This window comes from Myodes glareolus, chromosome 8, assembly GCF_982192425.1.
Source record: "Myodes glareolus chromosome 8, mMyoGla1.1, whole genome shotgun sequence".
Taxonomy (NCBI): domain Eukaryota; kingdom Metazoa; phylum Chordata; class Mammalia; order Rodentia; family Cricetidae; genus Myodes; species Myodes glareolus.
In genome coordinates, this window is record NC_142033.1 from 1832658 (window position 1) to 2108856 (window position 276199).

General features: G+C 43.5%; 6 protein-coding genes across 20 annotated transcripts; 1 reads left to right on the forward strand and 5 right to left on the reverse strand.

Moving 5' to 3' along the window:
- Positions 1-20299: 20299 nt before the first annotated feature.
- Positions 20300-86875, reverse strand: Rpap2 (RNA polymerase II associated protein 2). 7 transcript variants are annotated; one of them, XR_015002603.2, is made up of 15 exons: positions 86725-86875; positions 86029-86074; positions 83238-83352; positions 82133-82231; positions 81859-81924; positions 80243-80331; positions 69177-69212; positions 66608-67514; positions 63623-63717; positions 60973-61053; positions 52785-52853; positions 26981-27130; positions 26248-26298; positions 21573-21625; positions 20300-20650 (listed from the first exon to the last, which is right to left on the reverse strand). XR_015002603.2 is itself a non-coding variant. In XM_048447079.3 (13 exons), the coding sequence occupies exons 1-12, from the start codon at positions 86795-86797 to the stop codon at positions 26989-26991; spliced, it is 1818 nt and encodes a 605-aa protein (XP_048303036.3). In that variant the 5' UTR covers positions 86798-86875; the 3' UTR covers positions 20300-20650; positions 26981-26988. The 7 variants fall into 7 exon arrangements, 2 of the variants coding, with proteins under 2 accessions (XP_048303036.3, XP_048303038.3); XR_007234520.3 differs by having other exon boundaries at positions 21558-21625; XR_015002602.2 differs by lacking the exon at positions 26248-26298.
- A 155-nt stretch (positions 86876-87030) lies between these two features.
- Positions 87031-121168, forward strand: Glmn (glomulin, FKBP associated protein). Of its 6 annotated transcripts, none has more exons than XM_085691520.2 (19): positions 87031-87111; positions 87851-87926; positions 88905-89030; positions 96303-96419; positions 97213-97321; positions 98570-98804; positions 100483-100585; positions 102420-102607; positions 108567-108620; positions 109005-109035; positions 109331-109420; positions 110340-110381; positions 110482-110555; positions 112986-113070; positions 113527-113633; positions 114200-114290; positions 119770-119893; positions 120700-120782; positions 121006-121168. In XM_085691520.2, exons 2-19 carry the CDS (start codon positions 87888-87890, stop codon positions 121120-121122), a joined length of 1815 nt encoding a protein of 604 aa, XP_085547646.1. In that variant the 5' UTR covers positions 87031-87111; positions 87851-87887; the 3' UTR covers positions 121123-121168. The 6 variants fall into 6 exon arrangements, with proteins under 6 accessions (XP_085547646.1, XP_085547648.1, XP_048303040.2 ...); XM_085691522.2 differs by having other exon boundaries at positions 120703-120782; XM_048447083.3 differs by having other exon boundaries at positions 114200-114263.
- A 461-nt stretch (positions 121169-121629) lies between these two features.
- On the reverse strand, positions 121630-131895 carry C8H1orf146 (chromosome 8 C1orf146 homolog). Of its 3 annotated transcripts, none has more exons than XM_048447090.3 (7): positions 131829-131895; positions 129101-129188; positions 128823-128922; positions 125860-125953; positions 123744-123909; positions 123339-123417; positions 121630-121900 (listed from the first exon to the last, which is right to left on the reverse strand). In XM_048447090.3, the coding sequence occupies exons 2-7, from the start codon at positions 129136-129138 to the stop codon at positions 121757-121759; spliced, it is 621 nt and encodes a 206-aa protein (XP_048303047.3). In that variant the 5' UTR covers positions 129139-129188; positions 131829-131895; the 3' UTR covers positions 121630-121756. The 3 variants fall into 3 exon arrangements, 2 of the variants coding, with proteins under 2 accessions (XP_048303047.3, XP_087764887.1); XR_015738512.1 differs by having other exon boundaries at positions 121771-121900; positions 123194-123417; XM_087908761.1 differs by lacking the exon at positions 131829-131895 and having other exon boundaries at positions 129101-130916.
- Positions 131896-155221: 23326 nt separating this feature from the next.
- Btbd8 (BTB domain containing 8) lies at positions 155222-217736 on the reverse strand. 2 transcript variants are annotated; one of them, XM_048447092.3, is made up of 18 exons: positions 217532-217736; positions 209333-209527; positions 205329-205525; positions 195560-195677; positions 185254-185343; positions 178789-178869; positions 178098-178194; positions 174282-174370; positions 173122-173224; positions 169619-169801; positions 168797-168934; positions 167673-167802; positions 165389-165450; positions 162770-163433; positions 162161-162248; positions 161647-161786; positions 157309-159519; positions 155222-156071 (listed from the first exon to the last, which is right to left on the reverse strand). In XM_048447092.3, the coding sequence occupies exons 1-18, from the start codon at positions 217678-217680 to the stop codon at positions 155602-155604; spliced, it is 5205 nt and encodes a 1734-aa protein (XP_048303049.3). In that variant the 5' UTR covers positions 217681-217736; the 3' UTR covers positions 155222-155601. The 2 variants fall into 2 exon arrangements, with proteins under 2 accessions (XP_048303049.3, XP_048303050.3); XM_048447093.3 differs by lacking the exons at positions 185254-185343; positions 195560-195677; positions 205329-205525; positions 209333-209527; positions 217532-217736 and having other exon boundaries at positions 178098-178190; positions 178789-178855.
- Positions 217737-221443: 3707 nt separating this feature from the next.
- On the reverse strand, positions 221444-224455 carry LOC125408644 (lysophosphatidylcholine acyltransferase 2B-like). Its single transcript, XM_048447095.3, has 2 exons — positions 224400-224455; positions 221444-223279 (listed from the first exon to the last, which is right to left on the reverse strand). The coding sequence occupies exon 2, from the start codon at positions 223161-223163 to the stop codon at positions 221625-221627; it is 1539 nt and encodes a 512-aa protein (XP_048303052.1). The 5' UTR covers positions 223164-223279; positions 224400-224455; the 3' UTR covers positions 221444-221624.
- A 1638-nt stretch (positions 224456-226093) lies between these two features.
- On the reverse strand, positions 226094-258124 carry Ephx4 (epoxide hydrolase 4). Its single transcript, XM_048447097.3, has 7 exons — positions 257885-258124; positions 255779-255864; positions 244237-244394; positions 240721-240849; positions 234350-234453; positions 229431-229579; positions 226094-226730 (listed from the first exon to the last, which is right to left on the reverse strand). Exons 1-7 carry the CDS (start codon positions 258107-258109, stop codon positions 226502-226504), a joined length of 1080 nt encoding a protein of 359 aa, XP_048303054.1. The 5' UTR covers positions 258110-258124; the 3' UTR covers positions 226094-226501.
- Between the last annotated feature and the right edge of the window lie 18075 nt (positions 258125-276199).

Here is a 276199-nt window from a genome sequence, read left to right on the forward strand (position 1 = left end):
GCCAGATGGTTCAGGATGTAAGGGGCTTGCTCCTCACCCTAAGTTCCTGAGTTGGATTCTCAGAAACCACAATACGGAAGGAGAAAACTGACTCCCAAACACTGTCTTCTGGTGGTGGCGCACACCTTTAATCCCAGAACTCAGGAGGCAGAGGCAGGTGAATCTCTGTAAGTTTGAGGCCAGCCAGGTTTACAAAGTGAGTTCCAGGACAGCCAGGGTGATAACACAGAGAAACTCTGTCTCGAAACAAAAACAAAGTTGTCTCCTGATATACATACATACCCAATAACTAACTAAATAAATGGTTTTTAAAAAGTAAAGCAAAACAAAAACAATAACAAAACCCAATAAACCAATCAGGAGCTGAGGTTTATATGTAATATATGTATAATGCAAAATACATTATATATAATACAGTGGCAGTATTCATGGTTATTTGAGATGCATGGGAACCTGGGTTTTATCCCTAACATACAGAACAAAAATGTCAGGGGCTTCTTTCACAGTTATCATTACGTAGAAGAAGACTAGGCACAGATTACAGTTTATAAAGAACCTTAACTAGGACTGGGGAATTCTCTCTAGTGGAGATCAGCTGCTCAGTTTGCGTCCCATGAGTCTCTGTCCTAGTCAGAGTGGCACCCTCCCTTGAGGCCACACCCCTAATATGTCTTTTATTTATTTACTTTTTACAGGGAGGAATTGTTTGTTTTTGCTCATGCCTTGTGTTTTCTTTATGTTCGAAGAAAGTCATCAAACGGTGTATTTCCCTTTGGGGTTCTTCGGTTAAAGGTTTATGGAGTTGTGCTTGTTCTTAGTCTTCCCTGACAAGCAGCTTGTCTCAACCCTGTGGCCCATGACAGTCGATCAATGAAAAGCTCACCTTTACAGACAAACAAAACAGAATGGGCGGTAGCAGAGACCCGCGGCCCTCACCTGTAGTTCTCCACTGTAAACAGAGCTTTGAGCCCAGCTAGCCAGCGCGGGGCAGGGCCGCACAGTGGCAGGTCTGCAGGAAGGGACTCGTCAGTTTGCAAGAATTCTTTCTCCACTGGAGAAAGACAAACCCACGCCGCGGTGCCTGCACCACGGCTAATTGTTCTGAGAGTGTCTCTAAGAGCCTTTAAGGAAGATGTATATTTCCACATCTCTGATTTATGTAAAACAATCCGCCCCAAACCAAAACAGACCCTTTCCCGCCGCGGGTCTGGCCTGCGTCCCAGCTGTCGGCATTCTCCGGGATCGTTCGCAGCACCGGCTGCTCCACCGGCGCTGGCGCAAAGTCAACAGCTCCGCCAGGAAGGCGCCCCGCCCGCCATTTGATTTTCCTAAATCACTCCTTTGGCTAATATTTCAGGGACAGACACGCGACGCATCTGGCTTCGGCTAAATATTTTCAGTCGCTCGGATCCCAAGGTAAATATTTGCCAGGTCGATGGCAGCAACGTAGGCGAGCTCGAAGCGAGGGGGCCGGTCACCAGCTTTCAATCAAAAGGCCGGCAGGCGCAGCTGCCGCAGGGCCCCGCCCCCTTCCCGTGAACCCCGCGCGGCCCCGCCCCTCGTCGGCCCCGCCTCCTCAGGCCCCGCCCCTCGCTTCTGTTTGCTGCGCGTGGCCAGGTCAGGTGGCCCCGTTGCTCCTCCGGAAAGCTAGTGTTTGAACTTTTGTTTTCAGTTGTGTTTTTCAGCACAGACCGTCCTTGTTCTCCCCCAGCGAAGTGTGGTAGGCGTGGTGAGGAAGCTTCCAGAGAGAGTCGGGCGGGAGATGCTCCTGAGACCTGAGTGATTGCTGCATCACCAATGAGCAGACTGCCCTGGGCAGGACTTCCACTATGCCAGGCTTTGCCTACAGATATAGGCACATTTTTAGGAAGAATAAGAAAAGGAGCTTGAGACCTAGGGAAAGGTAGAGTAGACTGAGAATATATTAGGCATAGATTTATTTATTCTGTGGTAGGGTAGCCAGTCTTTCAGGAGTAATGGAAGGAGCCCATGTGGATACTCCTGTGTAGGTGGGTAGGTTCATGTGAGGAAACCTGCTGGTCTAGGTGTGGCATGCCCAAGACCTATCATTCTTTGAGCGTATACTTTAAGTGAATATTTAAATGTTACAGTATTTTAAACAGTCAGCTCCGCGACGATGGGCTTGGGTCTGTTACTTTAATTTTCTCCACCTCCACTGGATTGGAGGGTGGCACTCAGGTGAGAGAGTGGTTGTAAAAGTGTAGAGTCAGACGCTAGCTATCCTTGTAAATTTCGTATTTTGTTCACCGTGGAGCCTGTAAAACATTTAACGATGTACCTTCTACACCCAGCTAGGGAAGGGTATTCTCAAAACGTGTTTGCAAAAGTAAATAAATAAAACCTGTACAAGTTCTTTCGGAATTAGAAATCAGGTTGAATCCCAGGCATCCAGACTCCAGACTCTGCCTTTAACCAACACTGAGTGGGTGGACCTAGCTAGGCTCGGTACTGCAGCTAACACATTTACTGGCAACAATCTTAGGTCCTGCTCCTCAGTGGCCCCTGGATCCTTCCTGTTGTCCTTTGCCTTGTTGCTAATTCCTGAATCCACAAAGCAGCTACTGGAAACCTTTCTCCCCCTCCCTGCTATTGGTGGAACTAGTGGCAGGTGGTTTGTGTTGGTGACCAGGTCCCATTCCCCCCACCCCACCATCTTCACCTCATGCCCCTGGGCTTCATCCCCGGATTCCCCCACTTCCTTACCATCAGGTGTTTCCTCTTCCCTTCCCCTGTAAACACACTCAGATGGGCCTCACCCTGTAGAAGCTCCAACCATGTTTTCCTTGAAGCTAATAATTTTCTCCTTTCCTCACTGTCAAGCTCTTAAGGTTTTTTTCATTATACAGGTAATGCATATTTGTAGTAGGAGCCCAGGGAGATGGCTCGGTTAGTAAAGACCTCGCTGTGTAAGGTGGAGACCTGAGTTCAGATTCCCAGCACCCACATAAACAATTAGGTGTGGTGTCACAGGCCTGGAACTCTGGGGACAGAGAGGTCCCAGGGGCCTCGGTGTCTGGCCCTCCCAGCTGAAACAGTAAGCGCCATGTTTAGTGAGACCCTTGTCTAAAACAAACCAAACCGGGTGGAGGAACAATTGAAGAAGACAGACCAGTGTCAGCCTTCCGCCACACAAGTCCTCATGTTATGAATATGCACACATATACACACATCGGAAAAGTATTAACAAACATGTTTTATAGACAGAATTATACTTCTAGAATTGGCCACCAATATCAGTAGCAGCATGGCTTTCTATAAACCATAAGATGGTCACAGGCATGGTGGAGAGCTACATAGACCTTATTTTTCCCTGTGTATGAAGGCCAGGGGACAATTTCAGGTGTCATTTCTTAGGGGGTCTTCCATCTTATTTTTTGAGACAGCCTCACTAAACCTTGGGGCTCACTGGTTAGGGCTAGGCTGACTAAGCAGTGAGCTCCAGGGTCCACTTGTCTCTACCTTCTGAGCACTGGATCACAGGTGTGCGCCAGTACAGTAACTCGTGAATGTGGATTTTGGAGATGACCTGAACCATCTCTAAACTCTATTGTGAGCCCCTTTGTACTGTGTCTCTCATTAGAATGCTGGTCATGGAGGAGACGCCTTCATCTCCTTTGTTCTTTGCACGTAGCAGGAGACCTGAGGGAGTAATCACTACATGATTGAGTGATCAGGGCTCTTATTACTGCCTGATTCTCCCTCTCTGGAGTGCAAGAGCCCTGTGTTGCAAGCTCTTTTCACAAGATGGGACTTTGAGCTTCCTGATAGTTCAGCAACAGGAGACAAGATATATGTTGGACAAAATAAAGGACCCAACGGAAGAAAAGGAGCTGATGGCATGAGATGAAGGGAAGGAGCTAACATTTATGAAGAGTACACATATATCACTTTGCCCATTTTTCAGGTGAGAAGGTTGAGGATTAGGGATGTTCGATGTCTTGCTCAGTCACAGAGTGAGTGCTACAGCGGGCGTTCAAATACAGCACCATATAAGTTAACACACTAGGAGCTCTTGTGTCCTTTACACTTTGGTGATTAGGCAGATCTCATCTGGACACTGCCTAGAGTCTCTTAGAGCTTCAGGGACTCCTAGAAAGGGCCTGTGTCCAGCAATTTCTGAGCAGAGACACGTAATGACCTTTTGACATGAAGACAGTAAGTGACAGGCTGACATCGAAATCTTCTAACAGTGTGGACCTTCCAATGCCCTGAAGGGTACTGTCTCTAAACACTAGGAACGTGTCACCTGGGTATGAGGATCCACGCAGACTCTAAACACTAGGTACGTGTCACCTGGGTACGAGGATCCACGCAGACTCTAAACACTAGGAACATATCACCTGGGTATGAGGATCCACGCAGATTCCAAACACTAGGAACGTGTTACCTGGGTACGAGAATCCATGCAGACTCTAAACACTAGGAACGTGTCAACTGGGTATGAGGATCCACGCAGACTCTAAACACTAGGAACGTGTCACCTGGGTACGAGGATCCACACAGACTCTAAACACTAGGTATGTGTCACCTGGGTACGATTTCCACGCAGACTCTAAACACTAGGAACGTGTCACCAGGGTACAAAGATCCACACAGACTCCAAACACTAGGAACGTGTCACCTGGGTACGAGGATTCACACAGGCCTCTGGGGTCAGATTATTAAGAGAAGACCTTTGCTGTGGCCCTAGGAACAACTCACGCCATGAAGTAAGACTGTCGCCTTGTGTGTCAACTTTGGGATGGGCGCCGTGATCAGAGGCTACAGTAATTTCCAGAGAACTACACATGGAGCAGTTGTAGGCCATAAAATCTCCTCCTCCTTACACCCCACAAGCCCTCAGTGCCCTTCTTCTAAGGCACCCGGGAGCCCTGGCCCCTGAACAACCACCACCCACTCTCCATTGCCGGAGACAGCGCTAGTCTCACAACAGTGCCAAGAATTCTGCTCCTCTAACATTCATTTTGATTTAAAATCTTTCATGTTTGAGATAGACTTTTCTCTGTTGACAATGGACTGGGTTTGGCCCACTCCTTAGGTGTGGTGCTTCTGGCTTGTGGTAAATCCTGATTGGAATACAATATAAAGCTGTTTCCTGGTAAATGTATAAATGTATATGGATGTTGGCTGTTCTCTTCCCTGCCACTAGCATACCTTGAAGAAGTAGCAATTTAAAGCAATTCAGACATGCTCCGCATCTGGCCCTTATAAACGGGTGGGTGCGTCACGATTCTGACCAGCCTGTCTTGCTTATGGAGAGAGGTGAATCCACCCATTTGATTTGCTTCCTAGGTTGGCTACGAGCTCCTTCTTTCTTTATGACAGTCGTGTGATTTGTGCACAAAGAGACAGGCAAGTAAGAATTTTGGGAAGGGGAGCAAGGAAAAGAGGAGTGAGACCCAGTATTTCTATATCAAAGCAAAACTATCCGTTCTGAAGATCACAGATTTGCTTTGCTTTTGAGGAACAAGAGGGAAAAGCGGGATTGTAAAAAGCCCTCAGTACCTTTCTATCTGTGGGGGCCAATGACACAGGGATACCTCAGCTTGGACCACTCCTCCCATTAGTAGGCCAGTAATGGCTGCCACATCAAGTTGACAGAAAGGAGAACTCTTGTTTCAGACGACTGTTGAGTGCTGGCTCTAGGGTGAGCTCTATAAATGGGAAGATTACTTTAAACCAGACTCCATCTTACAGACCCGAGAGACTGAGTGTTCAGGGCACAAACCTGTTAGGACTCAACCCATATCTGCCAGGCTCCCAATCCTGATTCTCCCGTTATTCGGTGATGACATTGTTAACAAAGAATAGGCACGTGGTTTCCCCCTAATACACAAGATGACTTCACTACTCCAAGGCCAGCGGCATCCCTGTGTCCTTAGCTTCTACAGAAGGCTCAGCTAAGCTTCTATCGCTCTGCTAGGGGAGCAAGTAGGTTGTTAATCTGATAACCGGCTTCCTGCTGTTATGTGTGTGTGGTGGGCGGTAAATGTGTTGCTATGTTGCTCTGGCAAGGGGCATGTGGGAGACTCAGTGACTTTGCACACAAAAAGTACTCTAGGATGAGGTCAGTCAGCCCTGGGTGGCAGTTCTGGCTCTGCTTCTTGTTATCAATGGGACCTTAAATTATCTGAAGTTTAGCAGCTTCTTCACTTAAAGTGTGCATAAGAACATTTACTCTGAAGCGTAAGTTGTTTTGAATATTAGATGAGATACTGTGGGAAATTATACAGAACCAAGTTAAAGGCAATGTTTCTGTAGTGGTGTGGGAGTATGTCCAGGAAAGTTATTTTTTTTACACTTTTTAAATTGAATTTTATTGAGCTTTACATTTTTCTCTGGTCTCCTTCCCGCCTCTCCCCTCTCCTTCAGCCCTCTCTCAGGGTCCCTATGCTCCCAATTTACTCAGGAGATTTTTGTCTTTTTCTTCTTCTCATGTAGATTAGATCTATGTATGTCTCTTTTAGAGTCTTCATTGTTGTCTAGGTTCTCTGGGATTGTGATTTGTAGGCTGGTTTTCTTTATCTTATGTTTAAAAACCACTTATGCGTGAGAACATTTGACAATTCTCTTTCTGGGTCTGGGTTATCTCAAAATGATGTGTTTTTTTTATCTCCATCCATTTGCCTGCAAATTTCAAGATGTCATTATTTTTTTCTGCTGCGTAGTACTCCATCGTGTAAATGTATCACATTTTCCTTATCCATTCTTCAGTTGAGGGGCATTTAGGTTGTTTCCAGGTTCTGGCTGTGACAAACAATGTTGCTATGAACATTGTCAAGCACATGTCCTTGTGGCACGATTGAGCATCCGTTGGATATTGCTGGGTCTTGAGGAAGGTTGTTTCTTAATTTTCTGAGAAATTGCCACACTGATATCCAAAGGGGCTGTACCAGCTTGCACTCCCACCAGCAATGCAGGAGTATTCCCTTTATCCCACAACCTCTCCAGCATAAATTGTCATTAGTATTTTTGATTTTGGCCATTCTTACAGGTGTAAGATAGAATCTCAGAGTTGTTTTGATTTGCATTTCTCTGATTACTAAGGATGTTGAACATTCCCTTAAGTGTCTTTCAGCCATTTTAGATTCCTCTGTTGAAAGTTTTAGGTCTGTACTCCATTTTTTTTATTGGATTATTTGTTCTTTTGATGACCAATTTCTTGAGTTCTTTGTATATTTTGGAGATCAGACCTCTGCCTGAAGTGAAGATCCTTTCCCATTCTGTAGGCTGTCGTTTTGCCTTGTTGACTGTGTCCTTTGCTTTACAGAAGCTTTTCAGTTCAGGAGGTCCCATTTCTTGTTTCTCTCAGTGTCTGTGCTGCTGGGGTTATATTTAGGAAGTGGTCTCCTGTGCCAATGTTCACTTTCTCTTCTATGAGGTTCAGTGTGGCTGACTTTATGTTGAGGTCTTTGATTCATTTGGACTTGAGTTTTGTGCATGGTAATAGATATGGATCTATTTTCATTCTTCTACATGTTGATATCAGGGAAGCCATTTTAATATTAGGTAGTTTTTGAGCTCCATCTCCCAGATTCTCATCATGTTCAATCATTTATTCATTTTTTTCCATTAGATGTATTGCAAATATTCACCATACTTGCTGCTGGGCATAGCACTATGAGACAGTGTGTCTATTCTGTATCGATCAGCAGAAGTGGTGCAGAGAAAGCACTTGTGTCTGAGAAGGGCCTTAACATAGAAGCCTGACCACTTCAGTGGGGTCAGAGAGTCTGGCATTTAGGGGTCTGTATTCCGTCTAATACCTAACAGGCGCTCTTGTACGTAGTGGAGCATTCTTGGGCGTTGGGAAGCGGTAGGGCAGGTGGGGGCAGGGGGAAGGTGGCAGTGGAGTAGGAGAAAGAATGAGGAAGAAGAGGGTCAGCTGTTAGAGCTGCAGTCACAGCTTTCGGGTGGGTGATCAATCTATGATACGGATTTCCAACACTATTTGAAAATAAATATTTCTGAATATACGGCTGACAGTGTCAGCACTGAAGACCTGCTTAGAATGTTTTCACAAAAATGGGCTCAGAGAATTTCTCTCATTCTACCAGCTGTTAAAAAAAATAGTATCCTTCGTCCATGCAGAAACTTTAGAAGACAGAATTGGACGGTACACTTTCCAACTCAGTTTTGAGGCCAGATAAGATTTGTGAGAAAATTCACACAGTGATGCCTTTAGTGAACATGAGAAAAACTAGTGAACGAATGGTGAATGAACACAGCCGTCCACAAAGAGGGAAAGCACCGTGTGTCCATTCGGGTTATTCCAGGATGCAGGATTACACAAAGCATCTATAAGAATAGTTTTCAACATGAACAGAAATGAGGAAAAAGACTGCAGATGTATAAATAGCCTTTGATAAAATTCAACAGTCATCTAAGATTTAAAGATAAAATCTCTTCAGCAAACTATAAAAACTAGGAACGCTTCAAGTTTTTAAAGTCTTCCCCGCTCCCCTCCCTCCCTTCCATTTTGTTTTCTTTTGAGACAAGATCTCACTGTGCTGCCCTGACTGGCCTGGAACTCACAGAGAACCCCTTTGCCTCTTAAATTCTGGGACTAAAGGTGTGTAACACCACACTTAGCAGGATGAAAGATAGCTATGTGAAACTTACTGCTGACATCATGTTGAACAGTGAAAGGCTTTCCTCTGAGAAGTTCTAGTTATTGACTTATTTTTTCAAACTCTGAAAGCTTTCAAACAAAAATCAAGAGTCTCTGGGCTTCAGCTAACCCTCTATGCATTCTGACTCAGACCCAGACCTCTTTCACAAGCTCAGCCTTCCCTGAGGCCACACTCCTGGTGCAGGGGAGCAGAGGTAGGGAGGTATTCTCAGTTTAGCTCACCCAGACAGGATGGCTGCCCTGGTCCCCGGGGGCTTTGATTGAGAGAGTCCTGTTTTGAGCTTCTTCGTTTTCGAGTCTCATTGGGTTTTTATTTTTAAACTTATACATGAGAACCTAACATTTGTACATACTGATGGAGAACCATGTGATGTTTGATGCATAATATTTAAATTAGGTTTAACATAGCTATGTTTTCAAATAGTTTTCTTGCTATGAGTGAAAACAGGCTGTCTTGTAGCCTTTTGAGGTATACAGAAGGCAACTTATTCTTAATTACCACACTTATTCCTATCTTATTGTTACACTTCCTGACCCACCTTCCCCCAACCAGGCTCTCTAGACTCTGGTACTCACTATTCTATTCTCAGTGTCTGAGATCAATTTTTGAATATGCCATATATAGGTATGAGATTATGCAACCCTTGTCTTTCTGTACTCAATTCCCCTCACAAATCACAAGATTGGTTTTCCTTCCCTCCCTCCCCTCTACTCCCCTCTCCTCCCTTCCTCTCTTTCCCCTCTCCCCTTCTTCCCCCCCTTCTCAGACAGTGTGCTAGATAACATAGGCTTTCCTGGAACTTGCTACATAGTCCACGATGACCTTGAACTTCTGACCTGCTGTGCCTACCTCCCAGGTGCTGAGATCACACTTGGTTTATGTGGTCTTAAGGATCATACCTAGGGGTTCTTGCATGCTAGGCAGGCAGTTCCCCCAGTGGAGCTACGTCCCCAGTCTAGGAGTTCATTCTTTAAATGACTGAGTACTGTCATTTTCTTCCACTTTAAATGACGAATATTACATTTTCTTTGTCCACTCCTCAGTTATGGGCACTTTGGTTTTCTCCACTTCTTGGTTTGTTGTGAAGAGTTAGCAGTTGTGGGAGTGCGGGTGTCTCCTTGACAGCCACTGCATTTCCTTTTGACGTAGGTCTTGTAGAAGGACTTAGATCAAATGACCATTCGATTTTTATTTCCTTTGTTTTTGAGGACTGTCCACGTTGTTGTCCATAACGGCTGTTGTCCTTGTACCTTACCCCTTCTCTATATAATATCTGTTGTCTTTGGAGTGAGGGAGTACCTCGTTGTGGCCTTTCATGTGCCTGTTGGCCATTTGTGTGTGTAACTATTGCCCATTTTTTTAATGAGTGAGAAGAGAAATCATCGGCAAGCTCTCAGAGTTCCTCCTGTGTGCTGGGTGTGAACTTGCTGGGTTTGTCAGGGATGTAGTTGTAGACATTTTCTCCTGTTCTGTAGCTGTCTCTTTGCTGTTTGTTCTTCATATTACTTAGAGGGTAAGCCACAGAGAGGGAGTGTAAGAACTGATTTCTAGCAATTGCCTTCATGGAACTGGCCGACCTTGTGTCAGGTAAACCTCTCTTTTAGCTTTCTGCTCTTTTCCAGTGAAAGATTTAACTGGCTCAGCGACTTTCACTCTGTCATTAGCAGCACGACTCTGGACAAAGTGATGTTAGGTAGACATTGACCGTGGAAAGGGAGTTTAGAATTCTGGATAACCATGGCTGTGTGACCATAGTGAAAAAGGCTTTGTATAAAACACTGTGTGTTATTTCACCCTACCTGAAGATTGATACTGTGTTCACAGGGCAATGAGAGGAAAAAGGGTGTGTGTGTGTGGGGGGGGGGCTGCTACTATTTTTCCATATTAAAAAAATGAAGATTAAGGGTATTACAGACAAGATTAGCAGGTGTTTGCTCTGAAGAGCTAATAGTCATGAAATTGTGTGGTAGTTTGTGTGTTGATTTTAAGACATTTTTGTTATGTAGACTGGCTTAGCCTAGTGATCTCAGGAGTAAGAGCTCTCACTGCGGTCGAGTGCGTTTTGTTGTTATCTTATTCCCGCACAAGTCTTGTGAGGTTGGCTGACTCAGGTCAGGCAGAAAATAACTGGCTTCCACTTTCTTTACTTATGCAAACTAGAGGTGGGTGACTGAGAACTTGCTTTTGCTCTGCAAGATATGGGGGGTTTCGCAAGCCCTAAGGGAGTGCAGAATTTCCTGAAGATGTTGTAAGGTGGCTAGCTGACTTCTGAAATCAAGCAGTACTCTCTGCTTTGGTTATGACTGCAAAGGTACCAGGAGGCAAACTAAACACTAGTTACCTCCTTGAATTGGGATTCTCTCAGTGGGCCCCAGGATGAGGCTGGCTCATTGATGAGAAGTCTCTTGCCTCTGCTTTCACCCATAGTTCAATTGGCAATCAGTTTCCTAAAGCAAGCATTTTTCCTGGGGGAATGACAGGCATGGAGGGTTTTCCTAAGTTCCTGTTTTGCTAGCTTTGTTTGGAAAAAGAGCTTTATTGGAAATGTTTCACCAGGACATTTCTTGGGGAATCATTCTCTGTCCCCAGGCTGTACTGAGTGACCAGGATCCTTGCCTATGGGCTCTGCTTCCCAGCCAGGATGGCAGTTTTAATACTGACCTTAGACTTAGGCTTCTACGTACATTTTAGAGGAAAGTCACTTCTGCCCCTCCACCTGCCCTCTGGCTAGTACAGTGGTTCTCAACTTTCCTGACTCTGTGACCCTTTAATACAGTTCCTCATGTTATGGGGACCCCCCAACCATAAAATTATTTCGTTACCACCTCATAACTGTAATTTTGTTACTGTTATGAATTGTAATGTAAGTATCTGATATACAGGATATCTGATAGGAGTCCCCCAAAAAAGGTCATGACCCACAAGTTGAGAACTGCTGGCCTAGTAGCGATGTGGGCTTCTAGATACCCATAGTCTTCTTCTTCTTCTTTTTAAAAACAGGATTTATAACATGAGGCAAAGCTAAGAGTCAGGAAGGTGTCACTTTCCTTGGGCATGGGTGAATTGTTAGAGAAGTAACCCTGCCCCTGATGAGAACAGCAGCTGTGCTTGGCCATGGTTTACCCCAAGATTCCACTGAGTAGGTTAGGCCTGGGAGCATTGCTCTGTTTAAGAAAGGGTCGCATGTGTTAGTTTTGGGCTCTTTTCCTTGGTGCTTGGGATTGAGCCCATGAACTTTACATCCCAGGGAAGAACTCTCCTGAGCTCCAGCCTGCGTCTTGCTGTTTATATAACTATACTTAAGCTCCCCCAACCTCGTTTGTTGGAGTCCTGGGATTAAAGGCATGTAATCTTGGCTCCTAGAAGAGTTTTTAAATTTGAGAATATCACAAGAATGGGCATATTCAAGATTTCTTCAAAAAACCTCACTGTCTGGATATTAGCAGTGTGTACACTTAGTACCTAAAGCGTTTAGAAAGAAAGTGAAAATCACTGCCAAAACTACCCAGAATTCAAGACTTCTTCTCTGAAGAGCATGGGGTTTTCCTGAAACATTTTTCCCTGTTCTCTGCAATCTTGAATTCACAAGAAAAGCTAGAGGTTATGCTTGTTGAAGGCCACAATGCTTTAGCAGTGAATAATGCCACACTGGGATCCGGGTGTGGAGAGGAGACAACACAGGCTCCACGTCCGCGTGGCCGAATGACACTGGGTACCCACCCAGGACTCAGGAGCTGGCTGCTCAAACTTTGCCACGGTTGAGGTCTTAGCAGTGGCAGACTTAGTGTTAATGGGATCTCGTAATTCCTTTGGGAGTTGTAGGCTGGCTGAGTGGAGCGCGAATCAAAGTTCTAGGAAACTAGGAAACCTTATGGAGAGAATGTAGGGGGCAGGTTGGGTCTGGGGGGAACCAAGAAAGCTCATTACCCAGGTTTTATTTGTAGTTTCTTATAGTACCCTCTCCTACCATCTGCTTGAAAATGCCTTGCCTCCCGGAGAATTCTACCTGTTAGTCAGCTCCCACCACTAATTGGCCCCGCCTTCTTAATTGTGATTACTGCTGTCGTAGTTTTCTTCGACTCCAGACTCTTATATCTTGAAAAGAACAAACCCTGGTGACTCTGGAGAGTACTTGTGCCTGGGCTGACCGCTCTGTCCTGACTCCCATCTCATGACCTTTGACCTAACCACTCTGGCCTTTGAAAAAGTCCCTTGCCATCTCTTATCACCAGAGCCGTGCCTTTTAGGTGATGTGACTATATGGGCAGGTGTCCAAACCGGAATGCTCTCGGGAGTGATCTGGTAACAGGTGTGAATTAGGGCTGCTCTGGGTGGAGCAGGGGATGTGCCCTCTTAAGGGCGTTTACCCAGGTTCTGAGGACAGGGACCACTTCCCTCATCTTCGCGTCCAATGTCTGGGCCTGGCTTTTTTTTTTTTTTTTTTTTTTTTTGTATTTCGAGGCAAGGTTTCTCTGTAGCTTTTGGAGCCTGTCCTGGAAACTTGCTCTGTAGTCCAGGCTGTCCTTGAACTCACAGAGATCCACCTGCCTCTGCCTTCTGAGTGCTGGGATTAAAGGCGTGCGCTACCACTGCCCGGCTACATTTTTTGTTTTTTAAAACTGCTGTTTGCTGAAAGTTGCAAAACTGGACAAAGTCTTCAAGTTCCTTGCCAGTCTCCATCTCTAGCTTTGCACTTCTATCCTATCTGTCAGAACTGCCTGCATTTGCTTACTTTTATTTTAGAATTATGTGTACAAATATTTTGTGTGTGTGCATGTGTGTGTGTGTGTGTGTGTGTGTGTATGAGAGAGAGAGAGAGGTATGTGTATGTCTGTATGTATGTGCACACTGTGTGCATGCTTGGTGACTACAGAAAATGACATCAGATTCCCTGGAACTGAGTTACAAGATGGCTGTGAGCTACCATTGGGTGCTGGAAACTCCCCTCCTCTCTCCTCTCCTTTCCTTGGCTTCTTGCTATATAGCCCTGGTTGGCTTGAAACTCACTATGTAGATCAGACTGGCCTCAAATTCAGAGTTCCAATTGCCTGCCTCTGCCTCCCGAGTGGTTAAAGATGTGCTCCCTGCCTGTGGTGGTTTGAAAGAAAATGGCCCCTAAAGGGAGTGACCCTATTAGGAGGTATGTCTTTGTTGGAGCAGGAATGGCCTTGTTGGAGGAAGTGCGTCACTATGTGGGTGGGCTTTGAGGTCTCATATATGCTCAAGCTACATCCAGTGTCTTAGTTCACTTCTTGTTGCCCCTGGATTAAGACGTAGCTTCTTCTCCTCTCTCAGTGCCTTCTCCAGCACAATGTCTGCCTGCATGCCACCATGCTGCCCCATGATGAAAATGGAATAACCTTTGAAAATGTAAGCCACCCCATTACATGTTTTCCTTTATAAGTGTTTCTCTGGTCCTGGAATCTCTTCATGGCAATAGAAGCCCTAACTAAAACACTACCCTAGCTTACTATCATTTTAGTTGTACAAATCTTGAGCACATGTGATGACCTGACATGTGTGTACAGAATGCAGCTGTCACATAAGAGTGCAGAGTACCTTCCTGTATCAAAGGTGTTAACTCGTGGGTGAAGGCTCCATGTAGGCACCAGTTCATCTCCATGTTCAGTGAGTTTATAGGTGTTATCTTCAGCCACTGGACCTTGTAGTCAGTTTGTGGAGTGCAGCCCATAGTCTTGGCAACAGCCTGGATTTTGGGGGTTCCCACAGGACTCCTTTAGCCAATAATTCAATTAAATATAACCCAATTTTGGCACTGGAAACTTCCTCTGGTGGCAAGAGATGTCCAGCTGGGACTCTGTTTCCCCTGTTATTTGGTAATTTCATTGAGATCATACACACACACACACACACACACACACACACACACACACACACACACACACACACAGAGAGAGAGAGAGAGAGAGAGAGAGAGAGAGAGAAACTTCTACTGTATTAGATTTACGTACTATCCCTCAAATGGTCCTTAATTTTAGTTGCTCTTCCCGTAATCCCTCCCTTGCCCCCCTCTTCCCTCCCGCACTTAAATCATTCTGTTTTAGTTCCTCCAATCCATCCATAGCTACCTATTTTATTTCTCTTTCCTGGGAGACCTATTCCCACACCCATCTCTATCTCTGAACTCAACCTCTGTAGTTCTATGGGTTGTTATTCACTTAACAGCTAATACCCACATGTAAGTGAGCACATCCCATATTTGTCTTTCTGGCTCTGGGTTACATCACTCAGATTTTTTTAGTTGCAACAATTTATATATGAATTTCATTTTTTAAAAATGGCTGAGTAATATTCCATTGTGTGAATCTGCCACATTTTCTTTACCCATTAAGCTGTGAGGGACATGTAAGCTGTTTTCTTTCTGGTTATTATGAATAGAGCAGTAATGGACATAGTTGAGTGGGTGTCTTTGGGTATATGCTCAAGAGTGCTATCGCTGGGGCTGAGATAGATCAGTTTACATCTTCCTTAGGAACTGCACAAGTTTGCATCCATGCCAGCATGCATGAGTGTCCCCTTCACTCCATCTCCTCCGTGACATGAACTGTCACTTATTTTATTGATCTTAGCCATTCTGATGGGTGTAAGATGAAATCTCAGAGGAGTTTTGATATGCATTTCCCTAATGGCAGAGGATGTTCAACATTTCTTTTGTTTTTCAGTCATTTGAGTTTCCTCTTTTGAGAATTCTTTGTCCAGGCTTATACCCTATTTTTGAATTGGATTTATGTTTTCTTGATGTCTAGTTTTTTGAGTTCTTTATATATTTTGGATATTAGCCTTTTATCAGATGTGTAGTTGGTAAAAATCTTTTCCTGTTTAGAGGCTGTGGCTTTGTCCAGATGGTGATGTTCTCTGCCATATAGAAGCTTTTTGGTTTCATGAGGTCCCATTTGCTAATTGTAGATTTTAGCGGCTGTGCTAATGGTGTTCTGTTCAGAGAAGCTTCTCCTGTGCCAATGAGTTCAGCAATATTCCCCACTTCTATCAGGTTCAGTGTGTCTTATTTTATGTTGAGGCTTTGGTCCATATGGAGTTGAGTTTTATACAGGGTGATAAGTATGGAACTATTCGTTTTCCTATATGCAGACATCCAGTTTGACTAGCACCATTTATCGAAGATGTTGTCTTTTTGTTCATTATGTATTTCTGTCATCTTTATCAAATATCAGATGTCCATAGGTATATGGATTTATGTCTGGATCTTCAAGTCGATTCCATTGATTAATCTGTCTGTTTTTGTGCCAGCATCATGTGGTTTTTATTACCATAACTGTAGTAAAGTTGAGCACAGGGATGGTGATAGCTCCAGCAGTTCTTTTATTGGTTAAGATTATTTCAGTTGTCATGGTTTGTGTGTTTGTGTGTGTGCGCGCGTGCGTGCATATGTACGTGTTTTCCTATGAACCTGAAAATTGTTCTTTCAAAATCTGTGAAGAATTGTGCTGGAATTTTGATGGGGAATGAATTGACTCTGTAGATTGCTTTTGGTAGAATGGCCCTTTTTTTTTTTTTTCCGAGACAAGGTTTCTTTGTGTAGCCTTGTTCTGGATCTAGCTCTGTAGATCAGGCTGGCCTCAACCTCATAGAGATCCACATGCCTCGGCCTCCTAAGTGCTGAGATTAAAGGTGTGTGCCATCACCACCTGGCTAGGATGGCCATTTTTACTGTTAATCCTACCAATCCATGAGCATGGGAGATCTTTCTGTCTTTTGCTAGCTTCTTAATTTCTTTCTCCAATGTCTTACAGTCTTTATTATTCAAGTGTTCACTTGCTTGATTAGAGTTGCCCCAAGATATATTATTTGTGGTTGCTGTGAAAGGTGTTGTTTCTGATTCTTGCTCAGTCCATTTGTCCTTTGTAAATAGGAGGGCTGCTGATGTTTTGTGAGTTAATTTCGTATCCGGCTGGTTTGCTCAAAGTGTTAAGAGCTGTAGGAATGACCTGGTGGAAATTTTAGGGTCACTCAGGTCTACTATCATATCATCTACAAATAATGATACTTTGACTTCTTCCTTTCTGATTCGTATCCCCTTGATCTCCTTCAATTGTCTTATTGCGCTAAGACTTCAAGAACTTCAATTCCATAGTATTTAAGAACTATGGAAAGAGTGGACAAACTTGTCTTGTTCCTGATTTTCGTGAATTTGCTTTGAGTTTCTCCCCATTTAAGTTTACCTGGTTATTTATGAGCCTGCTGTAAATTGCCTTAATTATGTTGAGATATTTCCCTTGTATTCTGAATACATTTAGGACTTTTATCTTGTTGAATTTTGTTGAATTTGTCACAGGCCTTTTCTGCCTCTATTGAGATGATCACATGATTTTTGTCTTTCAGTCTGTTTATATGGTGGATGATATTTATCAGTTTATGTGTTGAGCCACCCTTGCATTTCTGGGATGAAGCCTACTTCATCATGGTGGATGATCTTTTTGATATGTTCTTGGATTCAATTTGAAATTATTTTATTGAATATTTTTTTATCTATGTTCATAAGGGAAATGGGTCTGTAATTCTCTTTCTTTGTTTGGTCTTTGTGTAGTTTAGGTATCAGCATAACTGTGGCCACATAAAATGAATTGGGCAGTGTTCCTTCTGTTTCTATTTTGTGGAATTATTTAAAGAGTACTGGGGTTAACGCTTCTTTGAAAGTTTGGTAGAATTCTGCACTAAAATCATCTGGCCCTGGGCTGTTTTTGGTTGATAGACTTTAAATGACTGCTTCTATTTCAGTAGGGATTATGGATCTGTTTAAATTGTTTATCTGGTCTTGATTTAACTTTGCCAAGAAGAATATATCAAGAAAAAAAATCCCTTTCTTTTAGATTTTCCAGTCTTGTAGAGAAAGGGTTTTTAAAGTACGTCCTTAGGATTCTCTGATTTCCTGGTGTGTGTTGTTACACTGCCTTCTGCCTCTAATTTTGTTAGTTTCGATCTTCTCTCCACCTTTTAGTTACTTTGGCTAAGGGTTTTACCAATCTTACTGATTATCTTAAAGAACCAAATTCTGTATAAACCAAATGGACATAATAGATATTTACAATTCATTCTGATGTTCCTCTGATTATCGTTTTGTCCAGGTGACCTGTCTATTGGAGAAAGTAAGGTATTGAAATCACCTGCTATCATGGATTGAAATCAATCTTTAAATCCAGTGTTAGATTTTTTTTTTTTTAAAAAAAATTGGGAGCACCGCTGTTTGGTGCATACATGTTTAGGGTAGTAATGTCTTTTTTTTTTTTTCAAGAGAGGGTTTCTCTGTAGCTTTGGAGCCTGTCCTGGAACTAGCTCTTATAGACCAGGCTGGCCTCAAACTCACAGAGATCCACCTGCCTCTGCCTCCCAAGTGCTGGGATTAAAGATGTGCATCACCACCACCAGGCTGGTAGTAATGTCTTCTTGGTTAGTCTTCTGATGAGTTCAGTTGAAGTCTTATTTCAATATGTACCAGGACAGCCATGCCTGATTGCTTACTGGTCTCATGTGATGGGAGTACTTTTGTCCATCCTTTTACTCTAAGGCAGTGCCTGTCTTTGAAAAGAAATGTGTTTCTTGTAGGCAACAGATGGATAAATCTTGCTTCTTGTTGTATTCTCAGTGGTAATTTGTCTCTGTATTTCTTTCTATGGTCTCTCTGTTATGCTCAGTCCCCTCTCTTCAGCATGAAATAACAATTCCTGTATTTTCCTTAGATTTGGTTTGTTGAACATAAAATATTTTAGGCAGTTTACATCATGGCAGGGTTTCTATCTCCTTCAGTCAGAACAGATAGTTTTGCTGGGTATATTAGTCCAGTTTGTCCATCATAGTCTTTAGGATTTGGACTAAGTTGCTCCATGGAATGCGTTGCTCCAGGCTCTTCTGGCTTTCAGAGTTTCCACTGAGAATCAGCTGTTATTCTGATGCATTTTCCTTTATATGCGACTTGATATTTTTTTCTGTAGCTTTCAATACTTTCTTTGTTTTGTATACTTAATGTTTTAATTATAATTTGTCTGTAGGGATTTTCTTTTCTGGTCTTATTTGGTGTTCTGTGTGCTTTTTATATCTGTGTCTTTGCTTAGTTTGGGAAATTTTCTTCTATAATGTTAAGATCTGGTCTATGCCATTAACCTGGGATTCTTCTCCCTCTTCTGTGGCTGTATTTCGAAGGTTTGTTTTATCATAACGTTCCACATATCCTGTGTGTTCATGTGTTTAATTTTTTCATATGCCTTGCTTATTTAGTCTAGATTTTCTACTTTTTTGAGTCCTGATATTTGATCTTCTGCTTGATTCATCCTACTTGTGAGGCTTTCCTTTGAGTTTCCCAGTTGAGCCTCTGAATTTTTAAATTCACTTTCATTGAACCAGTTCTGGCCAATGTTTTTATCTCTTGATTGAATTTCATTCTCAAGTCTTGGATTGTCTTAGTCATTCCCATTAGCCTTATGTTTGTGTTTTCTTGGACATCATTCTGCATTTATTCTCCTTAATTTCATTGAACTGTTTCTTTGTGTCTTCTTTAAACTCTTGAATCCTTTGATAAAGGTTATGGTTTTCTTTCTTTTTTTTTTTTAATGTCTGTGTCCTAGAGTTCATCTAGGTAATTCTTATGGGCAAACATCTGTACAGGACTAGTAGGATTTGGAGAGGTGATACTGGTTTGATTTTTCAGATTGTTGATATTCTTGAGATGAGATCTGGAATGTAGATTTCTTTTGTTCTTATTTCGTTATGGACAGAACAAGTTGGGGCAAAAAGGAGGAAGTGCAGGTGGGTTGGGTTTCTAGGTTGAAAATGGGTGAAGTCAGGTGGGGAGAGGGTTTCAGGCTGGCATACAGGGTGCGTTCGCTTTTCCAAGCATGGAAGGCTACGGGTAGATTTGGCTGTGTTGAAAGGTTGGATACAGCCTGGGAAAGTCCTGTGGTTTGAGAGATAGGTAAGGAAGGTCCTAGCCCAAGCTCAATGCTCCTTTGCAGTGTAGGCAAGGAAAATAGGACTAGGCTGGCACTATGGTTGTGGGAGCCAGGCAAGATTTGGCCAGTTGTAGAAAAAGAAAAGATGGGAGTCGGGGGAAGTCACCTGGTTAGAACCTGGGAGAAGAATGTGGGAAGTCTGGGTACCAAGTCGGATGCTGCTCAGGAAGGTTCTGTGGGTGGCTGCAGGTTGGAGCAAGTATAAAAGTTGGCTATGGCACAGACAGGGCATGGGATGTGGGACGTAGGCTAGTCCTTGGAGGAAATTTGAGGAGTCTGGTTACCAAGTAGCGTGGCTGGAAGCTATGCAGACGGGATCTGTGGGTGGTTGCAGGTGGGGCAGGCTGTAGTGCAAGCCCTGGCTGCATTACACGTGGAACCCTATGGAAGCCAAGAGATTAGCTTATGTGCGGGTGGGGTGGTCACACTGGGCTGGGCACTGGTTGTGGGACTCTGACCAGATATGGCAGGTTGGGGAAAAGGTGCGAATTGGGAGCTATAGGGCACTTACCAGGCTAACCATGGAGAACATGGCATGTTTCAGTACTATTGGGTTGGTAGAGGCATCGCAGGAGGGTTCTGGTGAGAGCTTGGCTGCAGGGCAAGTGGGGTGGTCAGCATGCTCAGCTTTTGAAAAAGTGACCAGACTTGTAAAGGACTTCATTGAAGGTCGCATTTAGAGCACATTTATTGACTTAACTTTTGCTGTTATTTGTATGATAGAGTTTATAACCAGCCAAAATTAAAATTTTCTGTCAGTAATCAGCCAGAGGAAGATAAAGGTAATTGCATTTTCTTGAATATTCATTCAAGTTTCAATTTATTTTTCCTTTTCAAGTAAAGATCCTGTGTTTTGAAGTTCTGGTAGTAAGGGCTTGCTTCTTCCCGTTGGGGTCACGGCTCTTCTGTGCCTGAGGAAGTTATGCACTTAGACAGCGGTCACTCAGTGCCCCTCAGTGGCTAAAATTCCAGGTATGTTGAGTAGAATTCATCTTCTGTCTTCTTGAATTATATCTGGGAAACAAAAGAGCCTGAATAAAACACCTAAAATTGTATATAGATGTAAAACTGCACGTTAGAAGAGGACATCAGATCCCACTATACATGGCTGTGAGCCACCACGTGGGTGCTGGGAACTGAACTCAGGACCTCTGGAAGAACTGCCGGTGCTCTTAATCTCTGAGGTCCCTCCAGCCACTTATTTATTTATTTTTAAATAAATTTATTTATTTTATATCCTGGCTGCAGTTTCCTCTCTCTCCTCTCCTCCCAGTCCCTCCCCCCATCCACTCCTCCATTTCTATTCAGTAAAGGGCAGGTCTCCCATGGATATCAAACAAAGTATGGCATATCAAAGTTGCAGTAAGCAGGCTGGGCAAGGCAACCCAGTATAAGGAACAGGGTTCCAAAAGCCAGTAAAAGGGTCAGAGACAGCCCCTGCTCCCACTGTTAGGGTCTCAGAAGAATACCAAGCTACACGACCATAATACATGTGCAGAGTGCCTAGCTCAGTCCTATGCAGGCTCCCTGGTTGTTGGCTCAGTCTCTGGGTCCCTATGAGCCCTGTATTTTCTTATAGTATCCTTGACCTCTGTGATTCCTACAATCCTTTCTCCTCCCCTCTTCTGCAGGATTCCCCATATTCTGCCTAGTGTTTGACTGTGGGTCAGCATCTGCTTCCATCAGTTGCTGGATGAAGCCTCTCTGATGACAGCTGGGCTAGGCACCAATCTGGTCACAGGAGATAGCCAGTTCAGGCTATGTATCTGCTATTGCTAGAAGTCTAAGCTGGGGTCAGTCTTGTAGATTCCTGGGAGATTCCCTTGCGCCAGGTTTTTACCTGACCCCAAAATGTCCCCCCTTCCAGTAATCTCTTTCAATACTCTCCAACCTGATCTCTCATGTTCTTATCCCTACTCACCCTCAGTCCACTCACAAAATCTCTTCTATTTCCCCTTCCTTGGGAGATCTGGGTGTCTCCTCATGAACCTTGACAAAGAAACCAAAATTATATGGTGTGGGAGGTCCTTCTGTCTATGTGTTGCTTTTATTGGTTAATGAATAAAGAAACTGGCTTGGCCTATAGCAAGGTAGAAGGAAGGTGGAGTCAGGGAGAAGCCATGGAGCCACCATAGGAGACAGATGCTGGGAACTTTACCTGGTAAGCCACAGCCATGTGGCGATACACAGATTATTAGAAATGAGTTAAATTAATATGTAAGAATTAGCTGATAAGAAGCTACAGCTAATGGGCCAAGCAGTGATTTAGTTAATACAGTTTCTGTGTGATTATTTCTGGGTTAAGCGGCCGGGAATAAACTAATGGCCTCCTTGAAACAATTATACATTTGAAGAAAAGCATCTTCAACAAATGGTGCTGGTCTAACTGGATATAGAAGAATGCAAATAGATCCATATCTATTACCCCGCACAAAACTCAAGTCCAAGTGGATCAAAGACCTCATTATAAATCTAGATACACTGACCCTGACAGAAGAGAAAATGGGAAATAATCTTTAATGTATTGAAAAAAGAGACAACTTCCTGAACAGAACAGTAGCAGACACCGAGAGTGACAATTAATAAATGGGACCTCCTGAAACTGAAATGCTTCTGTAAGGCAAAGGACACAGTCAACAAGACAAAGCAGCAGCCTACCGAATGGGAAAAAGATCTTTACTAACCCCATTTCTGACAAAAGGCTGATTTCCAAAATATTTAAAGAACCCAATAAACTAGACATTAACAATCCAATTAAAAATGGGGTACAGATCTAAATAGAAAATTTTCAACAGAATAATCTCCAATGGCCAAGAAATACTTGAGTTGTCAACATCCTTGAACATCAGGGTAATGCAAATCAAAACGACTCTGAGATTCCATTTTACACTTTTCAGAATGGCTGAGATAGAAAACACAAGTGGCAGCTTACGCTGGAGAGGATGTGGAGCAAGGGAACCATTCCACTGCTGGTGGAAGTGCAAACTTGTGCAGCCACTTTGGAGGTCAGTCTCGCAGTTTCTCAGAACTGTTTTGTTTTTAAAAAGCACAGGAAATGAACACTGGAAAACCATCACAAAACCAAACCTTTCAAATTATAGGTATAGATGAGGAAGGAACAGCCTAGGCCAACACAGGGACCAGATGGTCAAGATCATAGAAAACTTCTTCAAATAAGGAAAGACATACCAACACTGATTCAAGAAGTACACAGAATACCAAGTAATAAACTCTTCATGGCATATCATAGTTAAAACACTAATATGCAGAACAAAGAAAAATATTGAAAATTGAAAGAGGGGAAAAAACCCCAAGCAACTGCAGTGGCATTTCACTTGTATTTAATAAATAAAACTTGCCTGAGGATCAGAAAAGTAAAACAGCCATATTGGCCAGCTTTATAAACCAGGCAGCAATAGCACACACCTTTAATCCCAGTAAATACACTAGCTTGCCATAGAAACCAGGCAGTAGTGGTACATGCCTTTAATTCCAGGAGAGAGGATTATAAAATGGGAGGGAACAGCTCTCAGACACAGTCTCATTCTGAGATTCCTGGAGGCAGGATCGACATTTTGGACTGAGGTAGAAGTAAGAGCCAGTGGCTGGCTGTTTTGCTTTTTTGACCTTCAGGCTGAACTCCAATATCTGTCTCTGGGTTTTTATTAATTGTGCTACACATCATGATAATTGACATCATATATCAAATGGACTTAGCAGATATCTATAGAATATTCTACTCAAACACTATAGAATATAGATTCTACTCAGCAACCTACTCAGCATATTTATAATAGACCACCTCCTGGGGTATCAAACAAATTTTAACAAATCTAGAAAGGTTGAAAGCACACCTTGCACCCTGACCATTGTGCAGTAAAACTTAAAATCAGACAAATTCATGGAGATTAAAGCGCTCACTAGTGATGAATGGTTCAGAAGAAACCAAAAAACAAAATTACTGTAGCTAAATGAAAATACAACAGAACCTTTGGGACACATTGAAAGCAGTCCTATGAGGAAAATGTATAGTTCTGAGTAGAAAAAAAATTTCTGAACATGCATAAATGACTTAATGATGCAACTCAAAAATTAGGAAAAGCAGGAACAAACCAACCTAACAACCCATATATGGGAAGAAATAAAAGACATGATGGAAGGGCTAACTTGACAGCGTCAGAAATCACAGGGACACATGACAACAGACACAAGGAGATCCAGGATGCTGACCTGCACTCCTGCCAGGTGTGGCTCGGGATCGCTGAAATCAAGGCCAGCCTGGTACACAGAGTTCCAGGACAGCCAGGGCTACACAACTCTGTCTCAAAAAACTAAAAACCAAAAAACCCGTACTCCCAAACGTCCATCTAGGAAGCTAGTATTACCCTAATACTAAAACCAAGACCAGGTAAAGACGTAACAACAGGAAAGAAAATTGTAGGCCAATATCCCTGACAAACATCAATTCAAAAGTGGATAACATTTAAAAGGATTATCCACAATGACCAACCTGGCTTTGTCCAGGAGATGTAGAGCAAGTTCAACATATATACATCAATAAATGGAAATCACATTGGTCATCTTAGTAGATGCAGAAAAATTGTTTTTACAGTACTGAAAGCCCAGCTGCAGCAGTAAGTCAGGATAAGAAAATTACAGGGATACAAGTAAGGAAGGAGGTCAACCCATCCCCATAGCAGATGAGCCATTGGAAATGACCCAGAGTCAATGTGCACAAAATCACAGCCTTTCCATATACCACACAAAAACATGAAGATAACAGTCTGAAAGGAACTGTCCAGGAATAAACTAAATCAAAGAGATAAAAGACCTCTACGATGAAAACTTTAAACTTTGATAGAATTAACAGTGAAAGTTACCATTCTACCAAATGCTATTTACTGATTCAGTGCAATCCCAATCAAAGCCCCCATCTCATTCTTCACAGTAATAGGAAAAAAAAAAATCCTAAAATTCATATGGAACCACACAAGACCCTGGATAGCTAAAACAATCGTGATCATAAAGAACAGTACTGTATGGATGACCATTCCCAATTTCAAGATATATTTTAGAGCCATGGTGATAATATGGTACAGGCACAAAACACGTGTAGACCAGTGTAACAAAAATCATGAGTACATGGGCCTCTAGGCACTTAATATTTGACAGAGGTGGCCGAAAGACACTGGAAACAAAAGCATCTTCCACAGATGGTGCTGGGCAAACTGGATGTCCACGTACAAGGATAAAATTAGGCCCATATCTATCATCTCATACAAAAAATTCCAAACGGATCAAAGACCTAAGCATGAAACCTGAAACTGTTGAGAAAACACAGGCAGTGCCCGAATATCCAGGTGTGGAAAGCACTTCCTAGGGCTCCATCTGCATGATTCAGGTGTAGGAAAGCCCTTCCTGACTAGGGCTCTGTCTGCCCAGGGATTAAGGTAAAATTGACAAGTCAGTCTCGATAAAACTGAAAAGCTCTCATGGTGCTGGGAGGGGAGCCATCCTGTGCTGCTCAGTCGTGGAGCCTACTATGATCTACAACAACCACTCGCAGGCCAGGTTGTCTCTAAGGGGGCAATATAGCTTGGAGCCTGTCTGGAACTCACGCTGTAGACCAGGCTGGCCTCGAACTTATAGAGAACCTGCCTGTGCCTCCCGAGTGCTGGGATTAAAGGCATGCACCACCACCACCCAGCTAATAGTGGCACTCTTATTTTAGAGGTAGCCAGCAGCTGTCTAATTAGATTTAAGGTCCATTCAGCAGGAAGGAAATCAAAATCATGCCTGATACACGAAACTACCCAGGGTTAGTGAGGTCACAAATCTTAAAAGGAGAACCTATTACTGCTATTTTTAAACCAACATAATCCTTAAACACATTCTAAATACTTCTACTCACAGGTAAGTATAGCTTCTCAATCTTCACCAAAGAAACTTTTCTTAGCTGTAGATGAAGACTATCACAGAAAACCACACCTGCTCAAAATACAGTAAACAGTGGATCATGGGGTGCCCAGCCCCAACAGATACACAACATCTGTTGTATACAACACAACTCCTGCACTAAGGCTCAGGCAACATCTTGGAAGAGGGCATGAGAAGACTAAGAACTGGAGGAACAGGAGGGAAATGAGAAAGAAGCTTTACCCACGACACCTCAACAATATGGCGGCCAGAACAAGAGACATGCCAACATGGAAGGGGAAATACTCCATGGGGTCCCACCTTTAGACAAAGAACAAAGGAGAGAGAGAGAGAGAGAGAGAGAGAGAGAGAGAGAGAGAGAGAGAGAGAATGAATTAGTTTTCCTTACCTCCAATAGCCAAAGCAGAGGTAAGGAAGACTTTCTTATCTATAAGCTTACTTCTGCGTTGCTTGGTTTTTATACTAAAGAGAATCTTGAATTAAGACTATTTCCCAAGATGTTTTTTGATTTTCATATTAAATGAGAAGGCAAAAAACGGTGTAGTTAAGGGACATTCTGATGGTCAACTTGCAAGAGACAAAGACTATTTTATTTGTGTTTTAATAAATAAAGCTTGCCTGAAGATCATAGTGTAGAGCTGAGCCATTAGAGGCCAGGGAGTAGTGGCACACACCTTTAATCCCGGAATTCAAGGCTGCCCTGGGCTCCAGGAGAGTGAATCTGTCTAAAGAGAAACAGAGCTCACACTAATCCCAGCACCAGAGAGGAGTCCCATGCAGTCTGGGTGCAGTCTGAGGTCTGGTGGCGAGCACTGCAGTCTGCAGTCACGTGAGAACAGGATCGCCCCTTTGTCTGAGCCTTGGTAGAGGTAAGAACTCTCTAGCGGCTGCTTTGCTTTTCTGATCTTCGGCTTGAACCCCAACATCTGTCTCTGGGTTTTTATAATCCGTACGACAGACTTGAGCTGTGTCTCTAGAAGCAGGTATAAAATTCAACAAACCCAGGCATGCAAATTTACCTGCTTATCTGCACTGAGGTAACTAAGATGCTGGCTAGAAAGAGGTCAGCTCCACTCTCGGGGCAGCAGAATGAGAAGACTCACGATGGGCCACTGCAGTGAACTGGTGCTTTATGGGAGGAAACTGGATCAGGGGGGACAGCGGGATGGCCTGGGGACATCCTAGATGTCAGACCCAGAACTGCTGTCTTCACAGGAAGATTTGCAGCATGGGCAGCACAAATTAGAAGTGGACAGGAGGCAGCAGACAGCTGAGTCTTTAGCAAGCTGCAGTGTGCTTGAGATCTGTGCCTGCTTTTTAAACTTGTGGTTGGGGCATTGATAGCGAGAGAACACTGGCTGAGCACTTTCAGAAGCTCACACAGGTAACAAATAGAATCCAACTCACCACGCTTCTTAGCAGCTCGTTCTAAATACAGTGGTTAAGTTTTCAAGATCTTCACATTTTAAATGCAGTTCTGTCAGCAGGGTGGCTATAAACTGTGTAAATACCACGTTTTTCGGAGAATGCTTCTGAATGCCAAGAATCGGCGTCAATCTGAAATCAATAATAGTAAAAGCACGTGAGGAAGTAAGAAGGACCGGAGGATGCATCTTCAATTTTCCATGGTGGGTCTCCTGTGGAGGAAAAGCTTTCTCTGAAATAACAAAATTCGTAGAGAAAAGTTTTTACTAAGTTGGAATCTCAGAAGACTTAAAAGACCAACAAACACTGTTCAATAAGGAAAGATGTCTACCGTACCTATTAACATGCCCAGTAAGCCAGCAAAAATTCTTTGGATAAAAGCAAAATGCATAAAATTTTCCTTTGTAGAATGGAGAAGATGGGGGAGCTTTGGAAACAATCTATATAAAGTATTTGGCTTATACCCACCCCAAAAGATAACAAAAAGCAAGATTACCTACTGGTAATCTTACATTTTAATTTTTAAAACATTAATATACCATAAGGCATTTAATACCAAATCCAAGTTTTTTCTTCAAACTACTTCTGACAAATCTCTAAAGACTGACTACATGTAATGTTCTCAATGAAATGTAATCAATAAGCAAGCCTTTTATTAGTAAACGGTTTCCTTTTTAATGTGCTGTGGACTGAACTCAAAGCTTTGCACATGCAAGACAAGCTACATTCCAGGCACTGAGATTTTAATAAAGTAGGCAATCAGAAAACCCAAGATCACCGAGCAGACCGCTGCTGGCATTCAACCCCTCTCCCACAGAAAACCAACGTAATTGGTATATGTATATACTGAAGTGAAGGATTGTGGGAGAACAGAGGAAATCACTAAGATTCAAACTCGGAGAATCCAGATAGCTGGAACAAGAGAGCACAGTGAGGGCGCATATAAGTTCTCTTGTACTTGCTACCACAGCTTCACAGACGGGAGGAAGGAGTTTCTGCAGGAGTAAGGATCAAAGTGTTCCAGCAAACTAGCCATGAGGATGCTGGCAGTTCTAGCTACTGGGAACTATATCACGTTACTACTAGCAACCCACTGGATGAGTAATCCAAAATATGCATGGTAGAGTCTCATACCACCTCCCCCAGATGCATTCATGGTGCCATGCCAAGGGCCATTCTGAGAAGTGAGATGGGAGTTTGGGTTTCAGGGATGCCTGCTCTTCTCGTGTCTGGGCTTCCATAGACTTTCTGTAGAACTGTATAGGGTTTAGTTGCCTGGACCATTCCGCTTGGCTCAGCAGGGTAACTGTACTGTGGAAGATAGGTATGGTGACCTGCAGAACTGGAGGTGCTATCTTTGAGAACCAGTCTATCAGGGTGCCTGTCCTAAGATCAAAGACATATGTGGGCTTGTGCTTCTTCCAGGACTGAAGGCCAACGCCCACTCTGTGTCAAAGCTATGTGCCTGTTACTGTCAGGACAGGGAAAACCGACATCGTCAGCCTGGGTGTCATGAGGGTCCCAGTTGTTGCCCCAAAGCAGATAATGGGCATCAGAGGAGAACACTGCCCAGCTCTGTCTCTCAGCCCTGCTCTCAGACACTGCACTGGAGCAGCGAGTAAACAGATGTGCTGCTGTCCTCAGCAGCTCTCTCTACCGCTCCACCCTCTCGGCAGCTCTCTCTATCCCCTACCTTCTCGGCAGCTCTCTCTACCACGCTACTCTCCGTCTCGTCTGAGCTGCTGTCCAGCTCCATGAGGGCCACGAAGGACTGAACCCTCTGAGTGCTTCTCTCTTTGGTGTGGGTTGGCGATCGACTGTTCCAGACACCACTGCTGTAGAGGGCATTATGCCCACTGTGGGAGCAGTGACACACTGGATGGCCCCCACACACCCAGTGTTCTGCACACGTGGCCTGTACAGACAGTGGTCTTCCGGGCTCTGTAACAGTATTCACTGTGCCCAAAGTCACTAATCACAGTTAAAGAAACTATAGTGAAATGACAGTATGGAGTCCAGCCAGACGCAAAACCACCAATGACAGTGGCAGCCTAAGACATGTTTCCAAGAGACAGCTTCTTAAGCACTTTATAAAGTGGTAGAGAGCTGGGTGGTGGTGGTGCACACCTTTAATCCAAGCACTTGGGAGGCAGAAGCAGGTGGATCTCTGTGAGTTTGAGATCAGCCTGGTCTACAGAGCGAGTTCCAGGACAGGCCTCAAAGCTACAGAGAAACCCTGTCTCAAAAAACCAAAAACAAACAAACAAACAAACAAACCAAAACACCAAAAAAAAAAAAAGTGGCACATACCCCAAGGTGACACAATGGCTCCAAAGGAACTTTTTTTTGTAACTTTTTAATTTAAATTTTGTATTATTCTTATTGTGTGTACATGCATATACATGGTATGTGTGTTTGGGAGCATGTTCCATGCATGCATGCATGCATGTGAAAGACAGTACAGGATATGCACTAGAACACTGCAAAAAGAAATTTTGGGAAAAAAAATCAAATTTTGGAAATGGAGAGCTGACTAATGAAGAGCTCACTAAGTGAGAACAAAGCACACCCAACAGCAGCCAACTACCCCAAACCAGCTAAGAAGACCCCAGAGCTGACCATATAAAAACGGAAACAAGAACACGCATTTGAAGGCAAAAGGCACAGTATGGTTTTGACAAGTTACACAGTAACAAAGATGCAACCCTGAAAATTTGACTTAATGTATAACTTTATAATGAGTCAAGAGAACTATGACTTGTCTTTCCAAAGTAACTCACATCTAGAAGGCAAATGGACCAATACATTGAATTTACATGTGTTAACAATTCCTTCTCTTATCACCTTGAACATGTGTTATTAATAACTCACACCTCCAGTCTGTCAGGCACAGTCTAAATTCTCCAGTTATCTTTAGCAGGAGGCTCTGTGTGTTCTTTGGATGAATCGGTCAGGACTGGACTGTCTTAGCAGATTGAGAAGGGTGAGAAGTGCCGAGAAGCTGTGGGTTCTCAGACTCGACTGGAGAACCTATGTGGGGGGTACCGTGCTGAAGCCGAGACAAGGTTCTATCCAGGGTCGTCTTCTGTGAACAACATGGACTGAGGAACACAGAGCCTGCGTGCATATGGCTGACCAGGCTCTGGACAAAGGCTGACAACTGGAGCTGTTGAGTCCCCAGTCAACAACTGTCTTCCTCAGTCTCCTTCTGGCTGAGTGTGCTGCAGGTGACGGCATTGTCTTTTTCTCTAGAATTCTCCTTTGGGTTTTTGAGACCCTCTGATTCTTTATTCTCTCCTGTTGATTTTTCTTTTCTCAGCAGCTCATTAGTCATAACTCAAGTCTCATCCTGGTCCTTTTCTCTACCACACTGAGTCACATGGCTCTGACTACCCATCATTAAAACCTGGGATTTTTCTCCTGTAGGCTGCCCTAGAGTACACAAATGCATCACGATTAAACCAGAACTTCTCATTTCTTCCACCACAACATTCTGGTACCAGAAAACCCAGTCCTCTCTTTGAAGGGAGAGAGGGGCCAGGGCACTGACCTCAGGGCTCTGCACACACCGACTACAGCTGTCCTGACTGCTCCGTCTGCAGTGCTGGGGACCGAACCCAGGGCATCACGTGTGCTAGACAGGCGCCCAAAGACTGAGCCACACGCTCCTTCCTCCTCAGCTACCCTCAACTCTTACCCTAAACATCCTAGATCCTATGAGATGCCATCCTGTGGAGCCTGAAGTGTGATTAAGTCAGCTTCATCCACTCCCTCTCACCGTCTCAGCTCACTTCAGGCAGGGCCCCCCTGCCTGGGCTACTGCTGCGTCCATGTCAGTCAGTCACTTCCACACCGTGGGCACCACATCCTCTCAGGTCTGAGTGCACTACTCCCTTCAGCAGCAACTGTACGAGGATTCTAACGCCTTTGGACCATTTTTCATTGTTTTACCACACGAATATATATCAACTTATGTGGAAGAATGTGCTGTTAGCTATGAAGTTTGCTAAGTCACCAGGCCAGGGAAAAGCAAACGTCCCATTTTTCCTCACCCATCTTCTCATTCTCCACAGGCTTGTTCTCTTAATTTGGCAATTATTGCTGGGCGGTGGTAGCACATGCCTTTAATCCCAGCACTTAGGAGGCAGAGACAGGTGGATCTCTGTGAGTTTGAAGCCAGCCTGGTCTACAAAGTGAGTTCCAGGACACCCAGGGCTACACAAAGAAACCCTGTCTTAAAAAAATAAAAGAAAAGGCAGTGACTATCTCAGAACTGAGATCGCTGTCCCCCACAGTACCATCTCTCGATATACGAGGAGAGGCTCAGGGACAAGCTGGGACCCATGGGCTTAATTCAACTTCCTACTTATTTTTGTAATTGAAGTTTGATTAGCCTATAGATTTACAGCAAATGGCTACTTCTGTGTTACGACAGCAAAGCTGAGTGGCTGGGACTTCAGTAAAGACAAAAATATTTACCATCTGGCCCTGAACAAATATTGGTCAGTCTTTACTTTTCTCACGGAGCCCAGCTGGTCTGCAACTCACCATGTAGCTGAGGCTTCTTTGAACTCCTGATCCTTCTGCCTCCACCTCTGGAACGCTGGGATTACAAACACGAACCACTACAGTCAGCCCCTATGCTAATTAAAACAAGTAACTTCATTATTAATATACTGTTTACGGCTCTACTGACTATTGCCAGTAACAAGAGAAATCCAAATAAGCCATCTGGCTTTAGGTTATTTGAAGTCTGGTCTGGGAAAGATGTCTTACAAGTAAAAATGATCTCATAAAACCTTCCTCTTGGATCAGAATTTTCCTGGGCTCACTGCATTTCATCTGTACTGACCAATCTTGCCTCTGCACCAAGATGGTCCCATCTTGGGGGATTCTTCTCCCAGATCTCTGCACAATGGGCTCGTTCCTGTGACTCCATTTGGTTTAAATGCCTTCCTCCTTGCAATCTATCCTCACCTTCATCCTACCTCTTTACTCTGCTTTATTCTTCTCCATTGTCCTTACTGCTTCTTCTCTTCCTTCTGTTATGCGTTTACTTGTCCACCTCCATTCCCAGAAGCATCCCTGGGTGGTGACCTCCTTTATCTTCACTGCATCTTCGGCATCTGTCACACTGTTGCTGATCAATAACTATGGGTAAAGGTGGCTTACCAGGCCATTTTGTTGTTTGCAATGTTTTTCTCCTTACCAGAACATTCCCCCAGTTTTCTTTTTTAGAGGAAATGATGGAGGGAAATATTTTGATCCTTCCTTTTGCCTGCATACAGTTGCATCTTCCTGCCAGAATATTCCAGAGCAAACTCAGGGATTTTAAGGGGCTTTAAATGCATCAGGCGAACCAAGTACTACACAGGAACTTCCAGCTACTCCTGCACTTCCCCTCTCACGTCTGGTCATCTTGGGATTAATTCTGTGTTAGGAGAGTTGTCAGGGTCAGAGCCTGGGCCCCGGCAGCCCTGCAGGGGTGGCTCTCATCCCATCTTCTACAGGCCACTTAAACAAAGATTCGTGAAGTGAGGGAAAGGAAATGTACTCAATGTGGTCACTGGGAAGAGGAGCAAATAAACAATCTAGTTACACTTCTGGCCCCCTAAGTCCTGACATGAAGTTTAAATTTGAACACAAGGCAAGAAGTATGCACAACTAGGCAATCCTGGTGTAACCTGCCACGACCCATGTATTTCCTTCAAGATGTGGGTCTAGCAAAAGTTGTCAAAACTATGTGAGATCTCTTTCCAGGAGATCCTCCTCTGGTTGGCACTAGGGTTAAGCCTTTTTACTTTTCCCAGGGTAAAGTTCTTTGCAAACAAAGAGAGGAGGACAACTGCTTCTTGAATACCTTTGTTCTTGCCAGGACAGTTGCATGGGAAGAATGGATTTTGCCAAGAGGAAACAGTGCCAAGTGTCACTGGGCAGGCTTAATCTGTAGCTTTTAACTTATTTCCTGTCCTAAAACCAGTCAACCAAGCAACCAGCTGGCTCCAACAAGAACAACAGCCATGAACTGACTATGTTGCTCAGGCTAGACCCAAACTCCCAGGCTCAAATGATTCTCTTGCCTGTACAACTGAGCTGGGACTGTGGGGCGTAGACGACGACCACTGTGCTGGAATTCTAAGTCTCTTTCTCTCTTCCTTTCAAACACTTTTCAGAAACATTCTTCTGGGTGCTAGAGAGATGGCTCAATGGCTGAAAGCACGTGTTCCTGCAGAGGGCCCGGGTTTGTTCCCGGAGCCCGCATGGTGATTCACAGACATTTGTCACTCTGGTTTCAGAGCTCTTATGTCTTCTGACATTCGAGGGCACACCGATACTCTTGTTTTTGTGGGTTTGTGGGTTAAGCACGGGACTTCACTTATCCTAGACAAACACTCTACCATTATCTATCCCTAGCATAGGCCCTTTTGCCCCCTGCCCCCTTCCTTTTTCAATACAGGATTTCACCATGTAGCCCTGGCTGCTCTGGAAGTCACTCTGTAGACCAGGCTGGCTTTGAACTCACAGAGATCCACCTGCCTCTGCCTCCTGTGTGCTGGGATGCTGTGTAACTACTCGTTATAACCCATGCTCTTTCCTGTGATCCCATCAAATTTCTTATTGTGGAGAGATAGAGTGCCTCAGAATACAATACTGTCTAAATCTATTACTGCAAAAACATAACAAACCCAAAGACTACACTATGAAATGAAATCTTTCACTTCTAAGTTATCTCTGAAGCACACCTGCAGGATCTTACCAAATACTTAACCCCTTTCGTAAAACCTGACTGACGTAAACGTTGCCATTGGCTCTGTTGCCCAGGCTGGTTTTGAACCCAAGGCTTATGATCTTCTGTCAGCCTTCCCAGGGCGAGATTACAGGCGTGTGCTCTATCCTCAGCTCATTATCCTGTTCAGCCTTTTTATTAAAAACAACCCACCGTACACTGAAAGGGACAAGTCTCTATTTTACTCCTTAAACTTTCAGTAGTGACTACCAAGGAAGACAATGGACTGAATCACTTCTACTTAATTAAGAAACAGCAACACACCAGAGTTGATATTTGACAATGTGTTTCTCTAGGAAATATCTTTAAAATCATTGGTAGATAATATGGATGGTAGTGAATATTTAAAAATTAATGCTTAAATCTGTCTAAGCATAAATGAGGGCAGAGGTGGCTATGAGGACTGCTTTGCACAATACTATCCTAGAGGGTAACAGTCTGCAAAAATAGCTAATAAAAACTTGTAACATAAAATCACAAAGGAGAAGAAACTCCAGGGATTCAATTCTCAATTCTGGAAACACAGAGGCCCCGGCAGCCAGTTCTTCCCAGTGACAACAAAAGCAAAGCCAAGTGTCAAACAGCATCTTATTGATAAGCCCTTAGCCCACTGCTCCACATCTGTCACATCAAAAGGAGAGCACACGCCAGGCTGGAACAGGACTCTCCGCTTGTTAGGACAGCATCTGGTTAACAGGGACTCTGAGGAGTAGGAAGGGCTTCCAGTCTGAGCACGTCAACGGAGGGCTTCTAATAAAACAAACTCAAGGACCGGAGCTCTGAAAACTGCTGATTAGGCCTCAGAAGTTACCCACAGGTCTTGGGTTTGTATCCTGTCACCAGAGAGAGCCATATACAGAGTTCAAATCTTGGTTTATCTGACAAATAGGACTAAAAAACAGATTCAATGCTGTATAATCCATCTGTAGGGCGATGAACTTGGAGTTTTCAGTCACTTTCCCCATTCTGGTCCCTCCTGCCTCAGTCACTGTGCCAGGTTAAAGCACTGGGACCTCCACTCAGGAGCTCTGAGGACACCAAGCACCCAGCATCCTGAATTAGCACATCTCAGGTATCTATAGGCACCTGCATTGTGGATTTCCCAGGACCACACCCTCAGCACTGAGCTGAAGCAGGAGCACTCTCCTGGGGCGGGCTCTGAGGCAGGCTGTTCTAAAACATTCTAAATGGCACTGGACGGCACATCTCCCTCACACAGAAGAGAGCCGTGAGGAGGTCTGTCTGAGTAAATGTCACCAGAGAACACAACGCTGTATGGTTTACGGGTGGAGGAAGGGACAGGAAGCAAAAAGCCACACTGTTTTACCTATCAGATTTGAGAAATTACTGAGTTCATACAGAGTTCTGTTGCAGGGAGGGAGCCCACTCTGTGGCTCACCATGCATAAAGGCCATGGATGCAGTGACTGTTAAAAGATAACACTGTCTTTTTTCAAGAAAAACTCCAAACCCTCGCCCCTCTTATTTTCTGTAAGTCAGAGCCAGGAAGGAGAGGCACGAGGGAATTTCCTACCAAAGAGAAATACCGTCAGGGTTTGCATACACTGTGTTTATCATGTCAGCAATGTAAAAGACAGCGGAGCCTGGAGCGGAGGCTCACAGCCATAATCCCAGCACTTCTGAGGCTGGGGTATGAGGACAACCACAAGTTCTAAGCTAGCCTGGGCTATAGGATGGGACCCTATTTTAAAGTACCAAATAACAAACATAATACCTGATGTCTATGGGATTAGAGTCAAACAAGAGCAAAACCTGCTGGGATAGAAGAGACAATTCTGTTTTTCATAGGTTTATATACATTTTAAGATGAGATAGGGTCTCACTATGAAGCCCAGTCTCTTGCTTCAGTCTCTTGTGGGCTGGGGTTGCAGGCATGCACCATCACACTCGGCTGAAGTACTTCATTAAGAATGGTGCAGGTGAAAATACAACAGACGTTTAACTGTAGTATTTATGAGGTTATACCACCTAATTTTCTCAGTGGGATTCAGTATCAGTCTTACATGTATTTAATTTTATATGCATTGGTGTGAGGCTGTCAGATTCCCTGGAACTGAGTCACAGACAGTTGTGAGCTGCCACGTGGGTGCTGGGACTTGAACCTGGTCCTCTGGAAGGGCAGCCAGAGCTCTTAACTGCTGAGCCATCTCTCCAGCCCCAGTATCAGGCTATCTTGCTGTTCTATATACTGAGCTAGGATTTACCCTTCTTTCCAGAAGAACTAAATGACAAGAGGATTAACCAGAACGCCTCTGTCTTTACTACCCTGCGCTCACACTTAGAAATGAAACACTGGCAAGCTGTGACTGTAACACAAAAGCTCACGATGCTGTCGGAAAGTCGAGGGCTCACACACACCCTAGGTATTATGTGAAATGTCTTTTTCAGAAATGAGAAAAAGGGTATATATTTTCAAAAGGACTTCTGCCTGTATATTTAAGGGCTCTTCAGGATGCAAATAATTAGAATTTCAAATTTCAAGTTTCATATTTAACATGAACTTACTTTACCCCATGGTTTCTTGGACAGAAGACAAAAAGTCCAACTCTAAGGGGCAGCTACGAACATTCGTCTAGCCTATGGATCTGATTTCTTACCCACAATAAAACAATAATCAGTTGAGTTAAAAGTTCAAAAAGTCAGCAGGCTGCAGAGCCTTCCTTTTCTATAAGATAGCACAGGCTAGGCCATGTGCTGTGGGACAACTTTACACTTTTTTTCTGTTTTGTTGACCCGACAGGAAAGTAAATGCCGAGAGACGGGAGCTGAGTTTCACGTTCAGACACCCCAGCCCTTGAGCCTGCTTGGCCCCCTTGTGGGGGGATCCAAACATAAGTCAGTGATTTAACTTTCTACAAAGATTTTTTTATGAGACAACTTGGTCTTTCTGTGAGGTTGCAGCAGGTGTTAACTCCAAGATGAGGCCAAGCGACTCTATGAAGGTCACGTAAGTCAGTAGCCCCAGGAGCACCTCACAGTCTGCACTCCTAACCGCGAGACCACAGCAGTTCACACATCTGATTCATTTTAAGAACTGAGCAGGTCTCATGATTTTCAGAGGCCACTGTGTATGCTCTTCAAGTACAGCATGAGGGAGGTCTGCCGTTACAGAGTAAACATGCCAACGCAAGTGGGCAAGCCTGCTGCTACCCCCCCCCCCCACTTCTTCTGTGTGCCTGTGCCTAAGCAAGCCTGTTGGACACAGCTCAGGCAACTGAGGAGGCACCTTTCTACTCAGCACCCCGATAAACCCTGAGTTTGGTTCTTGGTTCTCTATGTACAATTAGCCCCTTAGGAAACTAAAAACAAAACTTCTATTTAAGTCTTACAAAGATCAGCAAATCAAAACTTGTGAATCAGTCATTAGTAAATACATTTTTTAAAGTTCCTAATGTGATTCTAATGGACAGCCAAGATAGAGAAAGAACAATTCATAGTTCCCCTAGTTGATAAGAACTGGATCTTGGGTGTTGTCCGGGCTGGCGTTGAACTCTCAGGCTTGCGGAGTGCTCTGGTCTTGGCCTGAGTAGCTGAACTGTAGCGTGTATGTTCAGATCCTACCTTTCTGAACTGAATAAGCAGGTTAAATGCAATCACGTTGAAGCTGCGGGCTAAGTGCTGAGAGAAACTGAGTAGCAAAGACAATCTTTCAGCAGGTCTTTCCATAGGTGACGGCAGTGACAGATACAGCTTTCACAGACAAGTCTGATCATAAGCCACAGTGCCGCCAGATGCTTGCAAGGAGAGACAACCTGTGGACACGACAGCCCCAGGAGAGACATGTCAGGCACGAGGCAACATCGCAAGTTATGTGGGAAGCTGGGATCTCACTAAATACTTTCAAAAAATTAATTTGTTCTTAGAAAATTTTGTACATATACACAGTGCACGCTGCTCCCTCTCACCCCCACTTCCTGACTACTCTGCCTCCCCCATCCTTACTCCACCTCCCCCATCCTTCCCACAGCCCCTCTCATGTTCATGGACGTAATCTGTTTAGGAAGGCAGTCTAGGCCGGTGTGCTTCAGTAACAGTGGAAATGGAGAAAACATCACAGAAAACAACTAGCTGGGCGTGGGAGTGCATACCTTTTAATCTCAGCATCTGGGAGGCAGAGGTAAGTGGCTATCTGTGAGTCTGAGGCCAGTTTGGTCTGTACAGCAAGTTCCATATCAACCAGGGTTGCACAGTGACACACTGACTCAAACCAAAACTGAAAGGCAGAGTAATCAACTATGAGAAGTAAAGGGCAAGTGTATTATAGGGAGGAACAGAACTTATAGAATCTATCTATCTATCTATCTATCTATCTATCTATCTATCTATCTATCTATCTATCTATCTACGGGATTTATTGGAATGGCTTACAAGTGTAGTGATATTTCATTTGTATTTTAAAAAATAAAGCTTGCCTGAAGATCAGAGAGTAAAACAGCCACATTGGTAAGTCATACAGACCAGGCAGTGGTGGCACAGACCTTTAATCCCAGTAGCCACACTAGTTAGCCATAGAGGCCGGGTGGTGGTGGTACATACCTTTAATCCCAACACTAGGGAGGATTATAAAATGGGAGGAGATAGTTCTCAGACACAGTCTCATTCTGAGATTCCTGGAGGCAGGATCGCCATTTCAGTCTGAGGTAGAGGTAAGAGCCAGTGGCTGGCTGCTTTGCTTTTCTGAGTCTCAGGTTGATCCCCAATATCTGTCTCTGGGTTTTTATTATTTGTGCTACATACAGGCTAGTCCAACAATGGCTGTCTACCAACATAAGGCCCAAGAATCCAGTCATTTTTCAGTCCATGAGGCGGGATGTCTCATCCGGTCTCTAGTATACTTTGGAAATCCAGAGAAGCAGGCTCTGAAGACAGTGAATAGATGGAATTGCTGGAGAGAGTGAGGGCAAGCAGGCAAAAATGCAAAACTTCCTTCTTCCAAGTCTTTACACAGGCTGCTAGCAGAAGTTGTGGCCCAGATTAATGATGGATCTTTCCACCTCATACAATCGATTAAAGGTGTTTCTTCCCAGCTGGGAGATGGTGGCACATGCCTTTGATCCCAGAACTGGGAAGGCAGAGGCAGGCAGATCTCTTGAATTTAAGGTCAGCCTGTTATACAGAGTGAGTTTCAGGACAGCCAAGGCTATATACAAAGAAACCCTGCCTCAAAAAAAACAAAAAAACAACAAACAGACAAACAGGATGGGTATTCACACTTCAAATGATTTAACTAAGAAAAATCCTTTACAGTGTACCCAGTCACTTGGGTTGGGTTTTAGTTCATTCCAGACGAAGTCAAATTGTTGGCCAAGAATAGCTAACATAAAAAGAGCACCCACCTCCCCAGGCTTTTTAGGTAAGGTCTCACTGTCGTCAGGCAGGCTTTGCACTCTGAGCAATTCCTCTGCCTCAGCCTCTCTAGTTCTAGGGTTAAACTTAGACCACTGTGCATGGCTGACAAAGTCAGTTTTCAATGCTGGGTAATCAGGAAGACACCAAAGGAACAGGACTCATCCGAAAGAAAAGATATGTTGGATCTCAATTCTGAGTCTGATCAACAAAAGGAATCTCATCTGGGAGAGCAGCAGGAGACACAGTCTGGGGAAGAGGACATTGAAATACGTGGCTGAGAAGACCAGCTTTGTCCCTGAAGTAATTCCACCCAAAATATTTGCTGTAGCTCTTTGTGTGTGCACGTGTATATGCATGTGTGTGAGTGTGTGTGCACTCGCGTGCCTGAGAGCGCATGTACAATGTGTGTGTGAATGTAGTGCTCACCAAGTGTCTAAGGGCAACCCCAGGAGCTGGTCCGCACGTCCCATCTTGCTTTGAACAAAGTGTTTCTTTGTTCTCTCACCGAGTATGCTGGCTGGCCTGCGAGTTCCCAGGAATTCTGTCTCCACCTCCCAAATCTTGTAGGAACATTGGCAGTACAGACACATTTTAAATCCAGCTTTTTATGTGGGTTCTAGAGATTCAAACTCAGGTCCTGATGCTCACACAGAAATGCTTTTACCCATGGAGTCATCTCCCCAGTTCCTTGGTCTCTTTCTGGATTCAGTCTCTTGATATTACCTTCTGAATCTTTGTCCCCTGTCTTAGCTATCCTACCCAGCAAGACTGCAATCCAAGATCAGTGCTTTCTCCCCCACACCACAGGGCGACAGTAGGGTAGGGTTTAGGAGTGAGGGCTGGGGAGAAAGAAACTCTGGCTGACAGCACTACAAATCCATGATCTTTGGTCTCATCAGGATAATACATGTTAATCTTCTGTTGTTCGTGGTCAGCTCCTTTTCTGGACCACGAGGACCACTGTTACTACATGCCATCCAGAACTCCACCTCAACAGCTGCAGAGTGCCTGCCTCCTCTCACCCCACCTCCTTGAAAACAGATGTCCTTTTGAAAATCTCTCTCTTCTGTGTATGGACTGTGTGCCACACTGCTCTTCACTGGTTCCTCCCTGACTATACTCAAGCTGCCTCTCTGCTTATGGCCATGATCCATTTCTTTCTGCCTTTGAGACGATCGTCCACCATGTATACCGGCTCTCAGCTTAAATGACTAACTTTTAATGGTTCCTTCCCCCATACCCTTAATTAACAAAATTAATCCAAGTCTTCCTAAAACTGTTACTATTAAGTCTCTCCTACTCTGCCTTTTAGTATAAATGTATTTAGTGTGTGTGTGTGCACGCGTGAGCACGCATGTATATGTGTGTGCATTTCCAATCCAAAATGACAGCAGTCAACTCCCAAACTTGCATTTCAGACAGACAGTGGAACGGTACTAACAGAAGAGAGAAAAGCAAAGGATTCTCAGTCCTGTTCCTCCCTCTGGCTCTTAAATGCTCTAGAATTCTGTGGACATCTATAAAGAGGAACAGAATGGGATATTTGTATTTCAGGTCCAAGAAAAGCAAGATTTTACTGTCACCTAGATAAAGTGTTAAGTCTCCATAATACACAAAATGAATAGATTCTAAAGTTAACAAAGGAAAACTTTGGCAAGCACTCTACATTTAGGAATAATCTTTCTTTTTATAACTTCATTTAAATACTGAATAAAATGGATTTCACAAAACTAGCTAAAGGGAGCTTTTGTGCTAAAATGAACATTTCTACCAGGACCTATTAATGTTTGATAAACACCTTCATGCCAGTCATCCTGTGCCTGCTGTGACTGTCGGCGTGCTGGGCTGGACAAGTCTTCGAGTATTTTACCTGTTGGTATTTGCCACTGAACTTAAAGAATTTACTAAGGCTAGCTGTGGTGGGGCGTATCTACAACCCCAACAATTGTGAGCCCAAGGCAGTAGACTCTAAAACTGAGGCCAACCTGGGCTGTATAAAAACAATCAGCTCTCTAGAACTGTGTTCGCTTATTTTGAAATCATGATAACAAACAAACAAAGCCCAGGGCTGGTGAGGTCGATGGCTCAGTGTTAGAAAGGAGCTTGCTGCTGGGCCTGATGACCTGAGTCCAGTTCCTGGAACCCGAAGGTGTAAGGAGAGAACTGACTCCCAAGCTGCCTGAGCACCGCAGGTCTCTGAAACAGCTTTAGCTGCTCAGCAATTTATGACATGGTTCACAAAAAACAAACAAAACCTCTAGATGTATGGGGATGTGTCTTTTGCTTTTAAATTATAATTTATTGATGCATTTAGTGTTGGGGTGTGTGGCATATTTGTGCCAAGCCATGATGGTGCAGGTCCGACAACGTGCAGGAGTTCTATCCGTTCATTTGGTTTATTCGAGGAACATTCCCGGAGTTAGCCAGTGATGAGACAGTAGCAAACCACATGGGAACTCCACAGACCGGAGTTTTTATAAGTACAGTTTCAAACTCACAGCACTGACTGTGGACAATTTTCCTGATTTAGCACTATTTACACATTGCCAAAACACAATATTTAAATAAATGGAAACACTCTTATTGTTACAGAGATTTATACTTATATATATACATTTTGGGGGGATGGGTGAACTACATGTTTATGTCCTGAAGAGTGATTTTTAGGGCATGGAAACAGAAGAACATGGAAGGTAAAAGTCGTAACTATGAGAGAAAAGTCATACACTAGGTGTACATACAAACAGCTGCAGAGGCCCAGCCTCAGACCGCTGCCTTAATTCTCCTTATGGCAAATCACTGGTCTGGAGCAGGAGAACAAATCAGAACCACTAAAGAAGTAAGTGTAAAACAGTGTTTGGAAGCAGAAATACAGTTTATCATATTTTTAATCGAATGAGTGTGAGTGTGTATGTGTGTGTGTGTGTATACGAGTATGTGTGTGAGTGTGTGTATGACTGTGTGAGAGTGCATGTGTGTGTGTGTGTGTATGACTATGTGTGAGAGTGCATGTGGTGTATGAATGTGTGAGTGTGTGAGAATACGTGTGTATGTGAGTGTGTGTATGACTACGTGTGAGAGTGCATGTGTGAGTATGTGTGTATATGAGTGTGTGTGTGTGTGTGTGTGTGTGTGTGTGTGTGCACTACTACACCCAAACCCAGCGCTGTGTATCCAAGGCCAACACCCGATTCCACTAGTCCAGTTCTCCATTTCTGAAATGAAGAGATGAGTAAACCTTTACCAAGTAACAGTGAATTCAAGTCAGAGAGAGAAGTGTGCGGGAGAGATTGGGAAGGAGGCAGGCTAAGGGATGAAGAGGAAAGGAGAAAGGCAAATATCCCTTTGGTGACATCCCTTTCGGACATGTCGGCCATCTTTTCAAAGTATGGCTTTCCTCTGGTGAACACCACCGACTCACAGAATTCTGCTCACCTCAACCCTCCCTCTCCTCGCTTTTGGTTGGATGCCAGGGCATGTCCCTGCTGCTGGTGAGACAGGTGCCACCTCAGCTAAAACCTGAATTCAGTTAAGTCCCACACTTAACTGAAAATAACACCCAATGAGAGGGAGTCGTCTGTGCAAAGCTCATTCCAGGGCTTCGAGAGACTCTTGTTCAAGTGTTGTCTCTAGAAATAAGGCTCACTAAAAGCCAATCATGTAAATTAAAATACTATGAATTCTATGGTAGGTAAGCTGGACATGGTGGTGCCCTCATGTAATCCTAGTACCTGGGAGACTGAGGGGGACCGTTGTCAGTAGTGGTCAGCAAGGAAGCCTGGGCCACAAGGAGGTTATCTCAAAAACCAAACTGCACACAAAAATTGACCTTAGGTACAAAGATAAAGTCACCAAATGGAAGACTCTAATAGGTATGTATGGCTAGTCCTGTGACAGCGTTCTAGGAGACCAGAGACGGCAGATAAGAAAGCGCACCACACAGGGGCATGCCTTCATGGGCTTTCCACTTCAGAGCCATTATCTGGGAAGTGGAGATAAAAGCTTTGATTATAGAAGACCACGGCAGCCAAATAAAATAAAATGTTTTTCTTCTAACAGATGGCTCCTGCCCTGATGATGTTTGCATTTAAGGGTTTAGGATTACCTATTAATAAGGAAGCAGGGATGCTTTCCACTGATATTTCTAATTCAAAAGAAACAAGTCCTTTGTAAATCACTGTGGAGTGATATAGTATACGTGTGTTTGTTTAAGGGGCTGGGGTGGAGTAACTTTAAAACTTTATATCTAAATCCTGTTTGTGGTAGGTCCATATAGCAGCTGCAGGTGAGCCCTAGACAGCGTTTCTTCGTAATTCCTACTCCTGGGCAACGTTCTCCTTGCCGAGGCTGTGTGACTCAGTGAAATCAAGCAGGGGACCCCACAGTGATCACCACACTCTTCTTTCTAGGGGCAAGCACCAAGGCTGGGGTAACACTACCAGCATATTTGGGGAGCTTGGTCAGATATGCAGACGGCATTAGGAAAACAGGGACTGGCTGCTGAAGCTGAGGCTGTGATTGGTCAGGACCATCAGCCTTAACCACTGCCTCCCTTGGAGCTACTGGTGCCTGGGATGGGGATCTGGAGGACCCATCTTTTTAGTTTGTTTTACTGAGGAATCTTTGTTTTTTGTTTTTTGTTTTTTTTTTTTTGTTTTTGCCAGGGAGAGAACACAAGGGCCTCAAACACAAGTAATTTTTTATCATGGATTAAGACATCCGGTTTGGGGATGCTCAGTAATTATGGATGAACAAAAGACTATATAAAATTGCTAGAGATAGAGAAAATCCTGAAAAAAACTCTCTGTAGAAAGTAGGTTTTGATCAGGAATTTTTTAAAGTGCTATTGTCTTTTGGACAGTACCTGAATTTTGAGGTTAAGGAAAGAGCTGAGTGGGTAGAATTCTCAAGTTCAAGCCTGATGTCTGAGTCAGGGCCACAGAGCCCACAGTAGGACACGGGTGCAAATCTGTAAATCCTGGCACTCCTACTCGAGACAGCGGCAGAGACAGGCGGTGGCCCGCGCCAGGCCTGCAGGTCGGGTAGTCCCAGTTGTCCTGTCTTCCTGAACCCTGTGATAGGAGCATGCCCCGGATGAGCTTCTGCGTGCCTCTCTGCTGGCTAAGAGGAGCACTTCAGTTAAAAACAGAAGTGCCCCAAACTGGTTCTGATGAGTTATAAAATGTTTTTTAAAAAGGACACAAAGTTGGTAGGTAGGGAAGTAGGGACATGGGAAGAGTTGGTGCAGGTGAATGAATATGATAAATATGGTACAAAACTACACACACACACACACACACACACACACCCCAATCCACCCTCCACACACATACACACCACACCCCCCACACACACACTCCACACACTCCACACACACACACACCACACAGTGGTGATTTGAATGAGAATGTGCCCCCAAAGAGTTAGATGTTTCAATAACTGGTTCCCAGTTGGTGGTATTTGGGTTTGTTGGGGAGAATGGCCTTCTTGGAGGAAGTACATCACTGGGGGCAGAGTCTGAGGTTTCAAAGTTACACACCTTTCCCAGTTCACTCTCTCCTTCCACTCAAGAGTCTGCTGCCTGCTGCCACAATAGACTCTACCCCTCTAGAACTGGAAGTTCAAATAAACCCTTCCTTTTATATGTTGTCCTGGTCATAGGGTCTCATCACGGCAACAGAAAAGCTAGCTGACCCTCCCCTACTCTTTCCAGACTCACCTTCCAACTTTGTCTCCCTTTTAAAAACTTTTTTTTAAAAAAACTGATCAAAACCAATTTGTGGTACTTACATTCTTGAAAGAAGTACCTTCCTCTTAGCCAGCAGAGTTAGGGTTACTGCGTGTGTGTGTTTGTGTACATGTTTATATGCTCACACCAGGTATGGTGGCTGCTGCTGGTAACCCAGTACTTTGAGAGGAGAAGCAAAGAGGGTTGCTGCTGTAAGTTCAAAGCCAGCCTATGGGGACACAGATGGTTCAGGTTAGCCTGAGCTAGCGTTTATTAAGCCCCATCTCATCAAAATCAATCTCTCTCTCTCTCTCTCTCTCTCTCTCTCTCTCTCTATGTACCTGCATAACTATCTAAAAATATGCATTTCTTGTACAAACTCTCAGCAATTACTATGGAAGATATAGAAAGAATCTCACTTTTGTTCAGACAGGAAAATAGTTCATCTTCAGAATGTTGAAAGCAATAATAAACATAGTAAGATAAATAAACCTAGGATTTGTATAGGCAAGCAAATTAACCAGGACAAAAGGTATTTATGTACTCTAAGGACAAAGGAAATATAACTATTTAATGTGTCTACATTACTTATATGGCCTTGAACACTATTTCTATTCCCCCCCTTTTTGCTCATCTGGGTATTCCTAGAAGATGAGAAATTACCATTACAAATCTGTGTAAGTCTAATAATGAGCAAAGAGTACAGATATTTCAGCTTTTGATAAAGTGTTACTGTGCACAACCATCCAAAACACCCGATGGAGTCTGCTGTGCTCACAGTTTCAGTCCATTGCACAAGGGTGAACACAACACCTCTTCCATGTGGTTATCCCAACAAAAGGATGTACAAAAAATCAGACACAAACACAACAGGGACAAGATTCTCCAAAGAATGCATTTCTGTGTCCTACTTCCTCTGATGAGTTCCACTTCCTGAAGTTACAGCAACAGCAGCTAGAGACCCCGTATACACCACGTGAGCCTGTGGGGATGCTGCACAATGCAGACAGCGACGTTCAATCTCCTGATCCCCAGGGCTCAGGCCACCTCATAACATAAAACGCATCTGGCCTCCCTCCAAGAGCCCTCAAAGTCTCAACAATTCCAACACTGTCCAAAAGTCCAAGTATAAAGTATCTTTTGAGACTAAAAGTACACTCCTAATTGTGAGTACCCCCAGAATAAAAAATGTTACATATATCCAACAGTACAGGGCAGACTTCTCACCCCTCAAGTGAAATGGTACTTATTGGGAAAGGAGGAACGGGGCCAAAATGAGACGAAAATCCAGCAAGGCAAACAGGAAATTCTACAGCTCTGTGTCCAGCATCTGGGGCACTGATGGGGAGCTGTGAGCTCCAACAGGCCTGGCCTGTACCCCCTGCCCCCCATGCCTTGTTGGGTGGGGCTTATAACAGCTGCCCAAAGTTTTCCTGTCCGGATACCGCTACAGGGGAGCAGGGGAGCAGGGGAGCAGGGGAGCAGGGGAGCAGGGGAGCAGGGGAGCAGGGGAGCAGGGTCGCTGAGGATGAACTTTGTGCAAAATCAGTTTCAAGTCCCACCTCCTGTGTCTTGGGAACACACTAATTTTTTTAAATTAATTAATTAATTAATTTTGGTTTTTCGAGACGGAGTTTCTCTGTAGCTCTGGAGCCTGTCCTGAAACTAGCTCCTGTAGACCAAGCTGGTCTCGAACTCACAGAGATTCGCCTGCCAGGCCACCATGGTCTGGGTTCACACTAATTTTGCAAGTGAAAAGCCATGGTGAGTACTGAGTGAGGGAAGCATAGGCCCCTCTTAAAGTCTTGAACACCAATTGAAAGGCAGCTACAGATTAGACCAAAGGCGGAGTGGAGGGAGCCCACCACCAAAAAGGTTACATTCCCCTGGTAAAGTAAAGCTATTTTTATAGCTTCATTTATTTCTTTAATTCTTTTTAAATTTGCTCTGATACTAATTTTTGCTTAAAATAATGACATCTGAGTTCCACCACTGGACCTAGGCAGACATGACATCTAAATTACCCAAAAAAGCCCAAGGTGGATTTCTGGTAAAGAACAGAGCTACAATTTAACTCAAGCAGACTTGTCAATCACCTACACAGGAAAAGGCCCAGCGTAAGAGCCCTCTTGGCAGGGTAGGCAACAGTCCCACTTCTCCGGGGTCAGCGTTCTGGGTTGTTTTCTCCTATGCAGTTGCTACAAAAATGCCTGACAGAACAATTAAATGAAGGGATTACTTTTTCCTTCACAGTTTTAGAGAGTTGATTCCATTATGACAGAGCAATAGAGTTCTGGTGGCTGGGAAGCAGGAGACAAGACAACCCTGAGTCTCTCCACCCTTACTGACCCACCGTCAGCTACCACTCCTGAAGCTTCCTTCCCCTCCCCAAACAGCGTCTTCAGCTGGGACCAGCATATGACATACAAGGGGCTGTGGGCACTGCCCATTTGAGCAGGATGCTGACTGGCTGTGAGGACGAGAACTCGGAAGATCAGCTCTGAAATGCCCGCCCACTGCACACTGCCAGTGACAGCCTAGCCGCAGAAACGTCTGGCAGTTTCTCAGAAGGTTAAACATAATTAGCAATTCAACTGCAATGTGTACAATGTATCCAACCAAGGAACTGAGACCATGTCCACAGGAGAGCACGCTCCTGGATGTTTACGGCACCATCATTGTACAAATGAGCCCCAGAGCAGAAACAAGAGTGATGACTATCACTGGACAACCGGGCAAAGGCGTGCAGTACATCCGCAGCACGGCACGTTATTTGACCACACACAAAATGCTGTTATATGCTACTACATGGACAAAACCTTTAAAAACATGTTAAATGAAAATAAGCCAGATACAACCATGTCTTATATGACTGCACTGATTTGAAATACTCACAACAGGTAAATAGATAAGTGGCTATTTGATAGGAAGAGATAAGAGGTTGTCGGAAGGAGAAGTCAAGGCTGAAGTCATGTGAGATTTCTGTCTGGGGTGACAAAACTGTTCTATTAGACAGTACTGACCATGGTCTAATATAGCAAATATACTAACATGTAGAACTATAGAAACATTAAAATGGGAATTTCCTGTGTGCATTTTATCTCAAGAAAGTCAATTACAAAATTCCATAATTATAAAATATAGAAAAAATATTTCCAGTAGTCTTTAACTATGGTCTCAGATATCAAAGTGATCTGGAATGGTGAGGGAGATCCGGGACTGAGGAACACTTCTAAAAACCGACACATCGCTAATGAACCAGCTCTTTTTTCAAGGTGCATGCACAGATTTTACGAGGAAACTAAGTGGCAGGCAAGCTTTAAGAGACAGTCGGGTGAGGGTAAAAAGCTTTACTCACATCTTTCCACTCGTGCCCAGCAGCCCCAGGGAAGTGGCTCTCCAGAGTACCCGTCTGTGAGGACCCCTTAAAGTGACTGCCGAGTCCTGACGGCTTTCCTTTAGAGATCATGGTCAAGCTGAGCTTGTTTAAAATACCATTTTCTAGGACTTACATGCTACTCCCCCAACGATGGGAATACTCAAAGCTTTTAGAGGGATAAACTATCGAATGGTCTCTGACTACAAACAGGCCACAGTTCACTGGAAACAGCCAGTTCGGATAAATACAATGAAAGCAGACACTTCTGGTGATGGCCCTGAAAGCTTCCATTAGAGAAACCGAGGGCGCCAAAGCAGGACAGCCTGTGTCTACCCAAGGTGAGCGAGAGTGAGCAGTCGCCTCCTCCCTGGACAGCCCAAGTCTCAAGGAACCTGGCACACTTTCCATTGAGGAAACTCAATCCCCGCTCCCAGAACAGGGACTCGGCCCAGTGGATTTGTTCTGGACGCCTTTCCTTTGACTCCCAGTTTTGGTCAGAACCTTCTCCTAGATTTCTCACCAGCATTGGCTCAGTCCTATTCTGTGTTATAAACTAGAATTTAATGACAGTGGTTCAATCCAAGAAAACCAAAGGCAAAGGAAGAGCACAGGAGTGGTGGGCAGCGGACAGAAGTGACCTGTGTGTCTTCTAAGACACTCAGTACCATGAGCGCGAGGAAGATGACTGCCAACCTCTCCTCTGAGTGAGACGGGTCATGAAGAAAGGGAAAGAAGTGCAGGGAGGAGCGTGCAGAAGATGCACTTTGATGCAAGCTTTTTCCTAATTTGATTGACAAACAAAATTATATAAATGCATTAATAGGTTTTATCTAATAGAATATATACGTTCTAAAATGCAGAAAAGCTAATTTATACACATTTTTGTTTAAAGACAAACATCAAAGACTAGTATCTTATTTGGGCTTATTTATTTGGGAAAAACCCAAGCTGTATTATTCCAATATGCAGAACAGAATCTAATGTGATAATAAAGTTTGGTTATGTTTAACTGTACAAAATTATTACTAAGGGTCCAGATGATAAATATCAGTAATTACTCATTTTATTGCATTTTCAATCAGTTTTTATTAAAATAGGTCAATCAATTATCAGCATTTGAGTTTTTGAAAATCTTTAACACATTTTAAGCAAAATGCAAAGACATATTTAAGTTTTATTCCTAATATGCTTAGTGATATGTATTCCAAAAGTGATGAAGACAGAGCTGTAAATGAAAGGGCCCTCAGCTAAGCACAGGTTCTGTAGGATTAAATGTGAAAGTCAAGGGGGCTTCTGAAAAAAAAGTAAGAAAGAAAGAAACATGTACTGAGATGGAAGTTTTTGCAGAGAGCTAGTGAGGAGGACAGAGAGGCCCCCAACCCCTGAGGCTGCAGAGAACTGTCAAGGAGACCTGTGGCAAAAACACAACTACCAGGTACCTTGTGACACGGGATCCACAGTGGCCAAGAGTTTGAAAGAAGCCAGAGGACTTGCTCTGGAAACGGTTAAGCTGTCCACACATCAAAAGGACTTGCTCTAGAAAGGGTTAAACTGTCCACACATGAAGGATTTGCTCTAGAAAGGGTTAAACTGTCCACACACCCAAGGACTTGCTCTGGTTAAACTGTTCACACACTGAAGGACTTGCTCTAGAAAGAGTTAAACTGTCCACACACCAAAGGACTTGCTCTAGAAATGGTTAAGCTGTCCACATACTGAAGGACTTGCTCTAGAAACGGTCAAGCTGTCCTCACACCGAAGGACTTGCTCTAGAAACGGTCAAGCTGTCCACACACTGAAGGACTTGCTCTGGAAAGAGTCAAGCTGTCTACACACCGAAAGGACCAGTGGTTGGGGGAAGGCTGAGTCAAGCTGCAGAGATGAGGGAATGAGAACAGTGACAGAGGACAAAAAGTATGCTTCTAGCTACAATTTTAAGATTGCATATGAGAAACTTAATACACATAAAAAGTGTACAGCTGAATCCACTGAAGTTACTTTTCCGAAGGGCTGTTATACCTAAGCCCAGAGGTCAAATGGCACAGAAAAGAACGAGCTAATGTTGTCAATATTTTTGTCACGTAGTGCCTATATTAAAAACAAACAGGTTTCCTTAAAAAAATTAGGTTTTAAATTTTTGTGTGTGTATATTTAAGGTGTATAGGCTTGTTTGGAGGCATGTACATGTTCATGCTGGTAAGCATGTCCATACATGTGTGCAGAGGTCAGAACTTGATTTTAGCTGCCTTCCTTAACTGCTCTCCACTTTATTTCTTGAGGCAGGTAAGCGAGTACATCAGCGAGCTGGGGTCTGCTCGTCTCCCCCCACTCACACGTGCATCAGTGAGCTCGGGTCTGCTCGTCTCCCCCCACTCACTCGTGCATCAGTGAGCTGGGGTCTGCTCCTCTCCCCCCACTCACTCTGCATCAGTGAGCTCGGGTCTGCTCCTCTCCCCCCACTCACTCGTGCATCAGTGAGCTCGGGTCTGCTCGTCTCCCCCCACTCACACGTGCATCAGTGAGCTCAGGGTCTGTTCGTCTCCCCCCACTCACACGTGCATCAGTGAGCTGGGGTCTGCTCCTCTCCCCCCACTCACACGTGCATCAGTGAGCTCAGGGTCTGTTCGTCTCCCCCCACTCACACGTGCATCAGTGAGCTCAGGGTCTGCTCCTCTCCCCCCACTCACACGTGCATCAGTGAGCTGGGGTCTGCTCCTCTCCCCCCACTCACACGTGCATCAGTGAGCTCAGGGTCTGTTCGTCTCCCCCCACTCACACGTGCATCAGTGAGCTGGGGTCTGCTCCTCTCCCCCCACTCACACGTGCATCAGTGAGCTCGGGGTCTGCTCGTCTCCCCCCACTCACACATGCATCAGTGAGCTCGGGTCTGCTCGTCTCCCCCCACTCACACGTGCATCAGTGAGCTCGGGTCTGCTCCTCTCCCCCCACTCACACGTGCATCAGTGAGCTCGGGGTCTGCTCCTCTCCCGCCACTCACACATTGGAGGGACAGATGCTGCCACACTGGCTTCTACATGGTGCTAGGTCTAAACCCAGGTCCTTACGGTAGCTCAGCAGGCATCTGGCTGACTGAAGCAGCTTTCCAGCCCGGAGCTTTGTTTTTACATGGAATAATTATATGAATTTTAATAGTAGATTTTATTATTGTGTTTCTCATGCTTCTCTTTATTCCTTGCTAAACATTTTGGAGATGTGGCAGTAGTACAGGACCTACTATGTCTTCAGTTGTATAAGCAAGGTTCTGAGATTACTGTTCATCCTCTAACATGTCAGTCCAAACACTCTTCCCTCTTGGCATAATAAATTACAAAAGTACAATTAATTGTCTATGAGCGCTTATTACCAGACATATGATACTGTGGGTAAGCACTGTTACTGATATTTTCCCTGTCAGTGACCAAAGTATTTACACATTTAATAAAGTAGAAAAACGTTTTAAAAATTAATAAGATATTTTTCACAAACTGCCAATTCAACTGGAACACTGAATAGTAGAAATAACAAAAGATTTGTTCTTAGGGTTGATTAAAAATTTATATCAGAGCATTCAAGTAAAGTTATTTTCTGTGTTCTGATTTAATGAATCATATGAGTTGTATCTGGTTGGGTGACACAGATTCAGGCTCACTGAAGCCTACCTAATCCTTCCCACACACCTGGGGACGGGAAAAGCACATGTCAGACCAAACTCAAACAGGGGGAGAGTGTGGGGCTGGAGACGCCCTGATCTGAGCTGTGAGCATCCCTAAGTCAAGTGCCGTGGGCTTCAGTGACCCAACACGCACCAGCAGCGACAGAGATGCAATCATAATGATCTCAAAAATTTCTTCCAATTCATGCTGAAAAACACTACACCTAATGCCTTTAACCTTCTGAAAAAGAGCCTGGAAACCACCAGCGGTGTCTTAAACGGCGAGTGGGTTTGAGTGTTTACTTTAGCTCCTTTAACTGTTAGATTCTAAAATGTACATTTAGAAAATAAAATGTAGGGGCTGGAGAGATGGCTCAGCGGTTAAGAGCATTGTCTGCTCTTCCAAAGGTCCTGAGTTCAATTCCCAGCAACTACATGATGGTTCACAACCATCTGTAATGAGGTCTGGTGCCCTCTTCTGGCCTGCAGGGATACATGCAGGCAGAATACTGAGACTACTGTATACATAAGAAATAAATAAATCTTAAAAAAAGAAAAGAAAATGTATCTACCATTAAAGACAAACTGTCAAAAAATGACATATAGGTAAAAACACAGACAGGAGACAGGGGTGCTCATTCAGTTTTAGAACAGACATGAACAATGAAGTGCAAGAGACTGGGGCATAACCTCACATACGGGATGTTCTCTAACAAAAGATAAACAACATTTATGGGGACGGTTTTCTTAAGATGGTAGAAATACAAAGAAACAAATACAGCATCCAAAAAACATGGAAATCACATTCTCCAAGACAGTGTGCAAGCCTTTGACTGTTCATGCAGAGATAGAATCTGAAAGAGTTACTTACAATGTCAGCAACACCACAGCGATCAAAGTCCATTCCACGGGCTTGTGGATAATGTTTCGGTTTGATAATCTGAAAGACATCAAGATTTACCTTCAAATTTTAGTTCTTGATAAGAATTATGATTTAATGTGTCACAGAGGTAGTTCTTTATTTTATTTTGGTTTTTCAACGCAGGGTTTCTCAGTGTAACAGTCCTGGCTGTCCTGGAACTCGCTCTATAGACCAGGCCGGCCTCAAACTCAAGAGATCCACTTGCCTCTGCCTCCCCAGAGCTGGGATTAAAGGTGTGCACTGCCACCGCCCACTAAGAGACAGTTCTAAACACCTGCTCTGTTCCACAGGGCAGTCAGTGGTGCAATAATGCGCTATTATTAAGGGCTTGGTTCCCGGCTCTGAGAGTCCAGCTGCAGAGAGGAGCAGTCTCCACAAGAAGCACTCAGCTGCGCTCTTACACACTACAGCATGGGTGGTATTAAAACAGGATCATGAGACTCACGAGGAAAGTGAGACCACAGATACAGATGTCCACGGCCCGCATCAGCACCCGCTGAAGCTAACAAGGGAAGCTGCTCTGACCCTAGCTTTACCCAATACTCTAGCATTGTGACCCGTGCTTGATTGGCAGTAGGCAACAGGGATGCCATAATTACAGAAAATGAATGCTAGCTCACCAGATTCAAATCTGGGATATGTATATGTGAGTACCTTATATCTAGATACAAAGGCTTAAAGTATTTTCATTTATGTATAATGACCTATGGAAACCTTTAACAAAATATTGCTCAGAATAGAGGGAAATAAATTGCAGCATACTTAGAGTATTGAACAACCATTAATATGAATGGTCTAGACTTACGCATGCTGGAAAATCACTTTGAATGAAGCCAAATATGGCTGGCACCATTTGCATCAGTCAAGAATGGGCAAGACTAAGCACTGTGTGGACACGGCACACGGCACAGAAGTGAAAACCAAGACCAGATGGACACACACACTTCACAGTACAGGTGCTCAGGTCTTCCTCAAAGTGCCTCTCTGGAGACAGATGTCCCTGCCCCGCTCTGCTCAGCGGACGTCCATGTCTTTTTCACACCCATATTACCTCTTTCCCCTGCCTGAGAGGAAGCCCCAGCGCTCTCCACTCCAGGTGCCAGAACAGGTGCTTTACAGCCTTTACCATGAGTGAAACTTTAGAAAATTTAAAACCTATCAGTTTGTTTATCAATCTGGATTTTCTCTATAGTTTAGAACGTTTTTCAAAATTACTTAAAAGTCTAGCTATAAAAAGGCAGTACAGTATAACAGTCCGCTAATGTGGCTATTAGCCCAGCTCTGTCACTTAATGGTGTTACAGACTCCAATACCTACTAATAATATAAAATATTAAGTAGTACACACCTTTAATACCAACACTGGAGAGGCAGAGCCCAGGGAATCTCTGTACGTTTGGGGTTAGCCTGATCTATAGAGCCATTACAAGTCCAGTACATACACACACATAGTCCTTGTCTCAAAAACAACAAAAATAAACTGAACCAAACTTTGAAGAACTGGTACAGAAAGCTCCACAGAACTTCCCTCACAGGCTTTTACAAAGATCCCTCTCCCTTCACCCACCAGTGGGCTCCCACACAGCTGAGCAGAGCGATCCCTCTGCTCAGTTTCCCTTTCCCTCCCTGCATCACCCCAAACCTCCTAACCTGGGTTGCTTGGCTCCTCTCTGCAGACACTTCCTTCTGGTGATTCTATCCCGTCTTACAACACCAAGACAACTAGGGCTCCAACCTTCTGCTCTAATCTGGACCTCATTCCTGAATTCCAGTTTCTGCTTCTGGTCTACTCGGCACATGTGACACACGCACATACATTCCTCGCGCTCTGGCAGGGGCAGGCTTTCCTAGTCTTGGCACATGTGACACGCACACCCACACACTCCTCGCGCTCTGGCAGGGGCAGGCTTTCCTAGTCTTGGCACATGTGACACGCACACACACACACTCCTCGCGCTCTGGCAGGGGCAGGCTTTCCTAGTCCCGGCACATGTGACACGCACACACACACACTCCTCGCGCTCTGGCAGGGGCAGGCTTTCCTAGTCCCGCCCCCCCCCTTCATGGCTCTTTACACAGATTTTTTTCCGCTGGCCATTGCTCACTTCCCCAGATTTACCAGCATCCTAAACGTTCAACGACTACGTCAGGCTCACTCTTGTTCACACGTTTCACAGAGGCAAGAGGGGGGCATCTGGTCCCTAGGAACTGGAGTTCAGATAGCTGTGAGGCACCAGACGGCATTAAGAATTGAACTCAGGTCCTCCAGAAGGGCAGTTGGTGCTCTTAACCACTGAGCCAACTCTCCAGCCCCATTTCCAGGCTTCTTAATTTTTTTATTCTTTAGTGTATGCCACGGTGCACATATAGCGGTCAGAGTACAACTCCCTGGAGTTGGTTCACTTCTTCCAGCTCTGTGTGGGTTTAGGGGATCAGACTCTGTCCACAGGCCCGCGCACCAAGTCCTTCCACCTGCTGAGTTCTGTCAGATGATTTCAGACAGTAACAGCTCCCGACCTTACTCAGATGCGCCTCTCACTGCTGCCCATGAACTAAAATGGAAACTTTCTCAGTCTTCAGTACCACTTCAACTCTGCTCCCACTTCTTGGAAGAAATGGAGAATATACTGGAAACTGAGAAGAGTGTACGGCTACATACTAATACATTACACCAAGACATGCATACGACCCTCTGACAGGAGACATGGGCTTTTCTGTTCACTGTCGTCCTGCACGAAATAAAATGAAACCCAGCACATAACCATGAAGAGCTGAAATTCCGAGAACAGTGCGATACAGCTCCGCTACTCTTTTGGATGGGTCTCACTATACAGCCCTGAGCTAGCCTGGAGCTTACATAGATTAGCAGGCCACTGTCTCTGCCTCTGAGTACTTGGATTAAGATGTGCACCATCAGGCCTAAAATTCTGTTTTTTGTTGTTGTTAAACCTCTCGGTTTAAGGTTTCATGAGTTCCTTTTGTCATTCAGGAAAAGCAAATGTAGCACGTGTGTGATTTCTAACACTGTCCCAGGTACCAGGGAAGCACAGTAGGAGGCCGTCTTAGTCACTTTCCTATTGCCATGACCAAGGCAACTCACATGAAGTTCATGGGGGCTCACAATTTCAGAGGGCGAGGCCATGGCCACCACGGCAGCGAGCAGTCAGCAGGCACCCAAGGCACTGAAGCAGCAGCTGAGAACGACATCTGATCCCCAAGTGGGGGAGACAGGGAGTCAACCAAGAATGGCCTGAGCCCACCGCAGAGACACACCTCCTCCAGCAAGGCTACACCTCCTAATTCTTCCTAAACAGTTCCACCAACTAGAGACCAATACTCTAACATATGAGTCTGTGTTCTCATTCAAACCACCAGAAATCCTGCTTTTAGCTCGCAGTATTTCTACTACATTAGCAGACCAGCAAAGTTCTACTTGCTTTCATATTGCTGATCCACAGCCATCTCTAACTCCAGTTCCAGGGGATCAATGCCCTCTTCTGGCCCTGGGTATTAAGCACATGTTAATTTAAATTTATACACGTTTAGAAAAAAGTCTTGATTCATCACAGATAAAATTTAAAGAGGATTTTTAATGGCAGAATAGAATAGGATTTTAATTCATATCTGCTCAGACAAGCATCTTGACCAGCTTGGTTGGAGCCTTTCTGTGCTGTGACAGACACAGCCCAACTCGGGTCACAGAGCAAGTGGAGTGGTGGACAGCTCTCTACTGAGGCACGAAAGGCTCCACTCTGCATGCTGGAATCACCTAGGGGGCTTTTAAGCTATCCTACTGTCTGAGTAGAACCCTAACTAATCAGAGGACTGGTCTCCAAGGACCTCAGCATGCATTTATAGCTGTTAAAGGCTTCAGAATGACTGTTCTGCAGCTTCCTAGCACTGGCGGTCACCCGAAGAGAAAGACGCAGGAATTATGTCACCTTTTCCTACCCTCAGTGTTCACTGAGAGGAGCTCTCCACGCTCCACTGCCAGCAAGAGGGCATCTTCAGAGAAGGAATCAGACTACAGAGCCACACTTTCTCCCTGGGAGCCCCTGACATTTCCTTGAAGGCAGGGAGGAAACTTAGAGTTACAGACTCCAACCCACAGGCTTTAGAGGGTAGACAATTAAAAATAACTTACTTGACATCAAGTTTGTCTTGGAAGCAGAATTCTACAGAATTCTACCAAGATAATGTTTACTCTGGGGCTTGTTTTTCACAGATGTTGTTATTAAATTTCAAGCATCTATAAAGGCAGAGAAAGCAAAACTGAAGCTCTTGTACACTACTTCTTTTCCTGACAACAGCTACCTCCCGACCAGCCAGGTTTCACTTTCACGGCCTCACATTACTACCACCCCTACTAACCAGGGTAATTCTGAAGTCAACAGCATCAGTTCCTCACGTCTTTAGCTTATGTGAATAAGGAAAAAAGGAACTGGCAGGGATCTGGCTGCAAACAGGGATGAGAGGGAAAGTGACTAAGTTTGTACATTAAATGGACAGCACATACCCGCAGCCTGCTCGCTAGGGCTGTCAGAAGAACGTGGCTCGATGGGTAAGGGAGTTACATGGTAGATCCACACCAAATCGTCCTCAGTAATCCTACTGGGCTCTTGTACTAGTTCTAAATCGAATACCTTTGGAAGTACTCAAGTATACCCCAGCTGCTCCTCTGATATGCGTGTGAGGAAACCAGACTGACTTGGACAGGATACCAGTAAAGCTGCCAGTTCAGGGAATGGAAGCTATAATACAATTCAAATGACTTAAGGGGGTTTTTGTGTGTGTTCTTAGAAGTCAAACCTGGGCCCCATGTATACCAACCACACACTCTACCACTGAACCACACCCCCAGTCCACAAAGCAGACTTCTATCTATATTTCAGCTTTAATATCAGTTCTTCATGAGGGTGTTCCTGAAATAGCATCCTCTCCCACAAACTTGCAGAACTACCTCTGAGGTCGTTTCCTCAGAACTACCTCTGAGGTCGTTTCCTCAGGTTTACTACATGTGTAATGATTTCCAGCTTCACTGAGGGATGGTGGATAAAATCATATGTAAGTGACTACATATATTTACCAGAAGAAATCTGGGTGATCAGCACACTCTCACCTTGTACAGTTTCCTTTGTGTGTGCATAGCAGTAGCAGGACCTACTCTTAGCAAACTCTGAGCCCATGATGGAACACATGGGCTTATGCATCTGAATGCCTGTTCAGGGCCTAAACACAGAACAGACAGACATTGTTGAGCAAAGTATCTGCCTGGGGAAGAGTTAAGCTACAGGAAGAGGTGAATAAGGAAAAAAGGCAAGGCAAGTAGAGGGAAACACCACCTGAGAACAGACTGGCCTGACTCTTAAGTTCCATTAGGGAGCTCGCAGTCTAGCTCCATCTAGTGAATCAATCAGATACACCATGACATCACTGCATTAGTCCCTCAAGCTCAACTAAAATAAGTTGCCTTGTTCCTCTGCCGTTGTTAAGATTTGCTGAGAGCCAATTCATGTTTATGGAAAAGAGAGACATATCAAAACATTTAAGATATGGTAAAACGGAAGAATAGAGAGGGTGAGGACCCCGACCCGGCAGTGCGGATCCGACCCCGCAGTGAGGACCCCGACCCGGCAGTGCGGATCCTGACCCCTGCAGTGAGGACCCCGACCCGGCAGTGCAGACCCCAACCCCGCAGTGAGGACCCCGACCCGGCAGTGCAGACCCCAACCCCGCAGTGAGGACCCCAACCCCGCAGTGCAGACCTCGACACAGCAGTGCCTCAGACAATAAAACTGGAAGTTTTTGTCAAAGATTGCAGAGAAGACGGAGATGCAGTTTAGTGCTAGAGCATATATGTTCACCATATGTCAGGCATTGGGTTCCACTCCCATATCCCCCACAAACATGTGCACACACACGCACACACATCTGTTAAGTATGGGCATATATACCTATCCTATTGCTAATTTCTTGTTGTGGGGATTGAACCCACGACCTTGTACACATTAGATAACCCTGAGCTACACCCCAGCCCCAAAAGAAGTTTTCACTGTCTAATTCAGAAGTAAAGGGCCAGACAGAAAATCAAGTACTATGGTCACTGACCTAAAGCAAACAAGGACTCTTGTCAGAACCATGGACAGACTGCCTTAAAACCTGTGGGCCCCGCTCTTTATGATCTATGACCCTCCCTCTGCCGAGAGGCTTGAGATCAAAACCAAATGGCTAGTTTTATGAGCTGAGAGCGGCTGTTTTACTTCTTACCTGCCACCGAGAAACGACAGCACCATTGCTTTCAGAAATTAGGTTCTTGGCAAAGCCCGGCATGTGATGAGAACTGACTTCATGGGCTGACAGCCATATTACCAGCGCTGCTTCCAGAGACCAGCAGTGGTTTCCAACACCAAACACCCACGTTCCCATGGATGTACAGTGGTTATGGAGCAATCCTACAGTTACTTTAAAATTACAATTTGAATGACATCAGTAGCCCCACAGGAGTCAGACAACACACAATGACTAAGGCATCATGTTTCATTATTTAACTGAAATGCCAACCTTGGACGCAGAGGGAAAAGCAGTGTTTGGTAGTGTTTGAGTTGGAACCCAGCGTCTCATTCATGCTGGGTGTGCACTACAAGGTTCCCTGAGAGGACATATTCCTAGAGCTCTCTTCATGTGACATCACCAGTTAGACGCCCACTGCCTGAAGGACATGCAGGGCAGATCCTCACGAACCAGCGAGACTGTTACTATGACACTCCCTGAGAGGCCGGAACAAATCCTCAATCCCAGCATTCACACACCACGGACTTGTATCCAAACTCACCACCCTTACACAAAGTTCTGTTTCCCCTCTTGGATGTACGGTTCTATTAAAAACATAAGATGCAAAGTGTATGTTTCCATCATAAACAGGGATTTTAAAAAAAAAAAACCAAAACAAAACCCTGAGTTTTGTGATATTTGGCCTGGAGCCTCTTTTTCACAAAGCATTTATTCAAAATGTTTATGCCAATCTGAAGACCATTCTCACATCCCTGAAGTTTTGTGATCAATGATCTTTAAGTTGTATTGTCTCTGAGACAATGGTAATTAGAGAAATCACATTATCCAGGTTTATTTTTAGACATTCACATATGGACATCCCGCTAAGACTGTTCTCGTGTACATGTTTTACCAGTCAGAACTCTCACCTGCTCCTCCTTCCACAGAGGAAATCTCTGTCCCCTCTCTGTAGCTCTAGTGCTCCAAGGTCTCCCACGACCCAGTGTTAAATCACGCACTACCCGCCCCGTGTGCTCGCAGGCGAGCGTCCTGGAGGACCAGCTGGCCTCCGTGTAGCCACAGGGCCAGTCTCCACCTGAGAACGTGCCAAGTGGCATGGACCAGCAGCCGCAGGGCCAGTCTCCACCTCCTCAGTGCAGAGACTATTCACGCACACAACTTCGCTAGCCTTTTCATTTTTAAAAAAATTTGGCTTTTGGGGACTTGTTGTGGTTTGAATAGGAATGACCTTCATAGACTCAATGTGTTTGAAGGCTTGGACCACAGGGAATGACACTATTAGGAGATGTGGCCTTGTTAAAGGAAGTGTGTCACGTGGAGGTGGCAGTCTTGGACAGTCTCTTTCTGCTGTCTGGGGATCAAGATCTCACTCTCCTCTCTAGCACCGTGTCTGCCTGCATGCGCCATGTGGACCGCCATGACCTCTAAACTATGAGCCAGCCCCAGTTAAATGTTTTCCTTTATAAGAGTTGCCTGTGGGCTCTTCCCAGCAATGGAAGCTGTAATTAAGACAGCAGTGAACTCAGGTCACTGTGCCGCCAAGGCCAGCACTCTACAGACAGCAGCATCTCCCCATCCTGTACGTCTTCCTCTTAAACGCAGTTTACTTTACAAGCAAGCTAGCCAAAGAAAAACTGGTCAAAAATTGAGCCAATAAGGATCTGTATCCAATAGGAAACACAAGTACTGTCCAGAGGAGGAGAGAATAGCACTGAGTGCTCATCGGGGCAGATGTGGGTCCACAAAGGCAGAGCACAGACTTTCCTGCCTTAGCCTCCCCATGGACTGCACAGGAGTCAATGCAGCTAAAATAACAGAGCAGGAAAAATGACAACATTCACATTTACCTGAAAGTCTGAACAAGACTTTTAAGTTCAGAGTAAATATCGCCTATTGTAATCTGAAGAGGACCCAAAAGTCCAGGCAATCTGAAACAAATAAACAAAAAAAATTACACATTATATAAAGCTAGAACACATATTGGTTGGATAATCCTGCCTCTGGCTTCCCATGGCCACAAGCGACACTCAGGTAGAAGCAGGGGTAAGCTACATCTAACCAGTGAGATGTCAAAGGAGCATTATTCTAACTCCAGCCGTGTGTCTGCGCTAAAGCGTGCAAAGCCCCGACACGCAAACCCTCTCTGGCTGCAGCTCAGGACCCCAAGGGCAGGCCAGTACAGATGCCTGAATACCACCGCCTGTACCTCTTTCTGTGCCTAGTTTCTTACCAAAGAGCAACCTGTCCTCACCTTTAGTTCCATGGTTTTATCACTAAAGCATTACCCTCTGAATAATGATATAAACACTATTCCAACAAACATGAGAAGAAGGCTGTATACACATTTTAGTGAAAACTTGGAGATAAACTTATCATTAGGTGATTTATATGATACATTTAGTAACCCCCTTTTAAAAAAAAACTTTTAAAATAGCACAGACTGTTTTTGAAAATGTAAAATGATAAATGTTAGATGAAAAATGCATACACCATATAACACATTTGAAATAAAAGTACACAATGCTTATTATATACAAATATACTTCATTCCTTCTAAAGTTATTTTTTATTATAACAGGAAAGCAAAGGAATACACACACACACACGAGACAGAATAAGACACATATGCAGAGCCTAACATATGGACATGCTCAATCTATATTAACTTAAACATTTATTCAAAATGTAAATTTCAGAGTAGTTCTTCTTCATGGTCAATTTTTTTTAGACTGAACCAAATCAAGATACAATGTCACATCAGGCATGGCGGCACTCCCTCAATCCCGGCACTCGGGGGCAGAGACAGAGATAAGAAGATCTCTCTGAGTTAGATGGTTGCCTGGTACATACATAGTGAGTTTCAGGCCAACGATAGTGAGACTGTTTCCAAAAGACCATTAACCAAACCAACAAACTGGCCAACTAAAGATCCCAATGCTAATCAGAAAGGAGTCCAGGTGTAGCTTAGAGATATGCATCTTAAAGACAGCTGTATTTCCCATTGTTGCACCAGTAAGACAGCTGTACTTCCCATTACGTCACCAGTAAAACAGCTGTACTTCCCATTACATCACCAGTAAGACAGCTGTACTTCCCATTACATCACCAGTAAGACAGCTGTACTTCCCATTACATCACCAGTAAGACAGCTGTACTTCCCATTACATCACCAGTAAAACAGCTGTACTTCCCACTATAGCACCAGTAGTGTTTTATATCTTGGCTGCTCAAAAATATTATGCTTCCAGAAAATGTTTTTCCTCTTTTCAAAATACTGCAAAAGCGAGACTTCTCTGTACACAACTGGTGTGGGAGAATTGTCTGTATTCTGTCAATCATGTATTTTAATAAAACGCTGATTGGCCAGGCAGGCAGTATAGGCGGGAAAGCCAGACAGGAAGTAGGGGTGGAGCAAAGAGCCTGGGAATATTCTAGGACGCAGGAAGCTCCCTCTCCATTCCTGCCCAGGCCACCGAAGAGGCAACATGTGAGCTGCCACGCTGAGAAAGGTACTGAGCCATGCGGCTAACATAGATAATGATAATGGATTAATATAAGTTACAAGGACTAATAAGAAGCCTGACCTAATGGGCCAATCAGTTTATAACCTTATGGAGTCTTGTGTGTGATTTTCCTTGGTAATTGCCGGCTGTGGGGTACCGGGTGGGACAGATACCCCAACAAGCCGGCCCTCATGTTACACACAACTCCTTACACAGTGGTGGAAACAGTCCGTGTTTTCTTGCTAGAAGAAGGAAATGCAGGTTTAAAAGTCCAAGGTGAACCTTCTACCTCTGGAGAAAAGACCTAGAAACTCTTTGATTGATTGACTGATTCACTGATCTATTTTTTTTTTATTTGTTTTTGGTGCAAGGTTTCTCTGTAGCTTTGGAGCTTATCCTGGAACTCACTCTAGACCAGGCTGGGCTCAAGCTCACAGAGATCCACGTGCCTCAGCCTCTCGAATGCTGGGATTAAATGAGTGTGCCACCACTTCCTGGCTACTTTTTTATTTTAAAAAACAAAAACAAGAGCAACTTTTAAGTGTTATCTGTGACTGGGGTAATTTAAGAACAATCCTTTCCTTCACAGGATGCTTCAAGCCAAAGTGCAGGTCGAGCGCAGTTCCGCGCTGTGGCGGACGGGCGCTGTGGCGGACGGGCGCTGTGGCGTCGCGCAGCTCCTGACTGCTCCCCCGGAGCTGGGGTTCCTAGGCTTCAACAGCTCTCACTCGTTGCTGGCATAGGAAGGAGTGGGGTATTTTGTCTTTCTACTCTACAGTCTCAGTTTCTAAACCCTTTATGATAGTCCTGTGTCATCTACAAAAAGAATTTAGTACCGAAAAATATCTGGAAAGACACAATCTTAAAACGGGAATTTTCAAGTGAGGAAACTCATGGAAGTTTTTCACATTATCTTTAAAACAATTATAAACTCACGAAAACATTCAGTTAATTTAAATCTTTTACCAAGCCAGAATGACACATCCATACTTACACTTTGCTCAATTTTTCAAGAACAATCCGTCTTCTAATCTGGTTCTGGGAGCTTGAATCAATCAGTGGGAAGCTGGTATCACGCTGAAACCCATTCTTAAACAAAGCAAACAGAAAAATAACCAGGTATTGTTTTCTTTCTATGAGTAGAGCAATAACATTAAGCATAAAAGCTGACTCCTTTACTATAGAAACAGTCTTAAGGATTTAAACATTTAAACCTGAGCATCAGCTGAGTCACTATCAGGTTGATGAACCTGCCTGGCCCACCCACCCTCTATTGTCTCCTCTGTAAAATGCTGAATAATAAAAATGTACATAATAAATGTACACTTGAGGATTAACATCAACAATTGCTTAGAACTTGAGGGAAAGTCATGTTTTCAGAAATGATCATCCAAATGAACTAGCAATGAGAAAGTAGAAAAGAAAAACAAAAGGAAGCAAACCCACTTTGTGTCTGTTTGAATGCACGGCAGAACTAGCGAGGTAGTGAAGAATTTGGGTTGAGCCCCTGGAGAGGTAGCTCAGGAGAGCACACAGACGAACCCTGGAAGAGGTGATTTTTTTTCCCTAACAAATACCTGAGCAGAGTTTTTCTAACAGAAATGACAGTTCAGGGCATGCCAAAAAAGGAGGGTTATGGGTAATACTCTCCAAATGGGGGTCAAGACTTAGCAGGCGCACACTCTAGGAGTAAGGCAGAAGAGAAGACTGACTGACTCCTAAGGGCTGTTGCCGTCACCTAGTCAGCTCCACTCCAGATAAGGTTATGGTGATGTGGGACTGAAGAAATCTCATGAGAATGAACAGATCCGTCCTAGGAGATAATAATATCCTGTATCTCAGGTGATTGGCTCAGACTCATGATCCTGCCTTAGCCTTCCAAACACTGAGATTACAGGCATGTATCACTACACCCGGTTTGCAATATTTTAATATACAATTTTGATTGATAAAATATGACAATATAAATATAAAATATATATATATAATTATTATATATAATATAAATATAATAAAAATCAGGAGCATTAGCCCATTGAAGCCAAACTCTCAGGGATTCAGATAATGAAATTATATTACTGTTAAGAGATGTATTGTATAAGCTATATAAAGTTATCATCTTCAAAGGAAAATAACAGCTGAAAATTCTAGCAGACAACTGGAACTATAAAGAGCCAATGGATGGTCCAGAACTGAGCAACACACCATTGGAAAGCACTCACTCGCCAGACGGGACAGCAGAGCCACATGCTCCCAGGCGACTTCATAACCAGTGTCCATATGAAGTGCATGAGGGGGCTAGCGTCAGGGCCACTGCGCCTCTGACATCTCTCCTGGGAGGCCTACACCGGAGATTCAAGCCACTACTCCCTCCGGCCTCCTAGCGGCATGTGGCCTTGGTGCTAGAGCTCATGAGAGATAGCAGGCAGGCTAGCGCTGGGAGCAGCTGCAGTAACCCCCAGTGCGGACAGATGGACTTCCGCCTTACAAAGCCGGACCTGGAGGGACTTTCCTTGGATTGCTGGTCCCTGTTCTTTTCCCTCAGGAAAGGCACACACAGCTCATGGGACACAGCCCTGGGTACTCGGGGACCACACTACTTATGCAATGGGCACACTCCTGGGTAATGAAAGAATGAGCCACAGTGACACACAACAGCACCAACACATAAAAACAAGCCAATCAGTGTTCTGTGAAACATGGACAGCAAAGAGTATAGACTGCTCAAAACTGGCAAAAGTAATCTATTTAACAGTAATTCTGAAGAGGCAGTGCTGGGAGCAGACACTAATGGTATCCAGTTTCCTTATACGGAAGCACTTCCTGGTCTGGGTAGCGATGTCATGGGGTGCTCACAGTAAACATTAACCATCTGTACACTTGCTGCTGAATGCCAATGCAAACGCCACATTCAGTTCCACACTGGGGCCAGACTTCGGACACCGGTTTTTCCTTCGTAAGGAAAACTGAAGCGATGCTAGCATTTATGCAGTCGCTGGAGGAGACAGAGTTCCTCCGAGCTTAATGTAAGTTTTGGATACTGTCTAGTGTTGATACTGTGATTGCAAGGATGGGGAAGGGTTTGGCACAAGTCTGTAAAGATCCGAGAAATTCCTATATCATTCTATTTCTACCTTCCCTCCCCAAATCTCCAACTGAGTTTTCAATCTTAGGGCAACATCACTGACACCTCTTTCAATAACAGAGTTTTATGCTAAATCAAGACTGTTACCCACTCCTCTCCACGCTATGTGACTTCCCAGATAGCACATGTGAATCACAACTACACAACGGGAACATTACAAGGTCCTCCCTACACCTCAGCCTCCACAGGTAACGACTCTGTACACAGCTACTCTATGTCACACACTCTGAACAAATGTCAACGGAAGCTATGGAAAGTCCCATATACAGAGCAGCAGACGGCCAAGTGGATCTCTATCCATTACTTCCCAGTGAGTCCCTTTACACAGCATTCTCATCAGTGACATTCCATCTGTGTGTTTGTGAGGTGTGTTTTATGTGTGTGCATTCAGGGGCACGTGGAGGCCAGAGGTCAATGCTGCATGTGTACTCTAGCACGGTTTCCCACCTTAGTTTCTAGAGAGCCTCTAACTGAACGTGGAGATGTTTCCTCTAGACTGGCTGATCAGGGCACCTGGAGTCCCCCTGACTCCGTTCCTTCGCTTGCCTGGCAGTGGGTAGCAGATGCACACCACTGCGCCTAGAGTATGGGTGCTGGGGGTCTGAACTCAGGTTCTGAGGCTTGGGAAGCAAGCACCTTCTCCCATGAGCCAACTCCCCAGTCACGTCTGTAACATTTCACACAGACACGCTAACGGAACAGTACCTCGGAAAGCATTTGACTACCTAAGCAACCAATCTACCCTACAGCAAATAGCATGAGCCATGCACCCAGATTTGCTTTGCTGAGTTCTCCAAATGTGAGCAGCCTACAAACATCCATCAGAAGACATACCTCTCCTGGGTCCTGCGACTTGGTAGCTTCCTCATTTAAAACGTAGCGTCCTCTGTAGAACTCCCTGACCCTCAGATTCAGCATTTCCGTTTCTTTTTTCAAGTTCTCGTAACTTGGCAGTGGCTTAGTGGCCGTGTCTGAGCCTCTAAAGGGTAGTGTCTCATCTAAGCTGTTCTGGGGTTGGCTCACGGCAGGACCACCACTAGCTGGTTCACAACTCAGGTCATCTTCATCGAGTTCTTCATCGGGTACGGGGGCTGAAGGTGGTTTTGGGCACGTGGAGGCATGATCTGGGCCATACAAAAACTTCAACGTTTCTTCTGTCTTCCATTCAGTCAAGGTGTCCTTCAGAACTCGAAGTAAGCTTGCCTTTGCGACCTCAGGACCCTGCCCTAGGCCAGGGGCTGACCCAGACCCTTGGTTAGATTTGGCAAATTTGACCCTGAAATGCTCAGCACTTTTCTTGCTTATCCCTACAAGAGTGACTTCTGACACACTGTGTCTACTGTCGGAAACTGCTGAAGGGCCAGGTGAGGGAATCTGAGGATTTTCTTTCTTGGAAGGAAGTTCACAAGCAGCCACTTTCTCCTGACCACCCAATCTGCAGTTACCCAGCCGCTCAGTGACATCCGCCACTGTCTGCTCTTTGTGCCTGGAGGTCACTTTCTGACCAGCGTTCTTCTTCCTTACACTGCTCTCTCTGTGCGGCTGTGGCCTCGTGTCTGCTGCCCTTGGTCCGTGTCCTGGGAGAAGCGAAGAGACGAAGTCTTGCTCGTCATCTGTGGTGTGATCACACCAAGCGCTGGGAGCCGTGGCTTCACACTGGGCTTCACGAGCACCAGGACCATCAATGTCTGCTGCTGTGACGGCGTCACTGAAGAACTGGACGACTTCTCCAGAACGGCCACTGTAAAGGAAAGACAAGCAAAACCAATTACAACGGGATTTCCCCAGTTACATTCCGGAATTTCCATCCCTTAGACATAGCCTTACTTATACTCTCTCACATAAACTTCAGAAGGCTATAATTTCTCCAAACCTAATACATGTTTGCTACAATTCTTTTCCAGATTTCCTTTGTCTGTTTTGAAACATTTCACAGTTCTTTTGTTTGTTTGTTTTTCAAGATGGGGTTTCTCTGTGTACAGCCCTAGCTGTCCTGGAACTCACTCTGTAGACCAGGCTGACCTCTGCCTCCCTCAGTGCTGAGATTAAAGGCGTGCACCATCACCACCGGGCCAGCCCCATTTTATAATTCTTAAAGCAGTGCAGCAAACAAACACTATTACATTTTAAGGACACGATCCTGTTCAATGATTTTGATTTTTGCTTGAAAAAAAATGAAGATTATTTTCTAGCTCCCGCTGACCATTATACAGAAAATTCCATGGAATAAAAAACACAAAGGTCAAAACAGAAGATGAAGTTGGTATATCAATATTATTCAACGAAAGATATTTAAATTTGAAAACTCAGGAGTAACAGCAGAATGCAAACAAGTATGGATAACATCTGTGAATTATGGATAACACCTCTGATTCTATCTTTCACTTTTCAGATTCAATTGAAATAGGATTAAGAATTCTGAAGGAGTGAAGGCAAATATGCGGAGACAAACGAGAGTGCTGAGCGGCTGTTCTCAAGCACCTGTCAGAGCTCTCCTGTGGGGAAGCAGCACAGTGTGGGGAGGAGGGAGGCAAAGAGCTAAAAGTGAGGTCCTACTGGAAATCTGAAAGACTCCAGCATCTGTAACCTGCACCGCCAGGCAAGTGACTGCTGGGTGAGAAGAAAGCAAGCAGCGTAGGTTCAGGAAACAAGACTGCGGGCTGAGAAGTGGCTCAGCGGTTAAGACCACTTGCGCTGAACTTGGATTCCAGTCCCAGGACCCACAAGTGGCTCATAATTGCCCAGAACTTCAGTTCTAGGGAATCCAATGCCCTCTCATGGCCTTCCTGGGCAGACACTTAAACATACAAAAAAGTGAAACAAATAAAAATACAGTTAGAATGAAACTGGTAGTTTATGTCTCATTATTTCTCTTGAGGTTTTACGGCGTTCACTTTACACTAGGTTAAAACCATAAAGGTGTCCACCAATTAACAAGAGTCTCTTCTCTGTGACTGAGAACCAGGGACGTTTAATTGAGAGCAAGAAGGATCTGCTCTGAGCAATGACTGCTGTTGAGCTTTGCGGTGGGGTTAGGAAAGACAAACCTACAACCTGCGTTTACACTGATGCTCTAGATATTTTTTTCAAATAACTAAGCAACACATTAATATCTTAAAATCCTGTGAGACCACAAAACCCTTTCTCAAATACAATGTGCACCGCCTCACCAACAAAGGGACCACATGAGATGGAGGCTGTATTTGTGTCTGTTTCAACAGGTTCAATTAGACGTCCTCCCTGGGACAGCTGGGTAATAAATCAGACAGATTAAACAAATCGTCTTTCCCTCACAAAAGAAGACGCTGAACATGTCACACGTTCTCTGTGCCACAGCCGCACAGGACGTCCAGGAGCCCACGCCACCTGGCCACTCAGGCCGGTGAAGCTGATTCGAACGAACCTTTGTCCTTCCTTCAGCAGCTGGAACTCAGGGGGCCTGGAACAAACCAGAGAGAGGAGACTGAAGGTGACACATCAAACACAGTCAAGGGTTTGCTGCAACCGTACTGCACAGGAAATATTACTGAAGGAGTAATAAATGAAGATTTTTTTTTTAAGAAAAAAAATAAAGGGCAAAGTACTAAAAATACACGCAAAAAAAATCTGGATTCAATTGTTTTGTTTTTTACCTAAAAGTTAGTCATTTTCAGAATTAAGCTCAAATTCCATGCACCTGTATAAGCAGACCACTCTCTTCTCTAAATCCCTGTCACTGTCAGTTCTGGTTAATCAACTATTTTGTTTCTTATTGTCAGAACGGTTATGAAAATGTTTTATTGAGCATATGTTTAAGTTACACTAATCCCCCAGATCCTTGAAGAGGCAGAGACTATGCAATTCTTATCCAATCAACCTAACTTCTGAGGTAGCAATCATTTTGTACTATGACTTTTTTTTTTTTTGAGATGGTCTTACTATATATCCCAAAGCTGGGACTAATGGTGCCACCATACCAAACATGAGTGTTTGTGCAACCTGTGTGTGCAGTGCCTGGAGAAGGCAGAAGAGGGTGTCAGGAAAGTTAGAGGTGGAGTTACAGACAGTCGTGAGCTGCCGTGTAGTTGTTGGGAACCAGTCCTCTGTGAGAGCAGCAAAGTGCTCTTCCCCACTGAGCCACCTCTCCAGTCCCTGTACAAATCAAGTAAGTTAAACTTAATTCCATGAATAATTTGGTATATAATATCAGAAATCACATTTGAGGGCGGGTTTCCCTTTCGTACCTTAGCCAATTGAAACAGGTCATTCCCCAGCATCTCAACTCTTGTAGCTCCCCCTGCCTTCTACTCACCGACTCCTCAGCTACAGACAGACTGTTGTTCCATTGCTACTGACTGTGTCTCTACCCTCTCCTACTCTTCCCACCTATGCCCTCACTCATGTATCCAGATATAGATATGTCACTCTAATATATATCACACCAATGACATATCATACTAATATAGCAATATATCACTCACAAAGGCATATCACATATATGCATATATCACACACATGTACATATCACACACATGAAATATCACTCACACATAAATATGCACAAATTTCATAGTAATTTTTTGTCAAACAGATTTCTGTTATAAAAAATCAGACTCATCATAATTCAAAAGAACATGTTAAATATATGAGAGATACATGAACAGGAAATCAGAAATGATGTTGAGCCAATCAAGAAAAGATCGAAAGGAATGATCTCATCTGGTCTATGTACACAGTTTATAGCTAAAGACATTTGAAGTTAAACCTATGAACCTCACTCTTTATACCTGCCTTTCTTTTCTAAAACAGGAAGCCATGCTTAAACCCGCCCTCTGAACATGCAAACACACTGTCCTTCAGGAGTCCACTTCGCTAACATCTTTGTTGTATGCTTCCTTTAAAGAAGTCTGTACTTGAGCTGGAGAGAGGGCTTTGAGGGAAGAGCACTGCCTGCCCTTCCAGAGGACCTGGGTGTGATGCCAGCACCGATGAGAGGGCTCACAGCCATCTGTAACTCTAGTCCCAAGGAACCTGTGTGCTTTCTGGACTTGATGGGCACTGCATGCACATGGTACATAAACATACATGTAGACAGAACACCCAAACACATAAAGTCTGCACTCATTTTCGGCTCCATATCTGCCACCCAGTTATCAACTTCTGTCTCCTGGAATCTACACCCATTACTTGTCTTAAATGGCTCTTCATGGCAACCATTTTTTTTTATTGTTGTTTTTCTTTTTTAAAGTAGAGGGAAGAGAACCATTCTAAAAGCAAGAAGAGTGGACTAAACCATAGAGGCAGGCAGGGAGAAAGAGAGAAAAATTATAACAAAGAGCAGACCATTGCATTTGCAGTGAAGAGAAAGAACTGAGAGCATGGGAAGAAACCAACGCTAACAGGGAGACCAACAAGCTCACGTGTTCGAGCAAAGTGGGTTAAACGTACTGGAGGTTGGAGGTTGGGATTGATGTTGAAAGCAAGTAGAAAGACCTGAGTGGATTAGATAACACAACTGGGAAAATGAGGAGCAGTTGTGATTAGGGCCAATGGAATGCCGGACATACGGCTTTGGTTCCAGATGGACACGGGCGGGTGGGTATTAAGGTATATGTGTATTTATGTATCTATCTATTTTTGAGTTTCGCTATGTTTCAGGCTAGCCTGGAACCATTACAAAATTCAGCTAGCCTGAAATCTACCCTTCTCCTGCCTCAGCCTCTCAAATGCTAATATTACATATGCGAGCCAGCATGTCTCCTCCATACCTGCATTACAACCCCAGCCCTTTTGTGCAAGTCTATTACTGCATGTTTAAGTTCCACGGTTCCTAAAGTACGTAGTTTAACAACCCCAGACAACCAAAATGTTATTGGTCTTGAAAACTTTCTCAGTAACATTCAGCAATCCAAGTACAGGGGGAAAATGACTGGACCTTGGGAGGTGGAAAGAGCAGGAAGTTAGACAAGAAAGAATTTGGAATTCTTCGAGGGCAAGGCTGTAGCTGCCGAATGTGGAGTCTGAGAACAAATATGCTAAGAGTCTGTCAGCCCAGAAGAGCAGAGCCAGAGAGGGTCAGGAGGAGGTCGCAGCCGGCTGAGGGCTGCAGACAAGATCAAAGCTGTGGTCAGTCAGCTAGCGCCACTGTGTCTAGTCAGGAAGCAGAGAGCAATGGATGCATGCTGCAGCCATACAGCTTGTCTTCTCCATCATCCCAACCAAGGAAGGTGCAGTTCACAGTGGGTGCATCTCACCACCTCTCTTAAGGTAAACTAATCCCAGCCCCCAGGGGAGTATGCAGAGAAGCCCCCGCCCAGGTGATTCTAGATTCTCCTAAGCTGAGAGTTAACTCTAACCACCACAACAGGTTTCTAAAACTGCGGTAAAGGGGCTGATGATGCAACTTGGAGGTGGAGCCATTTAGAAATGCCAGGCCTTGGGCTTAAGGGGTAGCAGTGAATTATGAAGGGCGGCACAGTCGGATGTGGAGAACAAGAAGTCATCATTTAAGGGATGTTCTGTGCTGTTCAGTACATTTCTACAGCTGCTCAGCTGTCACCACTGCTGTGGCTGTAGTGTGTCACCATTACAGACCGTCTCCACGGTTCACATACTATTTCAAACGATCCTCCAACTGCCAGCTGTTTTCACAGGTAAGGAAAGGGGAACCTTGGATCACAGAGCCGAGAGTCAATGGAGATTAGAATTTAGGTCTTACTTCAAGTTCAGCTCTTTCCACGGCATGCTGCTCTAGTGTCAGGAAAACAACAAGCCCCCTGCCTCCGCCTCCCAAAAATACCTGAGGAAAACTTGGTTTGCTCCTCTTGGCTGTGTCTGACAAATCTTACTGTCCTTGCTTCTGTTCCCTCTGACTTTACAGACAGACTTAGTCAACCTTGTTACTGGGAGACTGTTTGGTTTTTGGTTTGGTTTTGTTTTTCAAGATAGGGTTTCTTTGAGCAATAGCTCTGGGTGTCCTGGAACTATCTCTGTAGACAAGGCTGGCCTCGAATGCTGGGATTGTAGGTATGCATCACCACACTGGGTTTATTAGGTAGTATTTTAAGTGACTTTAGTGCCTTTGTTGGTCCCTAACCTATAAATTGAGTAATGGTAGCACACTGCGACCAACAAGATGTTTATTACTGTTGTGTGCACTTTTATAGAGAATGAGACAGGATACACTGCCTTTTCTATCCTTTCTTAGATGAAGTTAAAATTATTTGTGCATGTTAAAATTGTTATTTCTCTTCATGCTAAGTATTTTCTTCATAATTTATGTTGCCCTGGTGATCGTTCTGGAAGCTCAATTAGAAAACACAAAACTAGTAACTACTCTACTTAAGACATGTTTTCAAAATGATTATTCATAAATTTTTTTTTTATCTAGAAAGACCATGCTTGCACCTAGTACCCAGGTTAAGCCCACCCTACAAACCACCAACACTTCCTCAGAGCCTGCCCAGCCTACCCAACAGCTCCCTGTCTCCTCAGTATCCTATTCCAGCCCACAACTCATATTACAAGATGGAGAGATCTCCCATGATCATGGATTGATAGGATTAACATAGCAAAAATGGCCATCATACCAAAAGCAATCTACAGATAATGCAAGTCCTATCAAAATTCCAACACAATTCTTTACAGACCATGAAAGGTCAACTCTCATCTTCATATGAGAAAACAAAAAACCAGAATAGCTGAAACAATCATGTACAATAAACGAACATCCAGAGGCATCATCATCCCTGATTTCAAACTTTACTACAGAGCTATAGTAATAAAAATCACATGGTTTTGGCAAAAAAAGGACAGGTTGATCAATGAAATGGAACTGAAGACCCAGAAATAAATCCACACAGCTATGGGTACCTGATTTTTTTGATAAAGAAGCCAGAAATACACAATTGGAAAAAAGAAAGCATCTTCAACAAATGGTGCTGATTTAACTGGATGCCAGCATGTAGAAGAATGCAAATAGATCCATATCTACCACCCTGCACAAAACTCAAGTCCAAACGGATCAAAGACATAAAACTAGACACACTAACAGCCTTGAATGCATTGGCACTGGAGACAACTTCCTGCACAGAACACCAATAGCATAGGCACTAAGAACATCAATAAATGGGACCCCATGAAACTGAAAAGCTTCTGTAAGGCAAAGGATATCGTCAATAGGACAAAAAGTCACCTACAGACTGAGAAAAGATTTTCACCAATTCTACATCCAGTGAAGGGCTAATATATAATATAAAAAAACACAAAAAACTGAATATCAACAATTCAAATAATTAAGTTAAAAAATGGGGTTACAGATCTAAACAGAGAATTCTCAGCAGAGGAATCTCAAATGGTTGAGAAGCACTTAAAGAAATGTTCAACATTCTTAGCCATCAGGGAAATGCAAAGCTAAATGACTCTGAGATTCAATCTTACACCTGTTAGAATGACTAAGATCAAAAACACAAGCAACAGTTCATGCTGGAGCAAAAGGAACACTGCTCCATTGCTGGTGGGTATGTACACTTGTACAGCCACTATGGAAATCACTGACGGTTTCTCAGAAAACTGGGACCCAATCTACCAAGATCCAGCTTTACCACTCCTGGGCACAGACCAAAGGGCACTGCATCCTACCTCAGGCTCACCTGCTCAGTCATGTTCCCTGCAGGTTTGCTCATAACAGTCAGAATCTGGGAGCAACCTAGATGCTCCCCAATGGAAGAACAAATAAAGAAAATGTGGTTCCTTTAAACAATGGAGTACTGCTCAGATGTTAAAAACAATGACATCATAAAATTTGCAGGCAAATGGGTTGAGCTAGAAAAAAATCATCCTGAGTGAGGTAACCCAGACCTATAAAGTAAAACATGTATGTACTCACTTATATATGGACATTAGCTGTTAAATAAAGGATAATTACACTATAATCCACAGACCCAGAGAATCTAACTTGTTAGGAGGGCTCAAGAGCGGACACACAGATCTCCCTTGGAAGGGGATAAATTTTACAGGTAGACCGGGGGCAGATGGGGATGGGAACAAGAGAGATCAGGTAGGGGTGGGGTGGTGGGAGAGAGTACTGGAGAGATGACTGAAATCTGGGGCATGGAAGGGGCTGATATAGAAACCTAGTGCAGTGGAAACTCCCTGGACTCTGCAAGAGTGACCCTAGAGAAGTCTCGTAGTCGTGGAGACTGAACTGGCCATCTTCCATAACCAGGCAAAGTTTCCAGCAGGGGGGCTGGGACATCAACCCAGGATTGCCTGCAAGATACACTGGTCCCACTTGAGACCCATGCCCTGAGAAGAAGTCCACCCCTGACACTGCTGAAGGGCCAAAATCAGAGGCTGGACAGCCTAGAGACTCAGGATAAGAACAATCAGGGCTGGAAAAAAAAAAAGGAGCCAATGAAATGATTCCTAATGTTACTCTGCTATACTCACAGATTGATGTCCAGCCCAACTCATCAGAGAAGCAGCATCCAGCAACTGATGGAAACAGACGCAGACACCCACAGCCAAATACTAGGCAGAGCCAGGCAAACCCTGCACAAGACAGGGAGGAAAGACGGTGGGAGCCAGAGGAGTTGAGAACACAGCCTACAGAGTCAACTAAGCAGGGTTCCTAGGGGATCACAGGGGCTGAAGTGACTATTGCAGGCCCTATATGTGTCTGAGCTTGGTATTTTGTGGGGCTCCTTAAGAGTGGGAGTGGGGGATGTCTCTGACTCTTTTGCCTGCTCTTGGGACCCTTTTCCCCCTACTGGGCTGCCTTGTCCAGCCTTGACATGAGGGCTTGTATCTAGACTTAAGGTTTATGCTGTGTTTCGTTGACATCTCTGGGAGGCTGCTCTTTTTGTTTTTTTTTTTAAGGAAAATGAAGGAGGAGTGGATCTGGAGGAGAGAGGAGGTGGGGAGGTGTTGAACTACAGTTGGGATGTAATGTATGAGAGAATAAAGATTTTATAAATAATTTATCCTATTTTCACTAAAGTCAAGCTAGGTGACTAATATAATTATTTTCATATTTTGGCTTTTCGAGACATGATTTAGTCTCAAACTCACAGGTAGTGGAGAATGACCTTCAATTCCTGATCCCTCTGCTGAAACCTTAGAAATGCTGGGCTCACAGGTATGCCACTGCACCTGGCTCAAGAGCAGTGGTTCTCAGCCTTCCTAATGCTGTGACCTTCAGTGCCGTTCCTCACGTTGGTGACCCCCACCATAAAATTATGTTCACTGCTACTTGATAACTGTAATTTTTCACTGTTATAAGTCATAATGTAAATATCTGGTATGAAGGATATGTGATCCCTGTGAAAAGGCCGTTTGCCCCTCCCCACATACAGATATGTATGTGTATGTGTGTGCATCACTTGAAAAGTATCTATTATATTACAGCTGGTTGCCAACAGTCCTCCCTGTGGGGGCCTCAAAGCTCCTCAGACACAGTGAAATCTTTTCAGAAGGAGTTCATTCTGATCTCTGAGCAGAGGTGGCTGCTCAGGAAGAGGTTATAAAAGTTGCTCTGCAGAGGTTTTTGGCTTCCTCCCCTCAGATTATGCATGATTATTGCTGAGAACTGATATGTAAAAATCCCCAGCTCTAGGCCACATGATGCGTTTAGCTCTGTCAGCATTAACCATTCACCCAGATGCGATATTTAAAGACAAAATCAGCTGCTCAACACTTGTCCTTCCTTTTTAGATTTTAACTCATAATTCTAGAAAGTCTTGCCCCAAGCTCTGCCAAACTCTACTTGTAAAAACCATACGGGATCATAAATTCAAGCTCAGACTGTGTAGAAGCACACTGTTTCGGCACCAGAACTGTATGTGGTTGGTTTCTGAGCACAAGCTGGGTGAGCAACTCCTCAGTCACACTGCGGACGTCACGCAGATGGACACCGCAAGACCTCGTGGTCTGTCTCGGGCAGACTACCGGGACATGCCGCCGAGAAGCACTCAGGATGAGTTTTAATTTTAGATAATTTTTCACTATAATTAATGACTTCCTAACTCTAATACATTGATCAGGGAAGTAGTAAACTTATTGAGGCACAAAGTTAGGGAATTATATAACAAATTCATCCTAGGATTCACAGTGATGCATGAGAGACCAAATAGGGTCAACTTTATTATTCTGTTTCCCCGACATGCCAGGGCTCAGACACATTCTAAAACACCTCTGGCTTTCCTTCTCATCTAAACTTTGACCCAGTCTTCTCTCAGCCTTCCTCTTTACAAAGAACAGCAAGCTGGTTCGCCTAAACACCTATCAGACAGCGCCTGTGACAAGGCAGCTCAAGACTCAGGACGGGCGAACACAGATGTAGACTTCTGCTTCCACAAGGGAGGAACAGTGGTCTAGAGCTTACATACGGCTGTGTGGTACTAAAACAACTAAAAACCCAAACTAGAGTGAACAAAACAGAGCTCTTCAAACTGCGGGTGACAAACCACACAGGTCATCGGCATGTCATAAAAGTGGTAGAAAATAACGAGACATTTAATGACTGTTCTTAAAGGCAAATGCATGTATTAGACTATAATGCAAGATATATTAGTTAAAAAGTTTATAATTAATTGTATAGATATTAATTACGTGAATGGATTAAAAATTTGTATTTTAAATTGACCATTAAATTGCTATAGTAAAATTTAGGTTTATTATTTAAAATAAAAATCTCAGCATTAAACAATGAAGATGGCTGTTCTAAAATGCAACACATTGGAAAAACCATTCTCAGTGACAACAGTGACCTCTAGTGGATTCATTAAACTACAGCACAGCCACAGGCCCAAGAGTTCAGAGATTAAACTCACAGTGAAGCTTCTAGCGTGAGAAACTAGGATGTGGCTGTGCCACAGACAAGAGTTAGACACAGTGGGGGCTCTGGTTAGACAATGGGCAACGGGAAGATTTATGGTTAGAGCTAGCTGTCACTAATGCCTGTCAGTCAGCGGAGCACAGTAGGGAGAAGCCTGACCTCAGACAGGGTCTATCATTAGCTCACGGGATAGGCTCCACTTTGAAAGGACGCTCAACAAAGGAACTGGATTGACTCTACAGATCTTTTAGGCTTTTGAGAATCTTTCTTTTTTAATTCATCTCATAGACAAATACCATATCAAGGTCTGCTCAAAAGACCTTGTGTACTAGGTATATTTGTTAAACTCTTGATTAGCATGTGAAAGGCCCCAGGCTCAACCCCAAAAGTGAGGACACAGAGGCCTGACACTATAGACACCTGACCCTCCCCAGCACCTGAAAATGCACCAGATTCTACCTGGCTCTTCTTCCTATTGTGATCTGTTTTTCCACGGCATACAGCAGTGCCCTCTAACCCATGAGGCCTAAAATCATGGCCTGACATACACTCTACACAGTGTGACCACACAGGGAAAAAGGATGATCCATGCATGCCATGGGCAAGGAGGAACATGGTGTGAGATTTTACTGTGCTATTCAGAAGGATTTATAATTCAGAATTTATGAATTATTTCTGGAATCTTCCATCTACTATTTTTAGATTATAGTTAATGCTGGTAACTGAAAGGATGTAAAGTGGACCACTGGCCAAGAGAGGGTCCCTGTAGCAGCCAATGTCCAATCCCCAAACTACACCCTTGAGTTTTTCTCTTCTGTTTACAATTTGTCATTAGGTGATGTCACAAAATTTGTATCATACATCCTCAGCAAAGTTATTAAATAATTTCACTCACGTATTTATTCTCTTAATTACCATTAAATTCAAGGCTGAGATTTATGAAATATGCATGTGCATCTGTGTGCCTTGCCATGTGCATGTATGTGTCTAGTCAGGCACTAAGTACACAGTGCATACTCTGGAAATTAGGGGCATTTGTCTAGATTAGGGGAATAAAAGGCTATTTTCATCTTTTTTCCTACACTAAAATTTAAAAAAGATTATATAAATAAGATGAAGCTCAATAACCAAAAGTGACACAGATCAAGGCTTCAAGTTATGAGGAAAAGTAGACATTCTGAAGAGAGAGGGATGAGACTGAGGAAAAGGCCAGCGAAGAGTTACTGAGTCAGAGGAAAACAGCTGGTAGGAAAATTTGTTTGGTGAACTCCCTCCCTCCCTCCCACAGTGTCTCATGTGGACCAGGCTGGCCTGGGGTTTACTATGTAGATAAGGAGGGTCTTAGCTCTGGGTCATCCTGCCTCCTCAGAATTTGGGGATTCCAGGCATGTACAGTCATGTCTGGCTTGGTAAATGGTTTTGAAGTAGTTATAAGGATATGACAGACGGCTGAATTTAACAAGCAGAGAATATGTCTTTGGAAATAAAAGGCAAAGACAACTTAAGCCAACTGTTGTTATTCAGGGGGAGAGGAGTGCTGCTGGTGTTGGATCAACCATCGACGGTGGTGGTTCTGATGAAGAGTGTGGGTGTCCATTTACCTTGGACGATGGTGCCTTAAATGCTCTAACAAGAAAGCTTACAGCTAGTGACGAAATGACCGATTTTGTCTTTATGACGTTCGGTTTAAGGCCACAGGGTGGCAGGCAGGCTTTGCATAGGAAGGGATTACAGAGGAACATGCCACCAAGGGTCTGTCACTGCTGCCAAGGAACCAGCAGAACTTACAGAGGTATCCTACCATCTCTCTCAGGGACAGAATGCCAAGGAACCAGCAGAACTTAGAGAGGTATCCTACCATCTTTCTCGGGGACAGAATGCCAAGGAACCAGCAGAACTTAGAGCGGTATCCTACCATCTTTCTCAGGGACAAAATTTAAGGTTTCGTCTGTTTGTCTTAAAGCAAAGCTCTTGCATCATTGCATCTCTTTACATCTGAGTCGTTGTATTAACTTAGCATCTCTCTTCCCTGTCTGGCCACAAACAACAGGGCTTGTGCCATCTCTTCAAACATGCGTCATCTAGGATACTAATGTCACCAAGTCTTTGTCTGGAGTTTCTATACAGTTTAGTTGGATAATGGTAACAACTGTTGCTTTTACTAATAAATTTCTTTAAATTCTGCATCAGTAAAATACTGCAAGCACTTGATTATTTCCCGAAGCAAAAGCCTTCAAACTTTTTAACAAAAAGGTCCTTTTATATTGGCTTTTTTAAAGCTCAGGGTACTGCAGTCATTGTAACAAAGCCCGTTATCTTAGCAGTAAAGTGTGTTCAGCCAGATTCCCAAAAGCTGAAAAAAGTTACTATTTTAATTCAGGATTGTTACAGGAGCAGGATTCACCCTGGGCAAAGCAAGGACTAGAATGCAAGCTCCAGTTTTGTGATTAAAATTACAACATTTGAGAAAAACATTTGCACGTAAGGTTTCCCATAAAAATCCTTAGTAACTATGCTTAAGATACAGCCACTTCCCAGAGCTAAGCTGTGTGAACGGTGACCCTCTGCTGAGAACTCAGCCTGCTCTCGGCCAGCGACAAAAGCAGGAAGGTGACCCAATCACTGGCGCAAACAAGACAAGAAGATTCAATTACCTCTCTTCCTCTCGAACCCACACTGGAGTTTTCGGAATTTGTGTTTCAAAAAATTTAGATGCTCTGTAACAAAAATTGCTGCAGAAAGACTGGAAAGGAACATTTAAAATTAGCTCATTACCTTCTATTTACAAGCACAGCCTACAAAGAACATGAATGAGAAGAGCAAAGAATAAAACGAAACACTGAGAATAAAGAACCGTATAAATGGGTTATACTGTATTTGTCCTTTTGTGTTGGTTTATTTCACTTAATAATGTCTTCAAAGTTCCTGTGTCATTTACTTTCTTTTTAAAATTAGAATATTATTCCACTATATGTCTATACTATATTATATAGCTACGCATACTTTTATACATATACCCCGGTACACATGGCCCAGGAATTTCTTCACGGCATATAACAGAATAAAAAGGCTTGGTAACAAAGACTGTGAGACGCTTCTGGGCTTGTGGCTTTACTTAGCATTAAGGAGCCTCTCTACCATGTAAGAGGTTCTGGTTCTGAGTCCCAGTCTTCCCCACTTCCTGGTGTTCTGAGACCCAGCCTTCCCCACTTCCTGGTGCACTGAGATTCCAAAAAGGGCCTTCAACGTGGCTGTAACATCATCTGTTCCCACCAGCTCCTTTGTGAGCTGTACAACCAACTCCCCTACTCACACTGGCTTTTTCTCAAGCATGTTTTCATATGTTCACTAGCCATTTACACTTGGCATATGGAGGTCTCCCTTTTGTTTGCCTTCTTTTCTCTTAGACTACATGTTCTGGTCATGAATCCATAGAAAATATAATGTCACACTTTTCACTTGTTTTCTCCTCTCTTTCTCTTTATTTATTTATTTTTTAAATTTTTTTTGTGGATTTTCAAGACAGAGTTTCTTTGCAGAGCCCTGGCTGTCCTGGAAGTCGCTCTGTAGAACAGGCTAGCTCTAACTCACAGAGATCCGCCTACCTCTGCTTTCCCTGGGATTAAAGGTGTGAGCTACCACACCTGGCTTTGTTTTTCTCACTTTTTAATGAACAAAAGTTCTAGATTTTAAAAAGGAAAGTTTTTCAGATTTTCATACTTTCCTAATTTTCTGTCCAAGTTTATACTCTCCCATCCTGTCTTGAGAGAGGCCTGCTTTTTGGACACACGTCTATCCACCCACTTTGTATATGGACTGGGATGAGTCAGTTCTCACGTTTGGACAACTGTGCCACCTCCAGCTCCTGAAAGACCCACCCTTTCTCTGCTCACCTACAAGCTCCTGTCACAATAAACTGAGGGCTCACAGATGTGATGAATCTGCCCCGGCTCATCCTTCTTACCCTGGTTTACTTGCCCGTGTTTATACCAACATGCACTTTCTGTTTTCAAATGTTCAGATCTTTTTTAGGGGAGGGAGGTAGCCCAGAGAAGCCTTGAACCTGCTGCACAGCTCAGAATGACTAGACTCCCCAGCTCCCGTGCTTAGTTAAAGCTCAAGCAAGAAATGTTCTTAGTACCTTAGTTTCAGATAGAAACAATCTATTACTGTAGTTATTGTCTAACAGACAAATTTTAAAGCAAAATTTAGAATTCTATTTAATGTCATTTAAAAATTAACTGCCACATTAAACACCTTTTGATCTTACCTTTCTTTCAGTAATATCGTAGACTTTATTGGTTTTAGTAGAAATTTTATATTTCTGTTTCGGTATCTAAAGAAAAATAAAGTATAATTTACTAAAGAATTTAAGTGAGGAACACAAACTTTATGTCACAGAGAATTAAGTCATCTATGGTTAATACTTTTGGCCAATCCAAGTTATTAGTTCATGACCTCAGGCTTTCCTTCCCGTTGGTTCTACAACATGTCTTGTACAGACTAATCATACTAACACACACACTTAGGGGAAGACTACTCACGGCTCCCAACTTCTTCCGACACAAAGGATAGCCACAGAGTTTGATAATGGCCCGCTCGTCCACGACATCGCTGTAGTGAGCCGGTGTGATAAACATCCCCTGGAGCAGAAATAAGGGGTGTTCCCCAACAGATTATGGAACACCTGTGAAGTCAGAATTAGAGGGGCCCACGAAGGAAAAATGCTTCCGTGAGTGTCGGACACACGATGACACTCAAGAGGAAGGCTGTTATAATATGTCTGGGCGGACGAGATGACCCAGAGGGAAAACATTCCTGCTGTCCAGCATGACAGCCCGAGTTTCTCCTCTGGGACCCACATGGCAGGACAGAACTGAATGCACACAGATGCTGTGGCATGTACAGGTCAAGGCATGTGCGCCCACCCCACTAGTAATAAAGTAAATTTAATCATACGTTATAACTACAAATGTTGTATGTATTTAATCATACGTTGTAACTACAACCATCTCAGTACTTTTTATTAATTCATTTTAAAGTCATTATAAAGCAAGAACTATTATCAGAGTTGATAATTTTAAAACACAGATCATCCATTCTGGATCTAAGAACTGAAATAAAATTTAAAGGTTCCAATAGTGCAGGGAAGTCTCATAGACTGAGACACGCTAGACTTGGGGACTGGAGATGGCTCAGTGGTTAGAAACGCTTACAGCTCTGCCGGACGACCTAAGTTTGGTTCCCAACCATCCGTGTCAGGTTGTTCATAAACGCTGGCAACACCAGCTCCAGAGGAACTGATGCCCTCTTTTGGACTCCACAGGTAACTAAACATACGTGAAATGCATTCACACATACATACATACACATTTTTTTTAAAATGATGGTGCTGGAGAGACAGTTCAGTGGTTTAGAGTATTTGTTGCCCTTGCCGAGGTTTTGAGTTTGGTTCTGCACTGGGTAGATTACAATCACCTATAACAGCAGTTCCAAGGGATCTGACAACCACTTCTGGACTCTGGGCACGGCACACTCATAGTGCACACACATACACTAACATATGTACAAGACATTCACACACATAGATAAGTCCTTAAAGATAGATGTCATATTTAAAATCTGGTAATTTGTCAACTTCATACATACACACTCCTTTAGGAATTCCTCTGTGATGTTTTCCTCCAGAAGCTGCTCGACAATGCGCACGGCCTTCCTCTCACACTCCACTTTCCTCTGCACTGCGGCTTCTAGTTCTGCTCGCCTGAAATGCCAGTGAGAAAGTGAGTCCCTTAGAAGACCTCTATCTGCAGCACTCCACGCTTCAAAAGCCACCACTAATCTATTATTTTGCCAATAAAATCTGTAGTTTTTAACCCTGCCACTTCTGATCCAATACCTTCCAAAAAGTAAGCAAACTACCCATTACAGCGTGCAGATGGAAGCTGGCCATGAGGATTAATCCCAGGCTCAGAGCACAAGAAGGCACTGAAAGACACCCACAGAAAAGGAGGACAGATGTGGTGGCCCATGTCCACGATCATGGCACCTGGGAGGTGGAGGCAGGAAGACTCGGGGTTCAAGGCTAGTGTGGACTGCGTAGAAAGAACCTGTATCTTAAAAGTCAGTATGTGTTTCTTTCTTTATTACAAAGTCTCACTTAGTAACTATATGGATATGAGGAAGCCTTATTCCAGTGAGCAGTGGGATCCTGTCTGTCCTTTGTGGCTCTGCATACATGGAACTAACGGTAAGGCCATCTCGATAAACGATCCCGGGACAGTACAACTGTGAGAGCTGTTTTAAGACAGCCCAGGTCCCACCAGAGGCTCCCTAAACGAGAACGGACAGTCACTGCTGTCATGAGCGTCCTGGAGAGACACCTCTGTAGTCCCCAGTGCTTCTCCCTCCCTCTCACACCTGGACCTGGGGATCTTCTCATGTGTCCTTCCTACTTTCATTAACTTTTGAGACTTTAGACTCCTATACTTTGCCTAGAGCAATGTGTTCCCACCCTAAGTTGGAAGTCCGGGACAGTTTTGCCAACAATTCTTATTTTAAGATGCATACATTAAAGGGGGCATTCTGAAACTAAACACCTATTTTTTTTCCTACCACTTCATCAAGATCATCTTATTGCTGTTTTGAGATCCTAACGATGGTGATCAGGGCCTCGTCTGTGCTAAGCAAGCACTCACTAACTCCAGCTCCATACAAGACCACTCTTGTATCAGATACAAAAGATATAAACACAGATTACAGTTCTTTATAGTAAATATGAAAAGCTTCATGAAAAACTATTTTTCTCATTTTGCACTTACCCATCAATAAAAGTCTTATCAGCTTGCTGGCTCAAATTATCAACCACACTGACCTGAGCCATTGTCTTCCTAACTGACAGATACCTACAGCTGCCTCCCATGGGTCAATGTTGTTCCTTCTGTCCTGAATGATGACCATCAGTATGGTTGTGTTGGAAGTTTTGTGTCACCCTGACATAAGCTACAGTCACGTGAGAGAAGGAGCCTCAATTAAGAAAGTGCCTCTGTAAGACTGGGCTGCATGCTGGCCTGTAGGGCATTTTCTAAATTAGTGATTGATGGGGAAGAGTACAGCCCACTGTGGGTGGCTCCACCCCTGGGTTTATGATCCTACATTCTTTAAGAAAGCAGGCTGAGCAAGCCATGGGGAACCCATCAGTAAGTAAGCAGCACCCTCCATGGCCTCTACATAGCCCCTGCCTCAGGGTTCCTGCCCTGTCTGAGTTCATGCCCTGACTTCCTTTAATGATGAGCAGTGCTGTGGAAGTATAAGCCAAATAAACCCTTTCCTCCTAAGTTGCTTTAGGGCATGGAGTTTCATCACGGCAATGGTAACCCTAACTAAGACAGGGGGGTATGGAGCAGGTCTCAGACATTCTGGTCTTGGATTCCGTTACAGTCTTAAAATTAAAGTTTGCTGTTCTGCACTTTACAAACTAAGTTTCTCACTGTGACATGCTGGGTACTGCATGAACAGAATTCTGCCTCCTTCCTCCCCTCTTGGAAAGTCATATACCATCCCACCTCAGGGTCCCCATCCATATTGTCACCCCTCGCTGCTAGTATCTCATCTCTACTGTCTGCTTTACACAGTCTGAAGACTTTTAGAAAACCCACAGGTCTACGATCTAAGTCACTGGCCCCTCCTCCATCGTCAGCCTTTTTCTTACAGTACCAAAGGCAATTTGTGATGATATACGGATATTTCTCATAACCCAAATACAGCCATCTCGTATTTGGAAAATATTTGGAAGAACTAGTGAATCTTGAAATGAAAAGTCACAGACACGTTTAATGTCTCCACAGATAACTCCTGAGATCTTCTGGGATATGAGAGACCCTGATGTTTTAGAAGCCCCCAACAGTAAAGATGGTTTGTACCTGAAAAGAAGGAAAAGGACTACTTGGTTAATTCAGGAATGGTGTTACAGCCTGAGCCTCCAGTTTGCTTTCTTAAAGGTGGAGGATGTAACAGCTGTGAGAATTAATAGTGCTTCCTATGTCTTCTCGTAAGTATGTTCTCCAAATCAGGTATCTATGATCGTTTTAACTGTTTGGGTTGAACGCAGCACAGTACAGAGTGCTTTTTTTTAACACGTATGAAGCCTGAGCAAAGCTCAAATCCCAAGCCCAGAAAATAAAACATCAGGACCAAAAACATCTATTCGATTAGTGATATAAAAAGAGTGAAATGCCGGGCAGTGGTGGCACACGCCTTTAATCCCAGCACTCGGAAGGCAGAGGCATGCGGATCTCTGTGAGTTAGAGGCCAGCCTGGTCTGCAAGAGCTAGTTCCAGGACAGGCACCAAAAACTACAGAGAAACCCTGTCTCAAAAAAAAAAAAAAAAAAAAAAAAAGAGAGAGAGAGAGAGTGAACGCAGTTGTCCACGTGGTCTACCTTCTGGAAGCATCTTCTGGCTTGAGGGGCCTTGTCTGTTTGGTACCTGCAATGGAAAAGACCAGTGAGGGTGAACACACATTTGGTGCAGCAGTCTTACCCAAGTGACACCCTGTAGACCGCGTTTCCTTTTCTCTCACACATCTCATTTCCAACTCCAACTTGCAAAAAGGGGTAAACAGGAAGGAAATTTCACAGTTTCTGTAAATTACATTTCAATTTTTCTTGACTAAAATCTATCCCTTTGGGGACTGGTTGTTTTCATGTAACGTATCTTATTTAATCAAGTGCTTCAAAACAAAAAACAAAAGCAAAAACAAAAAAACCTAAACTGGATACCTTTACGATAAATTTCTAGGTCTCCCAAATGGACAGTTTGCCTAAGAAGAGGAGTCTGAAATCTCAGAGACCCGGTACCAAAGCAGTCCAAGAGGACGTCTAAGGTTCAAAGCTGTCTGGGCCACTTGTTCCCTAGGGGTCCCCAGCCCAGCCCACGCAGGGAGAGATCCTGAAATACTTGCGTAAGAGTGTGGGATTCTTGCGGGATTCTTTCCCCGACCGCACCAGGGAAGCGGTGGGAGCCACCCGCCACCCGGAGCCCTCCCTCCAGGGGATGGCTTCGGCCAGCACTCCGCGCGTGCGTAGTACTCAAACCAGGGCCTCAGGGTCCACACCTGAAGAGGCTCGCGTTCCTACCTGCAGCCTTCCGGTGGGTGCTGGAGGCCCGGGCACTCGGGCCCAAACAGTGAGGAGCAGCAGAGGCAGCCATGGGAAACGGGGTCAGAAGGCAAGGGGAGGGTTTGCGCGGCGAGAGCGAGGCTCCGCCTCCGCGCGTTGCCCGGACGCTGGGGGCGGGCCCATGGAGAGCGGAGCGAGAGCCAGAGGGGACAGGCCAAGGGAGGGCGGAGCGAGAGCCGGAGGGGGCGGGCCAACGGGGCGGAGCGAGCGCCGGAGGGAGCCGATCTGGGGAGGGCGGGGCGAGCGCCGGAGGGGGCGGGCCCAGTCCAGGGCGGGGCCAGGAGTGCGGCCTGCGCTGGCCGAGGTGGTGGAGGAAGGAGGTGGAGAGAGCGCGCGGTCTGGCGGGTAGGTGGACGTGCTGGGTTGGGCTGGTCCGGGCTTTCTGACCAGGATCCGCGCAGCACGCTGCTTGCCTGCTAGGCCCCTTGAGGTGTTGGAGCCTGGACGCTCTGCCCAGCAGGAACAGGGAGACAGGGACAAATGGCTTCCCCTAGGCTCAGCCCACAGGCGCGGTAGGGTGTGATTTTCCTGTCCTCTCCCGCGGGGCAGAGATTCCAGCCCCCTGCGGCAGAGTCCTGGTCACCACCGATGCCCTTGGCTTCGGGGATCTCACTGACTGGATTGGTTGATTATTCTGGGGAGGGCAGGTCCTCTAGAGAAGGGGTGGAGGGCATCGCAGTCTTCAACTTCTTTGGGTGACTTAATTGTGTTGGATTTCAGTTTTTGTCAATGGGACATTTAAAAAATTCCCTAATGATTAGAATTTTTGTCCCAGGTCTACGGTTTGGATTTTTTTTTTCATGAAAGGAATACTTTCCCCTTTTGAAAAAAAGGTTCTTCTAGGAAGTTCTCTCTAGGGTTCTCTTTCTTTATTCTCTTTTCATTCTTTCAGAGTTATGCTTTTTAGACAATACAGTAGGGGCTTTAAAAATGCTTTATTAGGCTAGCACACTAACGCTCAGTAATAGCATTTAAGCTGTAAAACTTGACATTGTGTTCACTGTATTTTCTAATAATTCAGAATGAAACAGTTTATGAAACTTAATTTTCATGATATCACACAATTAACTGTGTTTTTTATTAGTTCATTTCAGCATCAAAACTAGGAAAAGTAATTAGGAATGGCTGTGGAGGAACTTCAGAGCATAATAAAAAGATGTGTAAGTAATTACCTGAAAACACCTTTAAAAATATGGGAAGTGCATATATTATCTTTAATTACATTGTGGTCACTCATATTATTTACCTTATCTAATTCCTGCTTTTTTGGACGTGTAAATAAACAGCATAGGATCAGGAAGGTAGACTGGATTTTTTTAAATTATTTTTTATTTTTGTACATGTGGCCTTTAATCCCAGTAATTAAGAAACAAAGGCAAGGGTGTCTCTGTGAATTTGAGGGTGATCTGATCTACGTAGTGATTTCCAAGACTGCCAGGGCTATGTAGAGAGACCCTGTCTCATAAAAGAGGAGGGCTAGATAGATTGCTCAGTTGTTTTCACAGAGGACCTAGGTTTATTACCCAACACTCAGACCCTCTTCTGGCTTCCATGGGCACCAGGCACACACCTACTGTAGGCAAACACTCATATATATAAAATAAAAGGAAATCCTAAACTCAGCATATATATATATATATATATTAAAAAGAAATCCTCAACTCTCTTATGGAAGCCCGAGGTATCAGATCCACCTGGAGCTGTAGTTACAGGTGGTTGTGAGCCACCTGACCTGGGTGTTGGGAACTGAACTCAGGTGCTCTGTAAGAGCAGTATATGCTCTTATCCACCAAGCTATTTCTCTAGCCCCAATATCCATTAATTTTAGACCTATGATTGTTTTCATAGGTTTCTTTGATACAGTAGGTTCAAGATCATTCATTGAGCCATACTGATTCATGCTTATAACCAGTATTCGGAGGCTGGGGCAAGAGGATCTGAAGTTTCCAGGTCAGCTTAAACTTCATCATGAGAACCTGTTTCAAAAGCCAAAATAAAGTCAATTGTTAAAACATTTATGTATTCATGCGCACTTTCTCTATAATTTAAGATTTCCTTTTCTTCCTAGAGAGACAAAATCAGGAACTCATTCATACTGAATCTTTATTTGCATCTGTACTTCTTTTCTTTTTTAACAGCAAATCCTAGAGGAGCATGATTTTAAAGAAGAGGATTTTGGCCTCTTCCAGTTAGCAGGCCAAAGATGCATCGAGGATGGGCATGTAGACCAGCTGCTGCAAATTGTTCAAGACGAAAAGAACAAGGTGAGCACACTTTGTGTCTACTCTTCAGTCTCTAGCTGGGAAGGGAACGATACATTGTTGTTACTCATTTATCCTCTTAGTTATCTTTAGCTTCTTAGTTACTTCTCTACGGCTGTGATGAGACACCATGACCAAGGCATTTTAGATTCCCTGGTCTCTGAGACTGGGTGCCTCAACAGTCAGCATAGTCCCACAGTGGCTGTCCCCTGCTAAGTGCCTCAGCAGTCCCGTCTGGCCCCAGAAGCCAGAAAGGGCTGCTGGTCCTAGGTCACGGTGAAAGCTTAGGGAATTGGGTTCTGATGGTAGGGAAGGAAGCCGCAGCAGCAACAGCAGCAGCAGCAGCTAACCACGTACACGTTAGAGGAGAAAAAGGCCAAGGGGCAAAAGCTGTGACCTTCCTTCTGTGTCCTTCTTGTCTGTGCACTTAGGACACCCCTGCATGTGAGGCTCCCTGTTGAGACTGTAATCAACTATAACATACTTTTAGAGTCACCTACACAATTTTGTGAGGTTTTGTTTTTGAGACACTCTTTAGCCCATGCTGTCTTAGTGTTCTTAAAACTCACTGTGGTTTTTGTTTGTGTGAGTGCCTGTCAAGGTTAGAAGTTGACATTGAGTGCTGTCTCCATCACTTCCCATCTTTTGAAACAATGTTTCTCACTGAACCTGGAGCTCATAGCCTCGTCTAGGCTGGGTGGCCAAAAAACTCCAGAGATCTGCCTCTTTACTTCCCCATTGTTTGGATGACCAGGGTTTATCTAGCTTTCCCTAATGCTTGGATTACCAACCCATGCCCATGTGCATCACTTCCCCAGTGCTTAGATTACCAGTGCATGCCCGTGTCCCTAGCTTTTTGTGGGGGTTCTGGGGATCTGAACACAGGTTCTCATTTGTGCAGCAGATATTTTTTGGACTGAGCCATCTCTCTGGTCCCTCACTCTGTATTTTTAAGTTTTCTTGATTTTCCCAATCACATTATCAAAGGAAAACTTCTGACAGAACTCTTAGTTGCCATCAGTCCTGAGTCACTAATCTTTAAGTTTATGCCAGATGTTTTCCATATGCTCCTTATGGAGCCGCTCCAGCATCTCACAAGATAGGCACGGCTGTTAAACTTGTCTTGTAACACCTACACCCCTGAGCTACTACAAGACTGAGGGGAGAACTACTTGAGCACACAAGTTCCAGACCACCTGGGCAATATGATAAAAGAAAAAACAATCACCATGTAGATAAGAAGCAGTCACTGAAAGATCCCTCAGCTTTTATGTGACATCCACAATTGAGATTTTTGGAGCTCTGGACTCCTGTGCTGGACTTGGACTTACAAGGAAGTTTTGTTTTTTATTTTTTATTTTTATTTTTTTGAGACAGGATGGCCTCAAATTGGCTACGTAGTTGAGGGTGACCTTGAACTCATTATTCTCCTACTTCAACCTGGGATTACAGATGTGTGCCACAACATCTGGCTTTCATGGTGCTGGGGACTGAGCCCAGAGCTTTGGACATGCTAGGCAAGCCCTCTCCCGCCTAAGCTGTGGCCCCAGACTTACAAGAAAGTTGTGATAGAATGAAAGAGATGTTGATTATGGGGATGAGAACAGGTGAGCCATAAAGAATGACTGACTGTTTTGTTTGAGGGTTTGTTTGTTTTTCTGTGTGTTTTTATTGTTTGGTATTTGTATCTGCAATACAGGCTATGACCTCAGTTAAAAAAAAAAAGGCAGCTCAAGTTGAAGAGAAAGCTTGTAAGATGCAAGGAAGTTGCCCTTGAGAATTTTTATCTTTTAAGACAGCAGATATTCAGATGTAGATTTGTATGCGACTCTAAGATTAGGTCATTAAAGCATAAAGGGCAGGAGAAATTTTGAGTTCACAAGAGACAGAAAAGAGGCCTAGGATCTTGTCTTTTAAAAAGTTTTGGGTAAGAGTATGATGTGCATGTGTGTGTATCCATGTTTGTACACGTGAGTGTGGGCATAGGCTTGTGGTGAGAGTATGATATGCATGTGTGTGTATCCATGCTTGTACACGTGGGTGTGGGCATAGGCATAGTATGATGTGCATGCGTGTGTATCCATGTTTGTACATGTGAGTGTGGGCATAGGCATGCCGTGGTGAGAGTATGATGTGCATGTGTGTGTATCCATGTTTGTACACATGAGTGTGGGCATAGGCATGTTGTGGTGAGAGTATGATGTGCATGCATGTGTATCCATGTTTGTACACGTGAGTGTGGGCATAGGCTTGTTGTGGTGAGAGTATGATGTGCATGTGTGTGTATCCATGTTTGTACACATGAGTGTGGGCATAGGAAGCCGTGGTGCATATCAGAGGTCAGAGATGTGACTTCATCTTGGGTCCCTTTGTTGCTCTAGCTGTATAAGCTGGCCCTTGAGCGCCCCCAGATTTCCGTCTTTGCTCCCATCTTACAGTAGCGGCACTGGGCCACATGCACACTGCCACGCCAGCGTTTACTAGGGTTCTGGGAACGGAACTCAGGTCCTCAGGCTTGCTTATAAACACTGTCCCCCCTGAGCCATTGCCTAGTCCAGCGGCCATCTTAGCTGAGCATACGCCTGTCGAGATGTCAGCGAGGCAGAGGAGGAAGGAGAGCATAGCACATTGGTCCTCAGGTATTTTGTGGCTGAGTAGTTTATTTTTAGTATGTTTCTAAATAGTTAATGGGATAGATTTAAAGATAGTGAGGTTTAGGCTTAGTCTTGAAAATCACCTTTGTACTTTATAATCTGAAAACAACAGGGTTCAGTTTCAATACAACATTGAACACTTGTGGGGGAGGGTGCTTGTTCATTTCCTGGCCACCCAGACTCCCGAAATAGTCACACAGAAACTGTATCATTTGCAATACTGTTTGGCCAATAGCTTAGACATATTTCTAACTAGCTCTTATATCCTAAACTAACCCATCTCTATTAATCTGTGTGTCACCATAAGGTTGCGGCCTACCGACAAAGTTTTAGCGGGCTCCGGCAGAGGCATCTGTCTCCTATGGCAGCTACATGGCTTCTCTCTGACTCCACTTTCTCTCTATATATATCTCTTTCAGCCTGGCTTTACTCTGTTAAGCTACTGGCCAAAAACAGCTTCTTTATTAACCAATGGCAATAAAACATATTCACAGCATACATCAAACATTGATTACAATTTGATTTTCTTGTCAGATGACAGTTTCAGAATTGGTCCTGATTTACTATTAATCTGTCTGTGTTAGTGTTTTTAAAAGCCATATGGAGATGGACTTATCTTAAGACCCTGTAATGTAGACGTTACCACCTGCTTATATCCTGGCCAGGGCCACTGTCCTGTGCAGTGTAGGACTTTCAGTAGCTCTGGCCTCTACCTATTGTACCAATAGCACCCTCTCTACTAACACCAATCAAAAGTCTTTAGACCTTGCCGAGTATCCCCTGGGAATTTAAGAGCAAAACTGCCCCCAGTAAAAAGCGACTGGAATGTGGACAAGCCATGGGCTTGGAGCTGGAGAGATGTAAGCTCTGGCTCTGCCACCGTCTCATGTAAGGAGGGGACAGTTGTGTTGCTCAGTGCCAAAGCATAGCAGAAGGCACGTCGGGTAGGACTCGGGAGGCAGGTGGATCTCTGAGTTCGATGCCAGCCTGGTTTTTAAGTCTGTATCTAATTCTTCCTGTGTACTGATTTATTCTTTCCCTCCCTAACAAAGACCATGAGATAGTTAACACTAGAGTCTATAAATTCCAAGACATCACTCTACAGTGCCTGGTAAACTTGCAGCTGAGTTTATAAAATGTTTAGCTAAAACTCTTAGGATAGGCAAGATGGCTGATGGGTAAAATCACTTACCACCAAGTGTAGCAATCTGAGTTTGATCCCTGAGATTCACATGGCTAAGAGATCAACCACCTCAGACTTGTCCTCTGACCTCCACACACATGCCGCTTCATATGTGCAAACACACACACTACATACATATTTAAACAGTTCTTTAACTCAGAAACAGATCTTTCCTCTTAAGAATTTGGCTGGTTATTTTTCAGAGGATCACTTGAAGGAAATAGAGCTGGCAAGGTATTGCACACAGGAACTAAGGCTGTTTTGTTTTTTAAGCTTAAGGATAATTGAATTAGAGTTTAAGAGAAAACCTTTCTAGGCCAGGCAGGCTATAATCTCAGCAGCTGCCCAGAGAATAGAAAAGAAACAAAAGCCTGGGCTTAAGTTAAGCTGGCATAGAGGTCAGCCATGTGGTAGCAGGCAGCCATATGGCGAGAAGTGGCACTGTAGAGAAAGCAAAGAAGCCCACAGTACCAGAAACAGTATGTCAGGGTTCTGACCAGCATCGGAAAGAAAGAGAAGAAAGAGGAGGAAAGATGTTAAGCTCCATGGAGGACTGTGCAGGGGCCAGGGGTTCTGGGAATGGAAAGTAGGGTGTCATTAAGGAAATAATTATCCTGCCTATATCTAGTAGCCAAATTTTAAAAAGTGAATTTACTCCAATTCAATAATTCAGAGCTGGGAAATGGTGGTACATGCCTTTAATCCTAGCACTTGGGACGCACGGGCAAGTGGATCTCTGTGAGTTCAAGGCTAGCCTAGTGTCCTAGTCTACAGAGTGAGTTCCAGGACAGACAGGGCTGTTAAACAGAGAAACTCTGTCTCAAAAAAAAAAAAAAAAAAGAAAGAAAGAAAGAAAAACTTAAAAAAGAGTATTTAATATTTAAAATAATATTTAAAAACTTAGTTACTAATTTATAATATGAATTCTTGACTAGTAAAAGTCAAGCTGTGCAAAAAAATAATAGAGACAAACAGAACATCAAAGCAGGATAATTCACTATACTTCAAAGTTAGCAGACATTATCTAACCTTTATTGTATACCTCCTTTGTTCACTATCTTGGTCAACAAGACCCGCTTTATTACTTTGTAACAGGTTCTATGCTTGCTGCTGGCACTAGATACAGCAATGAACAAAATATTCTGTTCTGTTTGTAACAGGCTTCTCTATATAGTCCTACCATCCTGGAGCTCCTATGTAGATCAAGCTGGCCTCGAACTCACAGAAATCCTCCTTCCTTTGCCTCCTAAATTATGGGTTTAAAGGCATGTGCGGCCACACCTGGCTTACAATATGACATTCTAACATACACTCTTAGAAAAGTATAGAGTGGAAGTGTAATATATAGAGAGGAAACAAATCCACGGTGAGAGAGATGGACCGTGTGAAGAGCTCTGAAAGAAGTAGGGGTGTGAGTTACAGAGCTCTGACATACAAGTGCTGGGCAGAAGCATAGCTAGCACTGGGAGACTATTCAGTGAGATACGGGCAGGGAGATGGCTCATGGGCCAAAACACCTGATGACCATGGCCTGGGTTCAAGTTCTGGAATCCATGTAAAGGTGGAAGCAAGGGACAGATTCCACAGGGTTGTTCTTGGAGTTCTACATGTGGTCTATGGCATATCATACACACAGACACACAGAGAGTAATAATAATAATAATAATAACGTGTGTGTGTGTGTGTGTGTGTGTGTGTGTGTGTGTGTGTGTGGTATTTGGGGATTTTTTGTTTTTTCGAGACAGAGTTTCTCTGTAGCTTTGGAGCGTGTCCTGGAACTAGCAATTAACTCTTGTAGATCAGACTGGCCTCGAACTCACAGAGATCCGCCTGCCTCTGCCTCCCGAGTGCTGGGATTAAAGGTGTGAGCCAACAGTACCCAGCCTAATAATGAATATTTTTATTGATAATTGAATTCTTCGATTTTGTTCATTAAAATTTGTACTTCATTTTCTACCACATTCTAAGCATCAATTTCATTGAATGAAAAGAGAAAGGTGAATTTTTAAAAACTGACATGGCTATAGATCTCTAATGTACTTCAATCCAGACCTTAAGACAGTAAAAGATAGACCAGCTGCCTTTCATCCAAGTCAGTGAATTTGGATGTTTCTATTACAATGTTGGAAGCCTATGAAAGCACATTGGCATGACCCTTTAGCCCAAGCCACTGTGGTAGCCGACTGGGGAGAACCACTCGAGTCTAGGAATGTAAGACCAGCCTGGGAGCATCTTAAGACCTTGTCTCAAAACAAGAACAACCAAAGCAGATAATTATTTGTCAGAAAGGCAACCTTAATGTTTATGCTGCAGCTTGATAAAAACACCCACGTGTCTGACTGATCCAAGCAAAGCTGATGGTACTTCCTCTCTGTGAGGGGTCTTTACAGCTTAATAAAGCTCCTTGAACTTCTTTAAGGCTTGGGGTTCCTCACATACATATACTGCTGTTTGAGAGCCTTGGTTGGTAGGGATCCTCACACACACATATAAGATTTTTCTCAGATGTGTTAGAACCTAGCATATTAGATGGTATGTGTGTGGTATGTATTAATAACTTGAGAGAAAAAGACAGAGGGCTGAGATATATTGCTAATTTTGAAAATCTGGTTTTGATATGCATGTGAACCATTAATTGTAAAGATAAACTTTTGTGTGGAAAGCATTTGAAATGTGTTTGAAAAGAGAAGAAAATTGCTTGGCAGTGGTGGTGCATGTCTTTATTCCCAGCATTCAGGAGGCAGAAGCAGGCAGATTTCTGTGAGTTTGAGTCCAGCCTGGTCTACAGAGTGAGTTCGAGGACATCCAGGGCTACACAGAGAAGCCCTGTCTCAAGAAGAAAGAAAGAAAGAAAGAAAGAAAGAAAGAAAGAAAGAAAGAAAGAAAGAAAGAAAGAAAGAAAGAAAGAAAGAAAGAAAGAAGAGAAAGTTTTGTGTGGGAGAGAATAAAAATGAAGTCACATATCTATCTAGTAGGTAGGTAGGTAGATGGATGGATGGATAGATAGATAGATAATGTGACTTCATTTTTCTTCATTTAGATAGACAGACAGACAGATAGATAGAATTTTATTTAGAGATTGTTCAAAGAACTGCAAACAGTTTACAGGCATTGATAGTCTAGTCTTCCTTTTGAATCAAGAGAAGCAAATTCTCTGTGGATGCTAAGTACCTGCTTGTCCTGAGCAAATCAACTATCTCATCAGAAGTGACGAAACTGTTTAGGTCCTAGGAAGATGTAGTTACTGAGTGAAAGTGGAGGTTGTTCTGTCTCCTTTGGTGAAAATATTAAAAGCGTTTCAGCACGGTGATGGCTGCTGTGAGCCCGGAAGGACAGTGGACATGTGAGCCTCACCTGCCTGGTCTCTGCTCCCTTAGTCAGGCAGCACCAAGAGTTCTGTAGATGACTGTGTTTGTGTTACTCCACCATGCTTTGCAGACCGTCATTAAGTCCATGGGCTGGAATCTTGTTGGTCCTATTGTTCGGTGTCTCCTGAGGAATGGTGAAGAGGATGAAAGGAAAGACTGTTTTCTGGTGTTTGATTTACTAGTGAAGGTGAGTCAGGAAAGCCTGGTTCGGTCCGTCAGAGCAGCAGCCCTGCACTGCCCTGCATGCCAGGTTCTGTTAGATTACTCTTCTACAACGCCCAGTCGTGCTTGGCTGGATGTGGGCAATGCCATCTTGCATTTTCCAAAGTTTCCGGATGTAAGAATTATCCAGTCTGAAACCCCTGTAAAGGGCTATAAGCCTCTAATTTAACAAGTGTTCTTATACAGTAAATATTATTAGTAAGTTTTAAAGAGCTGTTTGATGCCGTGCTGACCCTTGTGCACATTAGACCCAGTATCAGAGTCTAGTGCTGCTTGAGACATGCAAGCTGAAAGGAGATTATCAGGGGTGTGAGGGAGGGGAGTGGGGAGGGGGAAGGAGGTGTGGGGGTCAACAATAGAAAGTTTGTTTGAAAATCCCGTGGTGAGACCTAATATGGAAACTAGAGATTGGAGGAGCATACACAAATGATTGTTAGGGAAGAGACACTTCTTTCAGATAATGGGTGTTGGTTCCGAGGATTCTCAAAAGCAAGGCGGTGAAGTGGCTGTCAGGGTGCACCACAAATCACCTGTCCAGAAAGAACCAAAGGGGGCCCTTCGTCTACAGCAGCCAACAGAAGGCATGGTCAAGATCAGAAGAAGCCTGCTCTCTGAAGATCCTTTTTAACAATTTATAGGGCATTTTACAGTTAAGCAAATATAACTGTATTTTCTCAGTATGTCTTCTTTAAAATAGTAATCATGTGGCTTTAAATACAACTTGTATTAAACAGGTTCAATTGTGAATATTTTTATAGTTATGTAACCCAAAGGAATTGTTGTTGGGTTTGCTTGAACTCATTGAAGAGCCCTCTGGAAAACAGATTTCCCAAACTATTCTTCTTTTACTTCAACCACTACAGACAGGTAATGACCATTTTGATATCCAAATATTTCTTATTGTATTTGCATACGTACCTTGATGTTTGCCCCTAAATGTGGACAGTCACTGAGTCCCTGCCCTTAGGCTACTCCAGCAGAGCCATGGGAACCCTGTGAGGTGCCTGGAAGGTGATGCTCAGTCAATACTTTGTTATAGAACTTTTTAGTTAGCTTTCATTTTTTAATTAAAAAATTTTTTACATGTATGAGTGAATGTATATCTGTACACTACTTGCGTGCCTGGTGTCCTTTAAGGCCAGAAATGGGTATCAGATCCCCTGAACTGGAGTTCCAGTAGCTTGTGAGCCACCACATGGGTGCTGGGAACCGAACCCAGCTCCTCTAGAAAAGTAGCCAGTGCTCTTAACCACTAAGCCGTCTCTGTAGGTCCCTGGCTAGCTCTCTTATCTACAGTTTATAGTTAGGATTTTCCCTCTAAGATATTTAGTGGTCAGCTGTGACCTGTAGCATACAGTCTGGGATAGGAGCAGGGTGTTGCTCAGCTTCCGGTTTGGGAGGTTGGAGTGGAAAGGTCTGTCTAGAGAGTGAAAGAAGGCATGGAGAACGAGAAAGCTTTGTGGCTTGGTACTGGCCAATAGTACGCCTCAGCGGCCTCAGCGGCCTCAGCGGCCAAGACAGACATTTTCTCATGAAAGGAGTTATTTTCACTGTAGAATGTGGACCTAGACATCAGAATAAATTCATTTAAATCTGATTATCAACCAACCTTATACTTCTCAAATATTTCAAATCTTCTAAGGGCACAAAAATAGTGCTGTGTAATTTTCCATTCATATTTTGTGCTTATAATCAAAAATAAAAAAAATAACCAGTTATAAAAACACTTTATTAGTTGATTTTCTTAATGCTCTGCCAAAGTGCCTGGCACCTGGCAGTCTGAGGAAGAACTGTTGATGTAGGTTAGGGATGCAGTGGGGAGCCTGCCTCCAGTGAGACAGTCCATCGTGGTGGTGGGGGGCGTGGTGGCAGGAGAGGAAGAATGTTGATCTGGTTAGGGGTACAGTCCATCATGGTGGGGAGACACGGTGGCAGTAGTGAGAAGGGCCTGGTCATACTGCAGTAACGAGAGAGTAGTGAGCTCAGGCTACACCACCTCAGAGCCTCCAGTGATACTTCTTTCAGCAAGGCTCTGCCTGCTAAAGATCCAGAACCTTCTAAATGCTGACTTCCTCTTGTCCTGTGTGCAGCTGCTGACGCTTGTTTCTGTTGCAGTTATTCAGAAGCTCCCCAACAAGGTGTACTCAGTTGGACTGGCACTGTCCACCCTTTGGAGTCAACTGTCTCTTCTCCCTGTGCCGTGCTCTAAGGAACAAATACAGACAGATGACTATGGCCTTTGCCAGTGCTGCAAGGCCTTGACAGAGTTCATGAGACCCTTCGTGGAAGAAGCGACTGATAACAAAGAAAACAAGGAAAATGAAAAGTTAAAAGATGAATTACTGAAATTGTAAGTCTATTTTGAAGGACATCTCACTGGAGTGAGTAATTGGTAGCTCAGTTACCCTGTGTTTCTTATTGGTACACAGAAATCTTGTTTCAGATTTTGAATTTCAGACAGACATAATGTTGACCTGATGTATCATGGATGTTTAGTGAGGGACTGACAGTATCAAACCAAACCTTTCACTAATTTCCTTCCACTCATCACAGCCAGCAAATGCTGAGAGTGGGAGCAGTAAGGATAGATTTAACTCAGAGAGTTTATTCTGTCTGGGAAATGTGTCAGAAAACAGCAGAGGACCCCCAGAGTGTTGAGCATCCATCCTGACCTCAGATTCAGCCACATGCTCACCTACGTCTCTCACCATGGGTTCTGACTAAACAGCTCCCATCGGTTGGCATAGGGATGGTCCAAATGAGGGTGTGCTGTCAGCATAGAATCGCCTCCAGACTTGAAGACGGGCAGTTATAAAAGAGACATAGCTGGATAAGGTGGCGCTCACCTGTCATTCCAGCCCTCAGGAGCTGAGGCAGGAGGATGGCAAGATCAAAACCAGAGCCGTGGTTACAGAATAACCTGTCTCAAAAAAATCAAATCCAAACAAAACCTCCAAGACAAATAACAGACACCATAAGAAGAAAGAAAAGGCAAAAATTCCTAAGTAATCTTTGCATACTTGTGACCTATCAAAGTATTTCAGTTATATTGAGCTAATTGGGAAAATTATTTCTCACAACTTTTCTCATGTGACTTCTGAGAAATCTTAAATTGTAAATTATGCATGGAATTTGTATTTAAACATATTTTGGACATATCTTTTTCTAGTTTGGGAAATTAATGCTATTATTACTTTTCTATTTTGCAGTATTAGGGCATTTAAGGTTGGTTTTTATGAGGCAGTTTGTCATTAAAGAAACTTTTTTAAAAGGCTGTTTTAAAGAACTAGAAAAGACTTAGTCACGGAATAAAGTTAGGTTTAAGATAAAGTAACTGGGCAGTGGTGGCGCACACCTTTCATCCCAGCATTTGGGAGGCAGAGGCAGGGGGATGTCTGAGAAATGGGATTGAATCTCAGCATATGGAGCCCACCAAGGCACTTTCGTGTTTTCCCCATTACTGTTACTAATGAGAAAGGATTCATGCTTTTTTTAAAGAGGTATATTTTTTATTTTTTTAGATTTATTTATTTATTATGTACAACATTATGCCTGCAGGCCAGAAGAGGGCACCAGGTCTCATTACAGGTGGCTGTGAGCCATCAAGTGGTTGCTGAGAATTGAACTAGTGCTTTGGAAAAGCGGCTAGTGCTCTTAACTCCTGAGCCCTCTCTCCAGCCCAGGATTCATGTTTTAGACACATTATTATTGGTCCTTGCCTTAGGCCATTTGTGCTACTATAATAAAACATGAGTTGATTTATAACAGTAGCACAGTTCTAGACTAGGAAGTTTAACATGGGGTGCTAGGACCTGGGGAAAAGTAGGGATTCCAGTAAGCTGAGCTCCTCTTCCGAAAACAGCACAGTCCTCCCATGAGGTCCCACTTCTTAATACTGTGACAGTGACAATGAGATTTCAGCCTGAGCTTAGGGGATGAGTAAGTCACGCAGGGCTTATCTTGTAAAGCTAGCCCTGAATGCTGTGTTTGAGATGTTGATCCATAGTTACCTATTTCTTATGCCTTAGCTGTTGCAAATGCTTGAAATGCCCTTTGCTGACAGCTCAGTTCCTTGAACAGTCTGAAGAAGGTGGAGATGACCCTTTCTGGATTTTTGCATATGAAATAATAGTAAGTACAGCCAGTCTAATCTGCTATAATACTTGCTGTAATCTTAAATTTTATCCTTCTATATATTTTGATCTATTTCATATGAGCACGTAAATTGATAATTTACTAATAGGGTAATGTGTAACTTTTTAAAAACACAGATAAACAAGATGGCAATTAAATAGTAACTCGTTATCCAAAGCCTTGCAAATGTTTCTACTTAGAATGTTAATAGGAAGACCATATATATATGGTCTTGAATGATTATATCATATATACACCTGTGTATTTTTTTCTCTTAATATTATAATATAAATCATTGTTATTGATTTAACAGTATTTTTTAAAAATTATGTGTGTGTGTGTGTGTGTGTGTGTGTTTGCCTGAATGTGTCTGTATACCACATGCATGTAGGACCTGTGGAAGCCAGAAGAGGGTATCAGGGTTTGGTTGTTAGCTAGCACATGGGTGCTGGGAGTTGAACCTGGATCCTCCAGAAGAGCACCCCGACCCCATCTCAGTGCAGCATTGAGATTATGCAGTTACCACCGTCACCTCCAGAGCATGGCTGTCCCCGTGAAGGTCTGCACTGTGAAGCGCTCCCCTCTCACCCTCTGCCCTACCATTACCCAGCATCCACTGCTCTCTCTGAAGCACTTACATTTTTTTCATGTTGAAATGGTTTCTGTCTTTCTCTCTTTTTATTTTTAGTTTTTTTGGAGACAGGGTCTCACTATATAACTCTGGCTATCCTAGAACTCTCCCCTTGGACCAGGCTGACCTTGAACTCAGAGATCCACCTGTCTCTGTCTCCAAGCGCTGGCATTAAAGGTGTGCACCACCATGCCCAGCTTCTTTTGTGTTCTAAATTTACTCATTTTATTTTATCCCAAAGTGTATGTCTTTTTTATGTGCACCACATGTGTGCAGTAGCCAAGGAGGCCAGAAGAGAGTACTGGGTCTCTTGGAACTGCAGCCAGTGCTCTTCACTGCTAAACCATCTCCAGCCCCTGGGATGGTTTGCTTTAGCTCACTCTAAAGCTCTCTGTGTAGCAATTGGACAGTTTGGCTGCCAACAAAACTCATTTGTGTGTATACCTTTAGTTATTTTTAGTCTCAAAATTTATTTTGATGTTTCACAATAAATATGTAAATAAGTAAATAAAACGAAACAAAACAAAAAAGCTGTCTGAATATGTCAGGCCCATCCAGGCAATCTTTTGAATAACTCAGAGTCAACTGATCTGAGACCAACAGACTTCCTCCCTGTCTTAGTCAGTCTTCACTGCCGTGAAGAGACACCATGGCAGTGCGTAGGAGAAGGCATTTACTGGGGCTTGCTTACAGTTTTAGAGGTTTAGTGCGTTATCCTTATTGTGGAAGCATGGCAAAATGCTGGCAGACACGGTGCTGGAAAAAGAGCTGAGAGTTTTACATTCAGACATACAGACAGCGGGAAGAAAGAGACACAACTAGACCTGCTTTGGGGTTTTGAAACCTCAAAGCCCACCTCCGCTGACACATTCCCTCCAATAAGACCACACCTACTTAAACAAGGCCACACTTCCTATTCCTTCTCAAGTGGTGCCACTCCTTGGTGACTCAGCATTCAAATGTGTGAGCCTATGGGGCCATTCTTATTCAAACCACCACACTCACTGAAGTAACATTGGTGTTTGAGACAATCTAATCATGGGACTGATCGTTAAAGCAAGTATCACAATTCTATAAGGAAGTATCACAATTCTATACACCTTCAAAGATAAGGGATTATATAGGGTGTGGTTATAGAAGAAGGGCTGATAATATAGTTAATTTGCCAATAGCTTACTTTTTTTAAAACCCATTTCACAGGAATTTTTATCACAAATTGGACACCCTGTCCCCCAAATTATTCTTAATCATGGAAGGAAAAAAAGGACATGGGGTTGCCTTGAGTTGGAGGAAGAAGAAGACAGACAATTGGCAGACTCCGTGGCCTCTCTGACATACCTAGTATTTGTTCAGGGCATCGGTGTTGATCAGCTTCCAATGGTCTTAAGGTAAGAGTCAATGTCAAACTCTTGACTTACTCAGTATCCAGTACATGTGTCCTAACACACTGTACACAGAAAGATGGCAGATTAGAGATGCTGGAGTTTCCAGTGTGTCTCCACATATTGGGTGTCTCCAGTGTGAGAAAAGACAACAAGTTAGTGTGTGGCCTGCAGGGAGGTGTGGGGGGCATGAAAGGCATGGAGACAGACAGGTGAAATCCAGCCATACTGAAATTGGGGTTATAAAGGAAACAGAACACCCCAACATTGAGTGCTAGGTGAAATGCCTGGGATGGGGAGACTCCCACAGTGGAGAGCTGTAAGAGAAGAGGGGGGGCCTTGTGAGCCCCACAGGCACAGGCTACAGTGTTCTATGTCTGGAGGTCTGTGAGCTACACAGCACACAGCCAGAGAAGGGGGCATGAGGCCTCCTACCTTGCTCACTTTAGGGGACCTTGAGCGATCTTGTTCACAGACTTCTCAGCTGGGGGAAGCAGAAGACCCAGAATTACTAAACCTCTACTGATAAAGGCTTACTCTCTCTGCTGACTAAGGGAACAACCGCTCTGTGTAGTAGGAGGCCACTTGTTTGTCACTGGCTGCTCAGCCCCAAAATAACCACACAGAAACTGTATTAATTAAATCTCTGCTTGACCCATTAGCTCTTGCTTCTTAATTGGCTAACTCTTACATATTAATTTAACCCATTTCTATTAATCTGTGTATTGCCTCGAGGCTGTGGCTTACCAGCTAAAGTTCTGGCATTTGTCTCTAGCAGGGTTACTTGACTTCTCCAAACTCCACCTTCCTTCTCCCAGCATTCAATTTAGTTTTCCCCACCTAGCTCTACTCTACCCTATCACAGGCCTAAGACAGTTTCTTTATTAACCAGTGGTATTCAGAACATACAGGGGAGAATCCCACATCACCTCCCTTTTCTTGTTTAAATAAAAAGAAAGGTTTTAACTTTAACATAGTAAAATTACATATAACAAATCAGGTATCAAGTAAGATCTACTTTATCTTTTATCATAACTAAGGAAAACTATAACTACCTATTGTTCAACTCCATCAAAGACTCTAGAAGGATATAATATTACCGAAGTAAACAGGAAGTACATTGTAAGCAACTTCCAAAACTCTAGAATTGACAAAGGCATCTCGCTGCCTGGACAGTCACCCAAAGTTCTTCTGTAACGTTGTGGGCATCCAATCTTCAGCCTGCAGGCCTATAGTATATGGCAAACTTTTCCATGAAGCAGGAAATTTCAAGGACAGTTCTGCCTATATTTGCAGTTTGTCAGTAACTTTTTCTGTGTCCTGCTGAATGTCTGGCAGACTCTTTCATGAAGCAGGAACTCTGAAGGACTGTTTTCACCTGCTTTAGGCAAGTTCAGGAGTCATTTCTCTGTGGGTCCTGCATGTCCAGTTCATACAGCATAACATCAGGCAGTTCAGGCAAGAGCAGTTTCCTGCCCAAATGGCTAACAAACTCCATAAGGAGGCTCTTCAATGCCCATCTTCCTCTTGACGTAATTGGTGCTGCCAGGAGCAGACGTGTCTCATTGTCATGAAAATCTAAGTTCTTAAACATTTTAAATGCCATATTCTGAAGGTCTCTGAAAGGTTTGAAGCATACCTATCTAACTGAAATATATCTCTATATATCTAGAAAACCTAACTGACATGACTACAAACTTGACTATTATAGATGATTATCTATTAACCTGTATTTCTTAATTATACATTATATTATAAATGAGCTGTACAAGCATAATACCTTAATCAAGAACAGAAATACATATATACAATATAACAAAATTGATCTTACATTTGTATCAATAGACCAAAATCCATACCAATTCAAATATCCATCTCAATAGCATATCCCCCTTTAAATGTAAACAAACACTTATAAACAATATTTGGGAATATGAAAGTAGTTCTTTCCAAACTGCTTTCTGCTTTCTGTTGGGTGAAGTATTTGGGGGTGTGTTCACAGCGACCTTTGGGGGGGGGGGTTGGTTCATCAAACCAAATTAGTCTGGAAGGATTCCACAGGTTCTCAACTTCTGTGGAAACAAAAGAACAACCTCTTTTCCACAGCAACATATCCTTAGACCCAAATTCTGAAGTCAAGATACGTTTAAAATATATATGCTGGTTTAGCTTGGCAGACCATACCATGAAATGTCTTTCTGTATTTAGCTCCTTCACAGTCAAAAAATTCAAAGAAAACACAATAATATACATAATCCAGACTCTCTGTGTATATTTCATCTTTCTGTGGCTCATTTGTTTTTACTCTATTCCTTTTTCATATTTATTTTGTTATCTTTACTCCTTTAACTGTATTCTGTCTCTTTAAAGACTTTGCTTTATTCTTTTTATAAACCATTTACTTGTTTTTATAGCCCTCTATACGCTTGTTCTTTTTCTCCCAAGCACATTAGGCAATCTCAGCACAGAGAAGGAAGTGACAGCCACAGCAGCGTGGGGGGAATAAGTCAGAAGAAAACAGTGCCTTAGTCAGGAAAACAGCGGGAATTTGCCACACACCTCTCAGTAATAACCCCGAATGCAAACTCTTAATCCTCCTATTAAAATATGCAGATCAAGTGATTGGATTAAAATGATATCCAAATAGTTTCTATCATTTTAAAACATTTTACATTGTGTATATGTGTGCGTGTGAGCTTATGAGTGCGGGTGTGCAAGGAGGCCAGAGTTACTAGATCCCCCTAGAGATGGAGCAACAGGCGGTCCTGGGAACCTGCTGAGCCATCTCTCCAGCCCCAGACCATTTTCTATCTTTAAGAAACACTCAGCACATGGGAGGCAGAAATAGGCAAATCTCCGTGAGTTCAAGCCCATCCACAGTAAGTCCTAGGCTTATGAGGGCTACACAGTAAAACCCTGAATCAAAGAAAAAGAGATAGACAGACAGAGGAAGAGAAACTGTTGAATCCCACACAGACTTAAAGTATGGAAAATAATATTCATTATTATTAAATATATTAAATTTAATATTAAAATATATTTTAATATTTAAAAATATTTAAAAAATGGAATCAGGAAGTAGGCTGAACTGGCTGTTCTTGTGTCTGACAACATAGACCCCCCAAGCCAAAGTAAATGAGCAAGCCATTAAGAAGATTATATATATGACAGTGATACACATAATTTCATAAAACAGACAGGTAGTGTAAGCAAAGGTAAGTCCAAATTCAGGTCAGCACAGTTTGATCTGTAGGTAGGTCACTCAGAGAAGACCTAGCAGGAAGGTGAGGGAAGCCATATCATAGGTCAGAGCTACTTATTAGACCACTGCAGAGTATTTCCCTCGGTATCTTCAGAATATACATTCTCAGCAGCCGTGAAACTTCCTCTAAAAAGAAATCACATTCTAAGTTGTAAAACATGTCTAACCAAATTTAAAAAACAAGAACATCTTTTCTCAGACTGTAAGGTGATAAAATTAAAAATCAATAGCAGAACAAAGTACAGAAAATAGCAAACACCTGGAGATTGGCTACACAGCGCACTTTCGACCGATCGATGAATCATTTGAGGAAACTGGAATGATTTAAAACTTCTAGAACCAACTGAAAAACAAAACAAAAAACACCTGCCAGGAACTTGGGAAGACAGCCAAACTTAAAAATAGTAGGGGCAGAAAGCTGGCTCAGTATTCAAAGAGCTTGCTGCGCTTTAGACCAGTGGTTCTGATCCTAGCACCCATGTCAGGTCACCCAGCAGATTTTAATTCCAGCCCCAGGGCATCTTATGTCATCTTCTGGCCTCTGTGGGCACAGACACATGTACATACATATCAATATGTATATGAATAAAATAAATCTTTAATATGGGGGATCTCAGATTTATTTATAACTTCATGATGTATTTGAAGGTCTTAGGCAAACAGAACTAGTTCAAAATAAATTTAGTAGATGAAACTACTTACCAGTGTAGAAAGAAATGACGTGCAGTCAAAGAACAGTACAAGAGGTTGATGAAGCAACTGGTTCTTTGAAAAGGCAAATAAATTCACAGATATTTAACCAAACCAACAATGAGATGATGAAATTGAGATACAAATAGTACAAAAGAGCGATATTACCACTAAAATCCAGAGGATCACTATGAATTGTTTTGAAAACATATATTCTAATAAATTGGGAAAAATCTAGAAGTCAATACATTTCTAGACATCTATGACCTACCAACATTGAACTAAGGCCATCCCAGAAGCTACACAGATGAGTAACCAGCATCTCCCCGTGAAGAAAAGCCCAGGCTGTGCAGATCCACTCTGATCCTCCCGATGCTCAAAGAACTAACAGGAGTCATCCTTAACCTATCCATAAATAAAAGGGAAGGAGTGCTTCTAGTTCATTCTTCCAAGATAATATCCTGATGCCAAAACCAGGTAAGAATGCTGTAGAAAAAGATAAGTACCTAGGTGTGGCAATACACAGAATTGTGGAGGCTGAGGCAGGAGGATCTTGAATTGTCGGTCAGGCTGGGTTACATAGTAAATTCTAGGAAGTCTGAACTAAATATCAAAATTGAGATTAAAAACAACAAAATAGCTGGGTGTGGTTATGCACACTTTTAATCCCAGCCCTAGGCAGAGGCAGGGGGATCTCTGTGAGTTCATGGCCAACCAGATCTACCAGCAAGTTCCAGGAGAGCCCTTGTTATCTAGGCCTGAAGTTCCTAGAAACAGAGCTGACTCCAAAAGGTCCTTTGTATTCATGTCAGTGTCTAACATGCTTGTGACGGTGCAGACCTGCACACAAACACATTTTAAAATCCCCCAGAGACAACAACAGAATAACAACACAAAGTCAGAAAACAACCCAGTTTCCTTGCTTAGTTTGGTTCCATAAATACTCAGCAAAATGTATTTAAAATCAATAGGGTGTTATTACAAAATTCTGTGACAGTGAAGAAACATCACCCTAGCTCTAGAGGCTGGATGTGTGTGGTTAAGTCCCAGAAGGCTGCTTCCTTTGGAGGGTTGGGTTCTAGTTTGCTTTCTGTTACCATGCTAAACACCATGAGCAAAAGCAACTTGGAGAAGAAAGGGTTTATTTGGCTTACATTTCCCATCATAATCCATCTTCGAAGGAAGTCAGGACAAGAACACAATGCAGGAGTTTGAAGCAGGAGCCCTGCTTGCTTTAAGGCTGTCCAGCTCGCTTCCTCGCTCACGGTCAGCTTTCTGACACAGCCCCAACCCGTGTACCTAGGAACTGGTGCTCCGCACAGTGGGCCACGGCCCTCTCCACATCAAACAAAGTAATCTCTGAGACACAGTCTGACCAGGGCACTCTTGACATGAAATTCCCTCTTCCCCAGGTGACAGCTTGGGAGATTGCATCTCTGGCGTGTGGGTCTTTAATGGTCTTTGCCTTCGCGTTCCTACATCATCCTCCCTGTGTGCAACTCTCTAAATTTCCTTTAAAAAGGTTTAATTATATCTGTTTATGTATGTTAATTATGTCTGTGTGTGGATATGTGAGTATGTGAGGTGCCTGCAGGAGGCTGACGTGGGTCCTAGGAACTGAACCCGGGTCCCCTGCAAAGGCAGCATAACCCAGCTACTACACCATTTCTCCAGCCCTGAGCTTCCTTTCTAATAGGCATGAGACACTGAATTAGAACTCACCCAAAGACCTCACTTTATTTTAACTCTATAAAAACCTTAACTCCAGTAATCTGAGTTCTGGAGTTAAGGTTTTTATAGAGTTTTATAGACCTAATGTGTTTTCTGGGGAGAATAGAATTCAAATAGTATGTGTATAAATTTCTAAATGTGTGTGTGTGTGCGATGTTTGGGGCTGTGATTGGAGGTCAGTGTTGAGTTCTTATCTGGCATGTGGTCTCTCATTGATTTGTCAGTGGTTAGGAAAGGAAATTACCGATTCTAAACCTCTTTTTTAATTCTTTCCCATTTTAGTCCATTGCACCTTTTGCAGCTGAACATGGAACACATTGAAGTGCTTCTGCAGAGGTAAGATGAAATCTCAGGATCGGACGGTAACACTGAACAGTCCTCGGGGAGCGAGAACAGGGTTCAGGTTCATCCTTAGCAACATGCAGTGTGCAGTGCTGAGGCCAGGGCGTGCGCTCCGAGACCTTGTGGCAAAAAGCAACAGCAACAGAATTTCTCCTTAACATACATATCATTTAGTTAGTTAATCTCAGAACAGTCTCGTGATGAACATGGGTAGTGTCCAATGCTTCAGCCTCCCGAGTGCTAGTGTGACGGGTGTGCACCTGTCGGTACAGCTGTAAAAAGACCTTGTATTTCAGTATTCATTTGCTTCTCCTAAAGTAAGGAACCATTCTAAAAAAAAAGAAAACCATAGTGATAACTTTTAATGTTTTCTTTCAGAACAGAACAGTCTGTTTTCTCAAAAGGATTGGTAAGATTCATTTGCTACCATTTTGTGTGTGTGTGTGTGAGAGAGAGAGAGAGAGAGAGAGAGAGAGAGAGAGAGAACACATGCACGTGCATTTGTGGAGGTCAGAGGTCAGAGGACAACCTGCAGGAGCCGGTTCTCTCCGTTGTATGTGTTCTGGGGACCTCAGGTCATTAGGCTTGGGTAAGCCCTTTTCTCTGTTGAGCCATCCTTCCAGCTGGTCTGCTAGCATTATAAATATTAAAAATAATGCAACTGTCAACTTCACCTTGAATGTCTGTGTGTATTTCATCTGTAGGAACTTCTGGAGAACAGCTTACTGAGGTTAGAAGACAACAGCCTACTCCATCGGTACTTAGAAATCAAGAGTTTTCTCGCTGTGCCTCAGGTAAGCAGAATATAGACTCAGCTCTAAAACAGCTCCCTGCCTGTTCTGAACTCTGCCAAGGTAACGTACACCTGCAGTTCCCTTCCTTCTCAGCCTCTGCAGGCGCTGCTGTTGCTTCCGGTTGAGTTTTTGTGCTGATGGAAGTGGTCTGCCATCTGTGCCAAAAGCCAGACTAGATGGCCAGCAAGACTACCGAACTGAGTTTTAAATTCTATCTTGGTTAATTTATACTTTAAAATAATTTTATTCTTTTTGAGTTTCCCCCAGCTCCTAAACAGCTATTGGCGACCATCCTAGCTGAGGGCATAACGGGAGGCTCCGGGAGGCGAAGCCCCAACCTTCTCCTGATTTGCACTCCCCGCCTGCGTCCATCCCGTCTCCGCCTGTGCTATGCCTGCCTGTGATCTTTGTTCGCTGTGTCATTTTAGCTCTGAGTGCAGAAAATTCTTAGTATTTAAATAGGAAAGAATGTCTTTTGCTACTACATAAGCTTGGTTACATTTAATGAGTGTATTAAACTTCTGCATATTTGATTTCCTTTTCTTTCTATTCTATGCATAATTGAAAATCACCATTGCCTTTAGAACCACACCTAGTCACACCTTGCTTTGTGCTGTGTGAAGAGCTGACTGCAGTTAGTTTGCCATAGACGTAGCAGTGAAGCCAGAGGAGTCATCTCCTTAACTCAGATGCCTTTCTCTGCCCTCTTTTCTCTCAACTTTTAGTTTGTATCTAGTGATAATTTAACTTTTTTTTTTTTTTTGATTTTTGAGACAGGGTTTCTCTGTAGTTTTTGGTGCCTGTCCTGGAACTAGCTCTTGTAGACCAGGCTGGCCTCGAACTCACAGAGATCGATAATTTAACTTTCATTGTGGTCAAAATGTATATATGAATTTGAAATTTTTTTCTTTATTTCTAGGGCTTAGTCAAAGTAATGACACTTTGCCCCATTGAGACACTGGTATGTATGATTGGGGACTAGCTGTGAGTCACAGTGAGAAATGTTAATAAATAACTAGATTTAAATGTTTCGTGTAATAGTATCGTTTGTTTAATTCCAGAGGAAAAAAGGCTTGGCTCTGCTCCAGCTGTACATTGACAAGTTGGATTTACAAGGCAAACACACATTATTTAGGTATGTATCAAGCTGGCGAGCTAGGCAAAATAATTGAGACAACAACTTAGGGAGAAAGGTTTGTTTGGGTTCAGTGTGTCGTCCGTGGCTTGCCAGCTCCTGTGCTGTGTCCTGTGGTAAGACAGAGCTCCTGGAGGAGGTATGTGGAGGTCATGATGGAAGGGCCAAGGACAAGAGCCACCCTGTCAGGCCTTTGGAGACCTTTCTCCTGCCTGAGGCTCTGCTTCCTCTTTCCCACCTCTCAGCAGGACCATTCTGTTATGACTCAATCAAGGGTTGATCTGTTGATTGATTTGAGCCCTCAACAGCTAATCGGTCACTTCACAGAAGTCTGTCAGCTGCACCCAGTCTTTAACACATGAGCTTTTAAGAGACATTTTAAAACATAGCCCATGGATAATAACCTAGTGTGTGACTGATTGAAACCTACTAATGCCATGTAATTATTAAAGGTACAATATTTGTACAGTGTAGTTCAGTATCTGTAAGAGCTAAAGAATCAGCTTATTGAGTATTTTGGAAACATAATGTCTATTATGTGAGTAGCAGTGTATAATTTTTAGTTTAATTGAAATATTGTAAACTTACCCTAAGAGAGACAAACATGGATCTGAATAGGAAGGAGAAAAAGACAAGATCTCCTGAGTAAACTAGGAGTGTGGGGGTCATGGGGGAGGGCAGAAGGGGAGGGGAGGGGAGGGGAATGGAGAAAAATGTATAGCAATAAAAACAATTAAAAAAAAACTCCAAGCAGTCTTAAAAGAATAACAGAGATTGATAATGCTCCTGCTAGATAGAACCTTAGAGTTCAATAATCTCCATTGTTTATAACTGAACTGAGGGTGTCACGGAGTCTGTAACTTTGACAGGCCAGTCACTCCGTTACTCTGAGTTCTTACCAGTAGAGTTTTTAGTAGAGTTTTAGGCAATAAGTTAAATGTTAGAAAACTATATAATAAATAGAGGCTTTATAAGGCCATTGTACAGTGTACGTGGAGATTCCACTCTTCTTCCACCAGGAGGCGGGTGTATTCCAACAACACTGACAGTCAGCCCACAATCTTAGCCCATTTCACCCTGGGCTGGGTCCTAAGAATGAGGTGCAAACTGATTAAAGCAATATTGAGATGTAGGGTGTGTAGAGATCTGGCATCGCAGGGCTGGTGCTAGTCTCCTCTGACAGCAGAGTCAGCCCTCAGATCTCATGCCATGCTCTTCTGAGAGACCCCGTTCTCGTAGTAGCTTCCCATTATGGGCTTGGGGCCTCAGTCTGTGCAGTTGGCTCTGTAGCTTTAGGGCTGCAGAAGGGCCACTCACCTCGCCGTGGCCAGGAGCACAGGCACAGATGGGTAGAAAGGGTTAGAGTCCCGGTCCCTTCTTCAAGCGCAAGCCTCTAGGGACCTAGTTTCCTTCCATGAGGCCCCACTTCCTAAAGATGCCACCACCACCGAGTGAGAACCAGGACTCGTGCACATGAACCTTTGGGGACACTGGAGACCTAAGCCATTAACAGTGCCGTCAGGTTTCCCTCGGCGAGTAAGCCAGCGGCAGCCTTTCACAGGGAACACCTCTGGAAGCTTTGAGGTTATACCGGTGCTCATTCTCAGCATGTTAAATTATATGCATGAAAAGATGCAAATTTGGTTTAGTAGATATTTCTTGTTTGAGGGCTGAGGAGGTGGCCCAGTGGTAAGAACCACCTTCTTCACAAGCTTGGGGGCCTGTGTTCAAATCTCCCAAATCAACACAAAAACTGGGCAGGTAGCCAGCCAGTGGTGGTGCTGCCTTTAGTCCTTGCACTGGGGAGGTGGAGACAGGAGGCCTTGACCAGCCTGGTTCTCAAAGCGAGTTCCAGGAAAGCCAGGGCTACACAGAGAAACCATGGCGGGGGGGGGGGGGGGGCGGGGGATAAGAATAACAAACTGATCATGACTGTATGCACCGTTAACTCCAGTGCTGGGTGGAAGGTCAGAGGACGCAGAAAACAAGAGGATTGCTGGGACTTGCTGTGCCAGCCTAGCTTCAGGTTCAGTGAGAGACCGTGTCTCAAAAGAATAAGGAGACAAATAGAAGAAGACACGCACTGTTCTCTGGCCTACACACACACACACACACATAAAAGAACAGGACAAAAAAAAAAAAAAAAGACCAGGACATTCACCCTTCTCTGGCCTACACACACCCCAACTGACAGAACAATACACCCATTCTCTGACCTATGCACATATCAGTTGTACGTGAGATTTACCAGGTAGTGAAAGCACAAGCTGTTAGGAGAGCTTTGCAGGTCACTGGCCACGCTGATAATTGTTCTCACTGTGAAGTTTATAATCTTAGAAGTTACGTGAGGCCCAATTGAATTGCAAACTTTTTTATCACTATTATATTGTAATTTAATATAATTTTATGTGCTATAATTTTGCTTTAAAGGTGCTTATTAAATACAAGTAATCACTCAGGTGTGGAAGGCTTCGTAATTCAAAATATCAAAAATCAGATCGATGCATCATTTAAGGTAAGAATACAAACCCAGGTGGGGGGGGTCAGTTACTGATTTATTCACGTGTGGCACATGCCAGTGTTGGTTCACCCACAGGATTTTTCTGTCTATAATATTAAAGTATAATTCCCTGTTTAAAAAGAAAACTCCACCTCTGCCCCCCCCCCCCCCGAATTTTGTTAACTATAAATTTAAACTATATTATTTCTTTTGGCTGATAATATAAGTTGTGCTGTATACTTCAGAAAAATACAAATTTGAGTCTCATATGTATGTGACCATGCATAACCCCACACAGAAGAAGATCCCAGTGTTCTCAGGCTGGCAAGGCCTTCACTAGGTCTGGAAAGTGAATGGCACACAGAAATGAAAGTTAAAGAATCTGTAACTTTTTGAGTTCTCATTGTTACAATATGCAACATTTATCATACTATTACATGAACTCTTCATAATCTTCCTCTTGCTTTTCAGAAAACATCTAACAAATGGTTTAGAGGTCCTCAGCTGATTGCACTGTTGGATTTGGTGCTGTCCCTCCCCGAGGGTGCCGAGACAGACTTACTGCAGAACTCAGATAGGTGAGGTGACCGGCACCAGGATTCCTAGTTAAGTTACTCAGTGACTCACATAGAAACAAAACCTCTTCTTTCCAGGACAGTGACTGATTTTCTATCTCAGCATTATACAGAGATTTGAAACCACAGCATTTCTGAATAAAACTTAAGAATCTCACAAAAACAGTGTATTAAGGGATTAAATATTTGGACTTTGTTTTTCAGGTCTATTTTTTTTTTACCATGTAGAGTATAAACTTTCACTTTTGGTGTATTTGAATGGATGTGGAGAATTGCTTGTATTTACAAACAAAGAAAATCTTGAAATCTGGGAAGCAAGAAATGATCTTGAGGACAGCCAGGCTGTCTCTGGGGCGAAGGGGAAATAATGCTCACCTGGTCTTGTGAGCACACAGCGGGACAGCAGGACAGCGATAAGCTGCTGCCACTCCACAGAGGGGTGGGGATAGTGTCTAAGGGCAGATGTGCTGACAGCAGTATTTCCGAGCTTTTAACTTGCTTTATATATTTCAGCTGTTGATTACATAAATGTATACTGAAGATAATAAGTTATTTTTTTTAATTAACAGGATTATGGCTTCATTAAATTTATTGAGGTATTTGGTTATCAAAGATAATGAAAATGAAAATCAAGTAAGTGAATCATTTGGAAACGAACTTGTGAGTATATTAAGAATGCATGAGCAGTTCTTCAGCTTTTCTTGACCACTGTCCTAAGTCAGCCTTTATTACTTTTACCCAGCTGTAAAACTTGGGTACCAATTCTGACACCTCCTGTCGGCTCCCAGGCACACTTAGCTTTTCACATCTGACCTGTTTTTCCTGCTCTGTCTCCACTCTTTTGTAGGAAGTCTTTTAGGCCCTTGTCTTAGCTAGGGTTTCTATTGCTGTGAAGGACACCGTGACCACAGCAACTCCTAGAAAGGAAAACATTTAATGGGGTGGCTTACAGTTCAGAGGTTTAGTCCTTTATCATCGTGGAGGGAAACATGGAGGCATGCAGGATGCAGGCAGCCATGGTGCTGGAGAAGGAGCTGAGAGTTCTACATCTTTGAACTGCAGACAACAGGAGGTGAACTGAGACACTGGGCATGGTTGAGCATATGTGAGACCTCAAAGCCCGCCTCCACAGTGACACACTTCCTCCAACAAAGCCACACCTCCCAGTGTGCCACTCCCTGTGAACTTACGGGGGGGGGGGGAGCAAACTCATGAACCCATTGCTCAGTCTCTTCTGCTTGTATATAGTTCAGGATTTTAATCAGAGTTATATGAAATAAAATTATCTTGTATCACCTCATCAGACATGACAAACTGAAACATATTTAGTCCCAAAACTGAGTTTGTTAACAGTGCTTTTGAATGGTGTGTAGGCAGTTGGATTTTTTTTTAAATAGCACTTCATTAGAAGTATTCAATAAATAGAAATCTACTTGAGGGAGATTTGTCATGCAGTAAAATCACATTTCCTTTTAGGCTCCTTTCTGCCTACTCCATTCTAATAACTGCTCCCTGTTACCTGTAACCACATGAGTCATGCCAATCTGGGCTTTTTTAAAGTGATAGGCAGAATGAAAGTAATTAAGTTTCACATAAAAGTGCCAGCTGTTTTGCCAGCGTTTTTTATTACTCGGGTAAGTCACACCTTGGGATGTGAAGTCCGAGGAGCAGCAGGACCTTCAGGGGACCTAGCGGACTCGGACGCTTGGCCTGTGTTATTCACTCTGGCTTCATCTGCACTAGATGATTTTTTATTGTGAAAAACGTTGAAATGTCCAGCAAAGAGGGAAGAACCTTACAGCAGCCATTTACCTGCAGGTCACCCTCCTGCTCCACTTCCTTTCTATCTCTCCCTGCCCTATCAGTTTTTTCATTGTTTTCTGGAGGTGGGTGGGTTGGTTTTTTCAAGACAGGGTATCTCAGTGTAGCCTTGACTGCTCTGGAACCAGCTTTGTAGACCAGGTGGCCTTGAGCTCTCAGATGCCCACCCATCTGCCTCCCTAGTTGGGATTAAAGGTGTGCGCCACCACTGCCCGGCTCTCATTGTTGTAATTTTTGGTGCATTTCAACATTAATTGTAGCTATCAATATATTTTGTCCCAAATATTTCAGCATATATTTCATAAGGCAGAGTTAAATATATGTCAGCATTTTTCTTGAAAGTAAAATTTACATAAATGAAGTGCACAGATTTTAAATGTATAGTTATTGAGTTTTAATAGATGTGTAATCTGTTTTATCCAACTGTATATCCAATTCACCATCACCACAGACATTCCCATATGTCCTTCTCACTGGCCACCCATTCACTGACGGAGGTGACCGCTGTCCTGGCAGGTGCTGTGTGCCATTCTTCACAATGCTGGAGGAAAAGTACTCTTTGTTTGCCTTCTCATTAATCCTTCTCTCACAGGAAAGATCAATCATTGACTCAGATGTGGATGTCTAGGAAGTAATAAAAGGTGGCTATGACTCCTTGTAGAACTTTTGAAATTAAACTAACCTCTGACTCCTAAAGGGGCTATGGCAAAAACAAACAAACAAACAAACAAACAAAAAAGTACAAAATAAATTGAGCAGCCCTGGGTCTTGGGCCTCAGCAGGTGTCCTTAGGGAAGCTGTGAGTGTAGCCTTGCAGTAGTCAGGAAGGCTGAACATACACGAGAGATGATGGGATTTGCTTGACACAGGGAATCTCACTGACTAGGAATGGCAGATGTACTCTCCAGAGTACAGCCTAATGCAGGGTCCAAAGTCTCTGCTGTCTATCCTGACACCCATAGATAATGCCTTGCTACACCTTAGTGTGGACATTTTATAATGCAGGAAAGAATATGACCAACTGAGAGGGCTGCCTTATTAATGGTTTCTTTTTTCCCCCTAGGAACCAAATACTGGTTTGTTTGTTGTTTGGGTTTTTTTTTTTTGCATGCCACCATAAGCATTTTCATACCAGGGAATTATTAGTAGAAGTCCTAGTCTAACTTGCCAAATTGATGCCATATAGCCTGTCTGTAATGGAAACATTCCTAACAATAGTTACAAGGAAAAGCAAATTTAGCCACTGTGGTTAGCAAGTAAATGACAACTTCCGTCCAGGTGTGATTTCACTGACAGGGAGGGCTGAGGAAGGATACTTGGAGGAACCCCTACCGGTTCCAATTTTTCCGTTTAATTGTGCTAAGAGATGAAAAACTAAAAGTTCAGAAAGGCACACAGGAAGAAATCCATTCCGATATAAAGTGATTCATGAGGAGTGATAATCTCTCTTTTCTGACCAACTTGAGTTGGAGCCAACCTTGACTTTCCTATGTCCTCCCACTCTGGGCTCCCTGTGCATTTTCAGCGCTTTCTCCCACACTTAGTTTCCTGTCATTTTTACTCTTATAGATGAATAGCTCCCATCTCTAACTTTTATAGCTCACATTCTCTACTGTTGGGTTTCTTCAGATAGTGGTTACTTGTTTTGAATTGCAAGTTCATTCTAAAATAGAGCCATAGTTGTGCTGTTGCTTAGCTTGTCCTCTTCACTCAGATCCTTTCTAATGTCTGTTTATTCAAAATTAAAATGTGCCAGGAGTGACGTTGTAGCTCAGTGGCAGAATAACTGCCTGTTGTGAGGTCCTGGGTTCAGTCCTTAGCACACAGTGAAAAGGCGAGATGAGATGGACATCCCCGGTGCGTGCTCTGCATTGGGGTGAGGGAGGGAACAACCCTGGTGTGTACTCTGGCGGGGGGGGGGGGGGGGGACATCCCCGGTGCCTGCTCTGCGGGGCCGTGGCTGATGGTGGAGGGGCAAAGTTCTGTGACACCATTTCATAAGTAAGGTATATGTTAGGAGAAAGGGGCCAAGGGGGGGCACATGGCCATGCCCTTCTCCATTTCTTCTTTTATTATGGTTGACTCTGTCTTTGCAAGATTCCCACCTGTTCCAGAACCTACTTCACTGTGGTGTAAAAATGTCTAGTGGGGTTGGGTAGGCTGCAGTGAATTGTTTTGTTTTTTTCCTAGACAAGGTTTCTCTGTTGCTTTGGAGGCTGTTCTGGAACTACCTCTTGTAGACCAGGCTGGCCTCGAACTCACAGAGATCCGCCTGCCTCTGCCTCCCAAGTGCTGGGGTTAAAGGTGTGTGCTATCACCGCCCGGCTGCATGAAGTTTTAATGCATAGTTAAGACAGAACTCAAAAGGTTTCAGAACTGTTAAGTCAGTGACTTGGATATGAAATGAAAGGCAGACAATCGTGAGGACTTCAAAAGTTCAATCCTTGTAAAACACTGTAAAAATCTTGTTACTTTTTTAGCATCAAAGATGAAAGAAATCTTAAGCCTTTTTCTTTTGTGTTTTAAAAAAGATCTGGTAACTTTCATGTAAGACAAAGAGTATATTTTTACCTCCATAGCGTCTTTACGCCCACATGCTTCCAAAAGCAGTACAGTTCATTATAGGAAAGACTGGAATTATGCTCAACAGCATTGAAAGAAATTTTCTTTAGCCTAATTTTGAAGGGTGTTTTTATTAGTTAATGTTTTAATGTTATGGATTACAAATTAAAATAAATTATTGCCCTTAGCTCGATGCCATGGCTCATGCCTGTAATTACAGCCCTTGGGAGGTGAGGGTGCCACATTTTTCTTTCTTAAGTAAGAATGAAGTCATGCTATATAAAGTGGTTTCTTCCATTCAATATTTATTCTAGAAAAAAATGTCTATGTAGTTTTCCATTATGTGGATATACCACAACTTACTGTTTTCCTACTAGGAAACATATTCTTGCACTCTTCTTCATTGGACATTGTTTTTAAAGGCACCTCTGCAGTGCAATCATCATAAAGTGCATCTCTGTTTGTTTTCCCAGGATAAGTCCATAGATGTTGAATGCACTGATAGGTGTAAGCTTGAGTTCCTGTCTAGTTTCTCTTTAGACCTCTGCATTTCCCAGCAGCATAAGAGAAGTGTTTTAAAAGATGGGTTTTTTGAAAGTCTTTTTACTAGCATATATTATTTGGTCAAATAATGCATTTCATTATGACACTTTCACAGGTGCACATAAAATACGTCTGTCATCGTGAACCCCCTTTCACACTCTTGCCTCCTCCCGCTCTCCCCCTAGTTCTTCTCTCAAGTAGTCCCTCTTCTGTTTTCATGTCTTTTTCTTTAAAAAAGCTGGATTCTGCATATGAGATCTGAGTATCTTATTTCACATCAGATTAACTTCACACTTTGACCATGGTAACTGATACTCCATTGTGTACACACGATATACTCCATTCTATACACACGACTTTCTCCTTTCTGTCCTCTGTTGATGGGCACCTAGCATGGATGTAACCTGGGTGTGTGAGAATCGCTACATGTGCTGGCTTTGATTCATGTTCTATTTGTAGTTTTTTGAGGAACCTTGACACCAATTTCTGTAGTGACTGGACAGATTAACATTCCTGCCAGCAATGCATGAATGCTCCAGAGATTCAGGGAAAGACGTGTGGAGTCATCATTATTAGTTGTTACACAGGCTCCCCATAAGCTCATTATAAAGTGTACCACCTCATTGTTATGGTTATGGATAACTGAATTCCCTTTGTAAACTCTATTTTCTGGTGTAAAGAGTACCCGGAGTCTTAGACCACAATATCTTGTATTTATCTCTGTTCTTTAAAAAAAGAAAGTTCAGTTAAAACTTCATTACTGTCCCTTTTTTGTACCACAGTTGTAAATGATCTTGACATATAAACTTCTTATATGACAAAATAATGCTAAAGTAACCATCTACCTTGGTCAAATTATTTCGGTTTTAAAAGTCTCCATCAGTAGGAAGGAGAACAAATCCCTAGAATGTGACCCGTGGCCAAGCACACTGCTAAGTCCAGTGAGGAGGCCTACTTAAAGAAAGATGTGGAGATGGACGTCAGCAGTCCACTCTGGTACAGAGCTCAGAACCAGTAGCTATGTAAGCGGCGCAGTGGTGAGCAGTGTGCTGCACATGTCAACTGTCGTGGGCACTTCTGACCGACACCATCACTGATGTGATAGTGGCTTAAAGAGCAGCCTGGGAGTCTCCCAGCTGCGCATGCGCATCAACAGAAGGCGTCCTCTGTGCTGAACCAAGTAACTAATTTGTTCATTAAATCTTCTCAACAGACTGGATTATGGACAGAACTTGGAAAGATTGAAAATAATTTTTTAAAGCCACTTCATATAGGACTTAATATGTCAAAAGCACATTATGAAGCAGAAATTAAAAACAGCCAACAAAACAGCCAAGGTAAGTAGCATGTAGTTTTATTTTCCATTAAGTCTAAAATTCAAATTCTGAAATGGTCATATTTTAAAAATTATTTTATGTGTGTGTGCATTTATGTGTACCATAAGTGTGTATGAGCCCATGGAAGTCAGAAGAGGGTGTTGGATCACTTGGAAATAGAGCAGGTGCTTCTGAACCTCCATGTGGGTGCTGGGAAACACCCTGGTTCTGTCAGAACCTGCTAAGTGCTCTCAGCCCCAAACTATCACATTTCAGTAATGCTCATTTTATGTAAAAGGGAGAGGCCATGGAAGCTTTATTTGTGTAGTTAAAATGACTCTTAGCCAATAAAGCTGTTTTCTAAAGAATCAGTTCACATTGCACAATTCTAGTGTTTAATTTTATTTGTTGATAACAAATATTCTGTAAGGTGTTACCTCATTGACACAATTTAAAATTCTCAATGATTAGCTTGTAAATGTGTTATTAAAATCTGAAAGGTGCCAAGATGACCCAGTAGGTGTTTGCCATTTGTCAAGCCCTAAGCCTCAGTTAAATCTTTGGGATCCAAGTGGTAGAAGAGAACCAACTCCTCCTAGTTGTCCTGTGTTGTCCTCCTAGTTGTCCCCCCCCCCACAGGTACTATGCCACACATATATACACACACAAAATTCATAGATACATGTAATAAAATCTGGAAGTTGGAGCTGGGGATCAGCTTGGCAGTAAAGCATTTGCCCAGTATGTTTAGGACCCTGGGTTTGCATGTTGAGACTTTGAGGGCTGTTGTGGTGGCTACATGTGAAATGTTCTTTCTTCCCTCACAGCAGCCTCGACGTGTAAAAGCGTTTGTTCTGTGACTGTAGGTGGAGAAGAAATCCCTGCTATGCCTCCTGAAATGCAGCTTAAGGTAACTCCCAAAATTTTAAGCTACATCCAGTCTGAGGTCTGTTCTATGCTTTGTTTTAGAAACAACATTAACAACACAAATTTCTGCTGGGTTTGGGGACGTGGGCCTGGAACCTGTTGACACAGGAAGATTGCAAGTTGGAGGCCAGTCTGGGCTCCTTCACAAGACCCTCTCCCAAAGAGACTAGTAATGACCACAGTACTGCTCTTTTCTTGGCATTCAGGTCCTGCATTCAGCTCTTTTCACGTTTGACTTGATTGAAAGTGTTCTAGCCCGAGTAGAAGAACTCATTGAAATCAGAACAAAGTCTACCTCTGAAGAAAATGTTGGAATAAAATAAAAATTCTGCTTCGTAAATAAAAATCAATAAGATGATGTTTCCAGTATGTTTTACAATGTCAAAAAATTATTTGCAGGAACACAGAAACTTACTTCTAGAAAAACACAGTTGGGGGCTTGTCAGTTTCTGAAATAAAGATGAGCAGTACATAGCCTTCACCTTACAGAGCCTGGAGAAATGGCTCCCAGAGGATGTGACCTCCATGGGCACCAGGCACCCATATGACACACAGACACACACACACACACACACACACATATGCAGGCAAAACATCCATACACATAAAATAATTTTTTTTAAAAAGTACTTCTTTAGAAGATTCAATACAAACTAATTTGTTTTATAACATCAAAAAAATGTAGTCAAAATGCTTTATTCACCCACATACTGTACCAATTATTTTCTCTTTGTTTTTCCAGTGTTTATAGCAAGGGCCTATATCTGCCCAAGTTGCACTGTCCCACACAACTACACTCCAAAACATTAAAGGAATCACTCAACCAAACACCCAAAATAAAATCATGTTTAATTGTATACATATGATTTTAAATATAAATGGTCTTAAATAGACATTTGGACATTATAATTTAATACATTTAATTATTTCGATATTTTTCTAAAAGAACACTTATAATCAAAACTCTGAATTTGGACTAATTGAATCAGTACTCAGTTTTATCTTTTGGAGTGTTCTCCAAACAGGGCTTTGCTCTATGATGTAAGCTTTGGTTGTTACCATTCTATAGCAGATGCTGTCTAAGGCTGGCTTGGAGGTAGTCTGGAAGGAGAGGTAAACACGTAACAGCAGTTACAGAAACAGCCTTTCTGAAGGATCATATATTTAAAAATTCATTCTACTGGAATGGTGGCATGCCGTAGATCCTCTCACTTGGGCTGCCAATGCTTGCAAGAGCCATAAACAATCTAAACAAAAACCCCATTACTCGGCATGAGAAGTCCTCTTTTGAGTTGCTGGGCAGGGTTGTCCAAGAGACTCCCAAACATTACAGGCTATGGCTGTTGCCCTTGGCTGCCCCACATGTGGAAGGTAAGTCCCTATTGCTGAAAGCTCTACACACTTCAGACACAGGGCATTGAGGCCCAGAGCTAGAGTGGACCTGACAGCTTTCTAGGAACTAGCTTTCATGATACCAGAAGATGCCATGCAAGCTTCCAAATGACGGAAGCAACCAACAGTCCTCCCCAGCTATGCCGCCTGTGAGCCACAGTGACCAGCATGAACTTGACAACACAAGGTGCGGTAGTAGCACTCATATCTTAGCAGGAACCAGTAACTACCTGGACTTAAGACCTGGTCAACAGGAGGGAGGTCATTCGCTACTAGGAACCTGGCCAACTCCCTGGGACTAGTGAAGTCGTGAACTTGGAGAACCCACAGCCACCACTTCTCTAAACCAGCACAATCCCTAAGTGCACTTTAAACATTTGTCCTGTAGACAGGTAAGTTTGGTCCTCGCCCCTCATCCAGGAAAGTTCTCTTTGCAAGAGCTCACAGAAAACACTCGATGAGGACGCAGGGCTGAGGGCCGAGTACTAAGTGACAGGGTGGCTTCTGCACCTAGGCTCAGTCATTGCAGAAAGGGTCCCAAAGAGTTTTAAAGAGACAGTGGGAGTTTGCTGTGAAACTATGTCTCCTAGAATTGTCAGAAGCTACACCTATGAATCTTGCCAGTAGATGAGCTAGCACGGAAGGGGGAGAGCATGAGACGCCAAGTCAGGGCGAGCACTACAGGCAGCTCGGGGTGCACAGCCTCCAGGGGAGTCCCACACTGGTTATAGAGGACTAAGTGGTCAGCCTGAAATCCTACACATACAGGTAACATTAAAGGGACTGCACAGGCTATATTATATATTTAGGAACACATACATGTAACAACTAAAGAAAAAGGCCATAAACTTGAAAGAGAATTGGGGTGCATGGGAGGGCTTTAAGGGAGCAAGGGGAGGAAGAAATGGAGTAATTGTCTCAAAAATTTATTTAAAAACAAAACCTTAAAATCTCTGTCCAACGTGTATGTTTGTGTATGAGTATCTTCCCCAGGTGACTTACCTTAGCTACAGTGCACATGAGGTCAGCGGCACTTACTGTGTTGTGTATGAGTATCTTCCCCAGGTGACTTACCTTAGCTACAGTGCACATGAGGTCAGCGGCATTCACTGTGTTGTGTATGAGTATCTTCCCCCAGGTGACTTACCTTAGCTACAGTGCACATGAGGTCAGCGGCATTCACTGTGTTGTGCACAGGAAGAACCCGTAAGTTACTGCCCAAGAACCTGAAAAGAAGTGGGGGGTCACATTTACTGTTGACAGCAGGACACGGAGGGACTGCCAAGCCCTGCATTGTCCTTACAGGTCTGAGGTGGCTGTGTGACCAGAATTCAGAGCTCACTTTGGCTTGCTTTTGTAGAATAGGCCTATCAACTCTAGTCACCCAAACCTAAGGAACAGCTTGTCTGCCTGTTTGGTTATAAATGGCAGGTTATAAAGTTTGTCTTCTAGCAGAACAAAACTCAACTGCCTACAAGCGTTAGGAACTGAAGTAAACAAAGCAGTGTAAACAAAACAAACAAAAACCCTGGGCTGTGCTCTGCGTCCATACCTCTGATGAATCCTGAACATGAGATTCCATTCTTCAGGCCCATGCAGTGGGGCAAACAGAACCAAAAAACTATTTTGGTGAATGTTAATAAACTTCTCAATTTTGGTTAGAAATATTTCCTCAGCTGATATACATTCCTTAGCATCCATCAATAAAAATGCAACTCCTAGAAAAGATGAATATAATAAAAGGTGGTCATATAAAGTGAATTTCATAAGCTCAATAAGCTCAGGGACCCCAAACTCATTTACATATTCATATAAATTTGTTGTTATAATTCTTATATAACAAGGTGGTTTAAGCCTTTCTTTGCCATGCTCTTTATAGCAGAGTGACCGTTCTAAGTATTTAAAGGGAAAACACTGCCCAGTAATTTTTTTTCTACCTAAGGCACTGGGCACATAAAAGTGATGCCTAGTTTTAATTAAAAAGTGGTCTCTTTTAAAAGCTAACCTTCTAATCCAGGTGTGATAGTGCATGCCTACAATCTCAGCATAGGGAACATTGGAACAGGAGAATTGTTGTGAGTTCAAAACCATCCTGTGCTATAGAACCAGCCAGGACTATATAATAAGAACTTTTCTGTTTCTCTCTCTCTCTCCCTCTCCCTCTCTCTCTCTCTCTCTCTCTCTCTCTCTCTCTCTCTCTCTCTTGGTTTTTTGAGATACGGTTTCTCTGTGTAGCTTTAGAGCCTGTCCTGGAACTCAATCTGTAGACCAGGCTGGCCTTGAACTCACAGAGATTCACTTGCCTCTGCCTTCTGAGTGCTGGGAGTAAAGGTGTGCACTACCACTGCCTGGTTAGAACTTGTCTCAAAATATATTTCATACTAAAGTACTTTTGAAAACATTTACTGTCTTATTAGAAAGGCTATTCCAAAGGACACAAACAGCCAGGGACAGGCATCCAGGAAGGAGCCCTGCCCTCCCTACACCCACTACCGTGTAAGCACTCATGTGTTAACCCTTCTGCAACTCAGAAGATCCTGTGTTGACTTTCAAAAGCTAAAAATCAATGAGATAGGTAGTTTAAAGCAAATCTTCAAAACTTTTGTTGGAAACCTTCCTAGAAGCTCAGGAATCATGTAAATGAACACAGATACCTGGTGTCCGGGATGGGGCCAGTTGATTCCAGTGGTCTGGGGGAGACCTGGGTTAGCTGTGGCGTGAATGTGCAGATAAGACACTAGACAGCGGTGTGTGATCACAGTGACTGAATGCATGTGTGCACTTTACACGACCTCTCTGATCCTCACTGTCCTCCAGGACATGGAGAGAGTAGTTCTTTGTGGGACATGTCAGAGGGTTAAACATACAAGTGATAACTAAAACATCAAGTCACCAAGAATACTTGACTTCTTTCTCTCGGGAGTGTTTTCTATTCAGCCAAGAGGAAGATTTTGGACCCAGGTAATTTTCAGCATGAAGGTCTTTCTGGATGACTCAGAAAGCACTTGCCATCCAAAGTCTCTGCTAGAGTGGTAAACCTCCTAATAGAATCTTCTCTTTCTTTCTTATTTTGAGATGGTCTCACTGTGTGGTCCAGCCTGGCCTTGGACAGCCTGCACTGCGGCCAGACACAGACGGAGACAGCTCCCTTCCTCCACCCCCTTGTGACATCTCTTACTTCCCAAGCACAGATGGAGCTACACCTCAATATTCCCAGCACCTTCTTAGCCTAATTTAGTCCTGTACTTTGCCCATGACTCACCCACAATTTTAGAATTTCAGAACGTTTATTTGTTCCCACAAAGTTTTCCAATGATTTTTTTTCCCCAGCAAATAAAACTAATGGGAAAACATCATATATTGGTTTGGGTATGTAAATTTGGCCAAGGTCTACTGCTGGCCTCTGTTAACAATTTACATATATGTATTTTGAGACAAGGGGACTTTTCTATTTTTGCCTCAGTTCCAAACAAGTACTTTCCCATCCTCTACCAGACCCCACGTAACCAAAGGGACGTCCTACAGTTGGCAGCAAAGGCAAAATGCAGCCCGTATACTCCTCTAAAAGATAACATATTAAGCTATTATATTGCTACTGAATTTCAAAAATTAACATGTACATCCACATATTTAAAAGGAAGTAAAGGCAATTAGCACATATACCATACCAGACAGAGAGAATACAATCGATCCTCTTTCCAGTGTATCCGAGTACCGAACCTTGTGGCTTCGATTTTCTAGGGCAGTTGCAATTTCATAACTCTTGAAAGAATTTTCAGAAACACAAACATATAAGACATGCCTTAAATGATTTTTATTACAGCTGGTACAAAATTAAAAGTGTTTAATGGTTTGTCTGTCACTGTTTCTCTTAAAGATTCATCATCAGACACAGAGAAGTGAGACCATTCCTGACAGAGATGAAGTCAGGGAGCGGTCTTACAGAGCCAAAAACTAAGAGAACCAGAGAAAACTCTTTTTTTTCTTTCTTTCTTCTGTTTTTCAAGACAGTGTTTCTTTGTGTAGCTGTGGCTGTCCTGGAACTCTCTGTAGACCATGCTGACCACAGAAAGCTGCCTGCCTCTACCCCTCACCTCAAGTGCTGGAATTAAAGGCATGTGCCAGCTGAGTGATGGTGCACACATAACATCCTCCTCTGGCCTCTGCAAGGTGTGTACAGGCATTTGCATCCACATACATGTATAAATACATGACACACATGTGCATGCACACACACACACCTTACCTAAACTGACTTTACATTTTCCTTTGGAAAAATATAATTTAAGTGCATAGTCTAAAATATATGCTACTTTCTTTCCTAACTAGAGTATTTTATGTTACTGAGGCTTTGTCCTGGAGTTAAACCATGGCCCTTTCTTGTGTGGTTTTTAAATTGTGCACTGCTTCCAGCAACAGCAGATTCAGTAATTTAGGTCAACTCTCCTGAAGAAACTTGAAAATGACAGTTTGAAAACAAATCTGTACAAATGCATCAAAGAGCTAGCAGGAGAGCGAGAAATTATAAGGCCAAGATCTATACAGAAATTCAAAGATATGACCCCAGCATCTAGGCCATTTCTTCCCCAAGGGCACCTGCCAATTGGAGATGGGCAGAGGGAAAGCTGGGTAGAGCTGTTGACAAAAGTAGAGCAGATCTCACAGGGACACAGCCAGCTCCAAACCTCTGCAGTCCGGGAGCTGGATTAAAGTGACGCTCAACTGCTAGTACTCCAGCGCCTTGGAGAAGCATTTCTCAATCAGGGCACAGAAGAAAACAGAGTGCCTGCTTTCCCTGTTCTCCCGTAATTAGTACCATTCTAGATACACAGAAGGTTAACTAATAATGTATGGCTTGGTTTGCCAAATTTAGCAAATAAACAGCACTCAGTTAAATTTGAATTATAAATGTAAAATTTGTTTTCAGTGCTGGAAATAAAATCAGGAGCTTTGCACAGGTGCTCTGCCACTGACCAGTTTGGTAAGGCAATTTTTAAAAGTCTTATGTAATATTTAGGACTTCTATTAATGCATTATTCATCTAAAATGAAGTTTTCTGTTTTGCCTGACAAACAGCATCAATTTAATTCTATTATAGAATTAAGGCCTTTGTAGAAGAGCATACTCTTCTAAATATATTAAAGACTTCAAATTACTTGTATAATTTTTAAAATATAAATTATAATACACAGACACACACACCAGCCAGATATATAGAAGTAAATTTACATGAAAGAGAACTACCATAAGCAATAGCTAATAAAAATGGGTCCACAGGGGATCTGTACAGTTGGGCTAACAGATCCTTAAAATAGGAATGCTTTCTATCTTCAAGGAGATGAAATATGTTGAAATTTTTAGCAAAGAACTGAAAAAATATGGAAGAATGCAGTAGGTAAGTAAGAGCCAAACTGCCTGAGATGCTCATCACATCTTTAAAATTAAAAAAGGAGTATATCAGCCAGGCAGTGATGGTGTAGACTTTAATCCCAGTATTCAGGAGGCAGAGGCAGGAGGATCTCTGTGAGTTCGAGGTCAGCTTGGTCTACAGAGTGAGTTCCAGGACAGCTGGAGCTACACAGAGAAACCCTGTCTCAAAACACTCCCCCCACAAACAACAACAACAACAAAAAAGCTTGTTTCATTTTGTTTATACATCACAAATAAAAAATATAACCTTTCTAAAAGTACAACAGCTAGCAATATTCTTTTTTTTTTTTACTTTTTTTCATCTTTGTAATTATTTACTGGCTGGCAATAGCCTTGATTTCTAAGCTACACATGCATATAAGAACTACAGGGCTAGGGTGGACTACAAAAGACAACCACTCAGTTCTGCAAAAATACAAAAGAGAAAACCATGGCCCAATCTTTAGTATATAATGAGTCAAAAAAAATGTTTGCAGGTGAAAATTTAAGAAAATAATAAGAAAAGTCTACAGTAACCAACTCTTTTAGCAAAAAACCACAAAGATCTCTTACTTAGGATCTTTTTGGCAAATAACACCAAAAAGCACATTTGAAACATTGAACATCTTTGGATGCGATGAGATGATCAGACATGGGGCTCTGATCTAATGAGTATCAGAATACACTGCATGACACGCAGCACACGCCTGTATCCCCAGCACCTGGGATGTAGCCAGGAGGACCAGGACATCAGGTGCTGAAGGTCGTCTCAGTTATAGAAGCTGGATGTTAGGATCACTACATGAGACTCTGTCTCAGAAAAATAAATGAAGTAAGCACAGAAGTAAAAATAAACAAATAAATAATCAGACATTTAAAAAAAGAGGCACTAAGGAAATATAAAAGAGCCCTGGGCCGGGACAGCAGCACACACCCGTAATCACTGCGCAGTACACAGTCGAAGGACGGCCCAGGTAGGAGGATTAAAACTCCGTGTCTTCAGCTCCATAGCAAGTTTGAGGCCTGAGCTAATGAGACCCTACCTAAAAGACACCAGAACATTCCCAACTTTCAAACGTTTAGGAAGTAGGGTTGTGAATGTGATGGCAGAACATACATAACTTACATTTAGCATATTACTTCCTGTTCCTGTAACTGGATACTGTCTTAAACGAGGCGCTGCAAGCGTTGTCATTGAAGACCATGGTCAGTGCCCCCTTACCTTAAGAGATGAGCTGATAATAATGGTGGTTGTCCACTTCGTCTTTTCCTTTCCCCCACGCGCATCCATCGGCCTGCCGCTGGGTGAGCCCAGAGTCCGACTGCGGCACAATCCGAGGAAATGAAGAAATGTTTGATGAGAGAATAAATGTAAGACTAAATAGCAAAGTCAGAAAAGGAAGTGTCTGGCTGCACATTTGGCTTCTCTCATCCTATGTTTTACTAATTGTGTTTTTTAAAATCAGGGTCCCCCACAGCCTAGGTTGGTCTCAAACTCACTGATCTTCCAAGTAGAGATCACAGGTGTGAATCACCATGTCTGCTCTTAAGAGTTCTTGAAATACTTAGAGGCAATTGCTCCAGAGCACTAACATAAAGAGAAGATGACTCGGGTCAACAACCGTTTTATCCGATTTGTAAACCAAAGAGTTAGCCTGCCAATATCAGGATACAAATAGAAGATGAAAACTCAGAAAAAAGGAGTTTTTACCCTTTTTTTTTTTCCCACAGTATTAACACCAGAACATCTTTGGCATTAGTATTTTCTGGCAACAGTTCTTAAGTCCATACTCATAGGGTCACGGGACAAAGGCCAGTTTGTGATGGGAGGGGACCAGTGTATAGGAGTCCTTAACTTTTTATAAGAAATTCTGAATTTCCATCTTCTTTGAAACATACATATCTAGCAACCAAACTAGTTGTTATAGAATTCTCCATTAAAAGAAACTAGGTTCTTTGGAGAAATAGCTGACTGCAGGACATAGGCAGGAAATATGAAAGAGGAGCCAGGATTCTGTATTGCCCAGAAGTAAGGACAGGTTTAAAAACAAACCTCACTGACGGGCATTTCGGCAGAGGAGGCCAATGAAATGGGCAAAGGTGAGCAGAACAGTTTGAGTGGAAAAACAAACTGTGGTGGTTTGAATAAAATGGGTCCCTATAGGCTCACAGCAAGGTGTGGCCTTGTTACAGTACCCTGCGGCTTTGTTGGAGGAAGTGCTCACTAGGGGCAGGCTTTGAGGTCTCAGACATTCAAGCACGCCATTCTCATTGAAACCACTACATCGGGCATACTCTGCATTATTTATAACTTATGTAAATCTGAATGTTCTAAAGATAGCTTACTCAGGACTGAAGAGGTGGCTCAACAGTTGAAAGCAGTCTTGTAGAGGACCTGAGTTTGAGTCACCAAAGTCACAGCAGTAGCTACAAACCAATTATGACTTGTCTCTAAGAGGATCTGATGCCTCTGGTCTCTTTGGCACCAGCCTTCACAAGCTCACACCTGCACAGACTCACACCATATGCAAAATGGAAAATGATCTTTTAAAAAGACTTGTTTTATTTTATGTGTATGGGTATTTTGCCTGTATGAATGATTACGTACCAAAGGTGTGCCTAGTGGCCGCAGAGGCCAGAAGAGGGTGTCAGACCTCCTGGAACTGGAGTTACAGATGGTTGTGAACTGCCATGTGGGTGCTTGGGATTGAACAAAGGTTCATTGGGAAAGTGGCCAGTGCTCTTAACTGCTGAGCCATCTCTCCAGCCTCCAAATAATAAATCTTTAGAATAATAAACAAGGGTCAGCTTCTCCTTCAAAGCTCCTTAAAAATCCTGTCTACTCCAAAACAAACAAACAAACAAACAAACAAACCCTCCAAGCGAAATGAGCCTTGTTCAGAATTTGCCTTCCTCGATTGAACACTTAGTGTATTTTCTCAACAAGATTTCTTAGAGGTGTATTTTATTTCAACAGCTAAACCATACATGTCTATATGTCGACTAAATTTGCCTTCTGCGTGTTACCTAATATGGAAGTAGTTCAAAGCAAAATTTAGAAAGCGACTTATGCAAATGAAAGTCACTTTGGGTGACGGTGAGTTAGCAGCTCCCAAGACAGCGTCTCCTACTAAAACAGCTCTGGTAATTAACAAGTTCCTCCTGCTGAGTTAGAACCAGCCGCTCCAGAATGCCCTCGTTTATTGCATGAATGAATGAATGACAAACTAGCTCTCCGCGGGCAAAGACTTTTTCGGGCGTACCTAACCCAGCTCTTGATACACGGTGAAGAAGGGAAACTCACCTCCCTGCCCCCACCACACACAATGCAATGTGGCCAATGGCCCCTCATCGGTAACACACCCACACAGTGCATACAACACGGTAATGTTTGTAGTTAGATTCTGAGCTCTGACTGATGTGTGTATATCAGTAACAGCCACATTGTTTAACCCTTCGCACCCCTTTCTTAGTTTTGAAAAGACAAAATGGGAAATGGGAAGTGATTTTGAGCACCGACAGCGGGAAGAGAATCGGGGTCTGTACTTTCCCAAAGAGGCACTGTTGAGGATTAGAAACTAGGGCTAGGAAAGCAACATTTCCTTGGTATTTCCACGGGAAAAAGTAGGCTAGCAGGCAAGACAAGAACCCATTCACTCCGGAGCTACTTAACTTTGGCCGAATCACCTAACCTCGAGTTGGCCTACTTCCTTTTCTGAAAATGAAACTTGGACCCATGGGGCTAGAGGGATGGAGGGGGCTTCAATTCCCAGCACGTGGTGCTCACATACACGAAGGCAGAGTTCCCATGCACACAAGATAAAAAAGTAGACTCAATGTCCCCTAGGCCTGGGCTTTTGCTGCTCCTGTTTTGTTTTGTTTTTCCCAAGATTGAGAATGTTCTTCAATTTAACTCCGTTTAAGGTTGCACATTAACTTCCGGCAAATCACCTTCCCAGCTCTTGGGACCCACGGGATCCTCACGGACTCTCCTATTCCTTATTCTTTAGATAAGGAAGACAAAGAGATAAAACATAAATGCGCAGGGCTCGGGCAGGCCCGAGAAGCAAGCACAAGGAGGCAGCCCTTTCCCACCAGGCCTCCCCAGGGAAGGAAGGGCGGGTTCCCCCCTTTGCCGCCCAGCCCGAGGGATCCCGAGGAAGCAGCACAGCCGGAGGGACAGCCGGACAGACAGACAGACGGGTCTCCGGCGCCCTCCCGAACACACCTGACCCCCGGGCCGGCTGCGCTCCTCCTGGGCTACACTGAGCTTCACCAGGCTCCAGGGCCGCCCCCGCCGCGGTGCATGTTGGGCTTTGGCTTTTGCGCAGCCGCAGACCCCACTTTGCGCCAAAGGTTAAGAGGGCGTGCTGACCCCGTGCCTCCAGCCACAGCCGAGGCAGGCAGAATTCTGGGAGTTTGTGTACTTTGATTAGCAACAACAACAACGCTAAGTGACCCGCATTTTGTCCAAATTGTGAAAAAGGCCTAGATGTTCACTAATGGCTCTGTATGTAAAAATATTCATTCTTTTTTGGAGCCCCGTTTTCAGACCTAAATGAGGCTTAATAAGTTGTTTAATCGTTGTTGCTCAGAGTGATAAGTATTTTTAAAAGGAGGGGAAAAATTTAGATTTGATTAATATTCCAGGGGCTGGAGAAAGAGTTCAGAGGTTAAGAGCATTGTATTGCATCTGCGGTGATTGTGTAAATGCAGCCATTTACACAATGGTATCAACCATCCACGCATAGATTCCGGATTTCCACTTTGGTCCCCTGTCCTCCTTACACCCACCAGGCATGTTCTGATGAAGGGCTCCTGCGTCAGCTTTTCTGTCCAAAGCTTGCTCTCCAGATGGCAACAGAGCTTATGATCTTGTCTCGTCTTCAAATCCTAGTTCAAGTATACTGTTTACAATAAGACCTACCGCAGCGCCCGACCCTCTTAGAATCATCTGTTCATCCTTAGCAGCTGTCACTTCTGACATGCTCCATAAGTCATGTGTGCTACTTACTGTTTATAACTTGGCACATCTCAGTAGAAGGTAAAAACCCACCCAAGAGGAAGGATGATTTTGCTTTTCCAGACAGGGTTTCTCTGTGTAATAACTGTCAGGGGCCAGTCTCGACAAAAATACCTCTCGCCAGGGTAAGGGCGTGGGGATTTAGAAATATAGTAAAGACTATGAAGACGTGAATGAAAATAATAAAATGGAGAAACGTATAGGATAGTATCAGGAGGGAATTCCGGTGAGTACTGAAATTCACCCGCATTTAATTTCCACCTGCTTAAAATACCTCTGACCCCAAAAGGTAGAAGTAAGACAAAAGACTGCATTAACATGATACAAGGAAATGACATACCAATTGAAGGTCGCGGGCTACATTCCTGGTTAAGCATTCTGGTTTTTTGCTTTGTTTTGTTTTTCGACACAGGGTTTCTAGAACAAAACAAGTCACGGGCACACTCTAGGCCAAACATTCTGTAGGCAAACCACTCCCTAGGTGGAATCAAAAGTTCCTTCATTTGGAACATCCTTCATTAAGGAATTGGACCCCTCGTCGGATCCTTAGACTTTTGAGGTAGAAACACATCTACTTCTCTTCCTGAAATTCAAGGGCTGATTATTAGCCACAGCTGTTGACAATAACCTTGAGAGAGCAGAACTCTCTGGTCTCCACCTGAGTGGGACCTTTGTTAAAGGTAGAAGCACAGCAATAACCTTGAAGGCACATGGGGTCATTCCTTCAAGGGAAGGAATGCATAACCTGCTTTTTAAAATTTGTTTGTTGTTTTTTGTTTTGTTTTGATTTTTATGTTCAAAAACCCTGTTACACAGGGTTTCTCTGTGTAACAGTCCTGGTTGTCCTGGAACTCTCTTTGTAGGCCAGGTTGGCTGTGAATTCACTGAGATCCACCTGCCTCTGCCTCCCAAGTGCTGGGATTAAAGGCTTGTGCTACCACTACCCAGTGTATAATTTGTTATCTACCCAGAAGGCTGGGAGCAGAGGTGTTTCCTAGCCTAGTGACCTTTGCACTATCTGTGTGGCAGAGATCACACTGGATTCTCCACCCACACCCTGATCAAAGCTCCTTTTCCTCAGTCAATCTGCAGGACCTGTCTTGATGGAAGGTGTCACACATACTTTCATAGAGTTTCAATGTAGTCATTCCAATCTTTATTTAGGTTACTTTGTTCCTTAAAGAGACTTATGTATGCTTTTATTATGCACACGAGATTGAATTAATTGAGAAAAGGTTTTACCAAATTGCACTGTGTTTAAATATGCCTAAAATAAACTACTTGGGGTCCGACTCCAGAGGTTGAAACACACAGACTACTTAAGTCATCTTGAAACAAATTGTCTTCTTGCCTCGAGCCATCACACTGCTGGCCGTGGAGTCTGCAGAGACTGCTGCAAAAGATGAGAGGAGAGAGAACTCCAGCATGGTCCTCTGACCTCCACATACACACTGACCCTCAAACTCAAGAGATCCTCCTGCCTCTGCCTCCTGAGGGCTGGGATTAAAGGGATGTACCACCAAATGCCTGCCAAGAACAAGGATTTTTATCAGCCCGGGTTGCTGAGGCCTCTCCAGAAAGGTCTCTGGTGTTGTGCTGCACCAGCAGAGGGCACAAGGTCATCATGCTCACAGACAAGCACTAAGGAAACCTGGAATGTTAAACACGCAGGGTTGTCTCCCCCATAGAGACGGATACCTGTTTTCCACCCAGAAGCCTGGGAGTGGGTGTAGTTACAGCCTGGTGATCCGTGCCACACCTGAATCCCGCAGACTCCTCCTCCCTAGACCTCTCTCTTGAGCACTGGACCAGATCCACCCCCTAGACCCTTAAGCTATAGAACCCCTTCTTTTATGGAAGAGGTCACTAGTAATTTGCGAAAGAGGTTCAGTGTGGTCATGCCTTAGCTCTATTGTGCACACGGAACTGAGATAGCTGTTACCAGGAAAGTTTTTTTTTTTTCCCCTAAAATTGTACTGTACTGAAATAAAAAATAAACTGCCCAGAGTCGGGATCTGGAACTGACACTGGTAACTAAGTCGTGTTGAATCAAATTTCCTTCCTGCCTCATGCAGAATGCTCCTCTGCCAGCCCTGGTGTTTGCAGAGACTCCACAATATATTGATTACTGAAGCAATGGTGATGGGCCTCTCAGCCTACTGCACACAGTGTGTACGAGACTCTCCTGAACGGCAGCTGGAAGACACACAGTGGGGCTTCACTTTTATTACAATTCTCAGTTCTACTACTTTTAGGCTTTGGTCTTTATTTCAAGCTTTGGTCTTCTGGGTTCAGGTTAATTAGTCTGTCTGAGAGTATTTTCTAGAAATGTTCCACAGCTCACTTCTCTAAATAGGCTTTTACCCAGGATGTGTGTGTGTGTGTGTGTGTTGCTATGATTCATTAATTCCCAGAACATGGTTGTTGAATTGTGCTCTTACAGGTGTTCATATACTTTAACCTCTAATATGTTGCGATTAAACACAAGAATATATTTGAAAACTCTGTAATGGCCCAACTCTCTGATTCATTATTTCCTAGCATTTCTAGGTAGAAATATGGTTGGTTTACATTTCTGCTTAGAGTCAGAACACTCCTAGTTAAGAAGCTGGTAAGAAAGTCATACTGAGAAATTCCACAAACTAGGTTCTCAGATTGAAAATACATACCTCAGCTTGAAAGCATAAAATCGATAAAAAGTGATTGTGCGTTTCACAAGCCTTTCATGTTAGTTCCAGAATGACAGACTGTTGTGAGATGCAGAGAATAACTTGGTGTTGGGAGATGCCTCTGTTGCACACACAGCAGCAGACTCTCTTCCCTACCTTGCTTGACTGTTTCAGTGCTTCTGTGATAGTGTGCTTATCTCAATAATCCTGTTGCTTGGTTGCAGACATTAGCAGAACTCTTATTTTGAAGGTCCATTGCATGGTGTGTGTGTGTGTGTGTGTGTGTGTGTGTGTGTGTGTGTATGTGTGTGTGTGTGTGTTTACTGCTTTATCTTTGATGTCCTTTTGGTTTTATTTTTGAGGCAGGGTCCCACTATGTCAACCTGGTAGCCTTAAACTCACAGAGATCCGTCTGCCTCTGTCTCCCAAGTTCTGGGATTAAAGGTGTGCACCACCAGGGCTTCCATCCCCTATTCCTGATATTTTTTTAAATTCATGTTATAATTCAAAAGAATGCATAACACACATACACATGCGTGCGCGTACGTGCACAAAGATGAACCAACTGTGCAAAGAATCTGAGGAAAGCCTTGCAGCTGTTTCCAACATCTCTCGCTTGTTTGTCTAAATATAAACACTAATACAGTTGCTATCGGCTCTCTCTCTCTCTCTCTCTCTCTCTCTCTCTCTCTCTCTCTCTCTCTTTCTCCGTCTCTGTGTGTGTGTGTGTATGTGTGTGTGTGTGTTAGCTTTCTGTTTTATAGCTAAATCCCAAGACAGCCGACTTGTATGAAGGAAGTTTGTTTTGGCTCAGTTTCAGTCCACATTCATGTGACCCTGTGCTTTGGGCCTATGACAACGCGTTATATCATGTTGGTTGTGTGTGTAGACGTGTGTGTGTGTGTGTGTGTGTGTGTGTGTATCACATGTCATTTGAGAAGCAGAGAAACAGGAAAGAACCTGGGGTCCAAATCCCCCTCAAGGGCACCTTTGATGGCCTAACCTACTCCCATTCGGCCCCCACTCTTTCCAAAATTACACCACCTCACAGTAGCACCATTGCCTAGGGACCAAGCCTTCAGGATACAAGATACAAACTCTATCAGTATATAAATTCTCATATTAAAATTAGACTAAAATGACTTACTATGTTGAAAGCAGCAGGCTTGGTTTAATGAAGCTGTTATTATTTAATAACAGCTGGTTGTTGGACCTGAGCAGCAGTTCTATTTTCTCATAAGTTTGAATATGTCCGACTATGGCTTGGACAAAGAAAGAAGTTAGTTTTCCACTGAAGCGCTCGCGAAGACTTTCTGCCCTTTCCTACCTTCTTGGCTGTTTGTCCTCTTTGACTCAACTCTCTCCTGGTTCTAGCTGACTCAGGAGAATCCATGGTTTCAGCTTCAGCTGGAATAACAGATCACTGAGGCTAGTTCTAAATTCAGTTGTGAGTTCCTGAACGTTTAGACATTCTTCTAGATTCTTAAGTTTGTCCAAGGAAACTACCTTCAGCCAGTCCCTGGTCACACACTAAAACCACAATGAAAACAACACATCGACAGTCTGTCAACAAAAACTTTGAAATGGGTGGGACATTGAACTAGATTAGCAACCTACCGGGGTCTCCCTTCAAGATCCACAGGCTTTGTGTAGGAATCGGCCACTGGGAATGGAGTAAGTAAGGTCTCTCTCTTTCCCCTGCCTTGGAAAAGGGGTCTGTGCAAACTCGAAACCTGGTGTTGTAATCTGCTGGCCTGGGCTGTCACCTGGGTACCCTGTCCTTTTAAGAGACGAGCCCCGCCCACTCCCACCCCCCACTTCAGCTAAGTGGACCTCCCGCCTCCTTTCCATCCCCTCCTCCCTTCTATCTCTATCTCTTTCTGTCTGCCCTACTTCTGGAGAGGCAGCTTCTCCCCTTCTCCTTCCGTTTTTTTTCCTCCATAACCCACTAAATAAACTCTGTACCCCAGCTCTCTCTGCGTAACGTCTCTGTCTGTCTCTGGCCTAGGCCTCGGTCCCCCACCATGGGACCCGCTGATGCCTCTCGTGGGACCGGTCCCCACCATCTCTTTTATAAATGATAACACCTTATGATCATCATTTTCCTGGTCGTCTGTGCTTGCTGAGGCAGCTGGAGTTCTATCAGAGTTTCTTCTTTCTCCTCTGACTTTTGAGAAGTGTGGTGTAGGATGTTAGGTAGGAGTAGGCAGAGGGTAGGTTTCTGACCGGGAATTATCATTTACTGCCTGCTTCATTAATTCACAGTAACATGTAGGCAAATATAGCCAAGCAAGAGTGCAGCGAATGGTGCCTGGTGCGCATGCGGGCGGGCAGGGAGCGGACCGAGGGAGGCAGTCTCTGCTGACAAACTCTTTCTTATGGAAAAGCTGAATAAAGCACACACACGCGCGCGCGCACACACACACACACACACACACCACAAAACACACACAAAAAACCCCCAAAAAACCAACATGGAGCCTGTGAAGCAGCTGTGGACAAGGTAAAGGAAACGCCATCGCAATGAGGAAATAAAGCAGAGACACCATTGAGAGACAAATTACTCTGCTTCTGCTGGAGCTGGAGCTACTGAGTGAGCCACACACCAGACCTGTTCGATTTACTTATTTGTCGTGAGACACGGTCTCCTTATGTGCCTCATCTTGAGCTCCCAGGCTCAGGCCATCCTCTTGTCTTATTTTCCTGAGTATCTGGGACAATGACCGTGAGCCACGACGCATACACCTTGCTACTTTCAGCCTTAGTGAGTTTCGTTAGCTGCCATGCAAGTTCTACAGATGTATATCTGTAAGGTGCAAGAAGAAAAGCTACCAACACATGGAGGAATGGAACTCCATGGGGGCTCTGAAATGGGAAAGATACTTCAAGCTCTGGACCTAAGCTAGCAGTTTCTTTTTAAAAATAAATTATTGCTGGTATGTGTGTGTGTGTGTGTGTGTGAGAGAGAGAGAGAGAGAGAGTGTCTGTGTGTGTGTGTGTGTGTATATGAGTGTGTGTGAGTATGTTGTGTGTGTGTGTATGTGTGCGTATGAGTGTGTATGTGTGCATGAGTATGTGTGTGTGAGTGTGTGAGTGTATGTTGTGTGTGTGAGTATGTATGAGTGAGTGTGTGTATGTGTGTGTATGAGTGTGTACATGTGTGCGTGTGAGTGTATGTTGTGTGTGAGTGTGTATGAGTGTATGTGTGTGTGAGTGAGTGTGTATGTGCGTAAGTGTGTGAGTGTGTACATGCCTCAGTGTGTATGTGGAGGTCAGAGGACCATGCTGGAGTTCTCTCTCCTCTCATCTTTTGCAGCAGTCTCTGCAGACTCCACGGCCAGCAGTGTGATGGCTCGAGGCAAGAAGACAATTTGTTTCAAGATGACTTAAGTAGTCTGTGTGTTTCAACCTCTGGAGTCGGACCCCAAGTAGTTTATTTTAGGCATATTTAAACACAGTGCAATTTGGTAAAACCTTTTCTCAATTAACTCAATCTCGTGTGCATAATAAAAGCATACATAAGTCTCTTTAAGGAACAAAGTAACCTAAATAAAGATTGGAATGACTACATTGAAACTCTATGAAAGTATGTGTGACACCTTCCATCAAGATAGGTCCTGCAGATTGACTGAGGAAAAGGAGCTTTGATCAGGGTGTGGGTGGAGAATCCAGTGTGATCTCTGCCACACAGATAGTGCAAAGGTCACTAGGCTAGGAAACACCTCTGCTCCCAGCCTTCTGGGTAGATAACAAATTATACACTGGGTAGTGGTAGCGCAAGCCTTTAATCCCAGCACTTGGGAGGCAGAGGCAGGTGGATCTCAGTGAATTCACAGCCAGCTTGATCTACAGAGTGAGTTCCAGGTCAGCCAGGACTGTTACACAGAGAAACCTTATATCGGGGGGAGGGGGGGACCAACATAAAAATCAAAACAAAACAAAAACAACGAACGAATTTTAAAAAGCAGGTTATGCATTCCTTCCCTTGAAGGAATGACCCCATGTGTTTAACCAAAGGCTCCCCTCCATGCCTCCTACAACCGTTATAGCATCCTGGGGACTGAACTCTAGTCTCCAGGCTTGGTCAGTAAGTGCAGTTACCTTTGAGCCACCTTACCAGCCTAAGAAAGGACTTTTCAAATAGGATTTTAGTTATTCAGCGAATTCTCAAAATATTAATTTAAAATATTACATTTAAGGACAATAATAAGAATAAATCAACTCAGTCAATAGGATGTGACCAGCACCCAGTCTTCTCAGATTTCCCCACAAAGACGATGCCAACAAATAAGCAGGAAGTAGTCTTGAGAATCCGCAGCCCCAATTCCTTTGACTTGTGGTACCTAACCTCCTGCCTTTTTATTATAAAAAAAAGAGATGGGAATGTAATGATCTGTTCTGTCCTTTTAAGAGACAATCCCCGCCCACTCCCCCCATCTGCTGAGGCAGGCAGATCTTCATTCCTGCTTACAGCCTGTGTCCTTTCCTTTTCTGTCTCCTTCTTGAAGAGGCTGTCTCCGTCTCTCCGTCTCTCCATCTCTCCGTCTCTCCTCTCTCTCTCTCTCTCTCTCTCTCTCTCTCTCCCTCCCTCCCTCCCTCCCTCTCTGCTCTTCTCCCCTTCTCCCTTCCCTTCCATAACCCACTAAATAAATATCCATCCTCATTCTTCATGGCGTGCCTATCCATGTCTCATCTCATGTCTGCCACTCCCTGTGCAGGACCAGCTGCCTTCGGAGACCTGCTGCATGGTCTCATGGCATGCCCATCATCTGACTGTCTCTCCTCATGGCCCACTGCAGCCACTAACCTGCGCTGTCCCTGCTGGGGACTGGCTGCTTTCGGGACCCCTGCTCACTGCTGCCGCTTGGGGACCTGCAGCATTTCTGCCGCAGCCACCGGGGATCATGAAGCATTTTTAATTAATTAATCCATTACACTAATGAAACATGCAGTTCACAAAGAATGGAGTAGAAGCAGCCAATAAACACGAATACTAAGTATTTATTACCAGTCATGACGAGAACTCGGCCGAACCACAATGAGATTCCCTCCCACTGCAGTCAGCAGTGGTCATTAATGAACAACGGTACATGTTGGCGAGGGTGTGGACAGAAGGAGCAATTACGTACGCTGGTAAGAGCATAAACTCGTCCAGCCATCATAGACGTCCCTGGGGAAGTTCCTCAGAACACTACTGTGGATCCAGCTGTTTCATTCCTGAGTATTTTCCCAAAGCATTGCAAGTCAACATATCCCAGAGATCCCTGTGTATCCCTGTTCCTTACTAAGCTCTAGGGTCAGTCTAGGCCATAGGGGAGCAGGGATTGAAAATGTGGTGGACATGCATAGCAAAAATTATTTTCAGCCATAATAAGAACTAAGTTACGCCAGGAAGAAATATGTGGCTGAAGATGGTCATGTGACACTGAGCCAGTCTGCTCAGAAAGAAAAATACTGACTGTTTTCTCTCATTTATAGTCATAGATTTTATACAGACACATAAAGTCATGTGTATAGACATGAAAGCAGAAACAAAACTGTTATCAGAACAAGGAAACTAATAAAAGGGGAAGGGAGAGAAAGGAAATGGAGTATTTATAGAAGGAAATACGCTCGAAGTACATATATATTTCTAAAGAGAGGGTGGCCTGGAGACGAGGCTCAGCAGCTAAGAACTCATGCTGCTCCTGCAAAGGACCAGAGTTCAGTTCCCAGCATTCATTGCGGCGCACTACCACTGGTATTTCAGCCTCAGAGGATCCAATATCCTCTTCCAACCTCTCAGACACCTGTACACATGCACCTACCCACCCCCACAAAGACACGCATATATACACATAGTTAAAAATAATGATGACTTGGGGCTGGAGGGATGGTTTAGCAGTTAAGAGCCCTGGCTGCTCTTCCAGAGGACCCACGTTCAATTCCTAGCAACCACGTGGCAACTCACAACTGTCTGTAACTCTAGCTCCAAGAGGATCCAATACCCTCACACAGACATACATATAGGCAAAATACCAATGTCCATAGAATAAAAATAAATAATTAAAAAATTAGTTGGGTGGTGGTGGTGGTGGTGCACGCCTTTAATCCCAGAACTCAGGAGGCAGAGGCAGGAGGATCTCTGAGTTTGAGGCCAACCTGGCCTACAGAAAGAGTTTCAGGACAGCCAGGACTACACAGAGAAATCCTGTCTAAATAATAAATAAATAAATAAATAAATAAATAAATAAATAAATAAAGTCCATTTGTAAGTTAGTACTATGAATATTTACTAATTGGAATTTTTCTAAAGAAATGTTAGAGGATGGTAAGAGGGCTTAACAAATAACAGCACTTGGCCTCCAAGCCCGACAACCTGAGCTCGGTGCTGGGACCCAGATGGTAGAAGGAAAGAACAGACTCTCACAAAGTTGTTCTCTAACATCCTTATGCACCATGGCAGCACACATGCACACACGCACATGCACACACGCACATACATGCATACCTATGTAACAAATGATAATTATAAAATGAAACCCCCAAAATAGAATACAATGTTACAAATAAACCATACTTTAACAGTATAAAATGCAGCCAGAGAATTCCATCCTCATTGACATTGGAAAAGAGTTGATGCTGGGAGGTTAAATTGGTAGTGAGGATTTACATGAGAAACTCCACAATGGAGAGAGAAGAGATAACGGTGCTCACGAACTAGAGGACCTGATGAAGGAAAAGAGCAGATTCACAATGTAAAGGACACTGTAGGCGAGCAAAAGACCCACACGTGCGCACAGAAAGGAACTCTTGGCAGAATAAATGACCGGAATCTTACATCTGTACGGGGCCTGACACTGCTTTGAAATTACAAAGTTGATTTAGGTGACCTACAAAAGAAAGAAAAGATGTTACCTAAAAAGAGCAAAAGTATCACAACTAGCCCCAGGCTTCTCTTGTTGCCCCACTAAATTAAAGGAGATGATTCTTCAAAGTCATTTTTCTGCCAGTTGAGATGTGAGAAGAACTGGCAATCAACATTAAAGTGAAATAAAGATACACCCTTCTTGTGTGCAGCAACTCTGCCAGCCTCACCACATCCCAGTCCAGCACTTTATTTTTTTTAAATATTTATTTTTTTAAATTTATTATATATCCAATATTCTTTCTTCATGTGTGCCTGAAGGCCAGAAGAGGGCACCAGACCTCATTACAGATGGTTGTGAGCCACCATGTGGTTGCTGGGAATTGAACTCAGGAACTTCGGAAGAGCAGGCAATGCTCTTACCCGCTGAGCCATCTCTCCAGCCCCCCCAATCCAGCACTTTAAAACATTTGGTATGGCTCATGAGTGTATTTCTAATTGTTGACTAAATTTTTAAGAGTGAGACTACCATGTTGATTGTAACAGTTTTAAGGCCCACATTCTATTGCCAAAGGGAGTAGACAGAGTGTAGCTGTCTACATTTGTATAATATGAATTTGAGGGCAATTTTACTAAACTCTAGTCAACCTTAGATTTTATAATTTTATCTTTGTTAATAATGAATGTTTGCTTTACAGTTCTTTCATAACTAGTACATAAACTGTTTTACTGCTCACTGTATTTTTGATCATTTCTATTTCTTGTTCTGATAACTTTGTTATTTCTTTGATCTAATATTTCTTATTTAGCTGTTAGCATGCTTCTGATTGATATGTAGAAGATACTTAAATATTAAGAATACAAATACACGTCCTAGCCCTTAGAAATATTACTCATTTCCTTTCCTATGTTTTCATATTAGAAATATTTTAGTATTGATAGTTAAGTCAAAGAATGTATATATACTTCGACATTTTACTAGAACTAGTAGTCAAAATGAATAAAGATATAATTGTGGTGGCAATTAAAATAAAATAAATCAAAATATAAAGATTTTATCTGATATTTTCAGACAAGGATGCATCACCTCACGTAAATCATGCCCATGTCAAGGACTCCAAACTGCAGCCTCATGGGATGACACAGATCCCCACCCTCCACCCAGGGAGGCTCAGAGATGGCAAAATCTTCCTAGGGAATCTGAGTGTAATGTCGACAGAATATGCAGAATATGTCTCCATAGCTATCTCCAGCTGGAAATATATGATCTGAAGACAGCTCCCTACAGAAACAGCTCCTACTGAGATTATCTAATCCCACCTCCCTGTTTATCTGTATGTAATAACCACCTCCCTGTTTATCTGTATGTGATAACCACTTCCTTGTTTATCTGTGTGTAATAACCACCTCCCTGTTTATCTGTGTGTAATAACCACCTCCCTGTTTATCTGTATGTAATAACCACCTCCCTGTTTATCTGTGTGTAATAACCACCTCCCTGTTTATCTGTGTGTAATAACCACCTCCCTGTTTATCTGTGTGTAATAACCACCTCCCTGTTTATCTGTGTGTAATAATCACCTCCCTGTTTATCTGTGTGTAATAATCACCTCCCTGTTTATCTGTGTGTAATAATCACCTCCCTGGTTATCTGTGTAATAACCACCTCCTTGTTTATCTGTGTGTAATAATCACCTCCCTGTTTATCTATGTAATAACCACCTCCTTGTTTATCTGTGTGTAATAATAACCCCACCTTCCTGTTTATCTGTGTGAAACAACCCCACCTCCCTGTTTATCTGTGTGTAATAATAACCCCACCTCCTTGTTTATCTGTGTAATAACCACCTCCCTGTTTATCTGTGTGTAATAACCACCTCCCTGTTTATCTGTGTGTAATAACCACCTCCCTGTTTATCTGTGTGTAATAACCACCTCCTTGTTTATCTGTGTGTAATAATAACCCCACCTCCCTGTTTATCTGTGTGTAATAACCATCTCCTTGTTTATCTGTGTGTAATAACCACCTCCCTGTTTATCTGTGTGTAATAACCACCTCCCTGTTTATCTGTGTGTAATAATAACCCCACCTCCCTGTTTATCTGTGTGTAATAACCACCTCCTTGTTTATCTGTGTGTAATAACCACTTCCCTGTTTATCTGTGTGTAATAACCACTTCCCTGTTTATCTGTGTGTAATAACCACCTCCCTGTTTATCTGTGTGTAATAACCACCTCCCTGTTTATCTGTGTGTAATAACCACCTCCCTGTTTATCTGTGTGTAATAACCACCTCCCTGTTTATCTGTGTGTAATAACCACCTCCCTGTTTATCTATGTGTAACAACCACCTCCCTGTTTATCTGTGTGTAATAATAACCCCACCTCCCTCTTTATCTATGTAATAACTACCTCCTTGTTTATCTGTGTGTAATAACCACCTCCCTGTTTATCTGTGTGTAATAACCCCACCTCTTTGTTTATCTGTGTGTAATAACCTTCTCTCCCTCCCTTATTCTTTCTTGGGGCTAGGACTTGAATTTAGGTCCTCTGGAAGGGACTCCAGAGTTCTAGAGTGATTGATTGCTTCAGTCTGATTTTTACATAATTCTTGAAAGGGAGCTCAGACTCAGTGCAATTTCTATCAAATTCCCAAGAAATAGAAAAGATAGTGCTAAAATATGCATATGGCTATAAAATATCCCCAAAAGCCAAAGTTATCTTGAGCAAAAACAATATAGTTGGAGCAACACAAATCACACTACAAAGCTATAATATTTAAAGCAGTGTGGCACTACCACAAAAATAGACCTTATAGCCAGAGAGCTCAGAACTATGTCTGTACATGTATAGTCATCAATTTTCATTAAAGGCATCAGGAACACAGGATGAGAACAGGGCAATCTCTTCCATAAACAGTGCTGAGAAACTGACTAAGTCACATGTGGAAGAATGAAATTGGGCCTCTGCTTCATTTCATTTACAATAATCAATGTACAATCTGCTAAAGTCTTAAATGTAAGATATGAAACTTCTTGATGAAAATGGGGCAGAAAAGCTTCTTTCTATTGGTATAAGAAATAGTTTATACTTTGTGTGTGTGTGTGTGTGTGTGTGTGTGTGTAGGCCGTTGTGAGCTGTCCAGTATGGGTGCTGAGAACTGATATCATGCATTTTCCACTGAGCCATCTCTCTTGCTCACAGGCAATAGTTTTTTTTTAAATATGCAGTTCCCCCAGCATCAAAACAAAAATGAGACATGGGATTGCTTCTAACTAAAAGTTTCTGCATAACAAACCAAACAATGGAGCAGCTTGTCATGGAGCACTGAAGAGTCAACCTCTGGAGTGGAAGGATATATTTGAAAACCAGATATTCGATAAGTAAAAATCCAAAGTACATACAGAACTCGGCTAAATGGGAAAAAAACAACCTGATTATAAAGTGTGCAAAAGATCTGAATAGCTATACCTCAATATTGAATAAAAGAACTATGGGGCTGTATCCTAATGGTGGACTCTTAGCCTAACATGAACAAATAAAGCCTTGGGTCCAACTCTGAGCTCTCCAGAAGAAATGGGGGTGATGTGGGATGCCCCTCTGTATGCTGTGAATATGATTGGTTAATGAATAAAGAAACCGTCTTGGGCCTGTGCAGGGAATAGAGGTAGGCGGGGAAAACTAAATTGAATGCTGGGAGAAAGAGAGGTGGAATCAGAGAGAAGCCATGTAGCCCCGCCAGAGACAGACACTAGTGTGGAGGGCCGCAACCACATTCTCCATTGCTTCAAGGGACAAAGGTAGAGATTGACCTCTGTGACCTCAAGGTGTGGTGGTACATGCCTTTAGTCCTGATGCCTGGGAGGCAGAGGCAGATTGACCTCTGTGACCTCAAGGTGTGGTAGTACACGCCTTTGGTCCCAATGCCTGGGAGGCAGAGACAGGCAGATCTCTGTGAGTTCAAGGTGTTGTAGCACACGCCTTTAATCCCAGCACATGTGCTTGGTAACTCTCTACTGCTGCATCCCTGCCTACTTCCGAGGCATCATCTGGGATAATGGGCAGCGGACCAATCCAAGAGTGACACGTCAGAAGCGAGGACTGTTTCCTTTATAAGGGCTGGGTTCCCCTCATTCTGGGTCTCCACCATGTAAGCTTATGCTCTCCCTCTCAAGACGCATTAAAGCTTTGCTGCAGAAGGATCCTAAGTGCCCCGCGTCGTTCTTGCAGGCAAGACGGTAGTGCGGGACACACTAGAACTTTAGTCAGTAAGCCACAGCCATGAGGCAATACACAGATGAATAGAAATGGGTTAAAATAAGATGTAAGAGTTAGCCAATAAGAAGCTAGAGTTAATGGGCCAAGCAGTGATTTGATTAATACAGTTTCTGTGTGGTTATTTTGGTCCTGGGCAGCTGGGACAAACAAGCGGCCTCCCTACAACATGAGAGGAGGAGGTTTTATATGGAAAAAAATTGCTCAAAATCACTATGATGAAGAAATGCAAATTAAAACAATGAGACACAACTCCTTATTATCAAAGACAAAAGGCAAGTGTTAATTAGGATGTGGGGAAGACAGTGTATTCAGTGGTGGCACATGCCACCAGGTAACTCTAGTTTTTAGGAGGCAGAAGCGGGGGAACATGAGTCTAAGGCCTGCCTGTGCTACATGGAGCATCACAGGTCAGACTGAGGTGAATAGCAATACCCAGCCTCAAAAACAAAGAGAACTCAAAATTAGAAATCAGGCCTAGTGATGTAGACCTGTAATTACAGTTACCTAAAGAAGCTGAGACAGAATGATCAGAAGTTCAAGGCTAGTCGGTGCTGAATGATGAGTTCAAGGTTAGCCCGAGCAACTTAGTGAGGTCCTGTCTCACAATAAAAAGATATCAGACAGTGATAACGGTCTTGATAAAGGTCAGGCCTAGCATGCATGAGCTCCTATACTGTGGAATATGAGATGTGTTACGTTCATTTATGCTGTGGAATATTTGTTTAATGACGCAAAGGCATGTTGCATTTGCTTAACTCTGTAAAGCTGTGTTGCTTTGCCTGCCTAAAACACTGAATTGACCTAATAGAGAACTGAAGAGTCAATAGCTAGGCAGGAGAGAGAAACAGATGGGGCTGGCAGGCAGAGAACAAACAGGAGGGGAATTCTAGGCTAGAGAGGAAGGGGAAGAGGGAGGAGTGAGAAAAGGAGAGGAGGACACCAGGGGTCAGCCACCCAGCCACACAACCAGCCATGGATAAGAAGGAAAGAAAGGTATAGAATAGAGAAAGGAAAAATTCCAGAAACCAAAGGTAGATGGGATAAATTTTTTTTGTTGTTGTTGGTTTTTCAAGACAGAGTTTCTCTGTGTCTTTGGAGCCTGTCCTGGAACTAGCTCTTGTAGAGAGCAGGCTGGCCTCGAACTCACAGAGATCCGCCTGCCTCTGCCTCCCGAGTGCTGGGATTATAGGCGTGTGCCACCACCGCCTGGCTGGAATATTTTTTTAAAAGCAGGCTAGAAATAAGCCAAGGCCAGGCATTCATAAGTAAGAATAAGTCCCCGTGTGTTTGTTTTGGAGCTGGGTGGTGGGTCCCCAAAGAGTAAGAGTTAAAAAACAAAACAAAACAAAAACGAACTATAGTCCTAATTCAATCTCAGTAATGAAAATCCTCCCAAATCTTTTGTGCATCTAAAGGTAGTGAACTCTTGCCTTTACACTGTAATTCACAATAGCCAAGACAGAGCAAACCTAAGTGTCTACTCCTTTGGAGAAATATTTTCTCCTGGAAGAAGCTCAGAAAGTTACAAGACTTACAAGGCCCCTGAGGGGACTGCAGACAGGACAAGGCTTGTTGCAACAAGATGTGGAGGGAGCTCCAGGATGCAGCTTTTGTGAGTCATTACTGGCATGTGTGTGTAGGGGGGCGTTGCTGGTGATGCAGCTAGACTTGGGTGGAATTATTTCTTTGGTTTGCCATTGGTACCCTGTCTGGGCGAAGAGGAATTTGTTCAGGTCTCCCCACGGAAAAAATCATGCAATACAATTGGTACCTGGGCAGGGACGGACAGAACCAAGGATGAGCTGGGAGAAAGGTTGGCCTGGCTCCTGTAACCAGCTGACTGAGGCTGATCTGAGGGCAGATGTCTGTGGAGTAACCCATACAATCCTTACCCCTGTGGCATGGCATGGCATGCCTCCTTGCTCTCCAAGTGGTTGCATACTCCCACTACGGGTGATAGAACATGCCGCCAAAGCTGAGCTGTCTGAGAGTGAACCATCCTTTGAGGTCGTGCCAAGGTGGCTGCCTTCCCTACATGGTATGCGCTGTATGCATCCATGTTGAAAGGGGTCCGTTTTACAACTATCTCCCAAACAGCTGAGGAATTAGAGAATACCTTGCCCAGGGCTGAACACACAGGACAGGATTCTGAGCAAGCCATGATGGCTGCTGTGTGGCCTTTGCTGTGGCCAGTAAGGAATGCAGTTAAAGCGATGCTGTTTACCGCAACAAGCTTGCCAGTGGAAGGGAGGAATCACAACAGGAAAATAGCGGCTGCTTTCCTTTCTGCCTTGGCCTCTGATTTGGCAGGGAAGGTGGGAAGAGGGAGAATGGAGAGGAAGAAGTGCTAGCTTGTCATTTCATACAGCTGGTAGGATGCCAGGGAACCAGTACAAGCTAGATCTGAAGAATGCTTCCTGATCCTGAAACCTGGAACCCAGGGAAGGAACCAGGCGGTGAAGAGGGAGCAGTGAGGTGGAAGATACCCTCAGAGCCAAGCTTTATCAGAGAGGGAGGGAAAATCCGTGACTCAAGCATGCAGATGGGGGAATCCATGATCATCAGGAAATACTCTGCATTTAAGCTCCTTTAGCTGGGGGGAAACCAAAGAATGAAAAGCCTCGCACAAGATGGCTTACGAAGCAGTGGCATATGAGGACAGATGGGGTTGGTCTGTAACAGAGCACACAGCCTGAAGCAATATGAGAGAAAAGGCTCAAAGGAGCCCTCAGGCACCTAGTTGTCACTGGTTGAGGTCTCTATAATTATCGGCGAATGGAAGACGATATAGAAATAGGCAGTAGTAAGCAAACTGGGCACGAGAGAAGATGTTTGAATGCCACGATGTTCACAGGCGAGCTCGAGAGGCTGAGTCAGCAGGTAACTTGACGGCACGGGTGAAGATGGAAGCTGCATCTCTGGAGCTCCCTTTATGGCAGGACACAATCTCCATGAGGCAGGAGAGGTCTCGGTGAATCTAAATGACTTAGACTGGTACATACGTTTATTGTGTGCGCCACGCCACTAAAACCCCTGGGATAGGAGGGAAGGGCAAAGCAGTCTGTCCAGGTCACTTGAAGGCACATGTGACATGCTAAGTACTGAGTTGGAGTTCCTTGCAGAGCCTAAGTGCTAAAATAGTGAAGGTGAAAAGTTTAAGCTGACCCAAGGATGGGCGGCCACGCTCCCAGAGAATGCAGTTTATGTTTCTCCTGTGCAAGAACGTGGGGAGTGAAGGCTGGGCATGGCTGATGGAAAAGAAACCTATCGGAACCAGGGAGCTGGCCCCAGGGGCAGGCACGGCGGGCACAGCAGGCACAGCAGGCTGAAGATCAACTTTGCCTTTCCTTGGCCCTGAGCTGGGTCAGAAGCACAGTGGTGGCGCACACCTTTAATCCCAGCACTCAGGAGGGAGAGGCAGGCGGATCTCTATGAATTTGAGGCCAGTGTGGTCTACAGAGCAAGTTCCAGGACAGACAAGGGCACACAGAGAAACACTGTCTTGAAAAAAGAAAAAAACAAACAAACAAAAACGACAGAGGGACTAGCACGGGGTGGGAAGTGGAGATGTGCAGGGGCTCCATGGTGACAAGAGAGCCGCAGGATGAGGAAGCTGGACGGTTCACATCAAATGACATGGAGGGAGGGGCTGGAGGGTAAAGTCGCCGTCCACGCACCCCACACTGCTCCTGTGACGGGACAATGGATACAGGTGATGGGATTGTTTCATGCACGCAGACTGATTCTTAAATAACCCCTTAACCATCTGAGACACTCTCACTTGTCATGGGTGATGGGAGGCCTCTGGATGAACGCCCTGCCACCTTCTGTAGCACTTCTGTATTCACTATATAATATTAACCTCTGAGATTCTGATTTAAAAGATTTAAAAAGAGCGGCTGTAAGGACTGTAAAAATAGTACTTAAGGAGATGAGAAAGGCACTCCCAGGAGCTATAAGGTCATTGAATAGAAATTCCCAGTATCAAGGATGGTTTGTCTCCCTTTGAGTTGCTGGTGGGGGAGGCTTCAAAAACTACAAAGCCTATTTGCCACAGTTGTGGATTGCACACCGAAGTCAGAACACCCTCTGGTTCCAGATATGGAGAAATCAAGAAAGCCAGTGGCTATTACTGCAGCACAAAGGGCTGTTACTGGAAAGAAGAAAGTAATCACACATCTATAACATCCCCTCCGAGGCTCAGACAACTTTGTGAAAGAGAAGGTGAAGAACTTAAGACCAGAGGAATGAACTGTTGTGTGGGCATTTCTCCCCATTGAAATCTCTGCAGTGAAGACAGAAGCACATGCAACTTCCCAGGCTCATGAAGCTGTCATGGGATGTGTAAGTTGCTCACCACAGAAGTGGTTAATGTCTCCAGCACAGTGAGCAGCCTGCAGCTGTGAAGGGAGCTCCAGGGGTGCAGGCCCGTGAGTCTTCACTCAACTATGATGGGCGTTTCTGTGATGAAGTTGTACACCCACGCTCCTGATCCACTCAGGTAGACTGGGGCAGAACTGTTTCTTTGGTACGTGTCCTAGCTAGGGTGAAGGAGCATTTGCCTACCAGAAAAAGCCTTGCAACATTAGACAATGGATAGAAAAATGCAATATTAAACAGCCCCTGAAAAGAAGTCCTGTGATTTGTGGTGTTTATGTGCTGTCGCATTAAGTGAAGCAAATCGGTACAGAAAGACACACACTGCATGGTCCCAGTTAAGAGTGGAATCTGTAAGTGTGAAACTCCCGGAAGCAAAGGAGTTGGTTCTCCTGTTCTACCATGCAGGTACTCGGGACTCAACACAGGTCACCTGGCTTCGCAGCAAGCTCCTCCACCTGCTCGGCCATCTCATCAGCCCTACTTAGCTAGTTAAGTCTAGCTCAATACACATTTTTTTAGACAAGCCTTTGTTTGAGATTATTTTACTCTACTGAATAAGAGTAAGAGATTATTCTACTTTACTGAATTATAGCCAGGGTCTTACTATGTAGCTCAGGATGGTTCTGAATTGTGATCTTCCTGCTTCTTCTAAGTGCTGGGATTTCACGCACACCACCACAAAGGCTTTCAAATTCTTTACTCTTAATGGCAGATCCCAACAGGGGGCGGGGGGTACAGGTTGGGTCTGAAGTTATGAACACTTTTGATGTAGACTTGCCTAATCATTTACCAGAAAGGTAAGTTGTACTCCTAAAATGACGTAAGGACCTCAACACCGTTCTCTTGCCAACATCGCCTTTACAAGAGAAAAAGGTGCCAAAGATCCTAGTGGGTTGTGGGTCTGAGATGGAAGTAGGAGCCTTTCCTGACATACATACTTCCTCTCATTAGCGGCAAGACTACATGACATCGCTCTTCTTCAGGACGACTTCCTACTTCCGAGTGTCCCTTTTTTCAGTCTCCTCGGGATTCTTTTTTCTTGAGTGTTCAGCAGTATTTTTGTGCCCAGCTCCCTGAATGTTCCCCAGGTGTCCCAAACTCAGCATATCCTCAGTTAAATCTATCTTCTCTCCTACACCATTTCAGCTTTGGTTGATCAACCACCTAGGCCAATCCAGTCAGAAACCTCAATCTTCTTGACTTCTCATTTCTGTCCCTAGTTAGTAGTTGGCTCAGCTCTATCTTAGATGGTTCCAATACACACTCGCTTGTCTCTCAGCCCTTTCCTGACATAGCATTGTCAAGGTTTTTAGATTTGAGATGCTACACAGCACAGGCTGGCCATGAACTTGTAAACACATGCACACACATACAGGACAATGGAGGGGATGGCTGGCAAGAAGAGGTCAGCAGCGGTGTGGAGAAGACAGTAACAGGAGGCGACTGAGATCACAGTTATTACACATGTCCATCAAGGTAGACGTTCTAAACGTGGAAGTGGTGACGGCTCCAGAATACACCACACTAAAAATCAGTGAGCTGTATAAATGGGCAAATTGTTTGTTACAATTATTGTTCGTCAATAAATACTTTATTTAAAAATGTTGATAGAATACCCAGTGTGAGTTGCAGGTAGATAGTTTCCTGCAAACATAGACTTTGTCTACTGAGAGTTAAACATAAATAAATGAATGTATAACGAAAACTTAGAAATTGTAAGTTTGCAGATACCCAGTATCCTTCAGAATCCAGGTCCAGCTCACCTCCTTTTTCCGTGTACACCACCTCCCCCGGGCCTGGCCCGGACACCTCCCCTCAGTGCTGCTGTGACAAGCTCACCCAGTCACCAAGTGAAGTCCAACTCATCCTTAAAGTAGCATCAGATGTTATGTGGCTGCTTCAAGAAAGAAATTGAAGAGATATAAATCGTCTCTAAATAGCTTCTCATTCTCCCAGACAACTCACATCAAAATAAAAATACTTGGATATTTTAAAGACATTTTCTTGATTAGAATTTTACAATCTCATGAAACTACGAATTAAAAAGTTTGTACCCCTAATGGTTTGCAGCAAACTACATAAAACGACATACCTGTTACGTGCAGCACCAGGTCCACAGCCATGGCACAGACGGCAGACTCCAGCCTCAGCTTAGCTGGTATACCCACAAGTTCTGACCTTTGACCTCTTCCTGGATCTCCTAACTGAATCCGTCCAACTGAGATTTACCACATGATTGCTTCTTTTGTTCCTTACATTATGTCAGATCATCCAGAATAAGGGAAAAATGCAGAATATTTTAAAGTTTCTGTGACCAACGCAACAGATAAAGGTGCTTGTGAGCAAGTCCAACCTGAATTTGGCCCCCAGCACCCACGTGGAAGAGAACTGACTCCTGAACGTTTTCCTCTGACCCTCACTGACCCCCACACTGTTATAAGGATGCTCTCTCCCTCGCGGTGAATATTAAAAAAATTAAAAAGTTCTTTTCCTATGCGTAAAATTGAATACGCGTTTTACAGACGTGCTGTGACAGTCAAGTGTGTTGGTGTGTGTTGCACTCGACAGTCTCTAACAGGACTAATGGCGACAGATATGAGCAGTGCGTGTGTATCTGTGCCTGGGCATGGCTTCAACACCTGCTGCAGCAATGGCAAATGCATGCTCACAAAGCAGCTACAGAAATGCAACATGTGCGCAGATTCCCTAAACGGTCGCCACATAGGGAAAATGCGTCTCCAGTGATGTCTGTAGAAGTGGTGTAATTGTGTTTTAAGTCTGAATAATTTAAGGTAAAAGTCTTAAGATCTGAGGATGGAAAAGAAATGCAACTTCAGTTATAAATGTCTAAACTTTGGGGAGGTTTATTATTAAAGAGGAACATGTAAAACAACTTCAAATTCGGGAAAAACCCCACAAAAATCTCGGGAATGAAGCGTGCTTCCTTAGCACATAAGACCTTCCCATGCTACCCACTATTGGTAAATGTTTGTTCCCAGTGTGGTAAGGAAATGAAGTGTTTTGTGTGGTAGAAATAACAGCAAAGTGGAACTAAGAAATAGTGGATTCGAGCCCACATGTTAGCTGCAGGACCTTCTAAGTCTTCTGATCGAAAGAGCCTTCCTTTACCGTTTAGAGACATCAGTCTAATCTTTAAGTTCCCATTGCAGCTTCCAAGTATACAGCGTGTGGACATATTAAAATGTTTCTCCACCTTCTCCTGCCCTTAGATAGGAACTGTTTACTTCAGTCACCTTCATACTTGAGGGCTTACGTTCAATGCCTGTTTCTCTCCCCTAAACAACCGAGTCAACAGTTACAAAGTAACCTGTACAGAGTGTCTTCTGAAAAGGGTGTAAAACTGGGGATGGAGGGATGGCTCAGCCTGTACTGGCATCCGAGTCCAATCCCTGGGACTCACGTGGTGGAAGGAGAGAGCTGACTCTCAGAAGCTGTCCTGTCACCTCCACATGTGTGCTGTGACATGGGTGCATGTCTACCCACGTAAACACACACAAAGTACATGTAAAAAAAACCCTAAAACCTTTTTTAAGGCATGAAAAAATTCTTGCTGCAGAGATGGCTCAGAGGTTAAGGGTGCTGGCTGCTCTCCCAGAGGTCCTGAGTTCCATTCCCAGCACCCACATGGTACCTCACAGCTGTCTGGAACTCCAGTTTCAGGGAATCTGATATCATTACACAGACATATATATGCAGGCAAATGTATAGGAAAAAAAGGAATAAAGTTTGTGGTATAATAGATTAGCGCTTAAAATGAAAACATAATTGTTATTTTAGAACAAGTAGTTCTATTTGAGCTGGTTGTTATGTTCAATATGTGGATACATCCCATGTCATTTAGAAAATTTTGCTAATTAAAAAAATTTTAACTTAAAAGATTCCCTTACTTCTGATATATTCTAGAGAAACACGAGATAGCTACAAGACACAAGAGTTTGAAATCCCATGTCCTTAAAGAACCACAGTCAGCGGCATCTAGGATCCACATGTTTGCTCTCTGGTATGTTTCCCACAGAACTACAGACTGAGGGAAGTCTGACCACAAAGAAGGATCTAAGCAGACACCAGGAAGCCCATGCCCGTGGAAGATCAGGACTAGCTGCCTCCCTCACCACCCATCTCGATTAATACGTGGTGCTAACTCAGTGCAGGGCACTTCCAAAGTATTCTTATCATGACATATAAAATAAAAGTGACTGCTAGGGTTCACAGAGTCAAGATAGTTTCCAGTGCCTGCCCTGGATATATCTAGAAAGTCCCACTCCTCCTAGCTTATTAAAAATATGGTTGAATCTTAGTGTATGATCATGTCTCAATGTCCTGGTCCTGATGCTGAGGAAGCTGCGGGGGCCTCTGTCTCCCCAACCCCAGCACCCAGCCTGAGTCTGAATGCCATTCATAGATTAATTTTATATAATGCACACTCACACAGTAAGTTTATTGTTAAATTACTATGGTACCATATGCAGAATCAAAAGTAAGGAGTTGATATCCTTGTGCACTGACATGGAAATTCTTAAATAAATGAATAAATTATCAGCTGGGAAAGAAAAGTAGAGCAAAGATTTTTCTACAATTCTCCTAATCCCTGTAATAGTTATGAAAAACATGCTCAAAATTTAGAAAAAAACATTTTTAACATGAGACATTCTATTAATAAATAAGCTATATTTACCTCAATAAATTGAAGAAATTAATTCTGGCTAATAAAATTATAAATATAATGTAGGCATCAAAAATACAGGGTGGCATAGTTTAAACTTTTCCCGAGTGCTGAAAACTCTCAATGCTGGGTTTCCAGTTCCAGGATTGTCCACTCCCCTAGAGGCGAACAATCTTCGGAGGAAACACTCGCCATGGTGTCCCCTGCCGAGGAGTCACCCAGTGGAGACGACAGTTCACTCCGCCTGTTCCACGTGTCGGTGTGTGCTGAGCCCTGAGGTTTTGAGCTGTCTCGAGCTAAAAGGAGTGTCTGGTTGATTAAATACTGCGCTAAGCTTAGGTCTTCAGGAAGAGAATTTGTGACATTTAAGTCTGCGTCCTGTTCAGAGAGCAGCTGCTTCAGCAGAGTCCAGTCCTGCTGTGCAAAGTGCTGGTCATCCTCAGAGTCCCTGTCTACGACACGGGCTTCTGACTCCACTCTCTGCTCAAACGCTTCTGCTATCTCCATCTCACATATTGGAGAGAGGGTTTTTGGAGGTCGGTGGTCATACATGCAGGTTTGTGCCAGTGTGTCACAAGCATCTATGTCTCCTGCAATAATTCATAATACTACACAATGTAAAAATTGCACATCGATCCCCTCAGAGTCTTGTAGAACAGTATTAACACAAGTAACAGCATTAGCTCCTCAGAAAAACAACATGGAAAAAAATAACATTTTTACAAAATTGACAAAATTTTTGAGGCATTTATTTTTCTGTTAAAAAATTCAAGGGTACTGTTTAGCAGCAAAATCAACAAAGGTAACTAAGAATAATTTTCCACATTTTAATTTGAAAACTTAGAATACAGAAAATAACATAAATTATTTAAACAAAACATAAAAGTACACACAAATCTACTTCACTACAATAGAAACTCAAGGAGGAAAAAAAGACAGTCATTTGGAGGTGTCTTAAAAATAACCTGGTTTCAGGGTGTGGGGGATAAATACACTGAACCTAAAGGCTGATCTGTATATTGCACACGCGAAGGAGGATGTGAGCCAGGACAAACAGAAAATACAACTTTGGAAGATCTCCTATTCTTATCAGTTTACTGAATAGGAATTTCTGGTCAATACTTTTCTTAATTAGGATACACAATAGTTACTCAACCAGCTACTATTGCATATTTTAAGTCATTAGTCTGAACTAATAAATAAGAAAGACATAAACACAAAACAATTAGACAAGAAAGAATCTCGGCATGTGAAATAAGACTGGGCCTTTTCCTATATTATCATCGCGTCTAAATATAATCTCTTTTAGAAACTTAATCTTTCTGCTTGAAAAATTTAGAATTATAGTGATTCTGAAGAAAGTCTTAGTTTCTGTAAAATGCATATAAATTATAATAATTAATCTAGTTAAAATAGTTTAGTGCTTTACAGCATACATTACTATAGTTATTGCACAGCCCTCTTAGATCTATATAGAAAATCCATAAACATACCCAATGTAAAATAAAACTTCCAACAGTGAAGAAACACGACAACTGCAATGACACAAAGTAAGTTCCTTTTTCTATGTAAGATCTAGAATGTTACCTGTGTCCAGGAAACAAGGTTTCCAACTACATATTAATTATTCACTAAGATTGTAAGCAAACAATAAATAATGGACAGCTAGCTCATTTTCATATTATTAATAAATTTAAATTCTGATTTAAAAGTTAAAATTGTAGCTTAAATATTCTAATTAAAATATAACATTCAGGCTACAGACAACTTCAGACGTCTATGAACTTATTTTCCTATGCATTTAGCATGTTTACTTCTGTACATTACCTGAAAACACAGCGTTATTAGCTTTCCTGGGAGCTGTGGAATGGCTCTCTCTCACTTGACCTTCCTGAGGCAGGACGTGGCTCGCATGGGAGTCTAGAGATTTTGCTGAGCTGATCTTTGGTATGCTGGAGCTGAGTTCTCTCTGATGAAGCTCCAAGTGACACGGTCGTTCTTGAGATTTCATGTCACCATCCAGGAATGTGCTGTGGTGCTGAAAGTCATTGGCCACCTCACTTCTGTGATTTGTTTCTTCATCTTCTGGAAAAGGCTGTTGGCTTCCTTTGGATGGGATATCTAACCTGTTCTTGTGGTCTGTTGAGACACTCTGTTTATCTTTTCTTGAAGAGTCTTTGCTACTAGTACCCAGGAGAATGCTTTCGTTTTTATAAACACTGTTGTCTTTATCATTGTGTTTACAATGTACAGAAGTATCTTCGCTTTCTTCTGAAAATCTGGAGTGGCCTGTCCTTCCATGGCGCTCATAAGAAACACCATCAAAAACATCAGAAGGTGAAAGAGAATCCATAGACGGTTGGCAGGGGGTGTGAACTTCCCCTTCATCAGACCCCACTTCTTCACACTCATCTACGGAGAGCAACACTGACCTTCTAAATCTTTTAGTTGCAGAAAACTCGTGACTTTCATGTTCAGTTCCATCTTCGAAAGCCAAGTTAATTATTCCCTGAACGTGCTGAGTACCTGAGTTGGACAGGGAGGAATTTTCCCCAACATTTTCCGCTTCGGATCTTTCGTCTTCTGTTTCATCTGCTGACGAAGAAACCTGGTCCATTTCCTGAGCAAATGGGACACTGCCTCGTGGAATACTTTCTTTCTCCCTGGGATGGATCACTGTAGATCGAGACCACATTTCTGGCCTTTTCCGAGGCGCCTCGTCATCACTGGCTGAGGTGATCTGGAAGAGGTCGCTCCCGCTCTGCCTCTTCACTTTGACCTCAATTCTCAGGTTGGTGTCATACACTTTCAGCTCCTCGGGGGTGCTGGTGTCACTGCTGCTCCTCCCAAGGAAGTCATGGCACAGCATGGTGCCACACTTGGAGACGCCTCTGTCGTTTGAGCCCTCGTCATCCTGAGACCCTCCGGCATCGTAGTCTTCGGAGCGGGGCTTTATGTCATCCGAGGACGTGGTGGCGCTGCCACTGTCAGATTCTGGGCTCTCTCTCTGCTGTGTGGCCCTGCTGCTCAGACCCCAGTGACCCACAAATGGAGCTTCATGGCTCTCTGGGGTTTCTGATGTTTCCATGTTTTTATAATTTTTTTCTGATGGTTGTCCCAAAAGACACCTGGAAGGAACAGCTGAGCTGACTGGAGCAGAGCCACTGGGTAGGAGGCTCTGAACTGATGCTTTCCTTCCGTCTTGGACAGAGTCTAGGACACTACTTACCTCCCCAGGAGCGCACAGAACTTCTTTCACTGTACTTGGTTTCGTGTCTGTGTCTTTCCTTCCTATTTGATTCTCTCTACCTGACAGTACACAGAGTTGCTCTGTGTTTGTTGTGCCTGAAACACAAACTGGGTTAGAGTTTATGGAGTTTTCATTTGGATTTGAAATCATGGATTTCAGAGCAGTGACGTTACCACAATTCGAGTTTGCATTGAGATGATTCGCATCTTTGTAAGCGGATGTGTTACTCTGATCTACGCCAGTTAGTTTTGACTTCAGTTCATGTTTTATTGATTCATCCACCTTTGATCTATTTTGGCCTTCTAGCTCTGGGTTCTTTTTGTCCTGACTGTCCGATAGCTGTTGTGGGTGAGGTCTGCACAGTGACTGGGGTGTATCTGCACCACTCGTCTCAGAGGCAAGATGAACCAGGGACCCGTGAGGCCTCTGTTTAGAAACATGGCTCTTGTCACTCACACTGGGGAGCATGCATTTCTGGGTGGAGGCTGCTTCAGTTTTGGAAGGTTTTTGAGGAGCTTGAGTTTGCAGCATAACTTCTCCAGGAATCACTTTCTGTTTCGAACCTTTATTATTCAAAATTCCACCTTTTTTGGACTGACTTGGGTTTTTAGGCATTGGTACCACTTTTGCATTAACCTTCTGTGAAGTTCCATGTCCTTGCTTGGCAACTTTTCTCTTAGGCACTTGCCTATCTGCAGCTGTGCTGCGCCTCAGCCTTGCCACACTTTCATCAGACTGCCTTGAAGACACTGGAGGTTTTACAGAGTGTGGCGCTTCTCCACGCGGGTCTAAGGAAGTAAAGAGATTCAAAGTACTCTCAAATTCTGAGTGGAACTTATGTTTTCAAATCACTTTAGAGTTAAATAAAATCAATAAAGTAACCAAAAGGAAACATCTAATATTGACAGACAAGGCATAATGAACAATTATAAAGTAAAAACCTTTTCTATTAATATTTAAAATATAGAGGGACTATTCTGGGATCTTAGTAAAAAACCCTTGTAGTAGGATCTTCATCAAGTCATTGCTGTCCCTAAAATAGATTTGTATAAATGTGTTTGAGCAGAAAATCTGATTTTCTTTAATCAAAGCATCAAGAAAGGCCCTCTCTTTGAAGTGTATTTCTGGGGGAAACACAGCTGAAAATAAGACCTGACCTAAAATAAAATGTAAATTTCTGGAAATTGTTAGTTTTTCTTCAAACTGGAATAACCTTATACTAGAGGATTATAATTGTTGTTTATCAGGGCTAACAACCCAGATCTGAAAGGAAAACAAGACTGTGGGCTACAGAAAAATGTAGAATAAAGTTTATTAATTATTTATTAAAAATTCAATTTATGCATTCTGGTTAAAGTCTTAGAAACGAAATTTGGGGCACTCAAATCTGCCAACCCCAATTATCAGTTTTACTTCCATGTGTGTATGAGGGTGGGGTGGGGGCCTAGAGACTAACCAGGGACATGTGAAGGGTGTCCCTTCTGCACTGAGCTCCCCTGTGTGTGTGAGGGTGGGTGGTGACCTAGACACTGACCAGGGACATGTGAAGGGTGTCCCTTCTGCACTGAGCTCCCCTGTGTGTGCGAGGGTGGGTGGTGACCTAGACACTGACTAGGGACGTGTGAAGGGTGTCCCTTCTGCACTGAGCTCCCCTGTGTGTGTGAGGGTGGGTGGTGACCTAGACACTGACTAGGGACGTGTGAAGGGTGTCCCTTCTGCACTGAGCTCCCCTGTGTGTGCGAGGGTGGGTGGTGACCTAGACACTGACTAGGGACGTGTGAAGGGTGTCCCTTCTGCACTGAGCTCCCCTGTGTGTGTGAGGGTGGGTGGTGACCTAGACACTGACTAGGGACGTGTGAAGGGTGTCCCTTCTGCACTGAGCTCCCCCAGTCCTGCAGAGCCATTAATGTCTAAATTTCTAGCTGTTACTAGAATATGAATAATTTTATCTCCTTTAGTTTTCAACTGACTTTTAGTATTAATTCATTATGCAAATACAGATTATTTTTCAGATTATAGAAACTGGTCTTACAAATGAGTGCTTAATACATAAAAAGTAACTGGTATGTGTGTATGTGTGTGTGTGTGTGTGTGTGTGTGTGTGTGTTAGACTATGTGTGCACATGCACACCAGAAGCCAGTCTCAGTGGTTACTCCCCAGCAACCAAGAGACACAGCCTCTTACCAGCACTTGGGCTTAGTTTCAGCTGGCTGAGATTTTACATGTGCTTCAGTACACTTGGCTTTCCCTCTAAGCTTTATGAACCGCAATATCCCCTCAGCCCCTTCCTCTTCCCTCCCTCCCTTCCTTCCCTTCTGTTTAAGATAGTGTCTCATGTAGTCCAGGCTGGTTTTGAACTCACTATATTGGTCAAGGATGACTTCAGCTTTATCTCCCTGATAGAATGACTACAAGCATGTACCACCAGGCCCAGAAAAAAAGTAATATTTAAAACTGGTTGCCATGTGCAAGTTATATGACCTAATCAGTATTCTTTCTGAGAAACAACAGCATGGTGACAGGTTCTGAAGGAACTCCCCCTTCACACACATTTGCCCAGCTCCTGCTGTTCCTTCAGAACTCTTCAGTGCTGGCTCATAAGCAGAATTCCTCTTGTCACCAAGGAAACTTTCAAGAAACCTAGGCATGCTCCACAAAAGGGCCAGAAATACAGATGAGTCAATGACCCCTTTAAGTTCCTCTCCATGGAGGACAGGAAAACCATAATTAATCCTCTGACACTAAAATATTTATATAAAAGCCATAAAGCTTTAACTCAGCAGTATTGGACAAGTGGACGGTAATAAAGCCATGCCCCATTTTGTCTGTCTGTAACTGCAGGTCCGGCCAGAGCTTTGCTTGTCCGACTAACATAGGACTGCACCCAGAATCTGCAGGGCCACTGCAGCTTTACCTTGAATTTGAGCCAGGGTGGGAGGGGCGCTCTTGGTCCGTGGCTGGGCTGCTATAAATCCATTGCTGCCTCCTCTTTTCTTCAGGGCTGCCTGCGGTGCTGGATCACCAAGCCCTTTGCCACTCACCCTTTTGATTATGCTGAGGAAAATGATTGCAGTTAGCATTACAGTGATCCTCCAAAACAGGAACTGATCAACACCGTGTGCGACCACAGCCATATATGACCACACAGTTTTTGTCAAAAACAGAAATATTATATGTTCTGAAAATATATAAACCTATATTCATAAACCTTTAAGTTTTGAAAGATCAGACCACATATAAGACAATACATAACTTTGCATGCCATTAAGCATAGCTAAGAAACTTTTACTACACTGAACCATTTTATATAAATATGAAATAAAGTTTAAAATGTCATTTCATAAATACATTTAAATGAAGAAAAATCTTTAAAACCACTCAGTTAGAAGTTTGTTTACAGCAGAGACGTCAGGTGAAGAGAGTCTTACCTGCTGCTATTGTTAGAGTCTTGATCATGAAGGCTTCTTTTATTGGAAACTCCATTTGGAACTCTTGAAACTGATCGAGATTTTACAGCTATAAATTAGAGATATCAGCCATGAGGAAAAGAACATTAAAAATAGTAACAAGCTGGATAAACATACAGGCTAGACACGGGAAAGACCATATTCTCTCTTTTTGCACATATGCATAAAAACACACGTTAGCATTTAGCAGTGATTAAAGCATTCCAGGACCATGCTTTCTAGGAGCCACTAAAATGAGGACTTCAGGGTAGGGTATGTATCTGAGTTAGCGGAGTGCTTGGCTAGTGTATGTGAAGCACTGGGCTTCGCCTCCAGCACAGCATAAACCAGGCATGAGACACAGCTGAATCTTAGGGCCTAGGAGGCAGAGACAGGAGGCCCAGAAGTCCAAGAGTATCATCAATTACACAGAAAGTTCGAGGCCAGCATGGGCTAGTAGGGAGAACCTATCTCAAAAAAATTTTTTTGGAGCATCGAACTGGTGATGTAGATTGTTTGTCTACCATATATAAGGTACGGGAGCTTGCTCGCTCCCTCTCCTCACACTCACATGCATGCGCGCTAACCTACCTCCAGTTGACACTACTCCGTTATTCAACGCCTGTCCTGGAGAGTCACTCAAGGGCAGCTTCTCGTCAGACGACCTGTCTCCTACTGATCCGTTTTCTTTCGTGTCATCCACACATCCAGTGGGAGTCAAAAGCTCCATACTTGAATTTGTGGATCTACTAGAGGGTCCTGCAGAGGTGGAGCGTGAAGCATCTTTTCCTGTCCGTGTTTTCAAAGGCTTGGCTCTGGCTTGCACATTCAGGTTTGCAGTGAGTACCTTGGGCCTGGCCCCTGTAGTCTGCGCTTCTTGGTTCCTTATTCCTTTTCCAGGCACTGAATCCTCCTGTCCAGTGGCTGCCACCCTTGCTGATCTTCCCACGACTTTGGAGAGATCTTCCGGCCTGGCGTTAGCATTGCCCTCTGTCTGAGGCTTTGCTGCAGTTTTAGACTTGCCAGAAGCAGTTCTCCCCGCAGCTCTCACTTCCTTTGTGACTTTGGGGACTTTCGTGCTGTCATTATGCTTGAACGCTTTATTTACACTTCTGCTCGTGCTGGACGGACATCCAGATGCTCCTAACCCATCAGATTTCATGTTCTGAGTAGCAGAGAGAGATGTCCGACACACTTTTTTATCTTCTGTCCGAGGTTTTGTTTTTATAACAGCATCAAAGCCTTGTCTCCTTTGCTAAAGAGAGAGAGAGAGAGAGAAGAGAAAAATCTTATAAATTGACAAGTCTTTGATATAGAACACTTTATGTTTCAAGAAAATTTTGGTTTAGCTTTTTATCACTGTCATTTATTGAGACAGTGTCTCACTACGTAGCTCGATTAGGCTGGCCTGGAACTCACAGAAACCTGCCTGCCTCTGCCTCCCCATGCTGGGACTAAGGTGTGCGCCGTGACACCTGGCTTCAGTTTTAGAAGGCACACTTAAGAAAGCTCATGCTATCCCAGAAGAGTGCTCTCCCATGGAATGACACAGCCCTCGCTTTTACATTCATATTATAATTTAGGATCACATAAAACCATATTTTTTATCATTTTAAAAATCATTTTCATAAAAACTTTGGGTTTCTAACTTTATTATCTTAATCAAATCTGAAACACAGTATTATTATTTAATTAATTAATAATTAATCATAAGTAATGTTAATTAATTGTATGATTATAGTAGAATCCCCGAAGATTCAGGCTATCCAAGTACCTAACACTGGAGATTCCAGAAGCCCACTCTCAGGATCCGTGCTAACATCTGACCCATCAGTACTTTATCCATATAAGGTAACCCTATGAAATAGCTCCTATGCCTACCTTCATTTGCTGGATAAGAAACTGGGCATTAAAGCAGACATGACTGACCCACAGCCACATGCCTGGAAAGGACAGAACTGGGCTTGAGCTCATGATGCATTGCTTTAAGGATGTCAGCTGAATGGTAAAACCTGAGGGACATTGTAAAATTTTTCACCAAAAAGTCTTCAACTCAAATGCCAGAAATTTTATCATTAAGCTTTTAATCCTCTGTACTAAGAATAGTTTACTTTTGGGAGTCCTCATTAAAACAAAAAGACACAGTCAGGGCAGGTTGTGGGATCGCAGGGCACACTTACAGGGCCAAGGGGGGACAGGGTTCCCACACTCACATCACGGGAATTAGGGGAGAAGGAAGTCAGAAGTGTTTCTGGTTGTCTTTTTTTTTTTTTTTTTTAAGACAGGTTTTCACTAGCTGAGATGGCTTCCAACTACTTCCACTTCCCAGGGCTGGGGCTGCAGGCATGCACCAACACTCTCAGCCAGGGGGGCTGTGTGATTCTCAAACTATTAGATGCTAGGGCTCAGGGATGGAGCACAGCAGACCACGACACACACTCCAGAAAGCAATCCCAGGACACTTGCTGACAAACTCTCCATGGTCCCAGTTTCCAGCCAGAGATACGTGGGGCCTGCTCGAAGCCAACAGGGTATTTCATGGCTGCAGACGTTCCTAATTAGTAGGTTATAAGGAAGAAAACAAGACTCCCTGTCTAATTTCAAGGACAATATGTTTTTATATTCTGAATCAGAGCGCTGAATAAATGAGTCCATATTTTCATCAGAATATGCATAGTATAATCTTGTACTTAGATATTTTCCTGAGTGCATAAATATCTGTATAATAACATCTGTAAGGAAGAAAAATACATTTCAGGCTATAATAAAATCAAATAGTTTCTTTTAAAAAGGAAAAAGAACAAATTTGCCATTTTAATGTTTTTTTAGAACAGAGTACAGTCCCGTTTCTCTGACTTTATTAGACAGTGAATCTCGAGAATCTTGTGTTATATTCACTGGAAGGCAGTCTGAGAGCAGACATCACACAGGATTGTAGATGCCTAGACAGTTCCTGGCTTACTGGAACAGATCCAATATGTTATATGCCAAAAAACAATTTCAAGGAAATGAAAAGGGAATATATTTCATATACCAAATGAATATAAGAAATTTACATCATTTAAAATGTATATATGTAAAAATGTTGATTTTTAAGGCTCAAAATTATTTCCTCTTAAAAATAGCTTTAATTAATAAAAGATTTACTTTGAAATATAAAATAAACTTAAGTAGCACTCTCCCCGGGACCTGGAAAACGCTGCTGTTTACCTGGGAGCTTGTGAGCACAGGCTTCCTGCCAAGTCTTCGGTCATCACCTTTGTCAAATGCAGCTGTGAAAAAATAAAACCAAGTAAATTATTTTTTATCAGAAACATTATTATTACCACAGAAACCCAGAAAAAATAGAATGCCAGCAGAAAATGTTAGATTTTGATAGATATTAAAAAAAAAACAACAAACCTCTAACTTGGAAGCAAACCAGTACACAAAACAATTTATCATTACATTTCAGAATAAAGAACCTATTTTTCAATCTTATTCTCTGGTTCAGAAAATTTTGTTTTTAAAGCTAATGAATAAAAATGTAAAATCACATACATTTACTTAAAAATCCAGACTTTTCACAAGCTATAAATTTTTAAATAACTGGTTTTATTTAGTTTCTAAAGTTAAAACTATGTTTTATACATAATTTGAGAGAATATCAAATACTCCAAAAATACTCCACTGAAATTAAAACTATTTTCTGGCTTTACAGATTGATGATAATGGTGGAAAGAGAAGATACAGACGCAGTTCTCCCGAGAGCACAGCAGGAGACGACCCTGAAGTTCTTCCCGTTCTCACTGGGGCTACAGAGCTCACTTTATGGGTTAGTTTGTGTGGAATTACTGGGAGACTCATGCTCATTCTTAAGAACTAGAACGGCACCAGGAAAACACAGAAACAGTGCGATAAGGGGCAGAGTCCAGTGCAGATTGTCAAGGTTTACAGAGCTCGAGATTTTACTTTGAAGGCTATTATCGACACCTGTAATTTCTCAAATGTTTTATTTTTAGTAAAATGGCTGTCAAGCATTTTCTACAATTCCTATTCCATAGGACGCATGCTACAAGTCAGAGCAAAGACTGACTTGCAGCAATCAAATGACCGCACAATAACACACAGAGATTAACAAAATTCTCCTCCAATCAGTAGCTCAGCAAGAACTAAGAACGTCAGAGCAAGGCTGACCCAAAACAGTGACCACGCACAGGTCAGGACTCACTACAACAGACCCCATCTAAAAGTCAGATTACCCTGATGCAACGTGACAAAACGAGAGGCTCGTACGGTAACTAACTGCATTATCACTGACAATGGTCTGGGCAACATATATGAGATGTGTAAACTCACACAGATTCTTAATTAGTGCCACAAAAGATTAAAGAACACTGAACTTCAGCTTAGCTGTGAATCCTCTAAAAAGAGAAAAACAAAGTTTGCTACCACTCAGAAGTGAGCTCGAAGGACCCACGGAAGCGAGGCAGCCCCTGCTCCCGCACACTGCAGACTGTGGAGGAAAAGCTGGTCTGAAATCCGGCATAGAAAAGTCACACGGAGAAAGTGTGCAATTTCTAAAGGTTTGATGATTTTCATTACACAAAAAATAAATACCTGTGAAAATTGCTCTTTAAATTACATCCAGTTGCTTCAGTGAGCAGGTCTCACTGTAAATATATCACTTAAGAATTTATATAGCTGAGATACACTTTAGCATACATGGCTTCCATGTTTCATAGAACTAAATGTCTGTTCCATAAAATACAGTCTTTTAGCTTTAATGTCAAAGAAGAAAAAAAGTGGAGCTGCTGAGCACGGCAGGAGCTGCCGCCACGGCAGTGTTATTTCGGAGGCACCTGCCTTAACCTAAAAATAGTCACGAAGCCATTTTAGCTCCACACCCTCAGAATTCTATTTCCATATTTTTACCACACACACTTTCCGATAGATATACATCTTTTGTTGAATACTGATGTTTCAAACAGAGCCCAGGAAATGTCAGACATCACTGTGCGACTCCCGAGGGACCCTCCGCAGTAGCGCACACCGCATCCCTGAACCAATCACTCGTGAAATAAAGCCATCTGATCTCGGCAAAACCACAAGGAAAGGTTCTTGTGAAAGAGACGGCGAGCCTTCCAGTGAAGTATGTTTCCACGGGGGAGAGAGCTTGCTTGGTGATCTGGCTGGACAGACTCGTCCTTTTACACAGCTCTTCACAAGGATTTTTTTTTTGTTTTTAGCAAGTTTGGCTAGAATATTGTAGCTAATATAGATAAGGATCAAATATTGCTAATTCCATACAAAGAAAATGAGTTTCATTTTCTAAGAACGTCAGAGAAAGCACGATTTGTCCAAGCAGCCTAACACATCCCCACTAGTTTTGGGTAGTGCTCCGTTACCGAACAGAAGCTCTCAGATGCTAATTAACCAGAATTCAGAACGCCTTAAAAATATCTGCTCTCACAAAGACCACACACGAGAATAAAAACTCGAAAGAATAACATACCTGCTTGGATTTTCTGCTGGTCATCCACGTGCACCCGCTGCCAGCCTTCCGTGTGACGGACGGCGTAGAAAGACTGAACCAGGAAGGCCCACAGCTTGTCACGTACAGCTTGGACCTTGCACGTAAAGCCCTGTGTTCCAGCAACAAATCAGCAGCTGGTGAGAGCCACATTGTCATAGCAACCAGTCATTATTCCTTCCCGAATCTACTTACTCCTAAGCTACATCAGTGATGTCATCAGTTACATTTCTAAGATTATCGAGCACATGCTATTTATGAAGGCTTACTCATTAACAAGATGTTATAGTGAACATGAAGCTAAATGCTACTCTTTAAACAGGATTTTAAAACAGCAATGCATTTTATATGAATACCTTCCGCAACCTCTCATATCAACTATGACATGACAAGGTCAAATACTCTAGGTAATAATAATAAATTTGATGAACTATTTTATGGACCTGGAGGGAGGGGGAGGGAGCTGGAGCTTCCCACAGGGCAGGAAACCCTGACTGCCCTGGGGGACGGAGGGGAAGGAGGGGGGAGTGGGGGGAGTGGGAGGGTGTTGGGAGGGGGGGCGGAAATGGAAACTTTTATAATTTAATAAAATTTACTAAAAAAAAATGACAAAGATTCTTATTGTCACCAATTAATTGCATTTAAAAATAAGTGACATTTAAATTTTTATTTTTCCTACTCAATTTAATTTAAAAATAAAATTTGTTTTGAGAAAAAAGAATTACTAATACCATAAAATAAAAGGCATTAGTGATAAAAAATACCAAAATATACATATATATATACAAAATATATATATTTATTGTAATTATCAGAGAAAAATACCAAAGTCACATTGTGCCAGATAACTGCTAAGTCCCAAGCTGTGCTCAGAGTTAAGGGGCCAAACTGCTGATTCTTAAGTTTTATAAAAAGTTAATTTGAAAATGAACATAATTGAAAAAAAATTAGGAATTATTTCAAATAGATATAAGAAACTACGAAGTCCCAAGGTGTCCAGTACCTAACTACAATGGGCTGTGCAATATTCAAGCTGCACGTGCAACTTAAAATCTCAAATTATTTACAATATTACATATTTCAGTGAATTTTATTACATTCAGTACCATTTCCTTTGTACTTTCGGAATTCAGTAACGTGTCCAGAGTCATAAGGAGGGAGCAGCTATTTTCAGTGGTAATGTTATCTTCAATTGCTTTAAAAATTTTGTCCAACAGATGAGCTGTGCTGCTCATGGCTTGTGACTATAAAACACAGAATTTGACATTTAATGAAGTGCATGTAAAATATACAATAAATGTTAAAGTCTAGTTAATAGCAGTACAACTGTCATGCCTGGATACATAGCATCATCAAAATACGTCTTTTCTGTTCAAAGACTCCATGAGCATGCCCCTCCATGCAATACCGACACACTCACAATACATGCACAAACACAAATACATAAAAAGACATGTGCACAGACACACCCATACACATGTGCATGTCCTTAAACACACACACACACACACACACACACACAAACTTTTCAGGAGCTGATATAGCCTAATAATATAACCTAGAGATAAAGACCACATCATTATTCAGTGACTAATTTTAGAGCAAGCAGTTCCTTATGAAAATGAGTTTTAGAGACCCATCATCTTTACAACTTGAGTCTCTAAAATGTGGCCATGGTGACAGGAAAAGAGCTGGCCCAAGTAACAATAAGCCTTGCCAGGGCACTCAAACCTGTCCCTTCTGCTTTCTCATCTGTGAGCCAAAGTAAATCCTGTCCACTACTGCTCCAAATCTGTTGCAAACATGCCATCTGCTATGGAATTTACTCAACAGAGTATTGTAATCAAAGGCAACCTGACTTAAAAGCGCTTGTGCAATTAAAATCAGAACCAAGAAGACACATGTAGAAAACACAGTAGACACAGTACCTGTAAGAGCAGAGTGAAATTTTCACTCTTGATGATGCTTGAGAAGTTCTCTACAATAAATGTCACACACTCTTCTTGCAGCCGAGACGCCATCGACAACGCTGCCTCTGTCCACTTTACTCTAGGTAAACCCATGATGAGCCGGTCGCTCTCCATCAGAAGGAAGGCAGCATTCTTATGATTCTAGAATTGTAAAAGCATTTGGAAAAGTTAGGCAGCATTACAATAACTTTGTAGGCAAGTCAAATCCTTTTGATTTCTTGGGATTCTTGGATTGCAGGAAGCGATTTGTTATCTTTGCTTCATCTATGGAGACTAGGAGGAGTGGCCCAGTGGCAGCTCAGCCAACAGCTCCTGCTGGCAATGGGAGCCATCCTAGAGAATATCCGCAAAGGGTCAACCCCCACCATTTTAGAAATAACAAATCTAGTTTTCAGCCATTTCCTGTGGGATGGGTTTCTTACACAGCAATGCAATGGAAGACGGAGTACTTAGCATGGATGCTGGACATTCTTTAATTACTAAGAACTCAATCAAAGCAATGTCTTCCCCGATCCTTACACCGTTATCACATTCCTTCCGCACATACTATCAGAGAACCTATCCTTTTCCTATAAAGCATTTAATTCAGATAAAATTATTTGAATATGAACATAACAACATTTGGCTTGCTCACCGCTGTCCTGAAGGGCCTACTACAGAACTGGTCAGCACAGAAACCCCATGTGTATCAGCTTTCACTATTCTCAGCCCTCAACCGGATGCTCCAATCACCCACTCCCAGGCTCAGGGCGCATCATGGAAGAGGCAAAGAACGAAAGAGCTGCACGGCATGGTCATGGTTCTCATAAATCCACAGCCTGTAGAAAAGTCAGCACAAAGCTGGACCCTTAAATATTCAGTCATAGATGAGGGTGGGGCTCATGGGGCCCAACCTGCCCTGGAGCAACTGGCAGTGCAAGGCTGCTGGAAGAGAGGCCATCAGTCTTCAGTGAGTTAACCACGCTTCAGGACGTGCAACTCTGGGCAAACCCAGCAGGTTTCCAGGTAAAACAAAACAAAGGGGCGTGAATCTGGGATGAGGACCTGGTGAGGAGGAAAAATGGGGAGGAAATCTGAACAGAGATATAGAGAGAGAGTAGGCAGAATCAAGGAGATGCCATGTAGCTGCCAAAGGAGTAACAAGCCCACACTGGTAAGACGCAGCTTAGTGGAAATACACGGATGAATAGAAATGGGTTAATTCAAGATGTAAGAGCTAGCTAGAAACATGCCTGAGTCATTGGCAGAACAGTTTTGTAATTAACATAGTTTCTGTGTGATTATTCGGGTGTGGGAGGCCAGGAAAGCAAGCACAGCTTCCATTTATACCATTACCTGCCTTTACCACATCTCCTCTCTAAATCTCACTCCATGCTGCTGGCTCAGGCTAGTTTCATGTCAGCCAGATACAGGCTAGCATCACTCTGGAAAGGAAACCTCAGTGAAGAAAACTCTCAGACCAGACAGGGCTGGTGTACATTTTGTTGATTGATAATTGTGTGGGAGGGGCCATCCCTGGGCTGCTTGTCCTGGTGCTACAGGAAAGCAGGCTGAGCAAGCCATGGAGAGCAAGCCAGGAAGCAGCACCCTCCATGGCCTCTGCATCAGTTCCTGCCTTGAGTTCCTGCCCCGACTTTCCTCAGCGACAGACTGCTGTCTAGACAGGGTCTCCCTAAGCTGTTTTACCACAGCAATAGAAAAGTAACTAAAATTCCAATTTTGTGGCCACTCTAACTGGATACAGACCCAGAAGGAAATTGAGGATGTAGCCTTTATCACGGCCAGGCAAATGTTACGATGATGTCACAGACCCAACCCCTGTCAACTTGGCACCTGATGTAACTCTATGAGCTGAACTTTCTCCTTGGTGGAAGAAGTAAGTTATGTTTCCTAAAATGACACAGGTATCCTTCACTGTACAACATGTTAATAAATAGAAAGCCTGTGTTTACACTGTGTGTGATACACGGCCCTCTTCAAACAGCCTCGTTCTCAGGGTCTATGAACAGATATGGAGGCACAGAGTGAACTGGCCCCAGCATGTCTTAGACCTAGGGCAATGAGGCAATGAGTGAACATTAGAATATTTGACGTAATTAGATGAACAAAGGGCCGTGAATACTGCACATATGCCCTAAGGATGCTCATTTCTGTAACTGACATGGTCTTATTTTTATAGGATGTTTTTATAATCACCTCCTCCACTCCCGACTCCACGTTCCTTTGGATTTCAGCAGCTGCCTCTGCTGTTTGTGGCTCCTAATCTGGCAGAATAGGCCAGATTTCCATTGCTAACAACCCTGGGCCCTTATTGTCACAGCGCATACACTGCTGCTGTTTCCTAATGAGTCTACGCACAGAACCTGGGTGCACTGCATCCAGATGTGTTAGATGTAGCCTTCTTTACCCACATGGAGAGGGCGGCTCAGTCTCCCCTCAACAGCCAAGCTCCTTCTACTTCTTTACACATGGATTTACAGGCCAGCTAGAGAGGGTTGTCTCAACTGCCAGCTCAGTAGAGTCCTTGCTGTATGTATTCCTGACAGAAGCATCCTTCTCTCTGGTACTAAGGTCTCTACATCAGCAGAGTCCAAAGTTGCAGAGAAGAGAGACAAAATTTTGCTAATGGGTCACAGGAGAAATTTTGAGGGGACATTCCCGCCTCCCCAGCTTGACTTCTGGATACATGAATTTTGACTACAAGATAAACAGCGCCTTAAATTCAGAGCTGTGGAGTAGATACTGTACCTTAGAGACACAACCTCAACCTGGTACGGCACTGCCACCTAGCTGGCACTGCCACACACCTTCTAAAGGTCTCCTCTCTTCTATCAGACTAGCAGCTTCAGGATAACAGGGAAAGTTGTAAGTTCAATGAACTTCACATGCCTGAGACCACAGCTTTTCATTTCTGTGATGTGAATTTCTTAGTCATTGCTGTACTGTGTAGAACACAAATATGACAGACAAGGAAGTCTAAACATTCACGGAGAGCACTTTTAGCAGGCACACAGTGAGTTAGGAACATAAATCCAGGTCTGGGATAAGCATCTATTCCAGTAACAACAAATGTATCTTTTCCATGAGGGAAGCAGCCTAATGTAACCAACTAACTTGCCCCCAGGTGAAGTGAATCCCTGGGAAAATTAAGCCACTGAGAAAGAAGGTCAGGTGTTGTGTGCAGAATCTCCCTGTACTGCTGGACCAATGCACGATCTCTATGTCTGGAGCCCTAAGGTTAATGAACATCTAGCTCACAGCGGTGCAGCCTGTCTGAGCACTTGAGAGTGGCTTCAGAAGAACAGGATCTCAGGGCTGGGATCTCCACTTTGGTCCTGAGTTATCTGAACTGTGACTCTCACCTTGCTTCTACAGAAACATTAACATTCCATTTCTGCATTGGAATCATTGAATAAACTTTCGAATGGCTCACATAAAGCATTTGTTAAGGTTATACTCACTAAGGACTGGATCAGCATGTTGAGACAAGTTTTCTGAATTTCAGGAGGAACATTTGCAAAGCTTCTTTCTGACCAAAACCTCGCAAAATGGTCTATGATCCAGCTGTTAAAATCAAACAATCCAAGTTAGAGCAAGGAAAAAAGTTAAAAGTCAGTAATTTTGTTTTCAATCATACACACACATAAACCAACTATTATGATTGAGCCTCACTTAATCTTTCGGGCTCTAAGATGGGCTTAACTACGTTCACTTTCAGAAACAAAGTGGGCACGAGGTCATCACAGGTAAACACTGGAGAAACCAGGAATGTTAATCACGCAGAGCAGTCTCTTCAGAGGAAGAAATAAACTGGGAGTGGATGCTGTTAATGACCTGGTGACCTTCGCTCTGTGTGGAGCCAGACCTCCCCAACCAGAAGGTCTACCCCAGACTCTCCCTCCTTCCTTAGACCTTTATCTCTGTCTCCTTGCTAACAGAACCCACCCTGAGGGGTGTCACAGTACTTTATAGCCTGCTGACCTCTCCGCTACCTTGGTCAGAGACCACACCAGATCCTAGACCCTTCAGCTGTAGAACCCACCCTGGTGGTCACGTGCACTCTGTACAGAGTTTCCAGGTAGTCACACCGTAGGCTTCACTGTGCACCTGGAACTGGAATGATGGCTGCCTGGAAACTCTTTTCCAAACTGTACTGCATTTAAATAAGCTTACGATAAACTGTGTGGGGCTTGACTCCCTAAGTTTGGTCCATTGACTAAATGAGGCTGACGGGTATCTTCATTCTCACCTCTTTGTGGGTCATTCCTCTGCCTGCCATGATGCGTAAAGGGAACCCCCACAGAAACACATACTTAAACCCATGCTGGTTATGTGTACATTTCACACAGCCCTGGCTCGTCTTCAGTGAAACTGACCCCATACACCTTAGGTAACATCTAAACCCACACTTCTTCTCAACTGGTACAACTAGTTAAGCACCTGAACTGTGTTGAAAAAAAAAAAAAAGACCAAGACTAAAACTGCCCACAAATGTTGGAGAGTAAGAGTATATATTATGTATACATATATAAAGGACACACAATAATAGAGTAAGAGTATATATTATGTATACATATATAAAGGACACACAATAACAGCGGCACTGCATAAGGTAACTTACTTCATGCAGTCAGCAAAAAGACTTTCCACTCCAACTGAATGAGCAATAATTAGGCATTCTAGAATCGATGCCAATGTTCTGGGAACAGGCTAAAATTGACAGAAAATATCACATTCAGTCTTTTTAATTTACAGAGGCTGAAAGTATTTGGTTCATAAAAAATTTGATTTATATACTTAAACTATAGAATAAATGCATACAATTTAAAATTTGATAGAAATTTGAAATTTCACTTTCAGGAGATCATTATGTGAAATTAAACAATTCAGACTCAGAACAGTAAGTAATACACGTTTTCTCTCACATGCAGATGTAATTTCAAAGTCATTTACATATGTGAGTGAGTGAGTGTGCAAGTGTGTGCATACGCGTGTTTCTGTAGGACGTCAGAATAGAAAGGGACCACGAGAAAGGATGAAGAGGTGTGAAGGAGAGGCAGCGAGAAACGAGCCCCATAATGGGACATGTATGGCATCAGTACTGACATCAAGGCTCCTTGGTCCCTCCTGGCCCCTATTAACATGCACACACATCCAAGCTACCAGGCCTCTCCAGCATGCAGACCACACCACCCCTCCACTGCTACCCTAACCATCCAGGCTGTTCCAGTTCACCGCTTTCTCCTGGCCGGAGCCGCCTTTATAACTGGATGCTCTCCGTGCCTTTCTGCTCCACACCCCCTGTCCCACGGCAGCCAAGATGGCTTTGGACTCCCCCTAACGACAGGGCCACACAGCAGTTTCACATTCCCACAAACCTGTCTTCTTACCCAGTCTAGTTAGGTGGTTTCACTGAGCCTTGCTTACACCTAACAATCTGAGAAAACCAGCACTCATCTGTTAGCTGCAACTGTGAGTGTACAGAACACCAGAGACGATCAACAGCCTATCAGTACAGCACACTTTCAACTGTGAGTGCACAGAACACCAGAGACGATCAACAGCCTGTCAGTACAGCGTACTTTCAACTGTGAGTGTACAGAACACCAGAGACGATCAACAGCCTATCAGTACAGCGTACTTTCAACTGTGAGTGTACAGAACACTAGAGACGATCAACAGCCTATCAGTACAGCGTACTTTCAACTGTGAGTGTACAGAACACCAGAGACGATCAACAGCCTGTCAGTACAGCGTACTTTCAACTGTGAGTGTACAGAACACCAGAGACGATCAACAGCCTATCAGTACAGCGTACTTTCAAACGCGTAACAAACATTTCCTCTCATCAGGGCAGCAATTTCAAGCTTTTAAATATGAACTGCTATTAGCTTGATTTTTCAAGTGTTAAAGTATTACATTAGTACTTAAGAACTAAATGCAGGGCTTGGTGTGTAGCTCAGCTGGTAGAGAGCTTGTCTAAAATGCATGAAGCCGTGGGTTCAAACCCTAGCACTGCATAAGCCAGGCCTGCTAGTGTATGCCTGTAAATCCAGCACCGAGGAGGGGAAGGTAAGCGCTTACTCCTAGCCTCACAGTGGGTTTGAGGCCAGCGCAGGCTACATGAGAGCCTGTCTCAAAAACTAAGAAAGATAAATAACTGAATGTAATATTATGCTCTGCCCATTGATGTTTTTGTTTTTACATTTTATTTGTTCTTTTATCTTCTTGTGTATGGGTGTCTTGCCAGTGGAGGTCAGAAGAGGGTGCCAGATCCCCTGGAACTGGAGTTACAGGTGGTTATGAACTGCCACATGGTGCTGGGAATTGAACCCGGGTCCTCTGGAAGAGCAGCCAGTGCTCTTAACCACCCAGTCATCTCTCCAGCCCCTTAATGTTTTTCTTAAACACAATCCCTTTAAGGTAACTGATACTCTAGGTTTTCCTAAAATTAGAAATTACATCATTGTATATATTATGTAGTGGTAATTCCATGAAATGAAATGACCTGGCTTTCTGATCCACCTCATAAAGGACAGAAGGAACTTGATGCACATACTTAACACCCTAAAAGCACCAGACGTCTGAGAAACCATAAAGCATCACAGGAATTAAAAAAAAAAATCTAAGTCCAACGTTATTTAGGAACAACCAAGCCCTATATAACACAAAACATACCATTTAATGTATAGCAAGAGCAATTTCTATTGAAGTGATTAACCAGAAACGATGTGCTGATGACGAGTGTTTTCAGAGGCAAACGACAGGTCTCCAGCCATTCTCAGAACCTGTCTGTGGGGTCTGGGAAGGCATACTGAGATTACTGATTACAATGTATTTTAGTTGTATGAGAAAAATCAAAATGAAAAGCCTACCACAACCTACTAAGGAAGTCCAAATATGTCCAACTATACAGAATGCTGGATAGCAAATTACTGAAAAGACTAAGCCCAGGTTTAGGAGATCTGGGCCAGATGTCCACCACACGTGTCCACATGTGCCCGACGGGGATGTGTTAGTAGAGGTTTATGAGATTTAAACTGTGATGCATCAATGAAGACTGAAGTTAAAAGTGGTAACATTCAAAACTTCATTACAAAAATACTAAGGTCTACAAAAGCAGCCATGTTTAGGAATCATCCCATACTCAATCACAGCAGCAGGCTCCAGGAGGGTGTTCCACAGAATGCATACGAATAAACAGACTTCAAGGAAAGAAAACACACCCTTTGTTTCAGACATTTAAGTGCTAACCTTTTTGTGGCTCTTAGTGTGAGGACTGGGTTCTCGCACCACTGTGTGCGTGTGCTGCCCTCAAACCCGTTAGTGTCAGCAAACGATCCGTCAAATTAAAAGAAATACTAAGTGGATTACTGAAATATAATACAAGAAGCTGCACTTAACTCATATACTCGTGAACATATTAAGAGGCAACTGTGTGCAAAGATTACTTAGAGAAGAGACTTTCACAAGGTAGTTCAGCTCAGAATGGAAACTAACACAAAGCGGTTTTTCCCAGCTATTACTTTAAACCGTATCTGCCAAATCTGCTGCTTTAATGTCACCATAATGCCTGCTTCCAGCCTTTCCCTCTCTCATGGACTAAAACTGGCGGAATGAAGAAGGAATGGTTCAGTCTTCCGTTCTTCCGTTCTCTGGGTCTGATTCCTTCAGAGGGGGCCTGGCATAGCTACGACCACCTTCTGAGATCAAACTGGTCGAACCTAAGATGGGAGGGAACGGTTCTTGGCTTTGGTTCAGGGAGATAGGAAAAGTCCTGCCCAACATAAAAACTGATTTAAATGTTATTAAAATAACCACATTAGAAGTCAGACAATGGGTAATATTGCATCAAGTATCTAATGAGCAAAAATAAATTTTTAAGAGATGTTTTTGTTCATTATTAAATAAATACATGCTCAATGAATTATAGAAAATGTACAAATTAAGAAAAGCATAAATATGTGGATTAACTTACATTCACAAAGTCTATTAAAGAAACGAAGCCTAAAGCACAAAGTGGGTTTGAAATGCACAGCACAGGATCTCCCTTTAGACACTCAACTCGTGAGAACCAAAACATGTTCACACCCCTGTAGAAATCAATCCAGGGAAACGCTCAGACGTGACAGAGGGAAGGGAAAGAACCAATGAAGCTCTGTGGCCCTGTGAAAGAGACAGAAACGGCTCTCCTTCTCCTGTGCCAGGAGTCCTGTATATCTATCCCTGAGTCACACAGGATCCTGTATGTTCTGTCAATAGATCCGCACATCGACCTAACTTTGCTTAAAACGATTATACAGTTATTTTCTCATTTTCACAGGCACAGCTCATGTTATTTCTCAACAAGAGTGTGCGTTAGTTAGGCGGTGGCATTTTTAAGCACAATTGTGTTCAGAGTCCCATGACGACTGGGTGAAGTTAGATTTAACATTACCTTCTGAAAGAAGTTACAGTAGTCTCTTCTCAGGACATAGATGGCTACTTCTCTTAATCCTTCCAGGCCATACATGTCAGCCACGTTCAGTATCTGACTGAAGTAAACAGATGTCAGCTGATAATTCTCAAATGTAAAATCAAAGTATAATATACAATAATTTCTCAATAATATAGAATGTCCAGAAAAAAGATCTAAATTATAACTCAACTTTTTGCTTTATGCACATAGGTCAAAACTGTCGGCACTGACACAGGATTTGCTTTGTTAAGGAAGGAGGAAAGATTTGGAGATGTTTCGAATCCCCTCACACCTCAGTAACACACAGAATAAAAGTGCTGAAGGCTATACACTTTTTAAAAAGTCTTGTTTTTTGTATGTGAGTGTTTTGCCTGCATGTGTATCTGTATACCACAGGCATGCCTGATGCCTTTGGAGCCAGAAGAGGGCACAGGGTCTTCTGGACCCAGGCTGCAGATGGCTGTGAGTCTCTGCAAGATCAGCAAGTACTCTTAGCACAGAGACATCTTTCCAGCTCACACTTAATGTAGTTTCAGATATTCCTCCAAACAAATCAAAATAGACAATAAAAGTGAAGCTTCTATTTCATCGACTCTCTGCAAAATAGTTCAACAAAATAGAACCCATATAGCTTTTATGTTTAAACTTCCTTTTAAAAAGTAATACATACCCAACATTAGCGTTGTCCGGAAAGTCCAGAGTCCCCCCGTATATGAAATGCATCACAACATTCATCTCTCCCTGGGCTATGCTGCAAGAGGAAACAACACTCAAATCCACAAACAGGTAAGGATTAATTAATATCAATGATATATTCCATTTTCCCATAAATGTGAAGTTCTAACCGCTAGGCTAGGCATGCTAGTGCATACCTTTAAACCCAGTAGTTGGGAGGAAAAGGCGGAGAGATCTCTGAGTTCAAGACAATCTATATAGCAGGTTTTTAATCGGCCAGGACTACACAGTGAAACCCTAAATCCAAAAACGAAACAAAGGTTGGAGAGTTGGTTCAGTGGTCAAGAGTACTGTTGCCCCTGCAGAGGGCCTGGCTCAGTTCCCAGTGTTTACATGTGGGCTCACAACCATCCTTAGCTCCAATTCTAGGGGATCCGACATCCTCTCCTGATCCACAGGCACCAGAACACACATGGTATACACATATACATATACCCATACATGTACATACACACATATACATATACAAGTATACACAATATACATATATACAAATATGTACATATAGAAAACATTCATCTACATAAAATAAAATAAATCTAAAAAAACTTAAACCAATGAAGACATCCCTAGCAGCTATGGATTTTTACATAAGTTTAAATTGTTATATGTTTTTGAGGTTTTTATCTTAGTCTTTGAGGATTTCATATAGTATATTTTATTTTTTATCATATTCTGTTGCATTTACCCAACTCCTCCCAAATCCTCCCCAATTTCATGTTCTTTTTCCTCTTAAAACAACAACAAAAACGTAAGAGAAAAACCACTGAAAACCATGATTTATGTTGGTAAGCTCTCCTGGAGCACGGCAGATATGCCCAGGGTCACTCCACTGAAGAAAATGGACCGCCCTTCTCCCAGCAGCTGTCGCTCGTGAACAGTTTCTTGGGTGGGGTGGGACTCTGTGTCCACTGCCTCTTTTCCTAGGGTTCTGTCTGGCCAGAGCCTGTGTGTGCCTTGTGCATGTTGTCATAGTCTGAGAGTCTGGGTGGGCACCTGCTCTGCTGTCTAGGAAATGCTGTGTCCTTGAAGTCACAAATCACTCTGGCCCTTAAAATCTTTCTGCCCCTCTCCTGAAGAGATGAGGGGTGTGGTAAGGACACTCCATTCAGGGCCGAGTATCCCTAAGTCTCTCACTCTCTGCACGTTGCCCAGTGGTGAGTCTCTGTAAATCACCACCTACTGCAAGAGCAAGCCTCTCTGATGAGGGCCGAGCAATGCACCAACCCACAGGTACAGCAGCAGTATGCCATAGGACTCATTTCATTGCTGTGTTAATTTAGCACAATAAAAGCAGGCTCTTCAGCGCCATAACTTGTCTAGTTCCAGGCTCATTAACAATATCAGGTATGAGTTCTTCCTCATGGAGTGTGTCTTAAATTAAATTTTAAACGTGGTTGGTTACTCCCGTAGCACCGGTAGACGATCTTCCGGGCAGGTTCACAGCTGGGTGAGAACGAGGCTTGTTTTCTCCCCTGGCTGTAGGTTTAGCATCTTCTAGCACCACAGTTAGCCAATGGAGGTGGAGCTTCCAGCTGAGCACTAGCTCCATCCCATGTCTGTGCTTAGTGTGCGGTGTCTTCAGCAATAAGGCTTGACTATCACGTCACAGGGGAACCAGGCTGGGGAGAGTCTAAGGGACGCCTGTGGTCAAAGACTCAAAAAAGTGTAACCCACTCATGAAACTGTGATTTTTATTTGGAATCATTTGATACCTAGTTGGGATACTGTCTTCTTCATTAAACGATGAGCCGTTAATAATCCTTTTATATATGTATATATATTAGGAAGCTTCTACAGTAGTAGGTATGGTTTTGTTTTGTTTTTCTGGGGGGAGGGGGTTGAGACAGGGCTTCTCTGCAGCTTTGGAGCCTGTCCTGGAACTAGCTCTTGTAGACCAGGCTGGCCTCGAACTCACAGAAATTCACCTGCCTCTCCTCCTGAGTGCTGGGATTAAAGGCATGAGCCACCACCACCCAGCTACAGTGGTAGGTTTTCTTTTGGCTTTTTCAAAGGCCTTTGGTGTCAGCTATCCCTCCCCATATTTCCAAGTGCACCCTGTCCTCCCTACCCTTTTAATTCCCTTGTTCTAATTTCCCTGTCATCTCTTTCACAACACCGTATTCTACATCCCCTTAAACCCCTTTTTTCCCCTGGTCCCTTCCTAGCTACCTAACCTCTGTGGGTACTCTAAATGAAGCACACACATTCTAAAGAGAAAACATACATGTTTGTCTCTCTGGGTCTGGGTTAACCCACTCAGGATGACTGCTTCTCATTCCATCCATTTGCCTGTAAATTTCATTTCAACGGCTGAGCAATGTCCCACTGTGTAAATGGACGACATTTTCATCACCCACTCATCGGTTGGACATCTCGGCCGTTTCAATTTCTGACCACTATGAGGAAAGCAGCAACGAACCTGGATGGGCAAGGGTCTCTACGGTAAGATGCAGAGCTCCTTGGGTGTATGCCCAAGAGTTGTGTGGCTGGATCTTTCAGATTTGTTTTAGCTTTCTGAGGAACGGCCACAATGATTTCCACAGTGGCTGGCAAGCGAGCACTCCCACCAGCAATGGCCAGAGCCTGTGTGTGCCTTGTGCATGTTGTCATAGTCTGTGAGTCTGGGTGGGCACCTGCTCTGTTCCCCTATCCGCATCCTCTCCAGCATGAGCCGTCACGTTCCACTGATCTTGGCTATTCTGAGAAGAGTAAGAGGAAATCTCAGTGTGGCTTTAGTTTCTGTTTCCCTGGTGGGTAAGGACGTTGAACATTTTAAAGTGTTCCTCAGCCATTTGTGGTTTTCTTCTAAGGACTCTCTTTAGTTCTATATTCCATTTTAAAACTGGGTTGTTTTCTTGATGTTCAGTTCTTCTGAGTTCTTTGTATCCTAAACACTAACTTTCTGTCAGATGTATAATTGGTAAATGCCCTCTCACATTCTGTAGATGGTCTCTTTCCTCACAAGTCAGTGTCCTTTGCTGTATGGAAGCTTTTCAGCCTCATGAGATCCATTTATTGTTCAAGCCCTGGAAGGCCTGCCCCCTTCTGAATGGAGACCAGGAGGAGTAGATGGGGCAGGGTAGATGGAGTGGGGGGGGTGGTAGAAAAGGAGGGAGGAGAAACTGTGGTTGGTATATAAAATAAAGAAAAAATGTTAATAAATTAAAGTTTAAAAATGTTAAAATGAAACTATAAAGCTGGCAGGTAAAGGGGTGGAGCCAGCAACAATTATCCTGAGTATGTTACAATCTGGACCACCAAAGATGTAAAATAAGGGATTAGAAGGAGGGGGGATTTCCTGAGGAAGAGAGAACAAACACACAGACACGGGAGGGGCGGTGGGGGCTGAAGCAGGAGTGGGAAGGGAGGAAAAATGGGAGGGACAGCACTAAGGCCATGAAGAACCTATACTGCAGGAACATCTTAAAACAGATACAACAGGGGGATGATGCCTCAATTAGACATCGTTTGCCACCAACTGAATCCTCCAGGAACAGAATACAGCCTAAGGGCCCCACGGAAATGCCACACTACTCTGGCTATTGGCTCTTCTCCACAAACAGGTGTAATGGCCTACTACTGAATACAACATTTACCTATGTCATTTGAACACAAACAGTTGAGATGGCGCCTAACTAGAGCCTCCGCCCCTGCAGACAAGTGCCCACAGTACCGGAAGGCACTCTGCCTGCTACTAAAGCTACCATCGCCCCAGTCACTAACCCTGTGATTTACAGTGATGACCCAATGCAGACATAGGACACACGGGCACAACAGTGGCACAAATGTTGTGGGAGCAAATGATCATGTCTGACTGGATTTGAGGCCCACTCTGTGAGATGGAACTCATGCCTGACACGCCTGTGTGGCTAAGAATGGAGACAAGACAGGCCAAGGTCCTAGGTGAAAACCAGCTACCACTGTTCTTCTAAAGGAGCATAGATCCTGCTGTACCCGTGGACCAGTGCCTCGCTCAGCCATCCTCAGAGAAGAGAAGCTTCCTCGGGCAGCAGACGGAAGCTAACACAGAGACTCACACGTGGACCATGTGCAGAGAGTGAGACCTGGAACATTCGGCCCTAACTGGGTTGTCTCCATCAATCTTTCCCTTCAGGGCTCAGGGAACCATGTGGAAGAGGAGGTGGGAAGATGTACGAGCCAGAGGGGATGGATGACTCCAAGGAGACAATTCTCTAGATACAACAGGAGTGATGCACATATGAACTTACGGAGACTGTAACAGCACCCGCAGGACCTGCACAGGTTTAAGCCAGACGGGGTGGAGACGAACTCCCCCCCCCAACCAAGAAGCTGTCTGCAATTAATACCAGCATGCAAAGAAAAATCCATTTCTCCACCAGAGTCTCACCAGGCGTATTAACCACACTCAGGATTGGTCCCGCCCAGCAGCAGAAGTGAACTCAATGGTATTTTGTAGTTTTTTTTTTTTTTGTCTGATATTGCTTTGTTTGGGCACTTTTTGTCTTACTGCTCTTTTGCTGTGTCTTTAACTTCCAATTTTGTGTTTTTATGGGTCTTGTTTGTGTGTATGTGTTTCTTGTGTTTTTTTCTTTGTTTGGTTTTCTTTGGGGTTTTGTTTACTTGTTTCTCTGTTTTCTAAAGAGAAGGAAAAACGGGCATGAATCTGGGTGGGTAGGGAAGGGGGATCTGGGAGGAACTGGGGAAGGGGAACTGCTCAGAATATATTATATGGAAAACCTTTTTTTCAATTAAAAACATTTATAACAAGAATCAATAAATGTGATCCATATTCCATATAATCATGTAAACCTAGGAAGAATCTAACTTCTCTGGCTAGTAATTTGTTTTTACTCATTTCAGTATGTGACTCTAACTTCTCGACCTCGAAGACTGGCTGGCTTGAGGAGTGGGAGGAAACACAGAAAGCATGAGGTGGAATTGTTACCCATTTGCTGAGGACAGAGAGGAACAAAGGTACACGTGGTATGTGCCAGCTAGTTAAAATTGTCACCAACTTACGCAAAATTTTAAGATTGTTACAGGAAAAAATTAAGACACATTATGTTCTTTTGCTGAAGAATCCCTTAATATTTTTTTTGGCCTTCAGCAACAAAACAAGTATCATTTTAAATGAAAACTAGGAAGTTGAATTAGTAGGTAAAACCCTTGCCATGCAAGATGACAACCTGAGTTTGATCTCTTGAACCCACCATGGGAGGAAAGAGTAGCCTCCTAAAAGATGTCCTTTAACCTCACACATATGCTGTGGTACGTACACGTATGTGTACATAGACACATGCACACACACATAACAAATGTAGAGAAAGGCTTTAAAAAGTTGAATTCTAAATTAAACTAGAATTATTCTTTAATTTGAAATCTCACTGAATTCAGTTTTACCAGGATATATTGACAATAAAGAAAAGATATCTAAACTACATAAAACAGGCCCTGAGCCAGTTTCCAAAACTAACACAGAGTAACTGCCCTTAAGACCATTACCCCGAAGAGACCTGGCTCCTGCTGGCTCAACCTTTCCTACACTCAGAGGACATTTTAAACCCATCTCAAAGAAAGAGATAGCATCAGTATGAATACAGATCTTTCAAGTCATTTTGTTTTGTTTTTCAGATTTTTTACAATTTTTATTTATGTGTCTATGTATGCTGGTGCCCACGGAGTCCAGAAAAGGACATCAGATCCCTGAAGCTGGAGTCGCACATGTCTGTGCGCTGTCCAACATGGGTGCTGGGAACTGACAAGGATCTTTGTAGAGCAGGGAGGGCTCTAACCACTGCACCATCTCTCCAGTCCCCTAAGCTGCTTTTCAACACTGATAATGTCACAACAGATCTACCTTTTCACCCCACTTACCCACAGGATATAAAACTTCCAGTGTACCATTAGAATACCCCATAATCAGAACATACCCATTATAAAGTGACTGTGTCCTCCCCAAATTCAAATGCTGAGGTTCCAACCTTCAGCACATGGCAATGAGGTCAAGGAAATAGACAAGCTGAAGTTATGCCAGAGATGGAGCCGCGGTAGGACAGGATCAGCGTTTTTAGAGACATAGACACAGCAAAAGCCACGTGAGACACAGCAAAAGCCACGTGAGACACAGCAAAAAGCCACGTGAGACACAGCAAAAGCCACGTGAGACGCAGAAAGTGGTAGTCCACACCTAAGGAAAGCGTGGAGGACGCCAGCTTTGCTGGCACCCTGAACTGTGAGGACACGGGCCTGTTATTTCGGGGACTCGATTCTGGGATCCGTTACAGGGCCTGAGAATGCTCTGTACTGCTGCTTCAGGAAGTCAGTCGTTGAGTTCCACTGACCACACAGGGAGCGAGAGTGCTTTGTGTGCCCTTGATAATGTGCAGTCATGCGGTCTCATAAACATCACACTTACCCTTGAAGAGTAACACACTCTTGGGAGCTTTCAGCCCAGCAGCCACTCAGCATGGCAGCGAAATAACTGGACCTGGCACTTAAAATGGCCCTAAAGAAAGAGGAGGAAACCAAGTGAGCATTCACACACTGTCCAAGTGGAGCTCTTATCAAACTTCTCATTTCAGCCTCTGTGAACACAATCTTATTTGTCCTGTTTGTATTCACTGATATAATTCCTGTAACACAAATTATAAAATCTAAATACCCAAACATTATGTTTGTTTAAAACATTAACTCAAAAGACAGGCTTATGGCACACACCTGTAATCTTGCACTTGGAAAGCTGAGTCAGGAGGATCAAAATCAACCTGGGCTACCTCATAAGACCCTGTCTCAAAATATAAAACCAATAAACAAATTAAGTTGAGTAAAACACCACTTACAGTGCCCTTATTATCACTTAAACACTTCCTCTTAAAAGCTCTTTATATTTACAAGAAAATACACCAGTTACAAACGGAGAAATAAAGACCAAAGATGGATTTACCACCTTTCGGGAACATCAGTAAGAGAAGATGGGACGACGGGATGGCTCCGAGGCTGAGAGCTCTAGCTGCTCTTGGAGAGGACCCAAACTGGGTTTCCAAACTTACAAGCCAGGGCATAAGACAACTTATGGTGCCCACAGGCACATGCAGGCCAAACACTCATACACATAAAATAAAAATAAATTTTACAAAAAAGGAAAGATGTGAAAATCACCGTCCATGATTTTTTTTTAAAGAGAGACTTTTCAGTAGAGGTTCTGAGCTCTGGCTTAGAACCATCACAGCTGTGTTCAGTACAGGCTGTATTCTAGTCTGAGGAAGTGACAGAAGAAAAATTTCCTTTTCAATTTTCATGATGTTTTCTCCAAAAAAATTTAATTATTTAATTCTAAATATCCACAGATTTTAATCTATACTGGGTTTTACTACAGGTCTGAGAATGTGCACTGACTAAGACGTACCGAACAGATTACACTTTGTTGGGGGATGGGCTGGAGTGGAGGAGAGGGGAAGGGAAGGGCATTCTGCCAACGGCTGACTCGCACATATGGTTGCACACACAACTGTGTACACGGAATGGAAAAGCTAAAGGCATCTCTATGACCATGGCTGTTAGACACAGTATAAGAAAAAAGACAGACAAGGAGATGGAGACTCAGCATTTGAACTTCCCACCAGGGAGACCGCCAAAGTGAGCAGCAGTTAGGAGGAGAGGCAGGGCAGCATCCTGGCATTCTTCACTTATAGGCACTATGACAACTTGGCATATTAAAAAGGAGTTTTGGTAGACAACCCTGGATTCAAGTCTGAATCCTCAAGGTCAAACTCTAAGACTCCAGGACAAAGAGATCAGGAAACAAGCATGTCCTTGTAATGCCAGCTTTGAATCAGCCCATCCTTGACTATGACAATGTGATCAAGTCTACCTGCCATCCCAAAGCAAGAGAAGAACGGTCTATGCTAACTAACATCACCCAAGAGTCATATGATGCCTGTGTTGGCTGGTTTCATGCCAGTGTAATACAAGCCAGACTCACTGGACAACCTCAATTGAGAAAATGTCTCCGTAAGACTGGGCTGCAGCAGGCCTGTCGGGCATTTTCTCAGTGAGTGACTGATGGTGGAGGGCCCAGCCTAAATGGGAGCGGTGCCGTGCCTGGGCAGGCAGTCCTGGGTTCTGTAATAAAGCTGGCTGAACAAACCACGGGGAGCAATCCAGTAATTAGTACCCATCCATGGCCTGTGCATCAGCTCCTGCCTCCAGGTTCCTGCTCTGTTTGAGTTCCTGCCCTGACTTCCTTCAGTGATGGACAGTAATTTGGAAACATAAGCCAAGTAAGCCCTTTCCTCCCCAAGTTGTGTTGGTCATGGCATTTCATGACAGCAATAGAAACCTTAACTAGGACACAGGTCACAGTGTAAATCTTTGGTAAAATGTCAAGGAACCATCCAGAAACAAAATAGCATAATAGTAAAGGGGTGAAGGAGTCCTCTTATATGGAAAAGAGAAAAACACAGGAACAAACGTAGTAGAAAAAAAGACCATACAAGACTTCTGTGCTAAACTTACATAGAACATTAGGGACAAATTCAGAAAGACCCAACGGAAAACAAAAGTCATCCACTGGCTTGACTTTTCATCTCATTTCTAGATCTGCCAAGTGTTTTCAGTGTACACACACACACACACACACACGAAACATACCTCAAACAAGCAAGCACCAAGAAAATGAAAAAATGGAAAGCAAAATTTCAAACAACACAACATCACTTACTAGAAACCAGCAATCATCAAGATGGTGTGGTGTTGATGTAAGGATAAAGTAGATCAACAGGTTAGAAGTGTATGTGTGTAGAGACAAAGTGTGTGTGTGGAGGGTGTATAGAGTGTGTCGTGTGGGCGCATGTGCAGTGTGTGTAGAGAGTGTGTGTGTGTAGAGTGCGTGTGTGTAGAGAGTGTGTGTGTGTGTGTAGAGTGCGAGTGTGTAGAGTGTGTGTGTGTGTAGAGTGCGAGTGTGTAGAGTGTGTGTGTGTGTGTGTGTGTGTGTGTCTTCCTCAGTGGTGTTAGGAAAGACAGCTTTATAAACAAGAGCACTGAATGTCTGAAGAAATGAACCCTGACGCCTCACACCACTCACAGAAAACAACTGAAAATAGAACCACCACTAAATGCACAAGTTAATATTATAACATCTCCACAGAAAGGAAAACACGGGTGAAAATCTTTTAACTTTGGAGTAAGCAGAGATTTTTTTATGTCATTTATCTTTATTTTACATGTATGAGTGCTTTGCCTGTGTGTGTGTCTACGCACAAGTGAATGCAGTGCCTGAGGAGAGGCATCAGATTACCAGGGACTGAAGCCACAGAGGGTGGTGAGCTACCATTGAGCCATCCCACTCGCCCAAAGACAGATTCTCTAGAGCACAAAAAGCACAATATGTAACTCTCAAGTACAAGAGCAAACTCCCTCAGACAGACACTCTGTGCTAGCAGAAGAGTCTCCACATTTAATTGAACTGAAATAATGAATGTTCTTGGACCGCAATGAAGTTGAACAACAAATCAGTAACAGAGATAAAGTGGAAAAATTCCTAATATTTGACAGTTAAACACACTCCATACAATACATTGGTGAAGAAGAACTTTCAAAAAATTAGGAAATACAATTTTTTTTTAAAGTTGCCTCCATACTGTTTATTCTTTTATTCCCCCTTGGCTTTTCAACACAGAGTTTCTCTGTGTAGCCCTGGCTGTCCTGGAACTCACTCTGTAGACCAGGCTGGCCTCAAACTCACAGAGATCTACCTGCCTCTGCCTCCTGAGTACTGGGATTAAAGGTGTGCACCACCACTGCCCAGCAATACATCTTTAAGTTAAAAAAAGAAAGAAAGAAAAATACAGTGTGTCATTGAACTCACTGGCTCACACCTTTAATTCCAGCACTCAAGAGAAAGGGAGGTGGGTTTCTTTGAATTCTAGGCCAGCCTGGTCTACAGAGTGAGTTCCAAGCCAGCCTAGAGTACACAGTGAGACTTGTCAGAGACACTGTCTCAAAATATAAGGCGGAGGGCCTACAAGATGGCTCAGTGGGTAAAGGCACTTGCTGCCAAACTCGATGTCCTGAATTGAGTCTCTGGGATCAACAAGGCAGAAGGAGGGAGTTTACATTCACAGACTGTCCTCTGATCGCTACCAACAGACCATGGCACGCACACATACATACACACTAATAATAAATGCACTTAAAGGAATATGGTGGGTAGCAAGAGGAAGACACTTGACGTTGACATCTGACCTCCAAAAGTGTACCTACAGAAAGAATATTTGTAACAAAATGCAACACACACACACACACACACACACAGGGAAAGAAAGAAAGACTCACAGGTTCATATCAATGATCTAGGAATTCTACTGTAAGAAGCACAGAAGCCAGGCACAGGGACACGTTTGCAATCTGAGCACTGGGAAGGCAGGAAAGTGCAAGACTGCCAGTCTGGTACACAGAGAGAACCCCAGCCAAGACTACAGAGCAAGATTTTATCTCACAAACAAACAAACAAGACTGCCAGTCTGGTACACAGAGAGAACCCCAGCCAAGACTACAGAGCAAGACTTTATCTCAAAAACAAACAAACAAACAAACAAGAAACACACACACACACACACAAAACAGAACAAAATAAAAAGCATAAAGTATAACCAAGGCAGAGTCTCTAATGTACGACTGAGTCCATATGAACAGACTGCAAGCATTGCAGTTTATGATTCCTTCCTAAAGCATGGAAAGTCAAATAGCCAGATTTCTAAGTTACAAGATGTTTGTGGAACTTCTCCCCTGAACTGATGTTTGTAGAACCTCTCCCCTGAACTGATGTTTGTGGAACTTCTCCCCTGAACTGATGTTTGTGGAACCTCTCCCCTGAACTGTGTAAGATGAAGTCTTCAGTTCTTCACTTGCTCCCTTTTTACTTCAATCCCAGTCCACAGAAATTACCAACGTTAACAGTGCACTTGCTGGGCAGTGGTGGTGCATGCTTTGAATCCAGCACTCAGGGAGGCCGAGGCAGGTGAACTCTGTGAGTTCAAGGACAGCCTGGTCTACAGAGTGAGTTCTAAAACAGCCAGGACTACGCAGAGAAACCCTATCTCAAAAAACCAAAACAAAAATAAGACAAAAATCCCCCAAACAAACAAAAAACAGTGCACTGAGTCGTTCTCCCAAGTCATTTGCCTCAGCAGCTTTTTGACTACAACAACCCACTGAGCTTAGGTGTGTGCACTCCATCCCTTCTCCTTTATGAACATGAGTCTGCGAGTGCTTTTCAAACAACTGTTTCAGGGTGGGTGATTTATTTATTTATTTGAGAGAGGGGTTTCGCTGAGTTTCTCAGGTTTACCCAGAACTGGCTGGTTGGGATTGGCTGCATACACTTGATGCAGCCTGCCTCGTCACCTGAGTGCTGGAATTAGATACGCACCACCATGCCCAATTCATTGAAAAGTCCACATAAATAACACCACAGAATTCTAACAGTCCACCTGCACAGTTCCACTGGCTAAGCCCAATCACAAAGATGTGTAGGCACACAGCGTGTCTCGACTGACTGCTGACACGGACAGCCCAGCAACAGCACTCTGGAATCTAAACCACACTGGCCCTGAGGCCACCTTCTCATACATAAGTCATTCTTGCCAGTGACTCAGCACAGTGGAGGTTAAGGTGCCTTTGAATCTCTGGTGGACGGGGCTTTTTCGGGTGGGTGACTCTGCTGGACACTTCCCAATAGCCTTGTGGGAACCTCCCCAGGCGGACAGCAGCCTAAGGTGCAGAGTCCTTTCCTTCATCCAAGGTCAAATCAGTACCAGAGCTCCACAGCCCTCAGGGTTCTCTGGCTTCCTGCCCAGTTCTCTCACAGTTACTGTGCGTATTTCCTACAATCTAATCTAATCTGTGTCTGCATCACAAGACATGAACTCTCTCAGCACACTAGCTGTTTCCAGAGAAAGCATTAAGAGTGTCTAAGGTTTAAGTGATTACTCTGACCTTAAAATAGAAACCTACAAAAGAATCCTTTTTAATTAGGACATCTGCCTCCGGCTAAAAGAACAATGCCATGGATGGCATGGCCTATTAAGAATCTTAGATGCATCCTTTTCATTTTCCAACATGTCAAAAATGATTTTCTTCTTTTGACTAAATTTAATTTCAACTGGCAATGCTGCTTCCAGCTCTATGAGATGCCCTAATTTCCCCCTTTCTGCTGTTTCAGTAGAACGCCATAGTGTTAGCTGCACTGGACTCACTATAGAACGCCATAGTGTTAGCTGCACTGGACTCACTATAGAACGCCATAGTGTTAGCTGCACTGGACTCACTATAGAACGCCATAGTGTTAGCTGCACTGGACTCACTATAGAACGCCATAGTGTTAGCTGAACTGGACTCACAATAGAACGCCATAGTGTTAGCTGCACTGGACTCACTATAGAACGCCATAGTGTTAGCTGCACTGGACTCACTATAGAACGCCATAGTGTTAGCTGAACTGGACTCACAATAGAACGCCATAGTGTTAGCTGAACTGGACTCACAATAGAACGCCATAGTGTTAGCTGAACTGGACTCACAATAGAACGCCATAGTGTTAGCTGAACTGGACTCACTATAGAACGCCATAGTGTTAGCTGAACTGGACTCACTATAGAACGCCATAGTGTTAGCTGCACTGCACTCACTATAGAACGCCATAGTGTTAGCTGAACTGGACTCACTATAGAACGCCATAGTGTTAGCTGCACTGGACTCACTATAGAACGCCATAGTGTTAGCTGCACTGGACTCACTATAGAACGCCATAGTGTTAGCTGCACTGCACTCACTATAGAACGCCATAGTGTTAGCTGAACTGGGCTCACTATAGAACGCCATAGTGTTAGCTGAACTGGGCTCACTATAGAACGCCATAGTGTTAGCTGCACTGGACTCACTATAGAACGCCATAGTGTTAGCTGCACTGGACTCACTATAGAACGCCATAGTGTTAGCTGAACTGGGTTCACTAGCCCAGGCAGAACAAAGGCCTGAAAGACTACAGGGCTCTTGAGGACATGACTTTTGAGTGCTCTAGCTTTAAGGGAGTGAGGTGAAAACAGCAGACCTCACTTTATCTAAATGTAACCCCAGAACAGGGCAAACACTTTCCAGAGATGCTGCCATTCTGCACTCGGCTTCCTGACAAACATCTCAGAGAATATCTTTGGATGGCGGCTTTCTTGGGACTGCCTGCCTCAGTTGAATTGTAAAGTCTAACAAATGACCTTATTTGCCAATACAATAAGGCCAAATTCTGATTAATCAAAACTATGAGGATTTCAGAACAAGCTGCACACGCCACAGACACTTAACCCGAAATGAACACACAGGATGGAGGAGGCAGCTCGGGCGCAGGCCCTGGGTCCCCATAGCACCTCACACATCCTTCACCATCAGGCAACTTCTCTTTAAAAATGACGACTCACTGATCAACGCCTCTCTTTCCTTGCAAAATGAAAACACGTACACATCATGATTTCTAGCTTGGATTTCTCTAACGTGACAAAGGGTTAAACTGTGGTGAGCTCATCTTGGAGCCTCTCTTCCCACCTTATACTGTTTTAACTAAACCCAATACCAATTTTTTAAGTGCCCCTTCCCTAAGCATCTTTTCAAAGCATCCACATTAGATATCACTGGAATGAAACTTTTTTCTTTACATATTGTTGAATTATACGGTATTCATTAATTTATGTCATCAAATTGACAAGTCCAAATGGAATGGGTATACTGGAAATAAACCCAGGTGATTTTTGGAAGGTACAACCTTAAGACAGAAGCAAAGTACGACAGGAAAACAATCCCCTGGGCGCGTGCATTCGGCTGAATGTGGCCAAGGTGGGGAGCCTAAGCAGAGCTCAGCAAAGAGCCTCTACTCTGTGTACCTCATTTGTTTCAGGCACCAAGCGCCTCTTTTTGCTTTTAGATTCCCCTTCAAAACCTCCTCAAGGGCTAGTGGGACCAAGGAAGTTTACCTCTTTCCTGTGCTGTTCATATCTCTCTATATATAGATATAGATAGATCTAAGTTATCATTACTTTAAGTCTCTCATGTTGACAATCCACCACTAACAAAGCAATTAATACTAAGATATTAATAACTTCCTTTTGAACAGAACTGTGAAATCTTATAATTATTTCATTAAGTGTATATAATTATATCATTCAGTATAACTCCTATAACGACAGAAGATAGCAAATTTATTCTGTGAAAATCCAGACACTAAATATCTTAGGCTTACAACATGTCCATCTTACATTTCTTTGTCTTATCTCATACCTGCAGTCTGCCTACTCGGGCAGTGGGGGACGTGTACCAGACAGAACCGTATTTCTCCAGATATTTGGTGTGTACAACAGCTAACATCTGCTTTAAAGTCTTGTAATAATATGCCAGCCACACGTAGGTATGCTTTATGTGATAATCTGATTCAATCCACACAGCCTCAAACTTTATACTTATATTCTTACTATTTGCATTTTGAATATAATATTACTATGAACTAAACAGAAATGTTCAAATTTAAGCTGGGAAGATAACATGGTTCAGAATTTCTATCATAATATGCAAAACAAAGCAGGAACAAGTCATATTTTAAATCCTTAGGAAGCTGCTTTTCTATTAATTCAAATTTCCTTCTTACTGCTAGGTGGATGAAACAGACCATAAATGAAAACCAGAACTGTCATGACGTACAAACTTAATGCTCTAGGGTATGGAGACTTATCTCAGGGGTTAAGAGCACTTGCTGCTCTTCCAGAGGACCTGAGTCCAGTTCTTCATGCCCACATGGTGGCTCACGAACCTAATATTCTAGCTCCAGCTCCTGGAATGGCCCCTTAGTCCACCTGGGCAGTGCACACGGAAAGGCAGATGCAAGTGCTAGCGAGAGCTGCAAACGGTCACGGTCATGGGCTCTGCTCTCCTCTGTGACAGGAACAGCTTTAAGAACCCACAAGCAGAACTCTGGTGCCCATAGGGCCTCAAGAAAACAACCGGGTACAAAATGAAGTCAAATTTTAAAAGTGTTGAGAAAAGACAGATGACAGACACACAAGAATGCATGTACACGTGCTGCGCGCACACACACACACACACAACACACACACACAAACACACACCACGGTTTAGGAAATGCACACCTGTGACATGGAAAACATCTATTCTCTGTGTTCTGGCATAATAATTAGATTTCATTAGAATTTAGAAAGTGCTAAGCGTAGTTATGAGTGTCTATTACCCCAGCAGTCAGGAGACTGAGGTAAGAGAATTTGAGTTTGAGGTTTGTCAGGGCTATATAGTCAAACTTTGGCAAAAATAACAATGATAACGACAATAATATCAATGAGGAAAATATTTATATGTATGTACCTATAATTTACAAAGTTCATGTTTCCAGAGAGGAAACATCAAATTCTGAGTAATAAACAGTCTCATTCAATGGCAACTACGAGTCAAGGCGCTGCTGTCGGTTAGCTGGTGAGTCAATGGGATCTCTGAGTTTGGGAGATCTTCCTGCAGTCTAAAATACTGCCAAGGGATACTGAGTCTAGAACACTGCTTCTTGGGCTGAGATTGCTTAGTGGATAAAGTGCTTGTCATACATGAATAAGGATTGGAACCCAGGACCAGAGTAAAAGTCAGGCAGCTGTAGCCGCCATCTAACGACAGGACTCCCAAGGCAGAGATGACGGTCCCTGGACACCAGCTGGAACTGGTAAGTTCCGGGTTCAGCTTGAAACCCCAAATCAGAGTGGAAAGTGACCAAGGTGACAGCTGATCTCAATGACAGCTTCCACATGCATGTGTACACATGTGCAGAGTACCCACACATACATGAGCACTCTAGCATGTACAAAATCTCTTCTCTCTCTCTTCTCTCTCTCTCTCTCTCTCTCTCTCTCTCTCTCTCTCTCTCTCTCTCACACACACACACACACACACACACACACACACACACACACACTCTACAACGTCCGCTTTTCCTCATTAGGAGCACACAGAGGAACTTCTTAACCACCTTTCTGTTTGACGTGGAGGGAAGAACTGTCTGGCTTCTCAGACTTCTGGATGATTCTAGTGCACAGTAGAGACCTGGCTGTGTTTCTTTCCTTCCAGTTCCAACAGATAATCTGTATCTCTTGTTAATTTTTTTTCTTCTTTTAAACAAATTTTAGCTATTTAACCATCAAAAAAGCATGGTCAAAACAGAGCACAAACTTTAATTTGAAACCTAAAAAGCCCGGGTTGTCTAAACAGTCTAGTCTAAAACATAAAATATTTTTTAAAAGTACAAGAGAACATCAGATACCCTAACCAATGCTATTCATGAACATGCACTCCTTTGAATCACAAAATTTGAGCCAAAATGCATTCAATAAAATATATGCTATTCACGTAGAAATTTTATTACTATAATACCTATAAAATTTAAAAAAACCCTGCATTTAACTACATTTTCTGTGACAGTGGATTTAAACCTATTTCAGGCAGTACATTTTCTTCTGATTAAGTCTTAAGCTTCATGTGGATCTGAGCAGATCTGCTGAGGCTGACACTTGTGCACAAGGCCGGTCTGACGCCACCTCTCCTCAGCCAGGTTCTGACCTGAGACTGAGACAGGAACAGCGCTGCTCTCCTCTGCTGCGACACCACACACAGCCAACCAACGTCTTTACCTGTGAGCGCGGAAACTCTGTCCATCAACACAGATATCAATGTCCGGACAACACTGCTTCACATACAGTTTCAATAAATCTTCTCCTAATTCAGACGCAGGTTCCAGGTCACAATTATCTTTAAAAGAGAAGACAAAAAGTAGCTCCTTTAATAGTGTAAACATTAAATTTCATTTTCTAATGTCTACAAGTAGTTTTCTTCATCACTATCTCAATTCAACATAAAGTAGAAAATTTAAATCATCTATATTTCCTCCTTTGAAATATGCATTAAATATAAGTATACCTTAAAGTATAGTTAGATTCAAATATATCAATACTATATGACAAAACAAAATTACTTCATGAATAACTGAATTAGAAGAGTAATTTCTGCAGCTCTGGTCTTTTCTAATATTCCGTTCCTTACCCTTAAACTACAGCTTGGACACTGACTGACTGACAGTCCTCCAGAGGTCCATCTGTAAAGGCCTGGCACACAGGGTGGTTCTCCTGGGGATCACTGACAGGGTGGGAACAAGAGGGAGGCTCTAAATTCACTTGAAATGAAGAGTCAGACCCTCGCTTCTCTTCCCTGTACCCATGTTGTTGTTGTTTTGCTTCTTGAGACAGAATCTCAAGAACCACCTGTCCTCTACCACACAGCTAAGGACGACGTTCAGTTCATGATAGTCTCCTGCCTCTGCCTCCGGTCTGCTGAGATTATAGGATTGTGGATTGCACCATGTCTGGTTTATGTCGCATTGGGCATAAACCCAGGTCAGCAGTCTGTTCTGCCAGCCGTGGGCTCACCCACGGTCTATCAGAGGTACACAGTAAGGGTCTGAAATCCCACAATCATGCGCCCAAGTGTGTGTGTGTGTGTGTGTGTGTGTGTGTGTGTGTGTGTGTACTGCAATACAGTACAGTGTTCACAGAAGCCGGGCATTGGCTCACCAAGATCTGGAGTTACTGGTGGTTGTGAGTCACAAGATATGAGTGCTGGTATTTCTCAGCTGTAGGAGTTCCCTCGTAGAGTTTTGGGGGTCACTTATGTATATTATCATATCATCTGCAAATAATGGTGCTTTGACTTCTTCCTTTCCAATCTGTATTCCCCTGATCTCCTTTAGTTGCCTTATTGCTCTAGCCAGAACTTCAAGGACTGTACTATAGGAATGGAGACAGTGGACAGCCTTGTCTTGTTCCTAATTTTAGTGGAATTCCTTTGAGTTTCTCTCCATTTACTTTGATGTTGGCAACTGGCTTGCTGTGTATTGTTTTTATTATGTTTAGGTATGTCCCTGTATTCCTGATCTCTCCAAGACTTTTATCACTAAGGGGTGCTGGATTTTGTCAAGGGCTTTTTTTAGCATCTAAGGAGATGGTCAGTTTCATCTATTGAATTCAGTTTCTTTATACGGTGGATTGCATTGAGAGTTTTGTACATTGAAATCCCTGCATCTCTGGGATGTTGAGATCCCTGCATCTCTGCGATGAAGCATACTTGGTCATGGTGGATGATCTTTTTGATGTGTTCTTGGATTTGGTTTGCCAGTATTTTATTGAGTATTTTTGTATCAATGTTCATGAGTGAAACTAGCCTGTAATTCTCTTTCTTTGTTGAGTCTGTGTAGTGTGGATATCAGGGTGACTATAGACTCATTGAAGGAATTTGGCAATGTTCCCTCCATTTCTATTTTATGGAATAATTTGAAAAAAGTACTGGCATTAGTTCTTTAAAACTCTGGTAGAATTCTATGTTAAGACCATCTGGCTCTGGGCCAGATGGAAAGATCTCCCATGTTCACGGACTGGCCAGATTAACATAATAAAAATGGCCATCTTAGCAAAACCAATCTACAGATTCAATGCAATCCCCATCAAAATCACAACTCAATTCTTTACAGACCTTGAAAGAATAATATTCAACTTCATAAGGAAAACAAAAAATCCAGGATAACCAAAACAATTCTGTATAATAAAAGAACTTCTGGAAGCATCACCATCTCTGATTTCAAGTTCTACTACAGAGCTACAGTAATAAAAACCACATGGTATTGGCATAAAAACAGACAAATGGATCAATGAAATGGAATCAAAGACCCAGATGTAAAGTCACACACCTATGGACACCTGATTTTTGACAAGAAGCCAAAAGCATACAACTAAAAATAACTGGTCTAGCGAGATGCTGGCATGTAGAAGAATGAAAATAGATCCATATCTATCACCATGCACAAAACTCAAGTCCAAGTGGATTAAAGACCTCAATATAAATCTAGATACACTGAACCTGATAGAAGAGGAAGTGGAAAATAATCTCAAATGCACTGACACAGGAGACAACTTCTTGACCAGACACCGAGAGTGACAATTAACAAATGGGACTCATGAAATTTAAAGTTTCTGTAAAGCAAAAAGGACATCATCAATAAGATAAAACGGCAGCCCACAGAATGGGAAAAGATCTTTACCAATCCCATATGCGACAGAGGGTTGATTTCCAAATTATATAAAGAATTCAAGAAACTAGGTATCAACAAACCAAATAACCCAATTAAATGGGATGCAGATGTAAACCGAGAATTCTCAACAGAAGAATCTCAAATGGCAGAGAAACACTTAAGGAGAGATGTTCAACATCCTTAGTCATGAGGGAAATACAAATCAAAATGACTCTGAGACTCCAACTTACACTCAGAATGGCTAAGATCAAAAACACAAGTGACATCTGCTGCTGGAGAGGATGCAGAGCAAAGCACTCCTCCACTGCTGGTGGGGATCAACCTACCACAAGCCCCAGCTGTAATGCTCTTGGGCATACACCCAAAGGATGCTCAATCATCCCAAAGGACACCTGCTCAGCTATGTTCATAGCAGCATTATTTGTAACAGCCAGAGCCCCTCAACCAAGGAATGGACAAAGAAAATGTGTTACATTTACACATGGAGTATTAATCAGTTGTTAAAAACAAGGACACCAGGAAATTTGAAGGGAAATGGATAGCACTAGATAAAAATCGCCCCGAGTGACGTAACCTAGACTGAGAAAGACAACCACGGTAGGTCCTTACTCATTAGTGAATATCAGCTATGAAATAAAGGATAACCATGCTACAATCCACAGCCCCAGAGAGGCTAGGAAAAAAGGAGATTCATGGGCAGGGGGATGCCCAGATCTCCCTGGGAAGGGGAACTAGGTGGACTGAGAGCAGGATGGGACGGGAACAGGAGTGGCCAGCTTTGGCGGCTGTGGAGGTGGAGATGGAGGGAGAGCACTGAAAGCGGCTACTGGGAAGGGGGGCATTTCAGGATCAGGTAAAAACCTGGGGCAAGAGAATGTCCCAGGAATCTACAAGGAAGAGACCAGTTTGGACTGCTGACAACAGTGGATATGTAGTCTGATCTGGACATCTCCTGTGACTAGATTGGTGCCTGGTCCAGTTGTCACCAGAAAGGCTTCATCCAGCAACTGATGGAAACAGAGCAGACTCACAGTCAAACATTAGGCTGAGGATTTGAGGGAATCCTGCAGAAGAGAAAGACTTGCAAGATCCAGATAGGTCAAGACAGAAGAAAACTCTCAGAATCAACTAACCTGGGCTCATGGGGGCTCACAGAGACTGAACCAACAACCAGGGAGCCTGCATGGGACTGACCTATCATGATGAACGTATGTTATAGCTGTGTAACTTGGTCCTCTTGTGGGACTCCTGACAGTGAGAATAGGGTCTGTCTCCGACTCTTACAGGCCTTGAGATCCTACTCTGCATACTGGGCCGTCTTGTCCAGTCTTAACACATGGGGAGGTGGTCAGTTTTACTGTAACTTGACATGCCATATTGTATTGATACACATGGTACTCATGGGAGACCTGCCCTTTTCTAAACAGAAATCGAGGAGGAGTGGAGTGGGGAGTGGGAGAGAGAGAAGGGACTGGGAAGAGAGGAGGGAGAGAAATCTGTGGCTGGGATGTGAAGTAAATAAATAGATTTAAGAAAATGTATGCTGATAAACAAACTTAGTCCTCTGCATGAGATCTCTTAACCACGGAACCATTTCCCTAGTACCATTCTTCCATAATTTCTCTTAATAAATTAATTGTCCCAGACATTTTGCTATGACAGAGAGATGACTAGTGCATGCTACTTCATGAGCCTCTGGCTGGCATGTCACATAGGTGGGCAGAGACTCAACTGAAGTCAACAGGAAGACAAATAGTTTACTGTAGAGTCAGCACCATACATAGCATAAAGACATGAAAAAATATGAAAACAAATAAAATATACATAATAAAAGAGAAAATACCCAATAAAAATAAATTACACATATTTCACAGATATGATACAGATCACTAAAATAGCACAGCATGTGTGTGTTACGCTGTACTAAATCAAACATGGCCCAACACTATTTCCATACTCTGAGATCCTATACAATGAACGCCATCTCACTCAGTAAAGTAAAGCCTAACTCAGAAGTACATGCTTTTGGTAATGCAGCCAAACCTAACCTGATCACAGGCAGTCAACTGATCCGACTAGGTCTACAGATATAAGGTTTAGCTGTGTGTAGCAGCATTTCAATGGTATTTTATAAATAAAGCTTGCCTGAAGATCAGAGTAAAACAGTCCACTGGTCAGCCTTACAGACCAGGCAGTGGTGACACACACCTTTAATCCCAGTAGCCACACTAGTTTGCCATAGAAACCAGGTAGTACATGCCTTTAATCCCAGCCCTAGAGAGAATTATAAAAGAAGAGGAGACAGCTCTCAGTCTCATTCTGAGATTCCTAGAGGTGGAATCGCCATTTTAGACTGAGATAGAGGTTGGCTGGCAGTTGGTTGCTTTAGTTCTCAGATCATCAGATCGAACTTCAATTTCTCTGAGTTTTTATTAATCATGCTCCTTCCGTACTTTATCTCCATGTTCCATGTTAGGGCATGGGTCTGTTCCTGCGGTTCTTTATCTAAGTCAGAAATAAAGCTGCCCACTCTGGTGTGCTGTGGCCTAATTAGTACCTGGCTCTCGTGGTTTGAATATGAAATGCCACACCCACAAGCTCATGTATGTGAGCACTTGGCCCCTAGCTCCTGTGTTGTTGAGAATGTTACGAATGAGGCCTTGCTGAAGGAAGGACATGACTAAGGACAGACAGGCTTTGAGGTTTTATCCTCTGGTCCCACTTCCTGTGTGCAGATGAAACGTAATCACTGTTTCCTGACTCCCAGGCTGGCGTCTTGCCCCTGCTGCCATGCCTCACGCTGAGGGGCTGTAACCCAAATAAACCCTTTCCTTCCAAGTTGCTCTTCTTCAGAATACCTTATCACAGCAACAGAAAAATTACTAACACAGTAGCCATGGTGCCTGGCTCCTCTGTGCTCTTTCTCACATTAGGCTATCCCATCCCAAAATACAGGTGTGAGGCTTCCCACTAGCCCCTAAAACATAAAAAGCCTGATATTTTCTCTGTTCTTGGTATTTCTCTGGACTCTTCTCTGCCCACGCCCACCAGGGTGACTCTTACTTTGACTTGAAGTTATCCCTTTCAGGAATCCTTCTCCAAACTTTAGAGAGAAGTCTTTATGTTATGACTCCATCTATATTGCTTCTGGTTTTAATGTGTTTTCACTACAGGCTGGATAATGTCCTTAGGTCTCAGCACCTTCAAAAAGCTGACTTCTGAAAGGAACAACTGTGTGTGAGCTCCTTTCATGAGGTAGCCTGCCAGGCCTCTCCTCCTTCTTTATCTAAAACAATCTCTAAAACTGTCCAGTTTTCTCTGAGTGCTGTCTAATTCATGAATTGTTCTTTGTTCAACTAAGCTAAATTTACTTGATCTAAATGGGTTCTTTTAACAACCATATCTGATGAGGACTAGTCCCTTATCAGATTTCTACTAACCAAGTTCAGTGTAGAAACGACAAGGAAAAGCTATGTGTGCACTCTGAAGGACCCAGACCCAGCCACTCCGCAGCTCATCAACTGATACATCCGATCCAACCAATTTCTAGCAAAGTATCCAGAGCACAATTGAGCCAGTTTCAATGCCCCTATGGGGCTGGAGGGACGGTTCAGCGGTGAAAGTGGCTCACAACCACTCATGACTCCAGTTCCAGGGGACCCAACGCCCTCACACACATAACATAAAAATAAACATTTAAAAAACTCCTATTGCTCATTCATTTCTCCTAGAGTAAATCTCAGTCTTCAGCACTGTGCAGTCGGCTCCCACATCCTAGAGTAAACCTCGGTCTTCAGCACTGTGCAGTCGGCTCCCAAAGCACTTGACTCCCCACTGCCTTCCTGACTGCAGTGCCTACGACTTTACTTCTACATTGAACTTTCCTCCTATCTCCATCCTGGGACATTCTCACCTTCAGGCTTTGCCCTCAACACTTCTTCTGCCTTCCTTTCTCCAAGACACCTCAACCATCACTTATTCAATGAAGTGGAACCTGATGGTCATATAAAAATTACATTGCCACCATTATCCTTCCCAGACCCTTTCTCTATCATATATGCCATCATATTCATTTCTTTACCATGTTTGCTGTCAATCTTGGCCCACAATAAGTTCTCCAACCAGAACATAAGGTACAAAGAGCTGGAAATATATTTCAGCTGCTCTCGCAGACCTAGAAGGGCGCCTGATGAGCAGTGCATTAACCCATACATGCAGATCTAAAACTACACACACATCGGTACTGCACACGCATCCGGTACTGCACACATCCGGTACTGCACACACACATACACACACACACACACACACACACACACACACACCAGAAGAGCTAAGCAGCAGGCAAGGGGAAATGCTATTTCTACAATTCCTTCAAAAATGTAAGCCACATAATTTAATGGGAAATATGAAAAAGATTTCTTGACAGAAACAGAAAATCTAGAAACATATCAGAAGAAAGTCAAGTTAATTTCAAGGGTTACCCTAAGTACTAAGTATCACAACTTTCATCAATGAACCCAAATAGTCTACTGAATTTGAATATACTGCAGCAGTGGGTATAAAATATACACTTGGTTTATATTATATCCTAATCTCCCTGGTTCCTGGCAGAGCTCCTAAGATTCTCAGAATTCTTTGAGTGATAGAAGTGTCTTTGTGATCAGCCCTTTGGACTTCACCTACTTTAGGGTATCTAGGATGCTGCCCCTAGATAACCTCAAGATGGAAGTCTCTAGAAAGACTGAATTCCTCCAACCACTGGGCAGTGTAGGACAAGGTCCTGTACTCATTCCCCAGCACCACCACCAAAAGGAAAAGAGAACACCACAAAGGAAGGAAAGGAAAGAGGAAAGGAAAGGAAAGGGAGGGGAGGGGAGGGGAAAAGAAGGGGAGGGGAGGGGAAAAGAAGGGGAGAGGAAAGGAGAGGAGAGGAGGGGAGAGGAGGGGAGAGGAAAAGAAAGGAAAGGAGGGAGGAGAAAAGGAAGGAAGGAAGGAAAGAAGGAAGGAAAGTGATTTAAAAATAATTCCTTTCATATAGGGGATGTAAGCACCAACAGATTTGGTATCCTGGATGAGAGGAGTCCTAGGACCAATCCTCTGTGAATAACAACCCTCCCTATACGACTCTCGTCAGCTCCAATCTCTACTTGCATCCCTTCCTGTGCCCTAAGCCTTCCCATTCCCAGGATACCAAATAAGCACATGCCCCATTTTTTTTTCTGTTTCCAGGCACAGCCAGTCATGTTTACTCTGCTTCTTAAGGCAGCTTTGTTGTGTTCATTTGCACCCCCTCTTGGGATTCATCTGAAGTGTACTACTTCAGGCCTGACAGCACAGCATAGGCCCACATAGGTCTGTTACTCCTGCTAAAGGCAGGAAGATGGCAAGTATAAGGCCTGCATGGACTTCAGGGTGAGTTCAAGGACAGCCTAAGTAACTTAGTGAGACACTGTCTCAAAAACATAAGGAGGCTGGGGTTACTGCTCAGTGTTACCTGCCCAGCAGTGTAAATTCCCTGATCCCTAAAAAAACAAAACAGAAGAAGTTACCTCCACCACCAACCTCCTCTGGGAGTGGAAGCCCAAGTTACACAAGCTCAATTTGTACTCTCGGGCAACCTGCACTCATCCACCTGGCTCTGCCTACGAGGCTTAGGGAAGAAACATTGTTTTGTTTACTGTTATGTTTAAATGTACACAAAATAGGCACACAATTAAAAGACGTGGTAAGCGACCAGAATGACATCTCAGGAGTTAAGATACAGAGGTGGCAGTGCACATTTCTTTGGGGAAAGTGTCAAGTAATTAACAGGACTATAACTCAGTGCAGAAGGGATCATGACGTTCCCCTGGCGTAAGGGAGAAAGGGGCCGAGGGGTAGACGAGCCTTTTCCATATGCTCACTGGGCACTTTAAAGAACTCCGGTGTGGCCTTGCCAGAGCGCTCTTTCAACAAGACGACTAGCTATCAGACACTGACTTGTCCTTTCTGTGTGGCATTTGTCCCTTATAATCTCTGGGTATAAAACAACAAAATCAGTCCATCTGTAACCACTTCTTAGGGTTTTCAGAGACTAAATGAGATTAAACATATGAATGGGCCTACTTCAAAATCAAGAATGTTCGTTGATTCATAATTAGGTATGGTGAACATAAAAAGTAAGAATTTTAACCAGGATTCAGTTTGGTTGTTCCCTGCACAGAAAGGGTAATGTGAGGCCTCTTTAAGTGTCCCATGGACTTGACGGCAGATTCCTGGCACTAGGTGTTCCATGAACAACAGAAGGTCTACTCTATGATCCAGAGCACTAAGGTTTCCTGTTGGAAAGTCTGCCTATCTAAGTAATCTCTTCTCTCCAATTAATAGCTAGCTCTCATTAACTCCCAACTGCAAGCATTCTGACACCCGTTTCCACAAGAACACTTATTTTCAAAATGCAGCACCATACGCACCATAGTACCTACGCACAATGCAGTACCATTCGCACCGTAGTATCTACGCACAATGCAACACTATACACACTGTAGTATCTACGCACAATGCAACAGTATACACACTGTAATATCTACGCACAATGCAGTACCATTCGCACCGTAGTATCTACGCACAATGCAACACTATACACACTGTAGTATCTACGCACAATGCAACAGTATACACACTGTAATATCTACGCACAATGCAGCACTACACGCACTGTAGTATCTACGCACAATGCAACACTATACACACCGTAGTATCTACGCACAATGCAGCACCATACACACTGTAGTATCTACGCACAATGCAGCACCATACACACCGTAGTATCTACGCACAATGCAGCACCATACACACCGTAGTATCTACGCACAATGCAGCACCATACACACCGTAGTATCTACGCACAATGCAGCACCATACACACCGTAGTATCTACGCACAATGGCCACTATGTACAGCTTACTTATGTGTTGTTAACCACTTTACACATAAAACTAGGCTGAGATTTTCATTAGGTCATAATCTTTTTTAAATGCCTCATGACAAAGTTTTCATGCTATGCTTCCTGGTAGCTTAAGGAATCATAGGCCGTGCTGGAACTAGCTCCGTTTGCTGAAGCGTCTCGTCTTACTGGCACAGACTAGAATGAGAAGCGGTAACGTGTATCATATGTAAACCTAAGTGATGACATGACCACAGGAGTGTTTCCCTTTCCACATGCTCAGTAAACAACAACAGAACCGGGAGCAGCGTGACAACCGCTTTTCTCTACCACATCAGAATACAATTAAGTTCATGGCTGTAAAGTTTCATAAAAATCCAGCAAAGTATCTCACCACCGGAAATAAAACTGCCATCTCCACCAGTAATATCCTCTTGAGTTTCACACTTCCCAAGAAAAGAATCAGACAAATTTCCACACTCCTGAAAGCCAACGTCAGGCTTCTTCTCTGGCATGACACTTCCCACTTTCATTTTTTTGAGAATTTCCTCTTCATAACTTTTTATGCTTTTGTTTGATGAATATACAATCCTAAAAGACAAAATATAAAATATTAATTAAAATAAAGGTGATTCTTTTTACTGGTCTTTTTGTTTGAGACACGGTCTCTTATATCCCAGGCTGGTTTTGAACTCACTATGTAGCAAAAGGTGACCAATGAACGTCTGACCTCTCATGTGCTGGCGTTACAGGCATGTGTCACCACATCCAGACTGTATGCTGTCGAGGATGTAGCATAACATTTGCCTAACACGCGTGAGGCCCTACAAACAAACAAAAAACCAGGACTAGATGGCTTCGTTGCTAGACTTGACCAAATTTTTAAAGATTAACAAGGATCTTTCACATTTTTTTTCTTCCAAAATGCAGAAGAGAAACATGTTCCAATTCATTCTGTACAGCCAGTATTGCTAGTATAAAAGCAGACAAAGTTATCATAGATAAGCCATTGTTCATTCTTAGTATAAGAAAAACACACTCAGCTGGGCATGGTGGTGCACGCCTTTGATTTCAGCACTTGGGAGGCAGAGGCAGGAGGATCTCAATGAGTTCGAGGCCAGTGAGGTCTATAGAGCAAGTTTCAGGACAACTGGGGCTACACAGAGAGACCCTGTTTTAAAAAAAGAAGGGAAAGGGAAAGAAAACACTCTCAACAAAACAGCAGCAACATATAAAAGGATTATAGAGTATTGCCAATGACAATGTACTGCGGGAATTCAGGAGTGGTTAAACAAAAGAAAATCAGTACTATATACTATATAGACAGAATAAAAGAAAAAAGCCACATAGGAAACCACATCAGGAATGTACTGGGTCTGGCTGGCATGGCGAGAACTAAGATGGACGAGCTAACGGTTATCGATTTGAGGGGCTGGGGAGCTGGCTTGGTGGGTAAGAGCACCTGCTGCACACGCATGAGGACCAGAGTTCAGATTCCCAGGCCACACATAAAAGGCTGATCATGGCTAAAAATACCTATAACCAAAGTTAGTGGGTGGCAACAGATGCATCCTGGGAGTTTGCAGGCTAGCCAGCCTAGCCAAAACAGCAAATTTCCAATTTCTTAAACTTTATATCAAGTGAATAAGTGGAGTTTGAGAGGAAAACACATGATGCCCTCCTCTGGGCCCTGCAGGCAAGGCACAGGTGAGTGCATCTACGCACTAACATGCCACAGGGCGGTGTGGGAAAGCAAGAGCTGGTCAGAAGGTAGGAGAGCAAGAAAGCACAGACAAAAGCCTCGCTTGTGGCTTCTGTTGAGTGAGTGGGATGAGGTGGCAAGTGAGCAGGGTTAAGGTTTGGTGCTTTGGATAATGTAGGCAGGCACCTGAGTAAGGGCTGTGCTCTTGCCATCCGCACTCTGACCTGGGACATGGAGGAGAGGGGGATGCTAAAATGTAAGAACCACATGGAGAAGAAAAGGCATGATTGGCTGGTCTGCAAATCAAAGGTGTGCTCAAGGCAAATCACCTGCCGCACCGAGGAGTCAGCTGACTCTGGAATGGGCAGTCTCTCCTGATGTGGTGAAATGCAGAGACTCCAGACACCAGAGCACCAAGTCGACATGCTCAATGTTGTGATCTCCAAAATACTTTTTTTAAAGGATACATGGTTAATGCTAAGAAGCATCCGCTGTAACCTCAGACGAGGATTACCTGAGCCCAAGAGCTCAGGACAGACTGAGCAACACAGATAGATTGCCTCTCAATTAATTAATTAATCAATTAATTAATAAAAAATACAAACATAGCTGGAAGATGTACCTCAGTGGTAGAATTTATGCTTAGCATGAACAAAGCCCTGGGTTAAACACCCACCCCAAATGCAGAAAACACAGCTAATACAACACGGGAGACTCGACCCTGCCCACTTCTAGTCCGAAGCAGAGAGAAGGCAGGAACCTCTGTGCTGCGTCAGGAGCTGAACTGACTGGCACTTGAGCTACCGGCTCTGCTACTGTCAGACTGAAAAGTCCGAGGCCCCTTTCTTTCTCTTCCACACTACACACTTTCACAACAAACACAGGTTAAAACTTCTTGGAAATCAAAGTTCTTTTGTGATTTTGGTGTGAGCCGAAAGCTTGAGGTGGTAAAACAAGCACTCCTTTCAGAGGACACCGAGTCAGAGTTTAAACTCTGTGTACACTTTTGAGTGCACGCCAATGAACTCACTGGAGAGTAAGTAGCTTAGGGGCTTCACGAATCAGGAGAAAGGATAGCCACTTAAAAAACAAGTGAATTTCATATAGCAAAAATTCAAAATCTGTTTTATCATAATTTCTATTTTAAAAAAGTCTAAATCAGCCAGGCAGTGATGGCACATGCCTTTAATCCCAGCACTCGGGAGGCAGAGGCAGGCAGATCTCTGTGAGTTCAGAGGTCAGTCTGGTCTACAAGAGTGAGTTCAAGGACAGGCTCCAAAGCTACAGAGAAACCCTGTCTCAAAAAACCAAAAATAAAAAAAAATAGTCTAAATCAGACCAAGCACGGTAGTACATGTCTTTAATATTCAGCATGCAGGAGGCAGAGACAGACACTCTCTGAGTTTAAGTCCAATCCAGTCTACATAGCTAGCTCCAGGCCAGTCAGGGCTACTGGGTTTCTGTTTCAAAGAAAAAAAAAAAAGGAAATCTAAATCAATGTTTTCTATTATAATATGCCCTTTAGTTTAGGATTTATGTTAATGACAAATTTCAATGTAATCTGCTAAAAACTCTGGGGCCAATATATAAGCACTTTCTATCCGCAAAGCCCTGCTGAGCTATCACATGTGAACTGACATGTATCTGACAGTCTAGTTCCAGGAGCTTACGTGACACAAACACACCACGACTACTGACATTCATAGGGTTATTAAATCCCTAGCGTGGATCCCACAGGCATACCACGACTACTGACATTCATAGGGTTATTAAATCCCTAGCATGGATCCCACAGGCACACCAGGACTACTGACATTCATAGGGTTATTAAATCCCTACACGGATCCCACGAATACACTACAACTATTGACATTCATAAGGTTATTGAATCCCTAGCATGGATCCCTGTGAAAGGGAGCAAAGTACAGAGCAAGCTGTCCTGACTTCCTTACACTGAGAAACCTGAAGCTGAGAGGAACTGCAAGGCGGAGCTCTCTTCATCCCCCCACACCACCACTGAGCCAATCTTTTCTTGCCTTTCTTTCTTTTGAAACCTGGTTTCCACTGTGTAGTCTGGCTGTCCTTGAATTCACTACGTAGACCAGGGTGGCCTCAAACTCACAAGACCCACCTGTCTCTGCCTCCAAAGTGCTGGGACTAAAGGTGTGTGCCACCACGACTTGCCTCTTCCCTATCATTTCAACATATCTATTTTTCACGTGCATGCAGGTTTTGCCTGCATGTGTGTCTGCATCCCATGTGTCTGCCTGGTGCCTATGGAGGTCAGAAGAAGGTGCTGGATCCCTTGGAACCAGAGTTAGGATGGTTGTGAGCCACCGTGTCCATGCTTGGAATTGAACCCAGGGCTTCTGCAAGAGCAATAAGTGCTCTAAACCACTGAGCCATCTCTCCATGGCTATCTCCCCTTCCCTATCACTTTTAATGAGGGCAAACAAAAGCTAATACTAATGTAAACTCTCCCATTGCTGAGATCAGAGAAATACACACAACATCTGGCTGTGGACCAGTCATGAGCATGTCTTTGCCAATATGAAGTCACTAATATTAACAAAACAGTTTAAATGAATAGGTTTTCCTTAGATTACATTAGGAAAATATGCACAAATATTTTTTAAAAGCCAACTGTTTAACAGATTCAAACGTAAGAGTAGGAGGAAAGTAGACGAGGTACTTACTGTAAAAATGCTCTAAGTTCTGAAGCGTCAACATTGTCCACAGGAACAAGCTCATTTGTTAAGCCACTTGGCATCTGTCCAATGAGGTGGAAATGAAATCCAGGAGCTCTGGCTAACAGGACTGCCCTGTGCACTTTGAACAGAGAGCCACCGACAGAAAGAACAGTGTCCGTGTGAATCTCTTCCCTTAAAAGCCTATTAGGAAAAAGGGTTACAGTTGGGTTAGTAACCTTAAAACAGAAAATGGATTTAAAACAACCTACAAACCTAGAAACATGTAATTAAATAGCAGAGGCCAAGCGAGACGGCTCGGATGGCAAAGGAGCGCCTCACCTGAGGCTGGCAACTCAACTTCCTAGAACCCACATAACGGTCGGTCAGAGAAACCAACTTTACAGAAATAATTTAACAGAAAACTTGGGTTTGTTTGAGTTCATTTTAAAGAACACTACACTTAATACTGGTTTCGACTCTGATTTTCTTAAAATTTAATCAAAACAAAGGGGATTTCACTTAAAAAAAAAGTAGAAACATTTGAAAATATTTTCTTAATTCTACTAATACATCTTGTTTTCTGCTACTGTCCTGGCTATTTTTATAGCCACAATGACACAAGCTGGAGTCCTCTGAAAGAGGACAACTCAACTGAGAAGATCTGACCGGCATTTTCTTAACCAGAGAATGGTGGGTGGTACCATCCCTGGGCTGGCGGCCTTGGGTTCTGTGAGAAAGGAGGTTGAGCAGGTCATGGAGAGCAAGGAGCAGGCAGCACCCTTCATGGCCTCCACATCAGCTCCTGCCTCCGCTGTGCGCCTGCGTGAGTTCCTGTCCTGACTTCCTTCCGTGAGACTACAATGTGGACGTGTAAGCCCAATAAACCTTTCCTCCCCTAGATGCTTTGTCATGGTGTTTCATCACAGCAACAGAACCTTAACTAAGACATTGATTTTCCTTCTAAATGCACCATCTTGAGTTTTATAATGGAAATACAGAGCATAAAGTTAACTTAGCTTCTGACTATTGATGAATCAACTGTTCAAAAATCATACTAAAATGAAACCAAATATGCATATAGTCAGCACCAAGAAACAAGACATAACAATAGACAATCCAGATCAGAAACTGTTACACTTTTGTTAATTACCAAGTCTGAAATGCAGCCTTGGGTGTCAAGAATGTGACACTTATGCCCTTTCCCATCCCCACCAAACAGAGTTAATCGTGCTGTAATCTATTACTAAAAATGACACACTCAGGAGATAAACCCACTGAATCCCTAGTGTACGCATGTCATTATAGCAAAGTCCACTGATTTCATAATCTATCTATTTGCCTCTTTTTACTATGTATTTCTGCTCTCTACAAACTTAAAATACTGTGTCTCACTACACCACATCACTGGTATCATCAAGGTATGAGTCTCAGAAGACTTCTGTATTGCAGGATGTAACTGGCAATTACACCAGAGTACCACAGGAGGACCATGGACTGGGTAACGAGATCCATTACTGTGAAAGCTTGGAAAGCAGCCAATGACACTCAAACTCCCCTAAGACCGAGCTAAGGGCTCCTTCCCCAATCCCTTTAGGCTAGGTCCAGCCTCTATCACAGCACCTCCATCACTGCCTCATTATGTTTATGCATCTCTCCCCACGAGATAATGAATTCCCAAAGGGCAAAGCTGTTTGTTCTCAGGACACAGAAGACTCAGTGTTTCCTTGTCCATGGGACCCCACTTTACACTAAAGGAAACAAATGCCCCAAGGACAGAAGCTTTCGACTCTGCAAACACATTTAGCTTGGTCAGTTTTTTTCAGAGAGTCTTTTCGAAGGTAACGAACAAAGTTTACAAAGAGTGTTGTGCTGAGCCCTGCTGCTGGTGACGTGGATGCACAGACTTCCTACTCTAGAGGTCCACACTGAGCAGAGTCCTCTCATGTGGCAAGTTCCCAGGAGACGAAGAGTCTGACAACTGAGGTAACTTTACAGAGAATGCTCTTACAAGCCCACTCCATAACAGACAGCACCAAACCTGGCTATTTTCTCTGGACATACATACCTGTTGTAAAGTTTGATTTTTATACATTGGGCATATTATCTACTAATAAAATAGAATACATACAATAATATACTACAATAAAATTTATTCAAAGCTTAACAACAAAAAAGTACTGTTTTCTCAAATTTTAGCTGAAAACTCAAATTATACACTAAATTTGTTCCTCTCTCCCACCCAGCTTCTCTGATGACCCACCACCCCTCCTAAAGTGAACAAGGAAGTTTTCCAACTGGTAGCCAGCTGAGGGTCAGCCTAGTATACAGGAGGCCCTGGATTTGATTCTCATATGCCTGGAATTCTAGACACACCAGAGGTTGAAGGGGGAGAATCAGGACTTGGAGCTTATGCTAGGTCTCTTTCAGCTGTGTTCATCTGGCCCACATTAGACCCTACCTCAAAACAACAAAAGTTAGATATGCGTGGTAGCCAAACAGCACTGGGGAATTCTGTTCATAACAGATGCTAACCAGAGTATTTGTTACATTTTTTAAAAATAGGCAACATATACATATATATACACACATATATTGCAAAGATAAAGGTTTTTTATTTTATAAAATCACTTGTATCAGTTGCAAGTATATCTTGCATTTTCTATAATTTAAAAATCTGGTTCACACTGACTTAAACTGAGTTTCCCTGACAACCCTACCACCCCTTCTAAAGTGAACAAGGAAGCCACATCAGTAAACGTCAGTGAAACTGAGCGCTGGCCGGCTCACCTGGCACTAAACTGAGTGCTCCCTGGCTCACCTGGCACTAAACTGAGTGCTCCCTGGCTCACCCTGCACTGAACTGAGTGCTCGCTGGCTCACCTGGCACTAAACTGAGTGCTCCCTGGCTCACCCGGCACTGAACTGAGTGCTCGCTGGCTCACCCAGCACTGAACTGAGTGCTCCCTGGCCCACCCAGCACTGAACTGAGTGCTCGCTGGCTCACCTAGCACTAAAAGCTCGAGGAAGAGCAGGCTGGAGCGAAGGCCCAGCGTATTTCCATCTTTCCCTTTGCTGTCTACTGTCTGCCCTGCCGTAGTCCATCTTACACTGTTGTGACAGTACACCACAGACAAGGTATTCACAACAATCCATCTTATACTGTTGTGACAGTATACCACAGACAAGGTATTCACAACAATCCATCTTATACTGTTGTGACAGTATACCACAGACAAGGTATTCACAACAAACAAGTCCATCTTATACTGTTGTGACAGTACACCACAGACAAGGTATTCACAACAATCCATCTTATACTGTTGTGACAGTACACCACAGACAAGGTATTCACAACAATCCATCTTACACTGTTGTGACAGTATACCACAGACAAGGTATTCACAACAATCCATCTTATACTGTTGTGACAGTACACCACAGACAAGGTATTCACAACAATCAAGTCCATCTTACACTGTTGTGACAGTATACCACAGACAAGGTATTCACAACAATCCATCTTACACTGTTGTGACAGTACACCACAGACAAGGTATTCACAACAATCAAGTCCATCTTACACTGTTGTGACAGTACACCACAGACAAGGTATTCACAACAATCAAGTCCATCTTATACTGTTGTGACAGTGTACCACAGACAAGGTATTCACAACAATCAAGTCCATCTTACACTGTTGTGACAGTATACCACAGACAAGGTATTCACAACAATTCATCTTATACTGTTGTGACAGTATACCACAGACAAGGTATTCACAACAATCCATCTTATACTGTTGTGACAGTACACCACAGACAAGGTATTCACAACAATCCATCTTATACTGTTGTGACAGTATACCACAGACAAGGTATTCACAACAATCCATCTTATACTGTTGTGACAGTACACCACAGACAAGGTATTCACAACAATCAAGTCCATTTTACACTGTTGTGACAGTACACCACAGACAAGGTATTCACAACAATCAAGTCCATCTTACACTGTTGTGACAGTACACCACAGACAAGGTATTCACAACAATCAAGTCCATCTTACACTGTTGTGACAGTGTACCACAGACAAGGTATTCACAACAATCCATCTTATACTGTTGTGACAGTACACCACAGACAAGGTATTCACAACAAACAAGTCCATCTTACACTGTTGTGACAGTGTACCACAGACAAGGTATTCACAACAATCAAGTCCATCTTATACTGTTGTGACAGTATACCACAGACAAGGTATTCACAACAAACAAGTTTATTGGCTCACAGTTCTAGAGGCTAGCTGCTTCTGATCTCAAGATGCTGACATCTGGCAAGGGCCTTCATGCTTCATCATCACAAGGCGGAAGGCAGGAGGGCAAGCAAGAACAGCATGCAGGCACCCATTCACGCAGGTCAAGTATCTTCTTCAATAGCACCCTGCGCTTTGAGACAGGGTTGCTGGCTGGCTCACTGATTAGGCGGGCTGGCCAGTAAGCCCCCAGAAACCTCCTGTCTGCCTTCCAGGTACTAAGACTACCACGTCCAGCATTTCATGTAGGTTCCGGGGTACGGAACTCTCATCTTCATGCTTGAACCACAAGCACTTTACTAGTTGAGCCTTTTCCCTAGTCCCAAATTCAGTCTTAATTTAATAAAGGATCCAGCTTCACCCACAGAATGGAACCCTCAAGGCCTAATCACAACTTAAGGACCTACTGCTCCAATGACAGCTAAATTTAACTTGTATTTCGGAGAGAACAAATATTCAAATCAGACCATAACCTATAGAAAGCATTTCTGACTCCTACTAAAGTGTGGTTACCACAGACACTGTGTGAGTGTGAACGACGTGCTGGGAACACAGACAGCACAAGACTAAACAAAACACAATGCTCGCTCCCTGGAGGCCGAAGCACAGAGGAGAAAACCAGGTCTGGAAACTGAAAGAGGATGACACATTCGACAGCAAGCACAGTCCCTGCTTCCCCCCCCCCCCCCCCATCCACCCCAGACAAAACACCACACAGGACTGTCTGCGAGATGCGTGGATTAAATGTGACCTTTAAAGACTTTGTAAGAGTTGGTTAGAAAAGCAACGTGGAAGTGGCTCCTGGCTTTGTTCTTTACAACCTGATCCATAGGGTGCTTTGGGTGTGGCACATAGCAGCGGCTTTTGAAGGCAAAACTCACACTCTGGAATCTAGCTCTGCAGCTGCAGACATGAAGGAGGACAGGAGGCGAGAAACTTGACAGACCCTCCTGCTGGAGGAGAGTCAACAGCCTGAATATCGGGCGAATCGGTCTTTCAGTAACCAGTCAATAGTCAGATGAGGGTCAGTGGTGACAGAGAGGATGAAATTAAAATACATATACGTCATAAAACTAGAGCTGATTAGATATAGACGCGAAGGTAGAAAAATCTTCGGTTTGGATAACCGGATGCTGCTGATGTCACAGCCTTCAGTCTGTAGTGGCTAGCCCAATCTCTGCTCAGTCATCTCTTCAGATGTATCTCTAGTTATGTTCAAGATAGAGCCTCCTGAAGATTCATTATATATTCAACCACCCTGAGGTTTAGAGGCACTTTCTACTGTTCCCTTTCTCAGCTCGCCCACGTGTGTTCAGTCAACAACCCTGCTGACTTTTCCACTCCCACTGTCAGTATGGAACCCTCAGCTATCATAAGCCCTAGCTGACTTGTTTCTGACTTCGCTTTACAGGCATTTTCTCAATTTAGGTTCCTTTCTTTCAGATGCCTTGGTTTGTGTCAAGCTGATATAAAACTAACCAGGACAGTCAAATCTACTTATATTATCCTATTTTTTTTAAACCATATACCCCAATACCTTCATCTCATCTGAAATGGATTGTATCTGAGCCAACATTAGCTTAATATGTTAGTTAAGCAAGGTAACTCCTACAGGAAGAGACCATGATAATCTGGGGACCAAGAGGTAGCAAGCACTGTAAGTGTGCACCTCCGTCCCTCCTCCAGGGAAGGAGTGTTAGCTAGATGACATACTTTTCCTCCCCAGAAGCCCATCCCTCAGTGCGGCTTCTAGCAGCCTGATGGCAGTGTGACGGGACAAGACACTGCAGAGGTCCCTCCACCTTGTATTCTTGCTGAGGCCATTTCAGGTGTAACTAGAATTTGGTCTCCTCGGTAGAAAAATCACATGAAAAATTACCCAATTCTATTCTAGGACCCTGAAGTCAAGATGCCCCAGCTAACTTAGCTTCTGCTAAACTGTGAAAACCTCCCACTACAGCTAACCATTTAAGTTCTACTATAGTGCTTGCTTGTGGAAAGCTCCCTCTGATGTGAGGTGTCCTTCTGTATATGTGTTGCTTTTATTGGTTGATGAATAAAGTTGTTTAGGCCAATGGCTTAGCAGAGTAAAGCCAGGTGGAAATCCGAAGAGAAACAGAGAGAGTCGGCAGAGTCAAGGAGACACGCAGCTGCGCTGGTAAACCACAGACTTGTGGCAATCACAGATTGATAAAAATGGGTTAATTTAATAGTTATAGGTAGTCAGTAAGAAGCCTAAGACATTGGCTAAACAATTGTAACTGATAATAAGCCTCAGAATGGTTGTTTCATAAGCGGCTTCAGGAACAGGTGGGCGGAGAAAAACAGGTCCATGGGGGCCAGCAGGATGGAGAATACTTCTAGCCACATCTCCCTGCAGCTACAGGTTCTTGGCTTTAAAAGCCCCTTGCTCTAAATGCTTGGGACTAAGCATAATCCCAGCTGGCTATAAACTCTGTCAGAGTGGTCACCTCTGGTGGGCAGGCTCTCCCAGACAACAGAAAGCAGCTTGCCTGCTTGTCTGGGTCCAAACTCAAAGCTAACTTTTACTTTTTCTTTTCTTGTTTTTTTTTGTTTGTTTGTTTGTTTGTTTTCTGAGACAGGGTTTGTCTGAGTTTTGGAGTCTGCCCTGGAACTCAACTCTGTAGCCCAGGCTGGCTTCAAACTCACAGAGATTCACCTGCCTCTGCCTCCCAAGTGCAGGAGGCATGCGCCACTGCCACCGTTGGGCTCTGTCCTTTTCTTTCAGACATTGGCCCAGATGCTATAGACTTTCTCACTTTTCTTTGGGAATACATCACTTGGCACTTGTCCTCCATTGGGGAGCCTGACAGTTTTCTCAGACCCAGGTAGCTGCCAAGATTTACAACTTGCCTATTGAGGTCTTTCTTTAAATTATTTTATAAACGAGACTATGAATTCAGAAAAGAAAACCTCAGTTTTCTCGATAAAATATGGAGCCCAATGTTGAGGATCCCATAAAACAAAACAGAACAACAAAAAAGAAAGAAATTGATTGATTTTGGAATAAGAGCCAGGGAAATGGTTCAGAGGTTAGAAGCACATACTGTTCTTGTAGAGAACCTGAGTTTGGTTCCCTTCACCAACATTGTTCCCAGTGAGAAATAAGTCTTCCCAGTGAGAAAACACTCGCCACACTTTGGCTTTCGTCAGGTTGTGGCTAATTAACGCCCAAGGAAGAGCTATCCTTAAACAGACACACCTCAGGCTAATTGCATTTCACCTCCGCTGCCTTCCATAATTCAAGTTCTAGCCCCAGGTTGCACTTTGAACAGTTTAAACAGAGACTAGAGACCGCAAGTCTGGCCACTTGGGCAGACGAGGCGTTCGCACAGCAAAGATATTTAAATACACCAGTGGAGTTCTTTCAGAATAGCTGTTTCCCAGGGTCATTTTTCCCACTTGGCAGAGCCAAGCTTTTCCTGATAAAAGCAGGAAGGAGGGGGGACTTAATGGCAGACTAGAACGTAATGGTAGCTGTGACCCTGCGCGGGTTCCTGTTAGAGGAATGTTGAATGTTGTTCTGCCTTCATTTCAAAGTAAACACTCGTTTTCCCAATTGTATCATTTTCTTACAACTTTCTAAAGACACGGCTTACGTTTCAGGGCCTGGACTCAGTCCGACCTAACAACACCCCTGCCCGTGTGTGTAAAGTCTTAGCTAGCGCGAACTGGCGCTGCTCCGCATCACTAGTTTTCATTTCTGTCTTCCTTCTGAATGCGGCGTGTGCGGTCCACAACGTTCGAGACTGGCTCCTGACGCCGGGCAAGGCCCCTCGGGGAGATGGCCAGCGCCCCACAGGTGCCTCAGGACCAGAGCGAGGCGGGGAGGGAGGGAGGAAGGGAGGGAGCTGCGCTGATCCCGCCTCCTACCTGAGCACGTCGCGGCTGAGCTGCTCCGACACTACCGCCTTCAGCTTGCGCCGCTCCCTGGGACCCTTCCTGGGCACCCCCTTCCTGCCGAGTCCGGGGGACCTCGGGAGCACCGCGGGGGGCGCGCCGCCCGCTGCACAGTGGGCCATGGTCAGCCACGGAACCCGGCGAGCTAGGCTCCGCAGGACCGGGACGGGGAGGGGGGCGTTCCCGCCCGCACCGGCTCGCCGCGGAACCCGCCCCCAGAAGGAAAGTTCCCGCCCCGTCTTGTTTGCAGCCGGGCCCTAAACGCAGCGGACGCCGTGCCAGGAGCAGCGGGTTCCGGAGCCCGCGGTCACGTGACCCGGGCGCTGCGCGCCGGCCCAGTCGCTCTGTTTACGTCGGCTCGCTGGGGGCCACCTTGTCTCGGGAGAAGGAAGTCCTGAGAGCTTTAGTCCTGTTGGAGAGCTGTCTGGAGGATTGCGCCCTCCGTCCTCCTTATCTGTGAGGGACGGGCGGGGGGGGGGGGGGGGTGAGGGGAGGCACCAGACTTTTCCAGTCGTGAGTCTTAGGTCGCCTGTGCGAAGGTCGGGTTCAGAGGTCGAGGGTCAGGATTCTGGGAGTCTCCAGCCATAAGGCCGATCGATGTGACGTTCTCTCCAGATATGCAGAGCATTGATTGCTCTCGGTCTCTGTCTATAGACTGTCCAGTGGGTGTTATGGGGTCCTAGGCCTGTGTCTGGTTATCCTGAGTAAGTAACGTCGCTGGCTTCTGGTGCAGGTGCAGCCTTGAGTGTAGCGAGGTTCCCGACTAAGCAATTTTTGCGTGTCTTAAAGGCATGTTTTACTATGTTCATTACACCTTACTGGAACTCAGCTTTGAGCAATACATGTTTCCGGTTAAGAAAAACTTGAGAGTTAACCCTCCCACTATTGACGGGTCTCTACTCCCTTTCCCCATTTCTGTTTTCCTGTCACCACTATATCTGCCCCTCTTGAAAAGCTTCCCACACAACTCTAGAGATTTCAAGCTAGGATCTGCTCTTATTCGTGCAAACTTGAATGTGGTAGGTCCAAAGGAAACTCCATTCCCCCAAATTACAGTGGTTCAACCAAAGTCAGCATTCCTCAGGAGCTTGTAAAGCCAGCTTCCCTCCACCAAAAGGAACCGTTTCCGTTATCACTGGCAGAAGAGACAATGGCTATCCTTGGTGTCTATTAGCATGCTGGCCCCCATACTCCATTAGTATCATTATTACCTGTTATACATTCCAGAGGCCACGTTAGCATCCTACCTCTTCTTACCTCCTCGAGGTCCTAAACGTCTCCAGCTCACAGGCTTCCACTCCCACCAGCCACTCATTCTCTTTATAACCACGCTATTTAGCCATGTTCCTTTTTTCTCTCTCTCTTGCTCTCGCCCCTGTTCTCACTCTGTTCCTGCTTCTCTCACAGCCAGGTCAATCTGCTGGCTATGTTAAGTCTACTATTGTCTGTCTGTCCTCCGGACTCTTCCCATACCGCTGACTGTTCTCTCCCTCATATCTGTAATAAAAACCTTTCACTTAACCATGCCATGTTGGCAGTTTGTAAACCGTGTTCATCTTTCTGTATTGTTAGGTCCTAAGGGTTCCCCAAGCACCCCCCCAAAGGGGAGGTCCACTGACTTGGTCCAAAATTGAGGCTAGACTCAGCTCGAGATGGACTGTAGGCAATTTCTGTCTCTTAAAGACAGAATATCTCAGGAAGTTGTTAGACAGAGTCCTTGTATACCAAAAGTCATTCCGCTTGCCTCTGGGATGTGTGGTTCTCTGTAGGCATACACCTGCAGCACACCAGTACATCAAAATCGATGCTAGCCTTCAGCCCCCTCAGTTCCCTATTTCCAAGTACCTGGTATACAATACAGTGTCCACACTAGCTTTCTGGTCCTTCTCACACATACACACATACCCACTCCTCCACTGTGTTAGCTCCCAGGCTGTTGCAGCTCACAGACTTCGCACCTCCCAGATACCCATTCATTCTCTATATAAAAGCAAGATGTTTTCCCCTATCCCCTAACTATTCTCTCTTTCTAGCAGATAACCCTGGCCGTGTCCAGTCTGTTTCTTTTTCTCTCTGCTTTGGGCTCTTCCAGGTGCCTGTAGCTGTTCTGTTCTCTCTCTCTTACCCCTGCCCCACACAAAGCTTTCCCCCTGACCATGGAGGGGCCATTTCCGTGGTTTCTTTGCCATGCCTTCATGTGTATACATGCATTTCAATTATCAGTTCTTCTGTTGGTGGTCATGTACACTGATTTTATGCCCTAGATATTGCGAGGAAAGCAACATTGAATATGCTCGAGCAAATACCTCTACAGGAGGATAGAGAGTCCCTTTAATGCCTTCTAGATATGTTTTCTCTGCCAATTAAAGAGTTAAAAGGCAAGAAAGATGTTACCAGAAATCACAGGGAGTCCCAGGGGAGCCACTAGATGATACCTGGCAAATCAAGGTCCCCTCGTTGGGGTTCTTCGATGTGAGGTGGCCTTTTGTCTCTGTGTTGCTTTTATTGGTTGATGAATAAAGCTGTTTCAACCGATGGCTTAGCAGAGTAAAGCCAGGCAGGAAATCCAAACAAAGATAGAGTAGGCAGAGTCGAGGAGACACCCTGTAGCTGCCAAAGGAGTAACATGCTGGCGCTGGAAAGCCACAGCCTCATGGCATCACACAGATTAGTAGAAATGGATTAATTTATACTTAGAACTACCCAGTAAGAAGTCTAAGCCATTGGTAAAAAAACTATAGCTAATATTAAGCCTCAGAGTGGTTATTTCATAAGCAGCTGCAGGATCTAGCAAGCAGGACCCGGTGGGTAGAGAGAAACCAGTCTCGTGGGACTGGGCAACACAGAGAAAAGTCTTCCATCTACAGTTCTTAGTCTTATTAAAATAAGTTAAGAATAAGAAAACAGGAACTTGAGGACCATTTATTGTCAGTTTAAAGGAAAGTCCCCAAAGAAGGCAGTTGTGAAACTTTTTAAATTTGAGTCTTACTTGTTAGGTTGCAAAGCCGTGCTCCTGCCTCTACTTTCTGTGAAGATGGGACTACAGGCATGTACCATTGCACCAAACAAACATTATCTTAAGGGGAATAACAGATATTATAAAAGCCTAATTGGAATAATTCCTCAAGTATTTTTTAAATGTAATTAAATATCCATGTTGGTTAGTTTCTTCCATCTTGACACAAAGTTAGGGTCATTTGGGAAGAGAGAACTGAAGCTGAAGAATTATTCCATTAGGCCAGCCTGTGGTCAAGTTTTCTGGATTTCTAATGGATAAGTGGTGCCTTCCCTTCTCAGTGGTCCTGGGTTGTATAGAAAGCAAGCTGAGTGAGCCACTCAAGTCAGAAAGCAGCTGCTCTCCATGGTTCGCATCTATGCACCTGCTGAAGCGCTTGCCCTGGCTTTCCTCAGTGATGGGCTGTGATCAGAACATGAGTCAATAAATTCTTTCTTCCCCAAGGACAGTATCTGTGCCACTTAGAGTAAAAACCACTGAGCTTTTCTATTATGGATAATGTTTAGAAGAAAAACTAAACAAAGGAGATTAGATTCAGGGCCTTGTTTTGAAAAGAAAAAAGGGGGGAAAGCTGTGGGAGAATGCTCTTGCACACTGTAAAGATTTGTCACTCGTATTGGTTTAATAAAACACTGATTGGCCAGTAGCCAGCCAGGAAGTCTAGGTGGGGCAACCAGACTAGGAGAATTCTGCAGAGAGGAAAGACAGAGATGTGGTCACCAGCGAGATGCAGAGGAAGTAAGATGAGAATGCCTCACTGAGAAAAGGTACCAACCCATGTGACTAAACATAGACATGAATTATGGGTTAATTTAAGTTGTAAGAGCTAGTTAATGATAAGTCTGAGCGAACAAGCCAAACAGTTTATAATTAATATAAACATCTTTATTTTTTTACTGGGCCTGAGCAGCTGCAGGACTGTGCGGGACAGAAACTTCTGTCTATGCTTTTCCTCAAATGATAATTTTTATTTAGTTCATTGTTTCTATCTACAAGTTCTTCCCCTCTTTCCAACATGACCTGAAGATTTTTAGCGCTGTGGATGCTCTTTCACTGCTTGTACACATAGACTGCTTGGAGGTTCAGGTATGAACTGAATAGCTTGGCGTATACTGGATGCTTCAGGGCAAATTTCCTGAAGGCTGCGTATGAAACCTGAGCTGATTCCTTGCCAGCCATCTCCTTGAAGAGTATAGAAGCGTCTAGGTCTGGCACTCCGAACGCTGCCCGGAGTATAGTCGTTAGCTCTTCTTCCGTTATGTAGCCGTCCTCATCAAGATCAAAAAGCTTAAACGACATTTGCAGAATCTTCTCTGTGTTGGCAGGGTTGCACAGGACCGTTAGTCCTATCACATATTCCCGGAAGTCGATGGTGCTGTCGTGATTCCTGTCAAAGAGAGAGAAAAGCTGTCTCAGGGGCTCTGAAATTGGGAGTTTCAGATAACTCGAGAACTCTTCAATTCCAATCTTGCCTCCTTTTGAGGCGACTGCAATCTCAGCATATTTGTCCAAGTGCTTGTGGATATTGTCCCAATCTAATTTCAATTTCTGGCTTATCGTTGTGAATTCCACCAGACCAGCTTCCATGGGTAGCTGGAGGGCACCAGCAGAAACCATCAGTCTGCAGTCTTCGAAAGTATGATCTGTCACAGGGAGTTTCAAAGCATTCGCCATGTTGATTCTGACTGAGTTGGCAAAAAGGATGGGGTCTTTCTTTTCTTCCTCACTTGGGCTATAAACAGGCATAAACTCTACTTCCACCCAAGTGAAGGGCTGACTCAGAGTTAGCATCAATGCCTGAACGCTTGTGAAGCCCTGCCAGGTCCAGGTCACTGTGTCCACCGTGTTGGGGTACCTAAGCAGCACTGGTTGCACAGGGACACCTGGGGAGAAGGCCCCTAGTTTAAAAGTGACAAGACAGGAGCGATTGGTGCACACTCCTTCCGGGAAAATCAGAATCTGTGGCCACTTCATTTTGGATAACACTCGAGTCAGGATTTCATTCCGGGTAGTCTTCCTAGAATTCGGGTCTTCTCGTTTCACAAGCACAGGCTGAGTGTACAGGAGGCATTTCCCAGCCAATGGGATCTGCACATTGTGACTCGCAGCGACCACGGAAGGGAGCCCTGCCACAACAACAGCGATTGCATCAAAGAAAGTGGAATGAGGCGCAGTGACGAAGATGGGGGCCTCTTCTCTGGTGGCCCTTTTCCCTTTGACCTTAACCAGGAACCCGGCAATAAAGAACGTCACGCGGAACAAGAACCGGAGGGCCGGCTTCACCAGATGCTTCCTCCAGCTTTTCATGGGCTTGGTAGGCCGAGTAGGCAAGTTAATGGTGGAGAGCGTGACCATAGGCCAGAGGAGGAGGAAGAGGAAGGCGATGCAGGACACACGCACAGGTACCAGCACAGTGCCCAGGAGGATAATGCGGGCCCAGCGCCAAGCACTCAGGTGAGTCTGCTGTATGAAGGGGTTGGCCACTGCGGGTGAGAATAAGGACCTGTTCACTTCCCCAGCGATCTCGCTGTCGCACACCTCCAACTCGGTGGTGTCTGTGGTCCGTCTGCGCTCTGTCAGGGGAGCCATGAAGCCTGCTTCTCAGCCTATGAGTATCCCTTCTCCCACATTCGAGTGCTGCTTCTGTTTGCACGTGGTTAACACCCTTAAAACCAATTTCTGGTTAATAGGAAATGATGCATCCCCTTTAAAATTAGAAGAAAGAACCACAGGGGAATTAGGATCTCATCAAGAGAACAACCATGGTGTGTTGTTTTGATATATATGGTTAAAGAAATTTCACATAACAATGTCTGGTACTAATTCATATATATTTACTAATTTATATTTATTAATTTAAATGAATAAATACTAATTACGACTTTCAAATTTAAGTGATATTGCCAGTGATATTGCTATGGGCTGCTTTGAAAACAAGTGAGATTCATTGTCCCTACAGATGGATTGAGACAGCCCGATGGTCCTATCTCTTTAGGCTAAGAATGTGAATAGTGTCCCCTTAAACATTTGTGTTAGGAGGACTTTTCCACACATATAGGGATTTAGGGAGAGGCGGGAAAGAGAGAGTAACAGACTCTGTGACTTGAGAGTAGAAGGACTTCGTAGGGGAGGAAGGGGACCAGGACGGAGCAGGGGCAAAAGGGATGGGAGGAGAGGAGGATAAATGAGGGTAAAGCGTGACCTGTGAGAGTGAAATGCCGTGGTGAAACCCATCACTTAGAAAATTAATAACTTAGAAAGGAAAATTAGAGTGCATTAATTCTAATAGGCCAGAATTGATCATGGTATATGAGGTTTACAATGTTAATATTAGTTAATATGAACCAGTCAACACTCTAAACGGATAATATATGAGAAAAAAAAAAACCCTGTAACATCAACTTGGCCGGCTACAAGGCTTTGGTTAAGACAAGGGCAGCTTTGCTGTGTCAGGTGTCCAGGACGTGTCCCTTCGTTACTGTTGTCCTTGGGGTGTCATGAAGAGGGAAGCCCAGTTAGTGTGAACGGGGCTCTCTTCCAGACCTGGTGGCATTCTAGACTCCAGGAGTGTTTTATTGCGGGTTCCTGCTATGTTTGCTAACTTCTAATTTGGATTCCTTTTCCCAGAACTAAAGTGATGATATAGGCCCCAGAGTTTCCATCTATTGGCATATATTAGGTGTTAAGGATACCAAAGATTGGTAAGCAAGCTGTGAACTATGCGGAAGGCCACTTCCAGGTGCTGACATTTATACTCGAGGAATTGGCAAAGTCACCTCTTAGAACTTACTCTCCTGTCTTTCAAAGAAGGAACTTACTCCCTACCTTCTACTTTTGCTATGAGGCTCCGACACAAGGTTCGTAAACAAACTGAGTTTTTATTGTACGTCGAGGTTGCTATGGCAATGAGAATTCCGAGGGCACTCTACACTCTCTTGTCACTACCGGAACCATCTGTCATGAAGGAAGTGTCACTCAGGTGCTGTGACCAAAGAGGACATCCCAAGGCAGTGACAGCAGCGACTTCAGTCACACTGCCCTCCTCTGTGTCTTCCTAGTCTATGATGTCATTTCTACTCTGTCAGCTTTCTTTTTTAAAAAAATAATTTACTAATTTTTATCTTATGTGCATTAGTGAGGGTGTCAGATCCCCTGAAACTGAGTTACAGACAGCTGTGAGCTGCCATGTGAGTGCTGAGAATTGAACCCAGGCCCTCTGGGAGAGCAGCCAGTGCTCTTAACTGCCGAACCATCTCTTGAGCCTCTCTTTCAGCTTTAATTGCATTCTGTATATGGCTCTTAGAAAAAGTTATTACACCATGTTTCTTTTATATTGCATTTGCCTGATGTGGTGTAGTATCTGATTGTAACATGGTATTGCAGTAGTTAATCCCTGCCCCTCATTCATGGCTTCAGGTGTCTGTGGTCCACCAGGGTTTAAAAATATTAAGTGAAAAGCACAGAAATAATGCTTAAATCTTTTAAGTTGTACAATAGTCTGAGTGGTGTGATAAAATCTTCCACTATTCAGTTTCCTGCCTTCTAGGGATGTAAGTCATCTCTGTCCAGGATAGTCTGCCCGAACGTGACTCTGTCCACTCCACTCTCAGATGGACTGCCCTGATGATAGTCTGCCCAAACGTGGCTCTGTCCACTGCACTCTCAGATTGGCCGTCCTGGTGTGCAGCACTTGTGTAAATAAGATCTGTGCTTTGCTCAGTGTTACCTAGTTTCACTCACTAATGGCCCCAAAAATGCCAAAGCAAGGCCATAAGAACTACTTTTAATTGACAAGGTGGATGCTTTCTATGACAGATGAAAAAAAAATTCTGTGAACATGAGAGAAAAAGAGATCAATGCTAATTTGATTTTCACACCTCAGGCTGAAAGAGTTATAGACACAGAAAATAGTGAGAGCTTAATTAAGATGAGAAAGGTATTTACCGTATAGGGTTTGGTTCGTCTACAGTTTGGGATCTACTGGGGTCTTGAGACTGCATTTGTTCACTAAGAAATTATCTGCATGTCTATAGTACAGTAGGCCTTTACTAGATGATGCACATTAGATTTATAAAAGTTAAAAATCTTGTCCTATAAAACTTGGATTCTAGTGTATAAAGGAGTAATAGTATTCGTTTCTTTTTTCTTTTTCTTCTTTTTTCTTTTTTTTCTTTTTTTTTTTTTTTTGGTTTTTCGAGACAGGGTTTCTCGGTGTAGTTTTTAGAGTCTGTCCTGGCACTAGCTCTTGTAGATCAGGCTGGCCTCGAACTCACAGAGATCTACCTGCCTCTGCCTCCCAGGTGTTGGGATTAAAGGTGTCTGCCACCACCACCCAGCAGTATTCATTTCTTACTGCATTGAAGGTGTAAAAAGATATGTTCCTACATGGTTGATGTAGTTTGTACCAGTTTTAATTAGTTTAATCCTTCATCATACATAGAACTTAAGACACGTTTTCAGAAATACTCATCTGGCTAAGTTTACATTCAAATTCCTTTATATATTATAAATACACAAGGTTTAATGATGGGATTTTTATTGGCCAAAAAACAGTAAAGAAAATATTATTTTAACAATGAAATTAAAATGTTTGCCATTGCAGATCTGCCTTTTATCCTACGGCACAGCTCATATTCATGTATGTTTGTAAAAGGCACCACATGTTAATATAATAAAGAAAACAAGAAGCCAAACCTGAGCCATTTTCCTTGATTATCTTTTTGTACAACTGTGTATTTTAAGGCAGGCATTTATCTGTGCAAATGTAGTGAAAAAATTACATAGATTTTTTTCAATACCATGTTTCACTATATTTATTTATAATCAAGCATATTAAAACAAGTGATTCTTCCTAAAAAAAACGTAAATTGATGAACGAATTTTAGGAGGCTTTTGCGATTCCCTTATAGATTCTTCACAGGAGATGGTCATTCTCTTCTCCTGTCTTCCCTCAGGAACGCCCATATCAGCCTGTTCACTATGTCAGGTTGGTCCTGCTGAAGCCAGTGGCTACCTTCTGACAAAATGGTGAGTCTGAAATAGTTTTTAACGTAAACTTTTGTGACTTCAGCCATCTCGGCCTCCATAAATGCATCTTCCTCTCCCCACAGGAGCAGCGTCGGCGTCGTCACCATGTGATGCTTGAGAGGCAGGCAGCTGAAAGATCAAAACACATCAACCTGAGACCATCCTTCCATAACACTGTGTGGAGATGTGCCTTCCCCACAGGAGACATACCATCTCACTGACCGGGTAAAAAATGGGGTTGGGAGGGTAGAAGAACCTCACATTTTATTCATAAAACATGAATATGCACAGAGTATACAAACATATTACATTTTCATGGGGCAGGGTAATTTGGGGGAGTAGGGAATGTCTTTAAAAGCTCCCCTGGGAAGTGGCAGTCAGACTGATCAGTCAGACTGATCCAATTATGTGGAATGTGTTGGTGAATGCAATCTCAGTACTCAAAAGGCAGGACAATACTTCAAGTTCAAGGCTAACCTGGGCTACATAGTGAATTCCAGGGCAGCATGGGCCAAAGTTGAGACCCTACCTCAAAACAATTTAACAAACCCCTAAACAAAGCAAAACAAAACAAAACACCCAAAAAGCAAAAACCCAAAGGAATCTAATAAAATCTAGTACAAGTTTACCAGTCAAGAATTGACCTGTGTCTCCAGCATCAGGAAAAAGCTAAGGTGGCAGCTGCATTTATAACCAGCAGAGGCCAGGGCAGGAAGTTCTCTAGGGCCTGCTGACTTTCCAGTCTGGTCTAATCCTCAAGCCCCAGCTACCCAGTAAGAAACCAGCTCAAAAAGAAAGATGCACGGCCCTGCAGGGGGCATCTCAGGCTGTCTTCAACACTCAGGAACATGCAGCCTACGCATACACTCACACAAAAAATCAACTGTCTTTAGCTTTCATAAAACTGAATTTTGTACAGGGCCAACCAAGGCTACACAGTGAGACTCTCTAAAGAAGAAAACTAAAGAAAGATAACAACATAACCCAAATGAACAAAATCACAAGCTTTGCCTTTCGTGAGCTTCCCATGTCCTGGAGGTAATGTGCTTTCTCCAGGGTGCAGGTCTTCCCAGTGGGGGGGTCACAGTGAGAACAAGAGGGGAGTTTAGGGAAGGCAGAAATAGAAGAGTGTCAGATGCGCTTTTCTGGGTGTGCGGAGTTCTTGATCCTTTAGAGATCTTCTCCCCTTATGTGGTAAGAAAGATACCATGACACCGAGGCTGTCCTCACGTTTATGATCCTCATGCCTCAGCCCTTCCAGTGCTGGGATTGCACACGGTACATCACCATGCCTGGGTGCTACCATTGTTGCGGTTATCTTATTTTAGCTCTCTCCTTGCTTCTTTTCCCTTTTTCCTGACTCTTTTGAGTTGGTAGTCCACCCCACAAATCCTGGTTTAAAGTTACTGAAAATACCTCCGTGCTCTTCTTGTCCTCTCGGTCCTGTGCTCCTGCCACGTGGACCCTACCCGTGTTGCCACGTGGACCCGTGCTGCCACGTGGACCCTACCTGTGCTATGTAAAATCACGTCTCCACTTCTCATACAACCTTAGTCCTCACCTTTTTCTCTTTCCAGTCCCCTGGACTTGGGTTTTCTTTACTCAAGCATTGTCTTCTCACTCTTCACCTCTTTCTCCCTTTCAAAGCTTCTCTGTGTGTTTGTGACTTACATGGGTTCATTATTGGCATTGTTTATTTCAGGTCTGTTTTCTCTACGTGGGGCAAGATTTGTGAGCTCAGGGTCCTTGTCTTGTTTTACTCAACATTGCACCTTGAGTGTTCACAGCCCAGGACATAAAATGTTCTTAAAAATGTTTCTTGAGTGAATTAATACATAGCATTGCAATATAATAAAAATGAATCTACTCAAAAGGAAAGAATAAGTAGATAGAATTATGAATAAAACAAGCAATGACCACATGGGGGATCTATTATATTATTCTCTATTTTTTCATGTTTTAAATTTTCTATGAGTGAGGTAGTGTTGGTACACACCTGTAATTCCAGCACTTGGGAGGTAGAGGCAGGTGGATCTCTGTGAGTTCAAGGCCAGCTGGTCTACAAAGTGAGTTCCAGGACAGCCAGGACTATTTCACAGAGAAACCCTGCCTCAGAAAACAAAATAAAACAAAAGAAATTTCTATGAAAGAAACAGAATATTGTGTTTGGGGCTGGGGAGATGGCTCAGTGGTGGCAACACAGTATGGGGCCCTGAGTTCAGGTTAACAAGTAGACTAACGCCTACAATCCCAGCGTTTCTATGTAGAGTCCCTGGCGGCCCACGGCTCAGTCAGTCTGAGTTATGTAGCGGAAAACGAAGACCCAGCTTCCAATAAGGGGATAGAAGGTGAAGACTGACCCCCTCCAAGGTTGTCTTCTCCTTGCCACATGGGTGCTGTAGAGTATGAGCACCATCACCATCACACACACACACACACACACACAGAGAGAGAGAGAGAGACTTGACACCCAAGTTTGTCCTCTTCCTGCCGCCACATGGGCACTGTAGAGTATGAAGATATCACACACACACACACACACACACACACACACACACACACACACAGAGAGAGAGAGAGAGAGAGAGAGAGAGAGAGGAGACTTGACACCCAAGTTTGTCCTCTTCCTGCCGCCACATGGGCACTGTAGAGTATGAAGATATCACACACACACACACACACACAGAGAGAGAGAGAGAGAGAGAGAGAGACAGACAGACAGACAGACAGACAGACAGAGAGACAGAGAGAGAGAGAGAGACAGAGAGACAGAGAGAGAGAGAGAGAATGTGATGTATCTGTGGAATAAATTTAAGAAATTGTACTGACTTGAAAATGTTTCGATAATGGTTAATTGGGCCACTCAGTGCCCCGGGCTGCGAAAAGACATAAATGTACGCTTCCAGATCGTCCGTGGTCAGCTGACGTCCTTTCCTTCCAATGCCAGTGCTCCGGCTGGTGAACAGGTGCTTCAAAGCCTGATTGAAGCCAAAAGAGAGTAATTTTAAAAATCTAATAATAAACTAAATCTCTCACTTTAACGGGATCTGGGGGCCGACAGTGTAGCTCAGTTGGTAGAGTACTTGGCCAGTATGCACAAAAATGTGGTTTGATCCCTAATACTGCTTACACCAAGCATAATATCTAACACATGCCTGTCACCCCAGTATTTCAGTAGAGTCAAGAGGACCAGAAGCCAAGATCACCTTTCCTGTATACGAGTGAGTCAAGGCCAACCTGGTTTTCATGCAACCTTATCTCAAAAAAACGGGGGAGGTTGTATAGTAGTTAATATGTGGGATATGGTAGTTGATAGGGGGATATGGTAGTTAATACGGGGGGTATGGTAGTTGATGGGGGATACGGTAGTTGATGGGGGATATGGTAGTTAATGGGGGATATGGTAGTTAATGGGGGGATATGGTAGTTAATGGGGGGATATGGTAGTTGATAGGGAGATATGGTAGTTAATATGGGGGGTATGGTAGTTGATGGGGGGATATGGTAGTTGATGGGGGATACGGTAGTTGATGGAGGATATGGTAGCTGAGTTATGGAGCCCAGTCCCAGTGAATACATATATAAAATATGTCCATATTCAAGGCTCAGGAAACATTGTCAAAGAGGAGGCATAAAGACTATAACAGCCAGAAAGTCAGGGAGTTTGCTGTGAGGTTGTGTTTTCTAGTAACATCAGAAGCTACACCCATAATGTCTCACCAACATGACTGCTTTAACATGAGTTGAACAAGGATAGAACCAATGGCCGTGCCAGCTGGTAAGGGAAAAGCCCACAAGACCTCAACCCTTCTCAAAAGAACTCCAGGCAACTGAGGAAAGCCAGGAGTGAGAGGAATGGCTCTTCCCTAGAAAAGAGCACACCAGTGGTTGTCCAGCACCCAATGGTCAGCTCCGAAAACACACATACAATAATGTTATATGGAATGAATAGGTTATAGTTAGCATGATAGATGCATGTACATACACGGTAGTGAAAAAGAGACCAAGCATTTCAAGGAGTGGGGAGAGGCATACAGAAGAAGTAGAGTGAGGAAGGAAGGGAGAAATGATATAATTAAGTTATCTCAAAAAGAAAAAACACACAACTTAGGTGAAATTAGAAAAACAATTAACTTATGTCCTCTTTGCAAGTGGCATGTTCTTTCTCCTGAATTCCATCCTTCCTCGTGGCCATATACTTTCTTGATGTCCTTTCTGAATGATTCACAACACTGACATTCCAGCTGTTTACATAGGAATGTATGCATTGTAGGCTAGGTTAGAGTTTACAAAAATAAACTGATTAAATGGTTTCCTATGAGAGAGGGAGGGAGCAGGGTGGATGGACAGTCAGACAAGCAAGACTGTTCTGAATGTGCTTTGTCTAAGCCCTAACATGAACAATACAAATGTTTTATATAATATCAGAGAAGTTAGTTAAAATCCTGTCTCAAGTTTGCTTTAGAAATACAAGCAAGATTTCATGAATCATTTCTTCTTTCTAAACACTATAAACAAATTCTGTCTGATCAAAGTATCTAGAAACCTGAAGTGGGAAGTCTTCTGTATATGTGTTGCTTTTATTGGTTGGTGAATAACACTGTTTGGGCCAATGGCTTAGCAGAGCAAAGCCAGGTGGGAATCTGAAGAGAGAGAGAGAGAGAGAGAGAGCAGGCAGAGTCAAGGAGACGCCATGTAACTGCCAAAGGAGAAAGAACAGCCTTGTGGTGATACACAGAATAATAGAAATGGGTTAATTTAAGATATAAGAGTTAGCTAGGAATTCGCCTGAGTTGATAGCCAAACGGTGTTGCAGTTAATAAAGCTTCTGTGTGATTATTCGAGTCTGGGCATCCGGGAGACAAACAAGCAGTCTCAGCTTACAGAAACCCCATACAATGATCGCCTTGACATCCAAACTGTGGTCTGAAATACCGTTTCCCACTAGATGGAATAACAGTTTCTTAGGTAGATGGATGATTCCATACTGGGATAGGAAGTAACAGCTTCCTGAGTTGAATATTAACTCTCATCATTATTTTCAGTGATTATAGAACAAAGAACAGGAACCAAGATTCAGGCACTCCCACTTGGCTCCTATGGAATAATATGAACCTCAAAAACAATAATGACTAGTAGTTATTGGCATGTCAAATATATATTCATTGCAAGGAACATCCATCCTGTTATTTTTTATTTAAAAATCACCAAAAAGATGTGAAAAATTCCAGTTGATAAAAACAAAAAGAATGATAGAATTAGAAAATTATCATTTTGCATACTGTACTGAAATAATAAAACTGCATGATCAGTAGCAACATAAATTTGGTAGAGTGCCAAGAAATTGTGACTAGACTGGGCTAATGGCTCAGGGGCACACTGACTAAAATGGAGACAACCAAATATAACAGGTTTCTCTGAGAGGATGGACAAGGAAATGTATAGTACTGCCTTTTGAAAATCCCTATCAAATTAAAATCCAATATAACTAAACTTCTAGATAAGCCAACATCTCTATAGTAGGAAAAATCAGGGCTATAGGGTCAAGTGGAACAACACCTCATCGAAGCAGCTAGGAAATCCCAACTATGCATCCTCCCTCAGGACGAGTAACCTAATTGCTTCAACTTCAAGTTTGCTTGTTTGTTTATTAAGATAGGGTCTGACGGGATTGACACTCACTGTGTGAACCAGGATGGACTCAGATTTGTGGTAGTCTTAACTGCCTCTGCCCTCTGCTGCCCTCTGCTCACCACCCTCCTCCCTCAGCCTTTGCCTCCAAGTGCTGGGATTACAGGTGTGTGCCACCATCCCCATTAAGAGAAAAGCAAAGAAACAAGGAACTTGAAACAGTTTTAAAAGTCATAGCAGCTGGATATGTTGGTCTGACCCTGTTGTCCCAGTTACCCATGAGGACGACGATTTCTTGAGCCCCCAAATTTAAAAACAGCCTGGGAAATATAATGAATCTCTTAAAAAAAAAAAAAACAAAAGAAAAAAGGAAGGGAGGGGAGAGCACAGGAGAGGGAAGAGAAGAGGGAAGAGAAGCAAACAAATCAGCCTAACAACTGAGAATAATACCTGTGGCCTTATTTGGTTCCGACGAGTGAAGTACATCAAGACGAGTGAAATCTTTAGGGAAATCTGAACACACATTACACGATACTGAGGGGCTGCTATTCGTTTGGCGAGGTTTGATAGTGGTATCAGAGTTGTGTATTTTTAAAAGCCCTTATTGGCTGGGGTGCATTTCAGTAGTTAGACGTATTTAGCATTTTCAAAGCTTTGAGTTAATTGGGTTCATTCTCCAGAACCTCACCCAACTTCAGCAAAGGTCCCTCACCTGTCAAAGTTATACACGGGATTATCTCCAGTCATATTATTATTACTTTAAAAAAAAACCTTCCCCTAGAGCTAACACTGTCTGAGACATCAAAGAAGCATTCCACGAGCTTCTAAAACACCTGAGTATTTGGTCCACTAACTCCTAGGAGCAATATCCAGTATTGCTCTGTGTATGGGCTTCCATTCTTTCCGGGGCTTCCATTTCCACTGCTATCCAGCTCTCTCTCCTGAACTCACAGTGCCTTCTCCATCAGAGGTGGAGCGATGCCCACCTATAAGGAAGAATTAGGACTGGGACTTGGGCAGATCCCCTAAAAGGCTTACAGAGGGAGGGGCATGCTGGTAACAAAAGTATAACAAGCCTCTCCTTCATCTTCCCGACTGGATACAAAAGCCTGGTGGTTTAAAACTAAGGCCTTGAGGACTTTTCTCAGGCCGCAGGACCCCTGCTGATGGGCTGTCTCCATAAGTTCATGGCCAGATCAGCACACGTTTAAACAACCATTGTGGGCCAATGAGCATCCTGTCTTTCTTCTTCAGACTGACCAACCCTAAATCAGGGGAGGGAGACCTTTCAGAGACTTAAAAGCCCCAGTGCTCAAGAAGAGACTGAACTCTTGGTTTCCCGCATCATCATTTTACTCTGTGTTTCCTTGTGCCTAATAAATGCCTTCCTTCAGCTGCTGGTTCTTTCTGTTCGTTTGCTGTGTTGGAGATTTCTCTGCTGATACTCCTCTTGTTCAAGATTTTTTTCCTGCCTTTTAATTCTTTAACTGGTGGAGAAAACAAGCAGATTAAGACTCCTCGACAGGAGCAATACAAGCTCCTGTACAGCTGACACCCAGGTGTTCAAACACGTCAATAGAGATCAAGAGATAAGGAAGCCTGAGAAAGTCCTTAAACCTACTGTGTGGTTTAACTGAGAATGGCCCCATAGGCTCGTGTGTTGGAATCTTGGTCCCCAGTTGGTGGGTCTGATTTTGGAAGGCTTAGGAACTAAGGCCTTGTTATTGCTGGAGTAGGTATCTCTATGAGGTGGGTTGTAAGGTCTCAAAGCCCATACCAGGCCTTTGGTACCAGTCTCTCTTTCTCTTCCTGCAACTTGGAGCAGATATGAGCTCTCAGCTATGCTCTGGCACCAAGCCTGCCTGCCTTTCTGCCATGGTGTTCTCTGTCACGATGATAATGGACTGAGGCTCTGAAACTGTAAAGGAGCCCTCAATTCACTGCTGTCTTTTATAAGTCGCCTTGGTCATGGTGTCCCTTCTCGGCAATAGAACAGTAACTAAGACATCTAATAAGTAACATTTTAACATTTCATTTTTCATTCCTAAAGATGAATTTTTATTAAAAATATTTGTCAAAAATAATAATGATAATAATAAAGTATTTGTTTGACTTACCTTGAAATCATTAATTGAGAACATAAATTCTGGGAACCATGGTATTTGGAAGAAGTAATAAAAGCTAGATCTGAGCAGCTGGGCGGGGTGCCGCAGTATGTAGTCTGAAATTAAAGCGCTGTGTTAGACATCGTCCATGAGCTGTAAATTAGTTACTATTGAGGGAACGTCTTACACCAATTCCACTTTTTAGGCAATCCCACTAAAGAAAGCAAGTCTTTCCGTACACCCTTGTTCTTTTATTTTGGTTGGTATTTCTAGTATTTAGAAAATGTATAGCACCTCAAACAAAAAGGAAGTTCCTCTCTAAGAAGCGTTCACTCAGCAGGGAGTAGGACTAGTCTGCTTGACCTCTGCGGTCGTGATCCCACACCTAACAATTTGCTTAGGAATCTATGGTGATGCAGTATCCCATTATTTAAAGGAGATTTCTTCTAGACAGATTCAGACTGAAGTCTTTATATCTGACCCCCAATAGGAACTGGATCATTTCCTACACCTTTATTCATGTATCTAGAAAATTACTCATTCAATGACAATTTTTGAATCAACGGTAAGTCAGGGGTTTATCAGGGAACAAACAGGTAAGGCTCCCAAGAGACGGTCTTCTGCAGAGAAAACATCTTAAAATCACGGTCAGTGGTGCAGGTAGTGTGAGGCCCAAAGTGTGCCCCTCAAAATGGCAGTGCTGGTGACAATGTCCTACACAGAAGGGCTTTGACTTGGTAACAGAAGGACTGTTATTGGGTAAAGAGAAGACTGTTATATTTTTGGTTGTGAGCCTAGTCTTTAAAGGCTAAACCATCTCCAGAGGCAGGCAGACCTCTGTGAGTTCAAGGCCAGCCTGGCCTACAGAGTGAGTTCCAGGACAGGCTCCACAGTTTCAGAGAAACCCTGCTTGAAAAACAAAACAAGAGAAAAGACTGAAATCAGGTGTCTGTTTACTAGGAACCTCCCTTAATCTGTCCCCAAAAGTCAGCTACCCAGGGCAAGGGCATCTAGCTCCCGTTCAATCCAGACAGGTCAATCAGCTCAAAGACCACCCGCCAACACACACTGTCATATAAAGCCTGCTTGCTTTTGTGACATTTTTCTTCTCTCTGTCCACCCCATCACACACACACACACACACACACACACACACACTCACACACACCGGAGATAGCCTTGAAAGTTTAGTCCCCAATAAACCTCTCTTTTTGCCCTCAGAGTGGTCCCATCTGGTGATTTCTCTGTGCCCTTGCTAATAATTAGCAGAGTGCTTTGTGTAACGTGGTGCACGTGACTCTGGGCTCAAACCCCAGCCACACAGCTAAGGAAAACAGAACAAGGTAATCGTATTGAGAATGATAGTGGGAGAGGGTGGGGAGATCAAGGGAGGTGGCCAGAGAAGGCTCTCAACTTGCAAAATCTAGTGAGGACATCCAAGAACAGCCAAATGGGTTCTGGGGTTGACATCTGCAAGAAGCAGAAAGAAGGAGTGGCTGGTGTTCAGGGACCAGAAGAGGCTCACAGGACAGGAATGGGGAGGAGGAGCCTGATTGGGTAAGCGTGGCAAGGGAAGCACTTGGCAAGACGCTGAAGAGGAATCAGGAGGGCCCTAACCACAGGCACGGGGAGTGTTTGCCTGACCCGGTACTGAGCTCCGTCTCCTTGCTACGGAGGTTTGGTTTAATTTCACATTTTGTAACTATACTCATGTGTCTGGAGGTCTTAGGAACTCCGTTTGCAGGTAACTGTACCACTGCTATGCTACACTTTTTTTGTGACTTCATCAGGGGAACTTTTTTCACTTAAATCAAGAGAAATAAATTTAACTGATTAACTGACCAGTTTAACTGGAAAACAAATCCAGGAATATCATCTGCAAATGCTTGGTGGGGTTGTAAGAAACATCAAATACGAGTCTTTCCCGTTAAACATGATAAAACTTGTGTTCAGAACAAGAAACTCAAAGTTTCATCCCCACCCACACCCTGTATGGATACTTTTACAAACACACCCCCCCACACACACCAAGTAAAATCTCTGTTTGCACAAAGGTCTGCTGGGTATTGCAGGACCCTTTCCTCCTGGAAGCAGTGATCCCTTCTCCTTTCCTTTGTTCCGTGTGCCAATTCTTTTCAGATCAGACCCCAGTTAATGAGGAAAAGACAATCGTCACCTGAGTCAGAATGAAAACCAGATGGACTTCCTGTCTCGTGCTGGCTCTTCTAAGCCAAGAATCAAGTGTACCTTGTCCAGACACACTTCAGTTCAATTGGAAGTTTTTCTTTGGGACCCCAAACTTATTTCTAACAGGGTTAAAGCTGTCGTTGGTAATGCATTCTATACTTATTCCAAGCACCTGCCTCATGAAGTCGAGAATTACATTTTATTATCCTGCACCACCAACAAATAACATCTAACTCAGGGTCCTACTCAGCAGGCATGCGCTTTGACTTCTGTGGCTTAATTTAACTGAGAAAAGTGTAACAAATCTTAGGGCATTTTAATACCAAACACCCATCCTACCTCAACAGAGATCAGCTGGTGGAGGTGTACCTGAACTTCAACCCTGACACTAACAATATGCGGGGTCTATACAGTCACTGGGACCCTGTCATCAGCTGGTGGAGGTGTACCTGAACTTCAACCCCGACGCTAACAATAAGCAGGGTCTATACAGTCATCGGGACCCTGTCATCAGCTGGTGGAGGTGTACCTGAACTTCAACCCCGACACTAACAATATGTGGGGTCTATATAGCCATCGGGACCTTGTCATCCTTATTCAATTTTGAGGAGAAATAGAAAAGTGCTGTTCTGAACTTTAATGTGAAATGACTGGGCATGTGCTTTTGTGTGTAAGTGTGAATTGACATGGTTAGTATGCTTTTCTGCGTGTAACATAGTTAGTGTACTTATGGGGGTCAGAGGGCAGCCTGTGGGAGCCAGTTTTCCTTTTCCACCAGGTGGGTTCCGGAGATGAAACTCAGCTCATCGAGGTCAGTAGCAGGTACCTTTACCCGATAAGCCACCTTGTCAGCCCCAAGTTTTAAACTTTTTGTTTCCTAAATGGTTGCTGTGGATCGTAGAAGTACCGAAACTTCAGAAAGTCCAACAGGAGTCATTGAACTGAACAAAATTATAATTTTTTTCTGAAACCAAAGTGCGCAAGCTCACTGTCAACAGGTTATTAATCACTGTTAAGCATTTAAGAGTTCTGTTAAAAACTGTCCATGAAAGACCACCCGTGAGCATCCCTGGGGGATGCTCAAGCTCCCTTTAGGGAGTCAAAGGGCTTCATTACAATCTCAGGCACTGTTTGCTTGTTTTAGCCCTGCTGAAGTCTGTGCTGGTGCTGCACAAGCATCGGTGGAGCAAAGCTTCCCTCTGAGCACAGGTCAACACGGCGACCCTAGCAACGCTAACAGCCACTGTGTTCACTACTGCACGGTGCTAAATACACCAACTAATTAACTCAATTAAAAGTCAGTTTCACTTCACAATGAAGTAGCAAAACCTTAATGTATTAATTCTCAGCCTTTGAACATATCTTTTTAGTAGACCACATGATCACGTATAGAGGACAAAGTGCTCTGGGTCACCCAGAAGTAAAGTGCTATCACCCAGAAGTAAAGGTGGTCTCAAGAGAAGGGCTTGTGACCAGGTGTGGTGGCGCATGCCTTTAATCCCAGCCCTCAGGAGGCACAGGCAGGTAGATCTCTGTGAGTTTGAGGCCAGCATCATCTATATAGTGAGTTCCAGAACAATCAGAGTTATGTCTCAAAAACAAAAAGGGAAGAAAAACATCATGCAGCTGAATTAATGAGTGGGCTCTTCATTTTGTTTTAATGGAATACCATTTTTACTGGAAAGATGTCTTACCTATTCTTAGAGGAGCATGGATGCTCTCTCCCTCTCTCTCTCTCTCCCTCCCTCCCTCCCTCCCTCCTTCTTTCTCTTCCCTCTCTTCAGCTGAACTCCAGGAGCCCAGCCCAGTGCTCAGCTGTGGGGCACTGCATCTGCTTCCATCAGTTACTGCATGTAGGTTCTAGGATGACAGTTAGGGTAGCCACTACTCCGATTACAGGGACAGACCAGGTCAGGCACCCTCTCCACTATTTCCTGGAATCTTAGCTGGGGTCATCCTTGTGAATTCCTGGGAATTTATCTAGCACCAGGTTTTCCCCTAACCCCATAACGGCTCCTTATATCAAGATATCTTTCATTGCTCTCCTTTGTCCCTCCCCCAACTCAGCCTTCTCCGTCTCTCATGTTCCCATCCCCACCCCTTCTACCCTCTCCCAGTGTACCCAGGAGATCTTAGCTGTTCCCCTTCCTGGGGCCCTCCATGTGTGTCCCTCCCCGAGCTCAGCCTTCTCCATCTCTCATGTTCCCATCCCCACCCCTTCTACCCTCTCCCAGTGTACCCAGGAGACCTTAGCTGTTTCCCTTCCTGGGGCCTCCATGTGTGTCCCTCTTAGTGTTCTTGTTGTGGGAGTAACTTCCGCTGCCTCAACCAATAATCACTGAAGCAGGAGCCCACAGTGCAGCGGGAAGTGACTTCCGCTCCGTCAGCCAATAGCTGCTAAAATACCAGCCCACTGGGGCGTGGTATATTTCTCTTTTAAAAAGAGAAGCAGTTCCGGATAAGGTCTCTCTTGGTTCCGACTCTTGGTTCCGGTGCTCAGTCTCGGCTGCTGCTCCCAGCTCCTGCTCCAGCGACTAGGCTCCCTTCCTGACGGTTTATGGTGTATGTAAGTTTTACCCCCCGCCAAATAAATAACCCCTTAAAACATAACTGGTGTGGGATTGATTCGTTAATAATTGGCGCCCAACGTGGGGCCAATATCCCATATCATGTTCTTCTTTTTTACTTAGCTTCTCTAGGTTGTAAATTGTAGCCTGTTGTCCTTTGTTTTATGTCTAATATCCACTTATGAATGAATACATATTATATTTGTCTTTCTTGCTCATCCTTAATACGGGGGTGGGGTCCTTGGTCCTTCCTCAACTTGGTATGCCAGACTTCCTTGACTCCCCAAGGGAGGCCTTGCCCCCTCTGGAGTGGATGGGTGGGATGGGAGGAGGTGGGAGGTAAGAGAATGGGGGGGGGGACTAGGGTTGGTATGTAAAATAAAAAAAATTAAATAAAAATAAACAGAAAAGGAAAAAATAAAAAGAAGAAGGAGCCATGGGTTTGGGAGTGGGAGTGGACATGGACCAGTAAAAGAAGAAGATGGGGATGTTGGCAGACTTGTGTAAGCCCAGATTTCTTCTCACACTTCTGCTCTAGGAACAGATCACAACAGACTGGAGACAGACGCCGAGAAGAGAGCCCGGCTGTCTTCTGTTTTGCCAGAATTAAAAAAATTTGTAAAATTTGAAACAACATTCTTTTCACTAATTCTTGTTTAGTGTCGTTAGTTCTTTTGTGTGGTTTAGTTAGTTTTCATCAAATTGCAGTGTTTATGTGAACCTGGAATAAATTTTTTAAACGAATGGATATATAAATATGTTTTAAATATCCCAGTTTTAATTTCCTAAGTAGTAACCACTTATAGATATAACAGGTAAACAGTCTCCCCAAGGTCTTTAATAATTTTAAGAGAATAAAGAAGTCCTGAGGTCATGAGGTCAAACCGTTAGAATTAGAAATACATTTGCGTTCAACAGCTAAAGCACCCAGAAAAAATAATTTCTTTTTGCCAGGATGTGTGACTTTTAAAGCACTGCCAACATTTCCTCCCTTAGTCCTCTCCAAGTTAAGTGAAATGGTGTCCAAAAAATAAGAAAATTATACAAGAAAGTAAGAAGCTAAATTTTCTTGCATTTTTTTTCCAGGAAAGTTTAAACCAAAGTATTGGGCTGGCTTTGTAGTTCACTGATAGAGTGCCTCACTAGCAATTGTAGAGAACTGGACTTGATTTCCCCCATGCACAATTACACACACACACACACACACACACACACACACACACACACACACACGGCAGTGCTCCTAATCCCAGCACTTGGGAGAATGAGGCAGGCATATTGAAAGCTCAGGTCAGCCTGGGCTACAATGTAAGGCCCTGTCTGAAAAAAACCAAACAAATAAAAAGGTATCTACCATCATGTATCATGTTCCATCTTGGTTTAGTTGGTTCACTTTATTTATTTGTCTATCGATTGATTGGTTGATTTGTTACCTCTCTTTGAGGAAGAGTCTCACTGTGTAGCTTATCCTCCTGCCTCAGACTTCCAAGGACTGAGATTACAGATAGGAACCACCATGCCCAGGCTTCCTTTAACCATTAAAGATTATGCTAACCAAATTTTGCTGTTTTTAATCCAAAACGTCCGTGGTGATAGGGAAGTAGGTGGTTTAACAAAGCTTGAACTCACCTGTAAACACGCTCGGGTGTGGGAAGTTAATGACAATCAGCCTTACTATCATTTCAGGGTAGCAGATGGCAATCAGCCAGGCAATCATGCCGCCCCAGTCATGACCAATCAGGACACACTTGCTGTACCCTGTGACCCAGAGAAACATGCTGACATCATGGTAAAGAAGCAAGTGGTGACATCGTTATCTCGCCTAAGAGTTACATTCCTGAGACCATTCTTACCACTACTTCACCAATATCCCCTACAAGTTATACACGTTAAAAACGTGTGTGTATCCGTGCCTGTGTGCGTGCCTGTGAGTGTGTATGTGCGTGTGCATGTGCTCACACTTATAATTCCAGTATGTTTGGATACCAGAAGCGGAGTCCAAGGCCAGCTTGGGTTATATAACATACTGTCTCAAGAAATAAAATAAGGAGCTACTGAGCCCAGTAATCCTAAAACTTGTTTGTACTTTAGACGCTGGTCCGAGCGCTGAGAATAGGTGACTGTTCAGTGTTCCATTCTAAGTGGGACTTTTGTATCAAGCCATCCGCACCACAGCTCAGGAAGCAGCAAGGGAGAGGGAGTGAAAGAATGATGCGGGAGGATGGAGAATGGCGCTGTGCAATGCCGTCTTCTAGACACGACGTGGCAGCCGCTGCGCATGCGCACAGTCCGGCCAGCGAATTTACTGGGGATGGGAGAATGGCTCACGGGACTCTACCCCTCCTGAGGTACTGGCAAACAAGGGCGCTGAAGCAGGGCTGACTGTGGGCAAAGAATGGCTTCTGGGACTGGGGCCACTTTTCTTTTAGGTCTGTGACTGCTGTTAGGTTGCCCGTGCTTCGGGCGCTGAGCCCCACACTATGTGCAGACGGCAATGCTGATTGGACTTAGTGCGTTTAAAAAAATAGAATTAACGAAGAGGACATGAAAGAAGGAAATGTGAGGGACCTGGGGGAGTTAGAGGGAAATAAAAAAAGTATTCTTAAGAAATCTGAAATAGTTGCGTTTTGGTTTTATAGACCTGTTTCTGGAAGCTGTGGTAGAGACCGCACGTAAGTAGGTCATAAATAAGATTATTTGGGATAGAGTTTCAATGTTAGCTGTCTTAGCGATACAGCGCATGATTTATATTATTAACATACTACTCTTTTTATTGCTGTTTTAGAGTATTCTTCCTCTAATAAAAACCATTTACTATAAAACAGTATGTTGTGGTTTGCCAGCAAGAATGTCGTACAACTCTTGCTTGCTAATCATCTTGATTGTACAGAGGCCACATTCAAGGACTGATAGATGCCACCTGGCCTTGTGTCAGCACACCGTGATATCGGCATAACGACAGACTTGCTTAATGATGCATTCCTCAGAACATATCCTGTCATTAAGCGACACGTGAATGTGCAAGTTTCATTCAAGGTAATCATAATGATGATGTGAATTAGGTTTAGGCTATTGATTAGGAGAGATCCCTACAGGATTTTCTTTGTGCATATGGATAAGACTCGTCTGTAATTCCTTTTTGGCATTTTCTCACCATGGCTTAAGTAACACACACATATGCATGCGCACTTGCAAACATCACCCCCCCCCCCAACACACACACAGACACAGTCTTCTTGTTTCTATTATCGTTTGGCTATAGGATTTTGTGATCACCAATTTAGGCCTATTCTAACTGAATTATTGGCATGTATGAATGAAGCATATATACTTGAAATCAATGCCAGAATCTGTGTTATTTTGTCAGATTCAGAAAAAAAAATCAAAAACTAAACCAAACAAAGACGACAACAATAATAAAACCCATACACTCAGGTTTCACCCATCCATCCCTCTAGAATTACTGACTGGATCTATACTTTAATTATATTATGATACTCTTACCGTCTTAATTTAGTGGTATTCCCCCCCATGTTATTTCAACACACTAAAGGCAGGCCAATGAGATGGCTCAGCAGAGAATGACACTTGCTGCCAAGCTGAGGACCAGAGTTTGACCCCAGAACACACATGGTGGAAGGAGATGGTGGAGAATTGAGTCTCAGGTGTTGTCTGACCTCCACAACCATGTGTCCCTCTCAATATAAACATAAACAAACACACAAATTGCAGCGCAAAGTTGTTTTGTTTTAGTCAAAGTAAAGTTTGTAGATTGGATGGCTATTGTACAAAAAATACACTGTGTGCCCCTTTGATGTTAGGCTTGGCCATGTGACTGGCTTTGGTCCTTTGGTAGCTGTGTGACTTGACTGTGTGACTTGCTTTGCCTTGTGGGCTGTTAGCCAAAACTTGAACTATACCACGTGGCTGGGCTCAGTCTCTTACCAGCTCTGCCAGCTTCTGTCATGAGAAGACCCCGTCTATTCCTACCTATCTCCTTGACTTGGAGGCCATGGCTCAAGTCATACAGAGAAGCCAACCGGTCCCGTGTGGACCCACACCCAGCCTGTAGATGCCTGTAGTACCCTGATCATAGGAATACATGGCATGGTTGCCTTTCCCAGAGTTTGGGGGGAGGGGTTCTCACATGGTATTGCTGTAGTTGATGGATACAAGAGAGACCATATAAGTGCATCTGCATCTTATAATGGTTTTTAAATGAATATTTAGGTATATGCTCTGAAGAAAGAAACTTTCTGAGTGTAATTTTCTTAAAATGATAAACAATATGTCTTTATCTATTTTTGTCCCAGTCAAATGAGATTGCCCTTCCCTTATTCTCCCTGAAAAAGAGAGGAAGTTTGTCTGTTGGTTATGGTTCACTATTCTTAATATACCAGGGATAGAACCCAGCACCTTGGGCATGCTAACCAGGCAGCCTATCACTGAACAATAGCTGTAGTCATAAGCAAGGTATGTTTTTAAACGCAGGTTCTGAAAGTCATTCTTAGCCGAATGCTCAGAGTACAGGAACTTAAGTTCCTCACACAAACAGTGTGTGCTGCATACTCAGAATTATGTGACCAGGACATTGATAACAGGTTAGCTAGATATAAAACATCCTCCCGAAAAACAAGAGGTCGATTCACAGTTGAAAGAATTGACGATGATACTGTGGCGATGAAGAGCACCTGCTGTTCTTGCCAAAGGCCCAGGTTCTGTTCCCAGCACCCAGGGCAGCTCACAACCACCCTAATCCCAGTCCCAGGGGATCTGGTGCCCTCTTCTGGCTTCTGTGGGAACCAGGCATGCACATGGTGTACGTACATACATGTAAGCAAAACACTTACAGAACTAGAAATAATAAATAGATCTTTTAAAAAGAATTAATGATTTCTTTTTTTAAAAAAAAAGATAAATTGGGACTAGAGAGATGAGTTAGGGTTAGGAGTGCTTATTGCTCCATCAGAAGGCTAAAATGTGGATCCCAGTGCCTGGGGCAGGCTCACAGACACCTGTGACTTCCAAAGACTCCAGTGCCTTCTTCTGGACTCTTCAGGTACCTACATACACATGTGTGCATACACCCACACAGACACAGAAACACATATGCACACATAAATAATATTCAAAAGGCTAACCTACCTAAAGAGTCTAGAATATCCTTTATGTCTGCAATTAGACAGTCCAGTTTATAACTCTCTTGATGAGCAGGTGCATCTGACTCTCCATAGCCTCTCAAATCCAGCGCAACGACTCTGTACTCACTTTTAAATTCTCTCAATTGATGGCGCCAAGAATACCTGAGGGGGGGGGGAAAGAAACGTTAAGAATGTGGACCTGGGGAGACAGCTCGGTGGGTAAAGACTGACTGACTCCCTGATCTGGACCCTGAGAACAAACATGGTAGGAAGAGAAACCCATTCCCACAGTTTCTCCTCTCCCCTCCATGCATGTGCCGGTGTACATGCACATGCACAAAAATATATAAATGTCGACTAATAGGAAGAGCAACATTATCAGAGCTTCTGATTGGTCAGCACAATGACACTTTGTCTCAAAATGGTTCTGATTGGTCAGCATAATGACACCCTGTCTCAAAATCGTTCTAATTGGTCAACATAGTAACACTCTGCCTCAAAACAGTTCTAATTGGTCATTATAATGATACTCTGTCTCAAGACTGTTCTGATTGGTCATCATAATGACAACCTGCCTCAAAACCATTCTGATTGGTCATCATAATGACACCTTGTTTCAAAACCATTCTGACTGGTCAGCATAGTGACACCCTGTCTCAAAACCATTCTGATTGGTCAGCATGACACCCTGTCTCAAAACCAACCAACAAATCAGAACAGTAAAGACTTCCTAAGTGGAAAAGAGTCAGAAATTATTCTTTAAAAAACTTTGTAGGGGCTGGAAAGCTAGTTCAGTGATTTAAACCACTGGCTGCCATTCCAGAAGACCTGGGTATTATTCCCAGCACCCACTTGGTGGCTTGTCACTATCCATAATTACACTTCTAGAGGATCTAACGCCTACTTCTGTCTTGTGTGGACACTGAAAGCCCATGTTTCATTAATATATACCTACACACACAAAATTAAATAAATAAAAATTTTAAGGAAGTTCAGTGTCATCCTCAGTGATATGGTGAGCTCTGGTTACATAAGTCCCTATTTCAAAAATAACCAAAAAACCCTCTTATTAAAAAAAGTTATATAGTTGCATGTTATGACAGGGAAAAGAGAGCCATGTGAGAAAGAGCCTCCACTCATCATCATCAGCAACACTCATCTCCTTCCGATCTCCAGAAACTCAGAGCCGGGGTCAGAGTTCACAGAAACTACGAAGTATTACATACAAAATTGATATATATTTTCTTACCTTACTAAGATTGAATTTATATATGGAATAAAATGTCTTGACCCTTTAAAATAATAATAAGGAAGATAAGCTTAAGAATTTTGCCAAATATCTAAATGCTTATCTGGCTCAATGCTTTGGCAGGGCAATATAAACAGGATAATTTCATACTATAGAGCCAGGCGAGTCTGTCATTTTGAAAACTTACTATATGAAAATCTATTTCCCTCTAAAGTAGATTTGACTTACCTTACTCCACAGTCAAAAAGGGCTCAGTATTTTGTTTTTAGTAATTTCAACAACTGAAATTATTCGATTATTATTATTCAATATTCAATTTTTTATATTCAATATTCAAATTATTCTATAATACAGCAATAATAACTCAGTAACTTCAACAGTTGGAATTATGGTTGAAAAGGTCTGAAGACTGAAAGAATCCAACAGAACAATGATGTTGGCAGTCAGCATTTAAGAGTACTAACTATTCTTACAGAGGGCCAGTTTGGTTTCCAGAACCCCCTGGGCAGCTGGCAAGTGTCTGTAACTCTGACTCCAGGGGTTATGGTGCCCTTTTCTGTGGTACTCTTATGAAATACAAAAGGGAACGGCTGGCCAGCAGGGACATCTGGGCTTGGCTGAAGCCCTGTGGTCACTACGACTGTCCAGTGTTGGCAACATTTAACAATTGACTGCTCTGATATTCCTGCTTGCACCCATGGTTTATGATTGTCTCCACAGAAAAAAAAATCTTAAGTAAACACAGGTTCATCTTTATTCTAAAAACTGATTTTATTTAAATTATGTGTATGCATGTCTGTGCATACACACATGTACCAGTCTGCTTCCATCTTGATCTTGAACGCCATCTTCTAGTAAAAACAAACTCAGTTCACTCTTCTTTGTGATTACTTATCTGCTTCTCAAAGACTGGTTTATGCCCCTCCTGTAACCTTAACTACAAAGGTTCTGTGCTGCCTGTTCCGGGAAACACGACCATGCCTTTGTTTCACAAAGTTGCCACCTTGCATCCATGTCTATTTCAGGAGACTGTTATGACTAACTTACTATGCGTACGTAACCCTGTAACTCTGCCTGTTTGCTCACCAAATCCACCATTTAGAAACTCCCAATTTCTGAGCTATAAAAACCCTTATCTTCTCCGTGTCCAGTGCTGACCTTTTAAACTTCACCTTAGGTGGAGAAAGCCTGTGTACATGAATAAAAAAACTTGTTTTAATTAATTTGTACAAGATTTGTGTTAGTGGTCTTTCTCCTCCTACCTGTGGGGTTAACATTTGGAGGCCCCATCGAGATCAAGGCCCCAAGTCAAATTTGGAAGCTGGACCCGTCCCTCTGGGCCCTCTGGGACTGAAGAGCAGCTCCTTGGGGGATGTACAAGGGTCTGGGAAATGCCTTTCGTTAGGCAGACTGTTTGAGTGGATGGCTGCATCAAAAGAAACCAACAAATGCCGGTCTATGGAGGCCTCTCCTAGTAAAGATATAGGAACCTTTCTTATGACATCTCTTATGATTCTGTGGTATTTTGATTTGGGGTGGGGAGGTGGGTCTGGCAACATAGTCCTCTCCTGTCCAGGGCAATAGGGAGTTGACACACCACCGCCTGTTCTGGATACCGGGAGCTAACATGTCAGTCCCAGTCAGGGCCAGTTAAATACATGAATGAAGGAGGCTGCCACGTTTTCTTTTTGACCCATTGCTTCTGACTGCATGAATGTTTTATGTTCTGTGTTTGTTGGTTTCATTTTTTGCTATATCCATTTCTTGTATGTTCTGTGTTGTTTTTATTGGTTTCATATTTGCTGTCTTTATCTCTTGTATGTGTTTCTGTGTCCCCATTAATCTTTCCTGGTTACAGGTGGTCATGGGAATGAGACCGAGTTCTATCTGCTGCTACTACAATGCTACTGAGTTGGGGCAATGTGGGCAGCCCCTGTCCAGCATGCTACCCTGGGAAGCTTTGTGTCCCCCGCCCAGGCCCAAATTCAGCTTGCCATGGCTACTTTGATAGCCAGAATTTCTTATCTTTGAGTTTTCTAGTTACTGGAAATATCTTCTGGGTATGAATAATGTTGAAATATTGATCTATGCTCTTCTGCTTTATTGAAAAGTTGGCTCTGGAATTGGAAAGTTTCTGTCCTATGTCAGGTCAGGCACTTCACTTGCGACAACACAAAACAAGATGAAACAAAAGCAAGGTAGAGTAGCTAAAAAAAATTAGACTAAAAAATTTAACTGCCTAAAATGTTTGCTAAGAGATAACCCATATCTCAAGACTTATATGTCTATTCTGTGCACTTTTTTTTTACCTTAAAATTTGTAAGTATAATGGGTATGGTTAAAAACGTGTAGACTCTGTGACAAAAGTTGACTTAGAACTTAAAATACAAGTGGGGCAATGGTGGCACACACCTTTAATCCCAGCACTTGGGAGGCAGAGGTAGGCAGATCTCTGTGAGTTTGAGGTCAACCTGGTCTATGAGAGCTAGTTCTAGAACAGACTCCAAAGCTTCAGATAAACCCTGTCTCAAAAAACAAAACAAAAGAAAACAACAACGAAAAAGGGGTGGGGAGAAGTTGATTGGCCAATAGCTAGGCAGAGGAAAGATAGGCAAAACTGATGGACAGAAAGGGAGAAAGGGGCAGCTGGCCATCCAATCATCCAGGGGCCAGCCAGACAGACACAGAGGAGGAAGGGAAGCAGGATGGACTGTTACGAATGGCGCCCACATGGATAACTGTATCCACAGAAAGCTTGAGAAAGCTTGGGAAAGAATAGAGTAAAGCATGTTTTCTTGGTAGCAGCAATCTTTCAGGTCTGCTCTACTTGCTAGATGCAAGCAAGGCTCTCATCTAAGAGAGGCTTCCTGACTCAGCTTTAGCTGCAAAACCTTGCAGCTCTTTTAAGAGGTCCTGCCACAAAACACTTAAATGGTGTTGATGAAAAACTGAACGCATGCTTTTCGGTTTTCAGCCGTAGCAGGTAAAAAGCTGTGCCATTTTAAAATGCCGGCTTTCTGGGCTGTCCTTCCAGGGCAGTCTCTGACTCTTTCAGGCAGGCAGTCAGACTGAGTGTGGTCTGTGAGCAGAATGCTGCAGCTTGCTTGCTGGCAGGAACCTTGAAACGCCATAGAGTTGTGGCAATAAAAATGGCTCCAGCGGTACCTCTGCCATGAGGCTGGAAAACTAAAGAAAGGGCTGGATTTAGCCGTTAAAGCCACGGCTCTCCATATTGCTTAGTAAATTAAAGGCTCATGTGGTCAGAAAAAGAGAGATATACAGTAAAGAGAGATTCAAAGAGGAAGAAAACCTCTAAATGGTTTACAGTGTGTTAAAAATATATGCAGGCTAAAGGTTAAAGTTCTTAAAAGTAAAAAAGAAAAAAGGGAGTAGTTGGGTGTGGTGGTACACACCTTTAATCCCAATGCCTGGGAGGCAGAGGCAGACAGACCTCTGTGACTTCAAGGTGTGATAGCACACACCTTTAATCCCAGCACTGGGGAGGCAGAGACAGACAGATCTCTGTGAGTTCAAGGACAGCCTGGTCTGCAGAGTTATTCTAGGACAAAGATATACAGAGAACCTGTGTCAAAAAGTAAAAGTAAAAATAAAAGAAATAGAGGTTAAAATAAAGTCGCATAAAGATGGAAAGTACACAGAGAATCTTGATACTGTATGCTATTATGCTCTCTTTGAATTGTTTGAATGTTGAGGAAGCAGCAACAGCTGCTAAAAGATATTTGCTTATAAATGCTGTTGAATTAATCCAAGATAGGTATTCTGAAAATACCTTGACTTCAAAATTGAAGTCAAAAAGTTTGTTACTTTGGAGAAGAGATTTTGCTTTTGTTTCCACAGAAAATGAAAGGCTGTGGATTCATTTTGAGATAAGAAAAATCCAGTTTGATCAAGGAAGACCACCTGAGAAATCTTCGGAAGGAACAGATGGCCTGGATGTCTGAATTCTACATCCAGAACAGATTCAAGACTGCTGCCTGAGATGATCAAGACTCACAAGATACTCCAGTCAGGACTTGGTTATAACTGTAAATTTTCTTTAGGTCCCCATAAGATTATCAGCGCCCCCAACCAGCAGGAAGTCGCCTGAAATACTGTGCCCACATTCCCAACAAATGGACTATGGGTATTTTCCTTTGTTTTTTTGTTTTTGTTTTTGTTTTTTTTTTTAAAAAAAAGAGGGAAATGGTGCGGGAGTATTATCTGTATTCTGTCAATCATGTATTTTAATAAAACGCTGATTGGCCAGGCAGGTCAACCAGACAGGAAGTAGAGGCGGGGTGATGAGAACAGGAGTATTTCAGGAAGGAGAAAGTCATTCAGCCACTCCTTCCCAGACCACCGAAGAAGCAACATGTGTGCTGACAGCTGGAAAAGGTACTGAGCCACATGGCTAACACAGACAAGAATTATGGGTTACCGGAAGATGTAAGTATTAGTTAATAAGAAGACTGAGCTAATGGGCCAATCAGTTTTATAATCTTATGGAGTCCTCTGTGTGATATTTTGGGGGGTTTGCCGGCTGTGGGGTACTGGACGGGACAGAAACTCCAACAAGCCAGCCCCTCGATGTTACAATGGACAGTACACAGATGAGGTAAACGAGCCTTGGAGCTGCACACAGATGAACAGAAATGGGAGAAAGTACATCACTCCTTATCCTCAACAAAATGCTGAAATGTCAGATACAAAAAAAACTACCTAAAGGAAAATCTCCGTGACAGAAGGGACAAAATAGTTATGATTAATGCCTATGTAGCCCTAGCTGTCCTGGAACTCACTGTATAAACCAGGCTGGTCTAAACCTCACAGAGATCCTCCTGCCTCTGCCTCCTGGGAGCTGGGATTAAAGGCGTGCGCCACCACTCCCAGCTGATTTTCTGTCTTATACATCGGTATGTTCATTTTAAATTCACTTAGGGATTTCAAGACAGAAATTTAGCCTAATATGTACATTTTTATGACATCTTAGATATACAATTATATTAGATGTTATTTGAACACAAAATCAATGTGCCATATTAGGCATAATTTTAACTTGCCTAGAAATACATACAGCCAGGGGCTGGAGAGAGGGCCTGGGTTCCATGGTTAAGAGTTCTCACTGCCCTTCATGAGGACCCTAATTTGGTTGCCAGCAGCTCCCATCAGCAAAGCAAAATTTAAAAAAATCAATAAACTGAGCAGGCAGCCTGAAATGGGATAAGATCTTTTCCAATGATGTATCTGACAGGGGTTAATATCTAGATTACACTAATAACTAAAAAAAAAACAATGTCCTTGATCATTCAAGCAATAAATTGCCAAATGAACTAAACAGTTTTCAAAAAAAAAGTGGCCCAAAACTTTTTGAAAATAATGATCATCAGGCTGATGGCAGGGAAAATTTCACTGAGAGTTCATCTTACTCCAGTCAGAATGGCTGTCACAAAACAAAACAAAAGCTGTTAAGGATCCAGGGAAACCTAAGCTGATACACACTGCTATTAGTAATATAAACTGGTATAGCCCCTGTGTAAATTCCTCAAAAAAGTAAAAAATACAGTAATTACGGACTGGGGAGGTGTGTATGTGTGTGTGTGTGTGTGTGTGTGTGTGTGTGTGTATGTGTGTGTGTGTGTGTTTGTATAGAAGGGTATGTGCACATGACCGTAGATGTCTGTGGAGTCCAGAAGAGTCTCAGGTCCCTTAGAGCCGTAGTTACAGGTAGTTATGAACTCTTTGATACGTGGAGGACTGAACTCAGGTCCTCTACAAGAGCAGCAATGAACTGTGAGCCATCTTTGCAGACTCCGCCTTGGTTTGTTTGTTTTGAGACAGGGTCTGTCTCTCACTGGCTTGATCCTTGCAGATCAGGCTAAACTGGACGGCCAGTGAACCGGCGACCTGCCTGTGTTTGCCTCCACGCTGGCATCTTGTGCGTGGTGCCTGCCTTTTACAGGAGTCCTGGGGCTTGGACGCAGGCTGTCATGTGCGTGGTGCCTGCCTTTTACAAGAGTCCTGGGGCTTGGACGCAGGCTGTCATGTTCACACAGTAAGCACCTTACCTACTAAGCCTCCTACCAGCCTCTAAAGAATAATTTAAACATCTTTTTTTCCTGGAATTCATAAATAGTAACAAATTTGACTCACATTTCAGCCACAAATGAAAATTGGAATCCCTGTAGTGACAGATGGCATTGTTGTTCATATAAACAAAAGTAAACCCTCTGTCACATGTTGCAAAAACTACAACCCTTATGATACTGAAACAAAACTATTTTCATACTTTTTATCTTAAAAAAACATTTGTGTGTGTGTGTGTGTGTGTGTGTGTGTGTGTGACAGTGGTTTTGTTATTGGTTTCCTGAATAGGAACTTATTAGAAGTCAGGCCTGGTACTAGCACTGTGTAGACCCAGCTGGCCTCAGGCTCCTGTGTCTTGGCCTGTCCACGCTGGAATCATAGGCATGTGCCACCATGCTTAGCTTTGGTGGCACCTTTAGACAACAGCAGAGGAAACAAACAAGACAGCCTCTTCCCCTGCTACTTCTGTTAAAAAAAAATCTAGGATCGTGGTTTTCCACGCCAGACACTTTGAGGTGTGGAGCACCCTTTCTGTCCTTTCCGTGGAGGCTGAGGCCGCCGCCGCTGTGCTGAGATCAGGACGAGGCGTGCACACTTGCCTCTGCATGGGAGGGATGGCCGCATTCCAGGCAGCTGCAGATGGAGGCAACTCACAGAAACTGCCTGGGTCAGCTCGAAATATTTTTAAAGAGATGCAGATTGAGGCAGAGGGAGAGAAATACCACTTCTGCCAAACATCCCCAGTTTGGGCTGATTTAGCTAAAGTTCCCACAGATGTGTTATGTTCTCTAACGCTTCCTGTGCATTTAAGAAAGCAGATGCAGGATCCTGCTGTTTTGTGTCCCCATGCAATAGCACACATTAAATACTGCCACTGCTCAACAGTCTCAGGCAGCAATGTTAAGTATGGATAGTTCAGTAGGCTGCTTGGCACTCTAGGTGTTAGAGACTATTGTAAGGGTTTCTTTTTATTTTCTTTACTTTTGTGTGTCTGTGTCTGTGTGATTGCGTGTCTGCAGAGACCAGAAGAGGATGTTGGACCCCCATTCTTGAGCAGTGAGTGCCTTACCCACTGAGCCGTCTTCCCAGTCCCCAAATGAACAGATTTTGAGTATCGACTGGGGCCACATGAAGGGGTTTTCACACGTTTTGATTCTATCCTCACAATACCTCTGCAAAAATATTATAAGTGATATCTTGGGTCCCTGTTCTATTTTGCTTTTCTGTCACGGTGATAAAAACATTCTGACCATAAACAGTCTGGGGAGGAAACGGTCTGTTTCACGTTACAGTCCTGGTCGAAGTCCATCACCAAGGGAAGTTGGTGCAGGAAGTGAAGCAGGAACCTTGGAAGAAGACTCCTCCCTCTCTTGTAACCAGCTAGCTTTCTTATCTAGCCCATGCCTATCTGCCCAGCTAAGGTACCGCCCATAATGAGCTGGGATCGTCTACCTCAATTAGCAGTTCAGAAAATCTCTCATAGACATGCCGCAGGCCGATTTGTTCTTAACAAGTCTTCATTGAGGTTCCCTCTTTAAGCTGGCAACAAAAACCAACTAGGACATTCCTGTGACCGTAAGTGAACTCCCTGCCTTTGCCGCTCTAGGCAAATTTGATTCGTGCTTTAGAATAATGTATACTAGTAAGCGGTCATATCATGCACTCTGTGAGGCAATTCCCTATACATGTCTCAATTGCACTGGGTGTTTTTCTCCTTCTTAATTAGGCTGTTTTCAGATGGAGGAAAAGAAGACAATTCCATGTTTATTCGTTCAACTAAACCCTGAGTGGGTAGAGATCTTCCCTTGGATGATACCTACAGGCCTCTTGCACTATAGAAATTGGGTGCTGGGTAGATTGTGGATAGACTATCTGTGGATAGTCCATAGGCTCTCATCATAAAATAATGACTCTAAAGGTAATATTCCGTGAGCAAGACACATTTAAGGTTGCAGAAGCAATCTGGCTGTGACACTCTGCCACCCTGTTTATCACCAGTGTTGATGTGACTGATCTGTCTGCCTGGGTGGAACATCTGAGCCCTTCCTCACCACTCCACGTGAAGCCTTCCGAAGCTTTGTGGCGGGTGGAAGAGGACAAACTTCCCTGGTAGAGCAGGGCCTTTCTCTGGTCAATGGTAGGTGGGAAGCTGCGTATGCCTGACAAAACCTCCAGATAAACTCTCAGAGTTGCTTTAAAATCAGGACACAGTGTTTTCAAGGCTTTAAATAAAATGAAGAATTTGTAATGGTAGACATTCCAGACACCATGGGACAGTAAGAGAGAGATTTTGGCTTTTCAAATGTTAGCGAATATTCTACTTTTGAGTCAACCCAGAAAACATCATTTTTTTTAAACACTCCCTAACCTATTTAGTTCATCTGAGGGTCATACCCGTCTGCCAGCAAAAAGAACTTTCTTGCTGGGTGGTGGTGGCACACACATTTAATCCCAGCACTCAGGAGGCAGAGGCAGGCTGATCTCTGTGAGTTCGAGGCCAGTTTGGTCTACAGAGTGAGTTCTAGGGCAGGCTCCAAAGCTACACAGAGAAACCCTGTCTCAAACAAACAAACAAACAAACCACCACCACCAACAACAACAAAGACTTTCTTCTCACCTCAGCCTCTTCTATCTCTCTTAAATACACTAATTTTTCTTAATTGGGTGTTATTTACATCTGTTTTTATTTGGGTCCTTTAGGATTGTTAGAGAATGGGAAAATCCACCTCCATCACTGATATGGCCAGTGTAAATACCCCTGAATTCATATACTGAAACAATTTGCCAAAATGACAGTTGTCTTAGTTTGGGTTTTCATTGCTGTGAAGAGACACCATGACCACAGCAGCTCTTAAAAAGAAAACATTCAGTTGGGGCGACTGACTAGAGTTTCAGAGGTCCAGTCCATTATCATCATGGTGGGGAGCAGGGAGGCCTGCAGAGCCGAGAGTGTGCTGCATCTTGACTTGCAGGCAGCAGGAAGTCAACTGACAATCATGCTGAGGGAAGCCTGAGCCAAAGAGACCTCAAAGCCTGCCCCCACAGTGACACACTTCCTCCAAGAAGGCCACTCTCTTTGGGTGCCATTTTCTTTCAAACCTCAATAGTATTAAGAGGAAGGCTTTTAAAGAGGGATTAAGTCATGAGGTCAGAGCCCTCATACATGATATTAAATAAAGCACTCAAGAGAATTAGCTAGGCCCTCCCTATCCTTCTACTGCGTGAGGATATGGTATTAGTCCCTTTGAAGGACAAAGCAACCAGGCAGCATTTTGAGAAAAGGGACTGGGCTCTTAACAGACACCGAATCTCCCAAGGACTTAATCTTGAACATCTTGACCTCTAGAACGGTAGAAAGTAAATTTCTCTTCTGGTATTTTAGTCTAACCACACACCTATTTATTCTAATCACATAAATAGACTAGAATAGTAAGCACTATGAATCTTTCGCTATAGAAATTTTCTCTTTTACTTTAAAACATTTAGGTCTGTAATAGAGCCTACATTCATACGTTCTTGTGGTCATGCCTTCTCAACAAAGCCTCGGGCTTCCTGCCAAGTCCTCCTTCCCTCACCCGGGCTGTATTTTATTTTACCCGGAGTAGCTACTCTGCAGAAGCTGTTTTATAACTTGAAATTTCAGAAAATCGAAACATTAGAAGACTTTTTAAATCTCCCTGAAAGGAAGCGTGACAGCTGGAGGCTGGATGAGAAGAGGTTTGAGTTTAAGGCTAGCCTGGGCTACACAGCAAGATGCTGTCTTGAAATAATTAGGATGGTCATATGTATTTATACTTTTAGATCAGGAGGGAAACCATTGCTGTGGCTTCAGGGACTTCAGGAGTCACTCACAACCCTGGGAAATGATCTGTCCTTACAAGAAAGTGACCTGTGGTAAGTCTACAGTTAGACTGTTTGCCTCTGCAAAACTCACGATGACATTTAACCCTGCTTGTGAAGTGTTCGGAGTAGAACTTGTCAGCCGTGTTATGGCGTGAGCGATCCTGACCTCGTGGGGTTAAGCAGAAATTCACCCTCTGCTGCTGTCTTGCCTTTCTACCTTCTATCCTGGGCGGACTTGATACATGGTACCTCACACCAGCTTCCAGACCTAAGGAAAAAGGAATCCTAGTTTTTTATTGCAGCACCAAGTGAACTAAGCCAGGCTGCTGAGTGTTAATGCGAAGGAGAAGAAGTTAGTTGGTAACTTTACCAGAATTCCGGAAATCCATGAAGCAACAGCATGAGAGGCCTGCCCCTTTCTCCAGCAGCAACATAGTGGAATCTCAATCCTGAATCCTGAAACCATGGGAACAGGCATCATCAAACTAAGATATTTAGAATTTCCATTAGGCCAAAAACATTCTCACTTGAATTATTTTAGCATTAAGAAATAAATATCAATTTAACAACGTGAGTTGTCAATAGGATAAATGGACCAATTCACCTTCTGGGGTATTCCCTTACAATGCCTCCCTCCTTTGTTCTGGGTATGTATTTTGAGGCCATTGTATGTATTTTGAGCTTCTGCAGCAACCTCACAGTGTAGCTTTCATCCCCTGCAGGATATGTAAATAATTCTGATCTGAATTTCAATTTTGCTAAGACTATCTCATGTACTCTGCTTAGCTCCCGTCAGAAGTTATGTAATTCACACCCTTCTCTTATTTTTAGGGATCTCCTTCCCACACTTTATCTTCAGTGTTTCATATATGGCTCCTCCCGTGTGTGCTTCTAACAGCGGAATATACCAAGTGCCCGAGACTTCACTGAGCACGTGGGAAACAAGCTAGCCCCAGGAAAAGAAAAGGAATGGAACAAGAGCAGCAAACACCAGGAAGAGTAAAACAGGGAAGAACGAAAGAAAAGCAAAATCCGTGAAAGTACGAACGGTAGTAGAAGTCAAAAGCTGAGCACGGACCCTGGACTCTGACGTGGAAGAGTCTGGCGGGTCATTTCACTCAACTCTGTCGTTTACAAATTTAGAAAATGAGGCCCAGGTGCAGCGGTAGAGCGCTTGTTTTTCAAGACCTGAGGTTCCCAGCACCGCAATCCCCTCCCACAAACGAGGTCCAAACAAGTCAGGCAAGTCATAAAGGTAGCTGGGAAGGGTGCAGCTGTAGCTCAGTGGCAGAGCATTTGCCTGGCATAACCAGGGTCAGGAACTCACGATGACCCATAGGCTGCGTTTTCTCCATAAGCCAGAAGTTAACACATGCGACTTTGCTGCTATCTTTTAAAAAATGTTTTAGTGGTGGTTGAATCTTGAAGAATGAAATGTTATGGTCGTCGGACTGGATTTAATCACTACTTTACTGTACTAGGTATTTGCCAGGTCGATAATTATGATAATGAATTATACTAAGTTCTAAGTTCGTTGGTCGGGTTCATTTTTCTGTTTTTGCTTGTTTGTTTTGTTTTTTTCCAAACATGACGGCACTTGATTCTTTCATCTGTTTCAGGCTTCTCCTGCCTTTCTGAATCCCAGTTACGGGGGAATTTTGCTGCTGACGGAAAGTCAGGACTCAGTAACATAAATATCTCCTCGTATGCTGCCTTTGAGAGGCTCGTGAGTCAGAGTGCAGTGCGTGTCACAGGGACGATTTCACTCCACCACCTGGCGTCAGGAAATAGAACGTCTGTGGGCTGTGACCGAAGTTGGGACAAGTACTGTCAACGACAATCTGTCTGTACGGTTTTCAAAGCAGAGCGAAGGAAGCTCTACTAAGGAGAGTGGACACCTACTTTTTATTCCATTCCTTTAGTCCCTGAGCGCTCACATCGGCCTTGCTCACAAACACACACCATTTGTTTTCTGTTTAGTGCTGCCTAGGTCATCCGAAATCAGAAATGACTTTCCAAAGAACTGTCCGTTTGCTCCATCTCAAAATCTGGACAAGCCTAAGACAGCAGGACATCGCCAGGAGCGTTGTTCTGCAGCTGATCCGAGCCCTAAAAGGCAGAAAGGGTGACAGGAGGCGGCTTCTCCTTGCAGTAGGAAAGGGGGGTAGAATTATTCTGAGTTGCTTCGGCAGGAGGAGGATCCGTTAGAGAAATTCCACATAGAAATAGTCTCCCCCCGCGCTTCCACCCCCAGCGCGATGAGGAGAAAGCGGACAGACATAAACAGAGCCCCTGTACAAGCCCCAGCCCTATCCCTCCTGCCTTCCCTGGGGTCCCCCCACCACCACCCGTAGCGTCCCGGTAGCCGGGAAGCATTTCGGAAGAATCAGCCCAGCGCCCTTGGAGCCCGCGGCTCCCACGGCCCTCGCCCGCGTCACGCTCCCTCCCCGCGCTCCGGGCTCGCGCCGGCCTTCACCTTAATCCGCACGTAGCAGTGGGTCCCCAAGGAGGGGTCGTTGAGGCACGCGGGCGGGTGTGCACGGGCCGCCCGGCGGAAGGTCTGCGCCGGTGCCTTGCCGATGCTCCACAAAAGTTTGAGCAGGTGGACGGAGGCGCACAGCCCGCAGTAGCCGTACACCAGGGACCAGTAGAGCAGGGCGCGCAGCGCGGGCACCAGGCGAGCCGGGCGCGGCGGGGCCATGGGGCGGCCTTGCGGGAGCCGAGCTGCGGCGTCCCTCCCGCGCCTGCCGCCCTCCCCGCGCGCCCGTCCGCCCGCCCTGCCCCGCACACGCCGCGCGCCCAGGCCTCGGGGACCGCGCAGAGCGAGCGAGGCCCGGCTTGTCCTCCGCCCGCCCGTGCCACTTCGCTAGCGCCGAGCTGAACGCCATGCTGGGGGTCCAGCCGAAAGCGTCCTGCTCTGAACGGGTTCAAACCCTGGTTCCCAGATAACCTGGAATGTCTCAGGCCTTCTGGATGCCAGAACCACGGAGGGCGGGAGGGACTTTTGTGCTAAATTGCGGTCATTGTTTCTTCAGGTAGGTACCCTTGACAGTCTCTTGCAGATGTTAACTGTTCAACTTCAACTTAACTGTTTCTTCGAAGTTACAGCCCCCGCCAGAAAAAAGAGCAGAGGGCACTTTAGACCAAGGTGCAGGCGACCAGTTGGTTCGTTCCCCTGCCCTTAGCAAGGAAGGTGTCCTTCCTCACCCCCTCACCTCCTTAATTCCCCCCCCCAACTTCCCTTCACTCTTCTTATTCCTATTGGTGCAGGTACCACAATAGTTTATCAAGTCCCCAGTTAAGAAACATTCTTTCTCCATTCTTCCTTCCCCTCCCCTCCCTTCCAGTGTGTGTGTGTGTGTGTGTGTGTGTGTGTGTGTGTGTGTGTGTGTGTGTGGTTTCTCCAAGCATCTACAGCGGTCAGAAGAGGGCGTTGGATCCTCTGGAGGGGGTGTTACAGGTGGCTAGGTCTGCATCCTCCTCCCGTCCCGCTAGGAGCTGAATTCAAGTCCTCTGAAAAGAAATACTCTTAATTGCTGAGCCATCTCTGTCCTGTTCTTCCCATCTGTATAACTTAGGGCTGTTATAACTACATCTACATAAAATGCTTTTTGTGTGAACATTTTTATTTTTTCATTTCACCCAGAAGTGAGATGATAGTGTCAGGCCAAGGTCAGGTGGCTTCCTGAGATAATCAAAGTGGTTTTCAGAATGGCTGGCTGCTCAGGGGTAGAGGCCTTGCAGCCTGCAAACCAGAATCCTTAAGGCCCTGTGTTCAGTTCCTACTTCAAAAAAAAAAAAAGTGACCATTCAATTTTGGAATCACCACCAATGTGAGAGTGTCTCTGTTGAGTCCCATTCTTGACAGCACTAGGTACTGAACTCTTCTTAATTCCAGCCATTCCAGAGGCACAGAGAGAACACTGTGGAAGGAATGTGCTGTCTTCAGTACTGTCTTCAGTAAGGAAGGGAGTTGCAGAGGGCAGAGCATGGGGGACGGTAGCTGGGGAGGCTGATGATTTAGGACGAACTAACACATATATCCGAATATGCCATAATAAAACTTACTACTTTGTATACTGACTTAAATGCTCAATAAAAGAGTAAAACTTAATGTGTGTTTATTTCTCTAATGGTGACTAGTATTTGGCCTCTTCCGTGTGGTCACATGTCACATGTCATTCTTCTTTGTCAGAGCGGCTAGACAAGTCTTCTGCTCAGTGTTGCTCTCCAACCCCACAATGGAAGCAGGGGCCTTGCATGAACCAGTGCTGGGCTCTCCCACAGACACTTTCATCCTTTGTTGTGTAGGCTTTCCCACAGATGCACTCGACAGTTCGTCGTAATTATTACAAACCCTTATTAAACACAACATGGCCTCTCATTCCCCTAATTTGTATTTCTTTTCAGGGAAAAAAAGCTTTAATCTCAGTGAAGTCAAATTTGTCATTTTTCCCATTTGTTATTCATCCTTTTCATGACAAGTCTAAAAACTCGTGGCCCTGCCAATGGAGCCTAAAGATTTTTAAGTTGTATTATTGTCTTAATATTGTTTGTGATGCAGTTTTTGTATAAGATGTGAGGTTTTACTTGACATCCACGTATCTTAGACTCTCCTGTGGTACTTGTTGGAAAGGCTACCTGTCTCTACTGAGTTGATGTCTTTTGAGTTCATGTCTACTGAGTTCATGTCTTTTGAGTTCATGTCTATTGAGTTCATGTCTATCGAGTTCGTGTCTACTGAGTTCGTGTCTATTGGATTGCACCTTTGCCACAACTCTTTAGTTCCATTTCTGGGGTCTCCACTCCATGCTATTGCATTGATCTATAGTATTGGGTTGTGTCTCTTCTTTCTCTCTCTCTTTCTCTCTTTTTATGATCCTTGTTTGTATGTATTTTGTATGTTCTTGTTCAAATATCCTAATCTGTAATGGTTTCTTTGGGGCATATGCTTGGAGGGAGCTACTGCATAACAATCAAAGAGAGCTGAATATACAACTGTTTGATTTTACAAAAGAGCATATTTTACAAAATGGTTATGTGCATTGAGTCTGGCCTGGTAGTGTATGAGTTCCCTTTAGTCCTCCCCAACATGTGATGATAAAAATATTATTTTAGCTAACAATGAGTTAAGATCACTATTATATATGACTTCAGTTTTGTTTTCCTCAATATCTAAAAAGCTGAGTGTTTCTCCATGTTCATTATCCATACAAATCTCCTAAACTCTCATGAGGCCAAGAGCTAGCAATGGCTGTGTGTTACTCTCAATTCTCCAGACTTCCAGTCAGGTGTGACCAAGAGATTGGGTTGTGGTCAATGGGTTGTGAGTGTGAGATGCCTGTTTCAAGCCTGGCCATTAAAAACCTTTCCATGAGCAATTTGATGGTGTGAATGAGAATGGCCCCAATATTTGAATATTTTGTTCTTAGTTGGTGGAACTGTTTGGGAAGAATGAGGAGGTATGGCCTTGTTGAAGGAGGTATATCACTGGGGTTGGGCTTTGAGGTTTCAAAAACCCACATTATTCCTAATTAGGTTTCTCTGCCTCATGCTTGTGGATCAAGATGTAAACTCTCAGCTATCGCTCCATTCCCATGCCTGTCTGCCTCTGAAACTGTAGGCCCCCAATAACTCTTCTATATTGCCCTATCACAGCAATTGAAAAGTAACTAACACAAAAAGTAACTAAGAATCTTCCCTCGAATCCCCTCCTACTAAAAAATATCTATGCAAACTCCGCTTAAACACAAAACAAAACAAAAGCTTTACATCTGATCACCTGATCTTACTGTCTTGCGGCACATCCACGGCAGAGACCACGTAGAAACAGAACGGGGCCACCCTAGTGTACATCGAGGACTGACATTCTGTGACAAAATGCTGCTTGTATTCCACGCCCTTTGATAGTTTTGCTGCGTTCGGAACTGCAGGCTGACACACGCTTCCATTCCTGTTTTCAGCGAAGGCTTGTCATTCCCACTCTTCACACAGAACCATGATCTTCAGTGTGAACGGATGTTGCAGTCAGCAGTGAACCACGCGTAGTTTCTCCTCCCCAAGCAATATCTCACTAGTGCACACTCTCCTGTGGCAAACAGTTCAGAACAGGGCAAAAAGATACTGTTTGACATGGCACCAGTAGCAGCCTTGATTAACACACCTTTCTGGTGGTCAGCTCACCCCTAAGGATACTGCCTAATGAGAAAAGCTGCGCTCAGATACGCAATGAGAAAACATACAGGATTCGTACACACTTTAGTGTTGGAAAGAATGACAACCAAAATCTCCACAGCTCAAGCTAACAGACTTTCTTTCCAAGCTTTGAAGTTTAAATTTCTCTGCCTTAGTAGTTTTGTTGCTGATAACTCATTTATATTTGATGAAATTAAAACAATCTCTCCAACATAGTTTTTTCTTTATTTGCTTACAAATTTTGTTTATGGTATTATGCTGGCCACTGAAAGATGTCTTAGATATGGTTTTGTTTTTCACAGCTTTTGGAATGTTATATTTCCAAGATAAAACGATTCAACCAGGCATGGTGTCTCACAGCTCCAATTCGAGCACTCCATTGAAGGCGTAAGTCACAGACAATCCCACACCAGTTTGGAATTATGATTAATAGAATGGTTATTTATTCAAAGGGGAAAAAACTTACAGATTACCGTCCCAGACAACAGCCCCTCCGCGCGAACAGGAAAGGAGTCCAGGGGCCGGAAACGGAGCCGGAAGACAAAGAGAGAGTGGAGGACAGCCGCTGCTTTTTTTAAAGGGAGAGACCACGCCCCAATGGGCTGGTAACTCAGCGGCGATTGGCTGAAGGAGCTGAAGGAACTCCCACAGCATCTCCCCCTTTTGTTTAAGTAAGAGAGTTCTAAGCCTACTATGCAATTATATACAATAAGTACAAACCTACGAAATTATATACAATAAATACAAATATCCTATTCTAACTAGCTTAAGTCTTGTATAACAAATAACTTGACCAAGTCATGAAAGGAAAGTAACTACATTTATATAATCTTCAATCCCATCGAAGATCTGAGAAGGGAAATAATGTTATCTGAGTAATTAGGAAGTGCAATCAAACAACTTCCAGAACATGTAACAAATCGCAGAGACAACTGGCTACCTGGACAAACACCCAAAGTCACATTTGCAGCGTTGAAGCAACCAACTTTGGCTAAGGCCTGATGTAACTGACATACCATTTTCAAAGGCAAGAAACTTCAAAACTATCTTACCCTGTCTTGGCAGGATATGACAGTCTTGTTTTATCCATTTACGGATATTCTGTAACTCTGTCAGTAGTTGAGGTATGAGCATTTCTTTACCCAAAGGCCAGTTCTGCCAAGAAGAAAGGCTCCAGGTGGAGTGTCTTTGGTGCTCAACATTCTCTCGGGCATAGATCAGTGTTGCCAGGAGTGATTGTGTCTCCCTACCATAGAACTCTGAATTAGATTAAAGGCCATTTTCTACAGCTCTTTGAAGAGGTTGAAGATTATCTATCTATACTGAATATAATCTCTATATATCTAAAGAACCTGATTAGTCTAATTATAAATGACAAACTTAGATGACTGTTGATCTATATAATTCTCAATATCTATCTAACTTAAAGACTGAGATAATAAACAAGTGTGCAATAAATGAGGACAATGAGACCTCCAAATATAAACAATGTGCAAGTATACATTGCAATATGGTAAATATATATCAATACATAAACAATATATAAGTATCTTAATCAGAGGTAGAAGTGTACAATGCAATATGGTAAATATACATATATCAATACAATATATATATACAAATACATAAAAATGTTTTAAACAGAGGTAGAAGCATGAAGCATGCATGCATAAAATAGTCAACATAATTTAACTTTGTATCAATATATAAGAATCGATACCAATATGTTTGTCTAAAAGCAATAACTCACAAGTACAAATCTATTTATCCCATAATCCAATTATCCCTCCTTTTTTTTTTTTTTTTAAGATTCCTGTGCTTATAAAATTCCTCCCCCAACCCTCAACCGTATACTAATTATAACCAACCCCTAAATGATGTCCCTAAACCCAAGGACAAACTTTATTGGGAGAGGGGACGTCGTTCTCTAGAATTACTTCCAGCTGTCATGGGGGCGACGTTCTTTCTGGGGGATCCTGTGAAAGTAAAATGATGGTTAAATTTCAAGATCAATGTCTTTTAAAATTGCAAATAGTCTCTGAGTATTTTGTGGAGGTCTGGCCAGAATGTTGTACAAGATGTGCACCATTTCAGCACGTTGGAACCGTCTTGTGCAGCTGGTACCCAAAACAGGTCTTGTAGTAGCACTATCAGTATCATGACGTCATATCAACCAGGTGGAGTTGTTGTTATGGGGCCCCATCTTCTTCCTGGAAACTTCAAATGTCACTGTAGGAAAAACTCATTGTTCATTGTGGAAAACTTAAACATTAATTATATAGACATATACATGAATACCTATATTCAATGAGAGACATGATAGATATATTTAATGAAGGTATGATAGATATGAAGAAAAGTAAAGATGTTTTCTAAACTCATATTTCTTTCTGTCCCATATCATGGCTCTTGACATGAGACAGAAACTCCAGAAACTCTGGGTTTTTCTTTAAACAACAGGCTTGGAATTAGAGAGGGACTGAGCCAGAGTCCAACTCTAAAACCAGCTCTATAAATTTAGAAATATGATTTAGTATATGGTACTTACAGAACCTATTCAGTTTTCTTGATAGTCCCTATTGGGCCGTTATTTTCCATCTGTCAGTATTCAAATATCCAGGGTCCCTTGAACTTTTCAAAGATCAGTGTTTTCCTGTGGAGATAAGAACAGAACCCTGCCCCCATTCTATATGCTTTTCTTACCACCTGTATGGTTATCATCATTGTAGATGCTGTCATTTCTCCTTTCCAAGAGGTTTCTCCTCTTCAAATCGAACCTTTATTAATTTTGATGGTATCCACAATTTTTCTTCTCCTGTGGAAACAAGAGCAAAACCCCTTCCCCAACGTAGCACATCTCCTGGCTTCCATTGAGAGGTCAGCACGTCTTTGAAATAAACAGGTTGGTTTAGTTCAGAAGTTTTTTCCATTATCCAATGCCTCTCTGCTGCTGTTGTTCCTTTCTCATTAGCATTAAGAAAATTCAAGGTTAATAAAGCATTATGCAATCTATTTCTGGGGGTATCTTTCGTCCCTTTCTGTTTGTTTAGCATATCCTTTATAGTACGATTTGATCTTTCTATAACTGCCTGACCTGTAGGATTATTTGGTATACCTGTAACGTGTTTTATATTATAATAAGCAAAGAAGCGTTTCATTTTCTTAGATACATATGCTGGACCATTGTCTGTCTTTATTTGTGCAGGTATACCCATGATGGCCATAACTTCCAATAAATGTGTGATTACCGAATCAGCCTTTTGAGCTCAGGGCAGTTGCCCATTGAAAACCTGAATACGTGTCTATGGTGTGGTGTACATATTTTAATTTACCAAATTCCATAAAGTGGAACACATCCATCTGCCAGATTTCATTCCTTTGAGTACCCTTTGGGTTACTCCCTGCAGGCAATGGTGTTTGATTATAGAAAGAACAAGTAGGACATCTCTTTATAATGTCCTTAGCTTGTTGCCATGTAATGGAAAACTCTTTCTTTAAGCCTTTACTATTGACATGATGTTTTTTATGAAATTCTGAGGCCTGCAGAACGCTTCCAATCAATAATTGGTCAATTTCAGCGTTACCTTGTGCTAGAGGCCCAGGCAGACCGGTATGGGACCGGATGTGTGTTATGTACATTGGACAAAGCCTATTCCTAATTATGTCCTGTACCTCGATAAACAATGAAGTCAACTCTGTGTCATCTGGTATGAATTCAGCGGTTTCAATATGCAAGATAACTCTTTCTGCATATTGTGAATCTGTAACTATATTAAGAGGTTCTTTAAAATCCCTTAGCACCATAAGAATGGCATATAATTCTGCCTTCTGGACATAATTATAAGGGCTTTGTTCCACCTTACTCAATTCTTCCGATTTATAACCTGCTTTCCCTGATTTATTTGCATCGGTATAAAATGTCCGAGCTCCAGTTATTGGAGCATCACGTACAATTCTAGGAAGAATCCAAGAAGTTCTCTTTATGAGGTTAAGTCTATCACTTTTGGGATAGTTGCTGCTAATTTCTCCCAAAAAATTAGCACAAGCTCTTTGCCATGGTTCATTATCTTCCCATAACTTTCTTATTTCCTCAGTAGTAAAAGGCACTATAATTTCTGCTGGGTCTATACCTGCTAGTTGACGAAGTCTCAGTTTACCTTTTATAATTAATTCTGAAACCTTTTCTACATAAGTTTTTAATTTTTTACTTGGTTTATGAGGTATAAATATCCACTCTAAAATAATATCTTCCCTCTGCATTAAAATCCCTGTAGGAGAAATTCTGGAAGGCAGTATGACTAGGATGGAACTAAGATTCGGGTTGACCCTATCCACATGTGCCTCCTGTAATTTTTCCTCAATCATTGTCAGTTCCTTTTCTGCTTCAACTGTCAATTTTCTGGGACTATTCAAATCCTTATCACCATCTAAGGTTTTGTTTAAATGAACTATTAGATCAGGTGTTATCCCAACAGCTGGTCGTAGACTGGAAATATCTCCTAACAATCTTTGGACGTCATTAAGAGTCCGTAACCGGTCTCTCCTAATTTGTGCCTTTTGTGTTCGAATTTTCTCTAACCCTATTCTGTAGCCTAGGTAATTAATAGAATCTCCTCTTTGAATCTTTTCAGGGGCAATTTGTAATCCCCACCTAGGCAAAACTTTCTTTACTTCTTCAAACATACTTTCCAAAATATCTATATTTGAATCAGATAATAAAATGTCATCCATGTAATGATAAATTATGGACTTGGGAAATTGCTTACGAATTATTTCCAGTGGCTTATTAACAAAATATTGACACAATGTGGGACTATTGAGCATCCCCTGTGGGAGGACAGTCCATTGATATCTCCTAGTAGGCTGAGAATTATTATAAGTAGGCACTGTGAAGGCAAATTTTTCTCTATCCTTTTTTTGCAAAGGTATAGTGAAAAAACAATCTTTCAAATCAATAACTATAAGAGGCCATCCTCTTGGTAATAGAGAAGGCAAAGGAATTCCAGATTGTAGCGGACCCATAGGCTGAATTACCTTGTTGACAGCTCTTAGATCTGTCACCATTCTCCATTTACCAGATTTCTTTTTTACAACAAACACAGGAGAATTCCAAGGGCTGGTTGATTCTTCAATATGGTTAGCATCTAGTTGCTCTTGTACCAGCTGTTCCAAAGCCTGTAACTTATCTTCAGCTAGAGGCCACTGCTTGATCCATATTGGCTTCTCAGTTAGCCATTTTAAAGGTAGGGCTGTTGGTACCTCTAAAGGTTTGCTATTGGCTGTGTGTTCTTGTACAGCCTGAATGGCTGGTGACCTTTTTCCATAATACCTCATTATATCCTTCCCAGAATTGTGAGTTCCTGGAACTACAGGAATGTTAATCTGGGTATTCCATTGCTGTAGCAGGTCACGGCCCCATAAATTTATTGCAATATTTGCTATATATGGCCTTAATCTTCCTATTTGCCCTTCAGGCCCTATGCATTCCACCCATCTTGTGCTTTGTTTTACACGAGATAGGGTTCCAATTCCCAGGAACTGAACATCTACCTCATGAAGAGGCCAATTCGGATGCCAGGATTCTGGAGTAATTATACTTACATCCGCACCTGTGTCTAATAAGCCTTCAATAAAAATGCCATTTATACAGACTCTTAGCTTTGGTCTTTGATCGTTAATATACGTTTGCCAAAATATACGTTTACTCTGTCCTCCTGAATTTTTTGACTCATTCTCCACATGTAATTCATCATTTAGACCAGTATTACTTTTTACGGCAGACATTGGAGTTTTTAATTTTCTTGGTGAGACACATTTTCGACTGTAACTGGGAATGACTGGGCCACTTTTGGCTTGGGGGCCTGCGAGAGGCCCCTCAAGGAGTTTCCCGATGGTATCGGGTTGCCTTGTCTGTCTGTTGTTGACCTGCATTCGTTGGACCAATGTCGGCCTTTACCGCATCTTCTGCATATACCTGAAGGCTGAGATCTCCTACTTTTGTCATTCCCAGAGGAGATATTATTCCTAGGATTTCTTTGCCTGCAATCCCTTTTCAGATGTCCTAATTTACCACAATTAAAACACCTGGTAGTTTGATGTCTCCTCATAGCTTTGGAAATCGCTTCTCCTACCCAGGATTCATCGTTATAGCTAAACATCTCAACATTCATTGTATGCTGTATCCATTCTTCCATTGGTGCTGATCTAGATCTTAAAGGCCCAATTATCTTTTTACATTCAGTATTTGCATTTTCAAAAGCTAGAGATTCAAGAAGTATTCGTCTAGCTTCTGGGTCTGTTACCCCTATGTCCAGAGCCTTAATTAATCTTTGCACAAAGTCAGTAAAGGGTTCTCTCTGTCCCTGCCTAACCCTGGTATATGATTCGACCCTTTTTGCTGGATCTTGTATTCTATTCAAAGCATTCAAGGCTGCTTTGTGACATAAGGACAGCACTTCTTCATCATAAAGAGCTTGGACCTGTGGATCAGCATATGCTCCTACACCAAGAATTTGATCTTGGGAAACCTCCACACCTTTTGCTCTTCCTTGCTGTTCCATATGTTTGGATTCTTCTCTGAAATAAATTCCAAACATCAAGGAAGGCCCATCATCTAAAACTGCAGACACTAGCTGAGAGAAATCATGGGGGGTAGCTCTGACATTAGAAGCCCAAGTCCTTATCATTTCCTTAACAAATGCAGAGTGCAAGCCAAAGTTAACGACAGCTTGCTTAATTTCTTTTAAATCATTCATTGCTATTGGTGTCCATCTAGCTTCTTTAACTCCCTTTGAGCCTTTGGAAGTTAACCCTTTGTCAGAATAAATTACAGGGTATGTTGTTAGGACCCTGGGTAAGCCAGTTCTAACAGCTGGTGGTGGCATTGTATCCTGTCCTTGTGCCTTCTTACTCTGTTCACCAGCTCCAATAGTTTCTTCAATCATTTCTAATCTTTTTATCATTGTATCCCTTAAATCCTGAATCTCCTGACCTACCCGTGTTTCTAGTAATTTCACTAAGGTATCAGTTTTTTGGTTCCCATTCTGGAGGTTCATTCTATCTGTTACCTTATCAAAACTTTGTGGTAACATCTGAACGTCAAATTCAACAGCCTGTACCCTTTCAGGTAACTTCCTAGTACCCTTGGACATGGAGTCAATTTTGTCTATCATAGTATCCACTTGTTCAGATAACCCCTGATTTTCAATAATTTTAATCCTTTCAACTAGTTGTTCAATATTAGTCCGTAAAAATCGTATCTTTCTTAATGATAAAATATTGAAAAGAAAACTGAAACCTTGTAACAAGTAAATTAATATATTCCCATAGTCATATAAACCTTGCATGACATAATCCATTGTATTAATAAAGAAAACAGTAAAATTGGCGTTGGAAACAAAAACTGCCATATTACCTCTTGTCTAGTTGGTGGCGCTGTTGCCAAGTTGCGACTAGAACCACTGCAAAGGTGACTTAAACAGGTCCTGTTTCAGTGTCTGCCTTAGTATTTGTTAAAAACTAGGAAATATAAGTTGCTCAAGAAAGAAAGTTTAATTAAATCAATTCCATACACGGAACCAGAAACCCAGAATCCAGGGGTAGAAAAGAGCAACCCGGAAGCCGCGTATGCCTCCACGTGACAGAGTCGTTCTGATTCACGCCACTAAAGCGCCGCACTTACAAGGGAAATTTGAAAACAACTCAGAAAAGAGCAAACCAGGCAGGCAGAGACTGTCCCGAGCCTGTGGAGCTTGGGAGGCGTGCGGTTTAACTGAACTGCTGGTTCCACACACAGGGCACAGGCCGCAGCTGAGGGAGGTCTCGTGACTAGCCGAGCTGGTAGCAAGCAGTTGAGTGGGGGGGAAGGGGGGGTTCTACAACCAAACGTGGGGCGCCAGATGAAGGCGTAAGTCACAGACAATCCCACACCAGTTTGGAATTATGATTAATAGAATGGTTATTTATTCAAAGGGGAAAAAACTTACAGATTACCGTCCCAGACAACAGCCCCTCCGCGCTAACAGGAAAGGAGTCCAGGGGCCGGAAACGGAGCCGGAAGACAAAGAGAGAGTGGAGGACAGCCGCTGCTTTTTTTAAAGGGAGAGACCACGCCCCAATGGGCTGGTAACTCAGCGGCGATTGGCTGAAGGAGCTGAAGGAACTTTAGTGTTGGAAAGAATGACAACCAAAATCTCCACAGCTCAAGCTAACAGACTTTCTTTCCAAGCTTTGAAGTTTGAATTTCTCTGCCTTAGTAGTTTTGTTGCTGATAACTCATTTATATTTGATGAAATTAAAACAATCTCTCCAACATAGTTTTTTCTTTATTTGCTTACAAATTTTGTTTATGGTATTATGCTGGCCACTGAAAGATGTCTTAGATATGGTTTTGTTTTTCACAGCTTTTGGAATGTTATATTTCCAAGATAAAACGATTCAACCAGGCATGGTGTCTCACAGCTCCAATTCGAGCACTCCATGAGTTTGAAGTGGGATCATTCGGGTGACCTTTTCTCCAGTGACAATGGAGGATACCCAACACCCACCTCTGTCCTCCAGAGACACCACACACACACACACACACACACACACACCTATGCATGCCCAAAACAAAACAAAATCAAGCCAAATCTCTTTCACACACAGGCTCTCTCACACATATACACACGCAGGTAGAGATCTACAAGAATTCATTTTTCTTAATTTTAAGAAAATCAGGATTGTTGTTTGCTCAAAAAAGGACTTTTATTCCTGGTTGGTTGCAGGGCTTCTCATTAGATATGTGTTAGACCTTTTAATTTTGTTCTGCAGATTAATGATTGGCAAATTTTCTAACACATTCTCAGTAAGAGGTTGGGTGGCAAGTGTTTCAGTTTTTAAAAAATTACATGGTGTGTATGCATTAGGTAGACACATATGTGGATGTCGGAGAATTTATGGCAGTAGGACCTCCCCTTCCTCAGTCCTGGGGCTCAAACTCAGGCAGTCAAGCTGGTTGGCAAGCAGCTTTACCTACTGAACCTGCATCGTCATCAAACACACAACGAACCGTGGAGTGTCAATAGATGCATGAAGCTGTGCCCCCCAAAACTGTTCATTTTGCTTTTGTTTTCTTTCTTTTTGAAACAGAATCTCACTAGGTAGGCTTGGCTAACCTGGAACTAGCCATGTAGAACTGGAACTTGCAGAAATCTGTCAGCCTCTACCTCCCACGTTCTGGGACTAAAGGTTTGTGTAACTCTGCTCACCCGACTAAAACGTCTCAGAGCCCTGGGATCCGACCTGAGACCACAGTTTGCCAAAGCTCAACACTGTCTTTAATTCCTTTTCCTTTTTTTCTTCCTTCTTTGTGCTGTTTCCTAGTATATTCATTTGGGTGTATCTTCCGTGTGTGCATGCATGCGTGCGTGTGTGCGTCTGTGTGTGTGTGTGTGTGTGTGCATGTGTGCGTGTGTGTACACATGCATGCGTGCAGTGCATGTAGTGGTGTGGGATTGAGCCCAGGGCTTTGTGCCTGCTGCATAAGTATTTTAGCACTGAGCTAAAACCGCAACTCTCACTTACTTTTCCCTTATTTGAAAAACCTTAACCCATTCATTGAGAGTTTTAAAAGTCTACTTGAACACTTCCTTTTTCTGGAAGTTTCTTTTTGTCCTCAAACTGTCCATTTCCTGTCAACATGTCTTATTCCTTTTAAACATTGTACCGATTGCTGTCCTACGGCTGCCCCCGTGCCGACTGCTGACCTACGGCTGCCCGTGTGCCGACTGCTGACCTACGGCTGCCCCCGTGCCGACTGCTGACCTACGGCTGCCCCCGTGCCGACTGCTGACCTACGGCTGCCCGTGCGCCGACTGCTGACCTACGGCTGCCCGTGGGCCGACTGCTGACCTACGGCTGCCCCCGTGCGCCGACTGCTGACCTACGGCTGCCCGTGCGCCGACTGCTGACCTACGGCTGCCCCCGTGCGCCGACTGCTGACCTACGGCTGCCCCCGTGCGCCGACTGCTGACCTACGGCTGCCCCCGTGCCGACTGCTGACCTACGGCTGCCCCCGTGCCGACTGCTGACCTACGGCTGCCCCCGTGCCGACTGCTGACCTACGGCTGCCCCCGTGCCGACTGCTGACCTACGGCTGCCCCCGTGCCGACTGCTGACCTACGGCTGCCCCCGTGCCGACTGCTGACCTACGGCTGCCCCCGTGCCGACTGCTGACCTACGGCTGCCCCTGTGCCGACTGCTGACCTACGGCTGCCCGTGCGCCGACTGTATTAACGAATCAATCCCACCCACAACACGACTGCTGACCTATGGCTGCCCGTGCGCCGACTGCTGACCTACGGCTGCCCGTGCGCCGACTGCTGACCTACAGCTGCCCCTGTGCCGACTGTTGTCCTACGGCTGCCCCTGTGCTAGGTATTCTGTTTTCCACTCTTCCTGCTGCTTCTGTTGCTGTCATTTCATCTGCAGTGGGAGACGTTTCTTGATCTTCGTCAGCGGTGACCCCGACCCTGTTTCTGCCTCTGGCCAGCCAGGATTCAGGACTCCCTAAGGCTGTGAGCTTCCTTGCTCTTTTCCACAACTTCCCTCCCCCAACTGTGACCACCACAGCCTCTGCTTGCCTTCTCCTCTGCTCAGGTGTTTTTTGGTAAATCCGCCTATCAGGCGGACCCATAGCGTGCCTGCTCTGAGGCTTCTGGGTAGACACTAAGAAACTGTCCTGGTGCTTCAGGTTGGGCTTGTTTTTCAGTACTGAGACTAAGAACCTCAATAGGGAACCCCAACTTCTCCTGTACCTATCTCAGTTGCTTTTTGTTTCTGTACACAGCTGATTTTGGAGTGGAAGGCCGGAGAGAACTTATCTGCCTCTTTTAAGACTGGAAATCCTCAAGGGGAGGGGAGGGGAGAGTTACAGGCAGGGTGTACATATAAACCTGAAAGGAAAATTGGTAAGTTTCTGAATTTAATTCTAATCTGATCTAACTTAAAATTCTCATGGTGTTTCAGCTCATTTGAGTACTACAAGTCAGATAAAGTGGCCCTAAGTCTCACGTGGAAGTTTAGTAAATGAGCCATGGAAAGAAGGAATGCAGAATCTCCTACCTCAGACCACAGATAAGTCTGCATTAATACGCATGGCATTCCAGCACAGACGTATGTCTGGATTTTAAGTGTATGAAAATGTACGAAGCCCAGTGTGATTGTGAATGCATGTTTTGCCAGCACTCAGGAAGTACAGGCAGGAGAATAGAAATCTTGGGGCTATCTTTACAATTTTCATAGCTGTGCATTGCCCACCTCTGTTTGACTGGGCATCCTTGTGCCCAGCAGATGAATCCTCCTTGGAAGGTACAGACGGACGCTCTGGGCACCGTTAACCCGAGGACGTGAGCATGTAGCCTCTGAGGCTGTAGTAGATTTCCTCTGGGCACTGCTAACCCATGGACGTGAGCGCGTTGCATCTGAGGCTGTGGTAGACTTCCCTGCTCTGCTGTAAACACCAGATGCTCCCACCAATGCATTGTAAAGATTGTTGATGACTTTGTTACTATGAAAAATTCATAAATTGTTTCCATGTTGGAAATGGTGTTGGGGTAACCTGAATCTGTGTTCCATGTTCCCTGACCATGGTCACTCGTGCTGGGATCCAGAACAAGCCATGTCTTTCACCAGAAGCAAAGCTGTGTTTTATGTGTAAAGTCATGAAGTGTGAAGAAAGCAAAATCACCATATTTTTGTAAAAACCAGTTAGTCAAATCCTCCATGTGTCCATATTTGAATGAGATTTATAATCTCATTGGACAGTACATAAACTTTCCTAACGTCTCTACATAATAGTCTATCTTTCCCACAGACTACACTACAAATCCCTGAATTTTAAATTTTAAGGTTTGGTCTTAAAATATAAATAGTTCTGCCAGTTTTGAACCCTGGGCTTTGTCCATGTAAGGTAGTTACTTCAGTACTGAGCTATGACTCCAGCTCTGTCTTAATTTTTTTTTTTAATTTCTATAAAGAAAGAAAGTGAGGAACTAATATAAAGAAGGAAATGATATCCCCCTACAACTTCATCTTTTAGAAAAACCCATCTGTATGTTGGCAGTTAGCTCCAGGAAGAATGCTGGCAATGGAAGCCACAGTTGTTACAGTCACGTCCTAAAAGAAAGGAGCAGCAGGACATACAGGGCGTCTGTAGCTGTAGTGCCCTGCCTGCAGCCGCGATGCTCTGCCTGCAGCTGTGGTGCTCCCCCTACAGCCTCGGTGCTCCCTCTTGCAGCCTTAGTGCTCCCCCTGAAGCCTCAGTGCTCCCCCCTGCAGCCATGATGCTCCCTCTGCAGCCTCAGTGCTCCCCTACAGCCTTGGTGTTTCCCCTGCAGCTATGGTGCTTCCCCCACAGCCTCAGTGCTCCACCTGCAGCTTCAATGCTCCCCCTGCAGCTGTGGTGCTTTCCCTGCAGCCTCAGGGTTCCCCCTGAAGTCCTGGTGCTCCCCCTGCAGCCTCAATGCTCTCCTTGCAGTTGTGATGCTCCCCCAGCAGCTGTGGTGCTTCCCCTACAGCCTTGGTGCTTCGCCCACAGCCTCAGTGCTCCACCTGCAGCTTCAATGCTCCCCCTGCAGCTGTGGTGCTTTCCCTGCAGCCTCAATGCTCCCCCTGCAGCCTTGGTGCTTCCCCTGCAGCCTCCATGCTCTCCTTGCAGTTGCGGTACTACCCTGCAGCTCTCCTGAGGTGACTGGCTATCTCCATGCAGCAGGAAGAATTAAGTGGCAGAGACTCAGAGACTGGTGGTGGTGGTGGTTGTCCTATGGTTTCTCCTGAAGGGAGGGGAGATGTGAAGTTTAGCTGACTGTACAGGGACAATGAACAAACAGTGGACACTCTCAGACTTGTGGCCAACATGACGGCTCACTGAGAACTGGAAAGTGACTGCAGTTAGCAAGGTTACAAGGTTTCCTGAGTCATCCTCAGCATTGTGGGTGCAGAGCAGGCAGAGTTCATGAGAGTTTGAGTTTTATCAAATAGATACAACCAAATAGAGTTGAGAGGTGGCTCAGGGAATTGTTAGAACAACCTACTACTAACTTAAGATAGCAAAAGTATCTTAAAATAACCACCAAATAAAATACTTAAAAATTATAGTCAATTTTGACACATAGTCTTGGGAACATTTGCCAGGCAGGGACTGGGGTGAGCGGAGCACCAAGGACATGAACTGAAAGAGGTCGTTGTGCTTTGCTCTTTTGTCATATGGACCAAAAAGCCACGTGTCAAAATCCTATCATGATAAAGATGGGCTGTATGGTTCAATTGATAGCATGCTGGACTTCTGGGTGCTTCAGAAATTCAAAAGCTCCTACCAGGATGATTGACTAAGAATGTTATTAAGTAGAGGAGGATGTTGCCCATTATCTTGTGTAAGGAGCCATCAGGATATCGCCATTACAATATGGTGCTGGCGGTCCTGCAGCTTGGAGGTAAACAAATCCTTCTTTGATGTTGCCGCCTGGGGCTGAGCACCCTTTGCTTACATTTGCACAATTGAGCCTTGCCCCTGGCCAATCCCGAGGCCCCGGACACCAGCAGAATGGTATTCACCAATCAGGACAGTATCCGAGTTCCTCCTCCCTATAGAAGCAGCTGCCGCTTGGGCTTCTTTCTCTTTCGCTTTTTCTCTCTCTCTTTCTCTCTCTCTCTCTCTCTTCTTGTTCTCTTTCATTTCTCGTTCTCTCTTGCTTCCTACTCTCTCTCGCTTCCTGCTCTCCCTTCAACCAAGAGGCTCCAATAAAGTGTGATCAGAGAAGAATCCTCGATTCGTGGTCATTCTTCCTTGCTGGTCAAGGGACGCGCCACAATCTTGGACTACCTTTGGCCCACCTCTGTATCTGGCCTAACACCCTTCTCAACTATCAGATAAAAACCTTTGGAGATGCTGTAAGATCTAAAACATGCAACAGAGGGTCCTCCCACTGTAAACTAACACACAGCAATGTACCAAAACAGCCTCAAGACTGTTGTGTTTGGTGACTGTAGGCGTTCACATCATCACTTCCATGTTGGTCGACTCCTAGTTGGGGCAGTTTGAATCTTGGGCCAAGATCACTTGTATCTGGCTTGGGATGAATGATCCCTTGTGCTCTCTGAGGTATGGCTGTGCTCTGTAAGGAGTCTTAGCATCCAGTACGGGGCCCCGTGGATGATGCACTTTCACTGGTGGCATCAAGGCCAGGTACTAGCATGGCCCCTGGTGCCCAACCACCCATGCTGCTTCCTGAGTATTTTCTGGGGCCCATGTCTCCCTTTGGTTTGGTCTATAGTATATTCTGAGCAGACTGCGGGATAGCCTCTTGCTCTGTTTTCCGAACATTTGGTCAGAACTCTTCTTCATTTACCAACATTCAGCCATGACTTCTTTTTTGTTGTTTTCCTTGATGCTCTTCTAATATCTAATTCTGGGTTGTTGAAGCTGGAGAGATGGCTCGTCAGTCAAGAGCACGTGCTGAAGGCTTGACTTCAGTTCTCAGCGTACACACAGCCCTTCAACCACCTGTAGCTTCAGCTCCAAGGCATGTCACCCTCCTCTGGTCTCCATGGTACCAGG

Bases quoted from the DNA above. Each gene is read 5' to 3' on its own strand.
- Rpap2 (XM_048447079.3), bottom strand. From the start codon at position 86,797: ATGGCTGCCTCTGCTGCTCCTCACTGTTTGGGCCCGAGTGCCCGGGCC. The intron at 83,353-86,028 runs GTAGACCACGTG...CTGGCATTTCAG, and splicing joins CCAGAAGATGCTTCCAGAAG to GCGAGCAGAACTAGAAGCCG. The intron at 81,925-82,132 runs GTGAGTAGTCTT...ATTTTTCTTTAG, and splicing joins GTCGGAAGAAGTTGGGAGCC to ATACCGAAACAGAAATATAA.
- Glmn (XM_085691520.2), top strand. From the start codon at position 87,888: ATGGCTGTGGAGGAACTTCAGAGCATAATAAAAAGATGT. The intron at 96,420-97,212 runs GTGAGTCAGGAA...ATATTTTTATAG, and splicing joins TGTTTGATTTACTAGTGAAG to TTATGTAACCCAAAGGAATT. The intron at 110,556-112,985 runs GTATGTATCAAG...TTTGCTTTAAAG, and splicing joins GGCAAACACACATTATTTAG to GTGCTTATTAAATACAAGTA.
- C8H1orf146 (XM_048447090.3), bottom strand. From the start codon at position 129,138: ATGGTGATTCACACCTGTGATCTCTACTTGGAAGATCA. The intron at 125,954-128,822 runs GTAAGGGGGCAC...AATTCTTTCAAG, and splicing joins TTATCAGCTCATCTCTTAAG to AGTTATGAAATTGCAACTGC. The intron at 123,418-123,743 runs GTATGGACGCAG...ACTTCTTTTCAG, and splicing joins ATGTTCAGGATTCATCAGAG to GTTCTTGGGCAGTAACTTAC.
- Btbd8 (XM_048447092.3), bottom strand. From the start codon at position 217,680: ATGGCCCACTGTGCAGCGGGCGGCGCGCCCCCCGCGGTGCTCCCGAGG. The intron at 173,225-174,281 runs GTAAGTTACCTT...TGATTTTAACAG, and splicing joins CTTTTTGCTGACTGCATGAA to CTGGATCATAGACCATTTTG. The intron at 163,434-165,388 runs GTAAACAGCAGC...CTCTCTCTTTAG, and splicing joins CTGTGCTCACAAGCTCCCAG to CAAAGGAGACAAGGCTTTGA.
- LOC125408644 (XM_048447095.3), bottom strand. From the start codon at position 223,163: ATGGCTCCCCTGACAGAGCGCAGACGGACCACAGACACCACCGAGTTG.
- Ephx4 (XM_048447097.3), bottom strand. From the start codon at position 258,109: ATGGCCCCGCCGCGCCCGGCTCGCCTGGTGCCCGCGCTGCGCGCCCTG. The intron at 240,850-244,236 runs GTAGGTTAGCCT...TCTGGGTCACAG, and splicing joins GGATATTCTAGACTCTTTAG to GGTACAGCAAGTGTGTCCTG. The intron at 226,731-229,430 runs GTCAGTACAATT...TTGATCTTTCAG, and splicing joins CATTATCGAAACATTTTCAA to CTGCCTGCCTCTCAAGCATC.